Below are 229,557 nucleotides of genomic sequence, written 5' to 3'. Positions count from 1 at the left end.
AGCAACACTTGTGGAGGCCTGGGAGGAAACCCTGGGCATTTAACACCCAGAGTCATTTACTAGTACTACTATCCCTTCCACCTCTGCCAATCTGTTCAGGTTAGATTTCTATTAACTTGTATGACTTTACAGCAAATTCAAGGGCAACCATTTTACTTGCTTGTAAAATGGATTGTGAGTTGATGTTGAAATGGAGAAAGTCAACTGACCAGTAAAGAAGCAGAAAAATTCATTAACAATGATGGTTTAATAAACTTCTGTGCTTTATGGATTAATCATCCATTCCCAATACCTGCAATAACCTATTAATGGGATTGTAAAATAATCTGAGAAAGTAAGTCAACAAAATTGTAGAAATAGAAATAACCTATAAACCTTTATTTAAAGTTCAAAGTAAATGTATTATCAAAGTACATATATGTTACTGTGTACATCCCCAAGATTCATTTCTTGTAGACATTCACAGTAGATACAAAGAAACACCATACAGTCATGAAAAACTGCACCCAAAGACAAACAACCCATATGCAAAAGACCACAAACCGCAAATACAAAACAAATACAGTAATAATAAATATCAAAAACATAGGTCGTGGGAATAATTTAGTGCTGGTGAGTGAAGTTAAGTGAAGTTATCCTCTCTAGTGGTTGAGGTAATAACTGTAACTCCTGTACTTCCTTCATGATGGCAACAGTGAGAAGAGAGCATTGCCTGCATGGTGGGCATCCTTGATGATGGATGGAGTTCCCCTGCAACAATGCTTCTTGTACATGTGCTCGATGGTGGGGAGGGCTTTATTCATAATTGACTGGGCTATATACACTACATTTTGTAGGCTTTTCTGTTCAAGGGCATTGGTGTTTCCATACCGGGGCATGACGCAACCAGTCAGTATACCCTCCACAGCACATCTGTAAAAGTTTGTCAAAATTTTAGAAGACATGCAAAATCTTCACAAACTTCTAAGAAAGTAAGGGCACTGTCATGCTTTCTTTGTAACGGCACTTAAGTACTGGGCCCAGGACAGATCACTGAAATGATAATGCCGGGGAATTTAAAGATGTTGACCGTCTCCACCTCTGATCCCCCAATGATGACTGGCTCATGGACCTCTGGTTTCTTCCTCCTGTAGTCAATAATCAGCTCCTTGGTCTTGCCTTGGTGTAGCCATTGAGCACAGCACTTAGCCCAATGTCTTCATCATTCTCCACAAAGACAAGACAGCTCAGTCTTTTAAAGGGAGAGGAGCTGGTGTATGCGTTATGATTAACTCATCGAGATGCACAAAAGTGGCAGATCTGTCTCCGTCTCGCTCACCTGATCCGAAATATCCAGCAGTTAAATATTCTCCATTTGATTTGTTGATGGAGTTTTCTGCTGCCATCCCAGTAGTGGGAAGGCAAACATCAGGCAGGCACTGGAGGAGCTGGGCAACATAATCAGCAGGCATGAAACTGCACACCCTTATACCTTCCCTGTCATTGCAAGAGATTTAAACCAGGACAGCTTGAAGAAGTCTCTGAACAACTACCACCAACATATTTCCTGTGAAACCAGAGGAGCCAACACATTTGACCACAGTTATACCACCATCAAGAAAGCTCAATGTACCATCCCACACCCACACTTTGGGATGTTCAATCACCTGGCTGTAATTCTACTCCCAGCAGAGAGTAAAAACCACAGTATCAGTGGTGAGGACCAAGAAGGTATGGTCAAGGGGTAGGCAATGCCTCAAAAAGGTGGGATGTGTCATTAAGGACCCATTACCCAGGACATGCCCTATTCTCATTGCTGCTATAAAGAATGAGATACAAAACTTGAAGACACGTACTCAATGCTTCAGAAACAGATTCCTCCCCTCCACCATCAGAATGGACAATGAACCAGTGAAACCAAGTAGTTTTTCTCTTTTTTATGACATACGCCAGTGATTTAAAACTGATTCTAATTCTGACATTGAAAGAGGTTGTTCAGGCACCATTCAGCCAAATTTCCAATCTCCCTCTCATATACCAATTCATCACCACCTTTAATTCGGCCAATGACAGTGGTGATGTCACTAAATTAAACATGGCATTGGAGCTGTGCTTAGCCTTACAGTTGTAAGTATAAAGTGAGTAGAGCAGGGAGCTAAGCACACAGTCTTATTGTGTATCTGTGCTGATTGAAATCATAGAGGAGATGCTGTTGCCAATCTGAAATGACTGGGGTCTGCAAATGAGAAAATCAAGGATCTAGTTGCACGAGCAGATATTGAGGACTAAGAGTTTATTGATTAATTTTGAGGGGATGATAGTATTTAATGCAGAACTATATTCAATGAAGAGTATTTTGATGTATGCATCTTCACTGTCCAGATGTTCCAGAGTTGAGTGAAGAGCCAATGAGATGGCATCTGATATCAAACTGTTGTGACGGTAGGCAAGTTGGATTGGATCCAAGTCACTCATCAGGCAGGAGTTGATATGTTTCATCACAAACCTTTCAAAGCATTTCATCACAGTGGATGTTAGTACTGTTAGATGATAATCATGGAGGCAGGTTGCCACATTATTGTTGTGCACCGGTATAATTGAAGCCTGCTTGAAGCAGGTGGGTACCTAGACTGCTGAAGTGAGAGGTTGAAGATATCAGTGAATGCTTGAGTTTACTGTTAACAATAGGTTCAGAATCAAAATTGTGTCTATTCTCACCTGCATATAGTATGTCATGAAACTTGTTGTTTTGTGGCAACAGTACATTACAATAGATAATAATAAAAACTTTAACTTACAATAATTATTTTATTAATATACACACACACACACACACACACACACACACACACACATATATATATATATAAAATTAAACAAGTAGGACAAAAAGAGAGAGGGGAAAAATAGTAAGGTAGTGTTCATGGGTTCTTAGTCCATTGAGAAATCTGATGGTGAAGGGGAAGAAGCTGTTCCTGAAACACTGAATGTATGCCTTCAGGCTCCTGCACCTTCTCCTTGATGGTAGCAATGAGGAGAGGAGATGTCCTAGATGATGGGGGTCCTTAATGATGAATGCTGCCACTGTACATCTATTATGGCAATAGGTAAATTGCATCAGGTCCAGGTCTATGCTTAGGCAGGAGTTGATTCTAGCCAAGAACCACCTCTCAAAGTGCTTCATCACAGTAGATGTGAATGTCACCTGGCAATGGTCATTGAAACAGCTCACCTGCTTTTCTTGGACACTACATTGTCGACCTTTTGAAGCAGGTGGGTACCTCACACTGCAGTAATAAGAGTCTGAGGATATCCTTGAACACACCTGCCAATTAGTTGGCACTGGTTTTTACAGCCCTACCAGCTACACATCAGGGCCTGACGACTTGCAAGTTTCACTCTCTTGAAAGACATTCTGGTGTCAGTCTCCAAGACAGAGATCACGGAGTCACCACATGCTGCCGGGATTTGCCCAGATGAAGTTTTATTCTCTCTAAAAGGTGTGGAGCTCATCTGGGAGTGAAACAACACAGCCATTCATGATGTTAATTTTGCTTTGTAGGAAGTATCCTTAAACCTTGCCAGAGCAGACATGCATTCAATTCCATCTCTAACCTCAATCAGGAGTTGTTTTGTTGCCCTTAAAATAGCTTTCCATAGGTTGTAGCTGGATGTCTTGTATCATTTTAGATAAATGGTTTTAAATTACATGAATCTAGCCCTCAGCAGGCTATAAATCTCCTGGTTTATCCACAGTTTTTGGTTTGGGTATATCTGGTCTGTTCTCGAAGGCACACAGTCATCCAGACAGGTCTTGATTAAATCAGTGACAACTTCCTTCAGACTTGAAGATGAATCCCTGAATATTGCCCAGTTCTTAACCCAAACCAGTACTGTAAACATTCCTCTGCCTCCCTTGACTACATCCTCTTCGTCTTCCCCACTGGTGCTGTGGTCTTTAGTCTTTGTCTTTAGTCTTTAGTCTGTGGTCTTTAGTCTTTGGTCTGTGGTCTTTAGTCTTTGGTCTGTGGTCTTTAGTCTATGCGTTGGGAGAAAATGTACAGCTAGGTGATCAGACTTTCCAAAGTGTGGATTCATTGTTAACAAACCCAAGATGTGGCCAATGAGGCAGACACCTACATTAATTTCACTGTTGTATAGTGGTTTTAAGGTACTTTACATGTCACATGAACTGCTGCTCTGAATGAACAATGCACAGTGTGAGAGGTCAGGTCTCAGGGCAACCAGAAAAATGTAATTTAGTTAAAAAGCTCAAAAGTGGAGGTGAAAATGTTTACATTTGTAGGAGGTTCAATCAGCAGAGGATACAGAAAAATGAACTATTTCAGTCACAGAAAGATGTTTCTAAGCAGTGGTGAGTTGTAATCTAGAATAAACTACCTAGAAATAAAGTGAATAAAGTGAATAAAGATTCTGTCAGAAACATGCAAAGGAGAACAGAGTATATATCTAAAGGACGTATCTTTAACCTGTAGAGCAGGGCTTCTCAACCGGGGTTCAGCAAGAGGTCACTAGGAGTTCCACAAGGAATTGTGATTAAAAAAATTGTTTATTGAACTTCACATGATGCGCAATGCTAGCACTTGCAGTGGTGGGCAGTGAGCAAGCAGCCCCATTAACAATCTCGTTAAAGGTCTTTTGCACAGTGGGACCACCTTTATTTGGTTGAGTTCACTCCCTCCCAAATTAACTCCCCCAACTTTCCCTTACATGCTACCTACTGACTTATGGGAGAGAACAAGCTCTACCAGTGTAGTAGAAAATTGGAAGGAAATTTTTGTTTTAAAGACAATCCAATAAGGTGATTTTTGAAGAGGAGGATTCTAGCCCTCAGCCTACAGATAATTCTGATAAGGTTAATAATGAAGAATTACAATCTTCTGAGTTATTTTACTGCACTAGGGCAACAACGGACACAAAAAAGTCTGTCTTTATAACGAAAGCTACTTATGAATGGATTTTACATGGACTGGTGATCCAAGTTGTCCTATTCCATTGTGCCTTGTCTGTGGCAAACAACTTACAAATGTGCGCACTAACCATACTAATGTAATGTGAGCTCTAGATATAATAAATGTTTACATAGGGGTTCCCAGAGGCCTGAAAATTGTTTCAAGGGTTCCTTCAGGGCAAAAAGGTTGAGAAAAGTTGCTCTAGAGTGTACAAGTATCTCCATTCTAAAATCTTTCCAAATTTAACATCAATACATTTAACTGAGGAACAACATTTGAACATTTGATGGTCAATATCTTGAAAAGTTGTACAGTATGCTCTCTCTAATTTCAATATACTTTCTAAAATTAGTTAAAAGTTTCTCTCCGAACTAACCACAGGTTTATCAGTGTTTTTGTATTCTTGTACAGTTCCATTGATCAATGTTATTTCAACAAATATGCTTGAAAAAGAAATGTGAGTAGATACTATGGTTTTGAGTATGCATCAGTTTTCCAGGGGCATGCAAAACCCAAGTCAAACACTATTAATATCTCTTACACAAAGCTTTGCAGCAATTAATTATTCACATATAAAATGTCCTCCCAGCTTCTTTTCTGGCAATATCTTACAGGATACAGAACTAGTATATAATTTAAAATATGTCGAATTAATTTTTTAGAGAATATTAAAAATATCCCCAGGGACTAGCAGCTTTCAAATATAACCATTATAAAATTGCAGTGAAAGATCTTATTGCACTCCATAGAACCAAGGAGGGAATTGTTCATGGATTCTCTGAAGATTTCTTAAATCTACAAAATGATTTATCAAAATGACTGAAAAAGAGTAGAGAATTTTCCATTCTCAAACAATTCTTAAATGTTGATTAGACAGAAAAGTTTGCCCTGAGCTCTGTAAGATTCTGCCAAACAATTTTGGTAAGATATTAGAAGGTTAACAGCTTTGCAAAGTAGAACAGATAGGTCAGTATTTCAGTAGTGACATTCACAAGGAATAAATCAGCAGCCAGACCTCTGGGCCAATGTGCCTACTCCAACATTCATTCAGACCATGGCTGATTTTTTACCTCCTGCACTAATCTCATATCCCTTGAACTTCTTAAAACCCAAGAAGTCACCAAGCCTCTGAAACTCAGCAAAACATCCTCTCCTCTATAAAATCTATGCTTCCCACTGCCTCAGGAAAACAGTCAACGTAATCAAGGACTCCTTCCTTGATTTTCCTTCCTTCATTTTCTGCTCTCCACTCCCTCACCAGGTAAGGATACAAAAGCTTGAAGGCACATACCGCAGGCTCAAGGACAGCTTCTGTCCCATTGTTATCAGACTCTCTAAACAATGAACTCTTGATCTTCCAATCTACATCACCATGTCCTTGCATTTCATTTGTCTATCTGCACTGCACTTTCTCCTTATTGCCTCATTGTAAAGTCATAGAGCACTACAGCACAGAAAAAGACCACTCAGCCCATCTGTTTTGTGTGAAACTGTTTTTCTACCCAGTCCCATTGTCCCTCACCTGCACTATAGCCCTCCATACCCTTCCCATTCATGTACTTATCTAAACTTCCCCTAAATGTTGCAACAAGTACACATACACTACATCTGCTGACAGCTTGTTCCATACTTGTACTGCCCTGAGTGAAGAGGTTCCCCCTCATGTTCCTCCTAAATATTTCACCTTTTACCCTTTACCTATGACCACCATTTCTAGTCTGTTGGATTAGACTGTATAATTTTTTTTTTGCACTTTAACTTTCCCATGCCCACTTATATCCCCGTAATTACCAATGTAGATGCAATTGTTCAGTGTGTCCCCTAACGGTTACAGTTATGTCTCTTTCTGGAAATGCCTCAGGTATTGCAATATTTGATTGGGGCTATCTTGTTGATGAACTCTTATCTACAAATTTGAATGGATTGTCTGTTATCTAGAGTATAAGGAGGGCAGAGCATGTTGGATCGTTATCTTTTTCTTTATCTTTCCTTCCTTCTTTGTATTTAGACTCTCATTACTCTTCCTTTCTGATCTCCTCCTTATTCTCTTAACACTTAATGAAATAATCATGAAAGAACAAGTTTCCTACCTCTTTTTTGACTTTCAAAAGAACTTAGGTTCAAAAATATTAGAATCCAACAATTTGGCATAGTCAGCAACGATGGTTAAAAAACTTTAAGGACTCTGAAGAATCAGAATCAGTTTTATTATCACCGGCATGTGACGTGAAATTTGTTAACTTAGTAGCAGCAGTTAAATGCAATACATAATCTAGCAGAGAAAAAGTAATAATAATCATAAATTTAAAAAATAATAATAAATAAACAAGTAAATCAATTACATATATTGAATAGATTTAAAAACACAGAAATATTGTATATTAAAAAAAAGTGAGGTAGTGTCCAAAGATTCAATGTCCATTTAGGAATCAGATGGCAGAGGGGAAGAAACAGGAAATTTGTGATAACTACAAAAACAGTGTGCAAGACAGCAAAAAACCTAAAGAGCAAATTTCTACATTCATTGAAGGAGTGACAAAAAACAACACAATGGGTGTAATTGAATTGAAGTGCATTGCGCAGAACTTCGACCAACTGAAGCAATATCAGAAAGCTCTGGAGGGTCATCAAGGGGACAGTCCTGCCAGTGACACTTCTTCTTGGGGAAAAGCCCTGACATTGGTCAGTCCACTGAGATAATGCCACCATCTGAACTGTGAGGAATTGCAGCCTACTTTGGACAATAGTCTGAGATATCACCACCATCTGAACACCAAAGAATTACAGCATAGATGTCACAGGCACTCTGCAGTGGCCTCTAGTGACTCAAGTGAGGATGACAGTGATGAAGCAATAGGTTGCTCCAATAAAGACCAAGGAAGTGAAGACACGCAGGACTGAAGATGAAACCAATGAAAGGAGACGGACAGTGAATTACTACTGAGTTGTTAATCAATATATTGACAAGCTAGCCCTGCGAGTGGCAGATCAATTAACTATTTTTAATGTCATGAAGCCATCACACAAGTTGTTTACAGTTATTGATATGGCCAATGGATTCTGGACTGTACACCTGGCATCTGAATGTCAACCGTGGTTGGCTTTCACGGTTGATGGTCAAAAATACCAGTGGATGAGGCTACCACAAGGGCTCTACAACAGTCCCACTGACTATCACATGACCTTGAGACAACATCTGAGAGACTTACCAGCCATTGATTCGACTATCGTACAATATGTGGACGATATCTTGATTGCATCTGAAGCTGCAGACCAGCATGAACATGAAATTTATTTGCTCAATTATCTATCCTCCAAGGATCACAAAGCAAATCCAGGCAAGAAGTAACTTACATGGGGCAGAAAATTTCCCAAGGTGAGCAGGAAATCACTGAGGGTCATGCATAAGTGAATAAGACAGCAACACCACCTTTAACAGTCCAGCAATTACGATCATTTTTGGGTTTGTGTAACTATGGCACAGCATGGATCAATTCATATGCTGAAATTGCCTAACCATTGAACGACCTGCTGAGACCACCCTATTATCTTAATGAAGAACAACTTTCAAGATGCATTTCAAACTTTAAAGGTGACTTGAGTACTGCACCTGCATTATGAACCCATGATGTTACCCTGCATGTCCAATGAGAAACACATGATGGCAGTTAAGACCAACAGTGTCTTTGTCGGTTATTACTTTGCCAAAGATCTGATTTTGTGCACCGATGGCTACTCAATGATTGGGAAGGAATTTGAATGGCTGGATGCCCAATTGAGAATGGTCAACTAGTATAAGAACACATGAATGTCATAGAATTGCCATCAAGAATAGCTGCATTAAAATGAAAAAGCCACTCCAAAATGATTTCAATGAAAAGTTATGGAAATGCATTTGCAGATGAAATTGTGAAAAGGACAGCACAGGAAGGGGTAAAAGAAATTTTAAAAAGGTCAAATAATTAAATGAAGTACTGAAAACATATGCAGTAAATTTGACAACTGAAATCATGCAAGTTAAGTTACAAAATATTTGAGAGATGCAAGCTCAATTCTCTAAACAAGAAATTTTGTTCTGGATGGAAAATGGTGGAAGGTTCAACTGTGATGGAGCATAGAGATGTGGCACTATCAGACTAGTAGCCCCAACTACATTGCTTCCTCATCTGGCACAGCAGGTACAATACACTGCTTAGGGACACATTGGAGAGGAAAAGGTGATCAACAGGTTCTCCCAATGGTGGTGGAATCCAAAATGCAGGACTTGAGCTCAATAAATGTTTGAAAGATGCACGACACGCCAGAAAACAAATCCTGGAGCAGCGGAAATTCTACCACAATTAAGTGTTCTTGTCCAACCCAGTCCATTTATATACTTACAAATGGACTACATTACTTTTCCTAAGTGTCAAGGATACTCTGATGCACTGGTAATAGTGGACAAGTTTTCAAGATGGGTGAAAGCTATTCCAGCAAAAAAAGTTACACTCAGTAAAGACTCTGATCAAGGACTCTATTTCTAGATGGGAATTGCTATGTCACATCAACTCTGATCAAAGAACACATTACACTGGGAATGTTTGTCAGGAATTATGTTGACTGATGAACATTGAATGGTCTTTTCATTGCCCACATCATCCAGAATCATGAGGACAACTTGAGCGAATGAATGGAACCATCAAACAATGACTAATTACCATGAAGGTGGTGTACCATGGCCTATGACTCTTCCTATGGTCTTAAGTAGCATCAGAGCAACCCTAACAGGAAAACTGAATTAAGTTCATTCAATAAAGTAACAGGGTATCCCATGACACTGCCAGGAGCTCTTGATCTCAGAGAGGCTGATATTTACTGAACAGAGTTTATCTAACTGTTGTGTGAAATTAACCCTAGATGTCTGCTTCTCAATTGGTTTCTATCACTTGGAGTGATTCAAGAGGAAGAGGACACACCCTAGTTCCTGTTGAGTGGGCCCTGAGTAAGGAACAACTGGAAGGTTGATGGGAAGGTCCTTATCAAGTGCTGTTAATGACTAACTCAGTGGTGAAAGTATAAGGTAAAAATAAGTGGATACACAACAGCCACTGCAAGAGGGCTAAAGTTGTATCCGTGAAGACAACTAACACTGTGGTTAATGTGCCAGTAACCTCCAACTCAGTGCCTATACAGTGAGCAAATCACTAACCAGCCAGAAGACCTCAAGTAGAGTCGACAATTACAGGACATGAAGTTTATTATAATATTATTTGTTATTATATTTTTGCCAATTTCTCCCACTCACAATATGCCAGTTGAGATCACTCATAATGCATACTTGCAAATATCATATGAATTTGCTGATGCTGTTAATGCCTCTAGCTGTTGGGTATGTCAATATATACCAGGCACTTATATGAACACTTCGGCTACCAGAGCAGCTCAAGGGCTAGGAATCCTGTGGCGTGTTACTTACCTCCTGTCTCCCCAAAGCCTGTTCACCATCTACAAGGTTCAGGTCAGGAGTGTAACGGAATACTCACCACTCACCTGGATGAATGCAGTTCCATCAAGACTCAAGAAGCTTGACACCATCCAGTACAAGGCAACCCACTTGATTGGTACCCCTTCCACAAGCATCCAATCCCTCCACCATTGACAAAAAGTTGCAGCAGGGTGTACTATCTACAAGATGCACTGCAACAACACAAAGTTCCTAAGGAAGCACCCTCTAGACCCACAAACCATTACCATCTAGAAGGACAAGAACAGCAGATACTTGGGAACACCACCACTTTGAAATCCCCCTCCAAGTCACTCACCATCCTGACTTGGAAACATACTGGCTACACCTCAGGCACTGCAGCAGTTCAGGAAGGCAGTTCATCACCACCTTCTCAAGGGCAACAAGGGATAGGCAATAAATGCTGGCTTTGTTGGCTACACCCACATCCCCTAAATGAATACATTAAAAAAAATCACCAATGCTAAGCATTCCTAAAGATCCAGAACAAACACCCTCTTTAAGTTCATTATTGTAATCCAGCAATGGCAATATTAGCATTAAGCTCATCTTTAATTATTCTCAAGGGAGGCACAGTTATATGATGATTATGCCCCCTATAAACTGTCTTGAACTATATCATTTACGTAAATATAATCAGCATGATTTAGGGAACCACATCATATCTCACCCTACTGTTCATGATAAAGCTATTAAGCCTTTTCAGGCATTCGCTATAAAAGTTACCTTTTGCTTGAGTTCAAGTAGGTACCATTTCAGTAGGGCATAGTTCATGCAATTATACTTTACATTGTACTAAATGGGGTAATGACTCTGGAATTTTCATTAACAACATTCATCAGAAAAATATTTCAATTCAACAAGACTTCTGTCAAGTAATAAATGGTATAAATTCATGAAATAATACATTCTTTATGTGTGGAAATGGGGTTGATACCTCTCTACTACATAATTGTCAGGATCTTATTATTTGGGGTATGCCTTTCCTGCTTTGAGATATGCACAGACTTTATCTTTGCCTCCTAAATCTAGAAGTAAACAAGACATTTCAGAAGCTGGTTTGCAATTTATGATATTGCAAGAAGTACAAGAGAGGTTAAAAATGTTGTGGTTTTAGATAGGGTAAGGAATGACTTCAGCAACAGAAGTAGTCACCATATGTAAGATTGTTTTTAAAATTTGCATGGCATTAGATCTTCTCAGTTATTGGGGGGGGGGGAGAGAGGAACACGTGCAGTTATAAGGCAAGGAGTGTTGTACTTACATACCTGACCAGTCTGAAGACATAACTGATTTGACTGATCATATTTGTAAATAACCAGCTAAAATACATCCATCTGATGGAAGGGATTTCTTTGGCTAGATTCATTTAAATCTAGGAAGCTGGGGTTATTCATTATTATAACTCATATTATTTGTCATGTTTTTTACTTGAATAATAATTAATAGAGTAGCTCAAACTCATGCGAATGTGCTTACTAATTAACCTAACGACGACATAACCCCATGAACACACTTTGATATTTCCATAAATGAGGTTTTTGATTACAAACAAGATAAAATCTACAAATGCTTTAAATCCAAGTAACACAGGGATCACCAACCTTTTTTGCACCGCGGAGCGGTTTAATATTGACAATATTTTAGCGGACTGGTCAGCGGGGTGGGGTGGGGTGCGGTGTTAATCACGACCGGAATACAGGTTCTCCCCCCGCCATTCGAAGGCACAGGCGTTCTATAAAAATTCGTAAGCCGGATATGTCTGAAGTGAAGAAGCAATTACCATTTATTTATACGGGAAAAATTCATGAAGGTTCGCAGATCCAAAAAAAAAACCTACCAAATCATGCCAAATAACACATAAAACCTAAAATAACAGTAACATATAGTAAAAGCAGGAATGATCTGATAAATAAACAGCCTATATAATGTAGGAATACTTTTCTACAATTATTGCAGCACTGTCCGCCGCAGCGAAAATCTCGCGCAAGCGCTCCTGGCAGAAGCGCTCTTTCTAATAACCTTTAAGCTATGAAGCTACCAAGCAACACATAAAAATACACAGCCTATATCAAGTAGAAATAATGTACGCCCAGTGTAATTTCACTTACCGGAATCGGGAAGACAATGAGGATGATGATGGTCGTCGGAGGTTGGGGTGGTGGGAGGTAGAGGAGACTGGGGTGTCATCTCATCGTCGTCTGTTTCCATCAGGGCAGGCAGGTCACCTTCTATGTCCGTCTGCCTGCCTCAATGTCGAAGGTCGAGGTTCGTCGTCTGCTGTGCTGATGTGGAAGGCTTGAAAAACGACAGTATGCTTGACTGCTTAGCCTCACGCATTTTTCTATCATACACTTTGTAAGCAAACCATCCTGCAAACCTGCCATAAACCTACGTACCCTTTCAAATTAAAGTCATACTTTTCTGCAATCATTGCAGTGTTGTCACTCGCAGCGAAAATCTCATGCAATTGCTTCATGTTCAGTTCCTGCGTTCGGCTTCAATGTCCTCTTCATCTCTCAGTTCTTGGTCATGGGATGCCAAAACCTCTTCAACATCATCTTCGTCAACTTCCACAAACCCTTAGCCAAACTCACTATACCCTCACTTCGTTCACCACGATCGAAACGATTTATTATGCTTAGTTTTACGCTAAGTGTAACACCCTTTAGGTTTTCCGATACCTTAGAACTCATCTTGCTAACGGATGCACAAAATAAATCGACAAAGCACAGATGCTCACAGGGGGCACGTGTACAACGATACTCGAAGGAGGTTCCTTATGTCCCGTCTATTCCGCAATTTAGTTTTTGCGGCTATCAGCATTTGCTTCTGTTCCGCTTGCTCACGTTTTTTCCGCTCAAAAAACTCAACGGGTTTGTCTTTAAGAGCAGTGTGCTTGGACTCAAGGTACCGAAGCAGTTTTGAGGGCTTCATTGCCTCATTAGATCAGCCCCCGGGCCCGAACTCCAGCCTCTGCCCGCCGCTTTGGCCAGGTCGTGGGTGGGGTGAGAGGACAAGGTGAGTGCCGGGGCCCGGAGAGAGCAACTGACCGAGCGAGGAGTGCGACAGGACACGCACCCGCCCCCCTTGTAGGATCTATCGGCCGACAAAGGTTTGTTTCAGTAGATTGCATTCGAGGTAGCTGCTCTACTACTTCGAAACGCTTGAGCCCGAATTAGGTCGTCTGCGAATACTTTAGCACCGGGTTCCCCACGAACATTCGGTGTGGTGAACAGGTTTAGAGGCGGCGCCCATCTGTCCGTGCTCCAGGCCGGTACCAACGGCACTTCCCGCCGCGGTTACCCGAGGCCAACCGGTGATCCCTTGTGTGAGGCAGCCGGTTACCCGAGGCCAACCTCCCTGGTGTGAGGGTGTCACTGCGTTTAGGTGACTGATGACCTCGCGTGCGTTCAAGTTCAACAGTGAGCGTGACGGAATGAGGAAAGGTGCAGTTGACTCATAGCGTTTCCTCTCGGCCCGGTGGTTGGGAACCACTGAAGAAACACACATAAGATGTTGGAGGAAATCAGCAGGCCAGGCAGCATCTATCGAAAAGAGTATAGCTGATGTTTCGGGCCGAACCTCTTCATCAGGACTGATTATTATAGACTTACCGTAGACACAAGTTTTTCTGCCTCTGAATGTTCAAATTCTAAATGTGTGATTTAGAATTGGGGGTGGTACTGGGGAGAGAATTGGATTACACTGCATAATTGTTTTCTTTCCCGTTTACCTTTCCTATGTTTCTTGTGTATATCACCTATGTATATGCAATTGTTCAGTGCATCCCCTAGTGGGTACAGTTTTGTGTCTTTCTGGAAACTTCTTTGGTATCACAATATTTGAATAGGGTCTGTCTTATTGGTTAACTCTTATCTACAAATCTGAATGGAATGTCTGTTATCTCTGGTTTTCAGAAAAGCAGAGCATGTTGGTTCGCCATCTTTTATTCCCTTTTCTTGTTTGTTCTTAGACTCTCACTACCTTTTCTCTGATCTTTGTTCTCTTAGTGCTTAATCAACTATTGTGAAGCAACAAGTTTTATGCCTCATTCTTGACTTCCAAAAGAACCTTGGATCATAAATAGCAGAATCCAACAAGTCACACCCAAAAAAGCCTGCTTACCTATACCTTATCTATACTTCTCATATACCTCTATCAAATCTCCCCTCATTCTCCTACACTCCAGAGAACAGACATAACCTATTAATCTTTCCCATAACTGAAGTCCTCAAGTCCCAATGACATCCTTGTAAATGTTCAATGTATTTTTTCAACCTTATTTATATCTTTTCTGCAGGTAGATGGCTAGAATAGCACACAATGCTCCAAATTTTGCTTCACCATTTACTGTATAGCTTCAACATAACATCCCAACACCTGTACTCAATACTCTACTTGATAACTGCACTATAGAAGCTGTCCTTAATCCTGGTGTTATGTGCTTTCAGGCTTTTGTATCTTCTGCCCGATGTGAGTGGGGAACAAAAGAGAATGTCCAGCATGGTTGGGGTCTGTGATTATGCTGGCTTCTTTACTGAGGTAGCGAGAAGTATAGATAAAGTCCATGCACAGGAGGCTGGTTCCAATCTAAGCTAGTCTGCATTTGGCCCGTATCTCTCTAAACCCTTCCTTATCCATGCATCTGTCCAAATGTCTATTAAATGCTATTATTGTACCTACTTCAAGTAATTCCTAAGCAGCTTATTTTATATAGACACACCACTCCCTGTAGATGCTCCTTGGTCTTCTTTAAACCTTCTACCTTAGAACTATGCCTGCTAGTTTTGGAATTTTTTCCCCCTAGGAATTCCTATGTATTTCTTTATTTTCTCTTCAGTCTACAATGCTACTTTTAAAAGCAAATGTAATGGTGTAGATAAATTTGTTAGATTAAAACCAACATTCTACTTCTTCCCATCTTCTCCTCTCTGCACCATAAAACAAGCTTCTCACTTTTCAGTTCTAATGAAGTGAGTGCTTCCATGATTTTAAGGCTTGAAAGAAATATAAACAGATTCTTTACATGGCAACAACTTTCCAGATTAAAAACCTAGTGTGATAGGAACACTTAACTATACTTATCTGAACAAAAAGTTTTGCAAGATTAAAGCATATCACAGCAGTAATTGTGTCAAAATCATTTTATTTCAACAAACATTTTTAAACATACTCAGGAAAATTCATGAGGGTGTGTAGAAAACCTACTTGGCTGAGAACGTAAAAAACGAAACATATCAAAAATTGACATGAAAGCACATCACAAAAACAAAGATGTGAAGCCTTAATTGGGAGCCATTCCAATGACTGATTTAATTCATGTTCTGAAATTATAAAGAAATGGCAATGTAATTTGGTCATTTTAAGCTTAGAGACTGGCATGCTGAGAAAGGAAGGTCCTTATCCTCTGCAAAAGCTCCTTCTTCACACTGTCAGGCACCAGGGCTGAAACAAAAACAAGCATGTCTGAAACAGGGATCTTTTAAATTAAAGCCAAACCAACGAACAAGTCACGGTTTTATCTTGGAATCAAATTATTTTAAATTATAAAAGTAGGAACCTTTGAAATACCTATATTTGACTGTCACAACATAAATGTGGACAGCAGGAAATTATTGTGCATTATCTCATCATCTGGAGGCTCTAGAGTGATAATAGAATTGGCTGCAATGTTTGACTCAAAACCAATGCAGCAGTGGATTAAGACTAGATTCCTTTAACCATGTAACTTTAAATTCAAGTTTATTATCATTATCATATTATCTTTTAAGACTCTCTTGGATAGGTTCATGGAGCTTAGAAAAATAGAGGGTTATGAGTAACCCAAGGTAATTTCTAAAGGAAGTACATGTTTGGCACAGCATTGTGGGCTGAAGGGCCTATATTGTGCTGTAGGTTTTCTATGTTTCTCTCATTCAGCCACACGCATGTACACAGCGAAACAGAGCATCATTCCTTTGGAGCCAAGGTGAAAAACACAGAACTTATAGTTATGATCCAGCACATAAGTTCACAAAATAATATTAGCCAAAGACCCTGAATGGCATGGCCTGATAATTGACAAGTATGTGCCGCATGTTTATGTAAGACAGTATAATGTTACTGACACTATAATAAAAAATAGTATAAATGTGTGAAGCAGCAAAGTTCAAAGCACATTTATTGTCAAAGTGTATACAATCTTAATCATCTCCTTACAGACAGTACAAAACAAAGAAAGCCAAGTGGACCCATTAAAAAGACCGACAAATACCCAAAGTGCCCAAAAAATGAACAAATTCTACAAACAATAAGTAAGCAAGTAACATTCAGAATCAAAGTTCACAAAAATGAGCTCACAGTCATGAAGCAATAGAAGATGAAAAGTGACCAGTGCAGGATGAGAGTTGGGGTGGGGTATGTGGCAAAGCATTCATTCAGATAATTCAAGAGCACAGACTCTCACATGTTTGGCTTTGAGATGGGAATGGAAATCAATTATTTAGACAGGGTCATCCATAAAATTGTGAGCAGCATTATTTAGAGAAAAGGAGTTGCATTAATGTCAATCGTACAATAGATCCAGAATGAAAACTGTAAGCTCCCCGCTTATTTTCTCAAATTATGCTCCTTCCTACCACTGTGAAAGACACCAGTAACAAGCCAGAAATTCAAGGGCCATGGACAGGCATGTTAGTATGGAAATTGGAACTGTAATTGAAATGGGTGGCTACTGGGAGATCCTGGCTGCTCTAGTGGATGGTGTCACGGGGCAGGGAGATTTAGGTCTCATTCATTTTTATTCTGAATAAAATTTTGACTTTTGGTTTCTACATTAAAATATACAATATCGATGCTATTGATTGTCATCGCTGATATACTTGTAATTTGTTTCAGATTAGATTTGCAAAGCTAAAGGAAGAATACACGTTTATCTTTGATGCAGAGAGATAACAATGAGAACATTATTACCACTCCTCCCCCACACACATTTTTATAACCTTCTAGGAAAAGGGCATTTTAGGCATTGTCACAGCATGTAGCATAGTGGCTAGTGTACGCTATTAAAGCTCGGCTATTGGAATTCAATTCCGGGGTTCAAACATCCTCTGAAAAAGAGCTTGTACGTCCTCCCCATGAACGCATGGGTATCCTCTCGGTGCTCTGATTTTCTCTCACAGTCCAGAGATCTACCAGTTAATAAGTTAATTGGTCATTGTAAATTGCCCTGTGATTAGGCTAGTGTTAAATAGGTGTGTTGCTGGGTGCTGTGGCTCTTGGGACCGTAATGGCCTATTCCACAGGGAGTCTCTAAACAAAATAAAATAAATAAATACAACTATTCCAAAGAATGAACCCCAAAACAGATCAACAGACTAAACCAGGAAGTGATGCTGTATATTTGCTTATATTTGTGACTAAACTTGCCATTCATGCTCCATATAAATGAACACATACAGACCTCTTCCTTTTGGAGTTATTTCTGCCACCAAATCATCTACCGTCACATGTTCCAATCCTTTTTCCCTGATCACATCTACAACAGATAAGGAAAGCAATTTCAAAATCATGACAAACTTTTATCAAAATTAGGTTACAAATGAGTCTCTCAACGTTCATCTCAAAGCTTCAGACTTTATACTACTGAAATCCAATGGGTTGATTGTAATTGCTTCACATTACTGAGCAACTTTATATGACAGGAGAAGTTTAAGGGGGATAGGTACCAAATGCAGGCAAATGGGATTAACAGAAATATATTAGCACCTTGGTTGGAGCATGGATGAGTTAGGCCGAAAGGCCATTTCCATGTTGTATAACTCTGACTGTACGTTCTACTTTAGTTTCTAAAATTCTATAATCCCTGTTGTGTTTTACATTACAGCAATATATCGCTGATTTTGTTCATCAAATGGATCCAACAATGGCAAATTTCATAACGCAAATTATAAGTGCATATGATATAAATTCCAGAAAAAGTTCCAGCAAACCTGCTTTTAGAACTGAACCTAGTAAAACCCTGGCATATCCGAAAAACACAAACAGCCCAAAATGGTAATACCTCTCCACAATCAAGAAGAGCTACTGCTCTGCCAAAAATTCCTTTCAAGAAAACTGCTCTAATGGGATATTAAGCTCAAATAGCCCATGTGTAGGCTGAGACCATCAAGTGGTCTCTTTTGTGTTTTTAAGTTTTTGTTGATCTTGAATTTAAATCTTACCTTCAGTACAAGTCCTCTCCCTATTAATGACATAATTTAGATACATTATCACTGTTTAAGATGCATTTAGACAGGCATGTGAACAGGCAAGGAATGGAGAATATATTGTACTGTAGCTCATGTTCAGGCAGATAGGATTTGTTTAAATTGGCATTATGGATGGCACATACTGAAGGGTCTTTTCATGCGTTGTACTGTTTTATTTAATATACGTTAAAATAGACTCTTCACAACATTGCTATCACAGAAACATAAAACAGTCTGCTGGAGTGCTATTTCTTGCGCCACCTGTGGAGGCAAAGGGATAATCAACATTTTGGTTTTGAGCCTCCATTAGGGTTGCAAGTACAAAGGGGAGACAGCCAATATAAAGTGTTTTGTGGGAGGGGGGAGGTAGGTATCTATGTAAGGAGGAGTTGATGTGGAAATGGAGCCAAGTGGATGTTGGGGGGGAGGGGGTAGTGGAGATTGTGACAAAAGCTGGGATGTGAGAGTGGAGATTTTGAGGGGCTGTAGATTAGGAAATCTGAAAAGAAGGTGGTGAGTAGATCCAGAGAAGTGAAGGATGTTGAGCAGTTGGGAAAAGGGGAGGAAACAGGTATTGTGTGGGTAGAGTGTGTGCGTGGTAGACAGAGGAACTATGTGGAGGAGGAAACACAGGGAGCTGGGACAGGGGAAAGAAGGGGATGAGTGAGAGGACCTGGGTGGATTAAAAGGATATAGAAAGGAATGGAGGGGTGTGTGGGTTACCAGAAATTGATTGATTCAATGTTCATACCATTAAGTTATAGACTATCTGCAGGGCACAAAAAAGAAAAGAACAAATCGGGGGACACAGAGAGTACTGTTGATGTTTCGGGCCGAGACCCTTCAGCAGGAGAGAAAAAAAAAGTTGAGTAAATTGAAAAGGTGGGGGGAGGGGAGAGAGAAACACAATGTGATAGGTGAAACCCGAAGTGGGAGGAATGAAGTAAAGAACTGGAAAGTTGACTGGTGAAAGAGATACTGGGCTGGAGAAGGGGGAGTCTGATAGAAGAGGACAGGTGACCATGGAAGAAAGGTGGGGGGGGGGGGGAGCACCAGAGGGAGGTGATGGGTGGACAGGAGGTAAGGTGAGAGAGGGAAAGGTGATGGCGAAGGAGAGGAACAGAGCATTATCGGAAGTTTGAGAAATTGATGTTTATGCCATCAGGTTTGAGGCTAACCAGACAGAATAATGTTGTTGTTCCTCCAACCCGACAGTGGAGGAGGCCATGGATAGACATATTAGAATGGGAAGTGGAACTAAAGTGAGTGGACACTGAGAGATCCTGCTTTTCCTAGTGGACGGAGCATAGGTGCTCTGCGAAGTGGTCTCCCAATCTATGTTGGGTCTCTCTGATATACAGGAGGCCACACTGGGAGCACTGGACACAGAATATGACCCCAACAGTCTCACAAGTGAAGCGTCATCTCACTTGGAAGGACTGTTCGGGGCCCTAAATAGTAGTGAGGGAGGAGGTTTGACAAGTAGTAGGAGGGAGGACAAATCATCTCTCCCCAGTAATCTCCCTCTTGGTACTTATCCTTGCAAGCAGTACAAGTGCTACAGCTGCCTCCACCTCTTTTCCATAGATGCTGCCTGGCTTGCTGAGTTCCTCCAGCATTTTGTGTATGAAGCTTTTGCCTACGTGTGTATGGCCTGACCCACTGAGTTCCTAGAGCAGCTTTTTGTTTTGCTCCAGACCTTATTATCTGCCATTTCTTGTGTCTCCACTGGTATCACAAGGCTACATTAAACTGTCAAACATATACATGTCATCATTACAGAAGCTTCTTATCAATGGATTTCACATGAATGCTCTCCAAGTTCACTTATGTGCATGAACATTTGAAAACAGGCCAAGCAGAAACAGTGCCCCACTGTGATTCCAGACATCCTCATTCCTTACTCTGTTTCCCAACCTTTTTCTACTGATAGCATTAACTCAGTGTTGACATGAATTCTGACAGTTGTAGAATCACAGTGTTGTAGGACATGGAAAAAGGCCCTTCAACCCATTACACCCATGACAGCCCTTCTGTCCATCTACACAAATCCCATTTGCTAGCTTTAGGTTTGTATCTATAGTGAATAATACAGTTCTGCTTAGCAGATACAAATTATAAGAAACAATGATAATCTTTAAAGCCAATTTAAAATGCAGGTTACAGAGTTGAGACACTTATATTTTGGCCCAAGTCCTTCCTTTCAAGAACATAAGAAATAAAAGAGAATTACTCAATCTGCTCTTGACCTAGCATCACCATTGTAATATCAGGGGTGATCTTCCTAAGCAGCAGTTCCACATGATTCTTGGTCTTCCTTGGTTCAAATGTCCAAGATTTCTCACCTTCAAGATTTAATAAACTTAACAACTGAGCCTCACTAACCATCTGTGATTATGAAATTACTGCTCATTGCTAAAATAGCTGACCCCCTACCAAGAAATAGTCCAGTTTCCTACTACTCTCACTTGATCTGGTTTTTCCATCTTTCTTCAATTTCCCTATATTCCTTTATCTTTTCCTAATCAATGTGTACCTTTACAGTGTGCTTTCAACTGATCTTTCCATCCACATTCAGTGAGTTTTGCTCTGAGCAGCTCCTTCAGACTGGAGGCAAAAAGGACAAGATTAGAATTAAATGATATTCTACTTATTTAGAACATCTGAAATACAATCACAATGGAAATTTTCTTACCGTTCACGTTCACCTGTTTCTATCAACTTCTGATTTATAGTTGCTCGGAGTTGTGCGTCTTTATTCATTTCAGAAAGCTAGCAGATAAAATAACAAGAAAACACCACCATATAAAAGCAGAAAAAAAATGAGGCTTTTTACTTTTACAGCTATGATTTTCCAAGGCTTAGTCATGCAAGCTTGCTATTGACTTTTAGGACATCTGAATATTTCATGATTGGTTAGAATCCAGGGTATAGATGATAGATGAGAAATATCAGAAACTTCAAAAGGTGTCAGCCAAATAATTTATGTCATAAATAGAGTGTAGATCTTTTGGCTAGGCACATTGGAAACCATCTACACAAAACTAATGAGCAGTATGTAAGTGGGATAGGAGATAAAGAAGCTGCAAGTTAATCAGAAAAATAGTTCCTCACTTTGAGGAAATGCCCATTTTCAATTTATTTTAAGGTATCTAGACATAATTATTGGGCTTTTGTTATTCTTCAGCCTTCTTTTATTCTTACTTCACATAAAGCATGATATAGGTAGAAGGCAAAAACAAAGCAGACTGAGGAAAAAATACTGTGAGTAATTGGTGGATATGAGGTTTTGTTTTTCTCTTCTGGTATGTTGTGGTTCCCAACTGACAGAGGCTCCCAAAGTTCAGCGGTAAGGCCATAGTCTAATACCCTAACATAAATATCAGAATACTTCATCCAACTTTACTCAGTATTAACATTGAGAATATTAATAATTGTAACAGAATGACGTTCAAGTGCTGGAAGGAATTTAACAGACAAAATTGCAAGATGATAGACTTTGCCAGAAAGGATAAGGAGAGTAAATAAAAATTCAATGGCACAACTCTAAGGAGTTGTTAATATCAATGATGCTGAGGTGGTGATAGTAGAAAGCTGCAAGTTTTTAGATGTAAATATCACCAAAAATGTGTCCTGGTCCAGGCACATGGACACTACAGCCAAGAAAGCAGATTGATGCCTCTACTTCCTCAGAAGGGTCAGCATGACCCCAATAACTATTACAATTTTTTTTTTCAATAGATGCATGCTTAACTCACTGCTCTACTCTCACAACAATAATTTCAGCATAACTGAAATGCCATCTATAAATTCACAGATAACACCATTGCTGTTGGTAAAATCTCAGATGACGATGAGGAGGCAAATAGTAATGAGAGACTGGTTGGTTGAATTATTTCACAATAGCAGCCTTGCACACAATGGTGGCAAAATCATTGAATTGATTGTGGACTTCAGGAAGGGGAAGATCGTGAGAACATGCACAAGTCCTCATTGAGGGATCTGCAGTGGAAAGGGTAAGCAGCTTCATTTCTTGAGTGTCAACATCATGGCAGCCGCTCTTCATTAGGAGTTTGAAGAGATTTCATATGTCATAAAAGACTTGCAAATTTCTAGATGTACGGTGGAGAGGATTCTGACTGGTTGCAACGCAGCCTCGTATGGAGGCTCCAATGCACAGGATTGCAAGAGGCTGCAAAGGGTTCCAGCCAGCTCCATGACAAGCACTTCCTTCCCTCCCATCAAGGGCATCTTCAAGAGGTGTTGCCTCAGGAAGGCGGCATCCATTACCATCCGGTTATGCCCTCTTCACATTCTTACCTTCACGGAAAGGGCATAGGAGCCTGAAAACCCTCACTCAATGATTCAGAAACAGCTTCTTCCCCTCCGTTAGATTTCTGAACTGTCCATAAATGCTACCTCATCATTCCAATTCTTTTGCACTATTTATTCTGTAACTTATAGTAATTTTTGACTTTGCACAGTGCTGTTGCTGCTAAGCAACAAATTTCCTGTCAGATAAGACAATGATAATAAACTGCAATCTGATAGTATTCTACCTGGATACATCGCAACTTGGTATGACAGCTCCAGTGAGCAGCCAACATAATTGAAGAACCTACCACCCACCCCCCATTCTCTCTTCTCCCTGCTTCCATTTTGAACAGACCTGTTATATGCTAATAGATAAACTTCTAAAAATCTCCTACTCTACCTTATCATGGCTCTTGTCTTTTATATGCCTACCTGCAGTGTACTTTCTTTGTAACTGTAACACTATACTTCTGCATTCTATTTTCCTTTTTCTCTAACTTGACGTGTATGGAATGCCTTTTCTGGATAACACACAAACAAAATTACAGTGCATTTCAGTACATGGGACAATAACAAACAAATTCCTGTTCTAATAAAAACACTTGGACATAACATAGATCTTATGGAGACAGTAATTCAAACAAATAGGATTATAGAAATCATCAAAGCAGAAAAGTCTGCCTAGCTCTTATAAGGTTCTATTTATTTCACGACCATAATATGGCACTCGCACTGTCGGAAGGATGCAATGGCCCTTTAAAGGGTGAAGGGAGTCTTAACAGAAGGGTTCCGGGGATGAGGTATTTTATTTGCAAGGTATGATTGAGAAAGGAGGTTATGCACCCTGCAAGAGTTGAAGGGTGACAGAAAGATTATGACAGGTTTATATAAGGCATATAAAAACAATAACTTCCATTTGTTGCTGATACAAAGGACACGGATTTAGGTTTTGGGCAGGAGATACGGGAAGTAAGAGAAACAATTTTAAATGCAGTGCTTAATAATAACCTGGAACTTATTGTTTAGAGAAGGACATACAACAAAGGAAAATTGGAGATGCACTTTCCTGCCCTCGTTCTCTCCCACATCACCTCATAGCCACACTCTATCCCCCACTCATACCCCTTTACCTGTAGTCCTCTTCATGCCCCACTCATCCCATCTTTAACTATATTTCGCTGATCCACACATTCCCTCACCTCCTCCCAGCTCCAGGTTCCCTTCCTCACTTCCTCGGCCCCAACAGCTCGGATCCAAGGAGACGGTGCCCAGCCATACAACTCCCCCAGCACCCACGCTCCTACATGACAGTTCCCAGGCCAGCAATCAACCAATCCGCGGCTCACGGCTTGAAAGAAGACAAAATATATCAGCAGGGGAAAAGGAGAGAAAACAAATGAAATAATTCTCTTAAGTTGTGTCTCTTAATTTATTTTTACGACCAGGGTAACTGGTGCGCTGTTACTAATCTTCCCCTTTACTAACAACCACAAAGAATCTAAACGAGAAAACAACATTAATATGGGTTTAAAATAGCAGAAATAATCTTAAATGAAATAATACTTCATTAAAGTAAGTAGAATGGTTTGTGGTTAGTAAATAAACGGAGTACTCTTTGGGAACTACAACTCCCGGGGAACCCGCTACCTCGCGCATGTGCTCGGGCGGGAGTGATGACGGAGCGTGATGGCGGCGGCTAACTGCTCCCTCCGTGTGGACAGGCGATTGATTGACGCCAACTTCGACAGTTACCGGCTGTCGCTGGAGCCGCTGCCCACCTACACCGTGGAGCTGGATGGCGGTGAGTCCTGGGAGTGACACGGGCGGTTGCACACACGCACGAGTTGTATCCCTTCAGCACCCACCTCTGCCCTCCCTGTGCAGCGGGCTGGGTCAAGGATGCCACCGACAGCAGGGTGACTGGCCACGCAGCCTCTGACTGTGCTGACTGTGCAGTAAATAAGAGTACACTCCTCCAAATGCACACGGAGAATGCTGTAAGCACACAGCAGGTTCGGCAACATCTGTGGAGAAAGTGCAGTTTGGTTTGTGTGTTTGAAAGATTGTAGTAGCTATAGTTAGTCTCTGGAGCGGCTGGGATAAGAGCTGATTTGATAGAGGTGTACAAGGTGATAAAGATTGATTGGACAGACAGTGCCTTTTCCCCCACGGTGGTTATAGCTCATAAGAGAGGACATAATTTTAAGGTTACTGGAGGATAGGGGGATGTAAGAGGTTTATTTTATTTACACAGGGAGTGAAAAGTGTACATGGAACGCACTGCCAGTGGTGGTGGTGGTAGAAGCAGATAAATTCGGGAGATTTACCAATCAAACATACGCACATGGATGAAAGAAAAATGCAAAGCTATGTGGGAGGGAAGGGTTAGATTGATCTTGGAGTAGTATAAAAAGTTGGCTCAACATCGTGGAGTGAAGGGTCTATGTTCTAGGTAGTGTACAGGGTCGTTTGCATCACGGTGGATAGACAAGGGGCTTGTGTTAAACGGATCGAGTAGAAGAAACCACACATTGTTAAAAACTGCCTTGGTGCTGCCCCCTGGCCTAAACTTTTTGCTAATTTTGCTTGCTTAAAGTCAGCAAGTCCTCATAAGTAATTGACTGGAAAGTACTTTGAGATCTGATGCATTGCAAAGTGAATGCAAGTTTATCCCAAATGTATTTATTTTACATGTGCTTCCTTCATGTTTCAATAGGCAACCTACAGAATCAGAAAAAGGTTTATTATCACCAGTATGTGTCCTGAAATTTGTTAACTTAGTAATGACTGTACAATGCAATATAATACATGATAATATAGAAAAGAAGAAAGAAAATAAAGTATGTTAATTGCATTATATGTATATTGAATAGATTAAAATAGTGCAAAAACAGAAATAACATACATAAATAAAAGTGAGGTAGTGTTCATGGATTTAGTGTCCATTTAGGAATCGTGGCAGAGGGGAACAAGCTGAACAAGAGGGAAGTGTGTGCCTTCAAGCTTCTGTACCTCCTTGCTGATAGTAACAATGAGAAGAGGTCATGCCTTGGGTCATAAAAGTTCTTAATAATGGATGTTTTCTTTCTGAGATATGTTGGATACTATGAAGGCTGGTACCCAAGGTGGAGCTGACTAATTTTACAACTTTTTGTAGTTTATGGTCCTGTGCAGTAGCCTCCCCATACCAGATAGTGATGCAGCTTGCCAGAATGATCTCCATTGTACATCTTTAGATGTTTTCCAGTGTTTTGGTTGACAAACCAGTTCTCCTCAAGCTCCAAATTAAATATAGCTGCTGTCTTGCCTTCTCTCTAACTGCATCAATTTGTTGGGACCAGATTAGATCCTCAACGATCTTGACACCCAGGAACTTGAAATTGCTCACTCTCTCCACTTTTAATCCCTCTATGAGGTTTGATTCGTGTTCCCTTATCCTACCCTACCTGAAGCCCACAATCAGCTCTTTCTTCTTACTGACATTGAGTGCAAGGTTGTTGCTGTGACAGCACTCAACCAGCTGGGGTATCTCTCTCCTGCAACCCTTTCATCTCCATCTGAGATTCTACCAACAATGGTTGTATTATCAGCAAATTTCTAGATGGCATTTGAGCTATACCTAACCACACATGTATGGGTATAGAGTGAGTACAGCAATGGACTAAGCACACCCCCCTCTGGGTTGCGCCAGTGTTGATTGTCTGTGAGGAGGAGATATTATCACCAATCTGTACAGGTTGTGGTCTTCTGGTTAGGAAGTTGAGGATCCAATTGCAGAGGAGGTTTAGAGGCCCAGGTTCTGTAGCTTATTGATCAGGACTGGGAGAACGATGGTGTTAAACACTGAGCTATAGTCAAACACCTGACAGGTGTTTGATTTGTCCAAGTGATCTGAGTGAAGAACCATTGAGATTGTGTCTGCCGTAGACCTATTGTGGCATAGGCAAATTGCAGTGGATCCAGGTCCTTGCTAAGGCAGGAATTCATTCTAGCCATAAACAACCTCTCAAAGCATTTCATCACTTTAGTTGTGAGTGCTGCTGGGTGATGGTCATTAAGGCAGCTCACACTACTCATATACTGATATAATTGTTGCCTTTTTGAACTTCTGCACATAGCATGAGAGGTTGAAAATGCCCTGGAATATTCCCATTAGTTGATTAGCACAAGTTTTCAGATCCTTAATGTGTACTCCATCAGGGCCTGCCATCTTGTGAGGGTTCACCCTCCTTAAAGACAGCCTAACATCGGCCTCTTTGTGACAAAGATCACAAGGTCACCAGGTGCAGTGAGGATCTTCACAGCTGCAGTTATATTCTCCCTTTCAAAGTGGGCATAGATGGAGTTGAACTCATCTGGTAGAGGAGCATTTTTGCTATTCATGCTATTGGGTTTGCTTTGTAGGAAGTAATGTCTTGCAAACCCTGCCAGAGTTGACATGCATCCGAAGTTGTCTTCAACCTCGCTTGGAATTGTCCCTTGCTCTTGAAATAGCCCTCCGCAAGTCATACCTGGTTTTCTTGTACAGAGCTGGGTCACCAGACTGCCGCAGATCTACCCCTCGACAGATGATGAACCTCATAGTCTATCCATGGCTTTTGGTTTGGAAATGTACAGCAAGTTTTTGCAGGCACACACTCATCCACGCAGGTTTTAATGAAGCCGGTAACAACTGTGAAGATTACCTGAACACATTCGAATGGATTTGAAGATGATTCCATGAATATAAGTCCAGTCCACTGATTCAAAGCAGTCCTGTAAGCACCTCTGTGCTTCCCTTGCCCTTGCTTTCTGGGTACTCACTACTGGTGCTGCAGTCTTCAGTCTCTGCCTGTACTTGGAGTAGAAGCACAGCCAGGTGATCAGACTTTCCAAAGTAAGGGCGTGAAATAGCACGGTCGGTATTCTGATGGTGTAACAGTGGTCCAGTGTGTTGTTTCTTCTGGTACTACAAGTGGTATTTGATGGTAATTATTTAGTGACTCTGTCAGGCTGGCCTGGTTAAAATCCCCCGAAGTGATGGTCTGGATAGTACCGGTCTTGATCCCTGGTCTATGTTGACTTTTTCAAACATTGATCATTTCTCATGAGGCAGCCTCCTGATTTATTGTATCAATAATATACTCTGGTGCAGAAAACAGACCATTTATGAGAACTTATCTTTGTGATACCTGTGTCATTCTCTACTTGAATTGCTTGTGGAAAACATTTCAAGCTTTATCATCAATTCTGCATTAAGAAATTTATTTTGATTTCTCTTCAAATCCTGATGATTTTAAATTTAATGAGCTGCCATCACAGGTAGTAAAGGCATGGCAGTATTGCGGTTGGTTCAATCACCTTACAGCACCAGCAATCACTGATCAGGTTTTGATTCTGGCCACTCTGTAAGGAGTGTACATTCTCCCTGTCACCTTGTGGGTTTCCTCCCACATTCCAAAAATTAGTGTTAGTGAGTTGTGGGCATGCTATGTGGATGTCGAAAGTGCAGTTTCACTTGTGGGCTGTGCCCAGCATAATCCTTGGACAGTGTCGGTCATTGAATCAAAACAATGCATTTCACTGTATGTTTTGATGTGTATCTGACAAATAAAGCTAATCTCAAAATCAGATAAAATTACAATGGTGTAAAAACCATTTGAACAGGTACTTGGAAAGGAGTTGAGAGATAATACAGATAAATGGGCTTAGTATACTCAAACATTGGAGTCAATACGGATGAGTTGGACAAAGAGGCATTTTTCTGTACTTTGGCTTTATGACCCCTTTTCATTGACTTGATCAGAAGGAAGTATAGGTATCCCCCGCTTTACGAAAGTTCACTTTATGCAACTTCGCTTTTACGAAAGACCTGCGTTAGTACCTGTTTTCGCTAATGGAAAGAAATCTGAAGAGGATTTTTGCTTTTACGAAAAAAAGCGAAAATAGCGTTCAGTGTTGTTTTGCAGTGAGCCGTCATAGAGGCAACGTGCACCCCGAGCAGCGAGAGTGGTGCTGCCAGGCGCCTTCAGCGGGAACTACACTCAGCATCAAGCCACCATAGCTTTGAACTGTGTCCGTGAGCATCTGTGCTTTATCTCGATGTATTTTGTGCATCCGTTAGCAATATGAGTCCTAAGGTATCAGAAAAGCCTAAGAGAGCTCGTGATGAAAGTGTTGCGAAAGTGGAATTTAAAGGTAGTCATGGGTGGTTTGATCAGTTTTTGAGGCAAGGGCAGCTTCATAGCTTAAAGAGAGTGGAGAAAGGCTGATGTTGAAGCTGCTGAAAATTTCCCAGAAGAACTGAAGAAAATAATTACAGAAGGTGGTTATTCGTATAAGCAAGTGTTTAACTGTGACGAAACTGCAATTTGCTAATTCTGGTTAGTGAAACTACACTGTGCATACATTATTTCTACTTTATATAGGCTGTGTATTTATCATATCATTCCTGCTTTTACTATAGGTTAGTGTTATTTTAGGTTTTATGTGTTATTTGGCATGATTTGGTAGGTTAATTTTTGGGTCTGGGAACACTGAAAAATATAAATTAATGGTAATTGCTTCTTCACTTTATGCCAATTTGGCTTACGAAAGGTTTCATAGGAACGCTATACTTTCGGATAGAGGGGGAAACCTGTAACTATTTCCTGTTTGCTGCCTGACCATTTTGAAAGTCTTGAATGTCTCCTATGCAGCAAGATATAGACAAGGTCCAGTAAATTGATGATAATATCCCAAGTGACAGTCCTGAGGAGACACTAGATTGCATAGGTGCAGAACTTAAAAGAAATAAGTGGGGGCAGGCAGCATCTTTTGCACCACAGTCCGAAGGAGTCACCAGATTGCATAAAGGGTGATAGAGTGCAAAAGAAGCTCAGAGACCTCGGTCTTGACCCTGCCTTGTGCAGCTGGATCTTAGATTTCCTGTTGGATCGCCAGCAGGTTATAAGAGTGGGGTCCCTCACCTCCAACACTCTGACTCTCAATACAGGAGCCGTCAGGGCTGTGTACTGAGTCCCCTCCTTTACACCCTGTATACCCATGATTGTATCACCACCCACAGCTCCAATCTGCTGACACTACATTGATTGGCCTAATCTCAAACAATAGCGAGGTAGCCTACAGGGAAGAAGTCATCTCTCTGACACAGTGGTGTCAAGAAAACAACCTCTCACTCTATGTTACAAAAACAAAGGAGCTGGTTGTGGATTACAGGAGAAATGGAGTCGGGCTAACCCCTATTGACATCAATGGATCTGGGGTTGAGAGGGTAAACAGCTTTAAGTTCATCAGCATCCATATCACTGAGGACCGCACGTGGTCTGTACACACCAGCTGTGGTGAAAAAGGCACAGCAGTGCCTCTTCCACCTCAGATGGTTGAGAAAGTTTGGTATGGGCCCCCAAATCCTGAGAACTTTCTACAGGGGCACAATTGAGAGCATCCCGACTGGCTGCATCACTGCCTGGAATGGGAACTGTATCTTCCTTAACTTCAGGATTCTGCAGAGAGTGGTGTGGACAGCCCAGCACATCTGTAGTTGTGAACTTCCCATGATTCAGGACATTTACAAGGACAGGTATTTAAAAAGAGCCCGTAGGATCATTGGAGACCCAAACCGTTCCAACCACAAACTATTTCAGCTGCTACCATCCAGGAAGCAGTACCGCAGCATACCAGGCTATCAGACTGATGAACTCATGCTGATTTGAGTGTACTCTCTATTACATTGACTGTTCTGTTTATTATAAACTAATATAAATCACTATGATTGCACATTTAGATGGAGACATAACATAAAGATTTTTACTCCTCGCATATGTGAAGGATGTAAGAAATAAAGTCAATTCACTTCAGGGTTGTGCCTTTAACTGTGTACTGTCCCTTTATATTTGTTCTCCAAATGTGCAGGAGTTCACATTTGGATAGATTATACTCCATGTGTCATTTCTTTTGACAATATCTGCAACACATCTATATCCTGCTGTATACTTTGGCAATCTTTACACTGTCTGTGGTACTGTCTGTATTGACTGCAAGCTTATTATTCCACACAACTATGTTTTCATCCAAGTTATTTATATTTATCAAAAACACCAGAGGTCCCACCCAGTATAATCCTTGCAGAACACAACCAGACATGGTCTTCTGGCGAAACTAAGCACTATCAACCACTAGCCTCCATCTTTTAATCCAAGCAGCCATGTCACTGTGGATCCTATGCAACTCCATCTTGTGGATGAGCCTACCATGTAGGATCTTGTCGAATACCTTATTACAATCCAGATTCAGATTTACTTATCACATATACATCAAAACATACAATGAAGTACACAGTCCGGGGACCCTATCTTGTACGTCTTTGGACTGTGGGGAGGGGGAAACCAGAGACCCAGAGGAAATACATGCTCCTCCAGTTAAATGTGGGAATTCAGGATACTTGGTTGTTTCCCTGATGACTATGTCTGTAGGAAGTGCACCCAACTTCAGCACTTGTGACTGATCAGGTCAAGAAGTTTGAGCTGGAGTTGGATGTACTCAGAATCATTTGGGAGGCGGAAGATGTTACAGAGGAAACTTTTGAGGAGGTGCTCACACCCAGAGTGCAAGCTTCGGACTGTGCCACTGGGAGAGGTTAGGAGATTGAGAAGTCAGTGCAGCACTCCTCTGTGGCCATTCCTTTCAGTAACAAGTATACCTCTTTGGATGCTTCTGGGGGAGATCAGATCACAGTAGCAGCAGCCAGGATAGTGAGACTGTGACCAGCTCTGGGGCTCAACAGGGAATGGTAAAGTCAGGCAGAGTGGTAGTTATAGGGTACTCGATGGACTGAAGGGAAATTCTTGGCTGCAAAAGAGACACCAGGTTGGTGTGTTTCCTCCCAGGTGCTAAGGTCCAGAATGTATCAGAATGGCTGTAGGATATTCTAAAGGAGGAGGGGAACAGCAGAGGTCATGGTTCATATCGGCACCAATGATAGAAAAGTGGAATAGGTCATACACAGTGAGTATATAGAGTTAGAAAGAGGAAAGAGGCTGAAGAGAAGGACCTCCAAGGTTGTAATCTCCTGATTACTCCCTGTGGCACAGGCTAGTGCAGGTAGGAATGGGATGATAGCACTTCGAATGAGTGGCTGAAGAGATGGTACAGGGGGCAGGGTTTCATGGTCTTGGATCATTGGAACCTTTTCTGGGGAAGGGGTGACCTGTACAAGAGGGACGGGTTGCAGCTGAACTGGAACAAGTATCCTGGCCGGGAGGTTTGCTGATGCTATTTGGGAGAGTTCAAACTAGTTTTGCAGAGGGCTGGAAACTGGAACCCCAGGTTAGTAAGGGAAGGATCGGACCAGAAGGTCGATGTCAGGCGAAGTATTGAAAGGCAAAATCAAAATAGCAGGTTTGATGGGTTGGATAGTTTGATGCATATATTTTAATGCTAGGAATATTTATGAATAAAGATGATGAACTTAGAGGATGGATTAGTACATGGGATTATGATTTTGTAGCCATTATTGAAACTTGGTTGAGAGAGGTGATTAATGTACCAGTTTTTTGAAGCTAAAGAAAAGATAAAGGAGGAGGTAAGTGGGGGGGGGGGGGAGGTGGAGGAGGAGTTACACTACTAATCAGGGACAATATTTCAGTTGCACTCATAGGAGAGAGTGGAAACACCAGATAGAGTCCATTTGGGTGGAACTCAGGAATGGAAAGGGTGAAATCACACTGATCTCCAGACCACTTAGTAGCCACCAGGATATTGAGGAACAGATATGTAATCAGATTAAGGAAATGTGTGAAAGTAATCGGGTTGTTGTCATTGGGGATTTCAACTTCTCTAATATAAGCTGTGATTTCTTAGTGCAAGGGATTTAGATGGGCAGAATTTGTTGAGTGTATCCAGGTAGGCTTCTTAAATTCAATACATGGATTGTCCAACGAGAAGAGAGGCGTGCTGGACCTGATGTTGGGTAATGAGCTTGGCTAGGTGACTGACCTTTCAGAGGGTGAACAGTTAGGACACAGTGACCACAATTCCATACATTTCAGGTAAGCTATAGATTAAGACAGGTATGGTCTTTGTGGGAGGGTTTTAAATTAGAGTAGGGCAAATTATGAACGCATAGGCAGGAACTAAGAAGTGTTAACTGGAACACCTTTTCTCTAGCCAGTCCACATCAGACATATGGAGGATGTTTAAAGATCAATTGCACAGGTTACAGAAAAGCTATGTTACTGGAAAAAAGAAAGGTAAAACCATGGATGTCCAGAGAGATGGTGAATCCAGTCAAGAAGAAAAAGGAAAAGTATGTAAAGCTTTGGAAGTTCGGATCACACGGAGCACACAAGGATTATAAAGAAGCCAGAAAAACTAAAGAAAGGTATTAGGAAAGCCAGGAGGGGGCATGAGAAGTCCTTGGCAAGTAGGATCAAGGTGAACTTCAAGGCATTTTACACATACATCAAGACCAAGAGGATAACTAGGGAGAGTATGGGACCACTCAAGGATAAAGGGGGGAGCATTTGCTTGGATGCAGAGAATGTGAGTGAGGTACTTTTAATGAATACTTTGCTTCAGTATTTACCAAGAAAAAGGATTTGGAGGACTAGAAGATCAGTGCTGAGTGTCTATAAATAGTTAGGATGTTGTGTTGGGCCTCCTAATGAGTATTAAGGTGGATAAGTCCTCAGGGCCTGATGGGATTTGCCCCTGGTTATTGAAGGATGTAGGTGTGGAGATTGTTGGGCCCTTGACCAGTATCTTGGTGACCTCTTGAGCCACAAGCGAGGTGCAGGAGTACTGGCAAGTGGCTAAAGTTGTACCTCTATTTAAGAAGGAAGCAAGGGAAAATCTTGAGAACTATAGACCGGTGAGCCTGATGTTATTTGTAGTGAAATTGATGGGGAAAATTCTTGGGGATAGGATATACTGTATGTGAATTTAGAAACCCATGACCTAATTAGAGAGAACCAGCATGGCATTGTGTATGGCAGGTCATGTCTTACCAACTTGATTGAGTTTTTTGACAAGATGACAAGATAAATTGATGAGGGTAGGGCAGTGGATATTGCTTACATGTATTTTAATAAAGTGTTTGATGAAGTCCCTCATGGCAGGCTAATCCAGAAGATTAAAACGTATGGGGTCCATGGTGAATTGGCTGTTTGGATCCAGAACTGGCTTGGGCATAGGAGACAGAGGGTACTGGTTGAAGGGACTTACTCGAGCTGGAGGTCTGTAATTAGTGGAGTTCTGCAAGGATCTGCTGTTCGTGATGTATATAAATGACCTGCATGAAAATGTAAATGGGTGAATTAGTGAATTTGCGGATGATACCAAGGTTAGTAGAGTTGTGGATAGAGTAGAAGACTGGCAAAGAATACAGAACAATATAGATCAGTTGCAGATATGGGCTGAGAAATAGCAGATGGAGATTTATCCAGATACATGTGAGATGTTGAGCCTGGAAAGGGCAAATGCAAGGAGACAATACAATGTTAAGGGCAAGATCCTTAACATTATTGCTGAGCAGAGAGATCTTAGGATCCAAGTTCATTTCTCCTTGAAAGTGGCTTAACATGTCTTTACGATAGTTAAGGTTTGCATTTATTATTCAAGACATTGAGTTTCAGAAGTCGAGAGGTTATGTTGCAACTTTATAAAACTCTGGTTGGGCCACATATAGAGAATTGCATATAATTCTGGTCACCCCACAATAGGAAGGATGTTGAGGCTTTGGAGAGGTGCAGAAATAGTTTATCAGGATGCTGCTTGGTTTAGAAAGCATGTGCTATCATGAGAGCTTGGATAAATATGAGGTTTTCTCTGGAGCATTGGAGGCTGAGGGGGCGACCTGAGAGGCATAGATAGAGTGGATAGCGAGCATCTGTTTCCCAGGGTTGAAATGTCTAACATCGAGGACGTTCATTGAAGGTGAGGGGGTTAGGTTCAAGGAAGAAGTGAGGGATCATTTTCATTTCTCAGCGAGTTGTGGATGCCTGGTATGTGCTGCCTGGTATGATGGGAGAGGCAGATATATTAGAAGCTTTTAAGAGATGTTTGGCAAGGCACATGGGTGTAAGGAAGATGGAGGGATATGGACATGGTGTAGGTAGGAGGGATTAGTGTTTGTGTGTTTTAGCTGGTTTGGCACACCATGGTTTGTTCCTGTGTTGTACTGTTCTGTGTTCTATATTTGTCTTTACTTGCCAGTCATTGTCTAGATGCCTAGATACTATGATTACAGTACCTCAAATGAACACAGTGTGGTGTACATGTTCTGGAAATGAAAGTGGAGCACAGGGCCGAGAAATGCAGCCTGCTTTTACTGGAACAGTGCCTGTTACAGTTCCCTTTGATATGGTGTTGCATGCAACCTGTTCTTCGTTTCAAAAATTATAATAGTATTTCCCAGCTTTCTTACCAGAGAGTACTGATTGCAAGTTATCTGACAGAAAAGGGGTGAAATTAGGTGAAATTTGAACTAGAGTGGGCTCCCTTGAAAGAGTATAGAAATTGATTCAATATTTTAAAATTAGTTGGATAAATGCCTTGAAAGGTTTGAGCAGCGTCCAATCAGTGATCCAAAGCATAAGATGATGTAGGTCACTCAGGTTCATCAATTGAGCATTTAAGGCATCAACTTACAGTAGTTTGGTGTTTTCAGCAGCAGCCAATCAGCGATCAGACTGATTGGCAAGAACAAATTAAAATTAGGCAGGGGTAAGTGGAGTGGACAGTGTTAGAATTGGAATTTTGAGGCTTTAGCTCTTTGAGACTGCAGCATGGAGAGGCTTGAATGAGAGTGGCGTAAAAGCTGTAGGTAGATTTTATTTTCAGTTTATTTATTGTTTTCCTTCTTTATTTTTGCACTGTTAGAACAGTAGGAATGCCAGGCAAGAAAGTTGAATGCTCTTCTTGAGGGATGTGGGAAAGCAGGGAGTCCGCCAGTATCCTTAAACACTACACCTGCAAGAAATGCATCCAGCTACAGCTACTAATACTCCGCATTAAGGAGTGGAACTGAATAAACTCTGTATCATTTGGGAGGAAGGGCAGTGATAGAAAGGACATGTAGAGATATAGTTACACCCAAGATGCAGGACACAGGAGACTGGGTGACAGGAAGGGGAAAGGGGTTAAACACCCAGTGCAGAGTAGCACCATGGCCATTCCCCTCAACAGGTATAACGCTCTGGATACTTTTGGCGGGGAGGGAAGACCTAGTAGAAGAAAGACACAGTGGTCTGGTCTCTGGTACTGAGTCTGGTTCTGAGGCTGAGAAGGGAAGGAGGGAGAAGAGGGGAACTGTAGTGATAAGGGATTTGTTGATTAGGGGAACAGAACAAGAGTTCTGTGGGCAAGAACATGATTCCCCAAAGGTATTTTGCCTCCTGGGTGCTAGGGTCTGGGATATCTCGGATCGAGTCCTCAGCATTCTTAAATGGGAGGGTGAACAGCCAGAGGTTGTAGTCTATGTAGGTACCAATGACATAGGTAGGAAGAGTGATGAGCTTCTGCAAAGTGTGTTCAGGGAGTTAGGTGCTAAGTTAAAGAGCAGGATCTCCAGAGTTGTGATCTCTGGTTTGCTACCCATGACACGTGCTTCTGAGGCCAGAGGTAGTAAGATCATACAGTTTAACATGTCGCTAAGGAGTTGTTATAGAAGGGAGAGCGATAGATTTTTGGATCATTGGGCTCTCTTCCAGGGAAGCTGTGACCTGTACAGAAGAGACAGTTTGCACCTGAATGGGAGGGATCTATTATTTTAGCGGGAAGGTTTGCTAGTGCTGCATGGGCGGGGAGGGGGGGTTCAACTAGATTAACAGGGGGATGAGAAACTTACAGATAAAGTCAGTAATCAAAAAATTGTGTATGTTGGGACTAATGTTCTGAGCTGTGTATATTTCAATGCAAGAAGCATTGCTAAAAAAGCAGATGAACTCAGGGCATAGGTCAGCTTGGAATTATGATATTACAGCCATTAGTGGGATGGTTGCAGGAGAGGCTGGACTGGTAGCTTAATATTCCAGGGTTCTGTTATTTTAGATGTGACAGAGTGGGAGGGATTAAAGAGGAAGGGGTGGCATTACTAATCAGGAAAAATGTCATGACAGTACTCAAGACAGACTCGAGAACCGTTTAGTGAGGCTTTATGTGTGAAATTGAGGAATAAAATAGGTATGACCATATTAATGGGGCTTTATTATAGACTACCCAATAGTCCTTGGGATTTAGAGGAATACATTTGCAGAGATTGCAGAAACATAAAGTTGTTATAACTAATCAGTAAACTCCAAGACCTGGGCATTCTTCCTTACGTAATTGGATCCTCAGATGTAGATCCCAGTCAGTTCGGATTGGCAAAAAGATCTCCACAATGTCCATCAGCACAGGAGCACCACGAGGATGTGTACTTAGCCCCCTGCTCTACTTGCTTTATACTTATGGCTGTGTGTCTAAGTACAGCTGTAACAGTGTGTGCAACTTTGCTGATGGCACCACTGTTGTGGGCTGTATCAAAGGTGATGATAAATCAGCATACAGGAGGGAGATTGAAAATTTGGCAGAGTGGTGTAATAACAGCAACTCTCACTCAATGTCAGTGAGACCAAGGAACTGATTGTCGACTTCAGAAGAGGAAAACCAGAGGTCCATAAGCCAGTAAACATCGGAGGATCAGAGGTATAGAGGGTCAGTAACTTTAAATTCCTTGGTGTCACTATCTTGGAGGACCTGTCCTGGACCCATCATATAAATATATTTGCGAAGGAAGCATGGCAGCACCTCTACTTCCTCAGGAGTCTGCAGAGGCTTGGCATGTTATTGAAAACCTTGGCAAACTTTTATCGATGTGTGGTGGAAAGGGTGCTGACTGGCTGCCACACGGCCTGGCATGGGAACACCAATGCTGTTGAGTGGAAAATCCTACAGAAGGTAGTGGATTCAACCCAGTATATCATGGGTAAAACCCTCCCAAACATTGAGCACATCTACATGAAATGTTGCCATGGAAAAGCAGCATCCATCATCAAAGATCCTCACCACCCAGTCCATGCCTCCCACACCTTTCACTTACCAAGTACACCTTTGCCAGAAAACAGTCTGACCCAATCCACACTTTGCCAGATCATTTTGGCTCATAGTATCATATGAGCAGCATTATAAAGGAAAACATAAGTGGAACAGTAATTAATACATAGTTTTTACAAGAACAAAAATAAACACAAAGTATAAAGTGGAAAGAGATCATATTGCTGCTAAAATGTAGTGGTTTAGGATTGTGCCAGTTGGTCCAGGAGGAGAATGGTTGAAGGGAAGTAGCTGTTCTTGAACCTAGTGGTGTGGGAATTCAGTCCTCTATACTTCTAGCCTGTGGTAGATGCAAGAAGATGGCATGGTCCAGGTGGGCATGGTTGGAATCTTTGATAATTGTTGCTTTCTTGAGGCAATGCCTCCTATAGAACACTGACATCTTTGTTAAGCTGAGGAGGTTTGACTTGTCAATGGACAACAATAAACCTCTACAGATGTAACCTGTTGAAAGTATTCTGACCCATTTCATTATAGTTTGTGTAGGAATGCAAGAAGCTGCAGAATGTGTTATACTCACTACAGAACATCAAGGATAAGTTAGAGTCATGTGTTATATGACTATAATTCTGTCAAAAGAGCTAATATTGATCTTAAGAACGTGAGAGATAGCAGCTGGAGTGGACTGGTTATTGAAACACCATTCGATAAGACCAAGGCTGATTTCTTTAGCTCAATTCCATTTATATTGTACTAAACACCAATATCCCTTGATATATTTAAAGTATAAAAATCTTTCAATTATTAGTATAGGTGTAGCATCATGATTTACAGAACTTAATTCCTTACATACTTACTGTCTTTTCATCTTATAAAGATTATTTTCTTTACCACCTTAATTCTTTCATAGAAGTATTGACATTCTAGCTTACTTTGTTAAATAAGGTTTAATTATGGCTCATAAATAAATGTCCCGGGTCAAGTGTGTTAATCTTAAGCATCTTGTATGATATATTTAGAGAAGAAATACAATAGTAAGTTCAACTTCTACTGATTAATTGTTACTGCCCACTACAACACAGGAAAATTGAGGTTGCCTACTTAATGCCAGTTTGTCAGCTTTTGTCACTGTCCCTAAATTGGGAATAAATTTCTATTATATCCATATCTTAGAAAGGTGTATATTTAATAATTTTGTGCCATGTGCTTAGGCACTACAAATTCACAATCAAAATCTAAAGCCATGTTACTTTGCGTCCTCTAAGTTCCTTATACCCATTGGAACAGGGCAGTCAGTAAAATCTTTGTCCTTGATTAAAGCAAAGTATAGAAATCTTGGCTGCTGATGGGAGATAGTGGTTCAGTTTTAAAAATAAAAAATAAGGAAGCTAGTTTGCTTCTTTAATTCTGTAGTAATTGAAAAAAAAATTATTGCCTCGTGGGTGGCTTCCCAGGGTGAATTTAAAATTGAAGACTGCCTAGCATGAAAGCAAAGTTTAAGATTAACAGTTGAATTAAATATTTCTCCTTTGTGGTTTCTGTTGCTCATTAAAACCTTAACATTTTTTGCCTGTTGCCAACCTTTATGTAAATTTTCCTGGTTTAGTCAAGTTGTCAAGTGGACTATCATTTAACTACATACATGTATACCATTAAATGGACCTATACGTCTGCAGTATAGGTCCATTTAAAGGGAGAATGTACATTCTGTGAGGGGAATACATGTCCGAGTGGATTCCCCAGAAACTTGCTTCAAAGACACTTTGTCATGGTGATAATTGTGATGCATAATTATACAATGAAAAGCTATGCAAAAATAAATTTTACTTTTATTTAAGAGTTACATACTCTTCCTTTAATGGGTACGCATATATACATACATAACACACCTGAGCTCAATGCCTTTTATGCTCGCTTTGACCATCAAAACACGGAGGAGCTATCACGAACTCCCTTAGTCCTCTAAGGGAGGACTTATGATTTCTGTTGCTGAGGCCAATGTGTGAGCATTCTTCAGGAGGGTGAACCCATGGAAAGCATCATTCCCAGATGATGTACCTTTCTGAGTACTAAAGACCTGTGCTGACCAACTAGCTGAAATGTTCACTGAGATCTTTAACCTCTTGCTTAAGCAGTCTGAGGTACCCACCTGATTCATGGTCCTGGACAATAGTCATTGAGGCAAGTTACCGTGTTCTTCTTTGGCTTCAATTATACCAGTGGCTAAAGAAGAACGTGGTAACCTGCCTCAATGACTGTCGTCCGGTAGCACTTACTGTACATCCACAGTAATGAAGTGTTTTGAGAGGTTGGAGATTAAACACATCAACTCTTGCCTGAGAAGCGACTTGGATCTGCGCCAGTTTGCTTACTGGCACAACAGATGCTATCTCATTGGCTTTTCACTCAACACTGGGACATCTGGACACCAAAGGTGCGTAGTTCAGGACGTTCTTTATCAACTACAGCTCGGCATTCAATGTTACCATCCCCTCAGAACTGATCAGTAAGCTTCAAGACCTTGGTCTCGATGTGTCCTTGTGCAATTGGATTCTCAATTTCTTCACTTGCAGATCCTAGTCAGTTCGGATTGGCAGCAACATCTCCACATCTCCATCACCACAGGTGCACCACAAGTTTGTGTGCTTAGACCCCTGCTCAATTCACTTCACACTTAGGATAGTGGCAAAGCATGGCTCCAAGGCCATATTTATGTTTGCTGACGACACTGCTGTAGTAGGTGATGATGAATCAGCATATAGGAGGGAGATTAAAAATCTGGATGAGTGTAGCCACAACTACAACCTCTTACTCAATGTCAGCAAGACGAAGGAGCTAATTTTTGACTTTCAGGGGAAAAAACAGAGGTCCATGAGCTAGTCCTCACTGGGGGATTTGAGGTGGAGGGCATCAGCAACTTATAATTCCTCGGTGTTACCATTTCAGAGGACCTGTCCTGGGCCTAGCACATTGTTGCAATTATGAAGAAAGCACGGCAAAGCCTTTACTTCCTTAGGATTTGTGAAGCATGACATCTAAGGCTTTGTCAAACTTTATAGATGTGCAGTGGAGCATATATTGAATGGCTGCTTCACAGCCTGGTATGGAAACACCAGCACCCTTGTCCATCACGGGGAAAGCCCTCTCCACCATTGAGCATATCCATATGAAGCTTTGTTGCAGGAAAGCAGCATCCATCATCAGTGACCCCCATCACCCAGCTCATGCTCTCTACGTGTTGCTGCCATCAGGAAGGAGGTACAGGAGCCTCAGGACTTAACACCACCAGGTTCAGGAACAGTTACTGCCCCTCAGCCATCAGGCTCTTGAACAAAGGAGTTAACTTCACTTAGTTTCATTTGCCCAATCACTGACATGTTCCCATATCCTATGGACTCAATTTCTAGGAACCTTCATTTCATGTTCTTGATTTTTTATTAGTTGTTGTGATAATTATGATTATCTCAATTTTTGTATTTGCGCAGTTTATTGTCTTTTGCACACTGGATGTATATACCCTGTTGGTGTGGTCTTTCATTGATTTTATTATGAATATTGGATTTATTGAATACACTTGTAACAAATCTTGGGGGGGGTGTGTGTGTGTATGTAGATGGTTGCTTGTGTTGACCAAATTATACTTTGTCTGAAAATGATTATGCAAGTGCCTCTTTTTTGATTCTGATTGTTAATATGTAATCCAAAGACTGAATTGAGATGACTAAGTATGATGTCTGTATCGGTTTGATAACCCATTGGGGACCCATTTTCTGTAATATATATTTTTACGGACTGGTGTACTGGATGGTGATTTGCAGTCACTCCACTTATGTTTTTATGAGTTGCTTTATCCTATTGTATTGTCAGCAAACTGCCTAATCAATCTCATTGACATGAATTGTGGAAATTGTTAACGAACAGTACTTGCTGTTTAATCTTTGCTATTCAGTACATATCCAAATTCTATTTAAAATTGTCTGCTTTGTTCAAACCACCAGAATGGCACTGTGCTCCTTCATTGCCACAGAATAACTTGGTACATACACAGCACTCTGTGAGGAGGGAGCTACTAAAGCAATTCATCTTTTACTGGCAGAGGTGTGAAATTAATCATGCAGGAATCTGACAGGTGACATTTGGGTCATTATACAGATGTTAACAATTTTCTGTGCTTAGAGGTGGGTGACAGAACAGCAGATTAAAAAACAGGTGATTTGCTCTCCCATGGGATAGCCATGTTTCTGATTGAATGTCTAGATATGCAACTTGTAGGAATATCACTTTTTTTTAACAAGCCTTTTAACCATTTTGTTTCTGATACTCCCCTTCACTTCAGTTTTTATTTTATTAGATCTTTTGTCCCCTCACTATTGATTCCTCTGCCTTCTGCCTGCTTTTTCTTTCCCATCTCCCCCCCCACCCCATAGTTGAGCAGTTAAAGAATCAGCACAGAAACCAATCCCTTTAGCTGTTCTTACTGATCCTGTATGATTATAAAAATAGGATTGCACAGCACAGGAGGAGACCAATCTTCCCACTCTGGTGCTGTTGGCTGCAAAAATAATGTGAATCTGTTCCTTTCACCTACCTAGCACGTTTCTGATTTTCATGTATTTATCCAGTTTCCTGCTGAAATTCTCATTTAAATCTGCTTCCATGCAGTGGACATCCAGCCATAATATTTTTTTTTGATTTAAAAAAAAATCCTCCCCCTTGTCCTCTGGCAACCGGAACAAAAAAAACCACACAGGATTCTAGTCGCTGCTAAAAAAAAATAGATGAAAGCTGGTAATACTCAATTGATTTCTAGAATGTAAGAATTTTGTAAGTGTAGAGCTTAAGTAAATAAAGAATCCACATTAAAAGAATGGGACTGATACAGGATTATATATTTCACCTTTCTACAATCCAGCCATGACCACTTCTCCAATGTATTTCATTGAGTACTTGTATTTTATAATAACGTCAGGCATTGAAAGATGCTACCTAAGTTTTCTTTCTTTTACCACTGATATCAGTGTAGCATTGTGGAAACGTTAGTTACAGATTTTTTCAAATAGCACCTCATATTTGTATTAGGACTTTGTAGTTGGATATAATTATTTGCAGTTGGGGCTGGAGATATGGGAGAAACTGGAAACCCAGATATTTAGGAGCAGAATGTGCAAATTCCTCATGGTTAACAGGAGATGTCAGAATGAAATCTGTGTCATCAAAGCTGTGCTGCAACAGCTCTGCTACCTACACCACAATGCCATAATGAAATGGTGTGCACGTTAGTCATGAGAATATGGATAAAAAAGAGACCGTGGTACATCCTAAATGGTTTGTGCCATTGTAGCTTATACTTGTGATGCAAAAGGAATACTTTGTGCGTTTATTGGCAATCACTCATTCTACAGGTTTGCAGTGAAGGATCATTTGCCATCTATGGAACCTTATGCCATAGAAGCCAGAAATACTGTTTCAGACAAAGGATCTCCAATCCAAAATATTCACTTTGTTTCCCTTTCAACTGATAATACCTGACCTGAGTGTTAGTAGCATTATCTGTTTTTATTTTAGATTCTCAGCTTCTGCATTTTTTAAAAACTTCCATGCTCCATGACATTTAGTGTATGAACAAGTCTGATATTGATAGACTATAGTATACCAAGGGGTATAAGCTTGTGGGGATTAAGGGGAAAATGAAGTAGATGATCATCCAGGATCTCAATGAATGAAGCAGTAGAACTGAATGTTTATTAATCTCCTTGTATCAATATAGGCAAGTTCACTTCCTCCTGCTGCTGTATCTGTAGACAAGGAAAGGGCAAATCATTCTGGATCCCATTACTTAATTGCTCTGCAGTTCTCGTCTGTAGTTTACATATGTCTGACTATCAGGAAGGGACGTTGTTATGCTTGGTGTGCTTCTGTAGTATGTACATGTTTGGTGGTCAAGCTCCGAGGCATTAACAATTTGTTCACCAGCATCAGTGGGAGAAATAGCTTTGGATTTAACATCCACAAAACAACGATCCTTTAGCAAATTCCTTTCTTTCTTTTTCAATCTTTTTATTGAGTTTCATATAAATATAAAAAAACATAACATAATAATGAATAGGTTATGAATACAATAGACTTAAGATTACATTAATAATAGGATAATGATATCCTATTAAACATCAACAACAAAAAAGTACATTAATCAATCAAGTCTATATAATTATATATGAAAAAAAACAAAACTAATCATCAAAAGAAAAAGAAAAAAAAATTAGAGATGTGTGAAAGAAAATATATATATGAAACAAACACTAAACTAAAACTAACATGGGCAATAATAACAGTTTATAAGTATATGATAGTGTCAAAGAACTCCGGAACTCCATACCTGAACAAGAATAAACAGAGAGAAGGTCTGGGAAAGGCCAAATTAATTCATATGAAAATGTCGGATGAACGGTCCCCAAGTTTCTTCAAATTTAATTGACGAGTCAAAAATAGTGCTTCTAATTTTTTCCAAACTCAGATAAGAAATAGTTTGAAAAAGCCACTGAGACGTGGTAGGAGGGTTTACTTCTTTCCAATTTTGTAATATAGACCTTCTGGCCATTAATGTTACAAAAGCAATCATTCGTCTGATTGAAGGAGAAAACTGATTACCATCCTCATTTGGTATACCAAAGATTGCAGTAATAAAGTTAGGTTGTAAATCGATGTTCCAAATTGAGGAAATGGTAACGAATATGTCCTTCCAATAGTTATGTAAAGTGGGACATGACCAAAACATATGGGTCAGTGAAGCCACTTCTGAATGACATCTATCACATTGAGGGTTAATATGAGAATAAAATCGAGCAAGTTTATCTTTAGACATATAAGCTCTATGTACAATTTTAAATTGTATTAAAGCATGTTTAGCACATATAGAAGAAGAATTAACCATTTGTAAAATTTTTTCCCATTTATCTGTTGGTATATTGTATCGAAGTTCTTTTTCCCATTGTTGTTTAATTCTATCTCTGGTTGTATCTTCATAATCATGTTGTAAATAAAAGCAACTAATCCCTTCTGACAAGGATTTAAGGTAAAAATCAAATCTGAGAAATTCGTTGAAGTTGAGTTGCGAAAAGATGGTAAAACTTTATGTAAAAAATTTCTGATTTGTAAATATCTGAAGAAATTAGATTTAGGTAATTTAAATTTATTGGAAAGTTGGTCAAAAGACATCAAAGTACCTTCAAAAAAAAGGTCACGAAAACATTTTATACCTTTCCTTTTCCATATGCTAAAGGCTTGATCTGTCAAGGAAGGTTTAAAGAAAAAATTAAATAAAATAGGGCTATCAAGCACAAAGTTTTTCAAAGTAAAAAATTTCCGAAATTGAAACCAAATTCGTAATGTGTGTTTAATAACAGGATTAGATATCTGTTTATTAAATTTAACTAAATCAGCAGGAAGAGAAGAACCAAGAACAGAGAATAAAGAATATCCCTTTACTTCATTGCATTCCAAATTTACCCACTGCGGACACAATAATGAGTCCAAAACTAATTTCCAATACGTTAGGTTACGAATATTATTCGCCCAATAATAAAATCTAAAGTTAGGCAAAGCTAAGCCACCATCTTTTTTAGATTTTTGTAATTGCCTTTTACTTAACCTGGGGTTTTTGTTTTGCCACACAAATGAGGAAATTTTTGAATCAATGTTGTCAAAAAAGGATTTAGGAATAAAAATTGGTAAGGCTTGAAATAAATATAAAAATTTCGGTAAAATCATCATTTTAATAGCATTAATCCGACCAACTAATGATAAGAATAAGGGAGACCATCTTGTAGTAAGATGTTGTATTTGAAAAAGCATAGGTAAAAATTTCAGTCTAAATAAATCTTTATATTTCTTGGTAATTTTTATACCTAAATAGGTAAAATTATCAGTAACAACTTTAAATGGAATCCTGTCATTCAATAAAGTTTGCGCGTTTAAAGGGAATAATTCACTCTTATCTAAGTTTAATTTATAACCAGAAAAACTACCAAATTGAGCCAACAAGGATAAAATAGTGGGAATAGATCTATCAAGATCAGAAATATATAACAGCAAATCATCAGCATAAAGTGATAATTTATATAATTTCTCATTACGGGTAATACCAAAAATATTAGGAGATTCACGAATAGCAATGGCTAAAGGTTCTAACGCAATATTAAATAATAAAGGACTTAAAGGACAACCTTGTCTTGTACCACGAGATAATTGAAAAAAGGAGGATCTATAATTATTTGTAAGAACAGAAGCAACAGGTTTATAGTATATTAGTTTAATCCATGATATAAAATTAGGACTAAAATTAAAATTTCTCAATGCATTAAATAAACATGTCCATTCAACTCTATCAAAGGCTTTTTCAGCATCTAATGAGATAACACATTCTGGGACTGTGGGTGATGAAGTATGAATTATATTAATCAATTTTCTAACATTAAAAAAAGAATACCGATTCTTAATGAAACCAGTTTGAACTTCTAAAATAATCTGTGGTAGTACCTTTTCTAATCTAGTGGCTAAAATTTTTGTAAGAATCTTAGAATCTACATTTAATAATGATATAGGGCGATAAGATGTACATAAAGTAGGACCTTTATCTTTTTTAAGAATTAGAGAGATAGTAGCTTCATAAAAAGACTGAGGTAATCTCTTCTTAGCAAATGCATCATTAAAGATTTCACATAACCAAGGGGAAAGCAAAGAAGAAAAAGTTTTGAAAAATTCTACAATATAACCATCAGGGCCAGGAGCTTTCCCTGAATTCATTGATGAGACAGCCTCACCTATTTCGGCCATAGAGATAGGAGCATCAAACAAGCTACGATCTTCACCAATCAGTTTAGGAATATTCAAATTGTTAAAAAAATTATCCATCATGGACAGATCACCATCAAATTCTGATTGATATAAAGATTTATAAAAATCTTGAAAAGTATTATTGATTTCTTTATGATCAGTGGTTAAATTACCGTCTTGTTTACAAATTTTAATAATTTGTCGCCTAGTCGAAATAGCTTTTAATTGATTAGCTAATAGTTTACCAGTTTGATCACTGTGAATATAGAATTGAGCTCTAGTCCTAATTAATTGATTTTCAATTGAAGAAGATAATAATAAACTATGTTCCATTTGAAGCTCAACTCTCTTCTTATAAAGTTCTATGGTAGGAGTCACGGAATAAATCTTATCAATTTCCTTAATTTTATCCACTAATAAAGCAATATCTAAATATCTTTGTTTCCTTTTACCAGCGGAATACGAAATAATTTGTCCACGGATAAAAGCCTTAAAAGAGTCCCAAAGTATTCCTCTGTCAATTTCTTCAGTATAGTTTGTTGAGAAAAACAAATCAATTTGCTGTTTTATATAGGTGACAAATTCTGGGTCTTGAAGCAGAGTAGCATTAAGTCTCCAAGATCTAACATTATTGGAAAAGTCCAGAATCTTAATAGATAACTTCAAAGGTGCATGATCCGAAATAGTAATAGAATCATATTTACAATCAATAACATCCGTTAATAACCGATGATCAATAAGAAAGTAATCAATTCTAGAATAACTATGATATACATGTGAAAAAAATGAAAATTCTTTATCTTTAGGGTTCAAAAACCGCCATATTTCTGTAATTCCCGAATCAACCATAAAAGAATTAATAAGTAAGGCTGATCTATTCGGAAGAGTTCGAATAGGTTTAGATCTATCCATCGAAGGATTCAAACAACAATTAAAATCTCCACCCATTATCAACATATATTCATTCAGATTAGGAAGGGAAGTAAATAAACGTTTAAAAAATTCAGGGCAGTCAAAATTTGGGGCATAAATATTAACTAGCACCACTTTCCGATTGAAAAGTGAACCAGTTATCAACAAAAATCTGCCCTGTGGATCAGAAATAATTTTGTGATGTGTAAACAAAACTGAGGGGTCTATAAAAATAGACACACCCCTAATTTTAGCGGTACAATTCGAATGAAATTGTTGACCCTTCCAGAACCTAAAAAAACGTTGATTATCCTCCCTCCTAATATGGGTTTCCTGTGCAAAAATAATATTAGCGTTCAATCTATGGAATACCTTAAATATTTTTTTACGTTTAATCGGATGATTTAAACCATTAGTATTCCAAGAGATAAAATTAATAGATTTATCCATCATGCCAATATTAGTTGTGTATATCATAATAGGTTAAAAAGACACATAACCCATAATTTAGGAAAAAGGAAAATAGATTGAGGAGCAACCGGAGAACATGACACCTCAACAATATTAATAATTTAAAGTTGGCCCATAAACTAAAAGCAGAAAAAAACACAAAAGCGTGAAAAAAGATCCCCACCCCTCCCCCCACCCTTCGAAGAAAAGCCAAGCTGCAAGCGCCTAATCTAACACTAACCTTACCCCCATTTCAAGATGGCAGCTCCATAAAAAGCTTTAAAAAAAAAACTATGTAACACCCATATTTAAATATAGGGTTGCAAAAAGAAAATGTATGTCAATCAGAATGAGAAAACTAATATAATAAAACAAACAATCTTTAACAAAAAAAATAAACATTAAAATTTAAGAGTGTAATATACCTTTAAAAAAATTTCATATATAAATGCAAGAAAGATGACGTTTCAAAAGCAAAGACTTATGGGAAGAAGAAACGACATTTTGAAAAAGCGATCTTACAAAATATAAATGTAGATTCAACAATCTATTAAAAAAGTTTAATAATAAAAAAAATACCAAAATAGGATCAAAAAAGATTCAATAAACACTACAATATATATAAAAAAAACTAAAAAAAATTCAAAACATTCGTCCCATTTCTAAGTACAGGCAAACAAATAAATGTTTATAAAAAGCAGAGTCTTATGGGAAGAAGAAACGACATCTTGAAAAAAATAAATCATTATTACAAGACATAGATGTATATATCTGAAACAGAAAAAAGAATAAAAAAAATATTATAAAAGTTAAGATCCATAAAACAGTGATAATAGTGAAAAATAAGAGCCAGACCCATAGAACGGGATAAAAAGTTATAACCCAACTTCATAGGTTACTTAAAATGAGATGGCACCCTCTCTCCGAGGAATCTTCAACATGACACATAGTTCAAGTTGCACTAGAAGATCTATATTCTTCAACAAATTTCTTCGCTTCTTCCGGGGTTTTGAAAAATTGCTGACTGTTGTCGTTTAACGTAATTCTGAGCTTCGCTGGATACATTAAAGCTTGTTTAAGGCCAATCGAATAAATCTCTGCCATCACTGGTTTAAAAGCGATTCTTGATTTCATTACATCATAAGAATAATCTTCAACAATTCGAAATGAATTGGTGTTATAAGAAATCATGCCTTTTTTACGAGCTAATCGAATTAAAAGCTCTTTCTCCCGAGGATAATGAAGGCGAACAATCACTGCTCGTGGTTTATCAGACAGAGCCGAAAATCTCGCAACTCTGTGAGCGCGGTCGATAACAGGTTTAGCTTGCAAACCTTCAGCACTGAAAGTTTCCCATAGTAATTTAGAGAAAAATTCAGTTAAATCACCAGACTCAACTTTTTCGGGAAACCCGATGATACGCAAATTCTGTCTACGAGATCGATTTTCGAGATCAGTAATTTTAAACTTATACTGATCCATAGTTTTAGCATTCGACTCTACCTTCTTCTCCAACGCTTCAATTATACGTACTTTTTCACAAATGGATTTTTCAAGAGTCGCAATCTTACCTTCATGCCGCTGAATGTCCGATGCCTGCGATTGAAGTTTAATTTCAAGCGATCTATCAGCTTCTTCAAGTTCCGATATTTTCCTGGTAAGTTTATTTTCCAAACTTGTCAGTCTGCTTCCCAATCTACCATCCAATCTGCCTTCCAGACTTGAAAGTTTAATATCCAGTTTAGCGTCCAAAAGAGTAGAGATTGCGTCGATGGATACAGGTTCCTTAGACGATTTCTTGCTTGTAGCCATTTTAAGTTTGTCGAGATTAGATCAAATATTATTTTAGGAAGAAAAAGTTAATCAAAAGTATCAACCCATGTGATTAAATTCGAAAAGATTTAATTAAGGGGTGATTATAGTTGAAAAAATGAAGAGCGCCTAAAGGCAGATGTTTACGTCGCCATCTTGAAACTCCACCATAGCAAATTCCACTACACAACACCACACATTTAGGATAGCACTTGACAGTCTCAAGTTCCTTAAGGAGCATGAAGCAATTCAGTGTAACAGGTGGAAGGAGCACACCAACTACCTCCCAGGTCAGGTATTTCTTACCTCACCTGTAGAAGAATCTGCAGATCACTCATGAACCACCTCAGAAGCTACAGAACTCGATTGGAAGTCAGTCATTCTTGACCCTGATGAACTTCCAAAGGAGCTGCTGCTCCCATAGTTGTGAAGAAAAGCTATAAAACCTTGTCGCTAATCTCCCATTTTCTTGATTCTTTGTCGCTTACATGTTGAAGGTACTCCATGGCATTGTTAGGTAGGAAGTTAATAAAGCAGTGTGCTTGAAGAGGAGGAGAACGGTTGCCCTCGTGTGCCTCTAGGTGTGTTTGTATTGTAACAGCTGTTGAAATTAGTCTGGCTTGCCTAGCAGCACTCCTGATGTATAAATGATCCAATCTACCTTATTCTAACTACAGCAGGGACTCGCTCTTGCTATCCTGCCATCTGCTGTCGGAAACATGGCCATTACTTGTGCTGAGCAAGAATCAAAATTGCTAATAAGCCATGAAATAAATTTGAACATGTGCGGAAGTAGACTTTCTGCACTGTTATCCTCCATTGGTTTTGGAAGAAGCCTGTAGCAGGCCTGAAATCTTAAAAATGGGGGCAGTGGCATAAGGAAATCATCTCTCTCTCTCGCCCTCCGCTTCCCCCTGACCTGACTTTGGAGAGCCAAACCTGTTAAAGGCACTTTCTATTGATTGATATTGAGGATTTGTAGCTCATGATTTTTTTTTACTTTGTTCAAGATGCTTCCTCCCCCCCAACACTTATTTGCATGCATGTTTATTTTTGGTGCTGTGATGTTGCAAGTCTTTTGTGATGGTGTCAACTTGCTGCCTCCTCATTTTTTGTCTCTAATGCCTTTGTCATTCTCTTTTTAATAAGCTATCTATCTTCTCTAGCACAATTTGTTTTCTTTTCTCTTTGCTCCCATACCAAAAGCAGTTACTGAAAACAGTGTTTCACTAGAATGTTCTGTGCAGCTCTAACACAATGTCTAATGTCCAATATACTGCCGCCATGCCAGTTCTTCTCCCACAGTTGTACTGGAAAAAAAAATTGCACACAGAGTTTAAACAATTGGAATAAAAAGTAGGCATAAATAAACCTGGAACTTCCTATGTGACAATGCCATGGAGTAACTTCAACGCATTGACTACACAGAATCAAGAAGATGGGAGGTTAGTAATGAATAATAAATGCCTGCTTTAGCAATGATGTATGTGTTCATTCCAAAAATAACTCTCCTGCCCCATCCAGAAGGGTTTAAAATAATTTTTTATTTATCATTTCTTTGACCAAATAGAAAAAATTATCAGTTTTGTTTTGTTTATCAATGTAAAGTTTAGACCATTCCAGTGCAAATTAGTTGAATATGCCCATATAAAATCAAATATGAATCATAATTCATCTTGGGTACCCAATATTGGCATTGGTTTATTATTGTCACATGTACAGTGACAATCTTGTATTGAATATTGGTTATACAGGTCAAGTCATTGCACAGTGCATTAAGGTAGAATAAGGTAAAACAATAACAATGCAGAATAAAGTGTAAAGCCATAGAGAAACATGGCGCAGGTAAACGGTAAAGTGCAAGATCATGATGAGGGAGATTGAGGTCAAGAGTCCATCTTATTGTACCATTCAAGAATCCAATAACAGTAGTACAAAGCTGGCCTTGAGCCTGCTGGTACGTGCTTTCAGGTTTCTGTATCTTGTGCCAGACATGAGAAGTGACAAGAATGCCTTGTCTAGGAAAATGAAGCTTTTCAACCCTCTCAGCCTAAATACCGTTGATGTAGACAAGAGCATGTGCACCACTCTCCCTCTCCCACCCCTTCTAAAATTAATGACCAACATGACCATTGGTTTGCTGTACACATTCTGGTTGTTACTCCAGTCTGTGGGTTCTTGTAAGGGACTGCCAGTGGTTTTGCATGTTTTATCCTTTATTTCAATCATATACCAGTAATTCAATCAGTGCCACCAAGATTGGAGTACGTTTTGTTCAGCCAGTAGGGCAAGCAATCACAACCAGACTGCTGGAGCTGCCAGTGCCTAATGTTCTTCTTCAACTCAGTCACTTTACTAAACAACGCCTAAGCACCTAGTTATCTTGATGTATTTAATAGAAAGGCTCCTGAATAAAACATTGCACCAAATCTTTACTGTGGTGTAATGGCAAAAAAAAAGGAATTGCATAAAAATTGAATGAATAAAAATTGCAGCCTGTATTTGGGGATAAAAATCATTACTTTATTCTTTGTAGTAAGATTGAACAGTTAAGTTGTATTGCCAACTGGTTTTGTAAATTTTACTATATTAAAATTACCAATTAATGCAATTTATTTGATTAGTAGGTAATTTGTTTTATTCAGTGCAATGGCAAATTTTCTTTGTTTTGAATGTACCAGCTTCAAAGCCATTTCAGATTACTGTTGACAAATTAGGTGAGTGGGCAAAGAAAGGGTTAAAAAAAACCTCTTGAAACAGCCCTAATGGATCAGGAGGAGTGGGCGTGGTTATTATCATAAATCCATACCAAGACTCCTCAAGTTCTCAGTGAGATGTCTTTAAAGCATCTGCTCTCTTGACTTTGGTCATCCATTTGCTGTAGGAGCCAATAGTTAAAGCTGAGGACTATCATCTAGATTAGGTATCAACCCATTTCTTCTCAGGCATATGCAAACTATTTTAAGAAGTGTAATATTTTGGTTCAGGTATTTGAGCATATAGCTTTCAATGATGAAATGATTGAATTCCAAAATAGTCAAGTTGAGCCTGTATTTATCCCCTACAGTCTTGATTTTTGTAACTAACCATGTCACAATTTGCAGGAATGTCTTCAATTACAGTATCTGAATTCTGGAGCTTCTGAACCTCCTTACCTCCTTCACTTAAACATGTTATCTGATTAATTTCACATTATTTTTCTGAGAACTTGTTATATTTTATAGATTAGGAAGTAACTGGGCTTCAAAAGTTATTCATTATTTTTAAGGTGCTGTGGGATGTCCTGGAGTATTGAAACTCAATGGGAAAAATACAAATTCGTTTGTTCTATATTCAGCATATTCCTTCCAATGCCCAGGCATTGCTTCTTGAAAAATGTTTCACCATCTCTTAACCTTTTTTGCTTTTTGAAATGTTACCGAGTAAAAATTAATTGTAGATGCCTAGGTATTCTTGGAGTGGGCACTTGCATTCCATGAAGCTTTAGGCATTTCTTTGTTATAGCTTTTAAGTTATAGCTCTGTGATAATTAGTGCCTGTTACTGATTACCGCAATAATTACTACTTAGCAACATGATGTGTGCATTAAAATTTGATTTGAAATAGCCTGAGAAGTTTTCACTTCATATTCATCCAACTATGTGAAAAGTTGTAAAACTTTTATTGAGATGGAGGTGTAAAGAGGACAGAAGATGCATAAAGAGAATTAAAGTCTTTTCAAGTTGTACATGGCTCTGTGTTTTAAATTTAGCATAACAGTTTTGGGAAGTAATCTGAATCTGTTCTTGACCACTGAAACAGTAAATGAACAGCAGCAAGAACTTCTATTTGTATCTGCATTCTTGATGTATTGGGAGAGTTACTGCAAAAAATCTAGTACCTGAACAAGTAAAGGGAATAGCTGGGTAGATAACCTAGCTCATGAAGGAAAAATAGAGAGGGTTTATGAAATATCTTAAAGACAGAGAGACAGGGAGTTTTGATATCCTGGAATTTTAGCATTTAGGCAGGTGATGACTTGACTGGTGATTCAGTTAATCCTTTCATCAGACTCGATTCTCCTGCTGCACAGAAAAAGACAGAAAGGCAGAGGTAAGGTCATAGATTTGCAAATTGTGAGAATTTTAAAATCAGGTGAATGTTCGATTGAGACTTGATGAATGTCCTAAAATGGTGATGGAAGGTGAAAGGAATTTTTTTTTGCATTAGAACTTGCCAAATGCAAGGCCCACATTGATTGCCCTTAAAAAAGTATTGCTGAGCTTCTACCTTGAGTTGTTGCATTTCTGCTGAAGTTAATCCTACTATGCTGTTGGATTTGGAGTTAAAAGATTTGGGCCCAGTGACATCTTTTAAAATCAGAATGGATTGTGAGGAGAAACTGTAGAGTTTCAGTACATGGTGTCCTCATATACCAGCTGAAGATGCCTTCGGTGGTTGAGGTTTCAGGTTTGGGAAATATTGTGGGAGCAATCACAGAGTAACTGTGGTGTATTTCACAGATTTTGTATGCTGTTTGCCAGTAGTGAAGGGAATGAATGTTTGATGAGCTTCTGTGGTGTGGAGCTTCGTGAGAGTTGGAGATACACTCATTCATGCAAATGGAGAGTATTACACCACGCTTCTGAATTGTGCCACTTAGACAGTATATGGTAGGGCACCAAGGAATGCTGATGAACGTAGAGATCTAGTCCATAGGTCCCTGAAATAGTAACAAATGAGAATAAGGTGGTGAAGTTACTTGATATGTTTGCTTTTGTCAGCCCATAGACTATTAGAAAACACTGAAGAAGTAACACTTGGAGTATAGTGTGCAGTTCCAGTGGTAAGGATATGATTGTGGTTAGGGATTACAGAGGAGGCTTATTTGGGTGAATCCTAGTTTGAAGGAATTGCTTTTGGGGAAAGAGAGGGTTACATGGGCTTGTTTTCTCTTTTGCAAAGGTTGCTTGTGGGCTGATACAGTGCTTATAAGAAGTACTCACCCCACTTGGAAGTTTTCATGTTTTATAGTTTTATAACATTGATTCACAGTGAATTTAATAAACACTCTTCCGTGTCAAAGTGAAAATAGATCTCTACAAAGTGATCTAAATTAATTTCAGGTCAGTATTTAGTAGATGCATCTTTGGCTGCAATTACAGCCTTGGGTCTCTGGATAGGTCTCTTTCAGCTTTGCACATCTGGAGACTGCAATTTTTCCCCATTCCATTTTACGAAACTACCTTCGCAAGCCTTCCAGGGCTTTCTGCTGTGAAGTATTCCCACAGCATAATGCAGTCACCAACAAGATTCATGGTAGGGCTAGTCAGGTTTTGATGATGTGCAGTGTTTAGTCTGATGGCCAAAAAGCTCAATTTTGGTTTCATCAGACCATAGAACCTTCTTCCAGCTGACTTCAGAGTTTCTGACGTGCCTTCTGGCAAACTCTAGCTGAGATTTCATGTGAGTTTCAAAGTATGTGGCTGAATTGATGAGATTGTCTGAACATTGTCAGTTCGGTGATGGGCTTAATGTTGCACTGAGAGGTTGTTCAGTTTGTGGAATCTTACAAGAAAGCTTTAAAAAATGGCTCCTATCTGAAGCTCAACTCTCATTTAAAAGTACAACAATCTGGAGGAACTCAGCAGGTCGGGCAGCATCCGTGGAAATGAGCAGTCAACGTTTTGGGCTGAGACCCTTCATCAGGACTGAAGAGGGAGGGGACGGGGGGTTATCAATAGAAGCAGCAGATAGAAATGCAATTGAGTTGTAGTCAGGAATGAAAGTGAACCTAAAGAAAATTGCAATGTCTCAGCAGAAACCGGACTGGTCGAACAAATTGTGTTACAGTTGTGGCAGGGGTTTTCATACAACCAGACTAATGAAGGTTTAAAGGTGCAACTTGCAAAGAATGCAACAAGGTAGGACAGATACAAATAACATATCGGGAAGACAAAAATAAATGGACTGTGCAGGGAAAAGAAAATTATTAAAATGTCAAGTTGCAGTTTCAGAACAGCTCTAGTCTACCTGCTGTTGATGAAAAATCTGACAGCGATGAGAGTGACACAGGGCTGGGTAGCCTTGAGATTTATAACATGAAAACTAACATGAAATAAGCAATATGGCTTACACCAGAAATGATCAGCAAGTTAATTAAAGTGGAATTGCATGCTTCCTTGGCTGTTTCAGTCATTCCACAAAATGAGTTTGAGTGACATTTCAAAGATACTGAACTAAGGCCTGCAGAAATCCATTTAAGAACTTATAATGCAGAACTCCTGTGGGAATACAGACCAACAAGCCACATTGGGCTCATATGTGATAAAACAGGAGGGCCAGCATTGTCGAGCCATGAGTGGCTGAAACAACTAGAACTTGATTGGAGATCCATCCACTGTTTACATGCCATGTCCTCTGCAATAGAGTCAACTGAAAGTGAATGAAAAAGGCACTGGATGGCATTGGAAAACTCTTAAACATCTCAAGGGTAAAATAGTGTTAAATGAAAATGTGATACAAAGCCCATCCAGTTCCTTATACTATCTGTGATAAAGTAGCCAGTGAGCTGGATCGCATAGAGACTGAAGGAATTCTTTCCAAGGTTAAGTGTTGCCCATGGGCAATGCCAGTGGTCCCAGTAGCTAAGAAGAATAGGTCTTTTAGGATCTGTGGTGACTTTAAGGTCACCGTCACCCCAGTATGGAAAGTGAACCAGTATTTCCTGCCAGGTTAGATTTTATCTTTGCGAGCCTTTCTGGAGGAAATCACTTAAGCAGAGTGGACTTAGCTGAGGCCTACCTACAGATGGAGATGGAAGAAAATTTCTAAGTGTTTTTCAGCATAAACACTCACAAAGGACTTCATCACTGTAATGGGCTTATTTTTGAAGTAGCGTCGGTACCTGCACTCTGGCAGAAAGTTATTAACCAGGTGCTGCAGTGTTTCCCAGGCACTCAATGTTATTTGGATGATGTTACTTGGATGACATCGTTGTTACTGGTAAGGATCACAAGAAACATCTCCAAAATCTCAAAACAGTGTTAAAAAGATTAAAAGATTATGGGCTCAGAGCATGACACAACAAGTGAATTCTTTAAACCAAGCATCACATACCGTGGTCACGCTATTGACACACAAGAATTACAAAAGTGTGCTGAAAAAAATTCAAGCAGTGGTAGATGTTGCAAGGTCAAATGACGTGTCACAGTTGCAGTCCTTTTAGGGATTTGTCAATTGCAATAACAGGTTCTAGCCAAACATGGCAACTGTGCTCCACCTCTTGAACTCATTACAGGTGTCCCCGAGTTACGAACATCCGACTTACGGACAACTCGTAGTTACGAACCAAGGAAGGAGAACGCCGTCCGCCATTTTAAGTCAGATCATGACACCGTCCACCATTTTAAGTCGTTGCCATTGACACTGAGTGTTTAATTTTGTGTGTGGCTTAAATTTTTTGTAGTAAGATTCACCCCTCACCCCCTTCCCCCCCTCCCCCCGCGTTCTGGTCAGCTGGTGGTGCAGTGAGATCAGTGCTGGGCTCGAGAACGGAAGTTCCCGAGTTTGATTTAGTGACAGACCGCTCCCGTGCCGGGTTGATGTCGATCCAGTGACTCCCGTACTACCCGTGTCGGGTTGATGTCGAGGTCGCAACTCGAACTCGTAAATAAAAACACTGCCACCTCCAGTTTAAATTCCCACGTGGAATATTGTGGAAGATCAAATACTCAAACCCAGCACAACCCCCACCTGTCCCATTTAACCCGTCTCAGTGTGGCAGACTTTAGGACCCGGGGAAATCAGTGCGATGGTCCTTAGGACCCAGCGGATCTCGGGAGCCGGCGCAACTCTGGACATGCTGCCCGCAGTGTTTCTATTCCATTGACTGGAAGAGATTGCAATTGAAAATAAAGTGGAAATAATAAAGCGTTTGGAAAGAGGTGAAACACCATTGGTCAATGGAAAAGCGTTAGGCTACAGTCAGTCAATGACCGGAACAATTTTCAAGGGTAACGGATAAAGTGAGAATAATGGAGCATGTGAAAGGCCCTGCCCCGATGAAAGCTACAATTATTAACTAAGCAATGCAGTGGTTTAATTATTGGAATACATACATTTCTTAAGTATTTTATATGCATAGAAAGGTAAAATATATACTATATACTAAGACAAATGTTTGACTAACTGACGATAAATAATACTGAATGTACTTATTCCGACTTACGTACAAATCCAACTTAAAGACAGACTCAGCAAACGGAACTCATACGTAACCCGGGGACTGCCTGTACTACAGATCAGGAAGAAATGTCCATTGTTGAAGCAGTGTGAGGAGGCTTTTCAAAAAGTAAAGCAATGGTGATGTGCAACCCTGTATTCACACATCATGATCTCCATTGTCCAGTGAAGTTTGCTTGTGACGCCTCATGGTATAGGTACAGTCATGTTATGAGTGACAGAAGAGGGCATGTCCTGGGTGATGGGAGTTCTATGCATCTCATTCCCTTACTGCTGTAGAGAAAAAATATGCGTAGTTTGACCGAGGCCTTGAGTCTGGTTTTGTATGTAAAATGTTTCAATCCATACTTGTATGGGAGAGTGTTTACCCTTATTACTGATTATTAGCCACCGCTATCCATTTTCAACCCACAGAAGGACAAATGCAGGGATGGGCTCTGTTTTGTAGAGAACACAATTACAAGATTGAATCCAAGAGAACAACTAATCATGGAAGTGCTGGTGGATTGTCCTGTTTACCCTTGGAAAAGGAAATACCTGAAAAATTTACAAATGAGAAAATTCCTCTTGATGCATTCTCCCTAATGCAAATTGAAAGTCTGCTTATTACAGAAAAGGGAAACCAGGAAAACTCCATTCTCTCTCAAGTCTACATGGTCACCTAAAATGGCTGGCATGTGCAGCAGAAATTTGCGTTACCCTATTTTTACCAGCACTGGAATGTTCAAAGGAGGTTCACTAAAATGATTCCAGGATTTAGGATTTAACAGTTTGTCATATGAAGAGTGTTTGTTGGCTCTAGACCTGTATTCACAAGAATTTAGAAGAATGAGGGGTGAAAGGCCTTGATAGAATGGATGTGGAGAGGATGTTCCCTATGGAGGGAGTGTCTTAAGACCAGGGGATGCAGCCTTAGAATGGGGGGGGGGGGTGCCCTTTTAGAAAGGAGATGAGGAGGAACTCCTTTAGCCTGAGAGCAGTGAATCTGGAATTCTTTGCCATAGGCAGCTGTGGAGGCTGTCTTTATGTATATTTAAGGCAGAGGTTGATAACTTCTTGATTGGTCAGGGCATGAAGGCATATGGGGAGAAGGCAAGAGATTAGGGCTGACAGGAAAATTGGGTCAGCCATGATGAAATGGCAGAGCAGACTTGATGGATCAAATGGCCTAATTCTGTTCCTATGTCTTATGGTCTTGTGTGTGAGTAGTGAAAAATTGGTGATATCCATAAAAATACTGAAATATGCTTCAGCAACTTTTGGAAGGAGTGATGAATAAAAGTTAGCATTAAGGAAAAGCCCTGTGAAGAGCTAGATGCTCCACTATCATCAGAACAATCAAACAAATGAGCTGGTTCAGGAAAGTCTAGTTAACCCATCTGGCTACACTTTTCAACAAGTGGAAGAATGGAAGATTCTCCGGACATGTTCCCTATACAGTGCTGCGTTATGTCACATGCAATAATCACAAGAACTGTAGTGTTTTTTTGGGTAGTAGGCATTATTTTTTTCATTGTCATTACATTCTATAATTTAGCTCTGGCCAGTATTCCATTTATTAGCTGATCAGAAACAAAATCTTTTAAGAAAAGAATTTGACTTGTCACTAGTTATTCTGATTATACCTCTGATTTATTCTTTTAGCTGTAGCCGAGGTGAAACTGCGAGAAGACCAGTATACTTTGGACCATATGCGTGTTTTTGGCATGTACAATTACCTGCACTGTGATAGGTGGTATCAAGACAGCGTCTATTATGTTGATCAACATGAGAGAGTAATGCACTTGGCTGTCACGTTGGTAAGTTCATCTTAATTATGTTTGTTTTTAATGTCTAAATATGTCGTAAGTTTGTGAAGGATGAGAGACTTAACCTCCGTAAAGGAACCTGTCAATTCTAATAACTCTTTTGTAGGATAGATAATAATGAGATAAATAGTTGATTGAAAATGAATTTTCAATCAATGAATTACAACTTATGTATTTTAAGCCAGTAATTTTCGTTCTGGGCACGAAGGAAAAACTACAGCATTAGTTTTAAGGTAAAAATATCACATGGTTATAGGTGCTTTATTAGATGCTGATGAAAGTATGGGTCAGACAGTGTCAGCTTGTACCAAAAAGTGAAACAAAGCAACAGAGAACTTGACCTCATGCTCTCCCTTTATACTACAAACTGGTATAAATTTGTTAGGTAAGGGAATCTGAAAAGGGTGCACACCACTAATCACCAGCCTCCATTCTTTGAAACAACCTTCCACCACCACTATCTGTTTCCTATCTTCGAGCTAATTTTAAGTATTAATCTTGTTAAATGCTCTTCCAGTTTTCTGATTTATTCTCTGATATTTAGTTCCATAATTTTTTCTGCCATTTTTTTAATCAGAAAATTTATCAGATCATAGAACTGTTAGAATTGTGTGTGCCAGGCATTCATCATTTTATTTCTACATTCCCAGCTGTTGCTCTTTTTCCTCCTTTACAGGATTTTGATTTTCTGTTTTTTTTAAAATTATTTGGTCCTATGTCCTTGGATCTGTTCTCTTCCATATGTATCTTTTGAATAAGATGTTCTGAAAATTCAAATAAATTTCACTGTGGGGCTTTTGCTCTGGTTTAGTGGATGTAGTTTGTTGAGCAGGATCATTCCCCTGCCACATCTGTAAGCTATTTCAAGTTCAAGCTCTATCCAGTGTGCCCTAGCATTACTAAGCCCTTGCCCATCATTTTCTAGAAAGATTATCTGATCATGATTGCATTGTTTATTGGAGCTTGCTGAGTGCAATTTGACTGCTGTGGATTCCATTTTGTAATATTAACTTCGAAGCACGTGGGGATCAATGCTGTCCTTTAAATCACATTATTTGCGCAATGTCTTGAGGTCTTGGCCTTTAGATACCTGTACTTCAAATGATCAAAGGTTGTGCTAGTATATTAAATACAATTGTGAATCTCATCATAGATATCCGTCTTTGCTGAGAGATGACTCCTGAAATATGGGAAGTGGTGTACATTTTTTTTGTTGTATGCAGTGTAGTGCTACAGGGACAAGTTGGGGAAGAATGTTGAACACTCATTAGAAGGATAGGCAAACAAGTATCAGCATCCTATTGAGGCCAGTGGCCCGAGGGTTAAAGCCCTAGTTGAACTCAACTGGTTGTGCTTGGGGCAGCCACATTATTTGTATGCTTGACATTAGACTTCTGAAACAAACATTTGTTTTTGAGCTGTCTTGGAAAAAAAGATTACAGGGCAAACAGAGAAAAAGGTTCAAGATGGTGCTGACTGTTTTTGTGAAGAAGTGCAGCATCCTACTGACTCCAAGGAATCTTGACACCCAAATGCCCAGAGTAGAGAAAGTAGTATTCCGAAGGGTATTGAAAACCTGGAGTCTCTGTGCAAGTGATGGATGGAGTGAACGTGCTCTCATCTACCACCCCATGAGCCTCCACATCCAACACATCATTCTCTGCAACTTCCACCAAACACACATCTTCACCTCCCCCCACCCCCCTATAGGGATCACGCTCCGTCTGTGATTCCCTTGCCCATTCGTTTCTTCCCACTGATTTCCCTATGTCCCTCCTGGCACTTATACCTGTAAGCAGCACAAGTGCTGCACCTGCCCATTCACCTCCTCCCTCATCTCCATTCAGGCTCCAAACAGTCCTTCCAGATGAGACAACACTTCACCTGTGAATCTGTTGGGGTCGTCTATTGTATCTAGTTCTCCTGATGTGGTCTCCTCTACATGGGTGAGACCTGACATGGACCACTTGGTGGACCACTTAGAGCACCTCAGCTCCATCCATAAAAAGTGGAATTTCCTGGTGGCCAACCTTTTCTATTCCTATCGCCATTCCCATTCCGACATAGCGGTACATGGCCGCCTCTTCTGCTATAATGCAGACACACTCAGTTTGGAAGAACAACATCATATTTCATCTGGGTGGCCTCCATGCTGTTTGCATGAACATTGATTTCTCCAACTTCCGATAATTTTAACCTCCGTCCTTTTACTCCACTTCATTTCCCCACTTTGGTCTCTTGCCTCTTCTCCTCACCTACTGCTTACCTCTCCTCCCATGATCCATTCTCCTCTTCTATTAGATTTTTTCTCCAGCTTTTTACAATTATCACCTCCTACCTTCTTACTTCATCCCCCCCCCCTCTCCCACCCTCCTGGGTTTTTTTAAAATTACCTTTTAGGTTGTCCTCCTTCTGCTCCCCTTTCTAGCATCTTCTCCTTTATGAAGGGTCTTGGACCAAAACCTCAACTGTTTATTCATTTCCATTGATGCTGCCTGGTTTGCTGAGTTCCTCCAGCATTTTGTGTGTGTTGTGATGGAGTGCACTACCTCAAAAACAACCTTTCCACTCTGTTAATAATTTCTTCATAAAGGTGCCATTTTGTCCACTTTCCCTCCATCTTTCAGCACTCTATACCTACTATGAGGGACTGAATATTTTTTCCTTCATCTTGTCAAGTCTGTAAATCAAAAGATTTTCTCTTTCATCTGAATTTTGTGGTATGGGTTATATCAACCAAGCTTAACAGTATTGGGCTCATGAAAGTTTCAGACCAGATTCAACATGCCACATCTTCTGCCAATGGCATCTGGCAGGGTTAGATGCTGAGTATGCCATGATTTCTAAAGTAATGCAGGGACCTCTTGAGCCTGATCACTTTAGACTCTTGCTGTGTGGCAGATTTGTCCAGCAGCTTCCCATGAAACCACTCAACTTCTAATCAAATATTCTGGAAAGGCAACAGTGCAGCAGTTCCTGTCAGTGTTGATTCTAAAGTATATATTCCCAAGAATGTTTGAAATTAGGCAAAAGACATTAGACTTGAGTAATACACCAAGTGTAACCAGAGAAATCATTAGATCAGTGCATTTGGAAGGGCATGATTGATATGCTGATAGACTGCAATAGGTGCTGGATAAATTTAATTTGATCAATTTGTTAATTATTCTGTATCCCTGAGTTCTGTTTGTCTAAAATTGTCATGGGGTGGTTTCCCTCCTTCATGGCTGGAGAAGTTAAATTCATTTGTAGCATTTGTTGCATTAGAAGTTGAAAATGTCTAAAGCTAGAGTTAAATGACATGAGTAATAGAGAAAACAATTAGACTACACTAAACACACTTTTCAATGCTTCACACATCCTTCTGTGGCATCACTTCCATTTATCATAATATAAGCTCTTCCACTTTCTTAACCCTTTCAGATTTCTGTTCCCGTTCAACTCTGCTCTCTTATCCTTCCACATTTTTAATTGCTCCACTGCTTTTAATCTACTTTCATGTGCCATAGCCAATATGTTCGGGAAATTTTCCCTTCCGATATTTCTGTTTATAGATGTACATTGTGAACCTTTTTTTGTCATGTTTGGTCATGTCCTGATGCTTTTGGTGGTAATCTCCCCAACTTGTCCTTCATCGTCTTATTCTTTGTTAACATGAAAACCAGCCATTAAACAGTGTCCTCTGTGTAGAATTTGCTCCAAACCACCCATTTCCGAAATTGTGAAGTGCCAGCAGACAAGGAGCACTGCTTTGTCACCCAGGCGTGATGATAGTCTGTGAAGTGTGGCCTTGGGTGGGAGTGGATATGAATAGGCTTGCCTGTTGCCTGCTGTCAAGCCACCTTGGCCATGTGAGCGAATGGAACAGTGAGGATTTCTCTGCCACAGCGCACTCGTACCTTCCTCTCCCTACCCAAAACCCATGACCAGCATCGTTGGTTTGAAGTGTATCCTGAGCTTGAGAGGTACTCCCTCCTGGGTTAAGTATTAATTCAGGACTACTGAATCTCATGAAATACAGACCTGATCAGGTGGCTTGGAGTTTGTGAACCAGACGATAAATCTACTGAGCATGACTTCTCTACACCATTTTCTCCACCTAGCTCTCCAGTAGATGCCTACTGTGTGAACTTCTCCTCTCTGCCAGAATGAACTGCAAAGCTGCAAATAGCTGGTTGGGAAAGGCAATGGAGTGTGACATTACACAGAGGGTCTTTCTGAGAGACAAATTGTTTGAGGGTGTTTTCAGGCCAGGGCTGGATAACTAATTTTGGTAGCTCCATTGCAATCACTTCATGCTCACAATGCACTCCCACCCCTCTTAAATGGACAGGGCTTCTGGAACTACAGCTAATCATCCCGGGGTTGTACAGCTTGCTCCTCCACAACCAGTACATAACTTGTGTACTTTGTGTCCTGTTGTAGTATGTGAGCGCTCTGACTGAAAGCGACTGGAAAAGTCTTGGTAAAAGACAGACTGGTCCCTCAGCTCACGTTTGCAGAAGAGTCAGGCTGAATGTAATGACCAGGTGCATAAGCAGGGATCTCTGCAGCTTTCAGAAGTTTAGAGTTGGAACTTGGCACACATACCAAGGGCAGTTGTTCTGCTATCACCATCACTGTGCAACTATTCTGCTGTTGCCTAACTATCACCATCATTGAGGGTGTTTGTCCTGCCATCCATATCACGGACTGTGCACCATAACGGATGGTACACTGTCATCATCAGTCCTGTCTTTGCTACCAATGACAGGCAGTATGTTCTACTGCTGACAATGTTAATGATACTGCAGTCTTGATCATGGCAAGTGACAACTGATTTCTCAGTCTTTTATGTGTCATTGTCTTTATTGGTTGGTCTTGTTTCAGAATCAACATTTAATGGTGAAAACATTGCTCATTGAATAGCTAGATCCTTGAACTGTTTGAATTATGAAAACATGCATCAGACTGACTGAAAAGATGTAAGCAGCTTCTGTATCTGTGAAAGTGTGCCATGGAGTATATTTTGTGATGTCCCTTGCTTTTTTGACTTGTTTGTATAATTATGTCGCATCAAATATCCGTTCTGACAATCCCCAAGTGCCTCAGCAGATGCAGAACACTGGTGGTAACATTACTTGCTATTACTTTAATGTGGGATATGATGCTATCTTTATTGAATCCTTTGAGTGACTTCTGTTGACAGATAATCACTGTTAATTGAGTATAAATACAAGGGTAATGGTTCAGTATGGAATGAGCCATGTATCCAGAGTCATGTTGGACTGCCTTTGACAGTAAAATAACGTAATCTTTTAACGAAGTAATAAGGAGAAAGGGAATTAAATGGAGGGACTCAAAGATGATCAGCGATTTTGTGTAAAGAATATCAGAATTTAAAGGCATTCGCTTTTATTTTAGATCTTTAAGTGAATCATGAAAATCTTTAAGTTGTCATAGGCTACTTCATTGCAGAAAACCTTGCATTGAAAGCTATATAATTGCACGAAACTAGATAGTTACTGTACTTAACAAACAAATGTTACATTCAGGATCAAGTGAATTTTGAATTTTGATTATGTTAAAGAGACAATTGTTGACAATCTTTTCAATCCTATATAGTATTAATGGTAGGACTCTTGGTGTGTGGAGGATCAGAGGGATCTTGGGGTCCAAGTCCATAGGATGTTCAAAGCAGCTGTGCAGGTTGACTCTGTGGTTAAGAAGGTGTATGGTGTACTGGCCTTCATCAATCATGGAATTGAACTTAGGAGCCGAGAGGTAATGTTACAGTTATATAGGACCCTGGTCAGACCCCACTTGAGTACTGTGCTCAGTTCTGGTTGCCTCACTGCAGGAAGGATGTGGAAGCCATAGAAAGGGTGCAGAGGAGATTTAGAAGTATGTTGCCTGGATTGGGGAGCATGCCTTATGAGTATAGGTTGAGTGAACTTGGCCTTTTCTCATTGGAGTGACGGAGGATGAGAGGTGACCTGATAGAGGTGTACAAGATGATGAGAAGCATTGATCATGTGGATAAAGGCTTTTTCCAAGGGCTGAAATGGTTCCCCAATAGGACACAGGTTTAAGGTGCTGGGGAGTAGGTACAGAGGAGATGTCAGGGGTAAGTTTTTTACACAGAGAGTGGTGAGTGTGTGGAATGGGCTGCTGGCAATGGTGGTGGAGGTGGATACGATAGGGTCTTTTAAGAGGCTTTTAGATAGGTACATAGAGCTTAGTAAAATAGAGGCTATAGGTAAGCCTAGTAATTTCTAAGGTAGGGACATGCTCGGCACAACTTTGTGGGCCCAAGGGCCTGTATTGTGCTGTAGGTTTTCTATGTTTCTGATTTTTGTTTTTTGCTTGCACCAGTGTTATCTCATATCTATTGAAGTTAAGTCCTTGTGGTTCAATCTATGCCTTTCATGAGCACAGGACATTCTGCAGATGCTGGAATTGTATGCAGTCAGTGAACGGGAGCACGAGAAGAACCAGTTTCACTTAGTCTGTGATTGGACATTAAAAAAGGCAGTGCTTCGTGGCAGGTTTTGGAGTTGGACTGAGGCTGAGAAGGAGAAGTGGCGATTTTACTTAAGATTAGGTAAATAAGATCGAAGATTATAAAAGGTAGCACTTTGTGGCAGTTTTCAGAGTTGGACTGCCCCCAATCGGTGAACAGGATTCATTAGAAAGGGTGAATAAAAATAGGCAGGGGGCAAGTGAAGCAGCCATTGTGTGAGTAGGCCAGTGTAAAGTGTGGCTTTGGCTCATCAGGCTTGGGGAGGTAAGTATCTGGTAAGTTTATTTTCTTTATACCTTGTCTGTTAATGAGAATGGCTTCAGGGGCAGTGTCAGGGATGTGTCGCATTGGGTCCATGGCATTCTAAAAGGGGAAGGTGAACAGCTGGAAGTCTTTTTATATATTGGCACCAATGACATAGGTAGGAATGGTGGGGAGGTCCTAAAGAGAGATTTTAGGGAGTTAAGTAGAAAGCTGAAAACCAGGGTTCAGGTTTCTGGATCATTGGGATCTCTTCTGGAGAAGATGTGATCTGTACAAAAGGGGTGGGTTACATTTCAACCCCAGCGAGACCAATATTCTTGAGAGCAGGTTTACTAGATCTGTTCAGGAGGGTTTAAAGTAATTTGCGGGAGAATGGAACTGGAGTGATAGGGCTGATGGTGGGGCAGTTGGTTTACAAACAGGCAGTGTGCAGTGAAACTGCTTGCAAGGACAGGCTGATGATAGGGAAAAATTGCAGTCAACAAGATAAATGGGATAAGTTGCAATATAAAAGGGGTTCAAAATTGACAAGTGTGAAGAATACAGGACTGAAGGTGCTGTATTTGAATGCATGCAATATATGAAGCAAGGTAGATGAACTTGTAGCACAGTTACAGATTGGCATGTATGATGTTGTGGGCATCACTGAATTGTGGCTAAAAGAAGATTATAGCTGGGAGCTTTAACGTCCAAGGATACATATTCTGTTGAAAGGATAGGCAGATAGGTGGGGAGGGGGATGGCTCTGTTGGTAAAAAGGTGAAATCAAATCATTAGAAGGAGATGTTATAGGACAGTAAGGTGTAGAGGTAAGAAACTGTAAGCGAAATATAGAGGCTGGACAGCAGCAAAGATGTGGTCTAGAAATTACAACAGGAGATAGAAAATGCATGTCAACAGGGCAATGTTATGCTAGACATAGAGGATTTCAATATGCAGGTAGATTGGGAAAATCAGGTTGTTGCTGGAGAGTTTCTAGAACGCCAACGAGATGGCTTTTTAGAGCAGCTGTGGTTGAGCCTACAAGGGAATCAGCTATACTGGATTGGTATTGTGCAATAAACCAGAATTGATTAGAGAGCTTGAGCTAAAGGAACCCTTGGGGAACAGTGATCATAATATGATAGAATTCACCCCTCAATTTGAGAAGGAGAAGCTAAAGTCAGATGTATCAATATTACAGTGGAGTAAAGGGAATTACAGAGGCATGAGAAAAGAGCTGGCCAAGTTGATTGGAAGGATACACTAGCAGGGATGAAGGCAGAGCAGAAATGGCTGGAGTTTCTGGGAGCATTTTGGAAGGCACAGGATAGATACATCCCAAAGAGGAAGTACTCTAAAGGCGGGATGAAACATCTGTGGCTGACAAGAGTTAAGGCCAAGGTAAAAGCCAAAGGTAGAGCAAAAATTAGTAGCAAGTTAGAGGATTGGGAAGTTTTAAAAACCAGCAGAAGGCAATTCAAAAAAAGTCATAAAGAATGAAAAGATGGAATATGAAGTTAAGCTAGCCAATAATATTCAAGATGATACCAAAAGTATCTTCAGATATATAAAGTCTAAAAGAGAGGCATAAGTGGAGATGGGACCATTGGAAAATGATGCTGGAGAAGTAGTATTGGGGGCAAGGAACTGGAGGACAAACTGAATAAATATTTTGCATTTGTCTTCTTTGGAAGACACTAGCAGTATGCCAGACATCGAAGAGTGTCGGGGGGGAGGAGTGAGTGAATTTGCCATTGCTAGGGAGAAGGTGCTTGGATAACCGAAAGGTCTGAGGTAGTTAAGGCATCTGATTCAGATGGTCTACACCCCAGGTTCTGAATGCGGTGGCTGAAAAGATTGTGGAGGCATGAGTAATAATCTTTCATAAATCAATGGATTCTGGCATGGTTCCAGAGGACTGCAAAATTGTAAATCTCATTCCACTCTTCAAGAAGGGATAGAGGCAGAAGAAAGCAAAGCATAGGGCATGTTATTTCTTCAAAGAATTCCAGCAGTGGTTGGGAAGATGTTGGAGTCAATGGTTAAGGATGTGGTTTTGGGCTATTTGGAGACACATGATAAAATAGTCATCATGATTTCCTTCAGGGAAAATCTTGGTACACAAATCTGTTGGAATTATTTGAAGAAATAACAAGCTGGATAGACGGTGGAAAATTGGTGGATTTTCAGAAGGCTTTTGACAAGGTGCCATAAATGAGCATTCAATATGAGATGACAAGAATATGAAAGCAAGGATGTAATGTTGAGGCTTTATAAAGCACTGGTGAGGCCTCACTTGGATTATTGTGAGCAGTTTAGGGCCTCTTATCTAAGAAAAGGATGTGCTGATATTGGAGGAGGTTCAGAGGAGGCTCACGACAATTGTTCTGGCATTGAAAGACTTATCATGTGGATCATTCATGGCTCTGAGTCTGTATTCTCTGGAATTCAGAAGAATGAGCGAGTGGTCTCATAGAAACCTATCAAATGTTGAAAGGCCTCAATGGAGAGGATCTTTCCTATGGTCAGAAAGTCTATGACCAGAGGACAGAGCCTCAGAATAAATGTCCATTAAGAATGGAGATGAGAAGAGGAATTTCGTTAGCCAGAGTATGGTGAATCTGTGGAATTTGTTGCCACAGGCTCCTATGGAGGTCAAGTCATTGGGTATATTTAAGGTAGAGGTTGATAGATTCTTGATTAGTCAGGGCACGAAGGGAAATGGAAAGAAGACAGGCGATTGGGGCTGAGATGGAAATGGATCAGCCTTGATGAATTGGCAGAGCAGACTTGATGGGCCAAATGGTGCAATTCTGCTTGAAGAATTTGTCAGGCTTTAGGCAGCGTCTATGGATGTTTCAGACCATAACCCCATTTCAGGACTGGAAAGGAAGGGGGAAGATACTATAATAAAAAGTTAGGGGGAGAGGATAGAAGATAGCTAGAAGGTGATAGTGAAGGCAGGTGGGTGGAAACGGTGAAGAGCTTGAGAGGAATTAATCTGAAAAAAGAGGAGAGTGAATGTAGGAGAAAGAAAAGGGGGAGGGAACCCAGGAGAGATAATCAGCTGGTGAGAAGAGGTGAAAGACCAAAGTGGGGAATAGAAGAAGAGGAGAAAGGGAGGGGGATGTTTTTTAACTGGAAAAATAAATCAATATTTATGTCATCTGTTTGGAGAATCAGAGTCCGGTTTAATTATCACCGGCATATATTGTGAAATTTGTTGCCTTTGCGATAGCAGTATAACACAATACATAATAACAGAGAAAAAAAATCTGTGAATTACATTAAATATACATGTATTAAATAGTTAAATAAGTAATACAAAAATTGAAATTAAAAAGTCATGAGCTAAAGTTCATGGGTTCAATGTCCATTCAGAACTTGAATGGGAAGAGGGGAAGAAACTGTCCTGAATTGTTAAGTGTGTGCCTTCAAACTTATGTACCTCCCTCCTGATGGTAATAATGAGAACAAAGCATGATGAGGATTGTTAATGATGAAGGTCACTTTTTTTGAGGCATCACCCCTTGAAGATGTCCTGGATACTATAGAGGCTGGTGTTCAAGGTGGAGCTGACAAGTTTACAACACTCGGCAGCTTACTTTGATCCTGAGCAGTAGATCCTCCCCTTCAGCCAGTTAGAATGTTCTTCACGATACATCTGTAGAAAATTTCAATTGTTTTTGGTAGCATACAAATCTTTTCAAACTCCTAATAAAATATAGCACAATGCTCAATGAGGTCTGGTGTGTATTCCCTCGACTTACCCTATCTGAAGTCCACAATCAGTTCTTTGCTCTTACTGATGTTGAGTGCAAGGTTGTTGCTGCAATAGCAGTCATATTGATGATGTATCTCGCTCCTGTATGCTCTCTCATCAGCATTTAAAATTCTGCCAACAATGGTTGTATCATCAGCAAATTTATAGATGACATTTATGGCTACCCACATGGAATATAAGGTATTGCTCTTCCACCCTGTGACATAAGAGGAGGCCATGGAATGACCTGTCAGAATGGGAATGGGAATCAGAATTAAAATGTTTGACCACTGAGAAGTTTTGAGAGGGAGCTGAGGCACTCAACAAAGTGATCCCCCATTCTGTTTCAGGTCTCACTAATACAGAGGAGGCAGCATCGAGAGCACTGGACATGATACCCCATCCCAACAGATTTGCAGGTGAAGTCTCACCTGGAAAAGCTGACTGGAGCCCTGGTTGGACATGAGGGAGGAGATGAATGGCAGGTGTAGCACTTTGGCTGCCTGCAGGGAGAAGTGGGGAGGGACAAATGGACAATGGAGTTACAGAGGGACTGATCTCCGTAGAAAGCGGAGGGGCAAGGTAAAGATAGGTCTGGTGGTAGGAACCCTTTGGAGATGGCAGAAGTTGTGGAAAACTTTCATTTTCCTTTTTTAATCCTATTTGTTTCTCCAGATCTATATTCTGCTTTCTGTGGAAAAGTTAAACCTGATTTATAGTTGCTACTTTAGGCTGCTTGCTTTACATTTTGCATGTCTCTGTGATGGTATGTCAGACTAATTGGTTGAAGGGTCCTACCCTGCTTAGAGATGCCACAGATATCCTGCAGATGTGTCACAGATATCCTGCAGATGTGCCTTCCTGGATGGTGTAGATCAGGGGTCAGCAACCTTTACCACTGAAAGAGCCACTTGGACCCGTTTCCCACAGAAAATAAAACACTGGGAGCCGCAAAACCCATTTGACATTTAAAATGAAATAACACTGCATACAACGTTTTTTTTGCCTTTATGCTATGTATAAACAAACTATAATGTGTTGCATTTATGAAATTGATGAACTCCTGCAGAGAAAACGAAATTACATTTCTGCATGCAACAAAAACATTTTGAACTCCGAAAAAAAGACGTTGGGTTGAAGGTTACTTTTAAGTAAAATACTCAATGTCTATTTGAGTCCTTCTTGTATTTATGAAAAACGCCGAACTTAAATTTTCCGCCAGCAGCAAACCAAAAATAACGTCAGCCAGCTGTCAACCTGAAAAATAAAAGGACTATTTCAATGAACAACGAAAAAATATGAATATACGTAAAACAATAGGCAATTAAAATATTTATCATACTTGGTTAATTGGATTTCTGCTCCTGGACCTCAGCGCACAGCGTCTGCACATCAGGGCTGTATGACGTCACCTTCATCTTTACACAGGATCGCAAGCTGTCATCTGTGAGGCGTGCGCGATGTTTGTTTTTAATAAAGTTCATGTTGGAGAACACCTGCTCACATACATATGTGGATCCAAAGATCGACAGGACTCCAAGCGCATACTTTTTAATGTTTACATAAATGTCGGGGAAAGCATTCTATGTTTCGAACACAAGTTTGTCCAGTTGGAGGAGGTTTTCAATATCACTCCTTTTGTGATTCTGAGCAAGAACGGCCTTCTGACGGGCAACATCTTCAAGGTCTGCTGTCAAGCGTCTAAACTTGGACACCCATATGTCTTCGTCGGCTATGTCGGCCAGTTCCATCTCAAGATCAGGTTTACTCACACCTGCCAATGCAGTCGTATTCAGTAGAGATGAATCGATGCTTAGGGGAGTGACCGGGAAGGATAATGTGTTTTTTTTTTCCTCTCTGAACTCACAGAAGCGTTTCCCAAACGATGTTTGCATTGCGATAATTGCAGAATGTAAATACTCCGAATTTATCATGTCGTGACCTTGTTTGAACTCTCTCAAATTGGGGAAGTGAGACAAAGTGCCTTTCTGTCAATCTCTGGAAAGCACTGTCAACTTGCGCTCGAATGCCAAAACATCCTCCATCATGTGCAGGGCTGTGCGTCCTTTCCCCTGAAGAGCTGTGTTCAGCGTGTTCAGGTGCGCTGTCATGTCTACCATGAAGTGTAGCTTTTGCAGCCACTCTGGCTGTTCCAGCTCAGGAAAGTTGAGCCCTTTGCTGCCCAGGAAAGTTTTCACTTCTTCCAGACACGCGACAAAGCATTTCAGCACCTCCCCCCTGGACAACCATCAGACTTTGTTGTGCAGCAGGAGATCAGAATATGCAATTTCCAGCTCGTCCAGTAACAAACGGAATTGACGGTGATTTAAACTTTTTGCCATTATTTTATTGACAATCTGAATGACAACATCCATTACTTCTGTGCATTCCGGAGGAAATGTTTGAGCGCACAGTGCCTCTTGGTGCAAGATGCAGTGAAAAGTCAGCAGCTTTCTGTCCAGCGACTTCTGCAGTAAAGCCACAATTCCCTTGTGCGTTCCCGTCATATTCGGTGCCCCCATCAGTAGCTACTGACACCAGATGGGTGGTCTTTATTCCTTTGGCTCTTAAACAATTCAAGACAGCCTCACAGATGTCCTCCCCCCGTGTTTGGTCTTTTAGAGGTATCAACTCAATCAGTTCTTCCTGTGGCCCGGCAGAGTTTACATACCGGCAGAACAACGCTATTTGTTCAATATCACCTTTGTCTTTAGACTCGTCACAGGCAATCGAGTAGGCCACAGCTGAATTGATGTCTTTAATTTGCTGTCTTGTGATGTCTTCTGCCATTTTTATGGTTCTGTCTTTGACAGTCTTTGCAGAGAGGGGCATATCCCCGATTTTCTGCACAATTTCACTCTTGTTTTTAAAGTCCGTGAATAGATGTTCTGAAATCTTAATGAAAGATTCTTTTATATATTCACCATCTGTAAACTGCTTCCCGTGCCTGACTATTTCCTGAGCGGCAATATAACTGGCGTATGTCGTTGATTTTCCAGACTTCATCCATTTCTGGAAATGATTTTTGCTCAGATCAACCTTCCGCATCAGTTCCGAAACGGCTTTTTTTCTCTCATCTCCATCCGGATATTTTTGAGCAAAGGCTGCGTGTTTATTCTGGAAATGCCTTGCGACATTTGACTTTTTGTTGTTTGCTAGTTTCTCATTGCATATTAAGCATACCGGTAAACCAGTCTCGTCAACAGTGAAAGCAAATGAATCTGTCCACGTATCATTAAACGTTCTGTTTTCTTCAGTCACTTTTCTTTTTTTAGAATTCTCCATAGTTGGCTTACCTTGGATCGAAAAATTAAAGAAATCGCGCACTGGCGGGTGTCAGGTATTGGCAGTGGTGACGTATATTAATAGCGATAAAAACACGTTGTAGCGGTGTGCTCACACAGTCAGTAAACTGCAGTCGAATAACTTTATTCGAACTAAACAGCCTTGCTTTTAAGCCTCCCTCAACCCAGCCCCCATGGACGCAGATGCTGCAAAAGACGCGTACTCACAAACCCCCGTAGGCTATCTCCCTTAGCCGGAATGCTGGCTAATTGTGAGGAAATGTGTCGCCACACTTAGATTGTACAAGATCACCATAATCTTCAAATTTAGAATTACATTTCAAAAGCTAACAAACTAACATAAAATACATTTTAATTAAATACTGACCAATTATTTCCCAAAGCCACAGGGAGCCGCAGCACAGAGGTGAAAGAGCCACAAATGGCTCGGGAGCCGCAGGTTGCCGACCCCCGGTGTAGATAGTGCAGGAATTCATTCTTAAGTCTTTTAAAACATTGGCCAGCTCTGAGCAAGTCTGTCTTTTCCTTGTATGCAAATTCTGGCCAATGTAAATAGTGGAGAGGGTTACATCTTTGGTTGTAGCTGAGTAGGCTGATTCATTGGAGAAATACCTGATTGCTCATTGTTCATTCCTGTTCTGTAAATTAAAGGAGCTGGCAGACATAGCCAGCACAACTGTTTTGTTTATTTTAAAGCATCCACAAGTTGCTGTAATTATTCTTTCATGAATTCCTTTGTTCACTGCTTGTTGTTTCTTCAGATTCCCTTGAGGGATTTTGCAATGCTGTACTGCCACTATTGATCTCTTTTCCAAAAGTAGGGAGCAGCTACTCGATTTGTTTTGCTTGAGATGTTTTGGTGCATTTTTGTTTTGGGAACAGTGAGTCAGTAACTAGACTGTGTAAGCTCAAAGCAGCAGCTAATTTACTAGATCTAAAGGCAGTGTTACTGCAGTTCTTTCATATTGAGAGTTGAATATATTAATGATGCTGGGCTCACCAGTATTTAGTTTATGGGGCAGTAACAGGATGATTCTAGTATCATTTGTATAATAGTACAAATGGGGAGAGTGGTGGAGCCCTGCATGCTTGACTATGTGTACAGAATTCTCAGGTCATCATCTGTCTTGCAACATGTTTGATTTTGGCTTGGAAGGAAATCCATAGATTTTTTATATGGAGCCACAAATCATTAACACAAGAGATTCTGCAGATGCTGGAAATCCAGAGTAACATGCATAAAATACTGGAGGAACTCAGCAGGTCAGGCAGCAAATGTCTTGGCCTGAAATGTCTCCTGTTTATTCTTTTCCATTGATGCTACCTGACCTGCTGGAGTTCATCCAGCATTTTCTGTGTTACATAGAGCTACATGCCACTTTGGTGTCAAAGGCAGTCACTTTTAATCTTAGTCCAAGTATGGACAAAAGTATATAATTAGATCACACGAGTAGTCCAGCCAAAGCCCAAACTTGAGCATTAATGTAAGTAGTAAGTGCCACTTGACAACACTATCCATCACTGATGATTGAGAGTGAAGGAATGGGCTTCAGAGCATCCATCATCAGTATAATCAATTTTTGTCTTGTTGAATATACCCTAGACAAAGATTTTAAAAATTCTTAGGTACTTCAGGAATGTGGATGTACTTTAGATTTGTGGTTTCATGAAATAACTGACTTTTTCATTGCCTTTGTATATGTAATAACTGAAATGACTCATTTTGTTTTTAGTAATTTCTTCATGTTCGCATAATTTCCCTATCAAAAGAGTGGATGGACCATTTGTTAGAATTTCTCTAATTAACTAGCAATGTTTGCCTGAGAAGCCAATTTACTGTGCACATATGAACTGCTGGCTTCCACAGGACTATAAACCTGACTGCTGTTCTGGGAATTGGCATTACAGATTTTCAGAAGTGTTCTTACCATTCAACAACTAATAAACTGCCATTAATAACAGTTACAATATGCACAATCCTCTATGTTTTATGGATTATGTTTACACAAGGGCTGCTGTCTATTCTGGGCATGTTGTAGTTTTGAGGCTCATTTTAGATCTGGATGGAATGAACGTGAGAAGAGAATATCCCCTTAACTTACCAGCTTCTTGGTGATTATTCTTCTATTTCTTGGTATTCCTAAACCAAGCCAGAAATGGTTCACAACCAGCATTTTGCCAATTGCACAAAATTATACCTATAAGAAGTTTCTATCACAGGGTCCATTCTTGCCTTGTATTAATAGCAATTGATTGCTATGTTAAGTCAGCTACTCTATTATTGTATGTGACTGAATGGTAGATGACAAGCCAGCTGGACCATGGTCTATTTTTCTTGAATAATGTTATTGTATGATTTATAAGCTCTCGAAGTCGAGTATTAAGTTACTGCCTTTAGTGTTTTATATTTGCTTGATTGTAGCTGATACTGTATATGACGCAAGATATATGCCTTTTACGCGTGCGCGTGTGTGTGTGTTCTAAAGTTTCTAATTTCCTGACTAAAACTTCACTGATCACTTGACTTCTAAAAATGTGTTTATGTTCAAAGGATACAGCAATTAGCAAGCCCAGGGAGGTGTTCCGGCTCTCAGCAGAAATTAAATCATGTGATACCTTGGTCTGTGCTTCAATGCATTTTACATCACCTACATGGGCGGCCTTGTCAGATGGAACAGGAAGGCTGTACCTTCTCAAAACAAACAATCGTGGACCAAATAACACTGACAAATGGGAGGTGAGCAAAGTTTATTTAATCTGGTGACCTATGAATGTTCATACATTTTTGCCAGTTTGCATTACTGTTTGACATTTGTTTCTAAAGGTGGTGTAGCATTCTCTTGGAGAGGTTGTGGAAGGTGTGTATGAATAGTTACCCTTCCATTTCTTAAAAAGCATCTGTGGACTGTGGAAACCTCTTCAAATACCCTGAGGTAGATTTTCTGTGGCATCTCCCTCCATAACAAGGCTGAGGTATCAAATTATGTCATTTCAACAGACTTCCAAATGTACAATTGATACTTCCATGAGCTCTTCTTCACTGAAAAAGGTCGAAATTGACTTTGCAAAGACAAGTTATGCAAGTTACATATTTTAATGACGGAGGCATATCCTGGGCCACTCTCCAAGTGGTTTATTCTTTGTGTGCTGTGGTATTCCTGTTGCAATGGTCAAAAACAAGACCAGGTTGTGCATGAAGAGCTTTTTAGAGTAGTTCATCACTCATACAATGGTATGAACTGCTAACAGTAAAAAAACCTGAAAAGTTAACTGCACTTTTCCCTCATATGCATCCTGTCCTTCTGAATATTTCTGGCATTTTCTGTTTTTATTTTTTAATGTGCTTGCTGGTTTGATAACTTAACCCTTGCTTTACACAGTCCCTGTAATTCACTTTGCTCTCCTATTCTTACCCAAGTGCATCATGTTTCTACTTTACTAGGGCGACTTCACTTTAATAATGTCATCATCAGCAAAATGCATTAGGAGCTCTGGAGATTTGAAAGACACCGTATTAATCGAAACTGTTGGCTTTTTATTTCGCCTGAAAATTCTGCATTAAATATTTGTCTGAATCTCTTTTGAAAATTACTGCTGAATCAGCTGCCACCATAAAAGGTAGCTTGCATAAAGGTTACATTTTGCGAAGATTTCATTCTGTTGCGATAGTAGCACATTAGTTACTGTGTATAGTCTGAAGAAATCTTTGCATGAGGAAGTTGTGGCTTGTGTGATTTAAAAATTTAACTTTTGAAGTTGGTGAAAGTACATATTACAAATTCTTTAAAAGTGTAGCAAACGTGTACATTACATTTCATGTGTTTTCCTATGCCTTGTTTTTCTGTGGTTTCACTTTGTGCTGTTTTAGAATCTGTATCTTTATAACACCTTTATATTATTTATTTTCATATTGGATTATTTTGTACCTTGGGAGGCTTGCTGGATCAAAATGAAACTATGAACAGATATCTAAAAGTTACTGTGGAACAACTTCATTCTTGAGCATAGAACTCAGAGTAGTACAGCACAGTACAGTTCCTTTGGCCCACCTTTTAACCCACTTCAGCATTCTAACCCTTTCCTCCCATAGGCCTTCGATTTTTCTTTCATCCACATCTAAGAGTTTCTTAAAACTCCCCAATGTATCTGCCTTTACCACACCCCCGGTAGTGTGTTCAGTACACTTGCCACTCTATGGTTAAAAAAAACACTCACCTCTTCCTTATATCTTTCCTCCAATTACCTTAAAAGTAGTTCCTCTTGTATTAGCCGTTGCCAATCTGGGACAAATGCGTTGACTGTCCACTCTTGTATATGCCTCTTCCACCCAGTGGCCACTTTATTAGGTACACCTGCACACCTGCTCGTTAATGCAAGTTTCTAATCTGCTAATTATGTGGTAGCAACTCATTGCATGAAAGCATGCAAACATGGTCAAGAGATTTACTTGTTGTTCAGACCAAAGTTCAAAGTAAATTTTATTTTCAAAGTACATATATGTCACCATGTACAACCCTGAAAATCATTTTTTGTGGGCACACTCAAATATATAGAATAGTAACTATAACAGGATCAATGAAAGACCAACTAGTGCATTCAACCAGACTGCAGAAGACAACAAACTGTACAAATGCAAATTTAAATATCAATAAGTAATGAGAACATGAGCTGAAGATCCTTGATAGTGAGTCCATTGGTTATGGGAACATTTCAATATTGGGGTGAGTGAAGATAATCCTGTTTTGTACAAGAGCTTGATGGTTGAGGGGTAGTAACTGTTCTTGAACCTGGTAGTGCAAGTGTTGAGGATCTTATACCTTCTACCTGATGCAGCAGCGAGAAGAGAGCATGACCTTGGTGGTGGGTATCCCTAATGATGGATGCTGCATTCCTCTGATAGCACTTCATTCAATTCAAGTTTAATTATCATTCAGAGATACATGAATACAGCAAAACTAGACAGTGTTACAATGGGGTTAAGGTGCTAAAACACATTACAGACTGTCACACACAAGAACATATTCTGTGAAGAGTCCTGATGCAACCTCCCCGCCCCCCCAAAGTCCTCTCACATACATCAATAAACCTATACAGAATATCAATAAAATACAATGATGCAGAATATACATAAATATAGCCTGGACCCTCCAGCCCACCGATATCATCTGTCGAACTGACCTGACGCCTGCTAGGCAACACCGCGGCTTTGAGGCCCAGTCCTTTCATATACAAGTGTATATATGGAATATTAGTAAAAGTACTAATATGCGCAGAATATACATGTGTATAGACCAGTCCTTCTAGCCCATCAAGATCATCATCTGATGCCTGCTGGGTGATACCACAGCTTAGGGGTTCGGTCTTCACATATATAGGCACATACACAGAATATTTGTAAAAACACAACAAGACAAATAAATATGTATGTAGTCCAGATCCCTCAGTTCAAGTGAAATCTTCAGTTGACCACAACTGTGCTGTGCTGCCCCTGGTAAAGCACAATGGCTTGGATGTCTCTAACCTCCCACCATCACCCTGGTGGCTGAAAAGTAAGAGCCACCACAGCTTGAGGCCTGAGTCCATTGAGTGCCACCAATGCCTTCCTGCTACCTTCTGCTGAGGGAAACCCTGTAAGGGCAGTGTCAAACAATTCTGGCGCTGTGTCACACCGCCCCCAGTGAAGCGCAACAGCTTCTTCCCCTCACTCCTGAGGCTACAAACAGGCGAGACCCTGGCTTCAGGCCTAGTCATTGCTATGACCAAGGCCAGGGACCTTCCCGCCATCTGCCCCTGCTCTTATCTAATAAGTCACGGAATCAAACTTGTGGCATACTAGATTAATAATGTCCAAAGGGGTCTTGCAATCACAAGAAAAGCGACCACTCACTATTTGACTGTAAGCCTCCATCGACTTAGGCAGCAGCACGTTGCGCAACTCCTTCATTATCTCTGCCAGCAAGCAACTCGCTGATGGTGCAGACCTGCGGTACTTTTAAGTTCTTAATATACAGTGAGATCTTACAATCATTAGAAGGACATTTAAGAAGAACGATAGCACCTTCTGCTGACCTCGTAGAAGCCACTGAGACCAGTCATGCGCCATGTAGATGTGCTCAATGGTTGGGAAGTCTTTACCCAAGATGTACTGGGCCAATTCCATGACTTTTTGTAGGATTTTCCATTCAAGAGCATTGGTGTTATACAGAATCTCTGCAAATTCTAAAGAAAAAGGGTCAATGCCGTGCCTTCTTTGCTATTGCATTAATGTGCTGGACCCAGGACAGGTCCTCTGAAATAGTAATGCCTAGAATCTTAAGTTGCTAGCCCTCTCTGCCTCTGATCCTCTGAGGAATGGCTTATGGAGCTCTGGTTTCCCTATCTTGAAGTCAATAATCAGTTCCTTGGTCTTGCTGACATTGAATAAGAGGTTGTTGTTATGACACCACTCAGACTGATTTTCAATCACCCTCCTGTATGCGGACTCATTACCATTTTTGATGTGACCCATGACAGAGGTGTCATCATCATACTTGAATATGACATTGGAACTGTGGATCAGTGCCCACAGTCATAAGTGTAAACTAATGAACAGATGGCTGAATACACAGCCTTGTGGTGCACCTGTGCTGATGGAGATCATGGTGGAGATGTTGCCAATTGAACTGACTGGAGTCAACAAGTGAAGAAATCCAGGATCCAATTTCACAAGAAGGCATTGAGGTCATGGTCTTGGAGCTTATTGATTAGTTTTGAGGGAATGATGGTATTGTATGCTGACCTAAAGTTGATATAGAGCATCCTGATCTATGCATCTTTGCTGTCCAGTTGTTCCAGAATTGTGAAGAGCCAATGAGATGGCATGTCGGCTTCAGAGACTGAAATTAGAGGATCAACCAGAGATGTGAGAATTGCAATGGCTCCTCCATGTTCTGACGATCAAAGTGAGCATAGAAGGCATTGAGCTCACCTGGAAGCAAAGCCCTGATGTCTCCCATGTCTCTTGATTTAACTTTATAAGTAAGAGGTGATAGCATTCAAGCCCTACCACAATTGTTGAGCATATCTTGTTGATTCAAGTTTGGTATGGAATTCCCACTTCACCCGTGAGATGGGTTTTTCAGAGATTGTACATTGTCCTCTTTTAACTTTCTCGGTTGCCTCTGATCTGGCCCTCAGCAGATTTTGGATTTCATGTTTCATCCAGGGCTTCTAATTGGGGAAGACTCTGAATAACTTAATGGGAACGCACTCATCCACAACTGTTGTACAGTGAAAGGTGTATTCATATATATCTCTAGATGAGTGCTTGGACACGCCCCAGTTAACTGACTGAAAGCAGTCCTGAAACAGCTCCTCTGCCTTCTGCAGCCACCTCTTTGTTGTTCTAATCTCTTTAGCTTCTACCTTTATGCAGTTAGAAGGACAGTCAAGTGATCTGATTAACCAAAATGCAGTCTGGGTAAGGAACGGTAAGCATTCCTTATCTTTGTATAACAGTGGTCTGTTATGTTGGGACTTTGCTGCTACAGGTTATATATTCGCGGTAATTGGGCAGTGTTTTCTTCAAGCAAGCCTGATTGAAATCTCTGACTATGACTTGAAATGCATTGAGATGGGCTGTTTCTTGTTTCTGTAAACTGCAGTAAGAATTATGGATGAGAATTCCTTTGGTAAATAGAACTGATGGCATTTGATCGTTTGGTGTTCAAGGTTGGGGGAACAGGTATTTAACAAAGCTGCCATGTTGGAACACCAATAAGAGCTCATCATAAAACACACACTTTTTGCCTTTCACAAATCAGAAATTTGGTCCATTCTGTGAATTGAGAATCCTTCTGGTTTGACTGCTGAGTCTGGCATGCCCAGACAAAGCCACATTTCAATAAAGCATTCAATGAAACAGGCTCTCAGTTCTCTTTGATACAGCAGTCTTACCCTCGGTTCCTCAATTTTGTTCTTCACTGACTGCACATTTGCCAACAAGGTGCTGGATAGAGGAGGCCTCACCCATCTGCGTTTCAGCATGGCTTGGGGGGCTATCTTGTATACTAGTATGAAGAAGAAATGTGATCTAAGTGACGCTGACCATGGAATGATTGTTGATGCTAGCTGGGGTGGTTTGAGTATCCCAACACATCACAGCATATCAAATCTTGAAGTGGATGGGCTACAGCAGCAGAAGTCCATGAACATACACTCAGAGGCCATATTATTAGGTACAGGAGGTACTAATAAAGTGGCCACTGAGTGTACAATCTTATACACGCCTCCTCTCATCCTCATTCACACCAAAGAGAAAAACCTTTGTTCACTCAACTTCTCCTCATAAGAAATGTTCTCGAATCCAGGCAGCATCTGGTTTATCTCCTCTGTGCTCTCTCTAAATCCTTCCAGAACTGAACACAATATTCTAAGTGTGGTCTAACCAGAGTTTTGTAGAGCTGCAACAGTACCTTGCAGCTCTTGGACTCTGTCCCCCAACTAATGATGACCTAACCATCCTATTAACTTGTACAGCAACTTTGAAGGGTCTGTGTACTTGGACCCCAAGATCCCTCCCTTCCACACTGCCAGGAATCCTGCCGTTACCTTTGTACTCTGCCATCAAGCTCGATCTTCCAAAGTGTTTCACATCATACTTTTCTGAATAGAACTCCATCTGTCACTTCTCAACACAGCTTCTATCAATGTCCCATTGTAACCTATGACAATCTTTACACTATCAACGATACCACCAACCCACCAACCTTCATGTCATCTACAAACCTATTGACCCACCTTTCCATTTCCTCATCCAAGTCATTTATACAATCATAACGAGCAGGGGCCCATAATGGATCCTTGCCTACCACTAGTCACGGACCTCCGGACAGAATTCTCTCCATCTTCCTCCACCCTCTGTCTCCTTTGGGCAAGCCAGTTTAGAACACATGCAGTCAATTTTCCATGGATCCCATGCCTCTGAATGAAAGGGGAACACAAAGGTCGTGGCCAAAGGTGCAGCAATCTCTTCCTTAACAAATCAGTAGTTTTGTACTTTGGTGTTGCATCTTTTTGAGGGTGTTCAATTCTAATCTAATTATCTTTTTCTCTTACAGATAATGTTCCAACAAGAACTGGGAGAACCCTTTGTGATAATTCATAGTCATTCATTTCTAAAAGACAACACAAACATAATAGATCTTGTTTTACTCAAGACAGAGAAAGATGAATCTAATGGCAAGGGAAGTGGATTTCTTTCAGCAATTGATTGGCTAACTATTACTTGTGAAAATAATGGTGAGTTATAACTAGTACAGTAAATTGCTAGTTTTTGTGGAGATTATCTTAGAGCATGTCACTGAATACATATCTTAAAAACAATATTGAGTGGAGTGAATGAAGGTTGGGAAAGAACAATAAAGCACAGTGCAATGTTAGGACTTCACGTCCTGGAGCTCTTCCTCACTGCTGTGAAAAATGATTGGTATATATTGCAAAACATTAGGGAATAAAATGATGGAATTCCAGACATTCATGGTTTACATTGATAGTTCTATATACAATTTGTATTGAACTTTAGAAATTTGAATTTGTACTTGACAAATTTGGTGTCATGTTATAGATAACATATAAAAGAGCTTATTGGAAATAATACATTCTTGCAATTAATTTCGGATCAGACAGGTTTGATGAGCAGGTGCATTAAGCTCAGGATCAAAACAGGAGTTATTAGGCAGTATAGTCTGAAACCATTGATTAGATCAGTACCTTCTGTTGTCTCAGGGCACGTTATTTAATCAAATTGGCATGTTGTGTTGGATTTATTTAATTTTCCAATGAAGAAAAAAAAATGTTTTGCATTGCAATGTACTGCTACTACAAAACAACAAATTTCACAACATATGCTAGTGATGTTAAACATGAAACATATTAATGTTGTGAAATTTGTTGTTTTGTGGCAGAAGTACATTGCAATACAAGGAATTCTTTTAATTTAGTGATACAGTGTGAAGTAGGCTCTCTCGGTCCATTGACTTGCACTGCCCTAGCAGTCCCACAACCCAATTAACCTTAATCTAATCATGGGACAATTTACAATGACCAATTAACCTATCCGGTGCATCTTTGTACTGTGGGAGGAAACCAAAGCACTTGAGATAAACCCACTCGTTCCATTGGGGGTGGTGGGGGGTGGTGTATAGACACTCCTTATAGAACAGTGCTGGAAATGAACTCCGAACTCTGGAGCACCCCCAAGCTGTAATAGCGTTGTGCTAACCACTATACCACCATGGCACCCAGAAATATATGAATTTACAATAAGTATATATGAGAAAAGAAAATTTAATTAAATAAGTAGTGCAAAAAGAGAGGAAAATAATACTGAGGTAGTGTTCATGGGTTCATTGACCATTCAGAAATCTGATGACGGAAGGGAAGAAGCTGTTCCTGAAATGTTGCGTGTGTGTCTTTAGGCTCCTGGCCACCTCCTTTGAAGTAGCAATGAGAAGAGGGCATGTCCTTGTTGATGGGGGTCCTACAAGATGGATGCCACCCTTTTGAGGCATCACCTTTTGAAGGTGTCCTCTGCTAGCGACGCCAATGCCCATGATGATGGCTGAGTTTACAACTTTTTGCATCTTTCTGATCCTGTACAGTGGCCCCTCCATACCAGGTGGTGATGCTCTCCACAGTACTAATGTAGAAATTTGCAACTGTCTTTGGTGACATGCCAATTCTCCTCAAACTCTTAATAAAATATAGCCGCTGTTCTGCTTTCTTTGTAATTGCATCAACAAGTTGGGCCCAGGATGGATCGTCAGGGATGTTGATACCCAGGAACTTGAAAATGCTCACCTTTTCCACTTCTGATCCCTTGATGAGGACTGTTGGGTGTTCCATCATCTTCCCCTTTCTGAAGTCCACAATCAATTCCCTTGTCTTACTGATGATGACTGCAAGGTTGTTACTTTAGCACCACTCAACCAACTATCTTGCTCCTGTATACCACCTTATCACCATCTGAAATTCACTGATAATTGTTGTATCGTTGGCAAATTTATAGATAGAATTTTTAGCTGTGCCTAGCCACACAATTGTGGATGTAGTGAGAGTAGAGCAGTGGGCTAAATGCACATCCTTGAGGTGCCCCAGCTTTGATTGTTGGCTAGGAAGTGATATTATTTCCCATTCACATAGACTGTGGTCTCCCAGTGAGGAAATGAAGGATCCAATTGTTGAGGGAGATGCAGAAACCCACGGTTTGGAGCTTATTGATCAGAACTGAGGGTATGATTGTGTTGAATGCTGAGTTGTAGTCAATGAGCCAGTGAGATTGCATCCACTGTAAACCTATAGTTGCAGTATGCAAATTGCAGCAGGTCCAGGTGTTTGCTTAGCTAGGTGTTGATTCTAGCCATGACCAACCTCTCAAAATACTTCATCACAGTCGATGTGAGTTCCACTGAGTGATAGTCATTGAGGCTGCTCATCCTGCTCTTCTTGGGCACTGATCTTGGGTACCCTTTTGAAGCAGTTTGGAACCTGCAACTACAGCACTGAGAGATTGAAGATATCCTTGTATACTCCTCCCAGTTGGTTGGGACAGGTTTTCAGAGCCCTACCAGGTATACTATCAGAGCCTGACGCTTTGCGAGGGTTCACCCTCTTGAAGACGATCTGACATCAGCCTCCAAGACAGAGATCACGGGGTCATTAGAGGATGTAGGGACTCACGTGGGTATAGATTTATTCTTCCTTTCAAAGCATGCATAAAGGCTTTCAGGTCATCTGGGAGTCAAGGATCACAACCATTCATGATGTTAGGTTTCGCTTTGAGGGAAGTAATCAACCTGCAAACCCTACCAGAACTGATGTGCATCCATTTCTGTCCGTAACCTCAATTGAAATTGTTTTTTACCCTTAAAATAGCCTTCTGTAGGTCGTACCTGGATGACTTGTATATTTTTGGATTACTGGTCTTGAATGCCACAGATCTAGTCCTCAGCAGATTAAGAGTATCCTGGTTCCTCCACTACTTTTAGTTTGGGTACGTCTGGTACGTTCTTAAAGGCATACAGTCATCCACACAGGTCTTGATGAAGTCAGTGATAACTGGGGTGCATTCATTCAGATTCAGCGATGAATCCTTGAATATTGTCCAGACCACTACTCAAAGCATTCCTGTAGGTGCTCTTCCACCTCCTTGTTCATAACTTCTTGGTCCTCCCCACCGGTGCTGCAGTTTTCAGTCTCTGTCTATATGCTGGGATTGGAAGTACAGACAGATGATTAGAATTTCCAAAGTGTGAATGTGCGATGGCACAGTAAGCATTCTTGATTGCGATGTAACGGTTGTCAAGTGTGATTGTTGGCTCCTCTGGTTCCACAGGTAATATGTTATTAGTAGATGTTCAGAGACCCCTTTTGCAATGATAGGGAAGGGATCAGGGTGCGCACTTTTGTGCCTACTGATTAATGTTTCTACATCACAAATATCTGTTTCAGCAGATGTGAAGTGCCTGTTCATTGGGTGACATTCAAGTTGAAGGATCAGCAATAGTTTGAATTAAGTAATGGACTTTCAAGGTTGGACATTAGAGCATGATTTAAATTTAGATTAATGAGCACATTGAATAAAATTACATCAAAGCTAAGAGCAATTGAAAATTCCTTGTATGGTGAAGTATGCCAGGGTACAATTCAGTAGTGATAGGTGATTCACTTTCTAACCTTCATTTGACATAACTTGAAACGTTGTGTGGAAGATGCCATTTGGATTCTTGTGGTTGTCAGGTTGGAAGAGGTTTACAGCATATGTGAGGGGTGAGGCCGTAGCAATTTCAACACTAGGGTAAGAATTTGCATTTCAAGGATTTATTGGATCAGAAGCCAGTGCAGACTAATGTGCCCAAGACTCTGTTGAGATATTGGTTTGGTATGAAACAACTTAGTTTGGGATGGGCTTACTCTAATAGCAGCTGGAAGTGAGAAGTCTGAGCAGAAGATTCAAGATAGGTTAATATCATTTCCTGTACACAAGTATAAAGGAGTTTGAAATAATTGTTACTCTGCATCCGATGCAGCACAAAACAAACCCCAGCAAAGGTAACGACCACAATAGTAATAAAAAAACGCAAACATAAATACTTGAGATAGCTTGTATACTTGTTTGTATTTCAATAAAGTGACTGACAGGAAATAATGAAATCATGGTGGAGTTAATAGTTAGAGGTGTTTTTCAGCCTTGCTGCTTGGGGAAAGTAAGAGCATTAAAATGGCAAATTATGAACTTAAGAAAATGTATTTTGGTGTTTAAGGAAGAATAGATTCTTAGGATAAGGGGATAGGTTTATTGAGTTTAACTTATAGAAGGGGAGCACTGAAGTGCAAAATTCCAAAGGTTCTTGACGTGGTAATGGAGAGTCAGCCATTTAATATGCAATGTGGATTTTTTTCTCATGCAGTTCTAAATTTGGATTTCCCAATACCATAGAGCAGTAGGTGCTGAGTCATTAGATGTATTTGTGGTTGAGTTCCAGTTTTGGAATTTAGTAATCAGGAGCAAAATAGAATTAAAGCAATAGGCCTCCTCAGCTGTGATCTTATTGAATGGTTATTCTGGCTCAAAGGGCAATGATCTTGTTTCTTATGTTCCCATTGTGGTTTGCAAGTTATACATCTACTTTATGATGAATTTACAAAGAACTCTTCTGTGTTCTTTCTCTTCTAAAATAACAGTACTTAGTACCCTCATGATTGAGCTAGTCTTAGTGTCAGATATATTAAATTTGAATGACAAATAGTTTTTATTTATGTGCTTTAATTGAATCATTTCATAAGTGCTGAATGATGAATACTCCATAGAATTGGTCATAATTGTGCCCTATGAGAAAAACAACCCCAAGAGCTGAGCGGCTAACACTCAGGCCAGACCAAACCAACAAGGAAGAGCAGATCAAAATATTAGTTATTGAGCTGATCTTCTGGGTCATCTTCATTTTTCTGCATTATCCCATATCTCTGATTGACTGAACATTTTCAGGCCTCTTGATGAAGAACTAAAAAAGTTTGTAATCCTTTATGGGAAAAAAAGTCATCCCCTCTCAAGTCCTTTCCAGTACAGTTTCATTTTTATTACTAATATAGTTGAGTTCACCATCATTTCAGGACACCTAACTTGTGACTCCTGTGAGGAAACAGATGTCAAGCATTCAATATTCTTGCCACTTTCTCATTTTCCCACTATAATTTCTCTTGTTTATGTAACCCCCTGGGTCACCTCAGGCTCGCTCAGCTCGTTCTCGTCTAGGGGGAGCAGCCTTCGGCCCCGCCAAACTGGGTAATCAGCTGGTGTGGATGCTGTGTGATGTCCCCCCCTCGCCCAAAAGCAGACAGTACACCATAAGCGATTAAATGAGTACAACTTATAAAGGTTACTATAATTAAGTGATTAATAACGATACAGTATATATGAAGAGAAAAAATAAAGAAAAGGCGCCAAACTTATCAAAGTCCAAACCACTTCGTGCACAACCGTTGGAGCTCAATTACTAAAGTCTTCTGGCCACCATTCGATCCTCTCCGAACTCCTTGACTCGCAGCTCAGGACCCTCCGAGTGGTCAACCAAGCACATCTAGCTTCATCCCCCCTCCTCGGAGTACCTCCTGGCCTCGGACCCCCCGCTTGGGGTCCATTCCTCGCCCAGCTTACAGCATTGCGTCCTCTCTCTCAACCCCCTCGCGCCGATCTGCCCAAAAGCCCGTCAACAACCGCTTACAGACTCAGAAGAAAGAACAACATTAATCCCCATTTGGTTTACAAAGGAATACAATTCTCGTTATCAGTAAATTTTAACCCAAACAAGCTTCCAGCACTCTCTCACAACAAAGGAGCATTCCTGCTTTTAACAAAACAAAGAAGCCCTTTTGATTACATACACAGTAACAAAGAAAAAAGAAGAAACCCCCTTTACATTTATTTCTATAAGAGGCCGTTTTAATTAACTACATAAGTTTATATCATCATTTACATCTCTTACTGGTTTGCTTTTGTGTTATGCTTTCTTATGGGAGGTTCTCTTTGCCACCAATGATTCCTATCTCCCAGAATTATTGAGGAAAGAAATAGATGGGCTTCCTGTTTTTGAATGAAGTATATAATTAGTGCTAATTATCTGGGGTTATGAATGAAGAATGAGACACCCCCCCCCCACCCCACCCCCGAGTTGTAGCCGATGGAAGCAAAGTAAGTGAATATTTTGTAGAACAGTTAAGGGAGTTTTGAATTTGTAGGGAAGATGGAGTTACCTACTTGTATTCAGTGGAAAAGCAGAGAGTAATGTTTTTTTGTTCATTTGCAGAGAACAACAAATATGAAGTATCACGGCACAGAACTCTGATTGGAAGACAAGCTCCACACTATGCTGCTGTAGAGCAGGACGGAGCTGGCCTGGTGATAGCTGCTGACCAGCCTTTCAGGTTCATGCAGATTGATGGGAAGCCTGTAGAGGAAAAGGAAGTGGAGAAAACGGACACGAGTGAAAAGAAAGGTCAGCTTTCATGTTGGTGAGATTGGTTAGTTCCTTTCTTACTGTTTGAAACCAGATATGCATTATAATACTGACACTGTAATTTCTTTTTGGATCAATAAAGTATCTATCTACCTGGAAATAAAATTAAAGTGGGAGCAGAGTGATCAGTTAGTTGCTGTTTTACAAACTTTACAGATGCTGATTGCCCTGATTGCATTTGTTCCCAGCTGTTTCTGCATTTTTTACATTTATGATCTACTGAACAGCTGTATGGCATTTATATCACAGAGATGACCAAATAGCACAGCTGCTCCATGCTGGTGTTTATCAGCCTTCAGAATATCATATCAACGCATCTACTCTCAATGGGTGCAAGTTCCACATTTTAGATCATTTGAGTCAAAAAGTTTTCCTGAATTTCTCAATTAATTTATGGATTGCTATCACTTATTACTTTTTTCCGCCTATAGGTTAAGTTTGCAACTTTTGGAAGTTTGCTAAGAAGTTTCAAATCTATTAGACCTTCAGTTGCTTTGGACATTGTCAGTGTAAAGCAAACAGCCTCTGGTTAAATAAGCCAGCCACAGAGTATAAACAGTGATGGTCTCAACTGGAGATGCTTCTGTGAGGAAAGTTTACTGGGAATGAATTGAGAAAGTATTTTTTAATGAAACTTTGTAATGAATTTCTGTTGTATGAAATTAATTTCCTTGCAATGATACATTCCCAGGGATGAACTGTGTTCTCCTGAAGCTGAAGGCTAAAAAGTATAGACTAATGATGATGGGAAAAGTCATATTGTTATGGAATGCCAGAGATGTGTGCCTCAGGCATAGAACTTCAGATTGGAATTTCACACTTCAAAGCACTCACTCATTGTCTAATCTTATACAGGAAGCATACTCTGTTAAGGAATCCGTGTGACTATATTCTCGTGAGGAATATTTCAGTGGGTGACTGCAGCCTTCCATTTTCTGCTGAACCATTTTGCTTTATTATTCTTCCTGTAGCTTAAATAACTTTATCTTCAATTGGCATGGAGAAGGTAGACATTGTAAGATTTTTAACATTACTAATAGCTTTGCTGACCTTAAATGCATTTGGCATAGTAAATAGTTTTCTGTGCGCTGTTATTTTTTAATGTTTCTAAATTACTATTGATGGATGTTCTAATTTATGAGTTTCTTATAGAATTACCTCTGCACTTGTTCTTGACCAATTTTGACAGGAGACATTAGGTACAAGATAATGAGAAATGTCAATAGCAAGAATTGAGAGTGACACTTTTACACTGAATAAGCACTGAAGATGAACTTTTTGTACAAATAGGATTTGAATTTGTGGCTGAAAGTGTAATGTGGAATGTAATGCACATTTCATTTTACTGTAATTTGAGCAAATTGATTCTAGCAGATAATTGTTTCATGATAAAATATCATGTCAACTGATCAATGTAAAACAGGAGCAGGGAATCTTCTAGATTTTTAATTTAAAAGAATAAAGATTAGCCAAATTCTGCCAATCAATTATTACAGAACCAATCTCTGAAATTATAGTTGATTTGTGGTTTAACATGTTCACATTAGTATTACGGTTACCTTAGGATTAAAAAGAACTGGTGGTTCTGTATATATCAAAAGGTATAGAGAATTTGCAATTTTACTCTGTGGTTACTTATTAAAATTAATATTACAGATGTGTTCAGTTGAAAGCCCCTGTGACAGTAGTTCTTTTCATTTAGCTATTGTTACTAATTATGTTGTAAATTATTCGGTTATGAAACATTGTTGAGAATAGGTTCTGGTGCTTTGCAGTGGAAGGAATGGAATGAAAAAAATCTAAAGGTTAGCACTACTGAAATACTTTGCATTTTTTTTGCATCAATCAAAATTAACTGATAACTGGCAGGATGGCTCAAACTGATTAGTGTAGAAATAAATGATGGAGGAAGTCCCACTAGTACACTTATAACAATGAAATTATTATTTTTTGTTTTTTTTCTCTCTCTTGTCTGGAGAGTGATGCATCGTGTGATTAGGAAAATAAAATAACCAGCTGTGTATCAGGGATCAAAGAAAACTGTTCGCAAATTAGATGTTAGTGAATAACCTGCGAGACTGATCTGCTGCAGCAACTACTGATGTCCGGTTTGAAGGCAAACCATACATCATTGCCAGAAATCCTAAAAAGATATGGAAGTTTTGGAAAACGTGCCAAGGCCTGTAACATCAGATGTAGTTGTAATTATTTCAGCCAGAGGGTACACCATGTTGTTTCTCTGCAAAAAGTTTAGCACTATTCAGTGTGGACTTGCTGTAATGGAGGCAAAGAATGATTTTTTAAAAATTAAAGGAGAACTTAGTTTATTCCACACATGGTTCAGATTTGGAGCATTTTGCCTTATTGCATGGTGAATGCAGATTCAATCAAAGCCTTCAAAATGGAGGAGAAAAGAAATTACATATGTATGGGAGGAAACTGGAAGTTGGTCTAACTGATTTTCTCTTCCAAAAAGCCAGCAAAGATTCTGTTGGTCAAATACCTATCTTCTGCATCATCCAAAAGAGCAAGTTTTCATTCATCATAAGAATTAATTTTTAAATCTGAAATTGAGAATTTCGCCGTTGGGAAATGGAGTGTTGGGGGGAGGCTCTATACTGTTAGGTGATAGTGAAAAGGCTGTATATGTTGTCAGCTGATAGTACAACCATTGAATGAAAGATAGGCTGCAGGAGCTGAATGCGCTCTTCCTTTTCTAGTAGTTCAGCCTAAATTGGTATTTTCTGCTTACAATGTAATAGAGTGATCTATCTGTGAAATAGGGCTAGGGGTGAATAAGCACAGGAACAAAGGGAAAAAGCCTTCAAGTTCTGAAAATGGTGGTCAACACCAGACTGAGCCACAACATGGGTAATTTGAACTGGTATTTGGCAAATCCAAAGGAATAAGATAGGAAAACTGCCAATCCTAATTTTTACAGGACTAATTGTTATCTATCGATGGAAAGAACTTGTTAGCCTTTCCATCCTTAAGTTACACTAACTGGAATCATTCCTGTTTTTTTTAAAAGAGACCGTTGTGTCTAAGTGCAAAATGAAATTCTGTGTATTTAGAAAATGTTGGTTGCACCTTGCATAATTCTGAGCCTTTTAGGCCTCAACTAGGGTGATAGCTACCCATGTAACTCTTGTACATTGCTACACACTCAGGAGCAGCAAGTCAAGATTTTTTAACTACAACAATTCTTGATGTGTGAAATGGGAACCAAACCATACAGTTTGCTTACCTCTTTATCCATAATCCGATGATCTTTGCCAGGAAATGGATTCTATTTGTTTGCCATGAGTTCCTAGGTCATGAATTCCTTCGTTTTGAATTGTTAGCAGATGTTTTACTGCTAACATAGAAACATAGAAATACAGAAAACCTACTGCACAATAAGGGCAAACACGAGGAAATCTGCAGATGCTGGAAATTCAAACAACAACGCACACAAAATGCTGGTGGAACACAGCAGGCCAGATGTCTTCCTTTTTTAAACAAAGTGGCTTCCCTTCGTCCACCATCAACTCGGCTCTCAAACGCATCTCTCCCATTTCCTGCAATCTGCCCTCACCCCATCCATCCGCCACCCCACTCGGGATAGGGTTCCCCTTGTCCTTACCTACCACCCCACCAGCCTCCAGGTCCAACGTATAATTCTCCATAACTTCCGCCACCTCCAACGGGATCCCACTACCAAGCACATTTTTCCCTCCCCCCCTTCTGCTTTTCACAGGGATCGCTCCCTACTCGACTCCCTTGTCCACTCGTTCCCCCCCATTCCTTCCCACCCATCTCCCTCCTGGCACTTATCCTTGTAAACGGAACAAGTGCTACACCTGCCCTTACACTTCTTCCCTCACCACCATTCAGGGCCCCAGACAGTCCTTCCAGGTGAGGCGACACTTCACCTGTGAGTCAGCTGGTGTGGTATACTGCATCCGGTGCTCCTGGTGTGGCCTTTTATATATTGGTGACACCCAACGCAGACTGGGAAACCATTTTGCTCAACACCTACGCTCAGTCCGCCAGAAAAAGCAGGATCTCCCAGTGGCCACACATTTTAATTCCACGTCCCATTCCCATTCTGATATGTCTATCCATGGCCTCCTCTATTGTCAAAATGAATCCAAACTCAGGTTGGAGGAACAACACCTTATATACCAGTTGGGTAGCCTCCAACCTGATGCCATGAACATTGACTTCTCTAACTTCTGTTAATGCCCTTCCTCCCTTTCTTACCCCATCTCTGACATATTTAGTTGTTTGCCTGTTCTCCATCTCCCTCTGGTGTCACCCCCCTCAACCTCTTTCTCTCGAGGCCTCCCGTTCCATGATCCTTTCTCTTCTCCAGCTCTGTATCACTTTCGTCAATCACCTTTCCAGCTCTTAGCTTCATCCCTCTCCTTCCGGTCTTCTCCTATCATTTCGCATTTCCTCCTTCCCCCACTACTTTCAAATCTCTTACTATCTTTCCTTTCGGTTAGTCCTGATGAAGGGTCCCGGCCCGAAAGGTCGACAGCGCTTCTCCCTATAGATGCTGCCTGGCCTGCTGTGTTCCACCAGCATTTTGTGTGTGTTGCAGCACAATAAGGGCCCTTCGACCCAAAAGCTGTGCCAAACATGTCCTTGCCTTAGAAATTACCTAGGGTTACCATAGCCCTCTATTTTTCAAAGCTCCATGTACCTATCCAGGAATCTCTTAAAAGACCTTTTGTAACATTACACAAAGCCTGGACAAAGGTAGACTTTTCTACTTTTCTTTCTCCCATAATGTAAGTCATTTTAAGATGTAGCCACTGGCCACTTATATTACAGTAATTTACTTATTCAGCAGGGCATCGGGGGGACTTCACGTGATGACATAGGATCAAGACGCGGATATCCAGCTCTCCCGTAAAAAAAAAAACACTAATAAATTAATGTTTAAGTGAAGAAAAGTTAGTGAAAGTAAGTGAAAATGAACCTGAGGTGGATTCGGATTCTCTGGAACATACAGATGAAGATGATTAGGTAAAAGAAGAACAACAGGAAGAGACTAGAGGATATTCTAGAGACATAAGAGAAGCTTTGGTGTAAATAATGCATGAATTAAAAGAATTTAAAAAATTAAAAATAATACAAGAAGGTATTAAAAATATGAAGGCTATGTTTGATAAAATAGTGAAAAAACAGGAGAAAATGGACAAGAAAGTTAAAAACCTGGAAGAAATAATGGGAGACACTATTGAGAGAGTGAATAAAATGGAAAATAATGTTCTTGCCTGGACATCAGAAAGAAAACGACTGTTGGAAAAAATAGACGTGCTTGAAAATTTTAGTAGACAAAATAATATTAAAATTATTGGTCTTAAAGAAGGGATAGAGGGAGAGGATCCAATAAATTTTTTTTTTAAATGGATCCTGGAAAATTTGGAAATGGAAGAGGGAACCCAGTTGATTGAAATCGAAAGGGACCACAGAGCCTTAAGATCAAAACCCCAACCTGATCAAAAACCACAACCAATCTTGATAAAATGCTTAAGATATCAAGATAAAGAAAAGATCCTGAAGGCGGCTGCCCAATATGCCAGAAAGAAAAATGAGCCATTGATGATAGAAGGGAAAGCAGTTCTTTTCTATTCTGATATAAGTTACGACCTTTTGAAGAGAAAGAAGGAATTTAACCCAGCGAAAAAGTTTTATGGGAAAAGGGTTATAAATTTATATTGCACCACCCGGCAACACTGATAATTTTTTTGGATGACGGAAAAAGAAGATTTCTTACTGATCATCGGGATGCAGAGGAGTTTGCACAAGAACTCCCAAATATTCACCAGTCACAGTAAAGGTTTAAAAGTGAAACAGATTAAAGATGAAGACGGGGACACTGAAGTGAGTTGATGGACATTAAAGACAGAAGAATATTTAAATATACCTTTAATTATATGATACAGGGGGAGAAAGGTAAAAATTTGAGAAATATTAATCGAGAGTAGTAATGTTATTTTTTCTTATTTTATATATACTTTTTTCATGTTACGGGGGAGCTGGGGAAACTTCGGATCGATCGCTACGGGATTCACCTGTGTAATCATGGCGTTTGCCATGACCCGCACAGCGGAGGGGGGTAATGTGTTTTCTTTCATTCACAACATTCGTGGTTTTTTTTTCTCTTTATAATCTATCTTTCTTTTATCTTTCTTTCTTTGCCTGGATGATTGGAGGGGAGACACATAGCAACATGGAGAATTTTAAAATGATTCCCCAAGGTACTATGAGAGTTGAAATATTATGTATTATTATAGACTGGAGTAACCCCGTTAAAAATAATGACTAATTTATTGAATTTTTAAAGTTTTAATGTTAATGGGCTTAATAGACCAGTGAAAAGAAAAAGAATTTTAACATATATTAAGAAAATGAAAATAGATATAGCTTTTATACAAGAAACACATTTAACAGAGATAGAACATCAGAAATTAAAGAGAGACTGGGTCGGAAATGTTATAGCAGATTCATTTAATTCAAAAGCGAGGGGAGCTGCAATTTTGGTCAACAAAACTTTACCAATTAAAATACAAAATTTATTAATTGATTCTTCAGGAAGATATGTAATTATACATTGTCAAATCTTTTCAGAACTATGGACTCTTATGAATATTAAAGCACCAAATGAAAACGATGTAAAATTTGTACAGGAGGCTTTTTTGAATTTGGCTGATGCACACGATAAAATATTAATAGGTGGAAACTTTAACTTTTGTCTAGACCCAGTTTTAGATAGGTCAACAAAGGTTGTTACGAAACCAAAAGTAGCAAAATTAACTTAATCATTGATGAAAGATTTAAATTTGATTGATATATGGAGAAGAATTAACCCAAGAAAAAGAGATTATTCATTTTATTCAAATAGACATAAAACTTATTCAAGGCTAGATGCAAGAATATTGTCAGATCATTCCCCCTTGATAATGATAATGATGGATAAGGAGGAATCGATTTACAGATGGAGATTTAATTCAATATTATTAAAATGTCGAGATTTTTGTGATTTTATGAAAAAACAGATTCAGTTTTTTTTAGATACAAACTCACATTCAATTGATGATAAATTTATATTATGGGAAGCAATGAAGGCATATTTGAGATGCAAGATAATAAGTTATACTTCTAAAATTAAGAAGGAATATATGGTAGAAATAGAGCAATTGGAAAAAGAGATTACAAAATTAGAAAAAGAATCTCAAAGTTATATGACAGAAGAAAAACAAAGACAACTTGTTAATAAGAAACTACAATATAAAACACTTCAGACATACCAAACAGAAAAAGCAATTATGAGAACTAAACAGAGATATTATGAATAAGGTGAAAGATCACACAAGATTCTTGCTTGGCAGTTAAAAACAGACCAGGCTTCCAAAACGATAAATGCAATTAGAACAAGTGTAAATAAAATTACTTATAAACCTTTAGAAATCAATGAAACTTTAAAATTTTTTAATTCTGAATTGTATCAATCAGAATCACAGAATGATATTGTTGAGATAGAAAGGTTTTTATCACAAATAACTCTCCCAAAATTGAATTCGGAAGAACAGAAGGGATTAGATGTGCCTTTTACATTAAAAGAGGTCGAAGAAGCTCCAGGATCACTTCAGAGTAACAAATCTCCAGGATAAGAGAAATTCCGCCTGAATTTTACAAAAAGTTTAAAGATTTATTAATTCCTCCTTTTATGGAGCTAATACACCAAGCGGAAAGAACGCGTAAACTTCCAGAATCTTTTTCGACAGCTATTTTAATAGTATTGCCAAAAAAAGACAGAGATCTTATAAAACCAACATCATATAGACCTATTTCTTTGTTGAACACGGATTATAAAATAATAGCAAAGATTTTATCTAACAGATTTTCTAAATACTTACCAAAATTAATACACATGGACCAAACAGGATTTATCAAAAATAGACAATCGGCAGATAATGTAACTTGGTTACTTAGCATAATTCATTTGGCACAGAAGAGGGAAGAAATAAGTGTAGCAGTTGCTTTGGATACAGAAAAAGCATTTGATAGAGTAGAATGGGATTTTTTATTTAAGGTATTGGAAAAATATGGATTAGGAGTATCTTTTATAAAATGGATTAAAACCTTAAATACTAACCCCAAAGAAGTGGTGACAAATGGCCAAATTTCAACATCATTTCAGTTAACAAGGTCAACTAGACAAGGTTGTCCATTATCTCCTGCTTTATTTGTGTTGAAGATAGAACCATTAGCTGAATTATTTAGAACTGACTCATATTATGGGTTTGAGTTAATTAAGAGGAATATAAGATTAACTTATTTGCTGATAATGTTCTGAGTTATCTAACTAACCCATTACAATCATTGCGTAAATTATCTTCTAGACTGGAAGAATATGGGAAAATATCAGGGTACAAAATAAATTGGGATAAAAGTGAAATTCTATCCCATACTAAAGGAGATTATAGTCAATGCCGATTAATAACTCAATTTAGATGGCTGATAAATGGTATAAAGTATTTAGGTATAAGAGTTGATAATGATATAAAGAATTTATATAAATTAAATTATTTGCCATTATTGAAAAAAATTCAAGAGGATCTTGATAAATGGATGATGTTACCAATAACATTAATAGGTAGAGTCAATGCTGTAAAAATGAATATATTCCCTAGATTACAATATTTATTCCAAACATTACCAATAAAATTACTGCAGAAATTTTTTCAAGGGTTAAATAAATGTGTGAGGAAATTCCTTTGGAAAGGTGAGATGTCAAGAATATCGTTGGAAGAATTGACATGGAAATTTGACCTAGGGGGGTTACAATTACCAAATTTTAAGAATTATTACAAAGCAAATCAATTTAGATTTATTGCATCTTTTTTTGATGAAGATAAAATAGGAGAAAATATACCAGAAGAGTTTATATATAAATGGGAATCTAAATGGATACAGGAAAAGAAAGAATCTCCTATACTAAAACATTTGATTGATTTATGGAATAAGATAAATGTTGATGATGAGATAAAGAAATCTTTATTAGCAAAGAGATCTTTAGTTCAAAATAAACTTATCCCTTTTACGATGGATAATCAACTTTTATATAACTGGTTTCACAAAGGGATTAGATTATATAGGAGACTGTTTTGAAGGAGGTATATTAATGTCATTTGACCAATTAAAGAATAAATATAAAATATCTCTTTTCTGTTATTTCCAATTAAGGGCTTATTTAAGAGATAAACTGGGTCAAACAATGTTATTGCCGAAACCTAATGAAATAGAAACTTTGATTCATAAAGGAATAATTAAAAAAAATATTTCTGGTATGTATAATTTGAATCAAAAACAGACAATTAAACAAGGAATTCATAAGTCAAGACAAAAATGGGAAACTGATTTGAATATTAAAATTGATGAAAAAAGTTGGTCAAGATTATGTCTTGACAGTATGACAAATACAATAAATGTTCGACTAAGACTAGTACAATATAACTTTTTACATCAAATGTATATTCACCACAAAAAATAAATAGATTAAACTCAAATTTATCTGATCAATGTTTTTGATGTAATCAAGAAATTGGTACTTCTTTACAGTCTACTTGGTCTTGTTCTAAAATTAAACCTTTTTGGCCAAATTTAAGAGTTTTATTGGAACAAATTATTGGAATACAACTTCCACACAATTCAATATTATTTTTACTAGGCGATATTGAAGGGATAAAATCAAAATCCAAATTTTGATAAATATCGGAAAGAATTCATAAAAATTGCATTGGCAGTAGCCAAAAAGTCTATTGCAGTTAGTTGGAAATCGGATTCATACTTTAGATTGTTGAAAGAATGAAATTTTTAGCTGCATTCCACTTGAAAAAATTACTTATAATTTAAGAGATAAATATGAAATATTTCTGAAAATTTGGCGCCCTTATTTACAAAAAATAGGATTAAATATATAGGTGCTCCGAAGATAAAATTATTGGTTATCTGGGGAAAGAAATAAATATACATATTAAAGCTATTATGAACTCCATGGAGCATGTGGGGATCTTCTGAAATCCAGGCGCGCGCTCGCGCGCGCGCACGCTCTCTCTCTCTCTCCTTCCTCCTTCCTCCTTCCTCCTTCCTCTATAAGGATAAGTTAGGGGGGATGGGGAAGGGTTGATAATTTTCTTTTTTCTTTCTGTAACCTATTTGAAAATTTAATTAAAAAATTTAAAAAAAATCAGCAGGGCATCCCAGACTTGCCTCCTAGATAGGATAGCATCAACTTTTGGCACATCTTCCTAATGTGTACTCTGTTCCTTCATCACTCAGCCAGAATCCTGCCCTCTCAATAAAACAGTAGTATGAGGATATTTTTGGCAATGGGCTACATCTGCTGAAGTCCAAGGTATTCTCAGAGGGGGCTAACAAAAGCTAAAAACATTAGAGAGCCCATAGCCCAAGAATGGAACATTTCTGACCTCAAATAAAGATATTTTTGTCAAGCTGCTTTATTTGAGTTTCTGTTCAGTATCATTTCTAGGTTGGGAAATTGGACATTTGGAACATAAAGGAAAGATCTTCCAAAATCATATTTGAGTTTGTTGTCCTATGCACAAGTATATGTGTGCACAGCTATAATGAAAATCTTACTTGCCACACCATCACAGGCACATTGCATCAGAGTTCCAACAAGTAAACCACAATAGAATTTAAATTGTACAAGAAGGAACACAATCAGAACATACAAAAGTCCATCGTAGTGCAAAGTGGTCATATTGTTGCAATACTGTGGTAGTGATTAGGGTTGTACGCATTAGTTTGAGAAGTAAATGGCTCAAGTTGTTATTGAACCGAATGGTATAGAACTTAATGTTTCTGAGAAGATGGCATAACTTGGATGGTGGGCATCTTCGATGACAGATGTTGCTTTCTTATGGCAGCACCATGTAGAGATTTCCATAGGTGGAGAGGAATGCTCCATGATGTATTATGCTGCATCTGCTTCTTAAATTCTTGTGCACTTGAATTGTAGTAAAAGACTAAAATGCATCCAGTTAAGATACTTACAACAGTCCATCTGTAGAAATTTGTTAGTGTTTGATGACAAGCCAAATCTGTCCAACTTTCTAAGTAAGTAAAGACTCTGGTGTGCCTTCTGCGTGATTTCATTTATTCAACTCTGTTACAGAAAATGGTCATTGAAACGCAAAAATTGCTTGCTATATTTGAGCCTAACTCTGGAAGTTGCTCAGGTCTTGTAATTTTAAGTTGGATTGCTTCATTATTTGAAAAACTGAATGCCCTGCAAACATCCATGACCATCACTATTCTGACCATGTCATAGTGTGTGCATCATTGATAAGCAAGTTGAAGATAGTTAAATCATGGATTCTGTCTGGAGTGTTTATGTGCAAACAACAAGGACATGGTTTTCTTTTGTTTAAATAGCTTTACTTTCAACATTTCCCTTCAATACCTGAGGGCCACTGCCTTTACATCCCACAATTCCTCTCCCTCCACACGCACACACATGTGTAACAGGGAGAGTGTGTATGCATACTGAGTATTTACATAGTGTAAATGAACAGCACTCCACAATCTCCCATCCTTGTGTGTGTGTGTGTGTGTGTGTGTGTGTGTGTGTGTGTGTGTCTCTCTCTCTCTCTCTCTCACACACACACACACACACACACACACACACACACAATAAAAAATTTGAAAAAATATTTAAAGGTAATTCAAATTTCCATTAGGACATAGGAATTAGCTCTAATCTTTGAAATTAATACATTCCTTAAGGTACCAAATGCCTTCACTATGTGCCTTTAACAGCACAAGAGCTGGAGATCTTTCCTTTGTGAGACTGCCAGCTAGCTGTTCCTTTGTAGTTGACCATGACACATGATAAATTTTCTGTGCTTGGACAAGTTCTTTGATGCTGCTTATCTCTTGATGAAGCCTCTTTTCTGTAACTGGCTTGGTGGATTTAATGGCATCAACCAAGGAATAGTTGACTGTGACAGAAATGTTCTGTAGACTGTCCTTCTTTGGGTCACCATGGAAAAGCCCAGAATAGACTATGGCCAGAGAAGCAGCATTGTCAATACCCTAGACATTGCAAATGTTTCTCCCGCCAGTGTATTCTGTACAACTCTTTGAATCCTTTTTGATTGCCATTAGAGGTGAAGATCTTCCCTCTTCTCCCATCAGTACAATAAAATGTCCCCCTTGAGCACCTTCATCTAAGTGAGACATCTGTTACGAACCCCGTAACTGGGTTACTTACCAGCAAAGATAGGAGTATCCGTTGAAGTCTGATGATACTATTTTTAACAGTATTTATTCGTAAAAATACACAAAAATAATATCAATGCAAATATACAGATAATATATAATCAATACTAAACCTAAAAGTGCGGGTATAATAATAATCAATAAGAAATGAGCTCTATAGTTGTCTAGGGGATAATGAATTGTCCGATTGAAATATAAAGTTCAGTTCAGTTCATGCAGGCTGTGGTAGTTGTTGATTGCTGTGTTGCAATTGTGGGAGAGAGAGAGAGTAACAGCTATTGTACTTGCCAACTTTCCTTTATGATCTTGATCCATCGAGGCGTTGTTGTGGCCATTCACAGATGACCCCGCCGTCCTTTAGCTAGACCGTTCTTCCATGGCGGACTCGTCACCCAGGCAAGGGTGGACACACACAAGCCCCCACCGGTCTCGTAGCGTCTCTCCTGGTGCGTCTGAGGGGTGTTCCCCAGACCTTACTTTTATCCCCACTCACGGGGTCTCAAGTGTCAATCAGGTTGGGATGATGCAACCCATCAACCAGACCACTCTGGTTGCCCCCTCAGGGGTTTCAATGAATAGCACAGTACTCAATACACAATTCCTTCTCCAAGAGACAATAGCAGTAGTCAGTGGTTCCGTTCCGCTTTTGTTAGGAGGAGACATTCCACTTTTGTGTATCACTGTGTTGTCTTTCTCTCATTTCCTTGGTATCAGACCCGAAATCGTAGCGATTTTGCGATTCTCAAAAAGCGGGGGGCGACTTTGTACCCTTCTGCCCATCAGAGTTGCTCCTCATTCGTAACACATCACTGAAGACAACAAGCCTCAGTGAGTTATCTTTTCCAAGCTGTTGAAGCTTCAAGACTGCTTTTTCAGATTAATTCTGTGCATTATCTTATTTGCCTCATGTAAAGTTTGTGCTGTGTTATTTTTTGAGTTGGATACCAGGCTGCAGGCATCAAACATGATGTCCGGTCTGTTCTGCCTTGCCGCTCATCGAATCTGACCCACCTTTGAGCTTAGTTGCTCTTCTTCAGCTTCCTGTTGTGTGGCACGTGAAGATTGCATGTGGTTTCCAGGTGTAGCTTTCTTGGTGCAGTTGAATGGTTCTGTCAACAGCAAGGATGTCTATCCCTGCCAAGCAGAATCTGTCATGTTCCTCCCGACCAATCTGCAAGACTGACTAACTGAGGGGTAACTGTTGTGGCAAACTTTTGTGAGCCTCCCCATCTAAAGTCATCAACATGATAGGCAGGTACTCCAACCACATGATATCCTGAATCTTGCCAGTAAAAAACAGCTGGATCCATTTGTTTTTAACATTATTTACCAGTAGAGTGCTGTATCTGCTAGACCATACATGCACCTCTTGAGTTTCCACTGTGTCCCTTTGCTTCAAGCTTCAGGAGGGGGTGTAATGTACAAGTGACTGCTCCATTCCCTGTAAGAAAGTGGATTTTATGTCCATGCAATGGGGTTGCCAATGCCTTTAACATACCACTGAGAAAAGTAGTCTAAGAGACTCTGATGCACATGTTGGCATGTCTTTTCTGAGTTCCTCAATGTTCAGTTCCACAAAACCTCTAGCCACTAGATGTATTTTTGGTATAATTCCTGTTGGGATTTCTTTTGGGTGAGCGCCCAACTTGGTCTAGCCTGATCTATGCTTGATTCAATATAAAGTCTGCCTACACATGACATGTCGACTGACCCTGCAGTGTCAGTGACCGTGATTGGTTCTAGGTAATTCAAGTTGTACCAATTTTCATTTCTCCCAGTGGTTTTGCCTGCTCGTCCTAAGACTTCAGCTTTGTATGAGATACCAGTGTTTTGGTCTGCAAATTTCACAGTTTGACCGGTTTTAAGACTGAAACTTCCATGTTGTCTTTGCGCTTGTGATAATTTCTGTTCAGGCAAGTCTGTTGAGTTCTCAACTGCACTTTCTTCTACACTGTGCCACGATTGAGCAAGTCTGTTGAGTCCCAGCTGCATTCTCTTCAGCACTGTCTGTGCCACAGTTGAGCAACTCTGTAGAGTCCCAACTGTACTCACCGCATCCCTGTCTATTCTATGTGGCTATGTGTCAGGTAGGTGCTTTTCATTTTTTTTGGTGTCATTCTCCACAGAGTTCTGATCGTCTTCAGAGTGACCACAGTCACCTTGCTTTGTGCTAGGTATATTAATGCCCAGTGAAGCTTCTTTATCTCTCAGCCCTATTGATTTTACTGAAGTTCATGATGTGACCCATAATTTACGTGCATTTTCAGGATGAGTTGTTGAACATTAATTAGAATGAAAACCCAAGAGTTTCTCATGCTATTTATCCTCTTCCAGAATTCAGTGTAGTGGAGAAAGAGTTGAGGAGCATTACCAGGGAAGACTTGGAACATGGACTGTTTCACGTAGCCAGTGAAAAGGCAGGCGTAGCTGGGGCTCACGCAAATGCTCATGACTCCCCATCAAGTCTGGAGAAAGTGGGAGAAGACGAAGGAGAAATTGTTGATGGTGGGGGATAAAAGTAGGGATTGGACATCCATAGTGAAAATGTTGCAATCAGGGCCAGGGAGTTGAAAGTTGGTGAGGGGATAGAGAGCATGATGTAGGTGGGAAGGGACTGAACCAAGGGGGTTAGAATGGAGTTGAGCAAGTTCATTTTAAATTTGTTTTTGGCTAATTTTAATTATTCATTTTTAAAACACCAGTAAATGTTACAACATTTCATTGACCACTGAGAAAAAGAACTTGAATTGTAAGATATTTGTTTTTGAAGATATGAAGTTTATCTGACTGCAAAATCTATGATATTATTTAGAAAAAAATATAACATTGGAGTTTCTGTAAAGTCTTGGTGAGATAATGCTTTAACAATTCCATGTTTATAGTGAATAGATAGGAGGGAAGAAGAAGAAATGGATCAGCCAATATATTTTGTAATTGTCCTCAGATTTATTTGGGGGGTCTTTGTCAGGATCCATCAATTCAACAAAACTATTAGAACTATGATTCAAATAGTCGTTTTCTATAATCTGTGGTTACGGTGCTGTTTCTTCTCTGTTGCTAAGCATTGTAAGTGTAGTTCAGTTAAATAACTGAAGCAGTGAATGTTTCTCTATGAGAGCTTGTAACCATGCTGATTTAACATATTCTCTTTAATATCTCATGTTGGGAGTAGATTGTGTTAGCTCCAAAGCAAGTGGCTGAGATGATTGGACTTTAAATGTCATATATGAAGTAAGTAAACACATTCTATGGAAGTTTTAAAAATAACAATCTTTAGGGGAAAGAAATCATGAGGAAAAAAATTACTGTAAGGAGTTGTTAGAGATTAGTAAAACATCCAAATTGCCAACAGTTCAGATCAAAATTAACATAGTAATGAATAAAACTTGGCTGCTAAGATTACACTCAAGAGTTATACACTTCCTTTTATTTGTGTTAACTTTTATAAATTTGAATTTCAGTACCTTCCTCTTTAGTATCCAAAGTAATTGGTGAAAAGCTGTGAGCCATGTTTATAATCTATGTGTGTAATAATCAGGAACTTTTGCATGGAGCATTGCACAGCAGACTTGCATCTTAATAGTTTAAATATTTTATTCAAGGAGCAATTATTGCTTGTTATTTATTTATATTTCCAATTGTACAGTTTGTTGTCTGTTGATACTGTTTATAGTTGCTGTTCTGTAGATTCGCTAAGTATGCTCATAGAGAAAGAATCTTGGGGTTGTATGCAATGATATGTCGATACTCTGATAATGAACTTGGATTTTGAATTACTATTTTTTTTTCCTGAATTCTGTTCTAAAAAGAATTAAAAGAATTTATGGGAAGCATTGCAGGAGGTTTGAGAAATCAGTCTTGTTTAGTAATGGTGAAAAATGGGATTTTAATTCCACAGAACCAGTGTATTATTGGCAACAGACAGATGAAGACCTGACTGTAATTATTCAGCTACAAGAAAACACAAAGAAACAGAACGTCGAGTTCCAGTTGTCAGCGGATCACTTGAATGTTGGACTAAAAGAACGAGCCGTCTTCATAGAAGGCCAGCTGTTCTCTTCAGTTGACCACAGTGAGAGCACTTGGACCATTACGGAAAATAGGCAAGTACTTTCCCTGCACATTCTTAATATTTGCAGAGCTACCGATATAGCTAAGTGGTTAAGGCGATACATTGCTAATCCATTGTGCTCTGCAGATGATGGTTCAAGTTCCCTCTTCATAGCTAGGGCCACTGTGATCAGGAGTAATTAAAAAACTTCAGGGGCAGCATGATAGTGTCGTGTTGGCATAGTGCTATTACAACATCAGTGACCTGTGTTCAATTCTGCTGCTGTCTGTAAGGAGTTTGTATGTTCTCCCTCTGTCCATGTGGATTTCCTCCAGGTGCTCTGGCTTCCTCTCATATTCCAAAGGTTCATTGATCACATGGGGGTAATTGGACCAGATTGTAATTGGCATGTTACTCCAAATAAAATATTGGAGACTATTAAACAGTCTCCAATAAAATATTAAAATATTTTCCAATTGTACAGATTAGTAAAATTTTCTATAAAATATTGTTGTTCCTTTTCACACTTTGTGGCACATCGAGTGCAATTTTTTGCTGTTTCCATAGCGTTTGTCTGTTTCTTATGAGGCCAAGTTGCTGGTTCAGTGCTCGATCCAGCACAGATGGGAAGTCTGGTGCTGATGCCACTACACCAGCGGCTGGCTGTTAGAGACAAGTGCTAACAGTTTTTTCAGGTGAAGACCAGTTTTACAATCTGAAACCTACCAAAAGCATCTGTCACCAATCTGCAAATCCAATTGTGCTCTGATACTGGACTTCCTGCAGAGTTCAGCATCAGAGCACCAGCTTCAGGGCAGGTTTATTGACATCTTTCTTGCATTACTGATGATGATGACAGACAGGTAGGAGTTAGGATGTGTTGTGCTTTTTGTGGATATGATTTACTTTCTGCATTGCATTCTACCTACTTACTTATTGGTTTATACCCCAGCTCTCGTGCCAGAACATCGCTTTCTTGCGTGCCTTGGGTTGGCAAATCACCCTTCTGTTACCCACTCTGTTGCCACCTTGCAGTGGCAACTTGATCCATAATGCCAGCTGATCAATGTCAAAAGGATTGATCCCACTCCCAGAAATGTTGTGACAGTTTGCTAACTGTCACACCCACACTTAAGAATGAATCTCCCAATTAAAAAAGTATTTTAATTAAGATGTTTTATATTTGTAACAATTAATTAAAACAATATAAAGTATTTAAAAGTATTTTAAGTCAATTAATTAAAAGAAACACATGATCTGTTTCTCCATTATGAAATGAATACAATTAATAAACCTGCTTACCTTTACCTAACAGGGTTTCAATGAGTTTTTCCCCCACATGACTGCCAAGGGTGGGATTGATCCTCTTGATATTGATCAGCCTGGCTTTATACATCAAGTTGCCACTACAAGGTTAAAAGTGAGTAACAGAGGGGTGATTTGCTAGTCCAAGGCATGCAAGAAAAGAATGTTCCAGCAGTGGAGTGGGGGTGTAGATTGGTAAGTAAGTAGGTAGAAGACAATGCAGAAAGTAAATTGTATCCATAAAAAGCACAACAAATCCAAACTCCTCCCAATTTGTCATCATTATCAGTAATGCAAGGAAGTTGTCAACAAATCTGTCAAATGGGACTCACCAATGCAACATTTGGGTTTTGCTGGAGCCATTTAGTTTGGAGCTCTATCACTGTCTTGATCCAAATATAGAACAATGAGCTGCTGAGTTCCAGAGCTAAGTTACAAGCGATAGACTTTGACCAGTTGTGGCACCAAGGAACTCTGGTAAAAGTGGAGATGTTGAGAATCAATAGAAGATGTGTTCCACTTGCACTTGTATTATTGTGTTCATTTTGTCAGGGAAATGTATAGTTTACATTAATTTATGTTTGTCATGTTTGTGATCTACTGTGCAGCTGCCGCAAAAGAAAAACTTATACCCTGTGTATAAATTTACCTATGCATTTATACCCAGTAACTGTAACCTTAAATTTGAACATACTTTCAACAGAAGGAAATAATTGTTAGATAGATCAATCCAGTCATTGTACATTACTGATGTAGTAAATGCTGGTATTGCATAGCTGGTCAGCTAGTATCAGTGGTGAAAGAAAATCAACGTGTAGCATCCAGTTTCACTGAAGTCAGGATATAAGTGAGAGCATTCTTATCCGTTCTCACCTCAAACTTGGCTCCGTATAGGTAATTGCTCAACTTGTCCACCACCGCCCATTTCGGCACCAGGAACTCCAAATTGTGAGTGAGATAGTTTCTCTCAGGTGGCGACAAGCTTCGGCTGACAAAGGCTACTGGCCTCAATGTGTCTCAATGAGTGCTGACGTCATGACGTTGGAGCTGCCAGTGACAGAGAGCGTTCCGGGGGAGATGGGGCCGTGGGGCCTCCACACCCTCTCAGATGATGAGGGTGATTAGATGCCGGAGGAAGAGCTAGAGCTAGAGCTGGAGTTGGCCCCCGGGGAGGTGCCCATCACTAGTAAAGGGGGGTTGGAGGGGGAAGGTGTGACTAGGCCCCCCCCTCCCCCCCAGGTAGGGTGGAGGCCTCCGAGCTGGCAGCCGCACTTAACTCTCTGGTGGGAGTGGCCAAGAGGCCATGGCTGAAGCTGGGGGTGTTCTCAGGAGCCAAGCCTACTCCGGATGGGGAGGTGGACTATGAGACCTGGATCAAGCATATGTCTCTGATTTTAGAGGAGTGGCCAGGCTCAGATGAGGAGAAGAGACAGTGATTGGTGGGAAGATTGAGGGGTGCGGCGGCCAAAGCAGTTCGGGAGTTGAAAGCTGAAAAGCCTGGGGCTTCAGTGGAGGAGTGTATAGAAGTGTTGGAGGGAGCGTTTGGGTTGTCAGGGGCTCCCTGGCTGCTTTTAACAGAGTTTCAACACATGGAGCAATGGAGAGGGGAAAAGCTGTCCGAGTACATATTTCGGCTGGAGAGAATGCTTACGGGGTTGCGATGCCGGGGGGTAGTGCCCAACGTGGCTAGAGTGAGGATGAGTCAGATATTCAGTGGCTCTCTGGAGGAGGACAAGGTGGCATGGAGTATCTGGCAGTCTTATAGAAAGGGCCCCCCTCCATCATTCTGATTCAACTGATTAGAGAGGTGCGGGAGGAAGAGAGAGCATTAGGGTGGAAAAGGGGCTCGGGCCACCGGGAACGATCCTCAGCGATACAGGAAGTGGTGCCCGGGTGGAGGACCGAGAAACCCAAGGGGTCCCGGGGAGTAGGACTCCCAAAAGACCTAGAAATCCCAGCTTCCAGACCACAAGAGAAAAAATAACATCCAACCCCATTGGTTAACAAATGAATACAATCCTCATTATCAACAATTCTAAACCTAACCAGGCTGCGAGAAGCTTCAAGAATGCTTTGCAAGACAACACACTGACACCAGTTAGCATAACAAAGAAGCAGTTTGATTAACATACACAGTACAAACATCTCTGGTCAGTGTTTTTTTCCCCAGGAGAACGTTTCCCTTTTCACAGATTCTACATAAGGTGATAAGTATCTCTAGCATTTTCTGTTTTTATTTCAGACTTTCAGCAACTGCAGTTTGATTTTTGGTTTTCCTTTAGCTCTCTGCAAGAGTTCTTCTGGTGTATCCCAGAGTATCCCCTGAACATTTTTGACTGTCAAGACCTCCCATCTCTCATGAAAGCGGAAGTCAAAATGTTGGGTGCTGATTGCACAATGCTCAATTCCAATTGTACAGTAACTCTATAGAGCAAATTGTAGCCATGCTGATATACATAATACCTGGCTAGCATTCATGCTCTTGGAAATTGTGCTCTTAGAATAAATATCAAAATATTCTTTTGGGTTGTATCCTCAATGGAAAGAGGAGATTTAATGCTCCAGAGATCGTTTCACAAATTATGATCTCAGCCCAAAGCCTTTTGCTGTTTGATTTGACTTTTATGGGCCTGAATTATCCAGCTCTGCTTTATACTATGGCTTTTCAATTCTGCCTCAGTTCAGGGGCAATTAGGAATGAGTAATAAACCCCAAGCATCAACAACAACATCCCTATCCTATGCATTTAAGTAAAAACAAAGAGGAGCAAATATTTTCTGAAGGAGATCTTCCAAGAAGCACCCAGGTTTCTCACTTCTTATTGGATTGCTGAAAGGTTCAAAGGTTAATTTATTATCAAGCATGTATCCCTATACAATTCTGAAATTTGTATTTTCCTGATAGTCACGAAACAAAGAAAGAACATGAAAGTTGTTCAGAGAGAAACATCAAACCCATTGCCCTGTACAATAAAGAATGGCATCCCAATCAGCAAAACCCTCCCCTGCACAAAACAGAACCAGAACACCTCCCCTCAAGAAACAACCCCTCCCCCACACAAAAAAGACGAACAGAATACTATATCCTGTTACCTATTGCCTTTCAGTGTCAGTGCGAACAGTATATCTATCTGGAGTTCCCACATCTTATCATAAAAGAATGGTGTCTTGGAAAAAAGGATTCCCCGTCTGGCTACTGTACAACTTTCGCTCTTAAGTACAGGAGGATGTTTATTCTTTTGAGTTAATTAATGGTCACACTGTTGATAAATGTACTTTCATACAATTTGTTCTTAATGTTTTTAAAAGTTGATTATGTTTCTGCATTTCTTTTTCCTGAGGTCAAATTTCTACTCCTGTATTCATATCATCCTCATGTCTCCTTTTCTTTCTATTTACTATATTATTTATTTAACCTGGCTACTAGCTTGCTTTTCTGCGTACTTTTAGGAACCACCCTGAATACGAAGTGAATCTTCGGTGATCTACCTCTCCAGTCAATTCATATGCCACGAAAATTAAATATGTTAAGTGTTATTACAGTAACTACATTCTTCAGAATAAATTGAAAATCATGGTTTTGTTGTTGTATGTATTCGGCGTATACACTTGACCAAACATTCTTTTTCTTGGTGCATTTTGCTGTTTGTTTTAAATATTAAAACATACTGATCTAAATTCAAGTCTTGTAGTTAGGGCAGATTAGCCAGTTAGTTTGGAGATGGACTTGACAGTAGAAAGAGCAATATGAATAAGGTCCTGTCACTATTTATTAACAATGGTAATCAAGATTTCTGCCAGCTTCTCTCATAGCAAGCTGAAGGATATGCTGTTTTATAACAACAGAAACAGGCGTCATCAGGATTGGACTCAAATAAAATAGAAAAGGCAATTTTTGAAGTAAATGTTGAAAGGACAAAGACATTTCAAATGTTTTGAAGGTGTAAACTGTCCATGAGACTATATTTTTCAAAATGTAATCATTAAAATACTTAATATATCTTAAGAAATAGATATACAAGAAATAGGAAGAGGAGTCAGCCACTCAGCCCATCAAGCCTATTCCATCATGGCTTATCTGATATTTGCCTGAACTCCACTTTCTTTCTTGTTTCTCATATTCATTAATGCTTCTTTAGTCAAAATTCTGCCTGCCTCAGCCTTTGTCTTCACAGCTGTTGGGTTAGAGAACTCCAAAGGTATACATCCCTTGAAGAAGCAAAGTGCCTTCTCAGACTCTGAATTATATGGGCTGTTCCTTTTAACATAGCCATTCCCCTAGTTCGAGGTATCTTAACGAGGAGATTCTTCCTCTAAGTGCCTACCACTTTAGAACATAGAATAATACAGCACAGTATGGGCTATTTGGCCCATGTTGTTCCGATCTATATAAACCTACTCCATCATCAATCTAACCTTCATTCTTTCACAGGCCATAACCTTACATATTTCTTATACCCATGTCATTAGTCTAAGAATCTATTAAATGTTCCTTTTGTATCAGCTTCTACCAGACCCAGCATTGTGTTCCGGGCACCCAAGTTGTGAATCCTGACCTGACACAATATATAGCACAGTCAACTAGAGGACAGGCCATATGGGTGCTAGCTAATGATCCAGGTCAGGTGTAAGATCTCTCGATGGGCGAACATTTCAGAGATAGTGACCACAACTCCCTGAGCTTTACCATAGCCTTGGAGAGGGATAGGGGCAGTATGGGAAAGCATTTAATTGGGGGGGGGGGTTATAATGCTATTAGGCAAGAATTTGAAAGTATAAATTGGGAAAGGGAGTACTCAGAGAAATGCACAATGGAAATGTGGAGGTTATTTAGGGAGCACTTGCACGGGGTTCTGGATAGGTTTTTTCCATTGAGGTAGGGAAAGGATGGTAAAATGAAGGGAGCAAAGTTGACAAGAGATGTGGAACATCTAGTCAAGAGGAAGAAGGAAACATCCTTATGGTTTAGGAAGCAAGGATCAGAGAGGGCTCTGGGGAATTACAGGGTAGCCAGGAAGGAGCTTAAGAATGGACTTAGGGGAGCTAGAAGGGGGCATGAGAAGGCCTTGGCGAATGGAATTAAGAAAAATCCCAAGATGTTCTACGCGTACTGTATGTGAAGAACAGGGGGATGACTAAAGTGAAGGTAGGACAGATCAGAGACAGGAGGAAACATATGCCTGGAGTTGGACCAGTGAGAGGGACCATGATGTTTGTGAGGACAGTGTAAGACAGGCTGATATGCTAGAACATGTTGATGTTGAGAAAGAGGATGTGCTGGAACCTTTGAAAATCATAAGGATTAATAAGTCCTTGGGACCCGATGGGAAATACCCTAGGTTACTACAAGAAGCGAGGGAAGAGATTGCTGCATCTTTGGCATTGAACTTTGTGTTCTCACTGGTCACAGGATTATTACCAAATTAATACCAAAATATTCAGGGTCGCAAATGGTATTACTTTGCTTAAAAAAAATCTGTGAGTGTACACTTCCTGTCTAATACCATTATAATTAGTTATCCCTCAATTAAATACTTTGCCATACTGATTGCTGCTGCCTTGTCCATGATTCTGCTCACTTTCTTCGAAATGCTTGCCCACTGAGAGGTCTGTCACTTGACAGGTTCATTACCAAGTAGCAGATGCAGTGTGGCCTCTGCTCTAATTGGCCGGTACACCTACTACGTCAGGAATCTTTCCTGGACACACCCAACAAATTCTGCCCCAGCAAAATCTTTTGCACTAAGGAAATGCCAATTAATATTAGGGAAGTTGAAGTCACCAATGACAACCACATTGATATTTTTGCACTCTCCTAAAATCAACCTACTTACCTGCACCTCAATGTCACAATTATCATCAGACCTATAGAAGACCTATAGAATCCTTTCCTGTCTCTTACTTCAACCCACACAGACTCAGTAAGTGATCCTTCCTTGACTTCCTCACTTGCTGAAGCTGTGATACTATGCTTGATTAGTTATGCCACTTTTCTGCCCTGCCCCCCCCCGCCCCCACCACCTTCTTATCCATTTTGATACATCTAAATGCTGGAACATCAAGTCGCTAATCCTGCCCTTTTGACAGCCAAGACCGTCTGATGGCCCCAGCATCATAAATTCATGCCCTGATCCATGCTTTCAATTCATCGCGCTTATTCTTAATACTTTTTCATTGAAGTAAATACATTTCAACCCATCTAACTGGTTGCATTTATGCCATGCCCAATGCCTATCCTTCCTCACAGTCTCTGTACACATTGCATTTACCTTTACACTAACTGTTCCATCATCTGGCCCATCCTACCAACCTAGTTTAAATCTTTCCTAACATTAGCCCCCTTTATATATGTTTACATTTAGACCTACAGCACAGTTACAGGCCCTTTTGGCCCAACTACATCCATGTGGTCAAAAGACTTACTAATCCTTATGTCTTTTGGAATGTGTGAGGAAACCAGAGCACCAGGAGGAAATCCATACTGTAACAGGAGAAACATAAAACCCCTGACAGATGGTGGTGGAATTGAATCTGGTTATTGGTGCTGTATAGCATTACGCTAATTGCTACACTACACTGTCCTCGCTCCCCATCCCCTAAATCTTTTTACTGAGATCTTATAACCATATAACAATTATAGCACAGAAACAGGCCATCTGGGCCCTTCTAGTCCATGCTGAATGCTTACTCTCACCTAGTCCCACCTACCTTCACTCAGCCCATAACCCTCCATTCCTTTCCTGTCCATATACCTATCCAACTTTTTCTTACATGACAAAATCAAACCTGCCTCTACCACTTCTACTGGAAGCTCGTTCCACATCTTCTCAATCATCTTTCACTGAGAATAAATCAAACCTGCTTAATGTCCCCTTCGTTCCAGGGGTAAAGCTTCTGAACTTTCTCTGAACTGTTACTAGTGCAAGAATAACCCTGATCATATTTTATTTTATTTAGAGATACAATATGAAATAGTCCCTTACAACCCTTTGAGCAGCACCATCCAGCAATCTCCTGACAACCCCGACTTAACTCTAACCTAAAATGTGATTGTTAATGCCTGGTCTTCAGTCATTTTGGACCTCCTTGCCTCTGATCCCTATCCATCAAATCCATTTGATGACTGGCTGGATTGGCCAGCCTATGTAAATGCAATTATGCATTGGCAACTTCAGCTCCTCAGTATGAAATCCAGTATGTCAGGACCATCATTGCTGGACCCCAGTAGTAGCAGACAAGAACATAGTTGTATTTTTATAGCTTAAGTACTCAGAAGCCTTGCCATTGTCATTGCTGCCCTGAATGAGGTACAATAGGAAAGAAATTATCATCTTTTTAAAAAAAAGGCACAGGGTACAGCGGAAGAGAAATTGGGTTCTCTTGATGTGAGTTTTTCCATCAAGAATGAGATAATAGAGAATGTCAGCAAATCTCCCTTTAGAGTAAGTGAATGCCTCAAGCTTCTTTGGCTCATGTTAATAGGGAGCTAGCAGATTGTTATCATCATCCTAAATTCCTTATTCCTGGCAGTGGCCAAGGGAGACTTCCACATTGACTTTTGTGTGTGTGTGTGGGGTGGGGGGGGGGGGGGTGGTGGTGGCGGCTGGGAAAGGCAGAAACCGTGCCTAGCTCCCAAAGGAATTGATATTCCTGAGCAACTCCAATGCCAGGGTCAAAAAAATGCAATTCCCCCCCCCCCCCCCACCCCCGGCAAGGCAAAATCTAAAAAGGTTGGAGTTGAGAAAACTCACACCAAGTGAGTCCTGACCTGATAAAATACTCAGAATGTAATCTTGTCACAGCCATCTCCCTGATCACAAAGGGACTTGGTCTCTGTATTAGCACAAGGCTCCTTATTTGGTCTCATACTACCAAAAATTATTACTCCTGACAGCAGTAATTACCAGGTAATCCGGCAAATCATCTAATCAGCTGTGCCACTGTCACCAACAGGCAGCTTGTTTGCCACTAGCAAAGAAACAGTGCAAGAATAACCCTTATCATATTTTATATTATTCAGAGGTACATCATAGAATAGGTCCTTTCAGCCCTTCAAAACCCTAATCAGGGTGATGTTAAGTGGATTGCTAAATTCAAGACTTGGATAAAGCTAATAAAGTAATCAATTCTTAACTCCCACACCAAATTCCACGTTTCATTCTCAGGAGAATCAGTAATCTGTAGAGGTGAGGTCTGTTCTACTGGCTTCTGTTCCACTTATTTAAATATTATAGCAGCTGCAGGTAATTGCAGATGAAGGTGAAGAAATCACTTATAGATTAACACTGGTCAAAGCCTATAGGTCAAAGAAGCTGATTCCAAAAACACATGTTCCACTCATAAAACCAACTTGTCAAATGTTAGGAAACCTCCATACAGGCCCTACCTTTCTCAGGAGGTGCATTTTTGCCCTTAAAGATACAGAAGCACTTTTCAGAGAGACACTCTATCAGGACTGAGTCTTGATGAAGGGTCTTGCCCCTAAAGCTCAACAGTCATTTCCATCCATTGATGCTGTCTGACCTGCTGAGTTTTCCCAGAAGTTTGTATGTGTTGCTAAAGCCATTTTCATCTGACTTGTATCTACTTTTGGGGTGCTGCCTGTCCCCACCATATTTATACTAGTATGGCCACTTTAGAAAGCAGATACACAAATGTAATCATGGTTTTATAATCTGTTTAGTGGTATTGCTTGAGGGGTATCTATGGGTTGGGACACAAGAGAGCTCCCGTGCTCTCCTTACATCATGGAATAATTTCAGCTTATGTTATACTTCTACTATATAGATCAAGGTATGTTGTTACTTTAACACCAAGCTTGCACTATTTTGACGCGTGGCCAAGAAGTTCGTCTAGTGATCTGAAGGTCGCTAGTTCGAGCCTTGGCTGAGGCTGCGTGTGTGTCCTTGAGCAAGGCACTTAACCACACATTGCTCTGCGACAACACAGGTGCCAAGCTGTATGGGCACTAATGCCCTTCCCTTGGACAACACCAGTTGCGTGGAGACGGGAGATTTGCAGCTTGTGCAACTGCCAGTCTTCCATTTAAAAAAAACCCTTGCCTAGGCTTGCACCCTGGAAGCTTTCCAAGGCACAAATCCATGGTCTATTGAGACTAACGGAGGCCTACACACATACTATTTTAGATTTGCAACATTGAAAGAACAGTTTTCAGGTATAGTTGGCCCTCCTTATCCAATCCCTCCTTATCCGCGGGGGATTGGTTCCAAAAATCGTGGATGCTCCAGTCCCTTACTTAACCTGGCTCAGAGCGGTGATCTTTAGGACCCAGCGGAACCCTGGACTTTATTTAACTTGTTCAGTGCAGCAGACATTAGGACCTGGTGGTGCAGCTTTGAATCCGCAGCGTTTCTGTTTACGAAAATAATCTTGATCATGACTGAAAATAAGGTGGAAGTAATAAAGCGATTGGAAAGAGGTGAAACACCATTGGTCATTGGAAAAGCGTTTGGCTACAGTTGATCAATGATCGGAACAATTTTAATGAACCATGTGAAAGGCCCTGCCCCGATGAAAGCTACAATTATTACTAAACAACGCAGTGGTTTAATTATTGAAATACATGTTTCTTAAGTGTTTTATATGCATAAAAAGGTAAAATATGTACTTGTATACTAAGAAAAACGTTTGACTAACTGACACGAAATAATACTGAATGTACCTGTTCTGACTTCAAATCGGACTTAAAGACAGACTCAGGAACGGAACCCATTCATAACCCAGGGACTGCCTGTACTTCTAAGTCATTTCTAGATTACTTATAATACCTAATACAACGTAAATGCTATGAAAGTATTTGTTCTACTGTATTGTTTAGGGAATAATGACAAGAAAAAATAGTCTGTACATGCTTAAGTTACGAGTGCTGGAGAGAGAACTTCTGCGTCTTCCCGATCCGCAATTGGTTGAATCCGTGCATGTGGAATCAGTGGATGAGGAGGGCCGACTGTATTTAATTTTTTTAATCTGATAGTATTTCTGCACAAAATGTTATTCTCAGGCCTGTACTTCAAAACCTTGATCTGTGTTCCTCCTCTGCAACTGGATCCTTCCATTCCTCTTTGGGAGCCTACAGTCAGTGCCGATTAGTAATAACATTTTCTCCTTGCTGACAGTCGAACACAGGTGTACCTCCAGGATCTGTGCTTATCAGTGCTTTACACCCTCTACCCTCGTAGCTGTATGGTTAGGCACAGCTCAAACACCATAAAAAGAAGTAGCAATAGTGGAGGGAAGTGTATGGTTGTGCACTTTGGTAGAATGAATGAAGGCATATATTATTTTCTTATTGGGGGAAAATTAAAAACTACGAGGTACAAAGGGACTTGGGAGTCCTTATGCAGGATATATTTTGCAGGTTGAGTTGGTGGTAAAGAAGGCAAATGCAATGTTTCATTTTGAAAGACTAGAATAAAAGATGTTAAGACTTTATAAGACATTGGTCAGACCGAACATGGAGCAGTTTTGTGTCCCTTTTATAAGAAGAGATGTGCTGGAATTCGAGAGGGTCTAGAGGAAATCCACGGGAATGATTCCAGGAATGAAAGGTTCACATATGAGAGGTGTTTGATATTTCTGGACCTATACTCTATTGGAATTTAGAAGAATGACGGGAGAATACATTGAAACCTATTGAATATTGAAAGGCCTAGACAAGCTAGATGTGGAGAGGATGTTTCCTATAGTGAGTGAGTCTAGGAACAGGGAACACAGCCACAGAGTAGAGGGATGCCCATTTAGAACAGAGGTAAAAAGACATTTCTTAAGCCAGAGGGAGGTGATTCTGTGGAATTCATTGCTGTGGATGGCTGTGGAGGCCATTTTATTGAGTATATTTGAAGTATAGTTTAATGGATTCTTGGATAGTGAGTGTGTCAAAGAATATGTGGATAAGGCAGGAGAATAGGGTTGAGAGGGATAATGAATCAATCGTGATGGAATGGCGAAACAGACTTATGGTTTTATACATTTGCCAATGACACCACTGTTCTAGTTAGAACAGACAGCCACAAAGAGCTGTAGAGGAATAAGATAGAATGGCTGGTTGAGTGGTGTCCCAAAGATAACAATGCACTCAACAGCAGCAACACCAAGGAATTGATTGTGGACATAATGAAGGGGAAGTTGGGAGAACACACACACCAGTCCTGATTGAGGGGTCAGCGATGGAAAGGATGGGTAGCTTCAAGCTCCTGGGTGTCAACATTTCAGAGTATCCATCTTGGATCAAACACATTGACTCAATCACGAAGAAGGCACACCTGCAGTTCTACTGCTTTAGGAGTTTGAAAAGATTTGTGTGTTAGCAAAGACTCTTGCTAATTTCTATAGATGTATTGTAGAGAGCATTCTGTTTGGTTGTGTCATAGGCTGGTTTGGAGGCTCCAATGCAGAGGGTTGTAGACTCGGCCAACTCTATAATAGCCACAAGCTTCCTCATCAAGGACATCTTCACTAGGTGGTGCCTCAAGAAGGTAGTATCTGTCACTAAGTGCCCTCACTATCTGCAAATGCTCTCTTGTTATTACCATTGGGTAGATTTCAGGAGCCTGAAAATTCTCACTCAGCATTTTAGTAGCATCTTCTGAATGGTCCATGAACACAATTTCACTATTCCTCTTTTTATCTATCTATCTATCTATCTATCTATCTATTTTGTGACTTGTAATAATTTTTACGTCTTGCCATTTTTATGTCATTATATACTGCTGCCGCAAACAACTAATTTTTCTGACTTATGTCAGTGATTATAAATCTGATTCTGGCATTCTCCATCATTTAGCTTCTAGCTTAGTGACATATGTACCTCCTTAATATTTCATTATAATTTTATTCCGTATTGGGAATATTAATTTTATTGGTAGTTTCAATGTAGCAAATTAATATGCCATTTTCACCCACTTTCTTTGCTAGCTGCTGACATTATTCTTCGATTACTGGTTATACATTGTTCATCCAGCCCATTCATACCCAGTGTCTAGAGGACTTTGGAATCAAACTCTAATTCCAAAATGCACACGAGCCATTAGTTGCTTGTCAGCTTGACTGTCCTCCACCATCCTGACATATTAGTTGACTGGTATACCAAGACTGAGAAACTAAAAATCAGAGTAATTCATGGAATGGAATTGATTACTGGATTTTGGCCACAAGCCATTCTCTGGCATAACATTGATAAATACTTCATTACTGAACTGAAGTATCACTGTATATAATACATTGTAAATCAATGCTGCATCATAGTAATTGCCTAATAGTATATAATCTATACTGAGCTCAGAGCAGTGAAGTAATTAATTAAAAGATGTCACATAATGCAACACAAGACAGGTGAAGCAATTATCTAATAGCTTGCTATTGGAATAATCTAGGTCTGTACATTGTGCTACCATATCAGCCAGCTTCATACATCACTCCTTCAAGGCAAAAATTTGTATTCAGTTTCCATCTTGCTGTCACAGGAGATGGACTGGCATATCTGAAAAAGGAAAAACTCACATAGAAAATGTTGCTTTTATGGGTTGTGACAAGGAAATAGATGCCAGATAATAGGTTTTGCTTAGCCATGTATTTCACAGAGCTGTAAACAAAATAATTTCATAGTTGCAATGCTTAAATATCTAAGAATAATTTAGAATTTAATTTATTATTTTGTACCACACAGTTGAATTTTCTTTATATTTTGGAGGAGAAAATTGCAGGAAATGCTGAGAGTCGAGCTGATGGTGGGGTGGGATGTGATCAGCTCCAAATTTGACTAAGTAGGGCAGGGCAGTAGATGTAGACAGGAGCTTGCATACCATGTTCTGGAATGACTATGCAAGTAGATAGAGTGCTAAAGAATTGAATTGAATTGTCTTTATTTCTTACATCCTTCACATACATGATGATTAAAGATCTTTACGTTATGTCTCCATTTAAATGTGCAATTATAGTAATTTATAATAAACAGAACAGTCAATGCAATATAGAATACATACAAATCAGCATGAGTTCATCAGTCTGATGGCCTGGTGGAAGAAGCTGTCCTGGAATCTTTTCGTCCTTCATCTTATGCTGCCTACCGCTTTCCGAATGGTGGCAGCTGGAATAGATAGTGTTTGGGATGGCTTGGGTCCCCAGTGATCCTACAGGGCCTTTTTACACACCTGTCCTTGTAAATGTCCTGAATCATGGAAGTTTTCAACTACAGATGTGCTGGGTTGTCTGCACCACTCTTTGCAGAATCCTATGATTAATGGAGGTACAGTTCCCAAACCAGGCAGTGATGCAGCCAGTCAGGATGCTCTCAGTTGTGCCCTGTAGAACGTTCTTGCATTCATTGCTTGAGGCATTGAGTGTAAGAATCAGGAAATCATGTTGCAGCTATATAAAACTTTGGTTAGGCTGAATTTAGAATATTGTTTGCGGTGCTGGTTTCTGCATTACAGGAAGGATGTTGTGGAGGCTTTGGAGAGGGGAAGAAGTTGTTCACTAGCTGCTTGGATTAGAGGGCACTGGCTATAAATAGAGGTTAGACAAACCTGGATTGTTTGGTCTGAGCTTTAGAGGCTGAGGAGAGACCTGATTGAAGTATATAAAATTATTGGAGGCATAGGAAGATAGTTGGACCTTTTTTTCCTCCGCCTTGCCCCCCCCCCCCCCAGATAGGTATGCCAAATACTAAAGGACATAGCTTTAAGGTGAGAGGAGGAACGTTTAAAGGATATGTGTGGTGTATAGGTGTCTTGCACAAGCTGCCAAGGGAGATGGTGGAAGCAGACATGATAGTGCCACTTAAGAGGCATTTTGACAGGCACATGAACTCACAGAAAATGAATGAAAATAGATCAGACTTAGTTGAATTTGTGATAATGACCAGTACAAAGAAGGTTGGCTGAAGGGCCTGTTCCTGTGTTTTGCTGTTCTATGTTTTATATTTGAAATAAATGAAATGGTAGAAATGATGAGTTCCCAGTTCTGATAACAGCTTATCAGTTAGAGTATAGTTACATACCTGTTAAAATTCTTACCCGTTTACAAGAAAAAATTTGCAGATGCTGGAAGGCCGCTTCATCAAGCACCTGTGAAGTGGGAAGAAGCGGGATCTGCCAGTGGCCACCCATTTTAATTCCATTTCCCATTCCCCTTTCGATATGTCAGTCCATGGCCTCCAGTACGAGGCCAAACTCAGGATGGAGGAAAAACACTTTATATTCTGTCTGGGTAGCCTCCAAAGTGATGGCATGAACATTGATTTCTCAAACTTCAGGTCATGCCCCCCCACCCCACCTGCTTCACCATTTTCCATTCCCTTTTCCTCTCTCACCTTATCTCCTTGCCTGCCCATTGCCTCCCTCGAGTGCTCCTCCCCCTTTTCTTTCTTCCACTGCCTTCTGTCCTCTCCTATCAGACTCCTCCTTCTCCAGCCCTGTATCTTTCACCAATCAATTTCCTAGGTCTTTACTTCATCCCTCCCCCTCCCAGTTTCACCTATCCCCTCCCCAAACTTTTAAATCCACTCCTCACCATTTTTTCTGTCTTGCTGAAGGATTTCAGGCTGAAACATTGACTTGTTATGAATGTACCACAGCTCTGAGGAGCCGAAGGGTGCGGGGTAGCCCCCTCCTTTGTGAGAATCGCAAGATCACTATTGAGTCCGTTCAGGAGACCCAGGAAATGAGAGAAAGACATGCAGAATTCACAAAGATTGGAATGTGACCTGGCCTCCGAGAAGGCGGACCCATTGATACTGGCTATTTTCTCTTGGAGACGGATTTATGTATTGCATCCTGTACGATGCATCTGTGGTGAACTACGTGTGCCTGTCTGGACATGCCCCCTGCTGACTGCTTCTGTGGCTCCTCCCACAGACCCCTGTATAAAGGCGATCGAGGCCTGGGGCCAGCCTCTCAGTCTCCAGGATATAGTATGGTGGTCACTCACTGCTGGTTCCTTCTTCCAGTCAATAAAAGCCGATATCTCGCCTTTACGTCTCAGAGTGAGTCATTGATGGCGCATCAGCATCAAAGCCACAGGCAATGAACCGAGGGGGAGGTTGGTGGAGAGATTGCACCATCTCAACCTGATTGACACATGAGACCCCTTGGGTCAGGATAAAAGAGGGTCTGTGGGAACAGCCCCTCAGACACACCAGAAGAAACGCTAGTGATCCCGTAATAGCGGAAGCCGGTGGGGAGGCCACGTGCGTTCGGTTCCATTTGCCCCAGAACCGGTGTCCTTTATCACAGATGAGCGGCTTTTAGCTAACAACGGGGAAACCAACTCCCAATGACTCTTGAAGGATTGATAGCATAAAAGGACTGGGCGAGTTTTAACCCATCTTTCTCTCAAACCAAAACGCTGCAGCTTGAATGAACTAACAGTGACTTTTATATTTCCATCGGACAATACATTATCCCCTAGACCACGATAGAGCTATTTCTTATTGATTATTATTGTACCCGCGCTTTTAGATTTAGTATTGACGACGTATATTATCTGTATGTTTGCATTGATATTATTTTTGTGTATTTTTATCAATAAATACTGTTAAAAAATAGTACTATCAGACTTCAACGGACCTCTCTATCTTTGCTGGTAAGTGACCCAGTTACGGGGTATATAACAGACTGTACTTTTTTCCATAGATGCTGCCTGGCCTGCTGAGTTCCTCCAACATTTTGTGTTGCCAGTTTACCATCCTATTTTTTTTTTGTTTATGCATTGGTTATTTATAAATGTATCTGGAAACATTGCACTTCTAAATGATAACAGTTCTTCCTTAAGTGATCACTTGGCAATGATTGCAGGCAAGCTAGCACACATTGAATGAGGTTGTAAATCATTATACTGATGCTTAGTTAACATTTTTTTTCAAATTGCTAATTAAGTGAGGGGATGTTAATACAAGATAAAATTGCCAGGCATAGCTGAACTGATAGGGTGCTGCAGGTGCATCGCTCTGCATTCTGTAATGGTTGCCAAATAATTCTCTGATTGACTACTCTCTTGGCTTCTTTTACACAATTCCTGGCATTTTTCTCAATTTTGTTGATAATTCTGATGGGAGTCATGAAATTTATATCTTCTCCATACAATTCCTGCTTTCCCACCTCAACAGAAATGTTGAATGAATACAGTGATTATGTTGTGGGAGGCAAACCTTGTGATCTGTGTGTGAGCACACTCCCCCACTCTTTTTTGATTTTGTTTTTAACGTGGGTTGACTAACTAAGTACAAACAGCAACTAACAGTCTCCGAATGCAATTTAATGCAGGAATATTTTAAATTGTGATTTTGGTTTGAAATGTTCTGAAACTCTTAATATCACTGAGAAAAAATATTGTTTGACAATTTCTATCAGATTTGTTGTTGTGACTCTTCACCTGTTCCCCCACCCCCATCTTCCAGGTGTGCGGGATTATCCTCAGCATTGTGTAAATAACAGTACCCTCTAGCCCAATCTTCAATAAGAGATTTTCTGCTCTCTGTGATTAACTTTTCAAAATACTCTTTTTTTTACATATTCTTTTGCTTGAACTCCTGAATCTATTAATACTGCAGAATATAATTACATCTTAACACACATATCTTGCCTGTCACAATGCATTTCCACTGTGTTATACTTCCGATACCACACTATCTTATTATCCTTCACTTATTTTCCCATTTAGTAAATCATGTTTTTAAAGATTTGCAAATAGCTAATCAAAAATCAAGATTAAATGAGTCAAACCAAAAGCTGTTACAATCATGAAAATATTTAAAATTGGGTAATTTTGGAAGCATTTACTCCCCCCATAAAAATCATTTACATTAGTGCTTAGCTTCTTGAAGTCTGTTTCACCAAATGGCATCAATTTCAGTCAATAGCCCAGGGAATGAAGCTGGGTTTTTTTTTGCCTCCTATACTGTGACTGAAAGAAGCTGAATAGGCTTGAGGAATGTGAATATAATTCTCCAAGACTGATCAGTAAAAATTCTTTTCCTTTGAAATACAAACTGTATCCCCCTGGTTGAAGGGATTTCTATGCACTGTTGCCTTTTTAGATAGACAAGATTATCAGCTTTTAGATGAGCTTGATTTTTCATCAGGAGTTGACTATTATTCCACTTTTGTATTAATGAAAACAACCATTTAATTTGCATTGTAATTGCTGCTTGTGATACCAGCTGATCAGGTCTACAAACAGTTTAACCACTGATAATTGAGATTCAGTGATGCAGTTGCATCTTAGTATACAGTTTTTAAGCTTTACCTTATCCCCACACAGATCCAAGCTTTAAAAAGTGCAATTATTTGCAAGTAGAAATTGTTTTGTGACTCTGAGTATTTTAAATTTTTAACATCTATCTCTGTTCAGTGGAAGTTGGCTTCATCCAAAGTCCTGCTGTGTATGTCTTACCTTGTACCTGTGTGTGTCTTTACCATTACCCTTTAGATTTGTTGACCTGCATTGCTTTATAGGCATTGTCTTGACCTTAATAAAGCAAACTACTGGAAGACCTTAGCAAATTCTGCAGCATCTGTGGAAGTAAACAGATGGTTGATGTTTTGGGCAACAGGCACAAAATGCCAGAGGAACTTAGGCCAGGCAGCATTTATGGAAAAAAGTACAGTCAACGTTTTGTGCCGAAACCCTTCAGCGGGACTGGAGAGAAAAGGCTGAGGAATAGATTTGAAAGGTGGGAGGAGGCCGAAATTGAGGCCGGAGGAGAAGGGAAAGATGTGTTTGGTGGTGGGATCCAGTTGAAGGTGGCGGAAGTTTCAGAGAGTTAAGTGCTAGGCACGGAGGCTGATGTGGTGGTAGGTGAGGACAAAGGAACCCTGTCCCTGGTAGCGTGGTAGGAGGATGGGGTAAGAGCAGACGTGTGTGAAATGGAAGAGATGCAGTTGAAGCAGCATTGATGCTGGAGGAAGGGAAGCCTCTTTCTTTGAAAAAGGAGGACATCTCTATCGTTTTAGAATGAAAACCCTCACCCTGAGAGCAAATGTGGTGGAGATAGAGGAATTGAGAGAAGGAGATGGCATTTTTTACAAGTAGGGTGAAACGAGGTATAGTCCAAGTAGCTGTGAGAGTCCGTTGGTTTATAATAGACATCAGTGGATAAGCTGTCTCTGGAGATAGAGCCAGTGAGATCGAGAAAGGGAAGGGAAGTGTCAGAAATGGACCGGGTGAATTTGAGGACAGGTTGGAAGTTGGAGGCAAAGTGGATGAAATTGAAGAGTTCAGTGTGGGTGCGGGAAGCAACAACAATGCAGTCATTGATGTAGTGTAGGAAAAGTACGGGTCACCAGTGTCGGCTTGACACATAGACTGTTCCACGTATTCGACAAACAGGCAGGCATAGCTGGGACACATGTGAGTGCCCATGGCTGCACCTTTTGTTTGACGGAAGTGGGAGGACCCAAAGGAGAAATTATTTAGAGTGAGGACAAGATAGAGGAGAGTAGCGGTGGAGGGGAATTTGTTGGGTCTGGTGTCCAGAAAGAAATGGAGAGCTTTGAGGCCTTTCTGGTAGGGGATGGAGGTGTATAGAAAAACACTGCGCCGGTTGATGTTTTGGGTTGAGACCCTGTCAAAGAGAAGAAGAGAACTTCATGATTCTCCATCTGTTGTTTCAACAGTTTTTCATCAATATTCTTACAAGACTGTACAAGATTTAGTACCAGGTCCGTGTGTTTTTCCTTTGTACAATTACTTGAACCTACCAACCTCTCTGTTTAACCCCTCCCTCTCATTACAGTATACTGGTAATCTTCTCTACCTAACAATCCATGTGCATCGTCTTGACCTAATACTTTGACCATCCCTTGCCTCTACAATTACTGCTTGACCTGCCGAGTTCCTCCAGTGACTTTATTTTTGTGTAAGATATTTACTGCTATGCTGTAGGTAATTCATTTTAGCGGTTCTGTAAGAGCAGTCTGTTATACTGTTGGCAAATCTTTAGCTTTGGTTTGAGCTAAAGATGTGGCAATGTTGTTTAACTTGGGAATGTTGTTTCAGCCAGTTAGGATGGTGGAATTGGGAGAAGGTTCTAGAGAATGCGGGGCAGAGGTTTTTGTGACGAACACTAGTGTGGGTTGAGATCATGTTGGCAGGAGCTGGGAGAAGACAGGAGGAAAGATGCCTGAGGATGCCATCCCTGTTGCAGAAGTGCTTTGTGGAGATGAGTGACTTCAAGGAGGAAGGACCAATACTATTGTGGGAGAGCCAGTTTGTTCGAGATGGATTTTGAGTGTCATTCAGAACGTGGTGTGTGCTTTCACACAGACCATGGGTCCTGTGCATGATTTAAAGACAACTTCAAGGTAAACTCCAACTTGTGTGCACATTTGATCTGGGTTAACTGTAATGGGCCCTTTTAATTTTTTTTCTTTCTTCTAACTGATTGGTAAAGCTGACATTTGTAGGTATGTATACTTTCTTTATAATTGTATGCAGTATGAGCTGTTATTTCTTGCTGACAGTCAAATGCACGGGGGCAGTATTTACACAGTATTTGCACAGATCAGGGTTCAGGTAGTCAAGACATCCCAACTTCCTGGTCTTTGTGGGACCCTAGATTCACCCTTGAGAAAGGTGGTTTTGTGGCGACCCACTTCCTAGGGCACTCGAACTGGCTCACAAATAGCCAGCGCGCCGGCACAAAGGCCAGTCCCAAAAGGGCGCCAGGTCTGCTTCACCAACAAAGGGAAAAGCCTGCGTGGGATTGTGAGTACGTGCCCCCTACAGCATCCACGCCCGGGGCGGGCGGGATCAGGGAGGCTTTAAAGCAAGGCTGTGAAGTTTGAATAAAATCTTCTTTAACTGCAGCTTACCGACTCCGATTGGTTATTTTAGCGCTGTGTGTAGCACACCGCTACAATTGGTGACCCCGACGATTTTTGGACCGGAGATGACCGACGCTGCATCTGTTCATGCGGTTTCATTGAAACTGCCAAGCTTCTGGACGCTGCGACCTCACCTATGGTTCCAGCAAGCAGAAGCCCAATTCCACGTTCGGCAGATAACCTCAGAGGACACACGTTACTACTACATGGTGAGCTCCCTCGACCAGGACACACCGACCCAGGTTGAGGAGTTCGTACAGTCTCCCCCAGCAGATGGCAAGTACACGGAATTCAAAGCCCTGCTCATAAGGACTTTCGGACTCTCACGGCGCGAGCGGGCTGCCAGTTTACTCCACCTGGATGGCTTGAGAGACAGACCTCCATCGGCTTTAATGAATGAGATGTTGTCTCTGGCCGGCGGACACAAACCCTGCCTCATGTTTGAGCAGGCATTCCTGGAGCAGCTGCCCAAGGACATTCACCTGCTGCTGTCCGATGCAGATTTCAGCGACCCCCAGAAGGTGGCAGCCCAGGCGGACTTGCTGTGGAACGCCAAGAAGGTGAGTGGGGTGTCCGTTGCACAGATCACCAGGCCACGCTCCCAGCAGCAAACCAGACCAGGCCTGGCCACAGAGCCCACTAACCCCAGAGGCAGGGGTGAGGGGCCCAATGAACAATGGTGTTTCTACCACCAGCGGTGGGGCGCAGAAGCCTGCCGCTGTAGCCCGCCCTGCAAGTTCCTGGGAAACGCCAGGGCCAGCCGCCGCTGATGGCTATGGCGGCTGGCCATCGGGATAGCCTCCTGTATGTGTGGGACAAGAGGTCGGGATGCCATTTTTTGGTCGACACCGGTGCGGAGATCAGCGTCTTACCTCCAACGAGTTACGACACCCGCAACAGGACAGCGGGTCCCCCTCTGAGGGCCGTTGACGGCAGCACAGTAAGGACCTACGGCACCCGTACGGTGCAGCTACAGTTCGTCTCCAGCCGGTTCACATGGGACTTCACACTGTAGCCCAACCGCTTCTGGGTGCAGATTTTTTGTGGGCTCACAGCCTGCTGGTCGACCTGCCAAGGCAGAGACTGGTCCACGCAGAGACCTTTCAGATGTTCTCCCTGGGAGAAGCCCAGTTGCCAGCCCCACACCTCGACTCCATCATGTTGTCCGACAACGACTTCACCAGAGTCCGAGTGGATTTCCCATCGGTTCTGGCACCGCAGTTCACGGCAGCCATGCCCCAACACGGCGTACAGCACCACATCCCGACCCAGCGACCACCCCTACACGCCCGTGCTCGAAGGCTTCTCCTGGACAGCTCCGACTGGCGAAGGAGGAGTTCAAGGGGATGGAGGAATTGAGGATCATCTGGCGGTCCGACAGCCCATGGGCCTCTCCCCTGCACATGGTGCCCAAAGCGACAGGGGGCTGGAGACCATGCGGCGACTACCGCAGGCTGAACGAGGCTACCACACCGGACCGCTACCCTGTGCCGCACATTCAGGACTTTGCAGCAAACCTGCACGGCGCACGGATCTTCTCCAAGGTAGACTTCCCTCATCCGGGGATAACATCAAATCCCGATGCATCCGGACGACGTCCCCAAAACGGCTCTCATCACCCCGTTCGGCCTTTTCGAGTTCCTCCGCATGCCATTCGGCCTGACGAATGCCGCACAGACGTTCCAGCGGTTAATGGACGAGGTGGGACGCGACCTGGACTTCGCATTCATCTATTTGGACGACATCCTCATAGCCAGCAGCAGTCGTCAGGAGCATCTGTCCCACCTCTGTCAACTCTACGCCCAATTGAATGAATACGGCCTGACAATCAACCCGGCCAAATGCCAGTTCGGGCTCGACACCATCGACTTCCTGGACCACAGGATTACTAAAGATTACCCCTCTGATTACAGGATTACAAAGATTACAGGATTACCCCTCTGCCTGCTAAGGTAGACACGGTCCGCCATTTCCCCCGACCCACCACAATCAAAAGCCTTCAGGAATTCGTAGTGTAAAGAGGGTTTCTTCTTTTTGTTAACTAGCAGGAATGCTAATTTACTGATAACGAGAATGGTATTCCTTTGTAAACCAAATGGGGATTAATGTTCTTTCTTCTGAGTCTGTAAGCTTTTGTTGACGGGCTTTTGGGCAGATCGGCGCGAGGGGGTCGAGAGAGAGGACGCAATGCTCTAAGCTGGACGAGGATCGGACCCCAAAGGGGGGTCCGAGGCCGGGAGATTCTCCAAGGAGAGGGGGGGATGAAGCTAGATGTTCTTGGTTGACCACTCGGAGGGTCCTGAGCTGTTTGGAGAGTCGAGGAGTTTGGAGGGTCCTGAGCTGCGAGTCGAGGAGTTCGGAGGGGATCGAATGGTGGCCAGAAGACTTCAGAAATTGAGCTCCATCGGCTGTGCACGAAGTGGTTTGGACTTTGATAAGTTTGGCGCCTTTTCTTTAATTTTCTCTTCATATATACTGTATCGTTATTAATCACTTAGTTATAGTAACCTTTATAAATTGTACTCATTTAATCGCATATGGTGTACTGTCTGTTTTTGGGCGAGGCGGGGAGATTGTGGGGTGCTCGTCCGGGATTGATTTCTGTGGAAGCTGTGTGATCACCCTCTTTAAATTGTGTCTGCGGCGAAGAGCTGGTGTGCCTTTGTGGGTGTGCGATTGCTGGTTATCGCTGCGTGTGTGTTGGGTGGGGTGGCTGCTGTTGGCTGACGAAATGGTGGTGGGACCATGGGCTGTCCGTACTGTTTGGAGAGTGAGGAGTGACAGGTTGGGATGTTTCATCAGTGGTGAGCTCCGCCCAGTAATTGGAATAATGTCCAGCCCTAAAGGGGCGGAGCGGACCCCTCAGTTGTTGGGTGAGTGGCAGTGCTTGGCTGAGGGAAAGCGACAGGGACGGGTTGAAAGTTTGAGTAGGCGGGCTGGTGACTTTGTTAGAACTGTTAGGCGCAATTACCTCGAAGTGACCGCTGCCAGTTCTGGGAAAGTGTGGGAAAATGCGTGTGGTTCGACTGGAAGTCAAATGCCGCAGCTGGGGGGCTTATCATATCCGTGGCAGGAGATTGGTGGGAAGTTTTTAGGGTATCCCTTTTTGCCTAGGGGGGCAGATAAATTGCTTGTGGTGCCAAGGGGATCTGTCAAGGGGATCAGTTGTTCCGTTGATTCGAGAGGTGTCGGGAAACTTAGAGGAGGCCCAGTGGGGGAACGGCTTGGGGTCTCTGGGGGAGCACGTTCCCAGCAATGTACCAACGAACTCCCAAAAGGAGCAGACCCTATTCCTGAAGGATTAGAGGGGCCACGCGCACAGGTGTTGTTACGGATGGATGGAAGTCAAGTTAAAGCCATCCTCGGCACCGGGGCGCCGGTTAAGTTGCTGTACAGTTTGTTTCATAACCGTTATTGGAAGCATTTACCCTTGACAACATTGAGGACACTGGAGATTCGGGGTACCAGTGCCGGTGATTATCCAGACGACGGTTGTTGGTCAGTGAAAATGGAGTTCTTAGAGGCAAATGTGGAGGAGACTGAGGTTCAGGAATCGTTAATGCTGATGTGTCCGGACCCTGTTGAGACTGGCAGCGTTTCTGTTCTAGAGAGAACCAATATCCTGTTGGTGCGCTTGGGGGCCTGCCCGGAGGAGGCGGGTGAGCGCTGTTTGGAGGCATTGTCGATGCACCCAGGGTTTCGAGCTGCTTGTGCGGACGTGTGTAGCAGCATTGGGCTGATACCGAATTCAAACAAGAGCCAGTGGTGGTACGGCCTGGGGGAAGTATCTGAGGGTGAGACCCTCTTCGTGGACGCTGCGAAATACCACAAGGGAGGGGAGTTGACTGCTGAAGACACCTCGGAGAGAGAGAGGTTGCGGCGACTGGCCCCTACAGCCGTGGAAGATGTAGGCAGCGTGTGTATGGATTATATTGCGTTGAAGAGGCGCACTGTCAGTGACCAGAATATGGCCCTGAGGGCCAGAGAGGCGATGGCCTGTCTGAGTGGTGTGAAGTGTTTTAAGGTGCTGGATCTGAGGAGTGGATGTTGCCAGATCCCGATGAGTGGGGCCAACAAGGAGAAGACGGCCGTTATAAATTCCCTAGGAGTCTTCGGGTCCGAAAAGATGCCACAGGGCATATCTGGAGCCCTTGCAACCTTCCTGTGGGGCAGGTGGAAGACCATAGGGGATGTGGAGGCGTTTGGAGTTTTGGTGTATGTGGATGATCTCTTGGTATTTGGATTTGCCTCAGGAGAATATGAAGTGAGGTCGTTGCAGGAGCAGCTGAGAACTACCGAGTTAAAGTGTTTTCGGGACACGTGCCAGGGCTGGCGAAGGTCGCAGCTGGTGAGAGACTGTCTCTACGGAATCCAGTTTGAAATGAAGACGGAGAGACTGGAGAAAGTGATCTGGAACCATTCGGAAGACTTACAAGTTGGAGAGAATGAAGAAAGTTGTCTGACTGAGGGTAATAGCAAACTGAGAACCAGGAGAGGGGAGTTTGCCGAGGTGAAGAAATTACAGATGAATCTCAGAAGAGAGAAGCGGAAGCTTGAAGGGAACCTGAAGATGACCATTGACAGTTCAAATGAAGTGCAAAACCTGAAAGTTGATCTGGAAGAAGTCATGAGGAAGAAAAAGCTGGAGAGAAGTGCAGTGAATACTGAACAGGAGGCTGAAGAGACTGCGGGAGCAGTGCAGGCCACATGTTTCCGTTTGGAGAAGATCAAACAGCAGCTACCGATCACAGGAATGAGGAAGAATACAGATTCGATGGATGATGTGCTGGATGTGTGGTACATGCTGCCTTTTGCTGACTTTCCCTCGATTGAGGAAGAGACCTTTGGCCCTTCTCCCATTGAGTTAGGTGTAGCGGGGAGGGTTAGCTGTGTGCAGTGTGGGGCATGAGTGAGAGGTTGAGAGAGGAGTTGGTAGTGGGCCCAAGGTATCCCCAGTTGTGTCCGAGCCTGAAGGGTTTAGGTGAGGGGGTATGGAGGCCTCAGAAGGGTTAGGGAACCCCCAGATAGTTGGCCTAAGTAGCGCCTGAAAAACAGGGCGTGAGGGTTACTGTGTGGGGAGAAGATGTCACTGTTTGTGCTTGGGTTACGGTGTGTTGGCAGGAAAGGTGGCGAGTTATTTAGTAGTCATGAGGACATGACTTTTATTTGGTGGAGGGAGAGTGTAAAGAGGGTTTCTTCTTTTTGTTAACTAGCAGGAATGCTAATTTACTGATAACGAGAATGGTATTCCTTTGTAAACCAAATGGGGATTAATGTTCTTTCTTCTGAGTCTGTAAGCTTTTGTTGACGGGCTTTTGGGCAGATCGGCGCGAGGGGGTCGAGAGAGAGGACGCAATGCTCTAAGCTGGATGAGGATCGGACCCCAAAGGGGGGTCCGAGGCCGGGAGATTCTCCGAGGAGAGGGGGGGATGAAGCTAGATGTGCTTGGTTGACCACTCGGAGGGTCCTGAGCTGTTTGGAGAGTCGAGGAGTTTGGAGGGTCCTGAGCTGCGAGTCGAGGAGTTCGGAGGGGATCGAATGGTGGCCAGAAGACTTCAGAAATTGAGCTCCAACGGCTGTGCACGAAGTGGTTTGGACTTTGATAAGTTTGGCGCCTTTTCTTTAATTTTCTCTTCATATATACTGTATCGTTATTAATCACTTAGTTATAGTAACCTTTATAAATTGTACTCATTTAATCGCATATGGTGTACTGTCTGTTTTTGGGCGAGGCGGGGACATCACACAGCATCCACACCAGCTGATTACCCAGTTTGGCGGGGCCGAAGGCTGCTCCCCCTAGACGAAACGAGCTGAGCGAGCCTGAGGCGACCCAGGGGGTTACAGTAGGTATGGTCAATTTCTACCACCGCTTCCTCCCTTCAGCTGCCCGAATCATACGCCCCCTGTTCGCCCTGCTGTCGGGTCCGGGCAAGGACATTACCTGGGACAAGGAGTCCGCCGCCGCTTTCATTAAAACGAAAGAAGCCTTGGCAAATGCCGCGATGCTAGTGCACCCCCGCATGGACGTCCCTACCGCCCTCACGGTGGACGCATCTAACACGGCAGTCGGTGGAGTACTGGAGCAACTCATCGCAGATCGCTGGCAACCCCTGGCGTTTTTCAGCAAACACCTGCGGCCACCCGAGCTCAAATACAGTGCTTTCGACCGGGAACTGTTGGCGCTATACCTAACAATCCGGCATATCAGGTACTTCTTAGAAGGTAGGCCCTTCACCGCGTTCACGGACCACAAGCCGCTTACCTTTGTGTTCACGAAGGTGTCCCGCCAGCAGCGCCATCTGTCCTACATCTCTGAATACACGACAGATGTCTGGCACGTCTCAGATAAGGACAATGTCGTGGCGGACGCACTCTCTCGCCCTAACATTCATGCCCTTTCCCAAGGGGTAGACTTTGAGGCACTGGCAGAGGCGCAGCAAGCAGACGAGGAGATCCCGAGTTATAGAACCGCAATCTTTGGTTTGCAGCTCCAGGACCTCCCCGTAGGCCCAGGTGAGAGGAACCTACTATGTGATGTCGCCACTGGCCAGACCCATCCCATCGTCCCAGCACCTTGGTGGTGACACGTTTTCTACTCCATTCATAACTTAGCGCACCCCTCCATCAGGACAACTGTCTGGATGGTCTCCAGCAGGTTCGTTTGGCGCAGACTCCACAAGCAGGTCAGTGAATGGGCCAGAACGTGCATGCACTGCCAGACGGCCAAGGTGCAGCGGCACACCAAAGCTCTGCCGCAGCAGTTCCACCCCACCCACCGGTGTTTCGACCACATTCATGTGGATATTGTGGGCCCTCTGGCAGAGCGCGGCACCTCCTGACTATTGTGGACCAGTTCACAAGATGGCCAGAGGCGATCCCGCTCACCGACACCACCTCTGACTCTTGCGCCCGGGTACTGATCGCCACCTGGGTGTCCGGCTTTGGTGTATCGGCCCACATTACCTCTGTCAGAGGCGCCCAGTTCACCTCCAGCCTGTGGTCAGCTATGGCCAGCCTTCTGGGGACACAGCTGCACCACACAACTGCCTACCACCCATGTTCGAACGGGCTAGTGGAGCGTTTCCACCGTCACCTAAAGTCGGCTCTCATGGTCCGCCTGGGTGGACGAGCTTCCCTGGGTCCTACTCGGCATCTGCACAGCGCCCAAAGACGATCTGCACGCCTCGTCGGCCAAGTTGGTGTACGGCGCACCCCGGGGAGTTCATACCAGCCCCAAAGGGGCAAGAGGAAGAACCCGCAGCAGTCCTGGGCAGACTACGCGAGAGGCTTGGTGACCTGGCCCCGATACCCACTTTGCAGCATGGGCAGAACCCGACCTGCGTACCCCTAGACCTGCAGAACTGTAAGTTTGTGTTTGTACGAAGGGGTGGGCATCGGCCACTGCTGCAATGGCTCTACTAGGGGCTGTTTACGGTGCTCAGGAACAACGGGTCCACATTCGTGCTGGACGTTGGGGGGAGAGAGGAGGTTTTCACGGTGGACCAACTCAAACCGGCCCATGTGGACTTGGCGCAACCGGTCGAGTTTCCAGCACCGCGGCGCAGAGATCGACCTCCCAAACAGGGTCCGGCCCAGACTGGACATTGGGGGGGGGGGGGTGTATCGCCTGTTCTGGGGGTGGGGGTTATGTGGCGACCCACTTCCTAGCGTACTCGAACCGGCTCACAAATAGCTAGCACGCCGGCACAAAGACCAGTCCCAAAAGGGCGCCAGGTCTGCTTCACCAACAAAGGGAAAAGCCTGCGCGGGATTGTGAGTACATGCCCCCTACAGCATCCACGCCCGGGGAGGGCGGGATCAGGGAGGCTTTAAAGCAAGGCTGTGAAGTTCGAATAAAATCTTCTTTAACTGCAGTTTACCGACTCCGTGTCATTGTTTTAGCGCTGCGTGTAGCACACCGCTGCAGTTTTCTCACTGCTGAATCCAAGGCTGTTAATGAGGGGCTAATGAGCCAAGTCTCTAGAGGTGTCCAGTAGAAAGTGGTTTCATTTGTTCCAGGTGCTACAATGTTAGGAACACTGCATTAATTTGTTGAGGAAGCTAAAAATATAATTCAAATGAAGTCTCACCATCTTGATCATGCAGCATATGGTTCTTTGGAATGGATACAACCTGGTTTGGTACAAAATAAGTTTAATGTTATTTCACTAAGCATTATCCTGACCACTAAAATACTATTTTATACATCCCAAGCAGCTAAATTGTTTTTCAAATATGAGTCTCAGAACAAATTGTGAGTATACTCTGACCTCTATTATCTCAGGATAACTTCAGCGCTTTGTAGCTCCTTCAGAAATCTGTGGGACTCTGAAAATTACCTGTTATTGAGTGCGAGATTCTCTGTTAAGGCTGTCTTTGAAGCTTTCAAAGGTTTAAACCTAAGCAATAGAGCTTCAAAATGTATACACTTTGAATCTGACAATGCATAATTTTATCGATGTTGGGAGTGACCAGTCTAAAGAAAGCAGTAACAAATTGCTAGGAGGTGTGCTGGTGAGAGGATGAAGCAGTCAATTGGTATTCTCCAGCAGTATCACATTTTAAATTGAAGGGACTTTTAGACAATAGACAATAGGTGCAGAAGTAGACCATTCGGCCCCTCGAGTCTGCACCGCCATTCGGAGATCATGGCTGATCATTCACTATCAATACCCAGTCCCGGCCTTGTCCCCATATCCCTTGATTCCCCTATCCATCAGATATCTATCTAGCTCCTTCTTGAAAGCATCCAGAGAATTGGCCTCCACCGTCTTCCGAGGCAGTTCATTCCACACCTCCACAACTCTCTGGGAGAAGAAGCTCTTCCTCAACTCTGTTTTAAATAACTGACCTCTTGTTCTCAATCCATGCCCTCTCGTACTGGACTCTCCCAACATCTGGAACATATTTCCTGCCTCAATCCTATCAAATCCTTTAATTATCTTAAACGTTTCAATCAGATCCCCTCTCAATCTCCTCAATTCCAGCGTGTACAAGCCCAATCTCTCCAATCTCTCTGCGTAAGACAGCCCTGCCATCCCAGGAATCAACCTAGTGAATCTACGCTGCACTTCCTCAATTGCCTGAATGTCCTTCCTTAAACCTGGAGACCAAAACTGTACACAATATTCCAGGTGTGGTCTCACCAGGGCCCTGTACAAATGCAAAAGGACATCCTTGCTCTTGTATTCAATTCCCCTTGTAACAAAGGCCAACATTCCATTTGCCCTCTTCACTGCCTGTTGCTTATTCACCTTCATTGACTGGTGAACTAGGACTCCTAGGTCTCTTTGCATTTCTCCCTTACCTAACTCTACACTGTTCAGACAATACTCTGCCCTCTTGTTCCTGCTTCCAAAATGGATAACTTCACATTTATTCACATTGAATGACATCTGCCAAGTATCTGCCCACTCACCCAGCCTATCCAAGTCTCCCTGTATTCTCCTAACGTCCTCTTCGCATGTCACACTGCCACCCAGTTTAGTATCGTCAGCAAACTTGCTGATATAGTTTTCAATGCCCTCATCTAAATCATTGACATAAGTCGTAAAGAGCTGTGGTCCCAATACAGAGCCCTGTAGTACCCCACTAGTCACCTCCAGCCAGTCCGAGAAACACCCATTCACTGCTACCCTTTGCTTTCTATCTGCCAACCAGTTTTCTATCCATGTTGAAACCCTGCCCCCAATGCCATGAGCTCTGATTTTACTCACCAATCTCCTATGTGGCACCTTATCGAATGCCTTCTGAAAATCTAGGTATACAACATCCACTGGCTTACTCTCGTCTAACATCCTTGTTACACCCTCAAAAAACTCCAACAGATTAGTCAAGCATGATTTGCCCATGCTGGCTCTGCCTAATCCTATTTCTGCCATCAAGATGTGCCACTATTTCGTCCTTAATAATAGACTCAAGCATCTTCCCCACGACTGACGTTAGTTCTCCGTTTTCTCCTTCCCTCACTTCTTGAAAAGTGGGATAACATTAGCCACTCTCCAATCTTCAGGAACTGATCCTGAATCTAAGGAACATTGGAAAATGATTACCAATGCATCCGCAATTTCCTGAGCCACCTCTTTTAGAACCCTCGGATGCAGACCATCTGGACCCGGGGATTTATTAGCCTTCAGTCCTACCAGTCTACTCATCACAGTTTCTTTCCTAATGACAATCTGTCTCAATTCCTCTGATATCTTATGACCCTGGCCCATCCATACATCTGGGAGATTGCTTGTGTCCTCTCTGGTGAAGACAGATCTAAAGTACACATTAAATTCTGTTGCCATTTCCCTGTTTCCCATAACAATTTCTCCCAATTCATTCTTCAAGGGGCCAACATTGTTCTTAACTATCTTCTTTCTCTTCACATAGCTAAAAAAGCTTTTGCTATCCCCTTTTATATTCCTGGCTAGACTGAGCTCATACCTGATTTTTTTCTCTCCGTATTGCTTTTTTAGTTAAGATCTGCTGTTCCTTAAAACTTTCTCAATCATCTGTATTCCCACTCATCTTAGCCCTGTCATACTTCTTTTTCTTTAATGCTATACAATCTCTGACTTCCTTTGTCAACCACTGTGGCCCCTTCCCCCTCTTTGAATCCTTCCTTCTTATTGGAATGAACTGCTTTTGCATCTTTTGTATTATGCCCAAGAATATCTGCCACTGCTGATCCACTGTCTTTCCTGCCAGGGCATCCGCCCATTTAACTTTGGCCAGCTCTTCCCTCATGGCTCCGTAGTCTCCTTTATTTAATTGCAACACTGACACCTCTGATCTGCCCTTATCCCTCTCAAATTGTAGATAAAAACTTATCATGTTATGATCACTACTTCCTAAAGGCTCCTTTACTTCAAGATCACTTATCAATTCCTGTTCATTACACATCACCAAGTCCAAAATAGCCTCATTCCTGGTTGGCTCAAGCACAAGCTGTTCCAAAAATACATCCATTAGACACTCCACAAACTCCCTATCCTGGGGTCCAGCACCAACCTGATTCTCCCAGTTCACCTGCATGTTGAAATCTCCCATAACGACTACATTACCTTTAGCACATGCCAATGTTAACTCCCTAATCAACTTGTACCCAATATCCACGCTACTGTTTGGGGGCCTGTACACAACACCCATTAGGGTTTTTTTACCCTTACTGTTCCTCAGCTCAATCCACACAGACTCTACTTCCCCTGTTCCCAAGTCACCTCTTGCTAAGGACTGAATCTCATTCCTCACCAACAGGGCCACCCCACCCCCTCTTCCCATATTTCTGTCTCTACGATAGCACGTATACCCTGGTACACTCAATTCCCAGGCCTGATCCCTTTGCAGCCATGTCTCCATTATTCCAACAATATCGTAGTTCCCCATTTTCATCTGAGCTTCAAGCTCATCTGTCTTATTTCTGACACTACACGCATTCAAGTATAGAATTCTTAGCCCATTCCTCCTCTCTTTGCTTAAAACAATCTACTGTACCTAACCCAGCTCCTTGAACTTCCATCGGGCTAATTGCACCCTGAATTTTGATGACCTTGTCAAGATCACCCAAACCTTCTACACATTTAACCCCATGCTCCTTCTGACCAACCCTCTGGATCTGGATCCCTGCCCCCCTGCACATCTAGTTTAAACCCCCCCCGAGCAGCACTGGCAAACACTCCTGCAAGAATGTTAGTACCCCTCCGGTTCAGATGTAGACCGTCCCTTCGAAACAGATCCCAATGTCCCTGGAACAAAAACCAATTATCCAAAAACCTGAACCCTTCCTTCCTGCACCATGCTCTCAGCCTCGTATTAATGTGCATAATCATTCTATTCTTCGCCTCACTCGCACGTGGCACAGGTAGCAATCCCGAGATTGTCACCATGGAGGTCCTGCCTTTCAGCTTCACTCCTAACTCCCTGAACTCTCTAAGCAGGACCCCCTCACTCACCTTACCTACATCGTTGGTCCCTACATGGACCACTACATCTGGGTTCATTAAAATTCTTTTGTAGAATGGTTACGTACTTGTTTCCAATGCAAAGTTGCTGGTTGAACAAATCTCTGATTTTTTTCAATCAAAAATAAATATTGCCAACAAAAATCCTAAACAATGAATTTAGTATTTAGTTATGTTGAGGTGCGTATAATTGTTATAATTTTGAATACCAATTACTATAATATGTATTTAAAATTTTTGTTGAGCAAAGTTTTATGCTGAGTTAGATAAGGAGGTGTGATGGGGAACAAAGAAATGGCAGATGAACTTAACAGGTACTTTGCATCTGGCTTCACTGTGGAAGACACTAGCAGTGTGCTAGAGGTTGGTGAGTGTCAGGGAGCAGGAATGAGTGATATTGCTATTACAACGGAAAAAATGCTAGTCAAACTCAATGGTTTTAAGGTGGATAAGTCACCTGGACCAGATAGACTACATCCCAGAGTCCTGAAAGAGGTTGCAGAAGAGATAATGAATGAGGATGGGGGGTAGGATAATGGATAATGGAGATGATTGGTCATGATCTTTCAAGACTCACTTGATTCTGGCACAATCCTGGAGGAGTGGAAAATTCCGAGTGTCATTGTTCCGTTTAAGAGGGGAGGAAGATAAAAGAAAGGAAGTTATAGGCCAGTTAGTCCAACCTCAGTGGTCTGGAAAGTGTTGGAGTCTATTTAAGGATGAGTTTTTGAGGTACCTGGAGACTAATGATAAAATAAATCAAAGTCAGCATAGTTTATGTAAAGGGAAATCTTGCCTGACGAATCAGTTCTTTGAGGAGGTAGCAAGCAGGGTGGACGAAGGAGAGGCAGTGGATGTCACTAACTTGGATTTTCAGTAGGCCATTAATAGTGTGCCACACATGAGGCTGCTTAACAAGATAAAATCCTATGGCATTACAGGAAAGATATGAACATGGATAACAGAATGGCTAACAGGCAGGAGGCTGCAAGTGGGAATAAAAAGGGCCTTTTCAGGTAGGCTGCCGGTGACTAGTGGTGTTCCTCAGGGGTCAGTACTGGGACTGCTACTTTTCACATTGTTTGTCAGTGATTCAGATAATGGAATTGATGGTTTTGTGGCAAAGTTTGCGGATGATATGAAGATAGTTGGAGGGCTAGGTATGCTGAGGAAGCAATGTGATTGCAGCATGAATGATACAAATTGGAAGAATGGGCAAAGAAGTGGCAGATGGAATACAATGTAGAGAAGTGTATGATAATGCATTTTGGTAAAAGGAACAATAGTGTGGACTATTATTCAAAGGGGAGAATGTTCAAACATCAGAGGTGCAAAGGGACTTAGGAGTCCTCGTACAAGACTCCCAGAAGGTAAGTTTACAGGTTGAGTCTACGGTAAAGAAGGCAAATGCAATGTTGCCAATTATTTCAAGGAGAATAAAATATAAAAGCAAGTAGGTAAATGCTGAGCTTTTACAAGACACTAGTCAGACTGCACTTGGAGTGTTGTCAACAGTTTTAGGTCCCATATCTCAGAAAAGATGTGTTGTCATTGGAGAGAGTCCAAAGGAAGTTCACGAGGGTGAGTCCAGGGATGAAGTGTGTTTGGCAGCTTTAGGCCTGTACTCACTGGAACTTAGAAGAATGTGAGGGCATCTCATTGAAACCTACTAAATGGTGAAAGAACTAGATAGGGTGGATGTGGAGAGGATGTTTCCTATGGCGAGGGTTTCCAGAACTAGAGGGCACAGCCTCAAAATTGAGAGGCAACCTTTTAGAACAGAGGTAAGGCGGTATTCTTTTAGCCAGAGTAGTAAATCTGCAGAATGCACTGCAGGGGAGGCCAAGTCAGTGTGTATATTTAAGTTGATAGTTTCTTGATCAGTCAGGGCGTCAAAGGATGTGACGTGAAGGCAGGTGTATGGGGTTGAGTGGAATCTGAGATCAGGAATGGTGGAGTGGACTTGATGGGCTGAATGGCCTAATTCTGCTCCAACATCTGAAGGTCTTATGTTCTGTTAGGCAGAGACTAAATTTTTCAACACAGACTGATTTTATGAACAACTTAAAAAAGGAAAGGGTGATGAGGTTTAGGGAGGGAATTGAGAGCACTGCTTAGGCAAAAAGAAGCCTGTCCTTTTTAAATTATACTACTTTGGCAAAATACTTAAGATAAGTTTATAGAGTCTTGGAGCTAAACAGCATGGAAACAGGCCCTTTGGCCCAACTCACCCAAGCTGACTGAGATGCCTACCTAAGCTAGTCCAATTTGCCTGTGTTTGATCCATATCCTTCTAAATATTTTCTATCTGTATACATGTCCCTGGATGGTGGTGACTGGTTTAAATGCCATGGGAGGGGAAGTTGGGTGTGGAGGGCTCACCAAATCAATGAGCTGCAAAGAGACTGGACCTTGCGAAAAGCAAGAACGAATGTGGAGGAGAAGAGGTGGTGGGATTACATTGCAGCCAGCAGAAATGACAATGAAACACAAACTAGAGGAACAGCACTGGGTATTCCACCTTGGTAGAATACAGTTCTGTGGCATGAACATTGATTTCTCTAATTCCAGGTAACTCTGTTCCTTTATCACCCCCAATCTTCCCAGGGCCTCTTGCACACCGCTTCTTTGCTACAGCCACCCTCATCCAACTCCTTCCAGGTGAAGTGTTGCCTCTGTTGCTCTTTCTACAGATACAGCCTGTCCTGCTGAGAATTTCCAGTGTTTTCTGTTTTATTTTAGATTTCCAGCATCTGTAGTTATTGATTATCAGATTCTGATATCGTTTGGCCTCTGTTGTTAATGAGGAATTTTGGTGACTTTTGGCTGTAATAACTGAAATTTAATGTTTCATGGAACATTATGAAGAAATGTGTAGAAGGATTCATCATATACTAAAATACTTAAGTTTTTTAAATGAAGTTTTTACAGCTCATTTCTAGTGTTATATATCATGGTGATGTAAATCATCCTAGTTTTTAGCTACCTTTTAACAAGTTGATTATCTGATCAAATACTTTTCGTGCCACAGCTCCGACAGCTGTAATAAAAGTTATTTATTGTTTTTCTTTCTCTCCTGCAGTATCTGCTAGATGTAATTTTAAGGAGTTATAATAAGAAAGTAATGCTCATAACCTGGATGATTATCAATGCTCATTCTAGTGCTTGCATTTATGTATGAATTCTGTTGCTTTTTATCCTGGAGTATATTGGAAGGTCATATTGGGCTTCTGCAGTATACGTCTCCACAAACATAGCAGGGTCCTAGAATTACAAGTGGTAATTTAATGTACAACTCATATAATTCTGGTTTTATATTGGAGAATATGAACCCTTAAAAGCAAAAAACTGCTTTGATTACATTCATTCACACGTATCTTCAATTGACAAGCTCATCCCTGAGTGAAAAGATTGTAGATTCAAGATTGAATGCAAAAATGTATGAAGGCTTCACTCAGAGATGGCAACCTCCAGACTAGATGTTAAACCAAGTCCCATCTCATTCCTTATGTGGATATAACTGGTAGGTGAGGGGTATGTGGTTAATGCAGATGCTCTGACACACTATTGATGTACAAGTGCTGTGATTATTGGTCTTGAAAGTAAACTGCATGATGACTTGATTGCAAAGCCTGCTGTCAACTTCTTTTAGAGTTTTGTTGTCCAATTTTACTGGAGTGCTCACTCAAAGGTGAGTTAATTGCAGTTAAATTTTGCGAGGTATATTAGAAGGTGTTTGATTTTTTTTTTGTGGCATTAAAATAAGCTTTAGCTTCAGGAGGAAGACCCATTTCAATACTGAATGTATGACTTCAGTTGGCTTTTCTTTTGATATACCACTTAGCTTATGTGACTGCTGTGGAGGACTCCAGATTAAGCTGAAGTGCAGGGTTCCTTCTCCCTAATGTTCTCCTGGCTAATGTTCAGTTTCTGGAAAATAACATTGAAGACCTCAGAGAAAGACTGAATTATCAGAGCGTCATTGGGGACTGTAGTGTACTGTGCTTTGCAGTGATATAGCTTGCTCCCAGGATTCTGGACACAGCACTGCAGCCCGAGGACTTCACCATCCACCACGTGGACCAACTGCGTCATCAAGTGAAGGAAGATGCTGAGGCATTTGCTTCTTGATTAGCTCCTCATAGGGATCATACGTAACAGTTCTGTCTCAGTACTGCTCTCACAACCTGGAACATCTGGCAGTCAGGTGCTGTCCGTTCTATCTGCTGATGGATTTCTCTGCTGCCATTGTGGTAATGGTGTACATTGCACCCCTGGCAAATGTTAAACTGGTACTAGAAGAGCTGAGAATTGTGATCAACAGTCACTAGGTAGTGCACCCTGACACCTTTCTGATCATTATGGGGACTTCCATCAGGCCAGCTTTAAGAAGTCTGATAAACTGCCACCAACGTGTCACTTGTAGAACCTGAGAAGTCAACACACTCGATCAGGTGCGCTGGCGTCCACATTTTGGAGCGTCCAATCACACGGCTGTACTGCTACTCTCAGCTCATAGGCAGAGACTGAGGACCAGAGCATCAGTGGCGAGGACTGCTAACATATTGTCAAGGGAGGCAACAAAAGGTTTATAGGACCGCTTTGAATTGATGGACTTAGCCATACTCAGGAATTGATTTTCAGATCTTAATATGCCACGACTGTTACTGACTTCATCAAGGCCTGCATGGATGAGTATTTACTGTTTGAGAACATACCAAGTTTTTCCAAACCAGAAGTCCTGGATGCAACAAGGAATTTGCATTATGTTGAGAGCTAGACCTGTGGTGATCAATACCAGCAATCCAGAATCCTACAAGGGGTCCAGGTACAACCTCTAGAAGGCTATTGTGAGAACAAAGACAATTCTGTGGGACACAATTGAATGTAAAATGGCTTTTGCAGGGTTTGCATGTCATTGCATTTTATAAGGAGAAGCCAACAGCATAAGTGGTAGTGATTCACTCCTGTTGAGCTCAATGCCTTTAATGCCCGCTTTGAAAGGGAAAATAACACCACACCTGTGTGAATTCTACAGCATTCAATGACCCTATAATATTTATCTCCAAGGCCAATGTCAGAACATCCTTCTGAGGGGTGAATTCTTACAAAGTGTCAGGTCCAAAGGTGTACCAGGTCAGGTACTGAAAATCGGTGCTGACCAACTGGAGTGTTCAAGGAAACTTCAGTCTCTCACTGCTGTGGTTTGAGGTTGGCATCTGCTTCAAAAGGGTAGCAATCATGCCAGTTTCAAGAAGAGCAAAGTGAGCTGCCTGGATGATTATGGAGATTTAGCACTCACATCTGGCATAATGATGTGCTTTGGTTATAACTGGAGTTACCTCCTGCTTGCCGGGATTTACTTTGATTCTTGCTTCTCCCTTAGTCTTGTCTTCTTTCTCTCTATCTTGCACACAGTCTCTTTCTTTTTCTTTCTCAAATTTCTTTTCTCTCTCTTACTCCCTTCTCACTCATGTTCTTTCTATCTCTTCTCTCCTTTTCAACTTTTTGTCTTTCTTTTTCCCATCTTCCTTTTTCTTTTAGTTTGTTGTGAATATCTCTGAATTTGCTAATTTCTTGAGAAATTAGGTGTTTATCCTCTTCCATTTCTATAGCACTTATGTCATTCTCCTCTTTCTTTTCCTTTTTCTTTTTAGGATGTTCATCTTGGTTTTAAGAAGGTGCATTTAGTTCACTGAAATAATTTATTAATCCTTTTATTTCTCCCTTTTAGATCGGATCTCTCCTCTTAGTTTCCTCATCCGCAGCATCATGTGATGAATCATTTATTTTCATCTCTTCATTGTCTCCTTTTCTTTTTAGTCTTTGCATCTGCTTTTACAGTTTTTCATCTCCCATTTGAAGTTCATGTAATAACTTTAGCGCACACAGAGTAGAATCTGGTTCTTTATACTCACAAAAGCCAAATACTTGCAACCTTCCTGAAGCTCCTTGAGTTGTTATCCAACTTAAAAAGTTATTTTGCAAGTAACTACCTAATTGACATATCATAAACTTTCTCAGATATGTTGCCTACAAAAACTGTTGTAGTTGGATCATCACTTTTGTTACTTTCACACTTCCTCTAAGCACCATGGTCTCTCCTTGGTCCAAAATGCTTTCCAACCAGAGGCACAGAGGTTGGCAGCAGTACCTGTTGACCCACTGTTGGGCAACGGTTCCTTGTGAACAGCTTTGATATCATCCAGTACCTTTCCTAATTTGCTTTCAGTTCACTCTAGTAGAAGGGATGTGGCATACAAATGGTGGATAGATTTCCAATCAAATTGTTGTTGTCTCAGCTACTCATGTCTCCACAATGCTGTCCCTCCTGTTTTTACCACATACAAGTCTAATGTGGTTTGTTGGTTGTTGTATTTTACTTTTATAAATGTCATTCCCATAGGAGTTATATTTTCTCCAGTATTAGTTATTAATTGGATTTAGTTCACTATCTTTGAAATGCTGTTCAAACTCATTTTGTGAAATGACTGAAGCAGCTGAGCCAGTCCCAATTCTATTTTAATTAATTTGCTTTTCACTTCCAGTGTAAGTCATATTGTCGGTCTATTGTTATTTTTCACCTTGTAAATCTCAAGGCTACGCAGTCATGTGTCTCTTTAATCAATATCAGATTTATTTTATCAACAGCGCACAAATTGGTACTCTTTAAAACTGCATCTTGATTGCTTTTCTTTTTCTCTTCCCTATGCAGTCCATTTATTTTTGTCTGCCTAAGATGCTCTTTATATGTGACCTATTTTGTTGCATTTTCTGCATTCTGCTTTAAACCTGCATTGGTCTAATGTATGTGAGCCCCTGCTACAATGGTAACACAAATTGTTCAGCCAGGCGGTTTCTGTTTAGATATTGCAATTTTGTTTACGTTCACTTTAATTCCTGACTGCATCTCAATTGCACCTCTGTCTGCTGTGTGCATTGATAGAGATTCAACTCTTTTAAATGTGAGTTAGGAGCTGTTTTTGAATGCTTTCTTGCAAGATTCCACAAACTAAATGATCTCCTAGTACATCATTAAGCCCATTATTCAATTGACAATGCTCAGACAATCTCTTCATTTCCACCACATACTCTCCTTCCTTTTGATCCGCTTCTGAAACTTAAAGCTTTTTGCAATCAACAGTGGCTTCGATTCTAAGTGTTCTTGTATTATTTTCTCAATATCAGCAAAGCTCATTTTGGCTGGTTTGGTTGGAGCAACTAAACTCTGCAATAAACTGTATGCCTTTAAAGCCAATGCACTAGGCAGAACTGCCTCTTGTTTCTCATTGGCTACTCCATGTATTTTAAAATACTGTTCAATCTATTCTGTATACAATATCCAGTTATCTGTTGTGTAATCCTTCTGATGTAGCTAGCATTTTCCGCTTTTTTAAAAATTATCACCTGGTACTTACTCTCCCCCACCCCCTGCTCCTTCTCCCCTGCCCTCTCTCCCCTCTCTCCCCCTGCCCTCTCTATTCTTTCATTTTCTGCTTTTAAAAAAAAACTCATTTGTCTTTCCTTTTGCAAAGGAAATGTTTTGCACTTTTTTTTTAACTCAACTGTTTCTCGTCATGCTCTTTTTTAAACTTGAGCATCCTGTTGTGCTTCAACAGGTAGTAGCCACCTGAGGTTCATTTAAAACTTATTCGTTGCCACTGTTATGTTTTGTAACTCCAAAACAAAAACTAATTGAAAGGAAAACATGAGAGCTGGGAATGCAAGTCTAACTTTGTCTTTACTTTTAGCAAAAAAGAATGCTTTATCAAACAACATTTTAACAATATTGCTGAAACATTAAATACACGGCACTGTCCACTATCAGATTTCATGATTGGTACTTCATTATTCCTTAATTCATAGTAATATTATGTCTTTGCACAATGCTACTGCTGCAAAACAGCAAATTTCATATTATATAAGACAGTGATAATCTGATTCTGAACTGCAGAGGACTGCATTCACATCATAGTCAGTAATCCATTGTCCAATACACAAGTCTGAGGTGTTATTATCAACTTGATCTGCAGTACATAATGCTGACTCCCTGTTAGTGTTCCACCTTTAGCACTGTAATAAATTGGAGGCTACTTAGTAGTGACGTAGAAGATGTGGGTAAATGCTGCCTTGGGAAATGTGCTATTAATGATTTAATTATGCTTCAAAATATGGATGAGAGTGGCTGTTGTTTGAGCACAGGAAATGATTATTGATGCCAACAATGAAGTGAATAAATCTTTTAAAAATGGCGTCTGTAAAAATGCAAAGGTATGTATGTATATCTGCAATGCCCATTTAAGTTACTACTGAGTCACAAAACCACTGAAACTGGTGGCAAAAAACAACCTTCAGCGAGTGCAGCTACTGGTCACTTAGAAAATGGAAATGGTTACTGACTTGGCGGAGTTGACGCATGATCCTATTGAGAATTTATTAAATCCATTTTAAGGTTCTTGCAGGAGTGTTTGGAAATCTTGAATTCATTCTCTCTAGAGAATACTTAAAGCTGAATAAACTAGCACAAGATGATTGCAATGAAAAGCTGTATTTTGCAGGTTTCTTTACCTGCTTTATATTTTAGTTATAGATAGATCACATGCTATTTATGAGCTGTAACATAATTTGTGCAAAATACCTATTATATAATTCCTTCTATTCTTACAATTTTTGTGATCTATGGCTCATAAGAATTGAAGCCATTCAGCTCTCGTGCCTGCTCTACCATTCGGTAAGTTATGAATGATCTTTTGATTCATTGCTGCTTTCCCAAACTGACCCCATTTCCCCTGATGCCGTAAATAACAAAAAATCTAGGGATCTTTGTCTTTAATATGCATAGTTAACAACTGAGCCTCCATTGCCTTTTTGGTTGTGAAGCAAAACTTGAACACAAAGTGTTTTCATTCTCCAGAACATTACCATGGGAGAGCTGCTCTTATAAATGTTGTCTTCCAGAGCAGAAGTAAAACCAATCTCCTTGGGTGTTCTAGGTCAATGTAACTTGGTGAGAGGATACAAAAGATTGAAGACGCTAGAATCTGCATCAACAAGCAGTTTGTGGTGAGGGTAGTGTGGTTGTTGCAAGTGCTCTGCAGCATTGTTGATGTGGAAGAGTTTTCCCTATGGTAACTTTGATTTTGAGACCACCTAAGCCAGGCATGGGCAAACTACGGCCCGGGGGCCATATGCGGCCCGTTCAGCTTTTTAATCCGGCCCGCAGAACTTGATGAAATTATATTAATAAACCTTGTTAACGTTTTTTCCCTGCAATTCTGGCATTTTCCCAATAGATGACGCACTCTATATACATTGACCTTTGTTGAGGTGCAGCGTATTACTCCACATTTGCGCTTTACTTTGTGACCTTGTGGTGACCCATTTCCTGGCACATCCGAACCGGCTCACAATTAGCCAGCGTCCGGCTAAGGGAGATAGCCTGCGGGGATTTGCGAGCACAGAGCTCCGCATATTGGCGCGCTCTCACTGTCTGTCATTGTGCGGGTCGTTGTTGAGTTTTGGCACAGGGGACAATTGAATAAGAAGGAGCAGGACAAGTAGACCTGCATCTCCTACCGTTTTTGAAATAAAGACAGTCAGGAGGAGAGTGATGATGATAATATCTTGAAGGATAACAGAATTTTCAGTGCTTTAAAATAATAACTGTTACTATTAAAAAAAGCTGTATTTTATTCATTTAATTTTCAGTGTTTTAAAAGACATTTCAATAAATAGCTAAATACCATGGGACTTCAAAGACAGATATTTTGTTGTAATGCATTTGTTCATTTTCAATTGAAATTAAAGCACATGTTTTCTACATATCCCATGATATTTTATTTTCTCTTATGAGGTGTATTACCAAAACACTCCGTCCATCTGCTCCTGGTCCGGCCCCCCTGTCAAATTTTAGAGCCCGTTGTGGCCCTCAAGTCAAAAAGTTTGCCCACCCCTGACCTAAGCTCTTTCATAATTCATTCCAGTCTCGTTTTAAGATGGTGGCTAAAGCTTCATCACCCTGTGAAGAAATTTCTGATCATCTCTTTTCTGAATGCTGACTGCATATTTTAAAACTATAATGTCTCGATACTTGATATCCCAGCTCGGGGAAACAACAAATTTACATCTTCCCTGTCAGAATTGTTTCAATGAGGTCAATTCTCATTCTTCAGCACGTGGTTTGGTGTGCATAATCGCTTCTCAAATGACAAATTCATAATCCCTGGAATCTCTCTAGTGACATTTCATTTCCTGGTTCAAATTTTTATCATCACTAAATATATTTTTCAATTTGTTTGTGTGTGTTTTTGTTTTTTTTCTGCATAACCATTGTTCATGATTTACTGTGAGCATGATACTTCATTTATTTTACTGTCATTTGAACTTTTAAACATATGTTGTACTTTCTGCAGTTTAGTCTCTGTTGCCGGTGTTTACCTTGATCTTATTAATGTCTTCATTCTGACCTGCACTTTTGAATTAAAATTATTAATCACTTATCTATGTGATCCCTGTAGGTTAGAAATTTTCATGATAAAGAAGAATAAAGGAGTGATGTGGCCAGAAGTTGTCATTGGTGACAGAGGAGGTGAATTCATCGTGAATCCTAGTCAAACGTCTGAACTGAATGAACGTTTATTAAACCTAACCTCTGAAGAACTGGTAAATAAATCAATTGAAAGCTTTGTTGCAATCTCCAATATAGTATGTCTATCTGGTAAGATGGTGTAACCCTGTTTCTTTAATCATTGTTCATGATTTTCAAGTTTAGAATGTTTTTTTCTAAGTAAAACCCCTGGACTAATTTGCATTCTTACCATTTATGCATTATTATTCCAAGCTTTAGGTTGATTCATGCTTTTCCTAATGAAGAATACATTTACTAGGTAGATCACATGTGAAACTATCAGAATCTGATTATAATCTTGCATGAATTTATTGGGGTAATATGGATCTTGAAGCATGCAGTAGAACACAGTATAGCAGCTTAATATATAAAAAACGCTTTGTATTCTTAATACAGAACAGGAAGTTGTACATGAAAGTTATTCTTGCCGATAAAGCAAAGGGTAAATGGTAGCAGAATGGGTTGTGGCTTTGCAAAAATAGTTTTAAGCTTGTAGTTTAAAACAGTCCTTCACAGAGCCATAGGTGCTTACAGTGGAAGAAAGAAGATTAGAAAATGGACAATGTTTAAAAGTGGTCAAAGTGCTGCACCTGCCCATTCACCTTCTCCCTCACCTCCATTCAGGGCCCTAGACAGTCCTTTCAGGTGAGGCAACTCTTCACCTGTGAATCTATTGGGGTCGTCTATTGTATCCAGTACTCCTAATACGGGCTTCTCTCTTTTGATGAGACTGATCATAAATTGAGGGGGGGGCACTTTTTCAAGCACCTCTGCTCCATCCACCAAAAGCAGAATTGCCCAGTGGCCAACCATCTTAATTCCTATTTCTATTCCCATTCCCGTTCCAACATCTCATTCCATGGCCTCCACTTGTGCCACAATGTGGCCACTCTCAGGGTGGAGGAACAGCACCTTATATTCCATCTGGGTAGCCTCCAACCTGATGGCATAAACACAGATTTCTCCTTCTGGTAAACTTTTTTTCCCTCTCCATTCCATCTTCTATTCCCCACTCTGCCCTCTTACTTCTTTTCACTTGCCCATCACCTCCCCCTGGTGCCTCTCCTTCTTCCTTACTCCTATGGTCTACTCTCCTCTCTGATTCCTCCCTGCACAATCCTTTCACCTTTCATTCCCACCTGGCTTCACCTGTTATCCTCCTTTCCCCCCCCCCCCACCCCACAACTTTTTATTCTTGTGTCTTCCCCTTTCTTTTCTTGTCCTGAAGAAGGGTCTCAGCCCAAAATGCTGACTGTTCATTCCTATAGATGCCATCTGACCTGCTGAGTTCCAGCATTTTCCATGTATTATTTTGATCTCCAGCATCTGCACAATTTCGTGTGTAAAGATGTTTCATAAGAACAGAAATTGGAACATTTGGCTTATATTTTTACATTTGATATTTAGTTATACCGAAGACAAAGTAGTAGGTGTAAAATTTCTTTATCAACATGATCTAATTTAATCACTCTGTTGGCATAACAATTTTTCTCATAAGAAAGTGAGCTGTGTCCTGTTAACAAGCACCAACTTCTGCACTGTGGCTTTACAAGTGTGGATTTATTATTTGTTCTAATTCTACTAATGCGTCAAGGTCTGTGTCTTCTTAGAGCCTTTTTTAAACAGTGGAACAGCTGTCCTCCAACCCTCCAATACCTCACCTGCCACTAAGAATGATTTAAATATCATTCCCCTGGCCCTGAGCTCATCTGCTTTTCCTACAATATTTCTTGCATTGAAATATATACAACTCAGAACATTAATCCCACCATGCTCTACCTTGTGCTTCCTGACTTTGTCTGAGGTCTTAACAACATATCTCTACAATTACTGTACTATCTTCTTTGGCACTCTGGTTCCCAACCTCCTGCAACTCTAAACCACCTCATGCAGCACCAGCAAACCTTCCTGCTAGGATAATAGTTCCCCTGCAGTTCAGGTGCAAACCATCTGTTCTCTACACTTGTATGATCTTCCTATTTCTGGCCTCACGAGGACATATACAGGTAGCAATCCTAAAATCACAACTGTAGAGGTCCTGCCTTTTAACTTAGCAGCTAACTCTCTGAACTCACTTTGCAGAACCTTGTTCCTCTTCCTACCAATGTCATTGGTACCTATATGGACCTTGACCTTACTTACTTACTCACCTTTCCTATTTAAGAATTCAAAGGACTTGATCTGAGATGTCAAAGACCCTGGCACCTGGGTGGCAAAATACCATCCTGGAATCTCATTCTCATCTACAGAACCCCCTTTTTTGTGCTCCTAACTAATGAATTCTCTATCAATACAGCATGCCTCTTCTACACCCTCCCCTTCTGAGCCACGATCCAGACTCAGTGCCAGAGACTGATCACTATGACTTTCTTTTGCTAGGTCACTCCCTCCTCCCTCAAAGAAGTATCCCAAGTGGTGTACTTGTTGTTGAGGGGGATGGCCACAGGGATATTCTGCACTGGCTGTTTAACCACTTTCACTCTCTTGACTGTCCCCTAGTTTCCTGTGTCTTGTACCTTGGGTATAACTACTTCTCTATCTCTCCCATCTATCACCCCCTCAGCTGCCTGAATGATCTGGAGTTCATCCAGATCCAGCTCTGACTCCTTACTGTGGACTATTAGAAGCTGCAGCTGGATGCACTTCTTGAAGTTGAAGTCATCAGAGACACTGGAGGTCTCCCTGCCTTTCCACATCCCACAAGAGAAGCATTCAATTACCCTCCCTACTGCTCTAACTATGCAAGTATAAAGAAGGAAACAATAAATAAACTAGTGAAATCTACCTACAGCCTTTTGTCTTCTCTCACTCAAGCCTCTCAGTGCTGAAACCTCAAAGAGTTAAAGTCTCAAAATCCCCAATCTACCACTGTCCATTCCAACAAATGTCGTTCAGCTTGCCCATGCCTTAGTTTAATTTGCATTTGCTAATGAATCCTGAGCTCTGATCTCTGTTTAAATGCCAAAACTCCCACAAGGTACTGCTTTTTAATGTACACTTGCCAATCTGAGTGAGTCACTGCTCTTGCTCCCGATCTCTGATTCGCTGCTCAAATGCTGGCCGTTGCACATCCCTACACTCAAGTAATTCTATAGATCCGCAGAAGAGAGCATGCTCACTAGCTCCCTTAGTGCTTGGTATGGTAATTACACTGCAGTGGACAGGAAGGCCTACAACGCCCAATGCATCCCTGGCACCAGCATATCTGCCATCAATGACATGTATACAGAAAAGGGCCAGTAATATCTTTGAAGATCCCACCCACCGTGTTCATGGACTGTTAGTCGCACTCCCATCAGAAAGGGGCTACATAGCAACGATGCCAGGACCACTAGAGTCAAAAACAGTTACTTTCTGCAAGCAGTAGGGCTGATCAATGCCTCCACTCACTAACCCTACCACAAATGTATTATTTCCTGTCAGTCATGGGCTAGCATCTCTATATGGATAGATAGTCGATCTATGTTTCTAAGCTGTCTTATGTACTGAATTGTGTTTTTTATTAATATTGTGTTCTTTATCTTTTGTGTTTTTTGTGCTAAATTGGTTCCACATATTATTTTTGAATTTACCACCTCTCTCCTTAAATGCTTTAGACCTTTACTTATTCATTATTATTAATTGAATTTTGGACTTTCAACATTTCAAACCTGGGAAAAAGATACAGGCTATCCACTCTATCTGTGCCTCTCATTAACTGAAAAACTTGTGTCAGGTCTCATCCTCCATGGCCCAGGGTATCGGGGAGTCAGTCGCAAGTGGTGAGATGCTCACTACCAGCAACTACAAGCTGCCCCGGACCACCAGTAAGTACCTCCCCAATTCCACTGCACCTTAAGCATGGTAGCCTTTGAGCTACTTTCTGGGCTGCAAGACCACTTCAGCTTTCACAGTCCTCTCCCTCGCCTCCAACAACGCTGATATTCGGTGACTCCATCATTAGAAACATCAAGTCAAAGCTAAGTGTGACCTTCTGTTTTCCCAGAGCTGAAGTCTCTGAACTAATGTACAAGCTCTCTTGCCTGCTAACTGACTACCTCTGTGTAAAAGGGATTGCTGTCCACTTCGGCACAAATAACATTGTTCAGCAACAATCTGAGCCTCTCAAACGTAACTTTAGTAGTTTTTGAATTCCTAAGGATGAGTGTCAAGCACATTTTTATCTCTGGACTAATTTCCATGCTAGGTCGTGGTTCTGGGCATTTTAACAGGCTCCTCAGTCTGCATGATTGGTTTAGAGTGCCAAACTTTTGCTTCATTAACAATTTTAACCTATTTTGGGAATGCACCACATTTTTTCAAACCTGATGGTCTTCACCCAAGCAGTCTGAGCTCACGGATGCTGTCTGCAAAAATATTCCACTGCACTCTGCAAACCCATGTGTATGACTATATACATTCAATGGTGTGTACATGATGCTTTCTTAACTCTTCCTCCTTGCAGTCCAGCAGTTCTGCAAATGTTACGCATCCTATTCACTGTATAGGTGTTAACAGAAATGTCCTCTACTCTAAAAATATACCTCCCCTGTTGCACTACTCCAAGCTACTCTGTTTAAGCTGGCTTGTCTAAATGTGAGATACCTTTCAAATAAGACCTTTTTCTTAATCAATTTTATTGCCTCTACAGACCTTGATTTTTATGTTCTTAACTGAGACCTGGTTAAAGCCAAAAGAACACAGCCAGTTATCTGAACTGTGTCCCTCTGACCAGGACAGTTTGTACCAAGGCCTAGTGGGCTTGCCATCATGTTGAGAAAGCATTTTAGGTGCAATCTATTGTGTGTCAACATTTTTTCAAGTTTTGAGATGAATACACTTAGAATTTGAGGTACAGATCCCATCCTCTGTGTTATCGTTTATTGCCAATGCCTGTTTTCACTCGGAATCCTCAGAGCTCTTATCCTGTCTTCAAAGGTTCATTTATTATCAAAGTATTCAATTCTGCCATTCTTCTTCCCCAGGTAGCCTTGAAACAGAAAAAGAAAAGAAAGGCAGCATGATCATTAACCTCCAAATGTCCCCTCCCTGCAGTTTAAAAAAAATGAGAAAGATTGGGCGTAAAGCACAGAATATTAAAAAACCCTAAGATTAAAAAAAAGTCTGTAGTCCATGTCCTTGTCAAAAATCTAGGTAACATTCTCTGGGCACAGAGGGAGGGTTTCCCTGTCTGGTCGCAGAGCAAAAGACAGGCAACTGGTGTTCACCTTCGGCATTTGCCTCGATGTTACAATCTCCCTAATCGTTTCAATCGGTGAAATGGAGTCAAACATTGGCTTGCACCCATCCCATGACTTGCCTGCCATGAGATTCTCGTATGCTACCTTTGCCTTCCAGAATCCTCTCAGAGACTGCAGAGTGCTGGAACACCTAAACGATCTCGAAACAGAAAATCACAGACTCCACAACAGTTCCAAAGTCACATCCAAGATGAAAAACAAACATATATTATGTAAATTCTATTACATTGAACAATGACAGGATTCTCATCTCTGGTGATTTTAGTATTCAAATTAATTATTTCTCGAATATGACCTCAATGGCAGCTGAATTCGTGAGCTTACTTACCTAGCATGTCTCTGAGCCCACCAGTCGGCTTGGAAATGCACTTGATTTAGTAATGACAAAAGGCTTAAATATTATTATCTACTATCCACTATCTCAGATCATTTTTGTGTACTTTTTGATGCCCTCCTGCCTGGAACCAAGACCATGAAACAAATTACATTTATAAAAGCAGTTTCTTAATGCTACAATGCAAATTAAATTCTCTGAGCTGGCTAGTTTATCTAACCCATGTGACTTAAACTCAGTAAATAAAATGGGTGATTCTTTCAACAATAATTTGGCAACAATATTAAACACATGGCCTCACTTAGGGTTAAAAAGAAATTGCCTCACAAAACATCATTGTGGTTAAACAATTCTATATATGAACTTGAGATCATGCAGAGTAGCTGAGAGAAAATTAAGGAAAACTGAGCTAGAAGTCTACCGTAATATTTTCAAGGAAAGAGTAAGCTCCTCTCTGCAAGACGAGCCCATTTCTCCAAGATTATTACGAAGAATAGCGGTCATTCAAGAATATTGTTCTCAACTATAAACCAACAGTACAACTGTGCCCAACCTATAATGTTCCCAGTCAAACATCTGCCACAAAATGTGAGGTGTTTGCAATTTATCAATAAAATTACTTCCATTAGGGAGAGTATAGCTACAAATACTGGTAATTCTACAGCCAACCTCTTAAAAAGATGATAACCATGTCAAAATTTACAAGTATTTCTGATTCAGAACTCTATAAGATTGTAACAAAGAGCAAACCATTTACTTGTTGTCTCAGCTCTGTCTCCACCAAACTTTAAGGACTCTTTAAATAGTGTTTTCAATTCTGTTAGGAAAATTATTAACATATCCCTTGAAACTGGAGTTTTTCCAGATGCTTTCAAAACTGCGGCTGTCAAACTCCTACCTTGATAGTGAAGTACTAACTAACTACAGGCCTATATCCAATTTTCCCTTCCTGGGCAAGATACTTGAGAAAGTAATTTTCAACTAACACAACAATTTTCTGAATGAGAACAATATTCCAGAATAATTTCAGTCAGATTGGAGAGCAAGCTACAGCACAGAGATGGCCCTTACCAACATGGTCAGTGACCTAGACTCAGCACTGATGCCAACATAGTCTCCGTTCTAATTCTTCTGGATCTAAGTGTAGCTTTTGACACAATTGACCACTAAATTCTCCTTAATCACCCATTGGCCTCACTGGTAGTGCCATAAATTGGTTTTGTTCGGTTATCTTAGAGAAAATTTTTTTGTGTCTTGGAGACCAGTTTTCTTTTTTTTGTAATTTATTTTTTGTTGAAGTCCATCAAACAAATATTTCCATAAGATGTATTTCAGATATTGTACGTATATATCATATAGTCATATCTGCCAAAAATCTCCATATAATATTTATCTGAGGTATACACTTTCAGAGAAGAGAGGAAAGAAAGAACAAGCGAAAGGAGAAAACTATGTACAAGTATGGAGTGATCTTTTTTTATCAACATATTCATTGTTTTGTGAGGATAAAATCAGGCCTAAGAGGAGTTATGTAGTTAAACCAATTTTCCTAGCATGAATCAGATTGTTCCAACTTACGATTAACAGATGCTGTTATCTTCTCCATTTTGTAAATGTCCATTGTAATTTCCGTCCATGCATTTAAGGTTGTGCTGTCCTGTGATAACCATTTCCTAGTAAGAGCCTTTTTACCAGCCACCAGCAGCATATTTTTTAAATATTTATCTCTTTTCAACCATTCTTGAGATATGTACTCAAAATATATGGTTTAACTTTCTAAGGGTATTTCACATTTAAAGATGTCTTGTAGAGCATTATGTATCCCACTCCAATAGTCTTTGATAATGGGGCATTCCCAGAAAATATGATAATGGTTTGCATTTTGATTTCCAAAATTTCTCCTAATTCTCCCATTACTATCATAATGGGATTTCTGAGAGTGTGTAATAAAATATCTTATCAAGTTTGTCCATCCGAACTTCCTCCACTTCTGTGAACTGGTACACTTCCATCGATACCTCCATATTATTGTCCATGTCGATGTTTCGGACCCTTTGTCCTGACAGTGCTTCTCCTTATAGATGTTGCCTGGCCTGCTGTGTTCCACCAGCATTTTGTGTGTGTTGTTTGGGTTTTATCTATGTTGATCTTGTATCCTGATAATTGACCATATTGTTCAAAGGATTGCATCAATTTAGGTAAAGAGTATGTTGGTTGCCCTAGATAGATCAAAATGTCATCCGTGTAACAGGCCAATTTATGCTCTGTCCCTTTAATAGTAATTCCCCTGATATCTTCATTTTGTCTGATGTATTAAGCTAATGGTTCCAGATATAATGTGAAGAGTAGCAGTGACCATGCACAACCCTGTCTCATGCCCTTTTCTAGGGTAAAACTATTTGATAAATCTCCATTGATTTTAATCCTAGCAGTAGGGTTGTCATATGCCTGTATAGTGTTAATAATTGTGTCATGGAAACCAAATCTATGTAAAACTCTGTAAAGAAAATTACAATTAACTGAATCAAATGCCTTTTCAGTGACCACGCTTATCATTATTGCTTCGATTTTTTTTGTATATGATCCATAATGTGAAGTGTCCTTTGTATATTGTCTTGTGTTTGGCATTGTTGTATAAAACCTGTCTGATCCTGATATATCAGTATGAGTAGAAACTCTTCTAATTGTTTGGCCATGATGAAGGTATATAATCTATAATCTACATTAAGAACGGATATTGGTCTAAATGACCCACATTCCATTTTATCCTTGCCTTCTTTCAGTATAGCTGAGATTATGGCTTCCTTCCAGCTGGGTGGCATATGTGCCTTTTTTAGAGTTAAGTTCAGTGTGGGGAGTAAGACAGGAGTTAGCTCATTTTTAAATTCTTTGTACCACTCTGCTGTATACCCATCTGATCCTGGTGACTTGCTTAATTTAAGCCTACTAATTGCAGCTTTTAGTTCAACTTCAGTTATGTCAGCAGTCATTGTTCTATTTTGTTCTTCGCTTAAAGTGGGAAACTCTAGAGAATTCAGGAAGATGTTAGTTTGGGTTATGCTTTCCCCTGGAACTTTGGAATATAGAGTTTTGTAAAGCACTTCAAAAGCTTTTTGAATTTCACTGAGATTTTTTTTTATTATATTTGCTCCTGAATCCCTAATTCTATGAATTGTATTTTCTGCTATCTTTTTTTTTCAGTTTCCATGCCAGTATTTTCATAGACTTAGATCCACTTTCATAATGTCTCTGTTTCAGAAACATTAAATTTTTCCTGATTTCTTGTGTAGCCAAACTATTAATTTCATTCCTTTTTTAAAAAATTTCCTCTAACGTATCCTGTGCCAAATTCAATTTGTGTTTTTTTTAGTTCCTTCAGCCTATTTTGTAATTCCTCTGATGTTTTATTCTGTATTTTTTTCTTATATGAGGATATTCCTATAATTTTCCCTCTTAAGACAGCCTTCAGAGTATCCCATAGAATGGGAGGTGAAACCTCTCCATTATCATTGAATTCTAAGTAAAGACCAATTTCTTTTTTAATTTGTTCCTTAAAGTAGGGATCATTGAGTAGTCTTGAATTTAGTTTCCAAATAGTGTTCTTTCGTTGTAGGTCAACAGATAAATATATAGGTGCATGGTCACTTACATCCATTGTCCCAATTCCACAGGTGTCTATTTTGTCTTTGTCTTTTCCAAATGTTATGAAATAGTCTATTCTTGTATATACAGAATGGGGGGCAGAATAATGAGTGTAATCTCTTCTGTTGGGGAAAAGGTCCCTCCATATGTCAATTAGACCAACATCCTCAAAAAGTATATTAACTTTCTTGTGTAAGGATTTTGTTTCATAGGTTTTTCTATTGGAAGAATCTAACTTTGGTTATAATTGTAAATTTAAGTCTCCCCCACATATCAAGAGACCTTCTGTTTCTGTTATCATAATATTAGTAATTTTCTGAAAGAAACTAATATCACTTACTGGGGGTGCGTATATAATTCAATAGAGTAACTGAATTTCCATATATATTCCCCCTTACCAGAATATATCTGCCCTCCTTATCTCCCATTTTGAATACTTTTTCAAAATTTAGAATGCTTGAGATAAGAATAGCAACTCCCCTCCTGTGTCCTGATTTATATGAGGAGAAAAACAAATTAGTGAAGCCCATTCTCTTTAGTTTTCCACTTTATCACTTAAGTGAGTTTCCTGTAAATATACTTCATGGGCGTGTTCTTTTTTCATTTTTGGATAGAATTTTACTTCGTTTGATTGGATTCCATTGACATTAAAAGAAATGTATTTTACTTTGTCCTTAGCCATGTCTGTCAATATATCATCGAAATTAGCAGAATGAAACTTACTCGATTTACTCCCTGAACAAATAAGAACCAAGAAACGTGAATAATAAAAAAAAGGCAACAGAAGTGTGATTCCAAGGCTGAGGTCTCTAGTAGATGACCCTGCGTTGAGCTAGATGAAATATCTAGCTGTGGGGGATAGCCCCTCCTATGTGTGAGTTGTGGGCACCCATTGCAGTACCCATAAAAGTAAGTGAACAAATCTATGTCCATTCCAAAGAAAAGATTTTCCTGTGTATTCCTCCCATATATATATTCTCATTTCGGTGGGGGGAAAAGGAGTGAATGAATGAATAAAAAAAGAATAATTGAGTAATATAAAATCCACATTATAATAAGTATTTCTTGAGATAGGTATAACACCATCTATTTTTGCTTCTGTTTAACTTATCAATACTTTTAAAGTCAGCCAAACCTTATGGCTCTTCTGGAGGGGGTGAGGGCTGTCTTTGGAAAACTCGCAGTCTCTTACTGATATACTTCTCTCGCCCTCCACCTGTCCTCAGCTTTCTCAATTCTCTCCTTATTCCCCAAGCAGAGCAGGATAACTGCTCAGCCAGGCTTTCCCTCGGTTTGATCACGCTGACGGGCAACGCTCTAGCCTTCTTGTCTGTAGTCGGCTCTTCCACTGTCAGATACAGTTGGATCCCATCTTCATAAAACACTCGCAGTTTAGCAGGGTACAGAGTTTAGAATCTATTCTTTCCTTGCTTTAATAGTCGCTTTACTTCAGAGTATTCTTTCTGCATGACCGCCAGGGGGTAATCTTGATCGAAATATATAAATTTCCTGTCCAAAAACACCCTCTTCTTTCCCCAGGCTCTTCGTAGAATCTCCACCTTGGTATTGTATTGAAGGAATCTAATTACTATTGAGTGTGGCTTATCTTCTCTGTCTCCAGTAGGCCACGGGGCGAGCGCACAATGCGCCCTCTCAGTTTCAAGCTCCATCGTCGAAGAAATCTCCTGCACGTCCCGCAGCAACTTTCCTACAAACTCCATCATAGACAAACCCACCGCTCCTTCGGGAACATTGTATATCCTGATATTTTTCCACCATGATCTTCCCTCCTAGAAAGCAGTTTACTTTCTTGTTGATTTAATGTTTTTATCTTCTTACTTAGTATTCGTTGCAGGTTTTGCACACAATCTTCCACCTAACCTTGGTGCAATTTCCACAATAGCTGGAAATCTGGTCCACCAGCACCCTGTGGCAATGGCTCTTCTAGCTGTGCCGCTGTTCAGTTAACATGAAATTGTTTCTGGGTGCTAGTGCAGCCACTCCATGGTGCTTGTAAGACTGCCCTTGGAGTAATATGTATAGCTTTTATCTCCTTGCCTAAAGAGAAAAGTGTAGACCAGGCATGGGCAAACTACGGCCCGGGGGCCATATGCGGCCCGTTAAGCTTTTTAATCCGGCCCGCAGAACTTGATGAAATTATATTAATAAACCTTGTTAACGTTTTTTCCCCGCAATTCTGGCGTTTTCCCAATAGATGACGCACTCTATATACATTTGTGGCGACCCATTTCCTGGCACATCCGAACCGGCTCACAATTAGTCAGCATTCCGGCTAAGGGAGATAGCCTGCGGGGATTTGCAAGCACAGAGCTTTGGAGCCTCTGCGCCACAGGGGGCAGGTTGAGGGAGGCTTAAAAGTGAGGCTGGGGATTTCGAATAAAGTTTTTTTCTTCGACTGCAGTTACCGACTCCGTGTCGTAATTTTAGCGCTGCATGTAGCACACCACTACACATTGACCTTTGTTGAGGTGCAGCGTATTACTCCACATTTGCGCTTTACTCTTTGTTCGGCTCGACCTATTTGTGTGAACAGGCGTTCAGCGTCATGAACATCAACAAAGCCAGCCACGGATCCAAGTTAACTGACCAACACCTCAGATCCATCCTGAGAATCGCCACAACAAAACTAAATCCAGACTTTGATGCGCTGGCTAAAAAGGGAGACCAACAACACTGTTCCCACTGAAATTAAAAATAAGTTTCTTCGTTGTGTTATGTAAAAAAATGCATTTGAAAATATTTTTTTCAATAAGCCTTACATGTTACATGTCATTTCTGTTAAGTGATGGACATGAGTAGTGCGCAGGTGCAGGTATGTTCTCAAAATAAAAAATGCGCTCCAGATCAAATAACGTGCTCCACATACTGGCGCGCTGTCACTGTTCTGTCCTTGTGCTGGTCGTTGTTGAGTTTTGGCACGGGACAATTGAATAAGAAGGAGCAGGACAAGTAGACCTGCATCTCCTACCGTTTTTGAAATAAAGACAGGCAGGAGGAGAGTGATGATGATAATATCTTGAAGGATAACAGAATTTTCAGTGCTTTAAAATAATAACTTACTATTAAAAAAAGCTGTATTTTATTCATTTAATTTTCAGTGTTTTAAAAGTCATTTCAATAAATAGCTAAATACCATGGGACTTCAAAGACAGATATTTTGTTGTAATGCATTTGTTCGTTTTCAATTGAAATTAAAGCACGTGTTTTCTACATATCCCATGATATTTTATTTTCTCTTATGAGGTGTATTACCAAAACACTCCGTCCATCTGCTCCTGGTCCGGCCCCCCTGTCAAATTTTAGAACCCTTTGTGGCCCACAAGTCAAAAAGTTTGCCCACCCCTGGTGTAGACTCTCCAGAGAAGAAGTTCATCAGACTGGTACCTGGGATGAAAGTTTTGCTGTTTGAGAAGAGATTGACTGGGTGTGGTGTCTATAGCCTATAGTTTAGAAGGAGAAGTACCGTAATCTAATGGAAACTTATAAAACTGTTACCGGCTTGAACAGGTGGATGCAGAGAGAATATTTCCTGGGGCTTCGGGATCTAGAACTTGGAGTTATTCTCAAAATGAGGGATTGGCCATTTAGACTGAAATGAGGTGAAACTTTGGAACTCTTTACCCAAGGAAGCTAAAGAGCCTGGGTCATTGTGTTAATTCAAAGCAGAGGTCGATAGCTTTCTGGATTTTAAGGGAATTAAGTAAGTGGGTTAATGAATGGAGCAGAGGCTGAAGATCATCCATTTCTTATGTCCTTATTTGCAAAAACAGGAAATGCAATTTCCTAATTTATCCACCCTGCATCATTCATTGTAATCCAATTTTAATTCAACCTTTGTTAAAATGTGGGAATAACTTTGTCATTGTATTTCAAAATATCTAAAGCTTACAGTGTTTTAAGGATACATACTAGAATCCTACTCCATTGCATCTTCAATATTGCTCACTGCAAGAGGTAGTTTTGAGACATACAGACCTGGAGATTCTGCTTTTGACTGAAATCTAAACGGGAGAACTTGCAAGCAGTCCTTCACCACTATAGAGTGAATAAAAAGATGAAGTGGCTCAACATGCTAGATGCAGGGAAATGCAACTGCTAGAAACTGTGTATGTGGAGCTTTGTGTGATAGAGTGGTGATGCATCAGTGACTGATTGTCCATTAAAACTCACTACTTGGCATTACCCTGCATAAGTCAGCACCATCTGTGGAAGAGTAAAGTTTTAAGAGCATGGCACTATATATCTGCAGAATCCAGGGCCTTGATATTATGTTCTTGTGTATAATTGACAGAATGCAGACCCTGAAAGAGGCAAGCAACCCTGCAATGCTCAGGAGCTGGAAGAATGTGACCGCTTCCCCGAGGATACCTCCAGTTTAACACGATTTGATAGCAACACCTTGAAAGCAACACATGTGGTAAGAGGTACCTACCTGTTTTATAAATGGTGGAACTGGGAGTTGTTGCTGCCCTTAACAGCTTCATTACACATGAACTACTAAATCATTCACAAAGTCATTGAATGCTGCGTGCATTTTTAAAAATGGTCTGCATTGAATGACAGATATGTTTTCTCCATGACATTATTATTAATGAGTTGTACATCAAATATCAGAATGAAATGTATGACAGAACCCATTGCATTCAGAATTCCCATACTGAAGCAGTACTTTTAGACTTGTGGCCAGGCCCAGTTCTAATGCTATTTCCAGCTTCTCTGAAAACATTTGCTGCTGATCTTTAGATCTTTCTGCCGTCCCAACTTCAGAATGAGCACTAGGGATGGAAAAGTAGATTATAGTTGGTAAGTTTTTTTAGAATAAGCTCATACAAAATATTTTTAAAAATTCATCTGTATCCTAAGCAGTTTCTCGGTTTCTATCAGTGTTACCCTGCCTTACAAATTTTGCCAAACGTTTACCATTATTTGGTAAACATTAACCATTTCCTCCTCGCTAATTGCTGCATCTTCTGTTCCTATTTCATTAACTCTGAAGGAACTATCTGAGATTACTAATTAACATTTGATATATTTTGATATCCTCCCTTACTGTGAAGCTTGGCCTTCTCTAATCCTTTCTATAACTCATCCCTTTACACTTGTGCTATTCTTGATGTATTGATCAATTCTGCTGCACTGATAATGCAGATTTTCAGTCCAGATGAATATTCTTTAGTCACTGTGTTCTAGTGAGGTTATCTCAAGTATTCTTTCAGTCACTTTGTAGCTAAGTTTGACCATTTTTCTCCTGTTCTGAATCCTATTACAACCTTTAGCAATTGCCAAATAATTTTCTAGCAAAAAAAACTTTCTGATTCTTGGCTGAAAGCCTAGCCTGTGTTGAAAGTCAAAATATGTCAGTGTTGAATTACCAGGACTCTACTAATTCATTGATTTTGGTCAGTTTCAAAGTACTCTATAACCTATAAGTGCTTTAGAGGTCCAGTCTTTGTTGCAGAAACATGACGGATAATTTGCATGGAGGAAGCTCCCACAAACAGCCCAACGATCTGATTTAGTGATAAGGGTTTAGGGTGAATATTGAGCAGGGCACTCAGAGACTAACTCCTAAAGTTAACACCTTTGACAGTCTGGTGTAATTCTTATGGCCTTGAAGTATCAGCCTAGAATAGATCTTTGCATTAATGTTTGGAACACACTTGAATGTGGAGCCAGCTGACTCAGAGCTGTACATGCTGCCCTTTGAAGTATTCTGGGCCAATTACATTGCGTAGTCTGGAGCAGATGGCTTGATGGCACTGGCAAAGCACTTTAGCAAGAGACAACATATACTGTTCCCTGGCTAGTCTAAAAAATGACATAAACTCAAAAGAATTGGAAGCAGAAGTAGGCCATCTGGCCCATCAAGTCTGTTCTGCCATTCAGTAAGATTGTGATTCAGTGGGTTGTGGTCTCAGTCCCACCAACCTGTCATTTCCCCATCACACTTATTTCTCCTACTATGTAAAAATTAACCTAACTATGTTTTCTTAAATATATTTAGAGAGGCAGCCATTACTGCATCCTTAGATAGAAAAATCTACAGATTCATTATTTTCTGGGAAAGTCAGTTCTTTCTTATTTCTGCCCAGGATCTTTGACTCAATATCTTAAGACTATGTACTACTCTTACCTACTAGTGTAAATAACTTTCCAGCTTTTATCATAACTATCCCTTTTCATAATTGTGTCTGTTTCTATAAGGTCCTCTCTCATTCTTCTGAAGTCCATTGCATATCATCGCAAGTGACTCAGTTTCTTCTTATAGACTAACCCCCTCATCTCTGGAATTAGCCTGCTGGACCTCCTTTACACTGCCTCTAAAGCCAGTATATAATTTTTTAAATAAGGTGACCAGAACTGTATGCTGTTTCAGGTGCAGCCTCACCAGTACACTGTATAGTTGCAGCATAATCTTCCTGCACTTAAATTCAATCCCTCTAGCAATGAAGGCCGCCATTTCATTTGCTTTCTTAATAGCCTGTTACACATGCAAACCAACTTTTGGTGATTCATGCGTCAGTGCACCCAGGTGCCTCTGTACTATTTAAATAATTATCTGATTTTCTCTTTTTTCCCTAACAAAGTGAATGAACTGGAATTTGCTAACTTTGTACTCCATCTGCCGGACCCTTGCCCATTCACTTAACCTATCTGACTCTCCCTGCAGATTATCAACGTCCTCTCCACAATTTGCTTTTCCATTCAATTTAAAGTCATTAACAAACTTGGATACATGACACTTGGATCCCTTTTCCAAATCATGAATGTATTACTGTGAACAGTAGAAGGATTAGCATTGAGCCTGTGAAACTACTCTCACCACTGATTGCCAGCCAGAGAAACACCCATTCTCTGCTTTCTGATGGCCTTGGTGATCAGGGTCGACTATAGATATTGTGTCCTAACTGTTTAAGTCAACACGCGAGCCAGGGCAGTCCAATATGGAGAACAAGTTGTTACCCATCCAGCAGGCTTCCCCTCTCCACACAACTGATGAACCCAAAAGAACGTCTCAGACCATAAGTTATAGGAGCAAGATTGGACCTTTTAGCCCATCGTCAGCTCCAGCATTTCATTATGGCTAATTCATTTTCCCTCTCAGCCCCAGTCTCCTGCCTCTCCATTCCACACCCCCCATCCCTTCATGCCATGACCAATCAAGAACCTATCAACCTCTGTCATAAATATACATAAAGTCTTGGTTGGCCTCCATAGCTGCCTGTGGGAATGAATTCCACAGATTCAGTACCCTCTTGTAAAAGCATTTCCTCATCTCCGTTCTAAAAGGATGCCAGTCTATTCTGAGGCTGTGTCCTCTGGTCTGAGACACTCCCACCATAGGAAACATCCTCTCTACATCCGTTCTATCAAGGCCTTTCAAGTCAGGTCACTTTTATTGTCATTTCAACCATAAACTGCTGGTACAGTACATAGTAAAAATGAAACAATGTTCCTCCAGGACCATGGTGGTACATGAAACAACACAAAACTACACTAGACTACCTGAAATAACACAACACTACATTAGACTACATGAAACAACACAAAACTACATTAGACTACAGACCGACACGGGACTACATAAAGTGCACAAAACAGTGCAAGACATAATAAACAAGACAATAGGCACAGTGAAGGGCAAATTACAATATAATAATAAATGATGTAAATGTAAACAATGTTTTAGCAGGAATTGAGAAAGAAATGAGCAAAAATTGCAAAGGAAGTGGAATGGTGTTCAGTTGAGTGTGAGTGAGTGAGTGTGTGTGTGTATGTAGATTGGTGTCAGACTAGACTCTGGGAATTGAGGAGTCTAATGGCTTGGGGGAAGAAACTGTTGCACTGTCTGGTCGTGAGAGCCCGAATGCTTCAGTACCTTTTGCCAGATGGCAGGAAGGGAAATGAGTTTGTATGAGGGGTGTATAGGGTCCTTCACAATGCTGTTAGCTTTGCGGATGCAGCGTGTGGTGTAAATGTCTGTAATGGCGGAAGGAGAGACCCCAATGATCCCTTCAGTTGACCTCACTATCCGCTGCAAGGTCTTACGATCTGAGACGGTGCAGTTTCCGAACCAGGCAGTGATGCAGCTGCTTGGGATACTCTCAATACACCCTCTGTAAAATGTGGTGAGGATGAGAGGTGGGAGATGGACTTTTCTCAGCCTTCGCAGAAAGTAGAGATGCTTCTGGGCTTTCTTGGCTATGGAGCTGGTGTTGAGGGACCAGGTGAGATTCCGCCAGATGAACACCAAGAAATTTGGTGCTCTCAACGATCTCTATGGAGGAGCCGTCAATGTTCAGCAGAATCATACAATACTACAGTATTTCACCATTCAAAAGGTTTCAATTAGGTCACCCCTCATTCTTCTGAATTCTAGTGAATTCAAGCCCAGAGCCATCGCACGCTCTTCATATGACAAGCGGTTCAATCCTAGAATCATTTTTATGAACCTCCTTTGAATCCTCTCCAGTTTCAGCACATCCTTTCTATGATAAGGAGCCCAAAACTGCTCACAATAGTCTAAGTGAGACTTCACCAGTATTTTATAAAGCCTCAATATTACATCCTTGCTTTTATATCCTAGTCCTCTTACAATGAATGAGGGGAGATCTTATAGAGGTATACAAAATTATGAGGGGTATAGATGTGGGTAGGGTTGATAGATTCTTAATTCGTCAGGCAAGAAGAGATACGGGGAGAAGATAGGAGGTAAGGGCTGAGAGGAAAATTGAATCAGCCATGATGAAATGGTGGAGCAGACTTGATGGGCCAAATGGCCTAATTCTTCTCCTATATCTTATGGAATGCATGCAGGCTTTTTCCCTTAAGATTGGTGAGACTAGAACAAGAGGCCATAGGTTTAAGGTGAAATATTTAAGGGGAACCTGAGGCTGGACTTCTTTACTCAGAGGATGGTGCAAGTGTGAAACAGGCTGCCAGCAAAAGTGCTTAGATGTGAGTTCAGTTGTAATATTCAAGAGAGGTTTTGATAGGCACATGGATGTGACATGTACAGAGGACTATGGTCTAAATTCAGGCAGGTGGGTCTAGGCTGAAGACTAGGTCAGCATGAACTTGATGGGCCAAAGTGCCTGTTGCTGTACTGTAGTACTGTCTGATTCTAGATTAGTTGTTCAAAATCTGCCATTTCCACATTACCCAAAATTAGTTTCCCTTCTCATCTTCCAAGGAACCTATATTCACTTTAGCCATCCTTCTCTGCTTTATATAATAGAATTTCCTGCTATCTTTTTATTTGATGCAAGTCCCAGCACACATTAGCAGTTTAAATAGACTCATTAACACTCTTTGGACTCCAGCTGTAACATACAAAGGGACATTGTGGAATGACATCTCCATTTTATGTCAGTCTTTCCATTTCAGCCTGGGACCTGAAAATGAGTTTGTGAGTAATGCCTTGTAGGAGTGGAGACCAGATAATTATTGAACAGAGAGAGAGGTCCATTCAGGCCACTAAATTACTGTGTATGAGGAGACCCAGAGGCTGATCATGGGACCTTTTGAAAGAAGAAGTAGCAGTGGAACACTTATCTCATTACTTGGGTCAAAGCACCAGATAACAAGTAATGGATAACATCTGAAATGTGATCTTTGCTGGTAATCAAAGTATACTTGCACATCACCAGCTGGAGCTGGAGTTCTAAGTTGGAGTTATTAGCTGTGTTTTGATTTTTACAGAAGTTTTTAACTGTTACTCTGGTAAAACAACAAAATATTCTGAGGTTGTTTATTTTTGAATTGCAAATCAAGCAGTTGCCTCATTATATCACCATGGTCAATGTGACTGATTTAATCCTACCTCCTTTTACACCAGTAATTGAACTATAGGGGTTTCTGAAGATATCTTGCTGGAACAATTCAACTCTATAATGTACTAAAATTTGATTAACTTTTTAAAAAGAACATGCGTTATCTAAACATTTCCATATACTCCAACAGGTCCTTGTCTATTGTTTCTTTATTTCCAGTATGGGAGAGTGGGGGGGCTCCCAGCACAACCCACCAGAGGCAGCTTGTCATGACACAGTGCTTCCAGATTAGTAGCAAACCAGCAAGTGATTTTCTCATTCATCTTTGCTTTGAGGTTGTTTCAGAACTTTGGAACAATCATTTATGCAAACTGCTTGATTGTTTTTTTCTTACTGAACCTAAGCCACAAAATACACAAGGGACTTATTTAACTGTTTTAAAATAAACATTGTACCTGCAGCCAGAAGAGCTGCAAGCTTTGTTAATTTTTCATTGGAAAACATCACTGTAACTTGAAAACCAAGGGAATTTTTTTTAAGGAAAGCCAATGTTATTGAGAACCTTTGACTGTAGAATCAGATAATTTGTGATGACCAGTGTTGCACTTGAAAATCTTATATGGCCTGGAGCATTTCAGAAATGTTTTGCTAATGAAATTTATCAGGAAAAATATATTTTGACAAAATTATGTAGGAGATTTTCAATTTAATGCCAGTCCCAGCATATTGAGTGACGTCTTCAGCTGCATGTTTAGATAGTATATTGTCCTCTCCTGATGGAGGTGAACCTTTGTCTAGCAGAGCGCACAGGTGAGATGCTGAGTTTTACACAACTGGAGAATGCCAAAGCACTGAAAATAAAAAAAAGATTGAAAACTGTAAACCTTATTCTGTTCATTTTTACCTTGAGATATCAAATGAAATTATTTATCAACTTGTTGAGATTGACCTGGAATAGAGCAGTCCTGAAGCTAATCGATATTTGCATGCAAAAGCATTATGTCATATGAAAGCTAATCATTTTTGCTGCCAGTTATGAAGGTTCATGTGATGGAGTGTAGAGAAGCCACATTTCACTGAAATATCACCCTACAGAGATTGAAAAATGATCTTATCAAGCATATTAAGATTGTACAATAGAAGCAGTGCAGGAAAACTATTAATGCCTTGTCTTGCAGAGGGAAAACTGATCGTAGAATATGCTGAGTAGAGTATTTATTCATTGGTACTATGTAATGGTTTGGTTGTTCAAATGAATTCCTTTCTGGTTCATTAACGCAATTCTATTTCATTGAAGTGCCTTTGGACATGTGTGATATCAAATATTGCAATAGTTGAAACTTAATTCTCATGAATTAAAATAGTTTGTTTGAATATTCATGGCTTGTTGGTCACAAATCAGTTGCCTAAATAGAACTGTAATCTTGTGATATGAGTATAAATGGCTATTTATTTTAATTTGAACTGTTTGGAAATTGTCATGTTCTAAAGTAGAATGTAATGAAGTTCAGGTATTTAGCTTGTATTGCTATTTGATGAACATTTTTGGGTCTAAATTAAATTATCTTTCTAATTCCAGCAGTAATTTTGCCCAAACCAAGGAGGAATATCTGTTAAGTTTTGCTGTTGTATGCACTGTGTCTTAGCATTGAATATTGTCTCTGGCTTTTTAATGTTTGGTTTAAATCAAGTGGTAGAGTTAGTTTGTGCTAATTTAACATGTCTCTCCAAATAGCTGGTGAAAAATAATACTTCAAAAAACACTCCTCAAAACTAATAAGTAAAATTAGGAGTTTAGTTTTCAAGCTGAGTATATCAGCACCAGTAATTACCTTTAAAATCAATTATCAAATTATTTAGCAAGCACAATATATACAGTATTGTGTGCACAAGTCTTAGTTACACATTTATAGCTAGAATGCCTAAGACTTTTGCACAGTACTTTAGTAATTTTATGTATTGCACTGTACTGCTGCCACAAAAAAAAGAAATCATGACATATGTGAGTGATGAATAACCTGATTGATTTGGGTCTCTAATGTGGACTGAGAGTGGGAAGGGAGCAGAGAGAGAGGAATCATGGTTGAGAAAAGGAGAAGGGAGAGGGAATGGAGTGGAAAGCACCAGAGAGACATGCTGTAATGATCAATATGTTATTTGGAATCAAATGACCTTGTCTGCTGTCTCAGGGCTGAGTGTGTCTGCACCTGTGCCACCCTCACCATTTCCAGCATCCTTTGCTCCTGCTAGATTTACAGACTCGCTCTCTGCTCCACATTGGCAAATACGGTACTGTGCAGAAGTCTTAGGTACCCAGCCTAAAACTTTTGCACAGTACTGTATATAAAAATGTTTTTTTACCATAGTGTTGCCTTCAAATGGATTTGAAGATTTGACTACTGTCTATTAAAGGCCAATATAGGAAATGAGAGTTATTGCATTTTGACCTGCCTGAGGTGGATTGGTGCTGCTGTCTGTGTTCCTGTGTTGTTGTGTCCCCTTCTAGAGGTCTCAGACCAGTTATCTCTACTTAGATATTTGCACTTGGTGCCTTTGAATCAAGGTTGGGAGTTTGCATGCCGCTCCTAGTCGATACACTGGGGCATGCTAAGGGAGTCCTGCTCCATCAATGAGGAATATCCAGAGAGCAGCAATATCAGAACTGAAGTCTTTTGGATCACAAATGCAGCCACTGTTTGTGTAAGGTTCCACAGTACTGATCTAAAGAAGGGCCGCACAGGAGCTGGTCAATGTTTATTCCTCAGTTAACATCACCAAAGCAGATTGTTCAATCACTGAGATCACTTTTTGTGAGTGCTTGCTGTGTTCTTGTGTTCTGCATAATGCTTTAACTTCAGTAGTTTTTCTTTGACTGTAAAGTGCTTTATGACATCCTGATGGGCAGGAAAGATCAGTGGAAATCCAAGTCTATCTTTTGTATTCCCACAAATTATTGCTCAGCTACTTGCTGACATCTTGAAAGTGAGCCCAGATAATGGTGATTTTGTTTTGTGCTATATATTTGCATTACTTCTGCAGGCACTGACTCATGGACACCCTGTTCATTTTGGAGAACAACAGGTTTAAATGGGGGGGCTGCAGGCATCTTGTACCAGGTGGGTATGGAGCATTTATGCATACCTTGTATGTATGCAGTCCCCTCCCAGCAACCCCCATCCCAAATCCCCCATCCTAAGCTGAAAAATTCAGGGGTTTGGTTGGCCAAGAACATCCAGAATTGCTGAGCAGAAGCACTCGTTCCCTCAGTGACTCAGTGAGGCTTTCCTTCCTGAGCCTACTCACTCTCCCATCTCAACTGTTTCTGTGATCCTCTCCCACATTGTATTTTTTTCATTTCTGATTTACAAACAGTTGTCGGGAGTGGAGCCCTATTGAAACCCGGGGACTAGTTTGTACACTTCCTCACCTTCACACAAGTCCATCTGTGTTCATCCCTTGGTCACTTGCCAAAGAAAGGGGAAAAAGAAAGAACTGGCAATCCTCTATTGTCTTTCACAGGCTCTGAACGTGCCTGAAGACTTCTGATGCAATTACTGTTGTAGTATCAGAAACAGTGCATTTAATCTAAGCACAGAAATATGTCAAAAACAGCAATGTACTGGTTCAATAGGTGCATTTAATGTCAGAGAAATGTATACAATATACATCCTGAAATTATTTTTCTTCACAAACATCCATGAAAACAGAGGAATGCCCCAAAGAATGAATGACAGTTAAACATTAGAACCCCAAACCCACCCCCCCCCCAGCTTCCTGCTCCCACACACAAGCAGCAGCAAGGCAATAATCGCCCCCCTGCCCTCTTGAGCAAAAATCATCAGCACCTTCCACCAAGCACTCAAATGTGCAGCAAAGCATCAGTAAAGACACAGACTTGCTGTACCCCAATAACTACTTGTTCACCAGATAATTCGACATACCACAGGTTTTCTCTCTCTCCCTAATAAGGGAAAAAGAGGTGTCCCCATTTCACAGCGAGAGGGGAGACATACAAACAACTCGCTGATTTATGATGTTAAAAGTCTGTTGCATCGCTTTTTCCAAGCTCTGCATCCAGAGATTCGGCATCAAGAAGCCACAGCTCCCCAGACAGACAACCTGCTACTCCCAATGTTCCTTGGTCTCTTGCGACACTTCAGTCTGGGGCACCAGCCTAGGATCGTTCCCAGAGCCACAAAATTCCAGAACTCTGAAGGCGCACTCATCTTCCAGGCTGCGTCCTTGCCATATAAAAAAGGGGCCCTGAGAACAGATCCCATTCCCACAAAGAACTGAAGTCAGAGTGTAACTCCAGGTCAGGGTCTTCAAAAGAACTTTGAATAGGACACAAAGAAATATCAAAGTTAGAAATAGAGCTGTTTCCAAAGATGCAAGCAAAGGAGTCACTATTTAACGGCATCTTGACTTGCCCCACCTCCAGGTGACCATATCATCTTTCATGTGGTTACTAAAGAGATAAATATTGGCCAGGACACATGTAATAATTTATCTTCTATTTGAAATGTTGCCACAGAACCATTTTATATGTGTCTGAGAGAGCAGTTCAACATTCAGCAAAGGTCAGTGCAGAGTTTAATGATGCACCAGAGTATCTGTTGTGGTCTTTGTCCTGAAAATTTCAGACCATGGTTTGGACCCACATCCTTCTAATCCAGAAGCTGAAGTGAAGCACATCTGTCACTTGGGCCTCAGGAATATAGCACTGGCACAAATGTCTGATGAATTATTTAGAGGAGTCCACTGCCACTCATTCTTCAAACCAGAATTATTTTATAAATAAAAAGATACAACATAAAATAAGAGTCATCTTTTTTATAAATTTAAAGAGGACTAAGGATAGTTGAGAGGAGATTAAAGAGAAGTGTTCAAAAGCATGGTGTTTTGATAGTGTAAATATGGGAGAATACACTGAAAGGACAGAGTTCTGTTAAATGCTAGAAACACCTCATGGCAAGATAAAAATCCTTTTATGTATCGATTGGTTATAATCTGAAAGAATCGTGGGAGCCGATTCAATAGTAATTTTCAACAGGGAATAGGATAAATACTTAATGAAGGATTTTTCCAGCAAGTTATTTCTACGGTGTCTTTCAACTTACATTCTGCTGACGTGAAGTTCTTTTAAGTGAAGACACTTTAATAATGTGGAAAAATATTCCAGTGGGATGTGAATAAGAAATTGTTGGAATCAGCTGTTTTCTTTTAATATACATTTTATAAGATAGTTGTTGATTTAATGCAAGTCTAAAATCGCAGTTTTAATTGTTTTTTTTACTGGGACTGGTATAATTTGTATTTTTAACAAACTCGTATTTTTCAGTGTTTCATCTAAACGTACTGGCGGAAGCAGAGTATAACGGTTTGTCATCTTCTCAGTTTGAATGGCTAAGTGTTGGTACATTACTCACATGCTATGATAGTGCAGCTGCTGATTGGATTTTGTTATCTGGACAATAAAGGTGATTGATTTTTCTCAGACACCATCTCTTTTTCTTCTGTATCTTTCATTTGCTTTGCATTATTGTTCTGTGGTCTGCTTAGTATCTGTTTTTTTGTTTAAGCTTTAAATAAGCGATCATGAGGAATCATGAAGAATTTTTCACCTATTCTTGAACTCCTAAAGGAACCTTGGGATTGAAAACTATCAAGACCCAACAAGGGAGACACTAATTCCAGAAGCTGGGGTAGGACAAGGGTTTAATTAGTAGACTGACTTCCTTCCAGAAACCCAGTTTCAGTTAATAATCTGGAAATTGTTTCCTAATACAAAGTCTTTACTCATGGTAACCATATAGCTACTAGATTTTTGCAAGAAGAAAGTCTGATTTATAGATGCCCATTCTGCCTGGACTAAGTGGAACTATAGACCCACAGCAAAGTATCTGATTCTGAAACGGTATTGCTATAATGTTGTCACGTGTGCTGAGATACCGTGAGTGCCATCCAAAATTATCATTCCATATATAACTGCATCAAGGAAATAGCAAAAAGGAAAACAATGCAGAATATGGTATTGTAGTTACAGGGAACAGGTAAACAAATAAAGTGCAAGGGCCATGAGGAAGTAAGCACAGAGGTCAAGAGTTGATCTTTTAGTGTATGAGAGGTATGATCCAAGAGCCTATAAGTAGAGGGGTGGAAGCTGCCTTTGAGCCTGGTGGTTTGTACTTTCAAGCTTTTAGCTTCTCCCCAATTGTAGGCAGTAGAAGAGAGAATGAGTGATGTGGGAGGGTCCTTGATTATTGGATGTATTCCCAAGGCAGCAGGAAGTGTGGGCAGGGTCAAGGGAATGTAGACTAGTTTATGTGATTGGTAAACAAGCCACTCATTTAAGGGCAGTTGGGGATGGACAATAAATGTTGGCCTGGTCAGTGATTCCTATAGCGTGAAAATTTGTTTTTTATGGCTTTTTGGGAAAACTGACTTGGGTGTGCTGGATTGAATAACTGCCTCCTTTGCTGTCAGATTCCATGAAGCCAATTTCTTTGGTTCTAATATGAAACAATGTAATCCACTTGGTATACGAAACCTTAACTACTGATGTCAATAGAAATCCCAGAGAATACAGGTAGTCCCCGAGTTACGAAGTCCAACTTATGGACAACTTGTACTTACAAACCAAGGAAGGAGAATGCCATCTGCCATTTTAAGTTGGATCGTGATGCTGTCCACCATTTTAAGTCAGATCGCGACGCCATCCGCCATTTTAAGTCGTTGCCGTTGACACTGTGTTGAGTGTTTTACTTTGCATTTGGCTTAAATTTTTCTTAGTAAGATTCACCCTGACCCCGCCTCTCTCCTCGCCCCCCCACCCCCAGTTCCGGTCAGCTGATGGTGCAGTGACATCAGCGCCGGGCTCGAAAATGGAGGTTCCTGAGTTCAATCCAGTGACAGACTGCTCCTGTGCCGTGTTGATGTTGATCCAGTGACTCCCATACCATCTGTGCCAGGTTGATGCTCGCAACTCGACCTCGTAAATAAAAACACTGCCACCTCCAGTTTAAATTCCCGCGCGGAATATTGTGAAGGACCAAATGCCCAAACCCTGTACAGCCTCCACTTGTCCCATTTAGACTGTCTCAGTGCAGTGGTCCTTAGGATCCAGCAGACCTCGGGAGCCGGCGGAGCTCGGGACCTGCCACCCGCAGTGTTTCTATTCCATTGACGGGAGGCGATCGCAATTGAAAATAAAGTGGAAATAATTTTTAAAAAGAGGTGAAATGCGTTAGGCTACAGTTGGTCAATGATTGGAACAATTTTAAAGGATAACGGATAAAGTGAGAATAATGGAGCATGTGTAAGGCCCTGCCCCGATGAAAGCTACAATTATTACTAAGCAACACAGTGGTTTAATTATTGGAATACATATGTTTCTTAAGTGTTTTAAATGTGTAGAAAGGTAAAATATAAACTATATTCTAAGACAAACGTTTGACTAACTGACGCTAAATAATACCAGATGTACTTGTTCTGACTTACGTACAAAACCGACTTAAAGATGGACTCAGGCACGGAACTCGTACATAACCCAGGGACTGCCTGTAAAAGGAACTTGGCTTCAAATAATCTTTTAGGATTTGGCATCATTGGCAAGATATGCCTGTATTGTGTTCCTAAGTGCTTTTGAGAATATATTGCTGAACAGCCCTTTTTTTTTTGGTGAAGCTACTTCTGTTGGGGAAGGGAGTTCCAGATGTTAGACTCAGTGACCCAGAAGGATTAGCAGTACATTTCTAAATCAGGAAGGTGCATGTTTTTGTGGTGAATGCAGACATGGAGGTGATTTCAAAAGCCTGCTTCCCCATTCCTCCTTTTTGGTGGTAGCCATGTGTTTGGGAGGTATTCATGGAGTAGCTTGGGCAAGTACCTGCAGAACATTTTGTAGATGGTGCACTTACAGCCACAGTGTTCTGGTGGTGTTTGAAATACAGGATGTTTTTAGGTGCCAGTTATTCAAGCTGCTTTGGCCTGGATGGTTCAACACAATCTACTAGAAGTCAGCAAGTGGGAGATATTTATTTAGAAACTTCTTTATGATTTTTTTACTTTCAGACTGTGTGTTATTCCAGATTACAGCATCCACAATCTCTTGTGCATCCTTTGCCCTGGATAGTGTTGAGCTTGAAGATTGTTCAAGCTGCACTCTTCCAGGCAAATGAAAGCTGAATCATAATCAGATTTATTATCACTATATGTATGAAATTTACCATTTTGTGGAAACAGTACAGTGCAAGACATCAAAAAATTAAGTTACAATAAAGAATGAAAAAAAATTGTGCAAAAGAAGAATAATGAGGTAGTGTTCATGGACTGTTTAGAAATCTGATAGCAGAGAGAAATAAGCTGTTACTAAAATGTTGAGTGTGCATCTTCAGGCTCCTGTACCTCTTCCCTGATGGTAATAATGAGAAGGGGGCAAGTTTTGATGGTGCCTTCTGAAGACACTGCCTTTCGAGGGGCTCCTCAGTAGTGGGGAGTCTTGTGTCCATGATGAAGCTGTCTGCATCCACAATCCTCTGCTGCCTCTTTTGATCCTGTTCACTGGAGCCTCCATACCAGGCTGTGATGCAACCGTTCAAAATGCTCTGTCATATATCTGTCAAAATGTTTTAGTGACATACCAAATCTCTCAAAGCTTCTGCTGTAGTATAGTCGCTGGAGTGCTTTTTTTATGATTTGTGGATATGTATTTGTAGTAACAAAATGGCATTTTTGTCTAACAAAATGGAACCTGTATTGTACCAGAAAGCTTTGCTAATAGTATTCATGCAACATTATGCCAGTGAAACCTGACCCCCTGACAAACTGCAGACCCAGTACATGTATTACTGGAAGAGTACCAAATATACTGATTAAGCAGGTGAACAGGATGCACCCTGACCTTGAACTGATGCGCCATAGCTGACACTTGGATGTATCACTTGACTATGCTAGGCTCCTATACAGTGATGGTCTTCCCTTGCAGCAAGTAAAATAAATATGCTTATGATTGATCCACTTTGAGTTAATTGTTTGTTTTAAGACAAACCAAAAAGGTGCTGGATCAAACTTGGAGATCCCATCAAGACCACTTGGTTTGTGTGCTTTTACCATGAGCTCTTTGGTATGAACACTCGAAAATGATGATTGCTTTGCAGCTTTGACAGTGCCTGCATACTGGGATATCTGAGGTCTGTGAACATCGTGGGTTCCAGCTGCCAGGGTTGTCTACTGTTCATTACAAATACCCTTTCAGGGTGACGCGTCCTGTGCAACACAGGTGCTCAAGTGAGTGTGCTGCCAGCATTGCCTATTGATGAGAAGACAAAGAGCGACTAAACCTCGCGGGATGCCGCCAACTGCAGCAAGATACAGACCTACGGGACACGACAGGTGGTGCTACACATCGGACTTTGTCCTGGCTAAAGTGGCTAGACCTCTAAACTGTGCAGATTTCCTGTATCCCCAAGAACTGTAAGTTGATCTCAAGAACTGTTGGCTTGTAGATGTCAAGGACCTCGTGTCATTATCCTGCTCCCCCAGTAGGTTCCCCACACCACCAAGCACATGTACCACTGTATGAGAGTTTACTTGACTGCTGGGTGAATTCCCAGACCTCACCAAGCCCACGTTCTCTACTACAGCTTCAAAACATGGGGTCAAGCACCACATTCCCACAACTGGCCCACTAGTCCACACCTGTGTGTGTAGACTGGATCCAGAAAAGCTGGTAACTGCGAAGGCTGAGTTTGCCAACGTGGAAATTCTTGGAATTGTACGCCACTCAAATAGCCCTTGGGCTTCACCCCTCCATATGATCCCTACGTCCGATGGTGGTTGCCGCCCATGTGGTGATTACCGACACGTTAACAAGGTCACCATCCTGATCATTACCCAGTCCCACACATTTAAGGCTTTTTGGCAAGTTTAACCAGAAAGTTAATCTTTTCCAAATTAGATCTAGTTAGGGGCTACTATCAGGTACCTGTGTGCTCGGAGGATATTCCCAAAGCAGCTGTGATAACCCTGTTTGGCCTTTTTGAGTTTCTGCGCATTCCATTTGAACTGAAAAATGCAGCACAGACTTTTCAACAGCTGCTGGACTCTGTATTAAAAGACTTCGATTTTCAATTTGTTTATGTGGATGACATACTTGTCGTTAGTGTGTCCAAATACGAAACATATCTCATCTCTGCACACTTCTCGAGCGCTGAAGCCAAAACAGGTTGATTATTAACCCTGCTAAATACCAGTTTGTCTTGTCAGCCATTGACTTTCTCGGCTGTCACATCTCTACAGAAAGTGTAAAACTCTTCTCATTGACAGTAGCCGCTGTTATGGGTTTCTTGCTGCCCTGCACTACAAAAACATGATACACGAGTTTTTAGGTATGGTAAGTTTATATCACCACTTGTTTCTGCAAACTACTGAACTTGTTCTCCCCCTGTGTAGTGTGCTTAGAGGCAATACCCCTAATCAAGTGTTTGACTGGTCAGCGGACAAGACCAGAGCATTTGATGATACCCTAACGCAACACTACTGGTGCACCAGCTCCCCAATGCGCTCATAGCCATTGCCACTGACGTTTCAGACTATGCTGTGGGTGCTGTGCACGAACAGCTGGTTGGAGGCATGTGACAGCCACTCATTGTCTCAGGCAGCATTTCTGTTTCTCTTCTCTCCCCACACCCCCACACTCCCCAGCCAAGGAAGTATAGCACATTTGACCATGAGCTTCACAGCGTTTATTGACCACAGAGACCTCTTGCACGCAATGGCTGAAATATCAGACCACTGATATTGGTCCTGCTAGTGACAGTATTGCTGGTGCTCCACCCTGGGAAACACCTACTGTACTCTGCCAGCATCTGAACACAGGACTCTGGGAACATCTGAATTATAGGATGAACATCACATGGACTCTACAGCGGCCCCTAGTGATCCATGTGAGAATGACAGTAATGGCCATGTCAGATTGCTAATTACTGTTTTGAGAAGCTAGTGGCAAATTATTCAACTGTTGCTCAGCTGCTCAACAATCAGCTGAAGGACAAGAAGTGCTCAAACAACCCTGTGACTCTTAATGTAGAACAATTCAAAGCATTATAAACTTTAAAGGTAACATTGTGTTCTACACCTGCGTTAAGAATCCCTGATACAGTTGGACAATTCACCCTGTATATCAATGAGAACCACATGATAGTAGTCTTAACTCAAGAAACTGGAGACAGTCAGCATCCTCTTGGTTATTACTCTGCCAAAGATTTTATTCTATGCACTGATGTCTCCCCAGTGATTGAGAGAGGGATTCAAATGGTTGTTTCTGGAACCAAAGTGTTGATATTAATTCAATTCAAATGTAATTATCAGAGTTAGGTTTATTATCACCAGCATGTGACATGAAATTTGTTAACTTAGCAGTAGCAGTTCAACACAATACATAATATAGAAGAGAAAAAAATAAATAAATATAATAACAATAAATAAATCAATCAATTACAGCATAAGTGTATCGAATAGATTAAAAAATGTGCAAAAAATGGAAATACTGTACATTAAAAAAGTGAGATAATGTTCAAGGGTTCAACGTCCATGTAGGATTCAGATGGCAGAGGGGAAGAAGGTGTTCCTGAATCGCTGAGTGTCTGCCTTCTGTACCTCCTTCCTGATGGTAACAGTGAGAAAAAGGCATGCCCTGGGTGCTGGAAGTCCTTAATAATGAACGCTGCCTTTCTGAGACACTGCTCCCTGAAGATGTCCTGGGTACTTTGTACCCAAGATGGAACCGACTGGATTTTCAACCCTCTGTAACTTCTTCCGGTCCTGTGCAGTAGCTCTCCCGCACCCCCCCATACCAGACAGAGATGCAGCCTGTCAGAATGCTCTCCACGGTACACATATAGAAGTTTTTGAGTGTACTTGTTGGCGTGCTAAATCTCTTCAAACTCCTAATAAAGTGTAGCCACTGTCTTGCTTTCTTTATAACTACATTGATATGTTAGGATCAGGTTAGATCCTCGGAGATTTTTTCACCCAGGAACTTGAAACTGCTCACTCTCTCCAGTTCTGATCCCTCTATGACGATTGGTATGTGTTCCTTTGTCTTACTGTTCCTGAAGTCCACGATCAGCTCTTTCGTCTTGCTGACATTGAGTGCCAGGTTGTTGCTGTGGCACCATTCCACTAGTTGGCATATCTCACTCCTGTATGCCCTCTCATCACCACCTGAGATTCTACCAATAATGGTTGTATCATCAGCAAGTTTATAGATGGTATTTGAGCTACGCCTAGCCACACAGTCATGTGTACACAGAGAGTAGGGCAGTGGGCAAAGCACATATCCCTGAGGTGCGCTAGTGTTGATCGTCAACAAGGAGGATATGTTATCACCAATCCGCACAGATTGTGGTCTTCCAGTTAGGAAGTCAAGGATCCGATTGCAGAGGGAGGTACAGAGGCCCAGGATCTGCATCTTCTCAATCAGGATTGTGGGAGTGATGGTATTAAATACTGAACTATAGTTGTTGAACAGCATCCTGTCATAGGTGTTTGTGTTATCCAGGTGGTCTAAAGCCTTGTGGCATTCAACCATACATGAATACCCATGATTACAGCCAAACAAGACAGCATTACTCCAGGGCCAAGGTGTAAAACGCAGTACCAGCAGTCACACAGCACAAAGCAGACATAGCAGGTACAAGATAGTAAGCATATAAATGTATAAGTAAGATACAGCCACACAATAAAGACTTACAGACCCAAGCCATGAATGCCGTAGAAAACTGCAGTCAACCACAATACTTCTTGTCTTCTGAGTAATCACTGGGGTGGGGGTGAGGCAGCACCAACTTCAGTCTGGACATGGCGCCACACAAGTAACATGTCTCTGCAACCAAAAGAGCCAGGGCCCCTATCAGGGAGCAGTAAAGGTACACGCACAGAGCTGACAAATCTTAGTCTGCTGAACGGCATTTATTGGGTATGTGATTCCTGGGCCTACCGCTTGCTGCAGGACATGTTCCTTGAATATGAGGAGACATGGAGAGAGCCGTAGCTCTGGAAGTGTCCCAAATGCGATACTTGGTGTCACTACCTCACCATCGTCTGGTTTAGCAGCACAAAAGGTCGTTACAGAGAATGAGAGATTCTGAATGATTGCCTTTCCGAGATGTGCCACTGAGATTTTCCTGGGAGCTGATTTATATGGCACTGGCTTTGGAGAAAATAGCGAATGAACCTGCATAAGCCTTTGATCAAACCCAACAAGCATTAACCAAGTTGTCAGCAGACTGATGGCTGTTTGTACAGGAGCATTACAGACCAGGATGGCTTTGAATTTTATTCTGTCAGAAAAAGGGAGCATTTGTATTGGTGTACTTGCATACATACCTGATGAATCATAAAATATAACTAATTTGGCAAATCACATCCATGAAACTACCAAAGAGATTAAGAAAGTCAGGGATCAGTATCACAATTATTACACTCCAGGAGATGGATGGTGGGCAACTATTCTGTATTACGGTACAACTATTGGTATTATAATAATGGCTATCATTCTTGTGTAATTGTTACATGAAATAGCAAGATGAAGGAGAGGATATTAAGGAAAGGAATGGATACTCATTGAAGTGGATGGATAAAAAAGGAATTTTGTGGTTGGGCTTTGAAACTGCATCATTTCTTTGCATATTTCAATGATTATTTGGTGAAATGTAGTGTTGTCATGAAGTGACAAATGGGAGGGAATGTATTTTACTTGTAACAAAATGGCAGTTTTGCAGCAGCGTATATATGGAAAACAGCGCCTATGGCAAGCACTGAAATTGCACCCCGTCCAAACATCTGACACCCATCTTTTAGATAACATTGCCATAATATCAGCTGAAAAAATACAAGTCAAGCTTGTTAATCTTTTAATTAACAAATTATGGCACTACATGAAAATTATAACTATACCTTCCTTGCTTTCACTGATGAAAATTGGTCTATGATGTGATTGAAGTCAGCTTTTTCAGTTTCTTCTCTTTCTACATTCAGCAGAGCAAGATCACAGAGTCTGCTTTGACCCATGGAGGCTCTCAAATATGAAAGTATTAGTTTTAACTTGCTGACTGATCTCTCACAGCTAGCAATGGAAACTGCAATAGTTAGCATTATCTGAATAGCAATGAGAAGATTGGGGAAGATGCTCTCATCTCCATACTGAACAATAAATTCAAGAAGCTCTTCAGGTCTTGGTATTTTTATGTTGATCCACCTTGATAGCAAAATTCAGCAATCCAAAATTTCTTCATATACCTGCTGTCCATCAACATCAGATCTGTACAATTTGCTCAAATTTTCGCACTTCTTTAGGTTGTTACTATTGGTGCCGTAACACAGTCCCTCGACATCAAAAAGGAAACAGTGTCGTGCAAATGAGCAAAACTTTCGTCCATTTCTCTGTGAAGATGGTCAAGTGTTCTCTTCGTGACTCTTTCCATTTCCTCCTTAGCTGTTAACCCAGCGTCTTGAGTTCTCATCAGCCATTCATTTCTTTTGTCTCTGATGTCTTTCAACTTCAATATTCCATTCTTGACAGAGACTGACTCCTTCTTCGAGTAACTCACTGACCAAAAGTTCTCTTTCATCATAAAAATGATCTCAGAGGGCTTCAAAATCCAGGGCAGCATCGTGGAAGATCATGCTAGGATCCTGCAGCCTCTTTTGAATATGGTCAATGCAAATGAGTACTTTGTTCAAAAATCTGAGCAAAATCAGAAAATCATAACTCAACATGTGGTTGTACATCTGCCTTGTGTCACTTCTTGATTCACTGGTCTCATTTTCATTGTCTATCATGTCCTGGAGAACTTGAAATATCCCCTCAAGGTACTTGTTGATGGGCTTCACTGCTTCTGTGCTTGCACTCCACCTGGTTTTGGACTCTGACTTAACAACCACAGATATGGAGTTTTTGAGATTTTCCTAGCGCTGTGTTGAACGAGAGCAAAATAAGTAGAGAGCTTCGATGGTTCCAAAAAACGTGACCCTCATTGTATCCTGCTTGGCTGCATGTACACCCACCAAGTTGAGTGAGTGAGTGTCGCAATTCACAAACACTGCCAGGTTGTTTTTCTCACTTATTCTTTGATGAACACCATTTCTGTGTCCAGCCATCATAGCAGCATTATCATAGTACTGTGACCGATAATCTTGTAGTCTCATTTCATCCTTTTCTTGCTGTTTCAAGATGTCTTCAACCGAGCTCTCAGCATCCTTCTGGCTTATCTGGATAAAACCAAGGAAGGACTCTAACACGGGCTGTTTTCCTCTCAAACTCAACTTCCACATACCTCACTACTTCTGACATCTGCTCACTGTGTGCCTGATCAGGAGTCAAGTGGAACATAGGACAATAGTACTTAGCTTTACGAATGTTTCTCAGTAAACTCTGGTGAGCAGTGCATGCCATCATGTAGATGAATTCGTTCTGGACACCCAATGAAAGATAAGATGTGGATGCAGGATGACTTTCCAAATGAGTGAGGTGTTCTTTTATTACAGGGTCAAAGATGGCCAGTAGTTTCAGTAAGCCAAGGAAGTTTCCCACACTGGAGTCATCGTCTAGCTGAAGTGACTCCCTGTGTCCTTGCAAAGCCAGGTTCTGATTTGCAAGAAATTTTATGCAGTGAAGGATTCTCGTCCATGTCACTTCTGCTTTTCCTTCTCAATCTGTGACTGAAATACCGCATCAATAACTCCTCTGTTTCCAGCTAAATTTCTTTCCACTGTGTGAAGCATTCCCGATGATTCTTGGCATTTTCATGAACACTAATCCTTTCAGGTGCTTTCCACTGGTTGAATCCACTTTCCTGCTCCAATGAAGATTGATGGTCTGACCAGGAATAAAGAAGACAACAGATACAAAATACAGACTCTTTAGAAGGGGAATAGACCAGCCATTGGCAAGTCACTTCCTCACCATGACCATTTCCCAATTTCCTCTTGAACCAAGTTTTGTTCATTGAGTGGTTATTTGTTGGTAGGAAAGGCCCCTCACTGTTCTGGAAATACTTCAAACCCAGCTTTATTATTTCAGTTCTCAACGTGTCAGACAGTATTGCTTTTCCAGTATCTTTGTCGAACTTCAGAAGTCCAGTGTCATGCTGTTCAATCATTTCTGGTATGACAGTTCGAGGCTCTTTGACACCATCCAGTTCACAAGGTTCAGTGTCATCACGTTCAATCTCATCAGTAAACTCAACATCACCACCACCACCACCATTGTCTTCCCCTCCTGTCATGCCCACATTCTCTGTGGCAGCCTCACTCTTAATCTCATCATACTCAGATTTATCTGACTTGACTTCCTCCTTGGCTTGTGACACATTTGTACCTGATCCACCTTCAGATTCTAACAAGCTTGTAGCAGGTGCAGGCAACTCCGTGGAACATGTCGAACTACATGTTCCGGGCTTTTCAAAGAAGGGCATAAAGAACTTGCTCGACTTCTTGGCTTCCTGCACCTCTAACTTCTGTCTCTTCTGTCCTTCAGCTCCACTTTCCTCCTTTTTCATAAAGAAACGTTTCATGGTCTTCTTACACAATGCTCTGAAATAAGGCCATCCTAGTGCTTCTCACCCTTGATAATCAAAGACAGATCATGCATCTGAAGAAAATTCTTTTCTCACAATCCGAGGATGGCTTGTTTGACCTTAATGGTAACTGCTCAGTGGCGTCCCCTTCAATGGCGCCCAGGCACGTGCCATACCTGCCATACCTTAGATACACCACTGCAGTTTTGTCTGTATGTTTTAAAAAAAAATGGAATTTGTATGGTGCCAAAACGATTTGCTAATAGTGTTAGTGCAACATTATGCCAGTAGAACCTGATCCCTTGAAAACTGCAGACCCAGCAGATCCGTTCTGGAAGAATGCCAAGTACATTGATTAAACAGGTGAACAGAATGCACCCTGACTTTGAACTGATGTGCAAAAGTGAACATGGAGTGACTATGCTGTCTGTTGTTTGGAAGCTATCTCCACCTCTTATGTGGTGATAGTCTTCCCTTGCAGGAAATAAAATGAATGTGCTCATGATTGATCCACTCTGAGTTAATTGTTTGTTATTGACACAGCAAAAAGGAGCTCAATAGATTACATCAGTAATGTGGGCCTAGAGCTATTGTTGCCCAGGAACTTGAAGATGCTCACCCTTTCCACTGCTGGCCTATCAATCAGTGCCATTCTGTTTTATTCTCCTGACTCGTGTCTTACAGATTGTAGGGAGGTTTTTGAGGTTCTTGTCACAGGAGCCCCTCTATCTGCTGTTGTAGTTAAAATATACAAGTCTAGTTGATCTACTGATATTTGGTATTGATTCTCCCACTCCCACACACCCACACCCCAAGGCTATTTGCAGGTGACAGCTCGGTGGTAATGCCCAAATCATTCTGTAGGAATCTACATTAATAACCTTGTTAAAGAACAGTCAGTAGATTGAATGCTGAGCAGATCTATACATATGAAATATTACACTAGTATATCAGTTTTTATGTTTATGGGAAAGTAAGACTGATAATTCTTGTACCTATGAATTATTAAACAAGTCACGTTTATACCCATCTAATTTTCCCTCTAGAAGGCCTCATATTTCTTAATTTTAAAGCATATGGTTTGTCAACTATTGCCTTGAAACTGAATGAAATTTAAGTTGGATTTCATTTTGTTTGCATGGATCTGCCCAACAAATCCAATCAACTGACAATGTGGACCAAGGGCAATTTATAATTTAATCTGTGAAAGACCTATAATAGACTTAACTCAGTGAAGAGTTGTGCCTATATCAAATGTGTTTTATCTAATAAGCAGTGAAATATATTCTCAGGCTGTTTGCCAACCAATGAATTTTTCTGTACTTGAAACTAAATTAAAAAGAATCTTTTAGATAGGGACCTAGCTACTACAGCTAGTCCAAGCTTTCATATCTGGTTTTTCTCAAGAGCTGCAGCCATTACAGTAAACATTTAATCAGCCAATCAGAGTGCTTTACATATGCTCTGAGTCTCTCACAGTCAATCACGTATCAGTTCATGCTCTTCCTCCCCCGTGTGTGTAAATGTTCTTGCTCCTTTGTCAAGTTATTCCAATTTTTTCACCCATAATGTCTGGAATTGGCCTGCTACTTTCAGTGAGCGTAGTACATCTAAGATGTCTAGGAAAAGCATTAGAATGATGTGAAACTGCAAATGATATGACATTTGGAAGCTGGTGACTGTCAGGTTGATGTTGGGGCCTCTGAAATTGGCTACATCGACAGTCAGAATGGCCCTGACTGGGAGTGAAGCAATAAGACAAAGCGAGGTGTTTATAACATGATTTCCCGCTACTGAGAACTGCTTCATGAAAGGAAACTTAAGAAAAGACAGTCAAATCTGGATGTTTACTTCAAGAAGAGCCAAAGTTAGAGGAGGACCCACAGCCTAGTTCTTCCTCTAAGATGTAGCCACCAGCCACTTCCCTCCGCTGCTGCTGCACTGAATAGGCTTGGCCTATTTCCTGGTTGTTTCTCCATGAATTACTTTGGATACATAAAATGATATGTATCTCGGGTTTAGTTTTTTTTTATCAGGCACACATGTTCATTTATGTAATGTCATAATGACCCTGCACAGTAATGATTTACATAGCGCTCCACCTCTAATTAGCACATCGGTGTTAAGCAGAGTTTGAGTGTATAGTTAACTTAGTATTCATTTTGTTATGTGCATAATTTGTCATGTGTTCTTTAAATGTTTGAGGCAATTATCAACATGTTAGCTTCTGTATTAATGCAATTTCTCAGCTGTTGCTTTTGTTCCAGATGCCCTAATCTGTTTCTTACAGCTTCTAATGAGTGCATTCATAAACAAGATATGTCATGCTTTGTTTAGAAATGAATTATCATCTTAGGTACTTTAATCTATCTGTGCATATATTTAGTTTATTCCTTCAAGAGGCATGAATATCCCTGACAAGACCATTATTTAATGCTATCCCTGGAGTTAAGCCACCTTCCTGAACCATTGCTGTTTGTCTGGTAATGATAGACCCACAATACTTTTGGGTTGAGAGCCTCAGCTTTGGCCTTAGAGTTGCTTAAGTGACTAATTTCATAATCAGAATGGTATGTGACTAGAAGAGAACATGCAGTTGATGATGTTCCTGTGTGCCTACTGACTATGTCCTTTGAGATGATAGAAGTTGTGGGTTGGGAGATAATGGAACAGTCTATCCTCTCAGCTAGAATATAGTTTTTAAATGGTGCACGCTGCAAACTTGATGCTGTGATGATGGATGTATTCATTTTTTAATGTGGAGACTAAGGTGTTGATGAAGTGAGCCACCTATTCAGGCTGTTTTAGGAGTTGCATTTATTCATGTTGCATATTTGCTGGGTGGCTGGTGTTATGGATTTGCTGTCCATAATCTAATTGTAGGGATGGGAAGGTCCAGTGGCCAGTGAACAGACTCAAGAGCATTATACTTCACAAGTTATTAACTAAAGCACATTGGATAAAAGCACATTTCTCCACATGGTTAAGTCAAGAGAATACTCTCCTTAGACCTCTAACTTTTATATTTGGTCCAATTGTAAGTTTCTAGTGGGGGATCATACACACAGAAGAGAAATATTTAAACCTGGGAAAACACAAATAAAGAACATCAATCAGAAATTAATGGCTGGTGCACTGTACCTTACTGGTTAAACTATTATTTGTTGCTAGGTGTAAAACAAATCTATATTGTGATGTATTGTTTCTTAAAGAAAAACATTGAGCTGTTATCCTGAAGGTGAAAATGCTTTACGCTCCTTAATTCTGAGCAATAGCTAAAAACCCATTGATCGGTAATGCATCAGAATGAGTTGCTGTTTGCTCTTTGTGTTAGTGTGCAGACCCCCTCTCTCAATCAACTTCATTATCGCAATATTTCATGTTTTCAGCCTCATCCTTGACATTAATTGATAAGTGAGGTTTTCATTGTGCAGTTCCCATGAGTACTTCATTTAGTTGTTGTTTGGAGGGAGGCTCTTCTCAGAATTATCTTTTGTAGCCCAGGTGACTGTTATTGCAGAGAAAGAAAATAGGCAGTCAGTGAAGGGTACCCCTATGGCTGTTCCCCTCAATAGCAAGTATATCATTTTGGATACTGTTGGTGGGGAATGACCTTGCAAGGGAAAGTCAGAGACTAGGCAGGTCTCTGGCTCTGTGGCTCAGAAGGGAAAGGGAGGGGTGGGGGGGAGAAGAGGCAAGCAGAAGCTATAGGGGATTTACTGATTAAAGGAACGGACAGGAGATTCGATGGATGAGAACAAGACTCCCGGATGGTATTTGCCTCCCATGCCCACACTTTAGAAAGTCTGATCATCTGGCTATACTACTTCTCCCAGCGTACAGGTAAAGACTAAAGACCACCGTACCAAGTGGTGAGAACTAAGAAGGTATGTTCCAGGAAAGCAGAGGTGTGTTTACAGGACTACTTTGAGTCGGAGACAAGTTAAAGGATTCATCTTCGAATCTGAATGAATACACCACAGTAGTCACCAACTTCAAGACCTGTGTGGATGAGTGTGTCCCTTTGAGAACATACAGGATGTACTCAAACCAAAAGCTGTGGATGAACCAGCAGATTCATAGTCTGCTGACGGCTAGATCTGTGTCATTGAAGACCGGTGATCCAGAACCAGATCCAGGTACAACCTATAGACAACCAAGAGTGAGAAAGCGATTCTGATTGAAGTTAGAGACAGAATCGGATGCATGTCAGCTCTGGCAGGGTTTATGAGCCATTACTTCATGCAAGGTGAAACCTGACGCAATAAATAGTTATATGCACGCTTTGAAAGGAGAATAAAACTACAACTGTGCAGATCCTTGCAGCATCCAGTGACTGTTTTGGAAGCCAATGTCAGGACATCTTTCAAAAGGGTGAAATCCTCGCAAAGCATCACGTGCTGGTGGTGTACCTGGTAGGGCACTGAAACCCTGTGCCAACCAACGGGCAGTTGTTTTCAAGGACCAACTTCAATCTCTCACCACTGCAGTAAAGGGTTCCCACTGTCTTCAAAAAGGTGACAATAATACCAGTGCCCAAGAACAGTAGGGCAAGTTTCCTCAATGACTATCGCACAGTGGCACTCGTCTTCAGATGCTTTCAGAGGTTGGTCATGCTAAGCAAAGAGCTGGACCTGCTTGGCCTCAGATCACTTGGACAGTAGCAATATCTATGTCATGTTGCTGTTTATTGATTACATCTCAGCATTCAACACAGTTAAGTGTGTAATGGAAATAAGATTTTCTCGCTGACAGTCAACACTGGCACAGCTCAAATGCCATCTATAAGTTTGCTGATGACACAATTATTTTTGGTAGAATTTCAGATGGTGATGAGAAGATGTACAGGATTGGTTGATTGGTGTCGCAACAACCTTGCACTCAATCTCAGTAAGACCAAGGAATTGATTATAGGCTTTAGGAAGGGGAGATCGAAGGAACACACACCAGTCCTCATTCAGATATCAGCAGTGGAAAGGGTGAGCAGTTTCAAGTTCCTGGGTGTCAACATCTCTGAAGATCTAAACTGCACCCAGCATATTGATGCAATTACAAAGAAGGCACAACAGTGGCTTTATTTCATTCAGAATTTTAAGATAATTGGTATGTCACCAGAGATTCTCACAAGTTTCTACAGATGTACAAACTGGTGGCATCACCATCTGGTATGGAGGGGCCACTGCACAGTGTCAGTAAAAGCTGCAGAGAGTTGTAAACTGAGCCAGCTCCATCATGGGCAATAACCTCCCTAGCATCAAGAACATCTTCAAAAAGTGATACCTCAAAAAAGCAGTATCCATCCTTAAGGACTACCATCACTGTGCTATTACAGATGTCCCCTGCTTTAAGAAAGTCCGCTTTACGCCACTTCGCTTTTACGAAAGACTTACATTAATACCTGTTTTCGCTAACCGAAAGAAATCCGAAGAGGATTTTCGCTTTTACGAAAAAGGCACCCGCTTTAAACTTGTGTTTACCCCAAGATAATTTTGTCCAGAGGAACATTCCTCGTCTCCAGTAACATACCATAAATCTTAGATATTGAACCATTTTGAAAAGGTGCCAGACTAGGAATTATGTCTAGTAAGTTCTTATCTGAGCTTATAGGGAATGTACGTAATTGAGATCTTATTTAATTTGTAAATACCTTAAAAAAAGTGAGTTTTGGGTAAACTATATTTAGTCGACAATTGCTCAAATGAACAAAGGTTTCCTCCAACAAACAGATCCCAAAAACATTTAATACCCAATCTGTCCCATTCCTTAAAAACTAAATCAATCATAGAAGGTTTAGAAAAATTAGAATAAATGGGGCTTTAAAGGGAGAACCTCAATAAACCAAAATGTTTTCTAAATTGTATCCAGATCCTCAGAGTATGTTTAACTATTAAATCATCAGTTGGTTTACTTACAGATAAAGGAAGTGAGGATCCAAGAGGAGAAATAATAGAAAATTCATTAACAGAGTTTAATATAGTATAGTCAAAACATATGATTTCGTATATTAACTGCCCAGTAATAAAACCTAAAATTAGGTAAGGCTAAACCTCCAGACTTTTTAGATTTTTGAAGATAAACATTATTTAAATGAGGATGTTTATTTTTCCAAATATAAGAGGATAAAATAGAATCAAGAGAGTCAAAAAAGGATTTAGGAATAAAAACAGAAAAATATATATAAATGTAGGTAGAATATTCATTTTAATAGAATTGATTCGTCCAATCAGCAATATTGAAAGAGGTGACCAATTTAATATCTTTTTTACATGATTCAGTAAAGTAAGAAAGTTTTCTTTAAACAGGTGTTAGTAATTCTTAGTAATTGTTACACCCAAGTAAGTAAATTGATTCCTTATAACTTTAAAAGGGAGATTAGTATTAATTGAGACCAAATTATTTAAAGGAAATAATTCACTCTTCTGTAGGTTCAATTTATATCCTGAAAACTGGCTAAAACGGGAGAGTAAAGAAAGTATGCAAGGTAATGAGGTCTCAATATTAGAGATAAACAGCAATATATCATCTGCGTAAAGCGAGATTTTGTGAATAATACCTCTCCTTAAAATACCACAAATATCATTTGTTTCTCGAAAAGCAATGGCAAAAGGTTCTAAAGCTAGATCAAAGAGCAAAGGGCTCAACGGACTGCCTTGTCTAGTTCCACGATGAAGTTTAAATGTTTTTTTTCTACAAATCGGTTTTGGCTAAATCTTCCAGATTCTGGTAAGTGAAACTACACTGTACATACATTATTTCTATATATAGGCTGTGTATTTATCATATCATTCTTGCTTTTACTATATGTTAGTGTTATTTTAGGTTTTATGTGTTATTTGGTAGGTTATTTTTTGGGTCTGGGAACGTTCAAAAATTTGTCTCATAAATTAATGGTAGTTGCTTCTTCGCTTTATGCCATTTCGGCTTACAAACGGTTTCATAGGAACTCTCTACTTTCGGATAGCAGGGGAAACCTGTATCAAGGAGGAGGTACAGGAGCCTAAAGACACACACTCAACGTTTCAGGAACAGTTTCTTCCCATCCGCCATCAGCTTTCTGAATGGACAATGAATTTATGTACACTACCTCACTATTTTGCTTTTTATTGCTCTCTTTTTACACCACTTATTGTAATTTTTTATTTATATTTCTTATTGTAACATGTAGATCTTTTAAATTTATGTCTTGCCATGTACTGCTGCCACAAAACAACAAATTTCATTACATATGCCAGTGATAGTAAATCTGATTCTGATACAAGCAATTAAGTTCAAATGATGCAAATGAGTATGAGAAATGCAAGGGAACACTTGAGGGAAATCCAGAAGGTTAAAAGAGAACGTGAGGTTGCTCTGGCAGACAAGGTGAAAGAGAATCCTATGGGCTTCTGTAGATATATTAAGAGCAAAAGAATAGCAAGGTCAGTGTAGTCACCTTCACATGGAGGTGAAAGGGATGGGTGAGATCTTCAATGAATTTCTTGCATCTGTATTTACTGGGGAGATAGACACAGGGTCTATAGAACTGATGCATAAGAGTAGTGAGGTCATGGAGTTGACTTGCTATCCACAGGGCATGGCAAGGTGTTCCTTTGTACCATGCAGGAGGCTAGTGCGGAAATTGTAGTTGCCTTAGAAGAGACATTTGTCACAGTTGAAGTGCTGGAGGGCAAGAGGATTGCAAATGTTGTTCTGTTGTAAGATAGGCTCTGATAATAAGACAGGAAATTACAAGCCAGTGAACCTGATATCTGTCATGGGTAAATTGTTGGAAGGTATTCTAAGGGACAGGATGAATAAGGATATATCTGGACTGCTAGCAGACATATGCAAGACCCTTTAGCCTTAGGCGCCAGTACCACCAAGATTTTACTAGCTCCCCAAGATACACAAGGAGGGCTACCCCCCTGAGGCCCATCTCAGTAGGATAGATTCCTCTCCTCTCCAACCTGAGGAGGGCTAAGGCACCGGTGACCCTCGTTTCCATCCAAGGGGTCAGTGTGGACATGGTGGAGGATTACAAATACCTGGGGATACGAATGGACAATAAACTGGACTGGTCAAAGAACACTGAGGCTGTCTACAAGAAGGATCAGAGCCGTCTCTATTTCCTGAGGAGACTGCCAGACGATGCTGAGGATGTTCTACGAGGCTGTGATGGCCAGTGCTGTCATGTTTGCTGTTGTGTGCTGGGGCAGCAGGCTGAGGATAGCAGACACCAACAGAATCAACAAACTCATTCGTAAGGCCAGTGATGTTGTGGGGGTGGAACTGGACTCTCTGACGGTGGTGTCTGAAAAGAGGATGCTGTCCAAGTTGTATGCCATCTTGGACAATGACTCCCATCCACTCCATAATGTACTGGTTAGGCACAGGAGTACATTCAGCCAGAGACTCATTCCACCGAGATATAACACTGAGCGTCCTAGGCCATCAAACTTTACAACTCCCTAGGAGTGTCAGACACACTGAGCCAATAGGCTGGTCCTGGACTTATTTCCACTTGGCATGATTAACTTAGTATTATTTAATTATTTATGGTTTTATATTGCTATATTTCTTTACTATTCTTGGTTGGTGAGGCTGTAACGAAACCCGATTTCCCTTGGGCTCAATAAAGTATGTCTGTCTGTTTAATACCTCGCTAAGCATTTAACGGCCATGCTGTCTCCCTTTGTTGGGGGCTGTAAGCATCATATCATGAATTTGACTGACCTCATAAAAACAAAAACCATCATCCAGTTTCGTCATGGTATCCCTGTTCACAGGAGTTCCCAATAAGGACATCTTGGTGCTCCTGTGGTCAAGGTTTGATAAGGGTACCATTGCCCTTTTTGAACACACACTTACTTCAACTTACTTGGGCACTAGCCTACAAAGTACCCAGGACGTCTTCAGGGTGCGGTGTCTCAGAAAGGCAGCATCCATTATTAAGGACCTCCAGCACCAGGGCATGCCCTTTTCTCACTGTTACCATCAGTAGGAGGTACAGAAGCCCAAAGGCACACACTCAGTGATTCAGGAACAGCTTCTTCCCCTCTGCCATCCGATTCCTAAATGGACGTTGAACCCTTGGACACTACCTCACTTTTTTTAATATACAGTATTTCTGTTTTTTGCACAATTTTAATTGATTATATATATATATATATATATACTGTAATTGATTTACTTATTTATTATTTTTGTTTTATGTTTTCTTCTATATTATGTATTGCATTGAACTGCTGCTGCGAGGTTAACAAATTTCACATCACATGCCAGTGATAATAGAGGATTCTGGTTCCTCTATAAGGGAAATTACTATGAACAAATGGATGGAGTGGCCACCTTTGTCGCCAGCTAGTTCTAATTTCTCTCTGGAGGACTTTAAGGAGAGTGCTCTGAGTTCATCACCCTTACGCGCCAAATGCTACTTCAGATATGTTGATGACAACTTTGTAGCGTGGCTTCATGTACTCCAAAAGTTCCACAACCATCTGAACAGCATTCATCCAAACTTTCAATTTACAAAGGAGATGGAGAAGAATGGTTGTCTCCTGCTCCTGGACATTCTAATACCCCAGAAACCGAATGGTAGCCTTGGACATGGCGTCTAATGGAAAAATCACTCTTCATGTGTGACTCTTTTATTTTAAGCAGTGACCCGTAGTTCTGGACATTCTCTCAAAATGGAACATTCTTCACATTCACATTTTCAAAAGCTCTCGGGACATTTGATCTACTCCTTTCTCAATCTTCTGAACTTTTATCTGTGCAATTTTTCTTTGTAAGATAACTGATCATTCCAAGTATTAGTGTAGAAAAGCTTCTCAACTGCTCCTAGCATATTAACATCCTTCTTAAATATGCCCAATACTGTACTTGTTAATCCTGATGTGCCTATTAAACTGAATAGTCCTACAAGCTCTCACTATTTAGTTAGACAATATACTTAATATTTTTATCCTGCCCATATGAGTAGTTTCAGAGTTTTCTACATTTCCTCTTATTTGCTGGATCCTTGCCTATTCAATTAATCTTTACATATCCCTTTCCAACATTTTTATGTCATCTTCACAACTTATTAACTACCTATCAGATTTATTTATTGGCGTACGGCCTGGAGGAAGCCTTTCCAACCCTTCGAGCCACACTGTGCAACAAGCCCCAGTTTAATCCTAGTCTAATCACAGTGCTATTTACAATAACCATCTCACCTACCACCCGGTACGCCTTTGTAATGTGGGAGGAAACCCATGCATTTATGGGGAGAACATACAAGCTGTGTACAGGCAGCAGCAGGAATTGAACCCGGGTTGCCTATACTATAAAACTCTTTGCTAACCACTATGCTACCATACTGCCATCAGTGTATCCTTAGCAAATTTAGCAACCGTGCTTCCATCTGAGGCACTTGCATCAGTTCAAAACATTGAGGTCTCTGCAAAGATATCTGTGACATATCTCTCTTGCATCTTGTCAACTAGGAAAAGACTCATTTAAGCCTACTCTCTATTTCCCATTAACCAGCCAACTCTCCATATTAATATGTTTTCCTTGAATTATAACTCTTTATTTTACCCAATAACCTTTGATGTGAATCCTTATCAAGTATGATCTGATCATCTAGCGTGCCTTATCCACGTTCTTCTTTATCTATGGCACACATTTCTTCCAAGGGTTTCCAGTATATTTGTAAATCATCATTTCCCTTTCACAGAATAGTAGTTAATTTTGACTGATTACCTTTCAATTTTCTGAGTTCCCTTTTATAACATCTTTAGTACTTCTAATATTTTCCCTATTACAAATGTTGAACTACCTAACCTATGGATGTTTACTTTCTGGTTCCCCTCCCTCACTCAATACAGAACTTCAACATATAATTTTGCCTGAAGCCACAGTGCTCAATTGGGAAATTGCTGAATTGGTAAATGAGGATTTTCTTTCAGATGGGACATTAAACAGAGGCCTTATCTATTCTTTTGAGATATCAATGATTCCCTGCCATTATTTTGAAAAGCAGCAGGCATATTCTTCTTACTGACCTTGGGGCAATATTTATCCCTTACACATGACTGAAATGATCTTATTTTGTTCTTTTTTTTATGGAATTTGTTCTGTGCAAACTGATTGCTGTGCATCCTGCATTTCAATGGAATCTACACTACAAATATATTTCATTGGGTTTAAAGCACTTTGCAAGTTCCTGAGGCAGTGAAAGGTGCCGAACACATGCAAATCTTTCTTTCCAGATTTTGTACTCTGAATTGGGACTGCAGTAGTTTAGACATGAGCAGTAAGTATTTTATAATGTATCCTGTTAGGATCCTTCTTCTCCAGTCCTTTACCATTTTCACTCATCTAGCTTCACCTATCACCTGCTAGTTAGTCTTCTTTCTCCTCCTTTTTATTCTGGTATTTCCACCATCCCTTTCCAGTACTGATGAAGGGTCTCGGGCTGAAACGTTGACTGTTTAATCATTTCCATAGATGCTGCCTGTTCTGCTGAGTTCCTGCAACATTGTGTTAGTGTGTGTGTGTGTGTGTTGTTTTATAATGTATTTTGCTATCTCAAAAAGGAACTGGATAATAGTATATGTATTTCCTATTCATTAATATTTCTGCTTTATCATTTAATGGAGCATTTAATTGTTGGAGGAATCCCAAGCAAAGTTCATATTTATATGTATTGATCATGAATTTATTCTTGTTACATGGCTTTTCAGATTGCAAGATAGGATCATGGCAATTACTTTTGTGTTTTTTTTTCATTTTTTGTTTTTTGGAATGGAAGGCATTATGCTGAAAAGTGCTTTAATTGATTTTTAGGCTGTGATATTGTTGGTGATAAGGTGTTTATCCTCTTTCCTCGCTCTCTGATAATTGGCATCTATGGGCTTATATCTGTTTCCTTTCTGCCTTTGGTCTAATTTATTTCTGCAGTTGTTAATGTCATAACCCAAAAGTTTGTGACTTGCTTGATCATCTTCAGTTTCACTGCCCGCTGTCTATCTCTGCAACCTCCAAAGAAGATCAATGATTTCCTGCCACCCTGCCCAAGCAGGCTGAGCTCACCAGTACCATTGCTAGTTACTTCATCATGTTCCTCTTCCAGCAAAGCCAGGGCTCATCTCCTCTACCACCTCAGTTCAGCTCCTGTAACTCACTTTACCAACCCTGCAGCCTCCTCACTGCCCCTGACTTTTTGCCGTGACCTTCATAAAACAAGCAGCCAGCACTGAAGATGGTTGCCTTAAACAGCTTTAAAGCTAATTCCACTTGACTATAGTGATTTGTTATTTGTAATTGAGTTCAGTGTCCTTTCTAATCTCAGATACTTGTCACTGATTTTGCCGTTCTCTCTCTGAACTAAAGATTGTGACATTTTACTTTAGATTTTCTTTCTCCTTCACATGGTTTATAAATCATCCTCCAGGTAATGGTGTTAAAGCTATTAACTCTTATCAGGCAACTTGATTTCAAACAGTTATTTCTGGAGAGTATGTAGTGAACATTTTGGCAAAAGTGCATTCATGCACATATCTTGGTGTGTCGACAGAGTAAAATGAATCATCTGGTCACAGTAGTTTCTGTTTGAAACCCTGCTAAAATATGCTTTAGGCAAAGTGAACTGTCCATTATGGAGCTTCTGCAATGGCAGAATGACAGCTTAAGGTGCAACATTTCCAGTATTTTCCTTTGCAAATTAATTTCCAGTAGCTAATTGTCTACCAGAAGGAATACTAAAGATTCAAAGTACATTTATTATCAAAGTATGTATGTATGTGCCCTAAAATTCATTTTCCCCACAGCCACAAAACAAATAAAACTATGGAACTCATTCAAAGAAAAACACCAAACTACCTCCAGAGTGCAAAGCAAAATTGTGCAAACGGCAAAAAGAAAATGAGCAAAAAGCACAATGTAAAATACAGAATCAAAAGAGTCCAGGCATATTCAGTTCAGCTGAGTGTTCACTATCTGCAGGCTGCAGCAAGAAAAAGCAACCAGAAGCTCATCATATCATGAACTACTGAGTGCAATCCACAAACCGTGCCAGTTAAAACTTGCTGAAGACCCAGGTCCCTGGCACCATTCTCCAACAGCATCAAGGGAGAGAGAGAGAGAGACAGTTCGAATGCAGGGGTCTTCTTTTGAGAACAGTGAGCGTAAGGGGGGAAGAGACTGTCACACGTAGACACCTTCCTCTGGCATGAGCAACCGAGAGGCTGGTCGACAGTGCTGAACACCCGCTCACCATCCACTCTCGTCGCGATGGAATTGATCTTTCCCGGTGCTTTAATCGGTGAGATTGGTGACAGATGGAGTCAATCATATGCTCACACCCTGTCTGTAGGCTTCTTGGCCTCAAGGCTGCGTGCTTTATTCAAAGCCTCCTGGAACCTTCGCAGAGACAGTAAAGCATCAGATTGCTCAATTGACCAGCAAAATTTTGATCTCGGGCTCCAACAGCAGCAGAACTACTCTCAAAAGAAAAAGATGTGAAAGAAGTAGATTTGTGAGGATGTCACCCTTGGTCACGTTATTCACTGGCACCATCTCTGGCTCTTGATGTAATATGCAAGGTTTTCTTTTAGTCAATTACTTTCAAATCAGTTTCTCACGCCCCATTTTGCCAGAAACTGGTCTCATGGGCTTTTCATTCCAGGACGAAGGAGATGTCTTCCTTTTTTAAACAAAGGGGCTTCCCTTCATCCACCAACAACTCTGCTCTCAAACGCACCTCTCCCATTTCCCGCACATCTGCCCTCACCACATCCACCCGCCAGCCCACTCGGGATAGGGTTCCTCTTGTCCTTACCTGCCACCCCACCAGCCTCCAGGTCCAACGTATAATTCTCCGTAACTTCCGCCACCTCCAACAGGATCCCACTACCAAGCACGTTTTCCCTCCCCCCCTTCTGCTTTTCGCAGGGATCGCTCCCTACACGACTCCCTTGTCCACTCATCCCCCCCATCCCTTCCCACCCATCTCCCTCCTGGCACTTATCCTTGTAAATGGAATAAGTGCTACACCGGCCCTTACACTTCCTCCCTCACCACCATTCAGGGCCCCAGACAGTCCTTCCAGGTGAGGCGACACTTCACCTGTGAGTCGGTTGGTGTGGTATACTGTGTCCAGTGCTCCCGGTGTGGCCTTTTATATATTGGTGAGACCCGACACAGACTGGGAGACCATTTCACTGAACACCTACACTCGGTCCGCCAGAAAAAGCAGGATCTCCTGATGGCCACACATTTTAATTCCACGTCCCATTCCCATTCTGATATGTCTATATGTCTATCCATGGCCTTCTCTATTGTCAAAATGAATCCAAACTTAGGTTGGAGGAACAACATCTTATATACCGGCTGGGTAGCCTCCAACCTGATGGCATGAACATTGACTTCTCTAACTTCTGTTAATGCCCCTCCTCCCCTTCTTACCCCATCCCTGACATACTTAGTTGTTTGCCTGTTCTCCATCTCCCTTTGGAGCTCCCCCCCGCCCCTTTCTTTCTCCCGAGGCCTCCCGTCCCATGATCCTTTCCCTTCTCCAGCTCTTTATCACTTTCGCCAATCACCTTTCCAGCTCTTAGCTTTGTCCCACCCCCTCCAGTCTTCTCCTATCATTTCGCATTTCCCCCTCCCCCCACTACCTTCAAATCTCTTACTATCTTTCCTTTCGGTTAGTCCTGACGAAGGGTCTCGGCCCGAAACATCGACAGCGCTTCTCCCTATAGATGCTGCCTGGCCTGCTGTGTTCCACCAGCATTTTCTGTGTGTTGTTTCTAAGCTTTGAAGGGCCATGGCTTTTCAGCTGAATTTGAACATATTACTTTGGGAGCAATTTGGCCAAGTGGGATATCGCATGTGAAGTCTTCTTCCAGTTTACTCACTGACTGATCCAGCAGAATAATTATTACACCATACTCCATTATTATGCTGCTCCACAACATTTTAACATCTTCACTAATGACTCTTATCTGTCTTGATCCTATTCTATTTCACTTACACTGTACTTGTGACATTTGGTTTCTCTTTCAGTGGCTAGCAGCTTGAGTTCAATCAGTGATGAATTTCAGCTGCCTTTGACTTATTTTTTTGCAGATTGTATTTGATTCTTGTGAAGGCCCCTGGCAGCTGCTTTGTTTGCTGTACTAGTTTAATATCATTTGTGTGTATCACTTGTTTGTATTGGGTTTCAATACCTGAATCATTTTCGTAGAATCATAGAAATCTACAGCACATTACAGGCCCATTCTTGTAGAAAAGAAATGTTAACATTATGCATTATCAGTTGCAATTTTGTTAAAGCACTGTGCTCTGGTCGTGCTGCCCTTTGGGTTCTACTGGTCGAATGGAACAGGTAGTTAAGTGGAAAATGCAGCCAGTACAGCTTCCCTATGCATGTGGATTTTGAACATGTTTAGCAAAATATGTAAGTCATTGTTAACTGATAGTACCTCAGAGATATAGACACACCAATACAAAAACAGAAATTATTGCATTGCTTGGGAGAACTGGTCACTCATTTTTACATTTCCCTACATAAATTCCATAAGAACAAATTTTATTCTGTATCTTACATTTTTTTTTGGGGGGGGGGTGATATTGTGAAATCTGCAAAGACAGATTTCCATAAACTGGATTGGTATAACGCAGCCTGTGTCAGCATAAAACATAGGCTCTTTAATTTTCCTGAGAACTCTTGCTATTTGCAGCCAAGCCCCCTCTCCCTTCCTATTACCAAGGTAATAATATTTAAGCATGTTTTCAATTTTTGGTTTCAGGTGAATCTGAGCAGTCACCAGTACCTGTTCACGGCTGTGGTGAATCCAGCCGAAATGCCATGCTTGTGTCTGCGCCATGATGTCGATGCACTTCTGTGGCAGCCGCACACAAAACAAGAGGACATGTGGAAGCACATTGGGACATTCAATGCACTAGGTAAGTGAAGAACAGCTACTGTAATGCACCAGTCCTTTCATATCCAGCTTGTTATAAGGAACAATACTAGTATTAGTGATTTTTAAGAAAGATATGTCAGGAGGCATTTATGGAGAGGAATAAATAGTTGATGTTTCAAACAGAGGCTCTTGGAAAGGGAAGGATCAGAAGCCAGAAATAAGAATGGTGGGGAAGGTGTAGGAGTACAAGTTGACAGGTGACAGGTGAAGTGGGAAGCTGGGAGGGGATAGGTGGAGGAGGTTAAAGGGCTGAAGAAGTAGGAATCTGATTGGAGAGGACAGTGGGCCATGGGAGAATGGGAAGGAGGAGGGGTACCGGGGGAGGTGATGGGTGGTTGAGGAGAAGAGAAGGGGTAAGAGAGATACCAGAATGGAAAAGGAGAGAAGGGGTTTGGGGAGGGGGGAGATGTAACTGGAAATCAGAGAAGTTAATGTTCATGTCATCAGGTTGGAATGGGTGTGGGAATCAAATTGAAGTGGATGGTCACCGGGAAATCCTGCCTTTTGTGGCGGATGGAGAGGGGTGCTTTGATGAAACGGTCCAGCAATCTACGTTGTGTCTCACCAATGCAGAGGACGCTGCACTGGGAGCAGTGGATGCAGTAGATAAACCCAACAGTCACAGGTGATATGTGACCATACCTGGAGGACTTATTCTCCCCAGTAAGATAGCGGCGCGTACTGACATAGTGGCCACTTAGTGGTCAATCAAAGGTGTTTTTACCTTTTTTAAGCATCTTTTTTACAATTGCATGGCAATGTTGGACAAGTACTGCAGTTCTGCCACGTCAGTGAGCTGCTGGTTGGTAGAGGAGATATTCTTGGCACAGATCATATGTCTGCTACAGAGAGCATCAGAGTTGGTGACTGTAGACAGTGTATGTTCCAACAGCGAGTGATTGTGTTGGATGTTTCTCTTGTAATCACAAGGCTCTGTTGGACATTGGTAATGTAAAATACTACTGATCAATTTACTTTGTTTATTGGAGAGCCAGATGCCGGAGAGCTGTGTGGTCTCAGTTATAACAGGGACTAGGCAAAAAGTCGTGGGCTTGCCTGTTGCAGCAGTCCGGGAGAGGAGATGCCAGAGGAGGTATAACATAGTGTCCATGCTGGTTGGGGGGCTGGCCTCTCCCATTGGTGCTGCTCTCTAGTGTTTGCTCAGTGGAAGGCAAGCATTTGTCTATGGATTGCTGAGAACTGCTTGTTGTTACAGATAACACCCAGCACCATCAATTTGCATTATGTGTCACTCAGGGACTTGGGATATATATGTATTTTTTGTGAGACTGTATGTTTACTTGCTCTCTTATATCTGCTATATGAACCTGGTACTGTGCATGATTGCTGATACTGTGTTGCACCTTGGCCCTGGAGGAACACTGTTGCATTTGGCTGTATTCATGCGTGTTCATGTAAGCATAGAAAACTTACAGCACAATACAGGCCCTTCGGCCCGCAAAGTTGTCCCGAACGTGTCCCTACCTTAGGAATTACTATGCATACCTATAACCCTCTATTTTACTAAGCTCCATGTACCTATCTAAAAGCCTCTTAAAAGACCCTATCATATCTGCTTCCACCACTGTCGCCGGCAGCCCATTCCACACACTCACTACTCTGTGTTTAAAAAAAATTACCCCTGACATCTCTGTACAATACCTACTTCCAAGCACCTTAAAACTGTGCCCTCTCTCACTAGCCATTTCAGCCCTGGGAAAAAGCCTCTGGCTATCCACACGATCAATGCCTCTCATCATCTTATACACCTCTATCAGGTCGCCTCTCATCCTCCATCACTCCAAGGAGAAAAGACCGAGTTTACTCAACCTGTTCTCATAAGGTATGCTCCCCAGTCCAGGCAATGTCCTTGTAAATATCCTCTGCACCCTTCCTGTAGTTTCCACATTCTTCCTGTAGTGAGGTGACCAGAACTGAGCACAGTACTCCAAGTGGGGTCTGACCAGGGTCCTATAAAGCTGCAACATTACCTCTTGGCTCCTAAACTCAATCCCACGGTTGACGAAGACCAATGCACTGTATACCTTCTTAACCACAGAGTCAACCTGCACAACAGATTTGAGTGTCCTGTGGACTTGGGTCCCAAGATCCCTCTGATCCTCCACACTGCCAAGAGGCTTACCATTAATACTATATTCTGCCATCATATTTGACCTACCAAAATGAACCATCTCACATTTATCTAGGTTGAACTCCATCTGCCACTTCTCAGCCCAGTTTTGCATCCTATCAATGTAACCTCCGACAGCCCTCCACACTATACACAACACCCCTAACCTTTGTGTCAGGACAAGGGGAACTTTGTCATGCTGGCAGGAAGATGGCAAGAGGCCAAATTCTCTCTGTAGATGCTGCATGACCTGCTCAGTTCCTCCAGCATTGTGTCTGTGTCTGTGTGTGTGTGTGTGTGTGTGTGTTGCTTTGGATTTCCAGCATTTGCAGAATTTCTTGTGCTTAGAAAGGTATGTGTTAATTTATATGAAGAACATAAGTTGATGACATCTAAGGCAGCCATGTTGATTGGTTCAATTCCTCTGTGTTATGAGTCCATGGCAGGTTTACTTTGTCTAGCTCTTTGGCTATATTTCTCCCCATGTGCAGTTCAGCAATGTATAATATTTCATTTTAATCATCCATAAATCCTAGAGATTGCTCTAGAAGAAGAATGCAATTCATGATTTTATTTATTCAGTATTATATGTTGAATTAGTTTTGCATGTTCAGGGTTGCCATCTCAATGTTGTGAATTACATTAATCCATGTTTGAAAGCAACATATAGTGAATTTGGAGGTGCAGCTTGATACAACGTTGGTTAAGCTACAGTCAGAGTACTGTGTGCTGATACGGTTGTCACACTGCGGGGCAGATGTAATGGCAATGGAGAGGGTGGAGTGCTGATTCATCAAAGTCTTACCTGTGGTGAAGCATTTGCGCTATGAAGAGATTTAGGATAGACAGGGCTTGTTTTCATTGGTGTAGAGGAGGAAGAGGGGACACCTGTTAAGAAGTATAAAACATTCTGAGGGGTATAGCTAATGCAGATAGCAGGAAACTTATCCCTATAGCACAGGTAACTAAAACAAGGGGACATGAGTACTGAGTAAGAGTTTAGATGGGATTTGAGATGAACCTTTTTAGCCCAGAGGGTGGTTGTAACGTAGACACACTACCTGAGAGGCTGGCACAGGTAGGTACTATCGAATATTAACTATCTAAATGAGCATTGAAAAGCCAAATATGCCACAGACCAAATGATGGCTAATGTGATTAGCATGAATGGGTAGTGGATGGTCAGGTTGGACATAGTAGCCCAAAGGGCCAGTTTCTGAACTGTTTGATTCCATGAACGTAAAATGGAATATATATCGGATTAGTGACCCATCAGAAAGAAGAGCTGTTTTTGGGAAAGGGTAATTATGATGAATATATATTGTATCTTTACTTTTACTGTTGGATTGAGAATAACCCCATGGAAAATATTCACTGTCCCCATTTTCATCACATTGTCTGACTCTGCCTCTGTTGCATCCCACCTGTTGCTAAAACTCATCTTTGTTTTTGTTACCTCATGAGATGACATTCCACTCAAACACCTGCATATCCATTATCTAAGGTCATGTGGAAGAATGCGAGGGTGTGCACCTTGGTAGAAGAAAAATTAAAAGGTGGAAGATTTATTTTTAAAGGTCCGAGAGGGCTGTTGTGAGGGATGTGGGTGTCTTGTACATGAATCACTACAAGCTTAGCAAGCAGTTGGAATGGCAAATAACATACTGGCTTTGGAGACATGAGATTGCAGATGCTAGAATCTGGAGAAACAACTGATCTGCTGTAGTAACTTAGTGGGTTGAGCAACATATGGGAGATGGAAGTAACTATTGATGTTTCAGTTTGAAACTCTGCATTAGGACTGGAGAAGAGGCAAGATAGCCAGTATAAAGAGGGAATATTGCAAGAGGACTTGATAAACAAGCATGGAGACCTTGTTTGGCAACTTGGTCATATTTGGAATTGTGTGTCTAATTTTCCTGCTTAATGAACAATATACTTGTGATAACTAAAGTGCAATGAAATTCATTAGAGTAATAACTAGCATGGCATTTGACCTTTCAAGGAAGATTAAATGGACTGGGTCTTTACTCTAGATTTTAGAAGAATGAGCTCTTGCCAAAATATGTAATATCTATAGAGGGTTTGACAGGGTAAATGAGGATTTGAAATTTCCTGTAGCTGCAATGTATAGAACCAGAGACTTTTCATCTCTAAATAATGGTTTGGTCTCAGGATAAAGATGTGAAGATTTTTTTTCACCCAGAGGAGTGCAAATCCTGAAATTCTCTACTTGCGTTGGCTATGAATTCTCATTTGTTCACTTCATCCAAAGTAGTTCCAAAAGCTTTTGAGTATTTAAGAAATCATGCAGATATGGGGTTAGTGTGGGGAAACAGTGCTGACATAAAAGTTAACCCATAATACTTTTGAAAGGCAGAGCAGATAGGAAGAAATGAATTACACGGACCTGCCATTTCCTATATTTTATTTTTAGCAGGATTAGGGATGGACTTCCTGAGCTTGAGGTCTAATAAGTTCCTCCTGGGATCCCCAAAAACTCTAGTCTTCAGCCAATTCAGTGCACCTTCATTTTATTAAAAATGCTTGACACTATTATCTTGAGGATAATAAATGAAGAACGTGCCAGCAACCGTTTTAAAGCTGAAGACATGATAGCTATTGGTGGAGTGTTTAAAACTGGGACTATATAAACAGCCACATTTGAAAGAACACCAAATTCTAATCGAGACACAAGAGACTGCAGAAGCTGGAATCTGGAGCAAAATGCAAGATGCTCAATGAACTCAGTGGGTCAGGCAGCATCTGTGGAGGAAAATGTGGAGGCAACATTTCAAGTCAAGTCTCTGCCTTTGGCCTGGATCTGTGATGAAAGAGAAAGATTTTGAGGAGCTTCTATAAGGTAGCTGGAAAGGCAGATGGAATATAAGGTAGAAGAATGTCAGTTTATGCAATTTGTAGAAAATTCCAGATGTGGAGTCTTGTCTTGAAGCATTGACTGTCCATTTCCCTCCATAGATACTGCCTGAACTGCTGAATTCCTTCTACTCTTACAGAATTCTAATCATTGCTGTTCAAGGAATTTTAAACCGTGAATGAAAACAAACTTTAGAAGCAAGCTGTACTTGAAAATAGTGTCCTATTGTTTGGTAGTATCACTTCTTTCCATTGAATCCAGTGCTGCACCTTGGTTAAGTTTTCTTTGCTGGTCTGCTCTCACACATAAAAAACATTGCTTGTCACATCTTTCAGCCTGATTGATATGACATTTCCCAAGCCTAGATTCATCCTTGCCCAGACATTTGGAAATCTGTCTGCCTGAATGGGTAAATGCGATTTCACAAGTGTCAGCTTCTTTCTTCCTGCTTCTCTGACTCTTACACTAATTACTCCCTTCCCTGACTGTCTCTTTCTGCCATTGGTGACTTCCTTTTCCATCCCTTGTATATGCCTGTGGAGAAGAGAGCTGAGTTTTATAGTTAGAGTCACAGAATACTACAACACAGAAACTGGCCTTTCAGCTTATATAGTTTGTACTAAACTGTTATTCTGCCTAGTCCCATCAACCTGCATCCGGAACATAGTCCCCAATATCCTTCCCATCCATGTACCTATCCAAATTTCTCTTGTTTTGCAATTGAATGCACATCCATCACTTCCTCTGGCAGCTCGTTCCACACTCACTCTCGTGAAGAAGTTTCCCTTCAGGTTCTCCTTAAATATTTCACCACTCATCCATAATACTGGACAACAATTTGTTTTTGAGAGTGTTGCTTCCTTATAATTATTTTTTGTTTATGATAGATCACTTGAAGCTGAACTTAAATATAATTTCTGATGTATCATGTAGGAAATTGGAGACACAAGAAATTAACTTTTGTTGAATAAAATGTATTGTTGGTGATTTTTATTTGTACCGTGTCTGAAGCATCTCACTTAAGTGTCCATCAATAATCAGCCAGCATTGATGGATTCCAGTTGCTCTGATACCATTTCTCCATGACTGCTATGTCCTGGTGAAACCTCTCACCAGGCTTGTCACTGACAGTGCTAAGATTTGCAGGAACGAAGTCTAAATGGGAATGCAGAAAATGAATCTTCAGTGACATGTTGCACTGCATGGTTTTGTATGCTTGAAGCATGTTGTCAATGTAGTTTGGTTCTCTGTAGTTGCTAAAAAAATTTACAACCACATCCTTGAATGCCTTCCATGCGATCTTCTCTGGGCCCATTGGTAGTTCTTCGAATTGCTTGTCATTGATGACCTGTTTGATTTGTGGACCAACAAAAATGCCTTCTTTAATCTTGGCGTCAGTTATTCTAACTTGAAGTAAGAATTGAAATAACAAATATAGGTGATTTTAAAAAATGGTGCAAGATAGGGAAATTCTATGGTGATTTTCATCATCAGCAGCCCAAAATCCATAAGATACAACCAGAAGTATTCAGGAAGCAAAATCTTTGTTGTCCAGTGTAACCTATGTATGACCTCTAGATCTAGTCTCACCCACCATCAGTGGAAAGAGCCTGCGTGTAATTATCCTGTCTATACCTCTCATAATTTTGTATACGTCTATCAAATCTCTTATCATTCTCCTACACTCCAGGGAGGAAAGTTCTAACCTATTCAACCTTTCCCTATAACTCAGGTCCTTGAGTCCTGGAAACATACTTGTAAATTTCCGCTGTACTCTTTCAATTTTATTGATATATTTCCTATAAGGTGAGCAGAAATGAACACAATACTCCAAATTTTGCCTGACCAACATCTTGTACCACTTCAACATAACATCCCAACGCTATACTCATACTGATTTATGTAACTGATATATATAACGCTATACTGATTTATGAAGGCTGATTGGTGAAAGGCTCTTTGCAATCCTATCTACCTGTGATGCTACTTTCAACAAATAATGGATCTGTATTTGCAGATCCCTTTGTTCTACTGCATTCCTCTGTATCCTTCTCACTGGGTAAGTCCTCACCTGGTGCACAATTTCACACTGATTTGCATTAAATTCCATCTGGTATTTTTCAGCCCACTTTTTTCAGCTGATCTCACTGAGAGTTTTGATAACCTTTTTCACTGTCAACTGCAGCCCTACCCCATCTTGATGCCACTCACAAATTTGCTGATCCATTTCGCCACATTATAATGCAAATCATTAATATAACTGACAAACAATGGACCAGCATCAATCTCTGCGATGCTTTTTCCCACATAATCATGCTTTCAGTAAAGGTCATACTCATCAAGCTGATTAAATTATTAGGACTGAGAGGCAAAAAGATTTTTCATAGAAAATTGTCTTGACTACCAAAGAGTTCAGTTCTTCAGTGCATTCAAGATTAAGTTTGTCTGGGCTTGATTAATTAAGTCACCAATGGTACAAGAGATTGAATATGGATCATTGTCTCAGCTAATTTAGAAGCTTACTGAGTGCACATTGGCTTCTGTGATTTGCTTATTGCAACAGGGCCTAGACATCAAAGAATGCACGTTTTGAAATATGCTGAAGATATGCAAGTCTTTTCAGTTCAATGTTTAATCAAAGTAAAACCTTTCCCTGTTTCAGGATATGTCCAAGCATCCAAGCGTGAGAAGAAGTTTGCCACTTGTGCTCCTGATCACTCGTATGCTGCTCTGTGTGAATGCTTCCGACGGGTTTTCATTTATCGTCAGCCTTCACCTGTCCAAACCGTGCTGTACAACCGAAAGGAAGCCAGGCATGTAGGGCAGGTTGCCAAGCAGCAGGTTGCAAACTTGGAAACCAATGACCCAGTATTGGGTTTTCAAGCTACAAATGAGAGGCTATTTGTTTTAACAACAAAAACTTTGTTTGTAATTAAAGTAAATGCTGATGGCCCTCAGTAAAATCATTGCAATAATTCACAGGCTTTGGGACTCCATGTAAAGCCATTTGTTACAGTTCTAATTTAGATAAGCTTTCCATAATTACAAAACACATGCTGTTATCTGTTCCTATAGCTCTGGTTATCTGAATTATTACAGGCTTTATTCCTTTCAGCAGATCACTGCACAAATGCAGCAGATTGTGTTACTTAAATTGCACATCTTAGTGATGCATAATTAAAAGTGGTTTCACACTTTGAAATACAAGTATGAAGTTTGAGTTTGTGCACCAAAAATGCTATGTGTGCAACCCTGCTGCCTCAGAATAGAGAATTCTCCCACCAATAATGTATCTGTGGAGCCTGTACCTCTCTGAAGTATGACATATGTTCTCTCAAGACCCAAAGATTAGTCTAGCTACTGCCTGGAGCTGAAAATCAAAAAAACAAACTGCAGATGCTGGAAATCTGAAATAAAACCAGAAAATGCTAGTGGGTCAGGCAGAAGCTAATGAAAGAGAAACAGAATTAACAATGGAACTTTTGAAGAGGTAATATTGCACCTGTGCTTGCAAATGTTGCCTGACTTGCTCAGTATTCCCAGTATTTCCTCACAACTGGTATACATCACAGATCCATGATTTTGCAAAAACTGTGACCCTCTTGCCTATTAAGGACAACGTCAGTGTGAAGCACCTTTTCACTACTTTTTATAGCAAACAACAATTAACTCAAATTGGATCAATCAGCAGTACGCTTATTTCACTTGGTGAAAGGGAAGACCAACACCACACAAGAGCTGGTGATAGCTTTGGAGAAAAAAAGGACCATATATTCACTCCTTTATACCTAAACATTAGCCTCAGTTCAAGGACATCTGCGTAATCAGTGTTCTTGGCATTCTTCCATTAACATATCTGCTTGTCTTTTTGCAGTTTGTCATATACTCAAGATCCATCGGCATAATGTTGCATGAACACAATTAGCAAAGTACTCTGGTACAGGATAGGTTCCATTTTGTTACTACAAGTAAAGTACATTTCCACATTCCCTCATTTTTGTCATTTCATGACAAACCTATGTTTCACCAAATACAGTAATTGAAATATGTATATACATATATATAACAATGATGTAGTTTCAAAGCTCTAGGTGTAATTCTCTTTTTACCTGTCCAATTCAGTGAATACCCATACCTGTCTTTAATATTCTCTCCTTCATCATGTTATTTCACACAAAGCTCGTAAAAGAATTATCAGCCATTATAATAATACCAATAGTTATACCATAATACAGAATATTTGCCCACCATCCTCCCGGCACTTTGAGTGGTCACTATCCTCCTCTCTGAGTATAATAGCATTCCTTCTGCAGTGCTACTGTACAAGCAGCCATTAGTTCTGCTGAACACGTGGAAGTGATCAAGGGCAAATGTACTTTCATTCGCTAACTTCTCCACAGCCTAAGTCATAGTAATCAGTTCCTGGGGTAATCTCACAGTCCTACATCCCAGAAAGGCCATCATTCAGAATCTCTCTGCCTCTGTAATGGATCTTTGGTGCTGCTGGACCAGAGGATGGTGAGGTAATGATGCCAACTGTGATTTGTGGGGGACTAATTAGGCAAGATAACCAGCAGCCATTCCAGGGCCTTGGCCCTCCACTTCCTCTCCTACTCGGGAAACATGCCCGGCAACCACATACCCAATAAGTTCTATTCAGCAGACAGAGAGTAGTGAGATTTGTCAATTCCATGCATGTACCTTTACTGCTGCCCAGATAGAGGCCCTTGCCCTTTCAAGTGCATTGACGGGTTATCTGATCAATGCCCTTTGCCACTGTACTGGACAGTTTCATGTGGGGAATCTGGTCCCCATACTTATTCTGGCTATGGCAATCATGCTTAAATTGGAGAACATGCCATCTATTAAAGCACTCATAATGGCAATCCGTGTCTGTCCTGTAACTGTTCAGGATTTTCAGTTCAGTTCACCAAGACATCTGTTAGTTCCAGCATCGCCAGTATGAGCAGTGTGGTGTTGAGGGTTCTCGTTTTTATTGGCTCGGAAGTCTTTTTACAGTGCGAAATGTGTATCCATGATGGTTTCCCTCTTACCTTGATAGCTATATTAGTCACCACCAGTACCTGGAATGGTCCTTGAAACCAAGGTTTCAAACAATTCTTCCTCTTAAATGTCCAGACAACCACGTAATATCCAGGCTGTACGTCGTGACACTTTGTGTCAGCCATAGTTGTTGTGCTTCCTTCACCTATTGATACTTGGTGATACTTTTTATCAAGAATGCACATTAGGCCAACATACTTTCATCCAGGTTATGTATGTCAGTTTTCTTAACTCCTCGTGGTGCATCAAACATCAGGCACAATGGCTATCCCATTAGGATTTTGTGGGGGAACAATTGGCTGTGGCCCTAATGGTCATAAAAACCAAAGGTAATATCTGGTTCCATCTTAATAAAGTTTCCTCATTTTACCAAGCTTGTTTTTAATCATTCCATTCATTTATTAAGGTTGCCAACTGAGGATGGTAGCTACAATGGAAATGTTGGTCAATCTATAAGGCCTTACATACTACTTCTATTGCTTTCCCAGTAAAGTGTGTACCATTGTTGACAGACAGTGTCCAAGGGATCCCAGATCTCGCTGATTTCCTTCAATAAATATTTAGCTACTGTAATTGCATTATTCTTTCTACAAGGAAATGCTTCAACCCATCATGGAAAAAAATATCAATAATGAGCAATACATATTTATATCCTTCACACGGAGGTATTTCTACAAAATCTATCGGTAAATACCAGAATGGTCTATCGGGGTGGAATAAGATCTGTCCACCTTCATTAGTTTCCTTGGATTTTATAAAATACATATCATGCATTGTTTACAAACTTGATTTACAGTTTTCAATAAACCAGGGGCATACCATGTTTGATTTGTACGATCTAGCAATCTCTTCTTCAACCTCCAGGAAAAGATTTCCAGCTGAGTAACAAGAAGCCGTACAGTGAAGATAACAGTGCCACTTACCAAGTTTTAGATCTAATGTTAGAGAAATTTATGGAGGCTCTCAAGACACTCTTGTGAAAATGTTCCAAACTTCTTCATAAGTGGGTAGTGAGTAACTCACTTACACAAAATGGGTTGACTACTACTGAAATAGTATAGTCTACAATAACTCTCTGGTGTACATACATTTAAGTCCCTCAGGAGTGCAGGTATTAGTAGCTTGCATTTTGCGCAATAAGTCTCTTGCACAATATGTCTCTTACACATAAGTTTGTAGACACATCTGGAGAAAGTAGAAAGGTATGATGTAAATCCTGGTCTCCTATCCTAACCTCTATCGGGTCTGATTTCGGGGCATTAGTAGGCTATTACAAACTATTACATTACAGTAACTTTAGGAGATCAAAAGGGTTTGTACATAAAATGAAGTCAAACAATAATGAGGTGCTTCTGAAATTTAATTATATGTTACATAGCTAAATGGAAGCAGCAGATGCTGTAAAATTGGAATTTAAAAAGCTTGAAATCCTCAGCAGGTTAGAAAGCATCTGAAGAAACATAACATTCCAGCCAACGACCTGTGATCATATGAAAGCTCTTTGGTTTGAACTATTAACCTTTCCAACAGACTGATGTGGCCTGGATGCTATTGATGTTCATTCCTGCACTGCAGCTCCTTACTGGGCTGTGAAGGTGCATGAGACCCACAAGCCACTGAACCAGACACATGAACCTGGCATTAAATGGTTTGCAGTTTCCCTTGGGTGAAGATTGTAGTTCAAAGAAAGCACATACATATCTGAGTTAGAAGATATGAATGTTCTACTTCCAACCTGCAGTTGAACACAGACTGGTCCTGTAGTGTGATTAGTCCTATAGTGTAATAAAACTGGCTGTATTATTGGAAGGAAGTTGCTGCTCTGTTGTAAGGTAGTCGAGAAGAAGGCAGTACTGTGGGAGTATTGCATTGTGAAAGGGGCAACACTGCAGGGAAGCTGTTCTGTCAGAGGCAGAGGGCTAAAGAATCTGCATTGGGTACAGCACAATCTGCATTGATGGGGAAGCAGTACTGCAAGGAGACAACATTGGCAATGCCTTGGGAGTACTGCAATGATGGAGGGGCGGTACTTCAGGAAGATTTCATTGATGGAGATGCCAAGTTTAGGTGGAATTATTAAATAAAGGTCCCGCTTGTCCCTCAAGTGGATGTGAAAGATGCCATGGTACTTTTTAAAGAGCAGAGGAGTTCTACTCAGTGATCTGGGACAAAACTGGCTTCTCAATCAATATCTAAGTATGGATTATCTGTTAATATTTCACATTGTCATGTCATGGGAGCTTGCTATGTACAAATTTGTCACTATGCTGCCGACATTAGGAGACTATACTTCAAAGATACTTCATTAGCTGTAACCACTTTGGGACATGCTATGGTCATCAAAGACAATAGGTGGAACTTATTTGAATCTCAACAAAAAATGATACATACACATACCACGTTTGACGACTGTTGCATGACTTAAACTACTAAAGTATCCAGAGCTTTATGCTTCAGGTAAGGTTGTTCTCAGATCGTCATGTACATAGTTTAAGTAAATGCAATTTATTCTTTGGCACAATGGTAAGAAGCTGTAATATGTTTGGAAATATTGTCCTTTAACAGATGTTAAATTCTGTGTAATGTGCCCATGCTTGCTCCATAAATAGACATGAAAGCTCTTAAAATTTCTTCCTCTAACCAATATCCACCAATCCCAATAGGCTTTATTTTCATCTCTCTTTTAATCTTGCCTCTCCAATTATATCTGACTGTGCAGTACCCTGCCAAAGTAGTTGAATGAAATAAAATCAAAATGACTCGTAAATGCCTGTGTCAAAAGAATGCATATTTTTCCTAAATTGAGCGTCAACATTGGGACAGCATATGTCCCAATTTCACAATATTGTTGTCTCTTAAGTGCCCTTTGCTATGTCTTGTCAAGCCACTGTAGCTCGGATGTGTAGGACTGGCAATAACTGATTGTCACATGCTCATAATGGGTTAAAATAATAAGGAATTTTGTCAGTGTTGCTGAAATTTCTGTATTTAATACAGCCTGTGTGAATGTAGACAGCCTCCACACTCTTATGTTTTCAAAGGAAAATTGGCAAGACAAAAACTTAATTGACTTTTGTTCATGTAAACCAACTGTTTTTGTGCCCTGGTGAAATATCAGTCCTGGTTTATAGGTGCCATTTGTTTTGGTGTGGTACTGAATCATCTTTGGTCTCACACTGTGGAAATCACCGTGACCACATTAGCCAGTGATTATTGGAAAGGATTGGCACATTTGGAGTCTGTTATCTTATTACCTGGCTTGTGTTTCATCCCACCCCCTCGGTTCTTGCAGGAGTGCTTTGCATGGTTTTATTCATTTGGTTTATTTTGTGATTTGTTTTCAATCAGTAAGCCTTCTTCAGTTTGCACCACAAGAGGTGCTTCTGCATTTGCAAGACACAGTCATCAATGTATTTGCTTGATGGAGCCAGAGTTCCATCTGTCTTAAATCTGGAGGTTCAGGCAGCTCCTGCAGTGGTGATAATCAAGTGTACTGGGCATGGATCATAGAGGTCAGACTAACAATTGAGAGGTTAAAATCTAAGTGAAGTAGAGGCAAAGAGACATTTGGCAGTGCTGCTTCTCAGAATCTTACTCAAACTCAGGTTGCAGATAAGCTGGTTCATAAGAAAAGGATTTGGGTGAGTTCTTTGCAGACATGTGAGAATGTGAAAGGTTGGAGTGACTGATGAAGTATCAATGAAGAAGAATAAGGGGAAGCTCATTTGCATAGATAAGGGAAGAAGAAAGCGAGGATATACTGAGAGTCTGCATTCATATTATAGAACTTACATAGTATATTCAGTTTTGAAGGATCTGGTTATTACTGAGAAGGCCAGCGTTTGTTGTCCATCCTTAGTTATGCTTGAGGAGGTGGGGTGAGTAAGCTCTCTTTGATTTCTGTGTCAGATGGAGATTAAGGTTACAGGAATTCTGGACAATTAAGTTAATACATACTGCAGCCAGAGGGCATGAATGGTTAGGTTGATAGATGGTGTAATCCTTAGGTAGGCTGCTCTGAGTTGTGGTGAGCACCTTGAGAGTTTTGGAGCTGCACTCATCCAGGCAAATGGAGGCTATTCCATCACATCTGATTTGTGTTGTGCAGATGGGGAAAAGGCTTTGAAGTGTTCAGATGAGTCATTCGCAGGAAACCTAGACTCTAAGCTGTTCTTGCAGCCACATATTTAAATTGCTTGTCAAGTTGAGCTTATGGTCAATGGTAACTCAGAATATTAATAGTAAGGGACTTGTCAATTATAATTTTTTGGATGCCAAGACTAGGTTGCCTGACTCCCTTGTTGGAGATGTCTGTTGCCTGGCACTTCTTGACTTTTATTTGCTCCTTATCAGCCTGTGCTTGAATGCTGTCTCAGTGTTGCTGCATAGAGATGTGGGCTGCTTTACTTGCTGAGGAGCTGTTAATGCACAATCATTACTGAACAGCTGATGTTTTGATGGAAGGAAGATCATTGCTGTGGGTGAGTGAAGTCCTATAGTAATGTCCTGAGCATGTCCTAACATTCTAAGAAGAACGTGATAACGTGCCTCAATGACTATCATCCAGTAGCACTTGCATCCACTGTGATGAAATGCTTTGAGAGGTAGGTTATGAAAAATATCAACTCCTACCTGAAAAGTGACTTGGATCCACTCCAATTTTCCTACTGTCACAACAGCAGATGCCCTTTCATTGGCTCTTCACTCAGTTCTGGAACATCTGGACAGGAAGGTGCATACATCAGGATGCTCTTTGTTGACTACAGCTCTGTATTCAATGCTATCATCCCCTCAAAACTAATCAATAAACTTCAAGTCCTAAGCATCAATACCTCCTTATGCAACTGGGTCCTCTATTTCCTCGCTTGTAAATCCCAGTCAGTTCAGATTAGCAACAACATCTTCTCCACAATCTCCCTCAGCTTAGATGCACCACAAGCCTGTGTGCTTAGTCTACTGTCATTGTTTTGTACTTACGACTGTTAGACTAAGCACAGCACCAATGACATATTTAAATTTGTCAACAACACTAATGTCGTTGACTGAAATCAAGGGTGGTGATGAATCAGCATATAAGGGAGATTGAAAGTCTGGCTGAGCAGTGCCACAACAATTTCTCACTCAATGTCAGCAAGCCCAAAGAGGTAATTATTGACTTCAGGAGGAGGAAACAAAAGTTCAATGTGCCATTCCACATGGAGGAATCAGAGTTGGAGGGGGTCAGCAACTTTAAATTTCTTAGTACTGTTATTTCAGAGGACCTGTCCTGGGTCCAGTATGTAAGTGCCATTGTGAAGAAAGCACAGCAGCAACACTACTTTCTTACAAGTTTGTGAAGACTCGGCATGTAGTCTAAAACTTTTGACAAACTTCTGTAAATGTGTGGTGGAGAGTATATTGCTGGTTGCATCGCAGCCTGTTATGGAAACACCAATGCCCCTTTATAGAAATGCCTTCAAAAAGTAGTGGATATAGCCCAGTCCATCACAGGTAAAGGCCTCCCCATCACTGAGCTCACCTATGCTGAGTCCCAGGAAAGCATTCATTATCAAAGACCCCCACCATATAGGCTATGATCTATTCTCCCTGCTGCCATCAGGAAGAAGATACAGGATCCTTAGGACCTGCACCATCAAGTTCAGAAATTGTTACTACCCTTCAACCAAAAGGATTTTGAACCAGAGTTGATTACTTCACTCGTTCCATTGCTGATCTAGACTCACTTTCAAGGACTCATCATCTCATGTTCTCGATAATTATTGCTTATTTATTTATTATTGTTGGATTTTTTTCCTTTTTTATATTTGTACAGTTTATTGGGTTTTATCTTTGCACATTTATTAAGAGCTTGGCTTGAGGCATAGCTAGTTATAGATTGTAGATCTTCAGTTCTGCAATAGGATGTCTGCTCCCATAGCCCTTCCTGTACCCAGTGTTCTAGATGTCATGTTGGACGAACAGAATTGACTGGAGACTAGCTCCTGTAATGATGGGGAATTCCAGAGGAAGCCGAGACCAAATCATCAATTTGACACTCCTGGCTGGATTGTGTTGCAAATTTTCAGCTTTGTCTCTAGCGCTTATATGCTAAACCCTCTGTGACAACAGTGCAGAGTACTTGAGTGGTGTCTCAACAACAATCTTGCACTCAACGTCAGTAAGACCATGGAATTGATTGTGGACTTCAGGAAGAGGAAATTGAGAGAATACACACCAGACCTCAGAGTGGGGTTCTACAATAGAAAGGATGAGCAGTTTCAAGTTTCTGGGTGTCAACATTTCTGAAGATCTATCCTGGGCCCAACACATTGATGCAGTTACAAAGGAAGCATGTCAGTGGCTATATTTAATTGGGAGTTTTAAGAGAATTGGTATATCACCAAAGATTATAGTAAGTTTTTACAGATGTGTCATGGAGAGTACTCTAACTGGTGGCATCACCTTCTGGTACGATGGGGCCACTGCACAGGATCAGAAAAAGCTGCAGAAAGTTGTAAACTCAGCCAGCTCCATCATGAGCACTAGCCTGCCTAACATCGAGAACATCTTCAAAAGGTGATGCCTCAAAGGCATTCATCATTAAGGACTCCCATCATCCAGGACATGTTATCTTCTCATTGCTACCATCAAGGAGGAAGTGTTATGGTCATTAATATCAACCCAGTGTTAATAATTATGGAGACTTGTGTAACCTCCCCAATCCAGCCTCACCCACCCTCAAAAGGTGCTTACAGATTAACAGATTTTCCTCCATACAATTCCCTCTGACAGCTGTTCGAAGCTCATTCACCAACTAGGTCTGTCTTGACCCATTAAGAAATGCCTCAACTTCTCACCATTTTCTGTTGTTTATTCCTCCCTATTTCTGTAATATTAGATAGCTTTATCATCATCAAGATACCTGCACTCCTCTATTTCAAGCCTCCTGATTAACCTTGGATCCTTGGATTTGGTGGGTGTGCCTTCAACTCAGCAGATTCTCAACTTTGGGATTCTGTCCACAAATGTATTTCTTTTTGAAATAGCTCCCTTTCCCTCTGCCTCTCTGGAAAAGCTCTTTAAAATCTGCTTTTTGACTTTGTTTATGTTAAATCTTCTTAAACCTTACCTTATGCAGTCAGATTTTGTTTCATGACACTCCTACAAAGCATGAGTGGAATTGTTAACTCAATGCAAATAGATGTTGTTCTGTTGAGCAGATCCTATCTCTGCCTTGTGTGGTGAATTATAATTAGATAGTTTGGTTGTAGTTATGTAGCAGGTAATTTTTTTTCAACAGGAGCTATAAGAAGAGGAATCTACAATTGCATGTCTGCTTTCTATTACATTTCTATACACTAATTGAAAGGACATTCCCAACAAAAGCCTTAGTTGAAAACAACTAGATTAAGGTTAAGATAATTATTCATTTTTAAGAAGTTCATCCTAAAAAAAAAACTTTCTAAATGTTAACTGCTGTTACAGAGGCACATGTTCCTGGAAGCATGTTTCTGGGAATTGCATACCTCCTCTTGCACTGAGATCACTAGGTGGAAACTGTTGGATCTGCAGTTTTCTGATATGAGCTCTTAAAGCAAGATATTCAGCTTTGTGAAGAACAATTTGTAGATTTATTCCTGCGTTTGCCATATTTCAAATTTCCCTTGGGGGTTTCTGGCTGATCCACGGCTGTGAAAGTTCTAGTCACTCACCACTGACTGCAGAGTTCCAAATAAGCAATCGGCATTAGAAAATCTTTGATCTTCAGTTATTTTCTTTCAACTTCCTCCCCATCTTTCCATTTTCTTGTAGGTACAGTATAGTGAAAACATAGGGTGTAATTCTTTAATAATGCCAAATTATCTGTGAAGTATCAAAGGGCAGTACGCTCACAATGGGTGTCTGGAGATCTGACTCCCTGTTCAGATGCTCCTGTCCTTTGGACCCTAGTGTTCTATTTGCAACAGAAACCCTAGTGCTCATTATTTCGTGGTGCCATTTCATCAAACAAGACTGCTTCCTGTTGTAATTTCTTACTGTTCCAGGAGCAGGGAAATAATATGTCTGCCAGGAGTTGCCTGGATTGTTCTTCATGCTGGCATTAAGCCAGTAATGGTAATTGTAAAATCCCTGTGCCTGACACATCACAATTAACTACCCTGCTAATATATAACCTTCAGTACATTACATTCCTCTCTGAAATTATTGTAAATGCAGTTATACATCTGGTATAAAAGCTGCTTCTTACTTTTCAACAAAAAATGTTTGCCTAAGGTATACAATAAAAGTGGAGAGACTATAAGGAATTTAGAGTTAATGAAAGTAAAAGAAGGTACATGGAGATTTTGAAAGCAGTGGGTGGAGGATGAATACAATTAATCTCAGTGGTCAGGAAAAGTAAGCTTAAAGCTATAATGCAAGTGAGCTGATAATCTGTATATCATTCTGTTTTACCAAAGACTCCTCAGTGAGAAGTTAGTTAGTCTATTGAAGAAGAGCAAGGCAGTTTTCAGCTTCAAAATTTACCACGTTTCTTGTACTTTAATTAACCGCCTCATAAAGGTGGTTGCTGTTTTCAGCTGTGAAATGCTTAGGGGCATACTGAAGTTACCAAAGGCACCAGAGAAAAACAGGTTTGTGTTTTTGGCCATAAAATAACAAAGATCTCTTCACACCGAGGAGGTGTTATAATGAGCATGTCCTATCAAAACCATTTCTTTATAATTGGGAACTTACTGCTAAATATTTCCAAACTCTTTCCGGCTGTGCATATCACTGAAATCCTTTGTTCATATGCATAAAACATCAATCCCAACTACGCTAGAATTTTGGAAAAAGTGCTGAGCCTTCTGTGCAGTGGGAGAGAGCAATTTCAACATGCTGACTAGTGTCACCCCTTCCACCAAATGGCAATGTCTGCTGTCTAGTGTGTTAGCACCACATACTTGGAGAAGGAATTTATTTGGAATGCGACTATACAGAGATACAAATTCAGTGCAACTGTTGAGTCACAATGCATAGGACAATTATGTAGCTTGAAGAAAGACATCAATCCCTGCCTGATGTGTTAGTACATCACTAAATTCAGAGCACGGCATAAGCTGTCATCTTACTTGGGTCAACGGGTTACTGGATTATCCCATGGCTTGTCTATTTGCCACTAGAAGACCAAGCTATGATTTGCCTGACATCATAATGTTGTCAAGGGAACACTGACTGAGAATAATATATTTCTGAAAATGCTGGCATGCCTGTTGGCTGTGACTGTGGGCTTTGGAGCCAAAACATGGTGAGGATGGTCCCTCTTCAGAGACTCTAGTTCAGTGAGTTCTGGCTCTCGGATGGATGTTACAATACCGTTGAGGAGCCTGGAGATAGGTTAATCTTCAGTCATCATCAGTGAAATGTATTGCCTGGATGTTGTTAAGCCTGCCTACTATTTGTCCTACATTGAAACAGTGATTGCACTTGAAACATGTCTTTCCTAACATATTGAAAGGCACCATAAACATGCTAGCCTTTTCTTCACTCAACGTGCATACAACCACCTACTGAAGTGAGACTGCAGTGTGACTGTGAATATTGTAGACACTGACTTCATGGAGAAAGATGGTGAACCAGGAGGATGCAGGGGTCATATTTAGAGGCAGAAAGGAAAAATGTTTTTTTTTTAATTTTGCTGTGTTAAAATATGTAATAATAGACTGATCAGTTTAATTTGGGTTTGGTGGACATAAGATTCCACTGGTACAAGAGACCCTGTGCTGTTAATTAGGGGCACTGCCACTATCTGGTGAGATAATGTGATAGTTAACGAAAAATTCAAAATAATGAGGACGTTGAGGTGAAGGGGTTATTTCTGCTGAGGAAACTGTTCAGCAGAATAATTTGACTGCAAGCTCCAAAGCAGTACTACTTGTTGTATCTGCATTGGTTAATGTGCAAACCACTTAGTAAGTTTAGTAATGGTGTGCATGGTAAGCTCATTGATGCTCCAGCAAGATGTATTTTTATTCTTTTCTGTTTAGCTCTATTAGAGAAGTTCCAGGCCCCTTCCCCTGTCAGCACCAGAGGAGAATTTCTGCTTTCCTTGTATTACGTGAATATCTTCCTCCCACACACCAGCACTCTTGTCAGGCATCGTTTCTCTGTGGAAGGGCACTTCTTTCCACTGACACTTAACGTGACACATCTACTAATCCAGCCAAGGTCACTGAAATAAACTATTGTTGATCTGAATTGATACATTAGTGGAAGGGAAATGTCTCATTTTCTAAACCTGAAGTATATGGATTAGGCACTCTCCAATTATGTGCCTCACATTTCCACATTGAAAAAGAGCTGCTGGTGACATTGGGACTGACAAGATGATGTAGAGTGGGAGAGAGCTAATTCACAATTCCCTATCTACAGGCAGAAGTAGAATTTAAAAGAAATCTGGGATTGTACAGTGCCATAGGGTGTCTCAGGGCCCTATTAATACCAACAGATTCTGCAGATCAGTTCAGCAACATTGCTTCAGTGATGGATCTTGGCCAGTGCTGATCCCTGTGCAGTTCAAATGATATCTCTTACCCGAGAGAGCAAATGAAGGGTTGATTTAACGTCTCAATGAAACAAACAACACTTACATCTTTGCAGCACTCCCTCTGTACCAACCCTCCCAACGCTGCTTCAGTACTGTGCCTCTGGTGCAGCACTCCCTCAGTACTGTCCCTACTGACCCCACGATGGTGCGATGCTCTCTGTACTGCTCTGCCACCAGTGAGACATTCCGTACTGACCTTCTGAAATCTGGTACTCTATCAGTACCACTCCTTAGTCAGTCCTGCATCATGATTCTCAGTGAATATACTGTATCTCTAATGGTTTCTAATATCAGGTAAATTTAATGGTCAACATTACTGGGAAAGTGGATCAACAGGTGCATTGGTGAATTTCCTGCTTCATTACAAAACTTTGACAGAAGCTCATTACTGGAGTCGGATAAAATTTGAGCATCAGAATTTGCTCTTGGGGCAATTCCCCAGAAGGTTTTGCTGCTTTATTTCAAGATACAGAGGTGTCAGTATCAATCCCATAACAGGGTTGTCTGTCTTACTGCTGCCAATGCACTAGATTATTTTAGTTACAAAAGAATTGTGCAGTTTTCCTTTTTCTTCAGTAAGTTGATCCACCTGTAAGGAGGCTGTAGGATGATTGCTTTATGATAAATTTAACAAAACACTTAGGGTAGCTGAAATAGTTTAAAACTGAATTCTGCAGGTTGAGAACAGATTGCTGAATTTAATTTACCTCACAGTAGCACAGGCTTTGTATAGAACGAACATTTGCAGGCCAGCATTGAAAACAATGCCATGATTTCATAGGCAGTTTCAGCATTCGTACATTGCACATAATGAATGTTTCAGTCATATTTTCACTCCTTACCCTCACCCGCACACTCAGAAGGTAAGAAGTAGGGAATGAGGTGTGGGTGGCAGAGTGGGTTGAAGGTAGGGGACAGGATACAGAGTTAGAGGTGGGGAATGAGTGCAGGATGGGACACGGTGCAGGTGTTTGTAACTACAATGGTGTGGGTGAGGGAGTGTTTGTGTTAGGGAAAGCAAGTATTCATGGTACTGGCAGGTTGAATGTATATTTGGTAATTTATTGCTACGCTCTGCTCCTGTAATGTATTCTAGAAACTCCACAGGAATTGTAGAAATTCATCACCTAAAGCTGATCATGCTGTGAGACAGCAGTGATACCAGATCAGTAACCAGGAAACCAACAACAAAAACAAAATGAGTTGAACCCCATGAAATTATCATTATAGGGTTCTGCTGTGTACTGGGCATGTCTAATTCATAAATCTGTCTGCACTGAGGAAATTATTTCCCGAAGTTAGTAATGATGTCTTAAAACATTCATTGCTGCTCATTGATGTCTGGTTTTCCTGAGTCATACCACTAAAGCACAGAGAAATTACCTGTGTAATTAAGGTTCAAGTTCAGGGGACTTATTTAATCTCCCTCAGGGTGAATGTCCTTCAAACATCGATTAATGGTTTAGCTCCCATACAGGAGAGGTATTCTGATGGACAGCTGAAGGAACATTTGTTGAATATGGAACTGGTCAAAGAGCCAGAATTCAAAGAAGATGGAATGTTGTAGGGCAGGGGTTACTGAGCAAGGGAAAGGCCAAGCCTAGGAGGGATTTGAAAGCAAGAATGAGAATTTTAATCTTAACCTAATGTGGGGCTGAGGGGCAACTGAGACTCTGAAGAAGTAAAGATGAAAGGCAGCAGAACTATCAGCAAGGGAGCTCAGCTAGGAGTCAGGCTGCTTGCTCCTGCAGCTCTCCCTTACACTGTATCACCTCTCTTCCCCAGATTTCAGGAACCATTCTCTCCCTGCACACCTGTCACTTAGCAAGTGAACCAAAAAACACCAGCTACAAGCTCTAACTAGAGAAAGACTTATGTTAGAGAATTCACATTTCCAGTTCTATATTTACAGTCAAAATTATAGGATTGGGAGACATTTATTAATCTTCATGGAAATTAAATGCACTTTGATGATGATTACTATCAACAACCACACTTAAACAGCCATTACTGTTGTTTGCAAGAATATTAATCATTATAGACATGCAATCGTAACAGTTTCATTCCATTGTTATTAATAATACTCAGGTTTATACTCAAGGTCATATAAGAAGTGACTGGAGGATTCACTTTATCGCATTCTCCAGCTGGAGAGGATGAGAAAATCTAAGTAATCTAGCCAAGCAAACCCCTCCCCTGCCTCTCTTTATACCTCTGACACTGACCACATTAGACACATTGTTTCATAATATCACATCTGCCAATTAGCTGCAGCTTTAACAGCAGTGAGATCAGCTTATCATCTTACACCTCTGCGACCGATTTCCTTTCTCTCTGAACTTCATCACAGAAACTTGTGTCGTGGGTAAAAACTGAAAGATGGGTATTAACTATTTACTTCCAATCTTCCTGCAGTCATACAAATAAAAGGCATCACTTAATTATCAATATCACAGCACATTATGGTAAAATTACAAAAGAGAAACAGCACCACATAGAACACTGAGGCTTTTGGAGGAGGTACAAGTAGACCGGTCATGAGAGGTGATCATCGCTGGGAGAGCAATAGAGGCTGGACTATGGATGACCCCATCTACAAACAGTGGGAAGAACCTTTGTGGATATTTGTTTAGGGAAGTAACATTGCTAGTAATGAAATTAGTCAGTGGTGAACTGTGACCGTGCTTTAGTGCTGATACATTTCCACCCTACAGCAGTATCAGGATGGATGAATCTCACTGATTGTATACTAATGGAAAGGTAAGAATACAATGGAGAGGTATCAAAACAGGTCAGATCATCTACCTCAGTCATTTCCCGCCTTCCTCAATCCTAGGATTTCCCCATAGTCTGAACCAAAATAAAAGGGCATCAGTTTGAATATGTTCTTATAATTTCTACCTTCCACTGGGCTGGAGCTGGGACAAAGCAGCTGGTAAGGAGGTTTCCAGATGATCACTGGGGGGGGGGGGGATGCCCCTTCTTCTAAAAGCCTGGCCTGCATCATTGTACAAGGTTGTTGTGATACTTTGAGAAAGTGCTCCAAGCTGATGCTGACATTTAGGAGCTTTCACCATTCTGCCAGTTGAGCAGCACATAGCATAACTCTGCTGATAGGGGCTTTAAAATTTCACATGTGAATTCTGACCAGACGTACGTTTCAACATCAATTCCAGAACATGGTACCCACCAGTGCTACACTGGAGTGCTCTAGTCTCAGCTGGCATACCTTCAAGTGTCTGGAACAGTCTAAATATTCCACTGTGTTGAATTGTCTTTGTAATGGGGCACTGACAGTCACTTCAGCCCACATCCTCGGGTTCAGATGAAGAGACACTGCTCATTTTGGAGCTAAGGCTAGTAAGGGAGTGATGGAGAGCTGGGGGCCAGGAACAAGGATCAGATAACTAGGCAAGTGAGACTTGGATTGGAAGATGGTCTGGAAGGATGGAGGTCTGATTCTGGGATAGGAGGACTGGAGCTTGAAGTAGAGATAAGGGGATGGGATTATAGAGGACTAGAACCTGTTTGTCCTACAACAGAAAATACAGCTAAATACATTTCATTATCAAAGGTGTTAAAACATATTATAACAGAGGGTATAAATTCATTGCTGTAATTGCACAGATGAATTTTTATTTTGCTAATGAAGGATTGCAGCTTCATTCAAAAAGATTGGGAAAAGACTATTGCCATGCAGCAAACAGTTTATGTGTCTCTGTGACTTTCTTCTTCAACTTGACTTGACAAAAGGGACACGATTAGGTAAAAATTAGATCATCACCTACGTGTTCTGCTGAGGCAGAAGACCCGTGAAGGAGAGTAGTTGGTGAAGGTGGCATAGAATAGAGGGACAGGAGATCACTATGACTACCAAACAAATCAGAGGTCAAGGAGTGAGATTGTGGAATTGTCAGGAGGGCCTGGAGCACTCTGTATCCAAGTGTAAAGGAGTGGGCCCAGAGGATAGATGAATTACAGTAGTCCTACCCCAGCAGTGTGCTTGGAGTGACAGCTAATCTTTTCTCAGGTCTGCACCCTGGTTTCTCCAGTATTGCTCTGGAAACAATGTAGCAATGTGCCCAGATTAATGAGGGGGTCATATAAAAGTGTATAAGATCATGAGGAGTCAATGTGTGCAATCTTTTTCCCAGGGTTATAGAATCAAGAACTAAAAGGCATAGCTTTATGATGAAAGGTGGGAAATTTAATAGGAACCTGAGGGGCAACTTTTTCACTCGGGATTGTCACTATAAAGGATGAGCTGCCAGAGGCAGTGGTTGAAGCAGGTATATTAACAACATTAACAAGCACTAGGACAGATACATGGTTAGGAAGGGTTAAAGATATGAGCCAAACATGGCAAACAGGACTAGCTTGGATGGGTGTCTTTGTCAGCATAGACCAGTTAGACTGAATGGCTTGTTTCCATTCTGCATGACAGCGCAACTGCATAACCCAGAGCTCATCTGTTGGGCAAGTGCAGTCCTGTTTAGAAGCACCTGGTTTAATTTCTGCAGTGATCCAAAACAACCTCATACAATATCATTATGCCATATCATCGTTGTTGAGGGGTGGAGGGGAATCAGTTGTATAACACTGGACAAAACCCTGCCTCTGGCACATTTCAAATGATAATGCATCCATTAACGGTCATAGCTGCTCATTTACGGAACTCAAGAACACTAAGCCAATTTAATCAATTTAATATTAACAGCCCCTGGTGAAGGAACATTCTGTCCATGAAAAAATAAGTAATTGGTGGAAGTCAAGCAGTCTTGTTTTTCTTAAAAATATCAATCTATATTTTTAAAGGAATTACAGTGATTTAGGAAAAAAGACAATAATGAGTTGGATGTTTTTAAATGTCAGAGATTATTTACCTGTTAGGTTTATATTAATAATTACAATATTAGAAAGAGATTTTGGAAAAGTTTATGGAAAGGGAAGGTTTAAAGGGATATGCACCAAATGCAGTCAAATGTGACTAGCTCACGTAGGCACCTTAGTCAGCATGGATGCATTGGTCTGAAAGACCTGATTCTGCACTGTATAACTCTGTGACTCTATGAAACGCCGAGACTTCTGTGAGGGATGCCTTTGAGACAAGCAATATATCAATAATGACTGCGTCATCTTTTAAAAATGAGGTGTTTGATTTTCCAAACCCACATATCTCTAGTGAGTATGTATCATGCTTTTGGCATGTTTCTCAATTACAAAGGGAGGACATCAATGCACATAACAAAATTCACATGGACCACAAATGCGACAGAAAAGATGAGTTAACTCAGGAATGTCACTTCCAGGTCATTGAGTCATAGAGAATTACAGCGCAGAAACAGGCCCCTTAGCCCATCTAGTCCATGCCGAAAAACCACTTAAGCTGCCTGCTCCCAACAACCTGCACCAGGACCATAGACCTCCATATCCTTACTATCCATGTACCTATCCAAAATTCTCTTAAATGTTGAAATCGAGCTTGCATGGACCACTTGTACTGGCAGTTCATTCCACAATCTCACAACCCTCTGAGTGAAGAAGCTTCTCCTCATGTTCTCCTTAAACTTCTTACCTTTCACCCTTAAGCCATGACCTCTGGTTGTCATCCCAACTAACCTCAGTGGAAAGAGCCTGCTTCTATTTACCCTATCTAACCCCCTCATGAGTTTGTATACCTCTATCAAATCTCTTCTCAATCTTCTACATTCTAAAGAATATAGTCCTAACCTATTCAATCTTTCCTTATAACTCAGGTCTTCCAGACCTAGCAACATACTTATAAATTTTCTCTGTATACTTTTAACCTTGATACATCCTTTTTATAGGTAGGTGACCAAAACTGCACACAGTACTCCAAATTAAGCCTCACCAACATCTTATGCAATTTCAATAGAACATCTCAACTCTTGTACTCAAAACATTGATTTATGAAAGCCAATGTGCCAAAAGCTTTCTTAACAACATTACCTACCCCGACTCCACTTTCAACGAATTATGTACCTGTAGTCCCAGATCCCTTTGTTCTACAACACTCCTCAGTGCTCTACTGTTCACTGTGTAAGATCCACTCTGATTGGTCCTACCGAAGTACAAAACCTTGCACTTGTCTGCATTAAATTCCAGCTGCCATTTTTCAGCCCATTTTCACAGCTGATACAGATCCCTCTTCAGGTTATGATAGCCTTCCTCACTGTCCACTACACCCCCAACCTTGGTGCCGTCTGCAAATTTGCTGATCCAATTAACCACATTATCACCTAGATCATTGATATAGATGACAAGCAACAAAGGACCCAGCACTGATCCTTGCAGCACACCACTAGTCACACATCTCCAGTCAGAGAGGCAACATCTGCTACTGCTCTCTGGTTTTTCCCCCAAAACCACTGGCTAATCCAATTTACTACTTCATTCTGAATGCGGAGTGACTGAGCCTTCTTGACCAGCCTCCCATGTGGAACCTTTTCAAATGCCTCTAAAGTCCATGTAGACAACATCCAGCGTCTTGCCTTCATCCAGGTAACTTCATTGAGAAACTATAAGATTGGTTAGACATGACCTACCACGCGCTAAGCCATGCTGACTATCCTTAATCTGTCTATGTCATTCTAAATACTTGTATATCTCGTCCCTTAGAATACCTTCCAATAACTTTCCCACAACTGATGACAGACTCACTGGCCTATAACTTCCTGGTTTCTGTTTAGAGCCTTTTTTAAACAGCAGGACAATATTGGTCCAAATCTCTGGTACCTCACCTGACACTAAGGATGTTGTAAATATCTCTGCTAGGGTCCCGGCAATTTCTGCACTTGTATCTGAGGAAACACTTGTCAGGTCCTGGGGATTTATCCACCCTGATTTGCCTCAGGGTAGCAAATACCTCCTCCTCTGTAATCTGTAATCTGTCACTTTGCCTCACTTCTATAGACTCTGTATCCATCTTCCAAGTTAATACAGAAGCAAAGGATGCATTTAAGATCTCCCCATCTGTTTTGGCTCCACACACAGATTACCTTTCTGATCTTGCAGAGCACTAATTTTGTCCCTTGTTCTTAACATATCCATTGAATCTCTTGGGATTTTCCTTCACCTTGTCTGCTAGAGCAACCTCATGCCTTCCTTTAGCCTTCCTGATTTCTAAAGTGTTCTCTTGCATTTCTTGCACTCCATAAGCACCTCATTTGTTCCAACTTGCTATACCTGCTATGCATCTCCTCTTTTTTTCTTAACCAGGGTCTAAATATCTCTTGAAAACCAAGATTCCCTACACTTGTTTGCTTTATCTTTTATCCTGACAGGCACCTGAAAGCTTTGTACTCTCAAAATTTTGTTTTTGAAAGCCTCCCACCTTCCAAGTACATCTTTGCCAGAAAACAGCCTGTCCCAATCCACACTTGCCAGATAATTTCTGATATAATCAAAACTGGCCTTTCTCCATTTTAGAATCTCAACCCACAGATCAGACCTATCTCTTCGCATGTTTACTTTGAAACTAATGGCATTATGGTCACTGGATGCAAAGTGTTCTCCCACACAAACTTCTGTCACCTGCCCCTGACTCACTCCCTAATAGCAGATCCAGTATCACAAGCTCTCTTGTTGGGACTTCTACATACTGATGAAGGAAACATTCCTGAACACATCTGACAAACTCTATGGTATGGGGTTCTCAGTCAATATGTGGAAAGTTAAAATCACCTACTTTAACAACCTTATGTTTCTTGCAACAGTCTGAGTTCTCTTTACAAATTTGTTCCTCTAAATTCCTAGAAATGTTGGGTGGTCTGTAATGTAGTCCCATTAACATGGTTATACTTTTCTTATTTCTCAGTTCCACCCATAAAGCCTCACTAGTCGGGTTCTCCAGTCTGT

The 229,557-nt window shown here is 40.7% G+C and overlaps 2 protein-coding genes across 5 annotated transcripts; one reads left to right on the top strand and one right to left on the bottom strand.

Moving 5' to 3' along the window:
- Nucleotides 1-15,587: 15,587 nt before the first annotated feature.
- eny2 (ENY2 transcription and export complex 2 subunit) lies at nucleotides 15,588-24,775 on the bottom strand. Of its 4 annotated transcripts, none has more exons than XM_059973411.1 (5): nucleotides 24,753-24,775; nucleotides 21,382-21,458; nucleotides 21,223-21,293; nucleotides 17,900-17,974; nucleotides 15,588-15,903 (listed from the first exon to the last, which is right to left on the bottom strand). In XM_059973411.1, the coding sequence occupies exons 2-5, from the start codon at nucleotides 21,447-21,449 to the stop codon at nucleotides 15,827-15,829; spliced, it is 291 nt and encodes a 96-aa protein (XP_059829394.1). In that variant the 5' UTR covers nucleotides 21,450-21,458; nucleotides 24,753-24,775; the 3' UTR covers nucleotides 15,588-15,826. The 4 variants fall into 4 exon arrangements, with proteins under 4 accessions (XP_059829394.1, XP_059829403.1, XP_059829384.1 ...); XM_059973420.1 differs by lacking the exon at nucleotides 24,753-24,775 and adding an exon at nucleotides 24,200-24,336; XM_059973401.1 differs by lacking the exon at nucleotides 24,753-24,775 and adding an exon at nucleotides 24,131-24,194.
- On the top strand, nucleotides 24,663-211,935 carry nudcd1 (NudC domain containing 1). Its single transcript, XM_059973385.1, has 10 exons — nucleotides 24,663-24,801; nucleotides 59,886-60,040; nucleotides 76,417-76,602; nucleotides 82,964-83,144; nucleotides 89,210-89,398; nucleotides 105,621-105,825; nucleotides 149,387-149,531; nucleotides 163,025-163,150; nucleotides 200,863-201,019; nucleotides 208,711-211,935. Exons 1-10 carry the CDS (start codon nucleotides 24,687-24,689, stop codon nucleotides 209,007-209,009), a joined length of 1,758 nt encoding a protein of 585 aa, XP_059829368.1. The 5' UTR covers nucleotides 24,663-24,686; the 3' UTR covers nucleotides 209,010-211,935.
- Nucleotides 211,936-229,557: the final 17,622 nt, after the last annotated feature.

This window comes from Hypanus sabinus, chromosome 1, assembly GCF_030144855.1.
Source record: "Hypanus sabinus isolate sHypSab1 chromosome 1, sHypSab1.hap1, whole genome shotgun sequence".
Classification (NCBI taxonomy): domain Eukaryota; kingdom Metazoa; phylum Chordata; class Chondrichthyes; order Myliobatiformes; family Dasyatidae; genus Hypanus; species Hypanus sabinus.
The sequence above is the reverse complement of the archived record's forward strand: the minus strand, read 5'-3'. Positions and strand labels throughout refer to the sequence as shown.

Bases quoted from the DNA above. Each gene is read 5' to 3' on its own strand.
- eny2 (XM_059973411.1), bottom strand. From the start codon at position 21,449: ATGAATAAAGACGCACAACTCCGAGCAACTATAAATCAGAAGTTGATA. The intron at 21,294-21,381 runs GTAAGAAAATTT...TTTTGCCTCCAG, and splicing joins GAAACAGGTGAACGTGAACG to TCTGAAGGAGCTGCTCAGAG. The intron at 17,975-21,222 runs GTACACATTGAT...TATCTGTTGTAG, and splicing joins GTTGAAAGCACACTGTAAAG to ATGTGATCAGGGAAAAAGGA.
- nudcd1 (XM_059973385.1), top strand. From the start codon at position 24,687: ATGGCGGCGGCTAACTGCTCCCTCCGTGTGGACAGGCGATTGATTGAC. The intron at 24,802-59,885 runs GTGAGTCCTGGG...TTATTCTTTTAG, and splicing joins CACCGTGGAGCTGGATGGCG to CTGTAGCCGAGGTGAAACTG. The intron at 76,603-82,963 runs GTGAGCAAAGTT...TTTCTCTTACAG, and splicing joins ATAACACTGACAAATGGGAG to ATAATGTTCCAACAAGAACT.